Genomic DNA, 288,358 nt, shown 5'->3' on the forward strand with positions numbered 1-288,358 from the left:
CCATCAGGCCGTTACAGAGGCTCAGGATGCCCACAGCTGGAGAGAGACCGAAAATGGATGTGCTGTCATCAGTGAAGAGGAGCTGGGCTCCAAAGGCTGGTTCAGAGCAGGAGCCACACGGAGCTGCTCTGCACCGTCTCCGCTGGTAATGACAGGAGTGGGACTTCAGTGTCCCTGGGGGAAGGTCTGCCTTTGAGAGTAGCAGGTTGTGTCCAATTGCTTTTAACCTTCCAAGAATTTAAATAAGTGACATGAGCTCTGAGAAGCTGGAAAGGACCAGATACAGGAATAATTGCAGTGGTGCTACCAAGGTACCTTGGCCGTTGCTGACATCTGACCTACGCCATGCCTTGTGGTCTTTGGTCTTTACTGCCCGATCGTTCAGAGATGCTGACCGCAGTCGGGAGCGTATCACATGCAGCTCCTCCAGGGACGGCTCGCAGTGGGCACGGGGAGAAGCCACAGCCTTGCTGCAAGCAGAAAGTGAGCTGGCTACTGCCACTTGCTGCTGCTTTGCTTTTGGCTCAACCCTGAAGCATTGTAACAGCATGTTACACAGCTAAATGAGAAATACTCAATTTAATAGTCAATATTCAAACATTCTTCACACATGCATGTGGCTAGAGCACATATAACATAAATGTGTTCATTTACCAGTGCATTTTCTGAATGGCTGTGGCTTTTTGTTAGCGTGATCCCTTTATCTCCACAAATGAGTAACACTATTAGATCTGATCTCTAATTATATTCTGAAGACCAATAAACCCCCAAACATTTCTGCATGTCTTTAATTAGAACAAAATTCAAACAAAACAACTGAAAAGAAAACAAAGTGGTTGATGGAGTCTTGCTACTCACTTGCTGGTGGTTAAGAGTAGATCTGGGTAAATCAGTCATTGCAAACATTTGATGATTTTAGACCTGTCTAACTTTTCTCAGTATGCCTGTGAACAGGCTTTATTTTTTGTACATTTTTATATTCTTTGAATTTTTTGATACCTATTTTGTATAAATATGTTTCAACACACTGGTAGTAAAGCAGGTTTTAGCTGTATTTAGGGCAGTTTGCAGTATTTGTGTGATATTCAGTAAGTCTTGTGAATCATGTGGTGCTGTATATGCTTATACTTGGATAGCTGAAAACACCATAAGACACAGGGTGAAAAATCAGAGATTCTTAGGTGATCACATAGGCACTTGCCTAAATTATTGCAAGGATGCAAGAGTGGACAGCATGACCCAGTGCTGTTTCAGTAAAAAGGAATGGCTGCTTTTAATCCCTCATAATTTTTCTTTTGGATTACGATGAAGTTTTAGTTCACTTTAAATGACATAATTCATGTTCAGAAATATTTTACCTTTACTCATTTCTTGTTCTGATGATTTTGATAGAAGCAAAGTAGTCCCTTGCTGTAATGCAACTGTCTCTGGGGTGAAGCACTTCTGGGTAACTCCAGCACAGAAGCAAATCAGATCTGTGTCTTAGATGAAGAAGAAAAATCAGGAAAGAAGAACTGGATGGAGAGGAAAAATTTGACTGAGGAGGGAACTCTTTAGAAAGTACTGTGAGATCTTCAGGAAGGCAGCAGGGTCAGAGTTCTCATTGCTTGTGAATTACCTAAACTGCATGAGTGAGCTTTAAGAAGTAATGAAAGAATAAGATGGTTTACAAGGTACATCAGCCCTGGAAAACAGAAGCATTTTACAAATGGTTTCATCTTCTTTGACTGGTGATACACAACAGTGATGTACAATTACTTCTTGTTGTAGTTTTGTTGTATCTGAAATACAAAGCCTTCATTTTAAATCTGGTTAAAGAGCAAGAAAGGAGAATGAAGCAACTTCTAAATTAACCATTCGCTCAGCAGCAGGGTTTTCTCAGACTGCTTTGAGAGGGGAAAAAAAAAAAAAGGTTAAAAAAATAGTAGTTTAAACTTTTGCCTCAGGGATGGAAACCTATTTTTCAGGCTGTTTAACTTTTGTCATTCTCAGTGCATCTGTTCAAATTAGCTTCAGACAGTGAAATAAATAGGAAATATTGCCCAAGGGCCCTTGGTTTTGTCAGAAGGGACTTTGAAAAAAGTGGAAGAAGAAGGAAGCCTGATCCATGAAGGCCTGCTGAGTCTTTTTGCTAAGATGAAATAAAAATTGACTGAGTTTAAGTCCATTCAATTATCACAAACATCCTAGTGTACAGGAAAACCCAGAACATTATGATACTGGGTTAAAAGTTCAAGACAGGATGTGGTGTGAGCTTCCCCAAGTTTGAATTCAAAGTTTCAGCAAAGGAAAAAGAATGCCAAGTAAACCTGGTTCAGAGAGGGGGGAAAGAAATAATTATTTGCTCACAGTACAGAATGGCAGAGCAGTTGAGGTATTTGCTGCGGCAGATGCGCTGACTGTATCCTATGGGCAATACCTTAAGATCTTCATGTCTCTTCATGTTTCAAGACATTACTGTTGATTCTAGAGAGCCAAATGAAGGGAGAGCTCGGACACTTGCACGTCTTAACCACAGCTCAGCAGAGCACCTCTTCTCAGGCAGCACTTAGAGCAATTCTGCCCCAATAAACCCTGTTCCTGATGGAAGACTGGCTACTTTGTTCCTTTTCTCTCAGCGTACTACCAGACCATGGAAGCGTCTTTGTTTCCAGGCTTCCTACTGTACCAGTCTGCTCTCTACTCATTTTCCCAAGAAAACTCTTCATCATTGCAATGATGTGAAGTATTTGTATATCAGTGATATTTTACACACACACACACACACACACACACATATATATATATATAACCATGGCAAGATGTAATAGCATCTTCTAATCTTTTAAAGCCTTCCCTCACCCCTTTTTGCCCATGGTTTGATTCCTGGTGGTTTGGGAAAGTCTATTCAATCTTTGTGTTTGCCGTAGATAAGAAGCACAGGATAACTTGGTCATTAGCTGCTCGCAGATGGTGATGGCTCCTGTATAGGTGTCCTACATATTTTGACACCAACTGACCAACCACCTACCTGCTGCAGATGAGCAAGGCAAAGCAAGCCCATCCAGGCTGGGACATCCCTAAAGTTATTCCTGTCTTTCCTCCTTAGATCTTCTGGCCCTGCTGGCAGTGTGGTCTCAAGGCTTCTGGCAAGGCAACTTCATTTCTCCCTGTCTTTGCAACACTCTTGCCTGGAAAGGCAATACATCCAGAAGGATGTATGTCAACGACTGCCTGGTAGGGTGAGGGACTCATCTGTGGCACAGATGAACACATACAATGAATGAGCTACTAATTTAACATGGAGGTTAAGGAGGATAATTTCTGATACCAGCTCTTTAAAAGCAACAAGTTCCATTTCTATTCCCAGTAGTTGCCTTCTTCCCCTCTGTCACATCCTTTCCTAAATGATCTCTAGTAACTGGTATTTAATTCACAAGTATATCCTCTGTGTGCATGAATTAGACTGTTATCAACAAGAGGAGCTTATCTCTTCTTTATTGAATCTGGAGTTTGCTAATACACCCATTACCCTTATATCGCAGAAAACAATTAACAGACTTATTTGTTCATTTAAGAATCAGTTTATCTCTGTTAAATGTCTGTATCTCACAGTACAAGCCTTGTACAGCACACCTCTGGTCCAGAGTCCTTCTGGAGCACCTAGAACATCCTTTAGATCAAGCAGCAAAGGCATTTCTGTAAATGACTTAATTTTAAAAAATGTATTTTTATGTCACAAACTTATCTTGCTATCACTGAAGATTTTTCTCTAACACTTAAATGAAAAAAGGTCTAAAATCAGCATGGAAATACACGGACAAAAGAGACTTAATCATATTTGTGTCTAATTTGCACCTCTAGGGTGTTTTGTGAGAAATAAAATGCACTTCACATCTCGCTCTGGCATGCAGTGTAACTACAATCAACATTTCTAAGTATCATAATAATTATTATGATGATGACAACAATAACGATGGCCACTGCTTCCCACCTATTTGCTGTAGAAAAAAAGCTGACTGCAACAGGATGTACTATGAGTTAGATTTATTCCTTCCCTCTCTCAGAGGTAAAAATAGGTCAATATTCTATTATAGTCCTTATATAGTCATTATTAACTTTCTTTCCCCATATATTTTGATATTCCAGCAAAAAGGCCTGTGAAAATCAAAATCGAACTTCAGAAAAATGACTCATCTCAGGAGTAATATTTAAAGTTGTCTCAATCTATATTTTCCATTCTTTTTTCTCCAAGGTTGCTCTGTGTGTATGCTCTTTGCTTCTGCAACAGAAAGGAAAACAAAAACCGAGGACTGAAAATAGAAGAAAACAAAGCAGATGCTGGTGCTTGTGGTTATTTTAATTGGGAAAGAAAAACCCACAATGTCTTTCCCAAAACAAAATTTTAAATTGATATTATTTGCAACACCAGCCCCTATTGGACAAGTGCTAGTCTGGAAAGGCGTGTCTTTCCTGGAGTTGTGTTGGAAGATATGTATTCCAACATCTTAGCCCTTTCTTTGGGATGAGGAAAGAAAACATCAAACTGTCAGCATGCCAAGGGTGTTTTCTGGGTAACACAAACCTCTTCGTAGGCAGCCACATACATTACAGCAGAACTACTGTAAATGTCCATTTATTCTGATCACTCTAACAGAGAGCATCCGCTGGTTTATGCTGCCTTCTCTGACAGAAGAGAAACTGCATTAAAGGAAAGAAATTCTTCCGCCTGTGTCCAAGGTGAAGGCAATCTGTAGGTAAGAATGAAAATGACACAGAGAAATGGGTATCTCATTTCATCAGGGTCTGAATCATTATCTGCAATGTTATGGATGATTCAGCAGGTTTCCTGGGTGTTGGGTTTTTTCCCCTCCCCTCTCCATTACAAGGCGTGTTTCTGTGACAATGAACACTCAAGGAGCTGAGCTTATTGATGCCTTTCACTTCTTTCTCTGCTGTACCTGAAGCCGTAGGCTTATTTTGCCTCTTGCTGACTCTGGGGTAAATTGGGTGAGGCTGCATTGGAGATCCAGTACTGGAGAACCGCTGGTGTGAAACTGGGCTGAGTAGAGACTCATCACTTACTGGGTGTTGCACGTCTCCAGATCACTGCAGAGCTGACAGGCTGGGAAGAAGCACATGCTAAAAAATCCGTAAGAAACACAGCAGCCTTGCAGGTGAAATGGCTGGACTCCGGGGTTAATGGGCAGGGCAATGAAAAGAAGGAAAACAAATACAATTGCAAACAAGAATCCTTTCCAAGGAGCAGCCTTTCTTCTTTCCCCAGCCCAAGTACAGAAATCTATTGCTCCTCGTTGGAAAATAAAGTTGTAAATGCATTATTAACAACTAGACCGAACAATGTCTTAACCCTTTGATTTAAACATGAGAACAGTATTTTTAGGATTAAGCATATTAATTCTTCCGCTGATACATGATATTCACTATCATGGGTCAAATGTTTAAAAGCAGTCTCTTTTTTTTTTTTTTTTGCTTATAATCTACTACAGGAGCAATTAATTATAAGCACAAACTGGAGGCAGGCAAGAGGGGAGAGAGAAAAGGAACAGCTGGAGTAGGTAGCAAAAAGAGAGAACTGGGAGAAAATTAAATGGAAATATACACATAAACCACTTCTGCTGTAGAGGTAACAAGGAGAAAAGTATGAACGTGGGTTCTTTGAAAATGTTCTTGTTGACAGGAACCTGGAATTTTTATTCATCATCATTTCTTTCTCCAAAAGTATCACTTTTAACTTGAAAGCTCAAGATTTCACATAATTTACATCCTAGGAAATCTTTATTCCCTACCCTTCCCCCAGATGTGTGGAATGTGAGCCAAAACACCTAGATTTTATAAAAATGAATGAAAACTCCAAGTACATAGCAAATATCGCTGATAACATAGAAAATAAAAGTCATGTTTTCATGCTCTTATGGGGTTGGGCTGTTTTTTTTTCATCCTGCCAATAATTGTCGTCTTGGAGGGTTTCGGAGGGTAAACAGAGGCATCAGTGGTTAGAAATGGCTAATGGAAGAATAATGATAGCTCAGACTGCCTTTTTACTTTATGCTTTGCCTGTGCTACAGGTTACGCTTATGGAGTTAATTATTATATTCTGGATATTGTTTGTCAAGAACTGTCCACAGGAGTGCCCACCACCCCAGAACTGTGCAGCAGTACTTCCAGGAAAAATCACAGTTATGCAGCTAAAATGCCAGGATCTTCAAACACTTGCTTAAAAATGAAGTATGCAGTCAAAGGTATAGGTAAAAAGGCCGAATGGGCTGGTGAAAGGTATCCCCCAAGTGAAAGAAATCCTGTCCAGATGAAGAGGTCACTCCATCCGCCAGCCTTAGGCATCGCAGGGATCATAATCCCAAGGTTCAAGTGTTAACAGGAGAATAAAAGACAAATGGAACTATTTGCTACATTATTTCCAAATAAATGCAAGCTTATTATGCACAAAACCTCACTGTCTCAACAGGCAGATCCTAGAGGGTAATTTCAGGGCAGTTTTCCCTGGTGAGTGCTCGCTCCAGGCTTTATGCGGGTTTCTGCTTCACCTCTTCAAGATTAAGCATCAGGCTGTTCAGACAGCGGCTGGTGCTTTGTACTTAATGCTACTGCTTTTGGTGAACAAAGCTCTTTGTTACAATTCCACACAGGTTTCTTGTAAAGAGATTCCTTTAAGTTAACAGAAAGACCTGCAGTGATTCTTGCAGACTGTTAAGTAAGCCCATGTAGAAGTGTTTCTACTGCCTCAGTACACGTCTGGGAACGATGTGAATGCAAACAGGCTGAAGCTGAATTAGCCAAGATGGAAATTATATCTATGAATTGATTAAAGCATTCTGCTGATATGCAGGGAGGAACATTTGATCCTGTCCAAGAATGGGTGAACCTGTCCACAGGTCGGCAGGAAAGATGTGATGATGACCCCCCCACAGGTGGGCAGGAAAGATGTGATGATGACCCCCATGCCATTAGACTGGAAAGGGTTAAGGAGCACCAGTTAATCTGCAATCAAGCAGCTGAGAGGTATAATTAGCCAGATTGGTTGTGCTTTAAGGGCTGTGACAAGAGGTAGCTTCAGTTTCCCTGGATGGGGGGGGCAGCCTGGAGGCTGTGTTCCCTGGAGTAAGGGTTGGAGGATTCCTTGACTGGGGCCATCAGCAGTCCTGCTCCATCCCAAGGGCAGCTGCTCTTGGAAAGGAGCTGAGCGTGGCTCTTCTTTTAAGAGTGAGTAGCTATGAGGCTTAAATATAATGTTAATCTTCTATAGCTATGATAGAACTCCTTTTGGGTCCTTGAGCTGAGGCTTGGTCTGTGTTTATCTGGCTGAGATTTCCTAGGCTGGATATTTTGCATAGTGTGGGGGACACACACAGGTGCTCCAGCTAGTCCCAACTTATTCCCCTTCTTTGGCAGTATCAGGCTGAGAGAAATAGCAACAGCTCTTCAGCTGTCTCAGCTTTTTGTGAGATTCCATGTGCTGAAATTAAGCTGTTGGGATGCTTGGTGTCAGTATCTGAATGTGAACATCTGAAAGCTGTGGAAGTGGCATAGTGGGGTAGGGGGATGTCCTGGGCTCTCGGATCGTTTGATGCTCTGCTGAGGAACCAGCCACTTCATTCTCCGATCGCTGCTGGCAGTTGAGGGTCTGCTTCTCCTCTGGAGTAGTGGTGGCAATGAAGGAGGGCTGGAGCACAGATGGAGGTCTTCTTTTCACTTTTCCAGTGGTCACCAGTAAAATGTTTGAGGGTTCCCTGAGAGGAGGGGGAGGAGAAAATAACCCCCCAAGAAAAAAATACCAAACAAACCCCAAACTGGTTTGTGTAGTCCATTGCTGAAAACCAAATTGGTGCATCTGTTCCTTGGTGATAAGGAAAATTTAGTATGCAAATACACTTTGGTTTCTGGCTTCCCAAAGAATCTAAAGAGGAGGCAAGGAAATAACTAAAACAAGGAACAGACACAAACCCTTGCAAAGCTCTAGGTCTGTGGCCTGTTTTGCTGTTCCCCTGCCTCCCGAAGCTCAGCACACCTTCAAACATTCCTGGCTGTGGTAGATATAAAAAAACCTCACGTCTAATCTGGATTCACAGAGCCCAATCCTATCCTAAACAAACAATGCTGCCTGGAATTGCTTGCCAGACAGTTGGCATATCTCACAGATTAGCTAATGCTAACAATAATGCATTTCAAGAAGGAGAAGAGGCTGAACTTGGCCTTCGCTCCCCAGCTGGAAGGCTAACGTGGGGACGTGTGCCCATCTGAGCCGTGTGTGGCCCCCGATATCTGACCGTAGTTGGAGTGGAAGGATTTGCAGATAGCAGGTTGCTCAACCCCAGCGCTGAACCCTGCGTGGAGGTAGGCTGCAAACTGAGCTGGGAGAATAATTCCACTACAAATTGCTGCAAGTGTTAAAGCTCCAGGGAGCAGGTTTAATAGCTCCCTTCAACTCCTGCGCTGGTTCGTCAGACTCCGGTTTATGGGCACAGCTGGATGATGGTGAGAGAAGGCAGGAAGGGGAGGCTATGCTGCACTTAAATTTGTGGAAAAATTAGTTTGCACTTGTTCAGGCTTTCCTTTGTGTTGATTCATCCCTGTAAGTTTAGATGCATAGGGGAGAGGTGCAGGCTATGAGTGAGAAGCTTTAATCCTGCTTGCCCAGATCAGGAATGTGGGAACCAGCACCAGCTAGGCCTTACATGCTTTATGAACAGCAAAACAAGGTTTCAGCAGCTTGGTCTGGAATTTGGGTGGCCACATCTAAACACCAGCGAGCTTAGCTTTCTGGGGAAAAAAAAAAAAAAAAAAATTAATGGTGGTGGTGGTTAAAACTTCAAGCTTATATTTGCCTCAGATTTCAAATGGTGAAGGAGGAGGGTGTATAAATGCCAACTCAGCAAAATGGATGGTTCACACAGAAAAACCAATGTCAGGAGTGAAACCTGACTCACTGAGAGCCTCTTGTGTGCTAAGTGCATGTGCTGTAGCGACAGGATAATATCCCTGCTGCCCTCATCATAATGCAATCAAAATGCTACTTATTCAAGTGTTTAGAGATCGAAACACCAAGAGGAAAGGAACAAAAATATCTCTAAAGATGTGAATCATTGGAAGCTGGAGTTTCAAATATCGGTTTGGGGAGCGTGCAAGGCAAGAAGTGGTGGCGCCTGCTGGAAGCGCAGCCCAGCACGTGTGCTGTGTACCTGCAGGACAGGCCTTCTGGCTCCAGGGCAGCACTGGTGGGTGCTGGCATCTCCTTTGGGAAGGGAGAATCTGGGGGAGCTGCCATCCCGTATGGATCTGCGAGGTGGAGCTGGGAAGGAAGTATCTTAAGATCTGTTTCTGTTAGTCTGTGTGGAAATGCTTATCTCACCTGGCAGGCTTTGCCAAGCCTCACTTAGGAAATATAAACACTTTCTTGAGGTTCGCGGTATTTGTTTCCATTCTCCTCCCACCCATTCCTGTCCCCAATGGCAGGATCACTCTCTAGATCTCAAAACTGGTGAGCAAGGGCTGCCAGTGCTCTTGCCAGTACTAACTCCTCTTGCCTCCAGCCCAGGGCTTGTGTGTCAGTCCTCTTTCACCCAGGAAAAAGCAGCCCAGTCCTGTAATGCCTACAGAAAGGCTCGTGGGGCTGGAGTGGGCTCTGCACCTCGTTTCTGTCAAATGTAGTACTTAGCAAGGGTAAAACTTCATTCTTTGGCTTCTGGGCAATATAACTTCTTCAGGTCAAAATCTTTTTATTGTTTGGTTTTTGTTGACCATTGAAACCAGTCAGAAACTGGAAAACTCTAGCCAAGAGGAAAAATCAGGAACGTGCTTGCAAAAAAAAACCCCAAACCACCAAACCATTTACAGCTGCACCAAACAGAACAAGAAAAGTTGTTTAGATAGCAAAAATACTCTGTGCTTATCTGATACCTCTTCAGACCATTTCTAGACACCTAAGGCTCTGCAAGCTTTCACTTGCTTGCTCATAATCTTGGCCATACTTTCTGCTTGCCAGCCCTTGCTGCTGCGCCAAGGTTTGGTGCATGGTCCGTGGCCAGTGGTGCTAAGCTGCCCTGGCAGGCTGGGCACGCTGGAAGGTGGCCAGCCCACCCGCGGACCCCTGCAGCTGGGTATGTGGAAGCCACAGGTGATTAATGGGTGACAGAAAGCAAAGTGAGCCTGTTATATCGTGACTGTCGCAGCTGCGCTGACATCTGCAGAGGTGGAGGAGCCTGCATCCACCCCAAAGGGTGCGGGAGGCTTGAGGTGTCAGTGTTTCACACCCTGTGGAGCAGTGAGCATGGGGTGCCCTTCCTCCTGCCCAGCATGGTGCTGAGGGGCTGTGCCCTCTGAAAGAGGTGCTCCATCTGAGCATGAGGCTGCACGAGTTCTGCAAGGAAAACCTGCCTGCTACAGTCTGAAGTTGCTAGAAACCATCTCAAGGGAAATCTGGAACCTGCCTGAAAACATTTAACTGTAATTGCAAAGAATTTCAGAGCTTTTCCAGAGCATTCTGTGTGCTAATGTGCTTTGTCACAGCAGGGGAGGGGGGTCAGCCCTGGGAGGTGGGCAGCAAGCGAGGAGCAGGGTGTCTGCTGGGGGAGCGATCCTGTCAAAATGAAGCACATAAGAGGGGATCTCTTTGTGCAGCAAAGGAGGAGGCATCTCCATCAGTCCAGTGGGCATGGGGTGGGACATCCTCTCCAGCATTCAAAGCAGTTTCTGGTCCCTGGTCTTCCTGCAGCTGGCTGTTCTAGGTGGGGAGACACCTGGGCAAGGACCGTTTAGAGCTGCGTTAGCCACGCTTGTCTAAGCTGCCCTTATTTTGCACAGGCCAATTTTGCAGTTTTGACTGTTTTGCTGTTGAACACCCTTCTGAGGCAAATGGAGCAAATCAAAGTGAACATTCCTGACAAATTAATGAGCAAACACATTAGCGGCTCTGAAAATGGAATGCCTACACATCACATAAATTCATTTCACAGTGTTTATATATTTATGGAAATGTCTTTGAATTATACTCCCAGCTCTAGCGGAGATGATTTCTTCTTCCATTATAAAGCAGGTTATGTGGTGATAACTTTTAGACCCCTATGAGCTACTGGAGCATGTAATTATCTTGTTCCACTTATTAACGATGAAAGGTCTATGCAAGTCCCAGAGTAGCTGTATGTACTATGCTCAGTAGTTTAAAGAGGCTGTACAAATTTAATTTAGTTTAAAATTTAGTTGCTGACTTTAAATAATCGTCAAATATGGAATAAAAATGTTGTGGGGCATTTAAAACTTTTCAAAATTATAAATGGGTATGTAGTACTGCAAATCTAAGCTTAATATTGTGGTGCTAAGGTATGAAACTGGGAAAGCAGACTGTAAGCAAAAGAAGCTGACCAGCTGCTACTCTGAAATACATATTGCAAACAAACATCAAGCTAACACAAATTAGGACTCAGGCTTTTAATTTTGAAGTAATATTATTGGTAATGGAAGATATGTTAAAAATGAGTTTCATCTTGACATCCTTGGCAGGTAGCCAATCTATATACTTCTGGGCTAGAGATCTGCAAACCCCTGTTCTCCAACCTTCCTAAAATGGCATCGCTCATTTTATGATGTCTCCTAGCTATAACCCTGCTTCTCCAGTCTGCCATAATACTGCTAATTAGTTCTGTATGTAAATAAACTATTGTTGACAGGACACTTTCAGCAATTCACATATGACTCATGGACAGAGAAAGAGAGAGAAAGGGAGGTTTTAAAAATGATTTATCCATAAACAGGGATTCCATATGTCCTAATCTGGCACGGATTTCTCTCCTTCTCTTTATAGCAAGGAATGTGTGTATGCCTGTATAGCGGGGCTATAATGTGACAATTTGTCTCAAAGTGAAACCAGGATTTATGGTACTTACTGGAGACCACAGAGGTAAAACGAACAGCAGGCTGCATTTAATCATCTAAATTTTTAAATATTTCTTTTGCTTGGGTAAATGTGTCTTTGTTCCTTTTTGGAAGCATGTTCAGCTGTAGGACTGGTTCCTGTAAAGTATCCGAAAACACTGCGGGCATACCTTTAGTGAAGTGCACGGAGGGGGTGGGAGAGGAAGCATGGATAGGGGACGCTCCTGCAGGGAAAGGTTTGGGACCAAAACTTTCTAGCCGAGTGTACTTCTGGCAAGGCTGCCACCATTAACACATCCTGGAAGAAAATGCACTTATTAGGTGTCCAGTGCACATTTCTGGAAATCAGGGCATATTGCACTAATCCCATATAAATGCCATAGGAAATCCAGGCAGAGGAGAGAGAGGAATTGTGAACAGTTAAATGCTATTAATTTCTCCTGTGGGTTGGGTCCTGTGGCCTTCAGTGATGTGATACTATTCCAACCTCAAGCGGAGTTGTGCTGATACAAGTGCGCTTCTAAGAGGCAATCATACCCTTTGCAGGGTTTGGAAACTTCCCTGGGAATGAAGCTTTGGTTGAAGTAGCTTGTATTTGGGCTTTTTGATTTTGACCTTGTGGTTGGGACTGCAGTACATATCCTTCTGGTGATGCTGCTTGTTCTCCCTGTCTCTTCTTGCCTCTTTTTTCACTTTATTTTTGGTTTTAGCACAGGGTCACTCATATTACTACAAGTAATTTCTGCAACTTGCTGATTCTACTCTTCTTTTAAATCAAACCTAGGGTTCCCATAACCACAAGGTATCAGGATATGGAGCTTTGGGTAAAACAACCAGAAATCATGGAGCTGTTGACACCTAGAAAATGGCAGCATGGATTACCTGAACACACAGAAAAGGCAGATTAAAAACCCACAAACCAATGGCAGGTGGTGTTTGTGCCTTCATAATCTGAACAAGACAATGCTGCCCATGTGAACCATAAAATGGGATGAAACAAAGTGCTACTGGCAGTGAGCTGTGATGACAGAACAAGACCCCCCCCCAAAAAAAAAAAAGTTGAATTTTCTGTATGGAGGGGGCAAAGCTGGCACCTCCGGAGAAAAAGGCTGGCTGCTTATACAAGGCAAAGATGCCAGCTTTCTTGACAGTGGAATAGGAGCTCATTTTCTTCCTTCAGAAAAAAAAAAAAGCTCTCTAGGGGTGACGGTGGTTTAATTGGGATGGCTTGTTAGAGCCTTTGAGCTGCGAGGCCTGGTGAGGCTGCCAGTGAGGTGCCACTACAGAGGAGATGTGACTGTTGCAAACTCGTGTCTGCTGAGAATTGGACCAGGAGCGGGTGCATTGGCACAGCTGTTTGTGGGAAAGGCAAAGCCAGAACTGCTTTTTCCTTCTCTCTCAATTTGCAAGGGCTTTCCCCCTTCAGGCTGTGTAGGGAGAAGAGATAAAGGCACTAAGCTGGCTCACTCAAAAGAGAGGATCCCTGGTCTGGATTTTCTTGCTTTCACAATTATTTTGTTTGTTTGTTTCTTTGTTCATGGCCTGGCTGTGAAGTTCTGAGCATGACAGTTGTCATTTGCTGGTAATGCTGGCCAGGGTTTATTAGAGAACCTTGCTAGAAGAGCTGGTTTTTAGCTGGTTCTAAGAAGCTTCCTCCCAGCCACTGCTCCTTTGTCTGATGTATGAGACAGAGCATCCTTTAGCATCCATGCCAATATTCAAGGCAAGGATTTACTAATGTGTGCCATTAATAATATCAATAATAAAAAAGGAGGCATTTTATGAATTTTTTTCTCAGTTCTCAGCTATGAGACTTTTGGCCTCCTCTTGACACATATGAGCATTTGTTACAAAAAAAGAAGGTGGTTAAGAGAGTATTTTATCTTATATTGTAAGGAGCTATGATGGAACCTCTGAAATGTGGAACCTGAGTCTGAACATAAGGATAGGAAAAATGATTACCCAAGAGGAGCCTGATGGGTATGTGCTCTGATTACTTTCTGATCTTGGCAAACTTGTGGGAAGTCCCCTTTCAGGCCCAGGTATATAAGCTTTACTAATCCAGCAGTGACTGGGTGCAATTCTGGTTCTGAATACAGAATAGTAAATTCAGATCTGAATAGTTCATAGTAAACTATCAAAGGCTAGCTAGAAACTGGAGATTGGTTCAGCTCTGGTAGCTTCGTGACCCATTCCTATCTCTAAAATACACTACTGTCTTTGACCTTTGTTTCCCACCTAGGCATTTCTGGTGTAAACACATGGTGATGATAGAAGTGGAATAAACCCACATTTCTAGAGGCAGAGCAGGAATTTGGGGGTGAAGTGGGGGCTGCGTTTGCCCAGCTCTGTTAGAACTTTCCCTTTTGCCCTTGGTAAACAGGGGATGACTTAGAGAAGGATAGTTAGATTGCATTTTCCATGCTGTTGTCATTAATTACTGTTTGAGAGTTGAAATGAAGAGTTGGGCTGCTTGGTTGCTGTGAGGCGAGTAATGTGTGTTTACTGAGCGATCTGCTGCCTGCCAGCACGCTTTGGCTACCTGTACTTACTGGTTCTAGCCACAGAAAGAGCTTGGGGTTAAGTTGTGTTTGATCCATTTAAAAACAAAGGAAAGGGAGATTCTTTCCTGTCTCTTTAAACAAATTCCCTAATGAGCCATATCCCCAAAACGGGCTGAGCAAAAAGGTAGCTATTTTGGTCAAACAGGGTAATCTTAACCCAGAAGCCAAGTCATTCTCAGGGAGCTGGGATTCCTGGAAAGCACAATTTTGAGAGTGAAAGGTAAGTTCAGAGCTCTGGCTAGGGGGTTCCTGGTCTAATTTTTTCTGGTAATTTTGCCAGGTGCCCAAGAAACCTAGCGCTCCCATGCAGCGGTAGCTGCTGTATGAGGTTACACTTGAACACTTGTGCAGAAATGTCAAGGATTCCCTAGGTATTGGAAGAGCTTCAGTTGAGGGATGATTTGGTTTTTTAACCCCAAAAATTTTAACAGAGTTAAAGGAAGACAAAAGCATAGGAAGTCTTCTGCTCCAGCTAAGGCTTATATTTTTAATTGCTTTGAGGCAGAGAACATGGCTGTATTTGGAAGCGTAGGCACAGGACAGGGCCACAGTGAATTAAACACCTTTCTCCAACCTTCTACCCTGTTTTTCTGCTGTCATAAATATTAAGAGAAAGGCTGGCAGTGTGAAAATCTTGTGATATTCCTCCTGGGAATGTTTTGTCCCAGTGTCCAAAATGTGAAATTTTCCTTTGCCCTGTGTGCCACTCCTCTCATGTGCATAAACTCTGAACAGAAATGGCAAGGTTTTGTCCAGAGCTGATGGATTTATCTGTTAAAGAATTTTTGCAGAAACTCTAGAAGAATCCTCCCAACACTGCTGGGTTGTGTTTCCAAATGCAGGTCACTGGGAAAATGTGAAAGCTTGATTTGCAGGTGCAGCTGGCAGTTCAGCTCTCACATTACCTGTGTGTGTGTTAGCAGATGGCTGGGGTTGCTGTTTACCTTCCCATGCGTTGGAGCAGATTGTTACAGGCTAATATTTGCAGTGATGGTTGTGGATTCCCCTGGCCGAGTCAGAAGTGTGTGGGCATAAAAATGCGGAGTGATTTACGGGACCTTGAGTTACTGATTAAAAGTCCCTATTGAAAGGGACTTCCGGTTCACGCCTCATGTTGCTGTTTCTTTATCTGATACGAAGTTTTATTTTTCCTGTGATAATGCTCCACTTTCAGATTGATAAGTCCGTTAATAGAGCATCTACCCAATCCTGCAAACATACAGTAGCTGTACTAGTTATCCTATAAAGAGTATGTGAATTGTCAGGACCCAAAGCTGCTGGGGTGTTGTTTTTGAGAGGTAAAAGAAATCCAATTTGTTGAAAAGCAGCGATGAGAGTGAATGTTAACGTGGGAGTACTTGGGGTAGGCTGTGACAGGGAAGTAGCTGAGACAAGTGACCACATTTGAGATGAAGTAGCTGTTTATTGAAATCCTATTGCCTCCAAGGGGGTACTGAGGCTGTACGGTGCTTTAAGACACGGATTTCCTGCGCACCTATAAAGAAGTATTCAGAAAAAAGTGGCAATTCAAGGACCGCTTTGGTGTTTCTTGGTGCTACTAGCATTTTGCATTAGCATGCGATGCAGAGGTCAGCTATCGCTGCAATCCACATTAGGACGTTGTCTGGGTACTTCCTAAGCAATACATCTTGCTCAGGTGTTCAAGGAGCTTGTATAATCCCTTCCAGTGCCAGGAGGAGGAGGGAAATTGGATCTAGAGTTCCCAGAGGGACTGGGCAGGCAAAAATGAAAGTGTATCAGTAACAGCTTGCATTCAACAGAAAGGTAAAAAGATACATCCAAGAAAGCAGATACCGGTATCGTTCTTCCCTTGTACGTCCTTTCAGAGCCAGATAGTCACTGCCCTTAATAGCTATGGATTCGTGACATAAGTGTACGGGCTTTTGCCTGTCCCCTGCTGCTGTGATGCTTCAACAGTGTAGTTGTCTTTCTTCAGGTACTGTCTTCCTAGAGGGAACCTTGTAACTACCCCAAGGACTCTAGTCCTGTCAGTCTGGACAGAATGGCAAGCGATTGCCACCAGGCAGCTGCTGCTTTTGACTTGTGTCCCTGACAGCACCCTCCCTCCGCTGAGGGAAGGGGGAACAGGGTGGGAAGTTTTCTTATGTCTCTAGGTTGTAATTTTGATGGACAGGGTCACCGAGTGTTTAACACAGGAACAGCTTGCCTTATGAGAAGGGCACCTAGGGAAGAGGTTTTATTGACGCTCAATACCAGTAATTCAAGGATAAAGAGCAAATGAGGTTCCCAGGATTTATACGTAAGAGCCTGAGAGTATACTTGCAACTAGGCTGCTCTGGCTCAGTGAAGTAGTGGGGTCACCTAAGAAATTCTGGTTCACCATGACACAGGCACTGTGTGGGTGGCTTTGCAATACTCACAGAAAAGGTGTTGGGGGGAAAAGGGCTACCAAATTGGTCTGCAAAAAGGAATTGCACTGAAACAGGTGTGGTTAAGTGAAGTAATCGGGAAACTATCTCTTTGGGTTTATTTAGCAGCTTCTGAAAAGCTTGTCTGAACATAAACTTCAAAGTGGATCAGAAGGTGAGCCCGGCATGATCTAGACATACAGGTATTACTCAAGACCTGTGTTTTGTTCCAGGCTCTGCTACTGCCCTGGAAGGAAAAAGGTATTTGGAGAAGATATTTCATCTGGTTTTGATTTTCTGTAAAATCAAAGCAGTGATACCAGCTACCATGAAAACATGTGGAGATAAGCTGATGGAAAGTTATTAATTATACTAGTAAAATCACTTCCATGATTCTGTAGCAAGTTTCCCAAACTAGATACTGAAATTAACTTTTTTCAGCAAATAAAATTCCCTTGTTTATGCCTCTTTCTCTCTTCTGTCCAGAATAAAAGAGGGATCTCAGCTTTCTGTTGCTTCCACTTAATTGGATTAGTCATCTACCTCCAACGGTATGTGCCTCAGGTCCAGTTCTTGCTGACAACCAAACCAATGGGCCATTACATGAGGTAGATGGAATCCAACATCAAAGAAAAGAGCAATTTGGGTTGGATAGATGCCAGGAGCTTTTTATGCTTATCCAAATACCTGCATGCACTGAGATTTTTCTCATTGCTCCTAGTGCTCCTTTACTGCATGTTGGAAAGATTAAAACCTTTGCTCATGAGTAAGGTTGTGCTACTATTATGTCCAGTGTCCAAATGAAAGTGGTGGTGTGGGCTGCTTATGATGTTGGAGATCACTTCTCATTTTCAAATGCTGGTGGCTCTGGGCAATGAAAATGCTGCATAAAGCTATCTACACATGGGGATTTTAGCTGTGCCTCAGCATGATCAACATTCATCTATTCCTGTCACACAATCAAGGAACAAAATTAAGAATTACCATTGCAATAATGTGGCAGGAAGGAGCTGTAAGGAGATGAGTGTAGAGCTCCTGCACAGTTCTCCTAATGAAGCTTCTGCAAAATAGCTTCCAAAACATCTGTGAAGGTCCCTGGAGAGCCTGCCAAAGATGTGACATTGCAATAGTTTGTGTTGTCCTGGTATAGACCTCAACAGTATGCTCTGTCCTCTTGACGATGGTAACCCACGGCCAGTGTCTCTGTGGAAGTGCCAGTTGCTATAGAGTAGGACCACCTGCAATTTGAGAGCAATTAGTAAATGGACACTGGAAAAGCTGGACCTGAGTCCTAAGTCCACTGAAGTGCAGGAAAAAAATGCAGATAAATATTGACTCCAGCATGTGTGAGAAATTAATCCCCAGGACCTCTATGGAGCTGAGTGCAGCTGTTTTGCAAATTATGGCCCCTTTGGTTTGTGCATCGAGCCAGATAACACAGTAAACACAATTCTCTTGAACTATTTCCAGTATCTTCCTGGGAAAACAATCTTCGTGTTCCTTTTCTGCTAAGGAGTTTGGAGGCGGAGGCTGGAGAAAGGTAACTGGGCTTTGCTCCTTCTGAAAGATACAGTGGGGCCAAATAAAGCACAGCTAATGCAATCTGGAAAGATCTGCTCTAGTGAAGTTGCCAGCCAGCCTGCCGGGCACAGCCCATCCCCTTTTCTGTGCCTTAGTTTCCATGTTTGTAAAGTGGGGTGATGCTACTGGTCTCCAAATTACTTTGGAAGAGGAAGGTACTGTTTGAGTGTTGCTTAGGTGATGGGACCCATTTGCTGTGGTTTCTCCCTTCTCATTGCTAACGTACAGAATTGAAAGCTTTGTTGCAGTAGTGGGCTAACAGAAGAACAGCTATGAAATCACATGAATTTGGAAAAAAAAAAAAAAAAGGTCAGGGCCACCTTTATAAGCGCAGCCATTCATAGAGCATCTGTTAATGCTGTGAGGGACCTGTACTAACTTATGGGAACAAGGGTGCTAGGGTAGGGGCACTCTTTATGGCCCACACGATATTTACAGCTGCTTTCCCACCAAGCTGAGTGCTCGGTTTTCTTTTATCAATCCCTGACTGCCTCCAGTCCTCCCGCTTTTGCTGTGCTGAGACTCACCTTTTTCACAAGCCATGGGACAACTTGCCCATACAGATCAGGCAGGTACAAAGACTACTCTTGAAAGTCTTGTCCTGGGGGTCTGCATCTGTAAAACCTGGCTCTACAAAACTAGCGTGTGGGTATGGTTGTTCCCAGCATAGGTTAACGTATGAAGTCAGGAATTCCAGTTGTTAGTACTGGGCGTGGATTTGCCACTGACTTTTTTTCAAGGAGAAGGTATTCTTGCTTTATTTCCAGAGACAAGCCTTTCCAAAGTTGTGAACACAAGAGCTTGCCAAATATTAGCTTTCAAGGTTTTAAGTCACACAGTGTTTACTCGAGTTACCTCTTCTTGAAGTCTATATAAAGAGTCATGTTTGCTCAGGCATACTCCTAAAAGCTCCAGGACATGGCTCTGGAAGGAGGTATGCAGCAGCAAATGTAAATATTGCTGTCCTTAAAACTGGAAGCCCTCTGAGTAATCTATAGAAGGAAATAGTAATGTGAGGAAAACACTTTATAAGATTTGGAGGCAACTTTAAAATTTGGAGGTGAAGCCTACAGAACAGTACCTGGAAGGGATGAAATTCAGTGATACTGTAAATACAATTTCTCTTGGCCAAGGCTTAGCCCTGCAATTGCAGCTGCTCTCTCCTGTTCCCCAGTGTTTCCCTTTGCTGTCACTAAGTCAGCATTTTCCCATACCCCAGCTTCTGAAGAAATTGCTGGGAACAGTTTTTAGGGACTTTGCTGGCCAAACTGTGCTGGCCTCTTGCTGCGGGACAATGGTTGGAAACAAAATACTTGTACTTAGCAAAGTGATTCCCTCCTGCCTTTTAGTAATTGGTGTCATTTTGCTGAGACAATTGTGGAATTGTGAGCTAAGTTTCAGGTGTTCTGTGATATGATAAACAAGAATTTTCATGAAGGAGTGTTTAGATACAGTGCAAATAAAGAATTGAATTGAAATTCAACCACAGTATTTACAAACCTCTCCACCTGCCCATATATGCAAGTATGCTGAGACCAAATTCACATCATGAGTTTCCTGCAGCTGAGTCAAGCAAGCAGAGTGCCGAGTTGACTGAGTACGATCATATTTGTCCTTGCCATGTCAGTTTTTCTGTGTATCAACAGGCAGCCCATCAACTTTCCACTTAACTTTCTTCCCTCTCTGTAGATAGCAGTGATCAGCCTTCCACAGCAGGGGTAGGATGTAAATAAATGGAGCTGAAGCATTTTTTATGCTGCAGCAGAGAACCCTGCGCAGAAGTTAATGCAGAATAATTATACTTATCAGTGTATTGCATCTATCTCCGGTGTCTAGATGAGTGAAGGATTGCTACAGAGCTGGAGGCAGCAGGACCAGCCCTGAGCCTGCAGCCTGCAGATGGATTTATGGTTTCCCGATGCCATCTGCTGGCATGGGCCTGGCTTGTGCACTGAGCAGTGAAGCCCTCCAGCTTCTCTCTCGCACAAGCAAATGCTGCAGCTCCTCATGTCTTTGCAAGTGGTGTAACCCCAATCCACCCTTTCTTGATGATTTCTTGAGCTTTGCAAGGCAAATGCTGCCTGCACCTGTAAATCCACTCTGCCCATAGTCCCTCCTGGAGCTGCTCTTCACCTGGATGCCCCGTAGGCTTTCCATGCTTCCCTTCTTGCTTGCTGCAATGCTGTGTGTAACACAGGAGCAGTGCCAGATCCAAAAGGACCTGCAGCTGGATCTTTTTTTTTCTACCCCAGCAGAATAAACCTCCCTACCCATGTGGGTTTTGAGGGAATGGGTTTGTCTTTGGTGTGGTAGTGGTACCAGTAATACTGCATGAGGGTAAGGTTGTAAAGTTACTGCTAGAAAGCTTTGGGAGCAATGGAAGCTTGATCTTTGTGTAAGTCCCTGAGTGGCCTGGAAAAAAAATGAATATTCAGGTAGTAGAGGACGTAGGGAAGCTTGTTCTTTTTCTGTCTTGCAGTCTTGTAAAAGAGTCCTGTAGCAAGCAAGGATGCACCATGACAACATTAGTTGATGCTATTCCTTGGCTTTTCATGTTAGCGCTCTAGATACCCTGGTAGAGCTGCTTTGATGCTTTAAACTAGCATCACTGTCTCCAGCACAGTATCTGCTCTAGATGATATGTGCCGCGGGGAACTGATCTCTTCCTCTGACTCCAAGCAAGCACAAATGAGCTACTTGTAAGCACTTTGGCATGTGCCGAAGACGTGGCTGTGCCCATGTGCACTGCATGAACCTAAAAGCAAGACCTATGTCAAAGCAAAAGTAATGAAATTAATTTTTAAATCTTCCATCTTTTAGAGGTAATATTTCATTTTATTTCACAAAAAAATACTTGGTTCGTGGACCTTGCTTTGACTTCAATCCAGGTTTGCCCTGGGCTTCCCTTATTTCTGCCTGTGGAGAACTTGCACTAGTTAACCACAAATAAAGTGGAGTTTCTGACACTTCTAGTATGTCAGGAGTGGGCAGTGACCAGACCTAGCTGGAATCTGTATTAGCATGTTTGCAGATATGGATCAGAGGTCTGAAATCCAGATGTCATGAGGATGAATGAAGACAAGAAATTGTTAATCAAATTCTGAAGGACTGCAATGCAATAAACCAGGGTAACTTGATGGAAAATGTAATCAAGCCTTCTAGTCCATTTTCCTGCTACATTTAGGCTCCAATTTTCCAGTCTTTATGCCTCCCTCTTCACATGAACTTCAAAAGGAAGGAAGATGTCTGTGAGGATCAATGAAGTCATTTAGTTTTACCGTGCAAGTTTAGTAATCTTGCTGGACAGATCTTCCAGAGGCTTCTTTCTCTTAACTGGGGGAAATATTGTAAAGAAATTCTCCATCCTCAGACCATCACTAGTATAGATAATGCCAGAGCAGAAGCATAACTTTGGAGCAGAAACAGATGCTTTTCCCCCTCATTGGTCAATAAGTGGTTAAATTTGAGAGGCATTTTCTGTCTTGCACATATATAAACCAGTTTCCTGAGTTCTAACACCTGATTTTGTGCTGGGGGAAACTGGCACTTGTGTTCACCGTCATGTTTATCAAATTGGTCCAGTTAAATGCAGACTACCTATCAGTAAAAACTGTTCATAGACTATAAATTACAATGAGCTGCAGGTTTGGTTGGGGTTTTTTTTTTTTGAGGTAGCTGGACGCAAAAAATATTGCCCTCACCGTATCGGGTGGGGGTCTCCCCTTGCTTACAACATTTTACTGGATACAGGAATCTCAGATATTCTGACATCCCTGTAGGATGAAAGGAACTGAGCAATTTCATATTGGAGCTGCAGGCGTTGGCTCTCTACAAAGTCACCTAAAATGTTTTTCTCTGAATAATGCAGTGTAAAAACACAGCAGTAGCTGACATACTGCCAGCATTTTGAATTTGAGCAACTATTTAACCCTGAAAAAAGTAATGATCAAGCACTCTGGCTTCTGTCTTATTTCAGGCACATCACTTTCAAAGTTCTAACACTAGCCAGATGGGAGATGATGGACAGAATTGCTGCTTTAAGGCTTAAAAAGGTCTTTGCAAATTAAGCTTTTCATTTTTCCTCCTTTCTTCCTAAACGTTGCTTGCAGGTTGCATGCAAAACTTTGTTTTGACAGGAACAGTCTGATCATAACAGTAAGCTTCAGCTTTCAGGGAAAATGATAAATTGCCAACAAATGGTGTGCATTAATGGGACAAGTTTGCTTTCAGACAGAACTTTTTTGGTTCCATCTTAGGGACAATTTGTGACTTTAATACCTACAAGGATGTGTATGTAGGTATCCCGTGTTTTGCAATCAGTGACACAGGGATGTTGTCAATTCTTCTAAGTCAAGCAATTAAAAAAAAAAAAGAGTAAATATTTGAGTAAGTGATCAGACCTTACAATGGGTATCATCTTCAGAAGCTGTTTGACAGGCAGGATTAAATGAAGGAACACCATAGCTGTATGAAAGATTTCCAGGCCTCAGCTTGTTTCTTAAACAAACAGGAGTTGACACCACAGAAGCCAGGAGAAGGTGTGGGTCTCTAACGTAAACCCATGTGCCCAGACACTGGGTCTCCAAAGAAGTTTGCCTCACCAGAGCAGCAAACCACGGCCGGCAGTGATCGGTGTGGCTGGTGGAAGTGCTCCTGTAACTCGCTCTGGGTTGGCCTGCCAGATACAGACAGATACAGAAATGTAAAGCACATTTCAGACTGCTCTAAAGCACGGGAGGGAATAGGGGGGCAAGTTCCACTGACCCTAAACTTGGGGGATTTGAAATGGCACTTTATACCCACTTCTGTTGCACTACAGCTAATGAGCTGTGGGGGAGCTTGGCAAAGCTGGAGGGATGCTCTGGTTGCTTACAGCTGCATAAAAGGCACAAGTTTGATTTGCTATTAAAATAGAAGCAAAAGTTCAGAAGTCAAATGGAAGCAGCTGCCCTTGGAAACTCTCATGTTACCTGCTCTTACTGCCTGCAATTTTCTACGTTTCTTTTCACCCCATGTAGGCCCTCAGGACCTGGGAATCAGGTGGCTTTGAGATGCTGCCCTTTGCTTCATGCTGCTCCTCCGTAGTCAGCAGTTACCTGTGAATTGGTGAGTGTGTTTCTCGGATGCTTCATGGAGGTTTGGTTACACTGAGCCTTCAAGTTCACAGGAGGTAAGCCTCGATGCCAGAGCCAAAATGGGATCTGGAAGAAGCTTTTATGTGTTTCCATGCATCTATGCTAATATTCACTGGAAAGGAGACATGAGAATGTTGCGTTTCACGTTTTCATTTTGCCTCCGCAATCTTTTGCGCTCAACTATTTAGATTTTTTGGCTTTCTCAAGATTTTCATGTGGATCATCCCAGGGATGGGTATACCTCTGTATATACTCAGTATATACTACTGTATTCAAATTATAAAATTATATATATATAAAATACATTATAAAAATGCTGAACTGTTGAGTGGATACAAATTAGATACAAATTAGGAGGTGCTACAGGAAGACAGTGGGGACTCTTACTTTAACAATCATAATGCAGAGGGAAGACATGATTTTGTGTGTGTGTGTGTGTTCATTTTGAGTCCCTCAGGCACCACTTCCACTTGTGGAGCTGAGGGCAGCAGAAAACTGTGTACCTTTGGGATGCCGAGAGTTTCCATCGATACCACACTTCGCTATAGTCTCCCCAGGAGACTCATGCTCAGACTTTAATATTTCATCTTACCCCTCAGAAAAATGTATATTGCTTTGATAATACCTCCTTTTGCCTGCAAATAAGCTCCATAAGTCACTTGTATAAGAAAATGGTAGGGTCAGAGTCTGTGGTCACAGCTGCGGAGCTGTGCAAGAGCATCTTGTTTTAAGACCTTTGCTCTCGATGGCCACGCAGTGGCAGCAAAAACCAAATAGGTTTCCCCATCCTAAACCAGTGCGGTGGAAGCAGGAATGAGTCCATGGCTGTTCAAGATCCAGTTCGTGCTGATAAGGTATGAAAAGATAAGTTTAAGTAAAAACAAACAAGATAAACCAACTTCTAAAAAAAAAAAAAAAAAAAAAAAAAAAAAAAACAAAAAAAAAAAAAAACCAAAAAAAGAGGGGAGAACTTGAGTCCACGCTGCCCAAGTGTAATACTTGATTGAGACGAATCCTGCTGCAGGGAAAGACTGGTGGGATTGACTCCTAGCAGTACTTGTGTCCTTTTGTGCTCCAACTCCTGGAGGCATCGGGCTGGCTGGGAGTGATGCAAACTTTTCTAGACAGTCTTAGTAAGATTTTGCCGAGTTGCATGGGTTTTCAAGGAAATGCAAAAGACCATGTTTTTAGCATCTCTCTGAGGATGAATTAAAGGCATAGTGGAAACCAGTCTGGTTTGGGAGCGTACACACTTCACTCCAGCCTGGTCGTATTGTCATTTACAGCTTCAGGGTCCTGTTAGGCTGTGTACTCTACAAACACAGTATGAAACCATCCCCTAACTAATCCTTGAAGTCTAAATAAAAAGCAATAAGGAAAGTACACTTTCATTACAGATAAGGTACCGAAGCATGGAGACAAAGGATTACTCCTTTTTGTGGCCAAGGATTTATCTGGAGACGACTAAGGAGCTGAATCTCTTTTTAAAACCTCTGATTTTAAAGCCTGATTCCTCGGGATGAAGCCTTCAAGCATTTGAATGCTTCTTGCCTAAAACTACACTGGAAATATTTCAGGTGAGGATTGCAAAACAAGTACATATCACAGCCCTATGGCATCACATCAGCCCTGGTCCCAAGATCCACTTGCTGTCCCACGGCCTGAGCCATAACCAACATGTGAAAAAAGGCTGAAAGGCAACTAATAACTTATTAGAAAAGAAAAATAGTGCAACCCCAAATGATTTTTACCTCCTGGTCCATGAATCTTCATGGATTCTCTCCTTGTCAGGAAGGATGGGAATTTCTTTGCAACCAGTAAAAGATGTTGGCTGTGTCTGTACTGGGCCCAGCTCGGCAGAAGGGGAAAAGTTTGTGCATTATGTGCAGCCATAATTAGTTTAGGACACTAGATAAACGAGGAGCTGTTTGCTAAGCAGTCACCAAGTGAGAGATGTGGCTCTGGAAGCAGCGAGGAGCAGCACGGGTAGAGCACTCTCGCAAAGGAATGTGGTCATACAGGAAAGCGTGGCAAAACACCACCGGGCGTGTGAACCTGAAGCAGGAGTTTTTTGCCTGCCTTGTAAGTCGATTAAAGGAGACAATCTGAGTATTTTCCTTAATTATCACCATTTCCTATATAAGGAGTAATTTACCGGTTAAAATAGGAAATAATATAGCACAATTTATGTAAATGACTCATCAACTAGAGTCAGCCCGCTGTTTTATGCCTGTCCTGTAGGAAGGGGCATTGGAAGCTATAGTCGTACCCCTCTAATACAGGCTGTAACTTTTGGCTATAGCTCTTGCACATCACCACAGCCCCGTTTAATACCTCTGTTTTCTTGTCTTTTCAAGTTCATCAGAAATTATGTATTACAGTTGAGAAGAATTCATCTTGCAGCTGACAACAGCTGGATGAAATAAAGAGCCTGTTGCCAATGTTTTTTTTTCTTGCTAATTGTTTATTAGAAAAGAAAAATAGTGCAACCCAAAATGGAGTTTTAATTCCTGGTCCATAAATCTTCATGGTTTCTCTCCTTGTCTAGAAGGGTGGGAATTTCTTTGCAAGGTGAAAGATTAATGCTTATCTTTGTTGAAGGCTGAACACAAGACCTGAACACTGGCAAAGCCTCTGCAGACTTCTAATAATTTTCCACTATACTTTGCAAATGATATGTTATAGCATGAAATTTGTCATTATTTCACTGCAAGTAGTTCTTGAAGGGCTAGTCTGACTACGAAGATAATCCTGGAAGGTTAAGTATTTGAGGGAATCCTTCACACAAGGCTTAAAGTTCAGATTTTTAGACTGCTGGGTGCAGGTGTGCTCACTTGACTCATGTATGTGCTTGTCTGCTAATCCCAGGATTTCCCAGAGCTAGCTGGCCAGGAGGACATGGGCACTGGGGCACGGAGGAGCGCTTGGACATGTCTCCTGAAAGGCTTGTGTTCAAGCAGGGCCAGCATTAATGTGAACGGGGGAGCACATGGAGGGGAAAAGTGGTGAGACGTATGGGTGGTGCAGCCCCGTGTCCTGTCTCGATGCCCTGGGACTCAATACCACAGAGGGAAGCAAACAGCTTTGTTAAGGTGAGTAAAAACCCCTATCAGAAGAAGAGTCTTCTCCCCTATATGGGAGGGAAGAAGGCTGATGCATGCCAGCATTTATTGCTTAGGTTTTGAAAAATTGCAGGGTACCCAGTCACTGTCTTAAGGTTATCTGGGCCTCTGTGTCCCTTTTGCCTTTCTCACTGTTTTTCTGGTCTTTGCAGTGGCAGAGGTGGTGGTACCTTTCTCGTTGGTCAACCTCCATTTTTCAGACGTCTCTCTTCTCTTTTATCCAGCTGCTTGCATGTGGTGCCTTTTTTCTGGAGAAAGGAATTAGAGGTAAACCTTACAACCATATTCCTACATAAGCCTGACGAACCCTCTGGCCAACCTCTTCCTGTTCTTGAGAAGGTACAAACACTTGTACAGAAGACAGCACAAACCTCTGGACCTTACCTCATACATTTTCGTGAATTTCTATGTGCATGTGTGCTCTCAACTTCCATGATAGATCTTCTATTTCCCTCCCTCCTTTCGTGGTCAGACTTTCAGCGCCCTCAGTGCAGTGTCAGGTCTGGAGCATGAAGGATTTGGGTGAGCTGTGGATGCACCTCCCTTTCTCCAGGGTCTGGTTCAGTCAGCTCAGCGTGTCTGCGGTTGGGCTTTTCCCCTGAATGAGCCCGGATCCTGTTATTCGGTGTCATTCCTGCTTGCACATGTTCTCTGAACTTTTGCTGGCTGTTTGCATAACCAGGAGCATATTTCCTGGCTGGCGCACGGCCCTGGGATCTGTTTATTAGCACTGGTCTCGGATGGGGGTGAATTGGTATTCAGAGCTGCAGGCTCCTGCTGCGTGTGCTCTGCAGTCTCCCAGGGGTTTAACTCCTAGTCTTACTTGTGACTCGATTTAATTTCTGTCCTGTTCCATCATCCCAAGTACCGGTGTATGTGGGGCTTATGCAAACATAGGATTCCCAGATCTGATCCTGGTGATCTGAGGGAAAGTGACTGGTACCACATTGCCCAGTTCAGTTCCTTTCAAAAGCGTCTATAGACATTATCCACCTTCTCACCATGTAACTGTGAACTGAGGGTGCCTTGAAAGCCAAGTTCTGAGGCCATGGGTTCATTTATGGAGTCTGAATGCTAACGCTGCCTTAGCTGGACTTTGAGCCCAAGCTTTTGCTATTTCTGTATATGCGTTTGTTAGCACAGCTTTCTTCTGTATCTGACTTTCAGATTCAGTGTGGATTTCTTGCAGACTACAATTCTTCCACTTAAGTCACCTATCCAGTGTCAACTGATCGTCTTTAGTGTCTCAGGCGAGTCAGAAGGCAGTTTTACTTTGCTTTTCCCTCCTGTGCTTGCTATTTCTTTTGTTGACACTTAAAGGCCATTCGGTACCGCAGCTGCACAACTGTGTTTTCCTCACCCACTGTTCCTTCTGTGTCTTTCATCATCAGACCCACTCTGTCTGGTTTTTGGACCTTCCAGCTCATCTGAGGATAAAAACTGCAGCTGAACCACAAGGAAGGAGTGTTTGATGCCGAGATGAGGACAGCCTAAGCTTATTTGCTTGATGCACACTGCAGAAACAGCCATTTTTCCAGTATGAACAGCAAACCACAGACACAAATCTGCCAAAAACATAGAGGTACCCAGAAACCAGCCTGCACCAACAGCTTCAGAGCCTCATGTTGGAAGATGCTTCAGATGTTTCCGTTATCTTCCTCATGTAAGAATGGTGCTGCTTTCCTGAGTACTATGGGCATGAAGCTTAGTGATAAAGTGAAAGAAATCAGGTGATGCTAACTAGTATAAGTTAATGAACTTCTGACCTTATTTAATCAGGTACAAAGCAATTTCTATTCAAGACAAACAAGGCAAGAACCTGAGCTGGTTTTTTTTCAGTAACAGTAGCTATTTTTTCTGCAGAGTTCAGATGTTCTGATCATCTAAAATGGGAAGACAGTTAATAGTGAAAGTGTGTATTTGACACATCCACTTGTCACTTATACATGCAACAGAATCCACAGTCTTCTATAACCAGAAGGAATTAATATGCTGTAACAAGAGGCAAATATTCATTTCAGGGGGAGGAGGAGGAGGGACTTCCATCAAGTCTGTCTTGTCTTGCCAACACTGGAAAGAAATATTTCATGCTTTTTTATAACTTTACTAAATGATACAGGAACATCAGATTGAATAAAAAATAGCATGGAGGAAAAGAATGACTCAAAAGGTGATCTGTCTTACTGAAAGCACAGTTAAACCGTGTGCGTGTACTATTCCTGAAACTGTTTTCCCTGCTCTTAAGGTTTATCCTTGAAGTCCCTGACTTACTACAGCTATTGGAGGAAATGAATGTTGTAGTCTGTACAGGATGTTTGTAATGCTTCTAGTGGTATAAAAATAACTTCCCCAGTTTCAATTAAATTGAGTCCTCATAAAGATAATTTTGGGCTTGTGTAATGAAATTGTAAATTCCTAAAGATGCTGTCTATTTAACTACCTGTGTTATAAAAAAGATTCTCCATGTCCATCACTACTACATCAGCTGTTAGAAGTGATAGCCTTGTGAAGAAGCAGCATTTTCCTTGACATTTAGTGTTGTATTTGTGAAAATCCGTGTAGTCAGCTTCACTTTTAGATTAGACTTCATTACTTGTTTCACGGTTTTCCCTAGTTTTTGAGGTTCCAGACTTTTAAAGGAAGGCTATTTCCTTCTGGAAATGCGACAGTGTGATCCTTAAAAAAATATAGTGTCCTAGATTTCATTTCTATGTGAAAACGGTAGTACTACATTTGATACTCATGCAAATTTTTACTTTTTCTTTTAAAAGGACAAAAGGTGGTGGTGGGGAAACAGTTGCTTTTTAGACAGGGTGCAAATTAGTCAGTTTTCAAGCATTAAGAATGCTTCTGCTGTATCAGACTTTCTCAGCACTCCCATTCCTTCACGCTAAGATTTAGTTATGTAAAATACAGCTGTGTGAAATATTCATAAAGGCAAATGAAGCAGCAGTCCACACTCGTGTGGTTTTGTTTCCCAGGCACTATGAACAAAAAAGGGAAATGTTTTCATCTTGCACTTTCAGACAAATGCAATCCAAGTATTAATAAATAATATTTAGAAAGGAAACTTGCTTCAGGTGGGAAGAGACTTGCTTTGTAAGATTCCATGTCTGACTTAGTCAATCTGCTCTGTCTTTGAGAACCAGGACAAGAACAGTAATTCAACTGAGAAGGTGTGATTTGAAGAAACTATAATGGACTCTATGATGCGATCAGTGGGATCCTCTGCACATAGCCAAGATGCTGGAAAATATTACTGTTCCCCAGGTAATCCATGTCACATCTCACTGCTGGAAGTGGTTACCTCACTGGAGGCTCTGGCAGAGTGATCTACTCCCCAGGAGGACTAAGTTAGGCAAGTAGCAAGTTTCAGGAGCGTCTGAAGGGGGCTGGGGAGGAAGCAGAGTCCCCTTCCCTAAGACGCTAGAGTTTAAATGGCTGTTTGAACCTCAGCTTCTCTTTCATAGCTACAGAGGGGATGGGTTCAGGCAAACCTGATTCTCAGCTTGCATCAGCCAAAATAGTCACTTAAATTTATGCAACCATTTCAGGTTTTTTCCAGGTGATGCAAAACTAGGCAAAGTGGGACAGCCTCACTGACAGCGTTTCTGGAGCTGAATAAAGAGGAGAACTCAAAGGCCAGGCTATTTGGGAAGAGTTTTGTATGAAAGCTGGGAGAAGAAAAGGCTCTAATATAGCTTTTTGTCTCCCCAGAATGTCACTATTTAGCAAAATTACTGCCCAGCACAGTGAAGGGGGTAGGAAGACACACACTGGGTGCTGGAGGACAGGATTAGAGAGGGTGGGAGGGTAACCTGAAGGCATCGTTTAATTAACTAAGCTGAGCTGCATCAGTATGAAAAGGAACTGTAATGTACTACAGTAACTCACCTTGTGTGGTCCCAGACCAGTGAGCACTGGAGCTGTTTCTTCTGCGTGGCCCCATGGCCCCATGGCATGGACCAGGGCACTGGACCTGGGTCGGAGCTGTGTCTGCTCCCCTCTTCCAGGTGGAGCAGGTAAGTGTTGGGATGCTGAATCCCCTGCTCATTTCAGTTTTGTTGCTTAGACTGTCTGCTTTTCCATCAGGATTATATCAGTGTCTTGGATTTTTTCCTCCCCATTTAGTTCTGGAACACCCTGGACTACTGGCCACAGACAGAGAAATGCTGTAAGGTGAGCCAGGCTGGGCACGGAAAATAATTCAGTTTCTGACTGAAGAATATTGCTCGCTTTTTACAGGGTTGGTTGTTTGGTGTCAATATTGGCGTGGACCTTTAGAGTCTTTTCTTTATTCTAACATGGCACAAACGTCTGCTTTTAGGCAGTACCTGCTATGTTTGCAAAGCTGCTATCTTCCTGTTAAAGGAATCTAGAAGAAGAGAAAATATTCTTGATGTTCTTATCTGATATTTTTCTAAGGAGCTGTTTTCTGTAGCTTGTGGTCTGCTATGAAACAGATCTAGATTGGTCCCAAGGTGCCATGAGGGTGTTTTTGTGGCATCTGGAAGAGCAAGTAAAAGCTGAGTTGTGGACATACCTCTGGAGTGATGGACTGTAGTAAGATTGCCTGGGTCATGATGCTCTACCTTCTTTCCTGAACTGAATATTAAGGTGTTTACTGGAGGTGGGAATAAGAACTTGTACTTTTTCAGAAAACAAATACCTGTTTCCTTTACCCAGTATGTATCCCCTTTCTCCCCAGGGTCCCTTATCTAACTTTCCAGGTTACTCACATGTTTTCAAGGTCAGAGTCTGGAAGGATACCCAGTTTGCTCCACTTACACACCATTGAAATTATAATTTCACACTTGGCCTCTGGCAGAATTGAATGCCTCATCTCTTGGAAAGGAATATATACAGGAAAACAAATAAAACCACTTACCAGCTGGTGCCTGGTGAATTAGCGTTTGACATTCAAGGATATTGCACATAGAACTGGCTTGATTGGCATTTATGTGGAAGTTTGACTGGCACCATTTGATCCTTTTCGGCATTATATTCAGACATATATGCTAGTGTAGTTTCTGTCTTGCCATGTGTTAAAGACGTTTAAGCTGTCATGAACTTTCCTGTTCCCTCTAGACACTTGATCTCTTCTCTCTTTGCCAGCAAATGGTCTGGGTTGGTTCCCCTCTTTCTTGATTCCACAGAATTGCTCTTTGGTCCCCTTCTCGTAAAATGCAAGTGGAGAGTCTGTAGCAGCAGCTGGCTGCCAGCAATGCCTTGATTGCAGTCTGATTCCAGCAAGGAGGAAGAGTGGTGTGATTTTCCTGCCTGCTGTCAATTTTTAACCTCTGGGGTTACCGCTGCACAACTCTCCCTCTTTCTGTTTATTCCCTCTGTCCTCCTCCTCTCCCATCACCCAAAAACTGGCTTTAAAAATTGTACATGAGTGTTAAAAGGAAATTAAGAATACTTCGGTCTTATCCTCCTGGTCTAAGAGGTGTCATGTCACAACTTCCTTCACCAGTTGCTAGATCACAGCTTGCAACATGGAAATGCTGCCTGTGTTGAAAGAAAGTTTTTAAAGTTAACATGGAGGAATACATTTCCCCAGAACCGTGGGACACTTGGGGCTGCAGTTGCTGCTGGACCAGACAAACAATGGAATTGCCTTCAGTTGTTTCCAGGATTTAGTAAAACCAAGACACATCGGTGCTAAGGCTGTGCTGCAATCGTCTGCACTGCAGGGAGGTGACATGCTTTATAAAGCAAACGGTACAACAGCACGCTCGTACTGTCGTGTTGAAATTTCTGTAGTTTGTTCTCTAAATGGCCTTGGAGTGAGTTGAGGATCTGGAGTTGCCTAAGCAGCGGTACAGCTTTTGTGAGGAGATCACTGGCAAATTTCTCTTACCAAATTTGGAAAACGTGTAAGTCCCTACAAATGTTAAGAGGAGTTAAGAAGCAAGTATTTTTCTACAGTGGTAAAAATCCTGGTTTTCCGAAAAACCCAATATTTTCTAATTTGGCTGTCTAATCTCTCTCAGATACTAAGTTGTTTGCATTGGTTTGAGGTTCATAAAGAAATTAAAAACAAGATGCTTAAATGATACATAATGTTGGAACATCTTGCCATGTGATTTACAGAAATGCCATGAAAGTGCATGTATGAAGCTAAGCATTAGAAAGCCCTTTAAAACACCCACACTCCGTAGGTTGTTTTTCTCTCACTGTTTTCTTTTGCTGTATTTTAGCTCTAGATATCGATGATGGTAAATGTACAGACATAAGAATCTGTTCTGGTAATTCAGTACCATAACCTTTATTCATATCCCTATGCAAAATAGAATATGTTTTTATTCCCAACTTATTGATGTGTGCATATCTCTTTATCAGCAATGCTGAAGCCGGATCTATAAAGCACCTGGCTTCATCTCTGGCTGTTACCTAGAAACATCACTCCCAACTTTTAGTGCTCTTTCTACCCTTTCACCCACCTAGTCCTTAGCTAAATCACTTATATTAAAAACCTTAACAGTAATTTGTTTGGTTTATTGGGGGGGGGGGGGGGGGGGGAAGCAAGCCTGACATAATTTTGTGTGTACATATTCATTTTCCATCAGCCTCAAATGGCTGAGACAAGGATTAGGCAGGTTTTTTAAGGCTGCAGTACTATAAATCTCTAGACTGGCACTTGTAGTTTATAGGGGCTGAGTGGCTGTGGTGATCCTCCATAAACAATTCAGACATGTGGAAGATGAATTTTAATGAGTGCTCTCAAAGCTAAGTGCTACCTCTTGCTTCTACACCTCAAATTCACCCATCTTTTATTTTTATGTTCTATCAGAGGCTGCTCTGTGCTTTTTTTTCCTAATTATCCACACTCAAGCTGGATTCAGAGCTGGGAACAGAGCTGTGTACACAGAGGTGGGGTTTTCACCTGAACTGACTTAAGCAAGGGTTTAAGCTTTCAGTTGAAACACCTGGGCTTCTAAAGAGGAGGGATTAGCAGCTTGTGCTCAGTTTCATTTACTTTTGCCTGCGCAAAAAGCTTTTGTGCTTCATGTCCTGTCTGCAAAATGTTCACCTTGTTCTAGGAAAGGCTCCAAAGTAAATGGGAGCAGCCTTGGGGGCTGGTGTAAATCACAGCAGCTGAGGCCTTACTGCAGCACTTCATGCTCTGCCCTGTGCCTCTTCCACCGACGTACTCTACAGTAACCTCAGATTTCCACGTTTTTAAGAGAAAACTCCGTTTTGCATCACTGGTAGGTTTTCCTAGGCTGGGGAATCATCAGATCTGCTTTACAATAAGCAAAGAGAACAAAAAATGGAGCCCAGTAGCTTTGCTGGGAAACAGGCATACACCAGTTACTGTAATTCAGCATCGCTGTTTATAAGCACATAGACTTCTGTTCTGAAGCACATAGACTAAGCAGGAAAAACATAGCTAGAATAATTGCTCCTGGGTATTGCACTTTCAGATGCAAATTTACCCATTCCTGAAGCTGCTGAGGATAATTTCCCTGAACTTCCAGCACTGTGCAACCGACCATATGCCTTGTCTGGGGTTGACTCTTTCCTCAGCTGTGACACATACTGGTCCCTGACCAGTTATTTCAAGGGAAACTGATGGATCAGTGGAATGATCCAGTACCAGCAAATCCATAGTTACAAAAATAGGCTGTTATTCTTATCACTTCCTAGTTCTGACACAATTTCCTGCCCTCCTGTCGGGCTGTTCTGAAGATGGCCTGGATGACAGATCTGCTTTGAAGACTGTCAGACCCCTCTGCAAAGTCCCTTTCCTGTTAGAAAGAGCCGTCTTGAACAATGGTTGGGAGCAGGGTGAGAAGCTGTGCGATGTTAACAGCCTCTGATCACGCTTGGCACGTGTCCAGCCAGTGCCTGCTGTGGGCACTGCTTGTTTTTTAACGTTTCTGATCGTATCGCACTAAAGCATAGGAACTGTGCTTTGCTTGATGGGTTTTACTATACCTCCTACAGATTTAGTGATCTCCAGCCCTCTTGGAGCAGCTCGGAACAGGGGAGGGATGCGGGGACCACAGAGCTGCTCCTATAGGAGCTAGTTAGGACATGACTGAGGCAAAGGGAGGAAGGTGAACTAGTCTAATTAATAGGGTTCTGCTGGTGAAGTTTGTTTTGACAGAAGAGGATTAATGAGATCTCACAGCTGCGGCTCTGCTGACAGATCTGTGTGTGATAATGTCTGGAATGGAGAGGTAGTGAGCAGATGGAATTAGTAACTTCTTTGGCAAGTACAGCTGTCCTTGGCATAGGAAGCATGATAGCCTTTAATACCTCCATCCAGATCCTTAGGGATCTATGTACCAATGATTCTAAGGGTGTATGTGACAGTCAGCCTGGCTTTGCAGACTGGTCACCTTTAGCTTGTCATCATCAAACCTTGTTATGCATAGTTATGGTAGTTCTCAGATCACCTTTGATCATTTCTGGGTCTTAAATATTAGTTTTAAGGTTTTAAAAAAAGCATTTGAAATTAAAAGACCTAAGAGTCCTTAGGTCAGTGTTTTCCAGAACAGAGTCTTTCTATTTGCTTATGGGATAATGCTTCAAGAGCATCAGTAAGTGAAGCTCTAAGTAGACTTGTGGCCATGTCTACATGAAACACTTGTTCTGGTCCAGGACCCTTAATAATGCATAATTCATTCAACTTTTAGAGGTATGTGCAAGATTAATATCCCTCAGAGTCAACAGTTCTAGTCTGTCTGATTAAACAATGTACTAGAAATATGTATTATTAACATGGATGGAGTCTGCTGTGCTCCCAGGTTTAGACTTTGAATTTAGACTTAATAAGATTTTTGTACTATAATGAAGAGATAAGTGCTGTAATAGAAAAAACATTAACAGCAGCAGAAATGAAAGCAAGTAGCTATTTTTCCTCCATTCAAGTCAGTTATGAGGAATATAAAGCTTCCTTCCTAGCTATCAATTATTGATAAACACAGTTGAAAACTCTCCTCTGTTAAAAATTCCTGCATGTGTAACTTCTCCTTCCTCCAGCTGTACCAGATCATAATTTGAGCAAATACGAGTTCCGACAGACATGGTGCAAAGCAGGAAAATACTCTCCTGAAAGTGCACTTTTCTGAAAATAGACATAAAGCAAAAATACCTTACTTGGTAGAGTCTGGATCAGAGCGTAATTCTTAAATTCTTATTCTTTATATCCAGGACCTGCCTAGAGGATACTGTGTTAGTCTTCTAGTTTGTGTTTGCGTGTTCTTCCCATGCATCTCACTGAGAAAGCAGGGATAATGTACACCAATAATCTGTTTTTAATAACTCAGTCCATGCAGGAATGGGGGGAGGATATACTGGGGAATTTTTTTTAAAAAAAGTAAAAGACTATTTCATCTTTTCATTTTTCTATCCCTGTGTTTCTTCATAAGTTATTTGCATTGTTCGGCCTCCCTATAGCTTGTGTTTTCTGTTGCTGGGCTTCATTTTCAAACACTAAACGAACAGAAAGGGAAGAACATGAAGACAAGTGTGGCTCCAAAGAGCAAAGATCCTCGGACTTCAGTAGACGAATTCAAATAATCTTGCTGCTGATGTTTCTTAGTGACACATAGGTTACAGGAGAAGCCAATCTGAAGATTTAAAGAGAAGTTAGCTAGGCAAGAGATTGCTGTACAGCAAAAAAAATCAAAAAACTTAACATGTCACTGATCAGAGTCCTTGGTATTCTGTCACAAGACACATACTGTGTCAGTGGTATGTTTTAACCTACATTACATTTTGACTTAATGTTTAAAGCTGACAGGAATGAGAAAACCAATTTAGCTGGGGTCAAAGCAAAAGTGGGTGAAATATGGGAGATGCAGACTCCTGGCTCTGAGCTCCTCCTGTGTTTGGAGCTCAGCAGGAGCTGGGACCTCCTTCCTTTCCCCATGACAGAGAGCAAGATCTCACCGTTGCCCGAAGCACCTGTTGAGCAGCAAAAAGGGACAGGGAAGCAGCCAGGGTGCCAGCCTCCCCTACTTCAAGGACCAAATGCCTCACTGCAACTCTAGTAAGAGCACAAGGCTGCAAGTGGCAAACTCCAGGGATCCAGTTTTCCCTGTTCAAGAAGTATAAGCAGAAACCCCAAACCAAAATAAGTCACTTACCTTTCCTTCCCTACCAAACACTTTGGTGTTACTGGAAAGATCAGAATTTCATATTCTATTCTTAACTGTCACTGGTTTCCTACCTAACCTTGAGCTGACCATAAAGCAAAAATGAAGCTTGTATTCGTCATTTTTATGACAATACTTCTGAAATGTAAAAGGATGAATTTATTAATGTTGGTAAACTCCTTGGAAATTCTTGAATGTAAGTACTATTTAACTCTGTGAGTATACTTCTAGAAATTGCCAGCTGCTCTCAGGAGCACATAGATCTACTGCACAGCCCTGCATTTACTGTTGGGATGAATCAGAGCTGAATTTTCAAATGTTCTTAAAGGGTTTTTTTTGCACAAGAGAGAGTCCTCTGCATTGCTACTCAATGAATTGTGTCAGGAAAATGACTACGTACATAGTAAATTGTAAGATCTGTCATAAAATGCAGCCTGTTTAAATAGTTTTTAAAAGCTATTAATAAATCCTGAGTGGTTGAAACAGTTGTCTTGAGTTCATTCTTTCTCGCCAGGTACAGCTGATCGAAATGTAGTCAGCGCTGAACAGCTTGAAATGGTTAAGTTGCACACAAACACGGGCATGTGATTGCAAAAGAGAGAAGAGGAAACTTGAGGTTGTGATGGTTTCATTTCTTTGAAGTTTAAGCTCAGGTTTCACCGTGTGGCATTTCCGCTGTTCAGACAAAAAATGGTCAGTGACATTTCGGAGTAGACAATCCAGTCCTAAACAATGTATAATACAGCCTATAAGCTGAATCATAATGACATTAAGTGAGATAAAAATACCTCTTTTTTTTTTTCAGGTAATCTGCTGGAATTGACAGTGAGTAGTCAAACCATAACTAATTACCATCATTCATGTCAGTAGCATGGGATTAAGGTCTTGAGTACATTTATTTCTGTAGTGGCACAGAATGACTTAAACCTTGCAGGTAGCTTAGTTTGCATTCTGGGAATGGCTTAACGCTGACAGACCTGGAAAGCAAGCACACCCTTGGTCCTGCTCCAAGTTCTGCCTGTAAACCAGGTGCCCAGCTGCAAGGAAAATGAGCTGCATCTTAGAGACTTGTAATTCTCTGTGTTGGGATCATCAGGACTCCTGGGACACAATTGTCCAACTTTGGAATAAAAGAATTAAACCACAACGCTTAACTCTGGCACGAGATTTCACCTGGGGTTTTTGAAAAGCCTGGACGGGTTGCAGAGCTGAGGGTTTGTGCCCTAGGCTAACAACTGTCAGAGCCATTTACTAAGCAAACTTCTGTAAACAAGTCAGTAAAGTTGGTGGTGAAAAGGTGGGAGCAAACAGAATTGGTCAGAATTATAAGGGGATCTTCAAAGCTTCTGGTGGCGGTTCCAGCAAACACCTTCTGCGTGTAGGTAAGGTAGGAGACATGAGGAGCGATCACTGAAAAGCTTTTTATTTGGGTGAGCTCCGAAGACTTGCGTTACTGGGTACACTGCCTATGTACAAGTACAAAGAGTGGTTTAACACACATGGAACGACTGTGTTCTTCTGTGATTTGATCTCCCTGTGCCCCTGTACCATGAAGCATCTTGCTCGTCCCCCTGACAGATGTGCTGGATAGACGTGCTGCCGGACCCAGGCTGTGCAGAGGGGCAGGCTGGCTGCTAACGCTTCACTTGCTGCATTTCCGAAGGGTTGCGGCTGAACCTGTGACTGGGCATGCAGCTGAAAGCAATACCTTCAGCAACCCCACGCCAAGCTGCATTGCTCAGGTTTTGATAAAGGCTGATGAGGTAATTTTTTTTTTTTTTTTAGCAGTCACACTACGGGGCGGGGGGGGAGGGAAATCGGGGCAAAGGAGAAAAGTTGCATTTTTTTCTTTTCTAGGAAGAGAGCTTTTCTTTTCCTTATGAGGAAATGAGACATTCACACAAAAGAGCAGTAACATTTGATAATGCCAACTGTGATTCTCAATTATATATTTTTCTTTTCTCTTCCCTCAAAGGAATTGGTAATGCTGTCCTTAATAAAGTCGAGAAGAAAAACATGTGTGTGCCTGAAGGGAAGGTGTACAGCGGCTCCTCGTGAGTATTCCTTGAAAGGTAATAAGGAATCTTGTTCAGCTATACGCACTTAGATTTCTCCTGTTGAAACGTTTGTTCGCTGGGTTTTTAGCTGCGTGTTTGTTTTTTGGTGGTGTGTTTTACTGTGTGATTTAATTAGCGTTTATTTCTAAGTCCTATATTTAATGAGTAAATATTGTAATAATGAGTATCTTGGTTCTTGGTGGCTTCAGAGTGTTTTGGATGCATTCATAATATACCCTCACACTGGCTCCCCTCATGTTTTCACGGATGCTTTGCTGGCTTCACTAGAGTTTTGGTGATATTTCCAAAGTGCCACTTGCCTTCTTGTCTTCCCCTCAGCCTGTCAGTGACGTAAAGTAGTTCCCCAAGGGAACTGCCCAGAGTTGTCCTTCATTTCCTTGGTCAGCAGTGAAGTAGCAAAGAGCCTTGATGTTCAGTGCACGGTGGCCTCAGACAGCATCCCGCCGCTGTCCTCACAGTGGCTGTCACCAAACTTGGCTGATTTTTCCCCTCGCTTCCCTTTGTTCATGCAGTGAGGTTGTCCTTTGCAACCCTACTTTAGAAACTGTGAGGTACACTCTCACTTCTGAAAAAAAGTCAGCACACAGCCAGGGATGTTTAGTTAGCTGAGAAATAGCTCCTATAAGCCATCAAATTGGAGGTCTGACCATAGCATATATCTTTCCATTTTACAGGTGTTTTCTTCAGATGTGCTATTCTCATATAGTGTAGTAAACTAAGGGAATTGTTAAAGTTTTTTGTTTTTGTTTTTTTTAATAAGTAAAATGTACTAACATTTGTTAAAAATAGGAAGAGTTAACATGAACGCTAGCAAACAGGTGTATTGTTTCAAGTATAAGATAAAGACAGGACAAGTTCTGGTTTCTTGTTGATTTGCTATAGTTGGGTGTTCTAGGAAAAACATTTTAGATTACCATGAATGTATCAAATAGTGGAAAGAGGGCCATGCATAGATCAAACAAGGAAAGCATCTATGGGGGTTGAAGAGTAGTAATGAGTTACCACCTCCACTGGCCCTCACAGGAACTAGAACCCAGATGTGACTTCTCACTCTGAACATCTCCTCACAGTGGTGTGTCACCAGTGAGCAAGCAAAACCAATACTGCTACAGGAAAAGTTTTTTCAGCTCTGTCGGCACTTCCTTAATAATCTTTTTAGTCTAGTCCCAGCATTCTACATTTTTCCCAACGTGGCACACGGTGAACATATACTGGCTTCCCACCTGTTGCATATGCACTGTGGAAGGACAAATAGAAGCAGTGACATGATCCTGATGGGATGAAACACAAAGGCCACATGTAGGGCTGGTAACCGGCATGTTCCAATGCAGCTGCAGCAGTTATCACCAATGACACCATTATATTTACTCAGGACTTATATTCAAGAGAAGAAAATTTCTCAAGCTAATTTTTTCAAGAGCCCTTATTTGGGTAGTCTTGTAATAGTTAATTGATTTATCTTTTTATTGCTACTAACTCGTGGCAAGCTCTTCTCATTTTGGTGGATACTGGGCACGAGAATTTAATTCTTGTCTCTCTGTCTTCCCCCTGTTGCATCCAAGAAGCACTGTTACGTTTTATTTTGGCAGACATGCACGCAAGCTACGTTTTTTGCTACTCCAAAAACCAGCAGCTGCCTTTATTAGATTGCCCTTGGGCATGTTTACAGTTTTTTCTCTCTTGGCTGTAGTCTTTGACAAAACACACAGAGAACTCTTTCTGAGACACATTTTTTGGGATCACAGAGCAAACAAAAAAGTATTTTAAAGGCTGTGTTGGTTTTGTTCCAGCCTTGCCTTATTATTTGAACCTGATACCTGCCTTGGTTTAGATGAAAGGATGACAAGTGGTACAAGTTTTCTTTCTTCTCTGTTTTCAGTTTAGGTGGCTGAGTAGTTTTCTGTTATCAGCCAACTTCCCTCTAAATTTCTGATTGCATGTGCTGAGTGAAACTGGCCTGCTCAGCATTTAGCAAAACCGTAGGAAGTTGTGTACTGCAGGAGTTGCTGCATACCTCCTGATACGGTATCGGCCGCAGTAACTGTTGGTATTGCCCAGGCTGTGCTGGAACATTAGGATCTGGCCATTCAAATGTGATCTTTAAGTCAGGAGGGAAAACAAAACCTTGCCAAGTGTTGGTTTTTTTTCTTTGCCCTGATCCTGTAAGATTGCTCACATGTTCAAGCAACAATCTTGCTGACATGTAGCTTCTTGCTCCTGATCTTGTGGATCCATGTGGGACTGTGCATACATGTGAATTCCTCCTCTTCAGATCTGGTTGAAAGAGTTGGAGTAATGACTTTTATAATGTTTCCCCCATGTTTTTACTCAGTCATTAGTGGACTGATTCTTTGCGCTATGACAAACCCTGACCGCATATCCACATGTACATGGCAATTTCTATTTTGCAATGGCATAATGTGATTGCATCACTAGGTTTCTGTAGATGATATGAGGTGAGTGTCACTACGTCAGCTATGCTCTTAGACAAGGTGCAATTTCAGTTGATCAGAGTGATAGGCATGGAATGTAAATAAGTTCCATCACTAAGCTTTTTTTTTTTTTTCTCTTAGCCCTCATTGCTCTGTGCCTCCTGTGGTGATACCACACTCAAGGGAGGTTAAACCTCACAGGCTGGAGTGCTGACGTGTGACGTGCATGAGGTGTCGGAGAAGGTGTGTAGTGGAGTGTGAAAGCCAGGAGTGCTCCAGAAACAAGCTGGTGTTGGAGGTGCTGCTGGGTAGCATCTGCCCTTCCATGCTGTGGCAAACTCATGAAGAAACACATGTGGGTCCTTGTTTCAACGGCAGACGTGCCAGGTAAGCAAGTCCTTATGCAGTCCTGCTCAGTTTCCTTGCCTGAAACGCACGGCTGTGGTACTTGGCTCCCTTGTCAGGCACCTGGAGATGCCGCCAAGAAAAAGTATTGGGAGATGCAGCCAAGAAGGAGCGTTACGTGGCAGCGCTGCTGTTGATTTTATTTCCCTTTGCCTGTAGTCATTCACGGAGTTTCCTTTCCAGCTCCACCCTCACCCGGGGCTCTGCAGGGGGGTGCTGCCAGCCCCCCGCCCTCTGCCCCCACCTTCCCCTCTGCCCTGGGACAAACCCCTCGGAGTTTTGGATTGGCTCGGGGAACCTTTGGGCGCAGCAGTGTGGGGAGCGGGGAAGGGTACAGGCCTGGGGGGGCGGGCGGGGGGGTGCTGCCGGGGATGCTCCGAGGGAAACGGTCCGTGGGGCGGGCGGGGATGCTCCGAGGCGGGCTGCGCCGGGGGGGCCGCGGGGCGGTGGGTTGCGGTAAGCCCGGGAGGTTCCGGGCAGCGCGCAGGGAGGTGCCGGCGGCGGCTCCGCCCCGGGAGGCGCCGGGGGCGGCGGTGACAGCGACACGTGCCCGCCCGGGACGGCGCTGGCGGGGTGAGCGCGGCGGCGGTGCGGCGCGCCGGGCGGGATGGGCTGCGCCGGCCAACAGGTAAACCCCGCCGCGCAGCGTGCGCGCCCGCAGTGCCCGGCGCTCGGTGCCCCGCTGGGATCCCCGCTTTGCGGGGGGGGGCGGCAGCCCTGCTGGCAGTTCGCTGCTGCCACCTGCTTTGGTGCTTAGCGCGGCCTCTCGTGTTGCTTTAAATACGGCGCGAATTCACTTGCAGAGGAAAGTCTCAGCCGGTTGTAGGAGGGGGGGGTGTTCATGGGTGTTGGGTTTTGTGTGTGTGTTTGGTTTGGTTTGGTTTTGTTTTCTGGAGACTCCTTGGATTTTACCTATTTTGAGCCAGCCACATTGCTATCGCTGTTTGCACTTACCCAGGTACCCACGAGAACTAACTTTGTAGTGGGAGGCTCGAGGCTCCTCTCTGTTCCTTGCTTTGCTGTGTATTGCTTTAGTGATGCTGCACGAGATACCTGAACCTTGTGTGAGTATTTCTGTTGTCGTTTTTTTAGGTGCGAATATTATGCTGGAGAAATTGGCTTCCTTCCCAGCCAGCTTTCACTGAACTGATTCATTCCTAGGTGCACTTGTTTACCGAAATGGACTTGTTTGGTTATTGACTGTAGTTAGAAAAATAAGCAACTTCATAAAACAATCTCTAAAATAAACAAACACAAAGAAAAACATTCAAACAGGTGCATCAGTATAGCAAAGCTGCCTTAAAGGGTACCTTTGAGGGAAATCTAAGATATAAGGGGTAGGTGTTTAAAAGCATCTGTTGATGTGCTTATAATGAGAAATAGTGTAATTTTTCATTGATGGTAGCATAGCACAACTATGGCAACTGGCAAGAAACCAACTGGTGCCCTTAGTTTTATGACAGTCAGTTGCTCAATTACTAGATTACTACAGGCTGGATTAGTACTACGTGGCATTAAGAAAATAGAAATTCTCACCTGGATATTTTTGTATTAATTTTCTGTGGTTAAGCTGTAGAATTTATCATGTATTTTGCAATGATTTTGATTCGTTCTCATACTGTTGAGTGGGTACATTTAGCTGTCGGGATGAATGGGTGTATTTGAGTGATAATCTTACTTGTTTGATTTCTTGCTGCTGTTCAGTGCCATCATAAAGTAGCTTGTTGTAAAGCAAATAGACTTTCATTCGATGCAGTCTGAAGATGAATTCAGCATGTGTAGTTTCACTTTGCAGTAGCTGTGTGAAGAACAACTTGAAGAAAACAGTGCAGAGAGGAAACTTTCGTTTTATTTCTTAATTTTTGGCACTTTTTTTTTCATGGGGATGGTAAGTTTTGTGCTGTTGAGAAGTGTTTAACTTTGATTCTATTAATTTAAGGTGTTAAGAAACAAGGGTATGAGGGGGGCATCTCTGTCGTTGATGGTCAGTGGCAGGTGGGTGTCTATACAGCATATGGGCTCTTGTAATCACCCCTCTTTGGCCAGTGCATAAATCAAGAGGGCTAGAATTGCTACTTACCACGTCATTTGGGGTCATTAGTACCATAACTGGCTCAACTTCACTGCAAGTTTTTTTTTTTTTTTTTCCCAGTGGCTTTTGCAGTTGCTTTCTGACTAACTGCACTGCTGAAATTCCTCTTACTTGAACAGATAATTGTTAAAAAAATGTACCTGCTCAGGCAAGAAATGCTCCTGAGGAGAGTAGTAGTTGTGTTTGAATGTTGAAGTTCACTGGGATTTGGGGCTGCCAGTGATGAAGCTGGGGTCAGACCGTGTGTAGCCAGGGTGGGCTCGGGATGGGATAAACCTCATCCCAGAAGCTTCCCGGTTCCTCCCTCTGAGATTTCCAAGCAGTATTGAGTGTCTGCTTCTGCTGCTTTAGTCTACATGCTGCTGATTTGCCCATCTCATCTCTAAAACTAATTTTTTGATTATAACTGAAGGTAGTCATGAGGCCTCCACTAGTGGCCATGAAATTTATGCAGGACGCATGTAACAGTTTGTGCTGTCACTTCGTTACAAGAATCTCAGGTTTTACCAGTTTCGGTCATTCACTCCCATATCATGAACTAATTTTGGTATGGGGCCTCAAATTTCAGTCTCCCAAGGTACAGAGAGGTGGGGTCAGCATCTCCATACTGGTTGGGGTCCCGCTGCTTGGGCAGCAGCCTGGCTGGTGGTGAGGGAGGGAGGGAAACTTCACCTTAGCAGAAGAGAGCAAAGCATGCTAAATATGCTCTGCATTTCCTCCACGCCGTTTCCATCCCTGAGTGGAAAATTGCTCCTGATTTCCTCAGATTTGGAGGATTTACATTGGCACCCTTCCCACATTCCCATTTTACTTCTGGTTGTATTTATTAGATAACACAGTTGCATAGAAGCTTCTTTATAAGCAAAAGGAAGATTTTTTTTCAACCTGTTCCTACCAAAGTTAGGAGTTAAATGCTCCCTGGGTCCCAGGAGGCTGTTTCTCAAAACTAAATTGGTCTTTGCAGGATTGTGCAGATACCAGAAACGTGAGTGCCTTTGAGCTCTGGTTTCAGATAGAGCATCAGCAGAACAGCTGTACGTGAGTGCACCTCTTATTTTCTAAGCTGTTGATGCTATAAAATCAAACCATCGAAGCAGAAGGAATATTCATATTTAGGCAATTTATGTGTCCCAATGGCAAGGTTTTTCTTCTGTATTCACATAAGGATTAACTCCCCATTGCATTCTGTGTGAGGGTCCTAATGAGGGCCGATAACGATATGAGAAACTAGGCCAAGTCTCTCATGTTCGATCAAATGATTGATTACCTTATTATATGCTTGGCAATTTCTTGCTTGAAGAAATTAGTTTGGGTGTAGCTACAGGTTTACCAGCATTGCCACGGAGTGGGGTGATTCCTGTGTGGGCAGATGGATCTGGTGCAATTTAGGGATCAGTAATAAGGAAGCCTTGTTAATGGAGGCTTCATTTCTGTTAATGTTCTCCATCTTCCTTGGATCATGGATATCTTGTGAGTAGTAAGGCATTATGGATGTGCAGCCTGTCTGTCCTGCCCTGAGGATGCCGCCTCCTAAAGCAGACTAGGCTTTCAGCACCCCAGTGCAGCATGCTTCACTGTGCTGGGGTAAATATCTGCAAGAGTGTAATTTTATTTGCACTAACTCATCACATAGCTGTTCTGCACTAGTATAAAGGAGGCTTTTGCTATTGTTTTTAAAAAGTGTGTAGGAATTGCTAGGTCTCTTACTTATCAAAAAATGCAGTCCTTTAAGCTGCACAACAGATCACAAAGGTGATTTGCAAACACTTCAACCTATTCTTTCAGCTTAAAAAATATTTGGTTAGTTACACCCAATGATAAGACTGGATAAGAAGACGTTAATTAACTTTTCTTGAAGCATTCCTAGATGGTTTTAAAATTTGGATGTTTTGCACAACATTATATATTCAGATAAATCAATTATCTTAGGGGAAAAAAAATAGATTTTGTATGCCTGTTGTGTGTGCCAGTTAAGAAGTTTGGATGGTGTAACATTAACCAGGGTTCTTGAATGGTCTGTGCTTTTCAGTTAAGAGAGAGTGTTAGAGGGGATAACACAGAAGCAGGCAAAATCTGAGTGATACGGAGTAAACAGAGAACATTTACTCATAATTTCACATAACTCCAGATTTTAAAGAAGTGAGAATAATGAGCAAAATGAAATGACTCTTTTTTCTGAGGTACTTTTCAATAAAAGGAGATACTGTTTCACACAAGTATAATTTCTCAATGGAACTCATTACTGTAGTATCTTCCTGTTGCTTAAGATATAAATGGATTTTAAAAGTTGTTAGGCAAATTAATAGAGAAAAAGTGTGCTAGGACTGTTAATCACAAAGATGCAGATACAATTTCCAGCTGAAGCAGCCCCTAAATCACAGATTCCTGGAAACCAGGAGATTATTTTGCAGGCAGAATCATGATATAATTTCCTGACCTTATTTTCTTTCCCTGAGCATCTGCTTTTGGTCAGTTAGAGGCAGCTTATTGGGCTAAATCAATATTTGGAGTGATGCAGGCCGCTGACACACTGTATGTGATGAAAATTCAGATGGGTTTTTCTCAGATCACTGCTGCTTTATCCAGAACAGCTCCAGGCAGGTGAATGTTAGATGTAACATCCATTTTCAGACTTTGTGGAAAAACCTGCAGTAAATAGTGTGCTGTGCTGTGCTTCCTTAAGTTTTGATTAACTGGCTATTGGTAACCATCTGTTAAGAATGCAGATTGATCTGACATTTTGCAAGGCTACACTACTGCTGCAAAGCTTCACTGTTTCGTCTCTTATAAAATAATTTATTATTGTGTGAAAATCTGGAGATGTTATGGTTTTGGTTTTGATTTCTATTTTCTTAAATGTATACCACTTTTTTTAAGGAAGCTTTTTTGGTTTTTTGTTCATATAAGCAGTCTGCTGACCTTTAGGCATTCTTCTAATCTTTAGTCTTGATGCTTATGCTGCCTCCTGTTAAGCTCTGCATCGGGGCTGATGGTGACAAATAGCGTATTTCTGCACATTCCTGTTGTCTTTAGCTCCTGCTTGTCTAAGGAAAGCAGATCCTTGAGCTGGGAACCTTCAAGGCTGCTCGTGGAATTGATGCTGGAATATTTCCAATTTAGTCATGTAGGTGTCCCATCCCCACCACCAGCAGAGTACCCTCTTGTGGGTGGGTAGGATGCACGATGTGACCACCTTCGGTCTTACAGGAGAGCTTCTTGGAGACACTTTCTGGTGGTCCTTAGTTAAAACTAGTTAGCTTGATTGCTTGCTTCTGGTTTCTTGGTTACTGTATGGTGAGACTTGGAGCCAAGTGACCCAGAGGGTGACGTTTCTGCCTGCTGTGGTGGGTGCCTGTTTCGTATGTATTTACACAGATGCTCCTTCACTAACTTGTTTTCACTTTCCCACAAAAACAACTTGCTAAAATACAAGGAAAATAATAACGAAGGTTCTGAGATCTTTGTTTTGTTGGCCTTTTGGGATGGGGGAAATAAAAAAGGGACATCTTATTCATATCCTTCCTTTCTGGGAAGTACTTTTACCCTTGACAATTCTTCTTGCTGCCCACTCCTAAGAACTAGGAGTCTGCAAAGTAAATTTTGCTTTACTGGAAATTTTAGGTTTGGGCAGACTTCATTGTTTTGGAAATCCTTGGAACCGTACAGTTTTGCTGCCTTAAGATCAGAGATAAGAGCTAATTCGGAAGTAAAAGATTTCCAGCTCCATGTAACATCATAAATTAAGATGCAGAAGTAGCTCTGTTGTCTTTTCAGGATTTATGAGTGTGTGCTTTCGTTCTTTGCTCCTAAATAGATAAGCCCTGCACTAAACTATATTCTGCCCATGACGGGGCATATAATCTTTATTGTGTGATAAGGTCTTAATGGGAGATGAATAGAAATGAGATGTCCATACTAATTTATTTGAGCAGACATTTGCCTTTGTTGCCATTGATGTGGAGGTGGCGGTGGTCTGGAGCTGTCAGCGAGGATGGGGCAGACTCTCTTTGCTCATATTATCATGGCTATGATTTTTTTTTAAAAATCCTGCCTCATTTGGGTTTAAGTGAGAAGGGATTATGGAGCTCAGTTCTTTGAAATTTGTTGCATACAAGTTCCCCTTAAAGTAAAATCCTATTGAGCCTAATGTTTTTGACAATTTCAAATAAAAATATCCAAATGAATGAGTTAACATAACTCAGCTCCCTGTCACTGCTTCCCTGGGTTTCAAGTGGAATGTTTTTTTGCTGTCTTCCCTCATGGGAAACATCTGCAGAAGCAAATGGCAAATCATTAATGCTCATTCAATAGCAGGCTTTGTTCCCAGTTTCTTGTACTTGGAAACAATTAACTGTAGGGTTTTGTTTTGTCTTGTTTTTCTTTTTGGATGCAAACATGTAATTCCAGTTATATATTGTAGTGGATTTTGTAGAAGTTCTGTTATTTGGGGTTGCTTGTAGTTACTTTAGAACAGACGCTCCCTACCCAAATGTAGATAGCGGTAATGGTGATAGTACCTTTGTGGCTGGGGTGTGGTTTGGTTTTGGTTGTTTTATTAATTTATTTTTTTTAAATGTACAATTGGCTGAACTTTGTTCAGCTCTGTAAAACTGTAATTTAGGACACAAATCTCATTACAAGCCAGGGGAAAACATTTGCATTTTGAAATGCAGCCTGTTTCCTCCAGTTCAGGAATGTTTCTGGTTCCTAACATCCGCCAAACAACCTTAGATGCCTCATAGTAATATTCAGCAAAAAGTCTGTCTGGCCTTTGATAGTAAGCAAATGAAAGCTGAAGAAGATCAAGCATTCATCTACTTAGGTGCAAAAGTTGTGTGAACCAGAAAATCTAATCTATTTAGCTCACTGTGAGCAGTTTTTGTTTCAGGACACTTGCCAGATTAGTGACTCTTGCCCATATCTGTTAGACACAGGTAGCTGGAATGCAGATAGCTCTTAAATCCATTAAAAAACATTCCTAAAAAATGACCTGAAAGGTTTTTTTATTGTCATCTGTTGCAAAAGTCTTGGTTTTGAGCTCTGTGGTTTGAATCCATAAACAAACTCAGGAGATTGTATAATTGTGGTAGCCAAATTAAAATGCCTTTTAGTTAGTATTCACCAGAACTAAACATCCATGATTAATAAACTCTTCATTTTGTTTGTTAATTAGGGGCTAAATGGCCATGATTTATGCACTTAACATTTAGTTTGAGAATATGTGAATGGGGCATGATAATGACAAGCGTAGTGGTCAGTTTGATCTGTTCTAAGCTATCCTGCCTGGAGCTATGTATGCATGAAAAGAAAATTAAACCCAAAAAAACCCACTGTGGTAACAGTGTACAAATGGTTGGCCAGTGTGGTTGGGTGGCATGAGCAAGGAGGTGTAGATATTCTTAAGGGAAGGTATTTAAAGTTTAGCAAACTTTACTCCACCCTGCCTATGGCAAATTTACCCTGGATGAATCAGGACAGAAGTGTGTTTTAAGGACTGTGTAATGTGTCTGCAGTTTTTCACAATAAAAGTAATTTGATTTGGACAGACATTAACATCTTCATGGCCCTGCCACCTGGATGCACCATGGAGCTGCCAAGAGGTCTCTGGATGCAACTGAAATGCAATAAAATCCAGCAAACTGTCTCTGAATGGAGAATCTCTTGAATTCTATGTAAAATATATTTTTATGTTGAGGTTTGGATGTCTCGTGCCAACAGATAAGGCAATCATCCCATCATTTCATGGAGTACAGGGGGAATGAATAATGCTTTTAAAGATGCATGCAAGTTCTGCCATGAATTGCTGATCCCTGACAGCATTCCTCAAAGCGTGGGGTGTTTCCTTCCCTCTTCTTCCAAAATGCGTTTAAGGGTGTGTGTGAATGAGTAATGTGTTGTGCTGCAGATGCCGAAGTAAGGCAGGCGGTGGGGTCAAGCGCTGCTGTGTGATACCCACGTCGGCCCCGGCTCTGGGATAATGGCTCCAGCAACTGGTTCTGTGCAAAGTGATGACAGCCATCCTGGGTGAGATCAGAGGTCCGTGTCCCCAGGACCTGTGACCGACAGTCACCGACAGGACGTGCAGTCGGAGCGGTGTAGTATCAAAGAAGCCCTTACTGGAGCCCAGAGAGGACAGAATATTTTGGAAAATTCTGGGTTAGAAACTGAAAACACCGAGGAAAATTATCCATGATATCAGGTCAAGTGACCAGGGTGCCAGTGTAATGCCAGTGAGCCAAATTCCTACAGAAAAGCTGCTTAACTTTATGAAGTTAGCCATATAACTTAAGACATTATCAAAACTACTGTCATCTGTAAAAGCATCCCTTATTGCTGATTGTTAAAATTTCTCCTAAAATTGCCTTTTTCCACCCTTTCTGTAGCAGCTATACGATACTCTTATTGTCATTTAGCCAATACAAACCCCTGGCTTTCAAAGATCTTTATTGTCAGGAGCTGTTCCCTAGTAATTATCTACTCCTGCTCCAGTATTTTTCTGAGCGTCTTATCCCTGATCACTCCAAACTGAATTTTGGAGTAGCTGAGGATCCATGAAGCCCACTAAAATGTTCATGTGTGTTGAAAAAAAATACACAGGGGAGCTTTGTGCTTAGAATTATTGTGCTTGTAACATGGGTATAAGTGTGCAATGGTTCTGCATACTCAAAGTTGACTTCTTGGAGATTTAACAGATAGTGTGTGTGTCTTCCAGCAATACTTAACAGAAAAAACATGCCAGTGACAAGGAGGGCTTTTTGTGTCCCCCACAAATTAACACTTGTTTACCAGTTGTAGCCTGGAGTTCAGACACAGATTCATTGTGGCCGTGAATAACTGCCTTCTGAGGCTGAGGATCAGATGACTGCTTTGAATGCTTAAACATTTGTTTTATTCTTCATTTAAACTCCCCTGTGCTTCTCCCAGGATTTCCATTTCACTTGTGGTTGTGATCTCTGTCTGTGTCTATCTCTGTGCTGTTAACTAGTACGAGTTAGTTGTACTGATGGCTGTGGAGGAGATGGCACTGAAACCCACAAACATTTGGATTCATCAAGAGCATCCTAAGGGACTTACTTATATGTGGATTTTCCAGTGTCCCTGTCAGCGTTCTCAGTGGCAGTGCACTACCCCAGAAATGTAAGTGCAGTGATTTTCTGTGAGGAGACTGGTGGCTCTGGCAGAAAATGAGGGCAGTTACTGGTGCAATTCCCTCATTCCAGTGATAGCTACAACGCGCCGACCCCTGTTGTCTTGAAGGGCAGTTGCCTTCAGCCTTCTGCCTTTGCAGATTAAGAGACTGTAAAAACACTGGGTCATTTTATCTGTAGATGGACCCAAACTGTGTGGAGATGTTAAATCTGTGAAAAGACATGTAATCACACAGATCAATAGGGATTCAAAGTAATCTCAGCTCTCCTGTGTGCCCAGCTTTCACCGTGAGCTCTGGCCCTGGCATGTGCCACGTTGAAGAGGAACAATCTGTAGTAAGGAAGAAGAGAGGGCAAACTAACAGTCTGCTTAGCGTAGGCCTTTGTCCTGCTCAAATTAGCATCAGGCCACTTCTACGGATCAAAAGTGTTGTGTTTAGGCCACTTTCGTAACTACCTGAACAGAGCTGAGTGTCAGTCTCTTCTTTCAAGTAGCAAGTGATAAGACAAGAAGAAATGGACTCAAGCCAGGGGACGTTTAAATTGGGTATTAGGGAAGATTTCTTCACTGAAATGGTTGTCAAGCACAGGAACAGGCTCCCCAGGGACCTGGTTGAGTCACCATCCCCGGAGCTATTTACAAGCTGTGTAGATGTGGTGCTTAGGGACATGGTTTAGTGGTGGACTTGGCAGTGCTGGATTGACGGTTGGACTCGATGACCTTAATGGGCTTTTCCAACCTAAACAATTCTATTATTGTTGTTAAATAAGGAATCACGCAGAGCTTTTAATAGATCTTTCCTCTGTAGTCTGTGAGTTTTGGTCAGTGGTGTGACAGTAATAGTAGTTATTTAGGGAGCAATGCTGGCACAAGGACAAGTAATTTGCATATAAATACAAACTTACTTTATTTAAATATGTGACTTAAGTGCTAGTAAAAGGCACTGGCTGATTTGGCCTCCAGTGGAAATGAGTCTCCAATTTCCTTCCTAGGTTTGTTTTCCCTGAGAGTTATGAAAAGGAATGATCTATTTCTGTGCACCTCTTGTTATAAAAATATACCTTTTGTTATGAGACACATGAACAAGGGCTTGAAGGGAGAGAGTGTGGAGGAAGGATGCTGCAGGGCTGGGTTCCCCCCAGAGCTCCTCTGAATGGGCACCAGCTCCCTCAACACGTGGGTCCCAGCCACTCTCTTAATCTTGTGTTGCTCCTCATGTGAACACTGATAAAGCTCTCATTTGTCTAATTATTTTAGAGCTCTCCTTATCTCGCTCTTGCTCTGCTTGTACCTGTATCTGTCCTTCCCCTTGCTGCTCATCAGCTTTCCCTCTTCCCCTGCTCCTGGAGGTGCCCTGCTCTGGGTACCACCTTCCCCACGGGTCACCTGATGTGACTGGGAACGAGGAGATAAGTTATAAAACAGATACAGCCAATGTTGAAGAAATATCCTGATTGCTGTCGTGTTCTCAGCATGTGGCACAGTGCCTTCCAAGGGCAGAATCTGTCACTCCAGGATCTTTCTTGGAGTCTGGTTTGATGTGCACATCGTCTCCTGCGGTACAGGGCTGCAGGAAGCAGATCTTCATGCATAGGTGTCCTCCGAGAGGTCTGATGCTTGGCAGGTGTGACTGCACTGCAAAGATCATATTTGATTGTACCAGCTTGGTACAGTCCCATGAATTAGACTGAAAAGATTGAAGGGGCTTTCTGGCTTGCACAGGTACCATTACAAGCTGCAGTATTTTGAAGGAGGCTGAAAGAGTGGAAGGAACTTGTGAAACATTTTTGTAAAAATACACCCAAACACTTCTTCCTTTATTTCCCCCATACGTACTCATGATTTTTCTTCTGTTTTAGAATAGACAGAAGCAAAGCAAAAGTAATACTTTCATAAGCTGGAGGCAGGTGCAGGGTTTTTTTCAGTAACTTTCACTATCAGATGCTATTTTAAGATGCTTATAGCAGCTGGTTGTTCTGTTAGTTCTCATAGCTACTGTCTGTGCATAAATGTTGAGAAAAAAGCTCTCCAGATTGTGCAAAAGAGTCTCTAAGGAGTTGGAACATCCCTGTTCCTCTCTTGTCTGATAAGTGGAAGAAGATGTGTACTTGTTTCATGTGTTTGTGAAAGATAGAACTCATCACATTTGAGCCAATTAAAAAATGAAAAGCTGAGCATGGGATCTAAAAGCCCAGAGCCTAAAACCCCAGGGATCTGTAAAAAAAACCTCTCCCCCAAAAGAACAAACTCAAAACAAAAAAAAAAAAAAAGAAAAAGAAAAAGTCTTTACTTAAGATGTCTGTATTATCTGCATATAATAAATATGCTTTTCTTAAGCTTTGTATGTACCCTAGGCAGTATTTGTGGCGTTCTGCAAGGAGTGCAGATTTCTTTCATCTTACATCAAGAAAATAAGACTTATTTCTTTTGGTCATCTTATTTCTGTTGAAGCGTATGAAATTGTCTTTTATGAAGCACTTGTACGAATTTGGTTGACAGCAACAGGTCAAGTTATTTTATTTTTTAAGTTTAGCATCCCACTACGCTTTGCAAATGAGTCTGTAACAATACAGCAATAGAAGAGCAGGATCTGTGTCAAGAGACTGGCATCATCTGAAGCCCTATAGGGAAGCTGGAGCTCAAATGCAGTGGCAAGATTTGGAAGCTGGCCAAGACATGACCCCGCTTTTGCAGCAAGTCACCTATGCAATGAAGATGTTAGCTACACTTCAGCAGTGCGCTCCCTTTGATGCTTGTTAGTACTAAAAATAATTCTAACACTGATTTCCCCAGGGTAATTAGCCTGTGCAGAATCAGAGATTAGACTTTTTCTGGTGCCTTATCAAATTTAAGTTCAGGTATTTACCATATGCTGTAAGACACAGCTGCAGGAAGAAAAGGCTGTCTCGGTGTCTCAGTATTGTGATCTGTGTATCTAATTCTGTCAGCTTCTGTCATCGCCCGCCCGGAGGAAGGGCCTCAGGCCCGCCTAGGACTTTCCTTTTGGACTTGCTTTTTCTGCAAAGGAAGCACAACATTGGAAGGTGTTGGTAATCCGAGGGGCAGCCTGCCCCTGGTAAGGTAGTCCCTTTTCTTTTAAACGTTTTAAATATCATGTAGAAGTGTAACAGGTGCAGGGTTTGGGATCTACCAGGAGAAACTGGTAACTCTCAACAAAGGGTTACTTTATTTGGGTGATATTCTCGTATCTCTGTGGCTGTTGATGCTTATGAAGTTACTGATTTTCCAGATAAGGTACTGACATGAGCCATTGCGAAGAAGGAAGTGTAGGTTTCTTTTTCTAAAGTAATTCCACTCTTAGTACTTATTTGTTTGGCTGTGTTCTAGACACAACAATGAGAAAAAAAAAGTCTGGAGTAACTAGTGTGAGCTGATATAGAAATAACCACCGAGCACATACGGTTGTTTTTCAGCCAGCTGAGAGCTATTTTCCTGATATTTTCCTTTTTCTGCCAGGGAGGAACGGTTTAATTTATCATTTCCAGGGCCAGAGGGTGCAATTTATAGTGAAAAGCCGAAAGAAGAGTGTGAAAGGAGGATTCCAGTCCCTTTCCCCACTGCTCCCCCCCGTTTCTTTCTTGATGTCAGCCTCTGATGGCAGTGCACTGAATTCAGGAATTATAAATCTAAAGGTGTTATACTCTTATTACAGTTTTCAATAGCCAAATACTGTGCTGCATAGCACAGGTTTAATCAGCTTTGCTTGTAACTTGTACAATGTCTCATGCATTAGGTTTGAAGCCAGTGAATCTGTGCCAGGCCGGCAGCAAATGGGGTGAACATCCGATGACGAGGAGCCAGAATCAAGAGAGGTTTTACAGTGAGGGAGTTTCATTAGTTCCTTCCAGTCTGAACCTATGCATGCAAGCGAGGAACATCTTCCTAACAGCTCCTAATGCATGTTCGTATTTTCAGCTACGATGGGTTTAATTGTTGGCTACCACTTAGCTGTAGCTGAAAACATGCAGACTGAATCAGACGTTATGAAGATGGATGGCACGCAAAATGACCCAATGTTTTCACCTTAATTGGATAAGCAAATTTAGTACAATGATTACTAGATTTATGAAAGTTGTAACAGTGGTGGTGTTGTGCTCTGTTGCATTTTTATCTTCTCGCTGGCTTTGAGAATGCTTCTCAAAGTGTTAGCAGGGAGTGTTTCAGGGTGCTGCAGTGAACATTGTGCCCTTCTGGGTGTGCAGGGAACGCTTACTCAGTGAAGAAAGACAGCACATTCCATAATTTTCAATATGTAAATCAATTCGGTTTTGTTTGCTAGCTTAGTTATATTGGGCACTTCTTATAATGCTTTCAGAATGTCTTGCAGTATTTCTCACTTGTGGCTTTTCTGGCTTCCTGACAAGACGGTAAGTGAAGTACAATTGCAGAATGACTTCTCTAGGCTTTCAATGGCATTTGAAATATCTCTAATAGCAACTCGTTAGCACATCTGAAAAAATAATTTAGCTCTAAATATTATAACAATTTAAGAGAGTGTGTAGGGAGTGTTACAGTGAGAGAAACCAAAGCACATAAAAAAATAAAAAAATCCCCAGGACCATAATAGGAAAATACTTCAGGGGGATAGAATGCTAGAAATACTTGTTGTATCAGTTGGATGGTGAGCTGTGACCAACTTTTCTGTCACTAATCCTTTCCTTCTTGCCCATATTGCTCCCAAAAGAGGAGGAGACAGCAAAAGAACAGGATATAATAAAAATGACAGGTACAATCAAAAGTGGTGTCTCTGAAGAAAGAGATTAAACTATATGGATTCTTCTGAGCATTTGAGATTTAGTAAATATTAAAGAGAAGGCTGAAGAAGATAGGCTGAAAAGATGTATTTTTTTCTCATTACATAAGAACAAGGAGCCATTCAGTTAAATTATAAAAGCAACGAAGTTAAAGTCGATAACAGGAAACATTTCTCTTTGAATGATTACTGTTTGCAGATTTTTCCTACAATGTGCCATTGATACAGGGAAAGAATAAGGATGCCAAGCTCAGACCAAGGATTTGGCAAAGTATGCTTTTCCCTTTGGTTGCTTAGGGAATATTTGGCGATATGGTTGGCACTGAACTTCTGAGGCTGTGGAAGGAAGAGGGAAAGCTTCTGGCCTGTGGAGGATAAGGAGTACATGAACAACATGTTGGTACTGAGAACATGCTTTTCACAACCAAAGGAGAATTTATCTCTCTTGAAAATCATGTATCTATTGATGTTGCTTGGTGTGGAAAAGAAAAGCAGAGAAAAATTGATGTAGGAAGAAGGAACAGTTGTGCATGTGAATACATGCCGGTGTGGCACCGGGGTACCCCAGGAGGCCTGGCACCCCTGGCTCCAGCACCGTGCCGGGGAGGGATGGTGGTCCCCATCCCTGATCTTCCAGTGACCTTTCTAGGGAACAGATTTCTGGTCATGGTGGTGGTGTGTTTTTTCTGCTTGAACTGGGGAAGTGTAAAAAAACTATGCCAGTCTGTGAATGGCTGATGTCAGAGTGCATTTGCCCTTCAGACTGTATTTACCCTTTTCTCAGATTAGAACAGATTGTATTTACTGTTATTTGTGTATTATAACCATCATTTGGATTAGTTTGTAAATACAATTTTTTATTAAAAAAAAAAATTATAGCTGCAGTAGGAGTGTGGGTGTAAAGGTTTGGAGGCAGAGAATGGCCAAACCCCTTGGCAATCCAGGGATGGGCTTGTGTCTTCTGTGGCCCCAGTTCAGGCATCCTAGTGCTGGCTATGCAGCCAGTATCACTGCTGCGTTGCCCCAGTGTGAGAGCTGCTAGGTGGCAGGTAGCTGCAGCTGTCCCTGTAGTCTTGACCAAAAGCCAGAAACTTTTCCCCATTTTTTTTTTTTTTTTTTTTGATTCCCCCTTCCACTGTGATTCTGCCTGGCTTGAGGAGGACTCCACTCATTTGGAGTTAAATGCAAGGGGGTCTCAGAGAAACAGCACGGGTCCGTGCACCATCCTTGCTGATGGGCATTTCTATTCAGCAGCTGAGGGAATGTAACTGGGAAAAAAAAAAAAAAAAATTCAACTTGGGGGAAAGTCACTGGAAAAACCTACACGAAGAAGTCTGCTGCTAGGACACAAAATCTGAAAGCAAACAAGATAAAAACAGCAGCAGTGAGTTGTCAAAAGGAGAGGGGTGGAGAATAACAGGAAGGGAATAGGAAGCAGTAAGAGTCTTGGGAAGTGGACATTGAGCTGGGTCCTGCCGTTATTTACAACGTCTTTGCTTCAGCAGGTTTCTATGCGTGTAGGCGAGCAAAGCAGAGAGCACTGGCAGTAGAAGAGCTGTTTAAATGAATCCCAGCAGCGTGCTTCATAATGTTTACTGCAAATGTGTTTAGCCCAATAATTTCTGTTATTGGCATAGGACTTAACGCTACCAAAGAGCCCTGCAGCTGCCATGGCGAGTTTTTATTTCAAGAGGGAAGAGCCTAAGTGAAAACTATCAGTTGTAGGGAGCAAATTCAGCCACATCTCTGAGCTTGCATAGGGCATCAGGTGCTGCTCCAACATGGGCATTCCTGCATCTCCAGTCAAACCTGTTAAGGTTGGCATTGAGGTTTTTTTTTCTCCTCCCCCTGTAAATCTGACCATCTTGCGCTTCACCCTGAGTTCAGCGAGACAAGAAAGCCCTGCCATGCTTTGTGTGCCTCAGATCTCCCTCTGTGAGGTTTGGAAAATTGTTTTTGCTTCTCAGTGATGTGAGGGAAAAAAAAAAATTCAGTTTATCTATGTGCACTTTGATACTGAGTCTGACTTTTGGAGATGGAAGTGAAAATACTGTGTTAAGCCGATATATCTATAGTAACACACCTGACTTGGACAAAATTTGCTCCTGCCTTGTGAATGCATGTAATGACATTAAAGCTTATTTTTTGTATGGGATATAAAGATGCTGGTATTAATAATTTATATAATAATATAAATGGGGGGAGGGTTTTCAGCTTTAGTTACATAGTAATACAGTTAAAGCATTTCTTGTAGATGCCTGAACACTGCAAGTTTGGTGGGGTTAGTCATAATATTATTTAAATAAGCTATTAAATAACTGCTATACAAGCTCACTCAAATTAATGTAAGAGCAGATTTATTTGAAAGCAGCCGGTGTATCTGTATCTGTATCCAGACTGTATCTGGATTTACCCAACAGTTGTATTTCTATTGTCTGTCCTGGGATTTTCCCTAGTGATCGGGAAAACGATGGGATAAGTCAGTTTTGGTCAACTGTGCAATTGCTAGATTGTAAACAGACTGTCAGTTTTGGAAGCAGCAGTTATATAGTTAATGGGTATAGATTTCTAAGGACATATCCTGTAACCTCTCTGTGTGTGTCCTTGGGACTGTAAAGGAGTAAACCTGCAGGTTTCATCAGCTTTTTTTTCTTAATGAGTTTTGGTGATGGTTTGGCTGTCTCTGCTTCACAGACTAAGAAGGGTTGCTCGGCTGCTAACCACGAAAGTCGCTGTCTGTGAGGATATTCCTGTGCACAGAGGTGTCTATACGATTGCTCCCTTATGATGCAGATACAGTAGGTGATTTTGTTTTGGCTCTTCTCTTCTTGTCCCTCCCTGAGTATGAATCAGCTCAAAGATGAGAGTCCGCCAGTAGGTTTTCAAAATCTGTAAGTGATCCATCCATCCATTTTTGCCCTCATTTTCTCTCAATTGCCGCCTTTATAAGGAAAACCAATTCTGCAGTGGTGACTTTCATTGGCAGTAGGTTAAAGTAAGGGGAGGATTTTGGGGTCTCAACTGGTATCTCATGTCCTACGTGTCCTCTTCACTCTCATCCACTTAGTTTCTGGAGCTGTATTTTGTGTTGTACTTGTCCAATAATGTGTCATGTAAGAATCCACATAGCCTAGGAAATAGCCAAAAAACCCCTACATGGGGTGGAAAAACGTCAGCAGAAATTAATGTGCCGGCTTTGCCAGGTTTTTTTAGTGTGCTAGCATTATCGTGACTGGACTCCCATCAGTAGGTTTTGTACAGAAACAGTTTCAAATTGGGTAAATATCAAAGTTTTGCAAATTGGGACTTGACAGAAGAAGAAATAACGTCTCCTCTTAGCAATCATATAGTAGTGGGCAGACATTGCATTTTCGTGTAGGATTGAATACTTGTTCTGGCAGTTTTCTTCCCAAATAATCAAACCTACCCACCAGATTGTATTTGGAAGCATTTACTAATGTGGCATGCTTTGTTTTAACTGTTGAGGAAAATGACTGAAAGTTTCAAGATGAGGCAACATGAATCATAATCTTCAGCAGCTGTTCACTTTTGTGACTGACATGCCTTCTTCCTACGTTTCTTTTAGTCACCCTGGGAATCGTTGAAGCTGTTTCATGCAGGAGGCATTGCTGAGATCCCGGTTGCAGCAATGGACTTGGATAAACCATCCGTCTGGGGATCCTTGAAACAGAAAACTAGACCGTTCCTGCAAAACCTAAGTGTGAAGAAGCCAAAGAAGAGGTCTAGCAAAATGGTGGAGAGGAAGGTCCACTCCTTGGACCGACGCCTCAGTGTGTCAGTACCTGACATGCTGGAGGTGGAGACTCTTACAGAAGAAGAAACAACTTACTCGAGTACTCAGGTGTTGTCGAGCTGCTCCCCCAAGAGCTTCTCCAGGTCTGTGGTGTCCCTGAAAAGCAGAAGTGCTTCAGCGAGGCCAGCGGGAGAGGACTGGCTGTGGGCATCGCAGCAGGTGACACGCACGGAGGTGACAGTCGCCCACCCAGATGTGCAAGTTTCAGGCAGCCCTGTGTCTGAGGGGAAGAGCGAAACCAGCGATGACCTCTTTGAGCTGCTGCAGAGCAGCCGCCTGAGTGCCGCTCTGACGGATGAGGGGGCAGAGGTAGGTGGCTTGGTCATCAGCTGGGCTCCGTGGCTGCCTTGTGATCGTTGTGCTTCTCTTTAATTGTCTGGGTTATAAAGGGGTGGAGAAGGGGGCCCAACTCAAGGAATGCTTGGGGGATAAAAACAAGCATAAACCATATACGATATACAAATTATTGGAGACCAATTCGATTATCCTTTCTGTCCGTCTGGAGCTGCAAAATAAAACCCTGCTTGTTGGGGTTTTTTTTGTTGTTTTGTTTTTTTTTTTTTTGATTTTTTTTTTTTTTTTTTATTCTGGCAAGGTTATGATACTTCAGATTTTTTTAGTTTTGTTGGAGTTACTTGCTTAAATCAAAAGTTGTTGCAGCCCTTGGAGCTCTGAAATGTGCTGCTGAAGAATTTGCTGTAGTTACCCTTTTTAGTTACTATAGCTTACCAGGATTGCTATATAGCAAAACCAATTTACCATCCACCTACTCAAGACCCAATTGAAGGCAAGAGGTGAAAGATGATGGGTGAGTGAGGTAAACTCTGCCTGTACCTGGAATTAACCAAAATAAGCACGTGATGGAGAACAGTGAACATGTAGCATCATGCTCAGGGCTGTCCTTTGGGCTTGCATTGTGATTATTGAGAGGAAGTGCAAAAGCAAAATGTTTCCTCTACATTCCCCATCTTGTCCCCCTTCTTCACACACACACACACATCCTACCCTCGCCTCTGCGGTCATCATTTCTGTGGCTGATCATAATATCCCATGAACAGGAGGATCAGAAACTGATGTGCTTCAAATCTGACATGAAACTCATTCCTGTCTGCCCTGAGCAAAGTGGGGAATCCTGTGGAGTTACACGGTGGCTTTGTAATATGAACAGCAGGTGAAGATTGTGGCTGCTTGAAACATGCAAAATTTGTTTTATTTATGTTTTGTAGAAGTGCATCTCCTCCTGTTGAGTTTTCACTGGGAAGGTTAGAGTTTTAATTTAGTTTTGAGGCTTTTTCCTATTACTTGGATGTTGCAGTTATGGTAGCTGCTTTCCTTAGTCATCCGAGGTGCAAAAATGGGAAACAGACATCTCAACCAGACTTGGTTTGAAGTCCTCCTTTGGGAGTGCTGATTTCACAGGTTAATTAGCATTTCTTAACTGCATGTTCGGAGTGATGGTTAGTGCTGCTGTGGGGAAAATGGTCCTTTCTGGTAAAAACTGCCTGTTCTGCATCTCAAAGGCCTATGTATTCTTATCAACTCAGTGTTGGCTCCTAGTCCGTTGTGACGCAGTGTCACACTGGTAGTTACTGACTGTCACTTCCAGTTTAGTGTTGCTGAATTGTTAACACATTGGATTCCACTTACTGGAGTGTACTATTTTCCAGAGGTCAAAGTAAGAAAAATAGGTGAAATAGTATATCACTTTGTTTCTGTGCTTAAACTTGACTCAAAAGTTGTAGCAGCTGACTGGGTATATGGTAGATTGGACATTATGAAGGTGTCATCATTTTAGGAGGTTTTCCAGGTTGTTTTAATGACAGCAGCAGTTTTTTCATTCTGTTGTAGCCCAGAAATTCTAACCTAAAATATACCACAGCACCACCAAAGTTAAGCCCAAATCCTGCTTTGACTTAGGGCAAACTAAATGCTTTAGGAGGAGGAGGTACTTGTGTAGTGATGGAATAGCTTAAGTTTTTTCCAGATGTACAGTCTGTCTGGCTTGTTCTCTGCAGCATTTATCTTTCCCAAAGTGTGTATTTGTATATATGCTTTTGTGTGTAAATCATTTTAGTATTTACTTTTATGGCAAATCACCTCGCTATGTGAATATCCTGCCTTCCTTCCTCTAACCTGCCTCCAATTACTACTTCTAAATGCAGAAAGATTTTTTTCTCAGTACATAGGAGAGAGTGAAGCAAAGGAAAGTAGAAACAGATAAGGAATAGTGAACAAATTTAATTATGTTTCAGTTGAATTTAGTGCAAACCTCAATGCCCAGCTTTTCTTGTACTTCATGGGACAGCTGCAGAAGCTGTACTCGGCGTGCCTCGGGTGGGAACAGTTTATTGCAGAGGTTGCTGGCTGCCCTGTGCTGGGTGGGGTTGGTGTGAGGAGCACCTCAATAGTTCGCATCATTCTTTTGTGAGCATCATTGAAGATCAATGAGTGAGGTAAATCAGAAGGAAGGCAGATCCCTGGAACAAAACAAACTGAAAAAAGCAAAAATGTAGGTTGAGCTCTTTTTCCTCCTGAATTGCTTGTCACATGCCACCTACTCATTTCCTGGTTATCTTTGGTCACCCAGTATCATGAGATACTTTCTGAGCCTCATGCATGAGCTCAGTGTGGGCTGTGGTTTTTACACTCGTCTGAACTCTGAGTACAGACCTGCCAGTGCTCAGAGTGTGCCATCTTCAGTAAAGGCTCTTGTCACAGGTACTGTATTTGCGTGCTAGGAGACTTACTTTATCTGTTCAGGTTGTAAAGAGCACAGCTAATGCCACTTTTTGCAGCTGGGCTTTGCCCATGGTCATGTGTAATTGCTAAAGTGCTCTAACGTCACTTTGTCTTCTTTCTGACACCTTGCAGTGAGTCACTGGCAACCCAAAGCCTCGTCCTGTTGCTGATGCACTCAGTGCCCTTGTATTTTGAATCTTTCTTCCACAGAAAACAAGAGGACATAGAGGTTGTAAATCTTATCAGTAGGAACATCTGATTAATTTTTATATACATATGTATATTCATATATATATTTTTGTTTGATTTGTTTTTACACAGATACATTTAGGATTATGATCTGTTTGATGGATGTGGCCACTTTTCTCTATACTTTAAAATTCAGAAACGTCACTGCAGTTAGATTAAAAATCAAGATTTCAGGATCACATTTTCAGCAAGGTTTTTGTTTATGTTCAGTGATCTCATTGCAACTAGCTATCTAGAATAAAAGCAATTTACATTATGTGGAGCCAGAATGAATAAACAACCCTTTTTAACTTAAAATTATAATCTTTGGTCAAAATCTGTTGATGTAATGCAAGTAATCAAAAAGCAGAATAAAAACAAAATCATAACTTTGAGGGTAATTTTTAAATTATAAATTGTATCAAGCTAGTAGAGAGGGTAATTTTTATTATTATAATTTTGATCCAGTTCTATGATTCTGTGTTTATACCGTGTAAAATAAACTGTAAAGAGAAACCATTATCAGTGCCAATGATGGTGTCTGAAGGAGACTTCTGTGAAGCCAGAGACTATGAGAAATACTAGGTTTAATGCACACAAGTGAGATTTTATGCATACAAGTCAGGAAATTCAAAGTTAGGGTTCCCCTAGCAGCTGTAACTCAGCTCTGTTGTGTGAGAAAACTCTTCTGGTGCTCTTTATGATGATAATTTTTCTACTTTTAATGTGTTTTTGCAAGGTGGCCAAGTTACGATTACTGTGGGAACCATAATGTTAAATTTTGTCTGTCATGCAAGTGAAATTTTACTTGCGATGCTGGATTACTGTACTTCCTGGTATGTAATATATGTATTTGGGGGGAGGAGGAGGAGGAGAATTACGCAAAAGTGTATTTATATTTCTTTCCGCGTTACCGTATCTCTAAGATTTATGATCTTTGGTGCAGGAGCTGGTTCTTTTTTCTAATGTTTCTGTAGTGCTCCACACAATGCAGCTCTCATCTGAGAGATCTGGATGTTACCACACTATACATAACATTTTCACATGAGGATCGAATTCCACCTTGTGTGCATTTCTGAGGTTATTCTTACCATAAATCTTTGTATTTGAATGGGCTGTGATTGCTCTGCATTAGACTAAAAGAGTTGCCCAGGCACGTAGGTTTTCTTCAGCTAAAATGATGATCATAGGCTGTTCTAGTGGTCAAAATAGCATCAGAGGTGTCTTGACCCATGAATCCCTTCTGTGCGTCCAGGCAGTCTAGATGCTGTGCCACCGTAGCCTCAAGTTTTTGGATGACTCAGTATTTAAGAAGGAATGTTTAACTTCCTCTCCTCTGCTGGGCACTAGATAAAAATCCTTTGGATCTTCCAGTTGCTGCAGAAAGTGGGAGGAAGTACATGTCCAATATATATATTTATTTCCCCCCCTTTTGTTGTGGTTTAACCCAGCAGGCAGCTAAACACCACACAGCTGTTTGCTTCCTTCCTCCTGCCCCCCTACTGGGAGCCATCGTCCTCCATACCAGAGAGGCTTTACCCGCTTGGCTTGCTTGATTGCAGCCCATGTTTCACATTCACAGATAACCCCTGCAACAGTGTCCATGGTCAAGTCCACCCCTTGACCACAAGCCCATCTATATATTGCATCTCTTCCTTGGTGGCCTGAGGTGTCATGGCCCATCGGGCTATAAATAATTCACCCTTGCATTGCATGTTCAGATCCACCCGAGCCACTTCAATCTTAGCAGCCTGATTTACCTGCTTGTTTTGATGTTCTTCAGTGGCCTGACTCTTGGATAATGCATCTGCATGACGTACTTTTACAGCCAGGTTCCCCATCTGAGCAGCAGTATCTAGCCGTAGTTCAGCAGTCCAGGTTAGTTGACCTCTGCGTGGCCAGTTGTTCTGCTTCTGTTGCTGTAGCCACCCCCACAGAGCATTTGCCACCATCTATGAATCAGTGTCGAAATGAAGCACTGTTTTTCTTGTCCAGCAGCGTCTAAAGCCAAGTGGGATAGCTTTCACCTTGTCCTTCAGCAATTTCTGCAACTTGGCATGTAGGATTCCACATAGCAACTTTTCACCTTCGATGTTTTCCTACATTATTACAGGACCCATCAGTGAACAGAGCATCCTGCTTTTAATTTTCCGGTAGTTCATTATACAGGGGCTTCTTCAGCACGCATCACCTCCTCCTCTGGTGATATTCTTAAATCTTTGCCTTTTGGCCAGTCCGTGATCACTTCCAAAATTACCAGGCAACTGGGGTTTCCTATTCAAGCCCATTGTGTAATTGATATGACCCACTTACCCCACATAATATCAGTTGCATAATGCGTAGAGAGGGTCCTCCCTCTGACCATCCAGCCCAGCACTGGCAGTTGGGGTGCTGGGAGGAGCTGTGCTCCAGTACCAATTACTTCTGAAGCAGCTCGAACCCCTTCGCCGCCAAGATCTCTTTTTTTAGCTGGAGTATAGTGGGTTTCAGTTCCCAGATCTGTGTCCCCGACTCCAAAACCCTAAGGGTTGACCTTGAGTCCCCCCTGGTGCTTTCTGCCAGAGGCTCCAAGTGGGGGCCGTTCTCTCCGACTGTGGCATAGAGCACGTTTTGAATATCTCGTCCTGCCCAGACTGGCCCAAGAACTACTGCATGAACCTGTTTAATTTGTTCAAAAGGTTGTTGTTGTTCGGGGTCCCGTTTGAAATCATTCTTCTTCTGGGTCACTTGATAAGGAAGAGCTTCCAGTCAGACTGTAATTTGGAATGTGGATTCTCCAAAACCTCACAACGCCTAGGAAAGCTTATGTTTCCTTTTTGCTAGTTAGTGGAAACAACATAGCTGTTGTTTTGTTAATCACATCCACTGGGATCTGATGAGGTCCATCTTGCCATTTTAATCCTAAAAACTGGTTCTCCTATGCAGTTCCTTTGACCTTACTTTGTTTCATGGCAAAACCAGCTTTCAGAAGGACTTAGGCTATTTTCTTCCCATTCTCAAAAACTTTGGCTGTGTTGTCCTACACAAAAATGTTGTCAATGTATTACAAGCGTTCTGGAGCTTCACCCTGCTCCAGTGCAGTGTGAATCAGTCCCTGGCAGATGGTCGGGCTGTGGTTCCAGCCCTGGAGCAGTCAGTTCCAGCTGTACGGACGCCCCTCCAAGTGAAGGCAAACTGTGCCTGCACCCTGCTGCCAAAGGGACTGAGAAAAACACATTAATAATATTAATTGTACCAATCCACTTGGCTGCCATTGACTCCAGTTCGTATTGAAGTTCTAGCATGTCCGGCACAGCAGCACTTGGCAGCAGCGTGACTTCATTCAGGCCACGATGGTCTACTGCTAGTTTCCACTCTCCGTAAGACGTTCACACTGGCCATATGGGACTGTTAAAGGGTGAGGGAGTCTTGCTCATCGCTCCTTGGCTCTCCAGTCAATGAATCAGCTTATGGATGGGAATCAAGGAGTCTCGGTTGGTGCAATATTGCCACCGGTGCACTGTTGTGGTAGTGATGGCACCTGTTCTTCGACTTTCAGCAGCCCCACTACAGAAGGGAGAAGCCAGGTGACACTGGGCTTTCCTGGGTGATGGCTGGAATTTTTTTTACACATCTCGCAGCTCACTCAGGTAGGGATTGGGTTGCCACCTCGTTCGTGAGTTCTGCCTCTTCCTCTTCCTGTTCTCCTGGTGGCCCTGCCTCGGAGCAGTCTGCCTCATCACTTCTTCCCTTAGTAAAGGAAGAATTTCTTCCTTTACTAGACGAGTTGACTTTCGCTTCCAACATTTCTTCTTGTGTATAGGGGCAACTGATTCCGGCACGGGTTGGTTTTCTGGTTCAGCCGCAGTGCCTGTCACGGGGGTTGGAGTGGCTGCAGTGCCCATCGCTTTGGTGTCAGATCCAGAGGCCTTCCTTCTCTGCCCTGGCGGGTACCGAATGTGGTGTTGAGCAGGACTCGGCAGGTATGAGCGAGGCCCTAGGGCACTGCAGTGATTTGTGTCTCTCTGCAGCTGCTGGGGTGGCAACATACTTTTTTCCAAATATTTTACTAGTTTGTCAGGGTTCTGCACTTGTTCAGGGATGAGCTCCAAAACATAAGAGGTGCCCACTGTCCTTGGTACTCATCCATGCTACCCCCCAGACCCTGCTACTTAAAACTGTCCCACCTCGGGGCAGATCTCTGGGTGATATTCTTAAATAGGTGTTTTAACTTTAAACAAGACCTGAAACACATTCAGGAGTAGGAGACATATCAGTGGGAACATTGCTGGTCTGAACATCCCAAGGATATTAAAAGTTCTCAAGAGCTATTGTAACTAGCCTGGAGGAGAATGGGGAGGTGAAGGAGCCAGGGAGGGTGGAGGAGCAGGGGAAGGTGTCCCCTCTTGTCTCCCCCATAGATTGGCTCTCAGAGGAGAAAAGGCAAAGAGTGTAATTATTAATAGTTTCCAAGAGATGGCTCCCGAAGTATGGAGATGATGGCAATGCTGAGTACAAATACAAGATTAGTCTCACGACCATCCATTTTATCATACAAGGCAGTGTTACGAAGTACGACGCTCTGATAACCTTAGCCCTGCCCCCAGAGATGATAAACAGCACAACAGGCAAGTGAGGTGTCAGATAATGCAACTCACACCAAGCGCAACAACTCTGGGAGCAAAGAAATCAGCATTGTGACCAGCGACTATTTAATATAATGAATGCTTATAACCAATTTGTTTTAACATGCTCTGGCCAGATCTTACCCACTTTGGGCACCAAAATGGACTGTTGTGGTTTAAACAGCACACAGCTATTTGCTTACGCCCCAGCCCTGCAGTGGGATGGGGGAGGGAATTGGGGGTAAAAAAAAAAAAAAAAAAAAAAAAAAAAGTAAAATTCATGGATTGAGATAAAGACGGTTAAGACAGTTTAATAGAACAGAAAAGGAAGGAGAAATAACAAGGATAAAAGCATTGGAATGTACAAACAAACGATGTACAATGCACTTGCCACGCGTAGACCCATGCCCAGCCAGTTCCCCGAGCCATGGTCCCTGGCCAGCCTTCGTTCTAGTTTATATACTGAGCATGACATCATATAGTATGGAATATCCCTTTGGCCAGCTTGGGTCAGCTGTCCTGGCTGTGTCTCCTCCCAGCTCCTTGTGCACCCCAGCTTCCTTGGTGGAGCGGGGTGAGAAGCTAAAAAGTGCTTGACTTAGTGTAATCAATACTATTCTTATCCTAAATCCAAAACATAGCTCTATTCCAGCCAAAACCAGGGCATCTTTCCCTTTGACAGTTTCTTTCTAACTTTTCCCCTGACCTTTTTTTTTTTTTTAAAAACAAAACAAAACAAAAAAACCCCCACAAAACAACCACAAACAAAACAAAACCTTGTGGACCTTGCCATTTAGGTGATAAAAGAGACATTATAGTCAAGTGGAAGAGCAGCTGACTCTCCAACCCCAGGATATTGCTGCTGCTGCTGCCACCACTTCTCACAATTTTTATTTCATCTTAGCGAGGAAACTTGGAGGTTCAACAAATAAAATTGTGCTCAGGAACAGGGATCAGCATTGCAATGCTGACTGATAAGTCACCAGATGCAATAACCTTCAGGCATCCGGAAAATTTGTGGTAAGAACCTTCAGCACTGAAAACACAGGTCTCTACTGGGGAGGAGAAGAATTTATTCCAGTAGCTGGAAGTAGGCACTTAGTTTTTTACATTAAACTGAAAGAGACTAAGTGCAGTTACTGTCTAGCAGGAAAAAGAAATGTATAACTAAATTATGGAGGGGAAGGTTCTATAAAGCAGAAGTAAAAAAGTTTTACTGGGTACACATATAAATGAGTAAAATGAGTACTTTCTTGACTGATACTAGGAGTATTTTCTTGATCCCTGCATTACTGTTGTCTAATTCATTGTATTTTTTTTTATAGTATCCGTGTGGAGACATGGATCTAGATTCTTCCATATCATCTCAAATTTTTGATGATCAGATGGTAAGTTCTTTCATTTTAAAGCATTTTGAAACTTTTAATAAACTTTTTAAAGCGCAATTTATTTTAGATTTAGATTCTTTGCTGCTTACAAATTTAAAACCCCAGCAGGTGAAGAAGCCTTCCATAGATTTTTCCAGTGTGTTTTGTTTGGCTTGTTGGGTTTTATGTTCATCTAGTGGTGGGTTTGTGTTTTTGTTTGTGGATTGGTTGTGTTTTGTTGGTTTTAGTTGGTTTTTTGGTGTTTTTTTTTTTTTTAGTGCAAAGCGGTTGCTGATATTTTAAATAGACCCAAATGTTCTGGATTTATAGATACCTGAACACAGCTGTAAGGTTTGACGGATCACAAAACCAGTGTTAAGGCAGTGCGAGAAGGCAGTGGCAGTTTGGACATGTGCTGTCCTCATGTGAAGCATATTTGCCTATTCCGGGTGAACTCCTCTACCTTTGCCCTCTGATAACCTCCCAAGTGCTGTCCAGAGGCTGTTTTCACTGAACGTGCCAGCTGGGTGATGCTGTGGCTGAGGTGTGTAACCCTGGCAGCATCTCTGCTGAACAAGAATCCTCTGGAGTTTGCTACTCCAGAACCTCCCAACTAGTATAGCCCACTGCTGTGTTTCTCTGCTTTAGAACCATGTAAAGAAGTGCTGTTCTCTCGTAGCCATTTGAAATGTGTACTTTCTCATGAGGTCGTCAGATGTGTGCTAATGGACTCGATCCTTCTGGGTCCCTTCCAACTTGAGATATTCTATTCATGAAGGTGAAACAGCCAGGGGAAAAAAAAATGCAGTAAGTGGGTAGGATTTGGAAAACATGTGCATGCATTTATGATTATTAATATTGCTACTCATTTTCAGATATAACCCTTCTTGTGTTACCCCTTGCTTCGTTGAATGTATCTGATGCTGATAGTTAGCTATTTGCATAATGAAACAAAGCCAGGGAAAGAAATTTTTTTCTTTTTTCTTTCTGTAAAAGATCGCCCTAAGGAAAGATGAGAACTTTGCCTCTGCAAAACCGAGAGAACACCTGCTTCATTCATGATCCGCTTCAGGAGGTGGGCAATGGTGACTGGTTTCTTTGTTCTCCTTAGGCTCTAGAGGAAGCAAGCGATTGCCTGAGCGACCTGCCCAGCCCCTTTGCCTACCTGCTGACCATCCACCTGAAGGAGGGCCGGAACCTGGTTATCAGAGATCGCTGCGGTGAGCCCCACCTTTCAGCTGATTTCCTTCAAAAGCTGCATGGCTCTCCTCTCACTGACTTCAGTTTGGCAGCAGTTGGCTTCTTTTCTTCTTTTTGATGCAACAAGTTATTGATTTGTATCCGTCGCCCAGGTTGGAGCACTCAACGACTGGTTTTAACCATCTTAGGTACACAGGGGAGGGAGCTGCCCTCTGCTTGCTGTTCCTCCTGTCGGACTGTGAGGCTGCAGGCTGGGCTTAGCATCCGTACCCGTTCTGGAACTGCAGAGTCTCATTAACCTTGAGATATTCTATTTAGGCTTAAAAAAAGCGCCGAAGAGTACTTTGAAATTTATTAAATGATGGAGCTGCTCTAGGCATGCTTTTGGGGTTATCTGCAAAGATTTTAATAAAAGGGAAACCATAGAAACAGGGCTGTAAACCAAAAATCCCCTCTGTAATCTGGGATGCAATTTAAGGATGACAATATGAAAAGAAAACCAACCAAAAACCCCAGCCCCAAGCCCCACCCCCAAATGACATCTCAAATAAATTAGAAAAGATGTGGGGAATTCCTGGAAAAGCTATGTGAAGGTGCCTGCTGTTACCCTGGCTCCTCTTCAGGCTGTTGCAACAGGGAGTAAAAGTGCTTGTAAGCAGCCAGTTGGTAGCTTCTCTGCTTGCAGCAGAGGGAAGAGCTGTGCTGCCAGAGGCTCTGCGGAGACTTGTAGGGCTCTGCAGCAGCAGCTGCTCCAGGACCTTTGATCTGAACCTGTCAGAGAGCTCTTCCATATGTCCAGTCTTTCTGCATTTTAGATTTATCCTTTTATTTCCCATTTTTCCCCCCTGCATGTGGAAACAGTTCTGATACTTTTGCATTGCAAAATCTATAAGCAGTTTCTTTCTTCTGAGATGAAGCAATAGGGCTTATTCATACAGTTTTAAAGAAAATAAGCTTGTACAGCCTAAAGGCCTGTGAAGGTTTGCATGTGGAGGGACCTGTCTGGATTAGAAACCTTCTCACATGGGGTGCTTGTTGTAGAGGTTTCTATTATCTATTATCTCAGTTAACTTTTTCCATGCTGGTTTTTCATGTCTTCGTGAAACAGTAACCCTTGGCCAAGTGCATGCTTGTTTTTCCTCCCAGTTTTTGGAAGGACTGAATGAGTGCTTAGATTAAGATCTTTTCTCGTTAAACAGAAGCATGTATTTCCTAACAGTGTAGCAGTTAATCAGATTTACTAGGAAGCTGCACAAGCCAGGACACATCCAATTGCTTCTATGGAAAAGATGCTAGAAATGAGCAATTCTAGCAGAGTAGTATTTCTAAAGAAGACAAAGCATAGTTTGCTCTAGGCTGTGTTTTGTTGTGTAAGGAAGCAAATGCTTGTCTTAGTGAAGCATTAGACAACACAGTGAAACAACTAAGCAAGGGGGGGAAAAACATTTTTCTGGGTCTCTGTTGCTTTGTGGCAGATGACCATGCATTTAGTAAACTAAGTATGTGAGGTGATGCATGATTCAATAAAAATCCTGGGGTTTTTTTGCACAGTCACTGGAGGTGGTTAAAATAGTGACTTAATGCTTATTCTTCAGTCACCGTCATGTTGCGGTGGTGACTCCTTAAAAAGAAAAAGCGTGCTGCTGATGTCCCGATGCACGTGTCTATAGGTTTCTGCTGTTGTACTGGTTACTTGGGATCTCTGTGTGACACTGAGGCACAGGCCTGCTTTTTGCAATGTGCTTTTCAAGTTGTTAGCTTTGCTCATCTCTCCAGTGTGACAAAACCTCAGGGAAAACTTGTGGGCTGGGAGAATGCAACTTCCCTCCTCTTCACCACCCCCCAGCCCCTGATGCTGCACTGGGGTATACCAGCTTACTCTGAATATAGGAACACATTCACAGCTGGCATATTGTGCGAGTCAGACTGTGGCTTGGGCTGAAGGCCAAGTCATCCTCACTGACTTGTTGGGAAGCGCAAACCCCCAGAGCTAACCAAGTGGTGCTGCCCGACATAGCTGGGAGAGGGTTTCAGTCCCTCTTCCCCAAGGTTTTCTGTATGTCGAGAGGTGCTGGAGCTCTCCAGTGGGTAATGCTGAGGTGCTGGTCCCGTGTTTTATGTGTGTGTTGGACTTTGAAACCTTCTCTGATCAGCCTTGTGTGAGCAACTGCAAAAACTCTCTGGTGAGAGAGGAGTGGTGGCACAGTGCTGGAGTCCGTAGGGAGGAGTAGCCATGTCCTGCTTTTAGTTGAGTAAGGTCACAGCCCGCAGTCAGTGCTTGACTGGTAATTGATGGAGATCGACTCCAAATACTGCATGGAGCATGCTATACGTTGAATGTGAAAACCACAGACCGAGTGAAGAATGTATGCCAGCATCTTCAGCCTGCGTCAGGTTTAATGAAAGTTTTGTCAATTTCCTAAATCTTCATCTTCAGTTCATAGAATCACAGCATGGTTTGGGCTGAAAAGGACTATAAAGATGATCTCGTTCCAACCCCCCGCCCCGGGCAGGGACACCTCCCGCTGGCCCAGGCTGCTCCCAGCCCCATCCAGCCTGGCGCTGAGCACTGCCAGGGACGGGGCACCCACAGCTGCTCTGGGCAGCCTGTGCCAGCGCCTCGCCGCACTCAGAAAAGAATTTCCTCCTAGTATCTAACCTAAACCTGCCCTCTTCCAGCTCAGCGCCACCCTCCCTTGTCCTGTCACACATGCCTTTGTAAGAAGCCCCTCTCCAGCTCTCTTGCCGGCCCCTTTAGGTGCTGGAAGGTTCTGGAAGGTCTCCCCAGAGCCTTTGCTTCCCCAGGCTGCACAGCCCCATCCCTCTCAGCCTCTCTTCAGAGGAGACCTGCTCCAGCCCTTGGCTATCACAATACCAGCAATTACTCTGGGAGAAAAAAAGAGAAAGCAAAAAAAAAAAAAAAAAAAAAGCGCGTCCAAGCGGCCCCAGCCCCCCCAGCTCGCATTTCCCGGCGGTCAGTTCCGTGGCCGCCCAGGGGCGCCGCGGGGCTCGGGCCGGGGCCGCCTCCGCACGCGCGGGTGGCGCCTGCCCTCTGGTGGCGGCTCCCGGCACTGCCCGGCGGGGCCCGCGCAGCCCCCGGTGCGGGGCGGCGGAGGGTACCGGGGCGGCGGGGGGTACCGCCTGTCGCAGGCCCCCCCCCGCCTCTGCGTCTGCCTGCGTGTTGTCCCAGTGTGAGCGCTGTCGCCGTGCGAGCGTGTAACACCAAGGCTGTGTGACAGAGGAGGTGTATGCCTGCTCTTGGGAATAGCTGTTGCTGGAAACTCCTGATTTTACTCAGCAAATTCACAGGGCTCTCCCTGAATTTACTCGTTAGGTGCCTACTCAGTGGTTACTGAGTAGGAATTGGTTGTACTTGCCTGAATAGAGGTGAGCAGTGGTTCTGCTCGATGTGACCTTATTTTTTCCTAGCTTTCCAGGTATTTTCCCAGACTTTTTGTCTCGCTACATACTGCTCTTTCCCAGGATATATTCCCTTTGGTGCGATTTAAATCCTCCTTCACTTTACCAGATTTTTATTCGCCTCCCCTGCAACGTGACCCCTGTTAACATCTGCTCTTTCCTATTTTTCTTTTCATCTTTCGCTTCTTGCAGCGTTTTTTGCCTGCCTCTCCAGCCCCTGACTTTCTGCAGCTCTTCTCCTTGCAGCTGCTGGCTGCGGAGGGTACAGGGCATCAGCCCAGCGCTCCGGCTCAGCTGCATGTGCTCCCTGGTGCCTCCTGTAAAAAATACATAAGCAATGCAGGAAAAAGTCAGCGTTGTAGTGTTTTCTTCTCTCTTACTTTTTTTTTTAATTGTATGGGAAAGAAAAAGCCCCTGTACAGCAACACCCAATACATGTACCCCACCTGAGGAAGCTGAGTGCTGTTAAAGCAGGATCTTGGTTCTGGTGGCAAGGGGAGAGGCTCCAAAATATCCCTTTTTCGGTCAAAATTGCAGTGTCTCCCCTTAGGGAGGTACAGGTAGAGAGAGGTGTTAGCCTGCTGGCTGGCCATCAGCTTACTTGCAGTCTGATTTATTTGCTTCTCACTCCTTGGGGTACAATCGAACTCGGTCATACATTAGAAACTGCTGAAGCAGATGGTAAGGGGGTCCTTGGCAGGTGGCATTCGTGTCACCTGTGTGTACCTTTGGTACCTCGTGTTAGACAGTGCATGGGTCCCATGTTTATAGTTCTTGTAATTGATGAATCAAACACTGAAGGTTATGGATCTGAGTGTGTGTATACGATACCGAAAGTGTGGGTTTTGTGTACTTGTTATAGTATTACTGTTAGTAGATGACATGATGTATCTTGGTGACAGTGAAGAATTCTTGATCTCTATAATGTTAATACTGTCAGTAGTAGGAAAGCAGAAACGTATTTTATTAATTCAATACCTGTGGAGCACTGGTAGTTCTGCAGAAAAGATAATGATATCTTATTTGGCTTAAAAAAAACCCCAAACCATTCTTAATAAGCAATGCCCTTAAGTGTTGTAATTTTGTAGTACCTTTAGTGGTTTTATGGCCTGGTTGAACTGTTTTTTGTGAAGCTTGCAACTTCCAGCTCTGCATGGTTTGAGCTAGGAGAGGCTGGAGCCCTTTTCCACTTGCCCGTTCGCTTTCCAAGGGCAGGGTGATGTGTCATGGTCATTTGAGTCAGCCTAATGAAATCCGAAGTGCCTTGCTCCCTTATGGCTCTGGGGTGCTCTGACTGTGCACATCGCTGCCTGTGCAAGTCACCTTTGCACAACAGTGATGCTGTGACACTGAGCAGCAATGTGATGCCACAGCTGTAAGGAAGTGTTACCTTCCTTGAGTTGACAAACCCAGCTCTGCTGCTGTAAGAAAAAAGAGAAACTGGGTATTGAGTGCCTGTAAGGGTGAGAAGCCCCTTCTGTTTCCAGATCTTGTACTTCCGAAGTCTGAGGATGTTTGTTCATCTGTTAAACAGTGTGGTTACAAGAAATACACTTCTCGGACGTGATGTCAGCTGGGAGTGGCTGTGGTTGTGGTCGTTTGCCCCCTGCCCCTCAGCTGCATTGCTCCGGCCTGTATTTTCTATGTGTCTTTTTTCCACATAGTATTTTTCCCCCCGCTAGTTTTTTTTTAACAGCATCTTTGTGCCCTGTCTGTGTTTCTTTGGGGTTTCCCTTGTTGTTTCCTGTTGCTGCACTTTGGTTTTGCTCTCCTTGCTTTCCTCTCGCGGTGTAGTACAGAACATGCCATCGTCTTGCTGGGTGCATCTCGCTCCCCTGTCCAGAGCACATCATCATCTGCTCTCACATCTAACACCACCTACTGCCAGGGGGTCCCGGTGGGCTCCCGGAGCTGGCAGAGAGGCTGTGCTTCTCTGCTCCTAACCTCAGTGTGAGCTGTGCCAAATCTCAGGCTCCCAAGGGCAAAATAAAATTCAAGGGGACAGAATAAGACATACTTTTAACTTTAAGCAATAATGAACCTGCAGTAGCCCACCACTTAGAGCTCTGGGCTATCTGCTGCTCGGGTCCACGCTGATACCAGGGTGCTGGAGGAGGGGATGTGTTTGTGCTGTGCTGGGTGTTTGTCAGCTTAGTGCATTGTTTGGAAAGCAAATGCTCGGAACAATTAGGCTGTATCGCTCCCTGCAAACATACTGATTAATTTAGACTTTCTCTGTTTTCAGGGTATCTGCAATTAGATCATTAGTCCCTCAGATTTATTAATTATTGAGATGTATTAGGCAACTTTTCACACTTCTTTTTGAAAGGCGTAATCATGGCTAATTTACAACTGCTAAGAATTTGAATGGTGCTGGGTGCTTGTTTTGATGTTTTCTGGATCTGGTGTAGCTCTGCCTACGAGGGCTTGTGCAGCAAGTGTTGGTCTGTGCCAAGTTTGGTTTCTGGAGAGACAAAGTGTGCGGCTGGAACTTTGCCCTTTATACACGGTGATCCCTGTGAGCATCCTTCCTGGACTGGCAGTGGGAAATGAATGCACAAAGATAGGAACTTCAGGAAAATAGATTGAGTTCGAACAAAAGCAATTAATCCATTGTATGCGTAGCCACCTTTGGTAAATTAATGTTAAATTAAGAAGCATAGGGATGGCAGCACAGAAAGAGAATACATAAAGGCCCAGAGAATACCCTGTGACTCTTCTTTTGTAGATAATTGTAATTTAGATAACAGGTTTCTTAAACGGTCCAAGCTCTATTAATTGTCAGAGCTGGCTCTTGGGGGGGGGGGGGGGGTGTGTGCACCTGCCTGCATTAGCAGCTCACACTGTGTCTTTCTGGGACCCCTTAAGACTACAACAAGACACAACTATTTACACCGAAGGTCCTCTGTGCTGCCTAGTAATATAAATGTGCTTTCTGCCCTCCTGTGCCTTCATACTTGAGCCCGACTGGGAATACAATGTTCAGCTGAACTATTTTTTGCCATAGGCAAGTCCATTCTTCGTGTCCTTGCATCCCTAATGCACGCCACATGGCGTTTTGGTAGGGTCTTGCACGTTCTTTTTAGCTCCTTTAGGTTTTTTAAACACTGTGAAGTGTCTTGCATAGAATGTTCCGTATCTGCTTCTGTCACTTTATTACTGTTCAGTTCAGGCTTTTTTTCCCTTTTTTCCCCCATCATCTGTGGGTTTGCATACATTCTTCACACTTCTCTGGTCTTTTTAGTGTATTGGGTTTTGTTGTGGTGTGTTTTTTTTGGTTTGTGGGCGTGTTTTTTGCTTGTTTGTTGGTTTATTTTCCCTTGGAACCTATTGGCGATGCTTGTTTCCAAGCAATGTTTCACTTCCATCTGGTCATGTAAAACTAGCTGGGCACAAAACTTTCCAAAATTACCTGAATTTCCTGCCAGCAGAATACTTTTTTTGTTTTAGATTTTCCCTTTAAGCCTTGATCTTTGCTATTTCACTACAAGAATGTAGTGGTTTTCCACTTAAAAAGAAAAGTGTGTGTTCCATTTTAAAGTATCTTTTACTCCTTGTTGTAAATGACTCCAGTAATTCTATTTCTAGGAAGATTTTACAAAATTTATTCTTTACATGCATATAAAATAAATCCTTCATTTCCTTCTTCAGATTAAAATGTAGGGTTTTAACCAAAGCTTAAGATGGTCTAGGTTATATTTCATACTGTCCTTTGATTTTTTTTTTTCAGGTTTTTAAGGCAACTCGGTGGTATTTTTTATTTATTTATTTATGTAACGAAACTTGTTTCATATGCTACGTTTCCCGTAAGTTTACTCCTATAAAATAGTGTGTGGTTTGAAATTATATCGGGTCTTCTGGTGTTGGCGTTTTTTTTTTTTTGTTTTTTTTTCTTTCTAATTATGAAGTAAGTGTGTAGCAGTATTGAACACAGTCAGTGTGATCCATCCCCTGGTAGCTGCTAGAGGGCAGCAGGATCCATTTAAAAACACCATTAACAGTTTCTTGGGCTGCTCAACTCTCCTGCTGCTGTGTCCCAGCAACTTTCGCTCACTGAAGCTTGCTCTGATTTTGTTTTTAGTGTTAGTGGAAGAAAATAAAGTAAAATAGATACTATGTGAATGAATTCAAGGGAGCATCACTGCTGAGAAGAATGTTCTTTCTCTAATGGGAAAACAGGTCCAGCTGACGGAATGATTTTTTTTAGAGGTCATCCATTCTTTATACTCCTGCTGGGTTTGTTTTAGGCTGAGAGGTAGATAATCTTGTTTGTTGTATAAATTTTGGTGATATATTTCATTGTGTGAGAGCCTTTTTGTCATTGAATAACGTTTAAGTTAACCTCAAAGCATCACACCTTGCCTTTCCCGCTAGAGAAGTATTTTTCTCGGGCTAAATTCTCAACTGACTTCAGGAATAATCAGTCGTCTTGCGTTACCCCGCTGGCATTGCTACAACTGTTGTGACAGAGATGAACATGTTCAGATTTTGCATTGCAGAAAAGCCTGGCTGCATGTGCTTAAAAGTTGTTGACTTGGTTTCTTTCACTGGGAAATGGCTGCTAAAAAGCTTCTTTTATCATGGTCTGTCTTCTCCAGAAAATTATCAGGTTTTGTCATGTTTAAAGGAAAATTATACATATGAAAAACCAAACCAACCTAAACCTTTTTTAGACTGGTTCGTCTCTAAAATCCCTAGGTCCTTTTCTGGCTAGGTTATAGATTGTCTCTAGTAAGTAGCTTTTAATAGATCCAGACATCTTTCTGTTCTTGAATCCAGAAGGCATCAAGCCTTGAATTCAAATGCAGTTAATCATTTGCAGTCTGTGCTGTTCATCCCGTCAGGCAAGGCTTGTCCACCTGCCTTATTTCTCATCCCCTTCTCCTTTTTAACCTATTTTGATCACCTAGATGCAATCTGGGGTGTCTCAAAGAAGCACAGAAGTGGACACAAAGACCCAGGGAGGTACAGGAGCTTCGTCAGCATCCCAGGAGCAGCTTGGGGGAAGCCTGGAAAGCCCCAAAAGGGACTTTTGTTTCTCTCCCAGCCATCCAGGTCCACCCCAGCAGACGCCAGTGAGCCCTGGTGCGCGCCAGCTCCCGCCACGGAGGTGAAAGTCCATCTGTTTGTCGGCACAGAGGTGTCAGCCCGTCATTTGTATGATCCGGGAGCCACGCTCCCGCGACGCCGACCCCTTTCCCCTGCCTGCCTAGTTGAGATGTTACCCCTCTGACAGCCAGACAGGCGAGCGCCGCCGAAACCCGCACCCCTCCACAATTATTTTCCCTAACAATTAACACCGGTACTAACTTGACACCTTTTCCTTGTTTGGCTTTTGTAAACCATCATCCCTTTTTCTATTAATTCCCAGCATTAATATTTTCTTTCGCGCAAGTGCTGCCGTTCACCCCTGAAACAGTTTGAACATTATGTAGCTGTCAAGATAGCGAGGGATTACCCAGTGTGCCTTGCCGGAGTAAGTGACACCACTGAGGCCCCGGTTTGAGATGTTTATTTTGAGAGTAAGCTGACAAGCATGAAGGCCTGATCCCAGAGTGGCAATCTTATTTAATTAAAGGCCTTTTTTTTTTTTTTTTTTTCATTATAGCTTTTTTCCATCACTACTTTTTCTATATTTTAAAATTATATATTTATATATATATTCCTTTCATATATATATATGTATGCTTATATATATAAAATATATGTAAATACAATGGATGACATTCTTAAAAAAATATGTATATATAAGAGAATGCTTGCTAAAGGCTGGCTCACATGAGCAGTGCTGGGCAGCCCTTCTCCCAATTTATTTTCCTTTCCTGTATAACAACCTGGAAAGCTTTCAGAGCAATAATGCAATTGGGATGCTTACTTAGCCATAGTCTTCTTGCTTCCATCCCTGGAGAAAGGGCTCGGAGTTTTAGACTTGCAGATACTGAACTTGCTGGCTGTTTGCTTTCTCTGTCTCTTTCTCTTCAGGTTTTGCCCTTGTGTGTGTGGGTTTTCTGTGCCAAAAGCAGATGAATTGTGGCCACAGACCACCTGCCTCCATCACCCCCTTCATGCTCTCATTTCACCAGTTGCTTTCCTTGTCTCGGCCAGTTGCTATTCCATACACAGAATAGGTTGTGGACATTATTATTCCTATTATCATTATTTTAAATAATGCACCTTGCTCCTGGTTATTCTGTAAATAAAAGCTAGTTAATTTTTTTCTTTTTCTCTTTTCTTTTTTCTCTTTTTCTCTTTTCTCTTTTTCTTTTTCTCTTTTTCTTTTTCTCTTTTTCTTTTTCTCTTTCTCTTTTTCTCTTTTTCTCTTTTTCTCTTTTTCTTTTTCTCTTTTTCTTTTTCTCTTTTTCTTTTTCTTTTTCTCTTTTTCTTTTTCTCTTTTTCTTTTTCTCTTTTCCTTTTTCTCTTTTTCTTTTTCTCTTTTACTTTCTTTCTTTTTAAAGGAGCTGCAAGTAACCAACACAGGAGAGCTCAATGCTGTTATTTTTTGAACTTCTGCATCCTCTGAGGGCTACTGCCCACCTTGTAGGGCTACGATTTATCTCTGTGTTGCCACTCATTGTGGAAAGTGTGCTGGTTTTATGCTGTACACTTTATATAGGGGTATAATTGTAGTTCTGAGAAGTATTCTAGGGAAAGGTCTATTCCCAACCCGTTGAAAACAGTGAGAAGCTGCCCTCTGACTTCCCTGGCTTTGGATCAGGCCCTTATTATTCTCCCTTAGAGAAGAAGGAAAAGAAGCTTCTTTTTAAGTTTGGAGCATTTTTTCACAGAGGGGGGTTGATTTCAACAATTACTACTTAGGAAAAGGATCAGCTGCTGATACTATTTGAAAACCAACTGATATTTTCCTTCTGTGAATGAAAGACCCTTCATATGCAAAATTGGCCAGGGCTCTACCACCCTTCCCTTTTGAAATTAAAACCATAATAACTTTCTCTAATTCTTAAAAAATAAGTCTGTATGTCCCAGGAGCACAGTTCTTTACAGTACTACCTAATTCCAAATAAATGCTAACACATAACTTTTTTTTTTTCATGAATCTAAGTCTGTCTTCATACAACACTAACCAGAGCTTTGGATGTTTAAGTATGGGTTTTTTTTTTTCACATTCTCACTGTTCCACCAAACTACTGGCAAGACAGAGTATTGGTCCTTACACTGGGTTATCCTGAGCTGCTGTGTGTTTGTCGGCCAGTATCCCAATGGGAACCAGGGGAGGACAGGTTCAGATTATTTCTGCATGTGAAGTCTGGCGGAGGAGTCAATCTTTTCTTGCCGGCAGCCCACAGTGCAGGCTGGGGGGCAGCCAGGACCATTGTGTGCTGTTCTTCTAATGAAATTGAACTGTTAGGAGAGTTTAATTCCAGATATAAGGTATAATACAGACAATATTGAATATGACAGATGAATGGCACCTGGGATCAGTTAATTGTATATGCTGCTACACCTCAGTTTTATTCTTCCCCTGATTTTTTTTCTTTTTTTTTCTTTTTCTTTTTTTTTTTTTTTTTTTTTTTGGCAAAGTCTGTATGCGTTACTAAATGAACTATCTAATTAAATCCTTCATGTACCTTGTTCGCCCTTTGGTATGGTGCCCTACGTGGTGGTTGGTGTTAGTGCAGATGCCGCTGGTTTAATAACAATGATAAAAAGTTGATTCCCTCTTCTGTTTTCCTTTGACAGCTGCAAGTCTTTCTATTGCTGCTGAGTGGCACGAGCCTCATGCTCTGTCCATGGACATCTGTTCCATAAAAATATGGGACATTATTGCCATGGCAAATTATACCACTTGGATTAAAAAATGTGTTACCTGAATATTGTTTGTTGCCTTTATGGAGTCTATTCTGTGTGTGGTTTTTATCCTGAGCTGGTGAATAATGTCAGTATTTTTTCACTGAAACTTGAAATTTGGTGCTAAGTAAATTGGCAAGTGACTCCAGTGATGAAATCCTGACGGGTATTTTAGCTATTGTTACTGGTTTCCTTGGAGCTCCTATCCAAGTTACGATGCTTTTGAGTTTTGGTCTTTTGATATATCCATAGTCACAGGATTGCATTTTCTTTCTTCCACTGTCTGTGTTGTGAGTTGGCCTGTAAACAGTTGTTCATCCCTGCTGCTGTTTCCTTTTTTCCCACATTAAAACGGTAACTAAGTTACTAAAGAATAATTAATGTTCTTTAAAAATAACACAGCAGAGATTGAGTGAATGATGAAGAATTTTTGTTGCTGCTTTCAAACAACTTTGTGCTTCTGTTCTATAGAGTTCCTGTATGAGCTATCAGTTTTTCTACAGGTAATCAAGTATATGCATGTATATATAAAATTACTCGTTGCCATTTATTATTGTTATGTATTGTTTTATGTAACTATAATATTGTGGGTTTACGTGGGGATATGCTAATCTATTCTTTATTAATTACCACAGGTACAAGTGACCCATATGTGAAGTTTAAACTGAATGGGAAAACTCTATACAAAAGTAAGGTAGTCTACAAGAACCTCAACCCAGTTTGGGATGAAACTGTAGTGCTGCCTGTACAGACCCTCAATCAGAAACTCTGGATCAAGGTAGGTTTTGGGTTTAGATTTTTGAAAGATGGATCTATATTTTTTTAGGCAATCATTTTCAACTTTAGAAATGTATTGATTTTTATTTGCTGTAGCAGTGTAACTTAAAACACAATCCGGTTTTAAGAGTTTCAGCAATTTCAAATTAAAATGCACATATGTCTTTTCCAGACTTTACTCACATGTTTTGCTTTCCGTCTGCAAAAACCCAAGTTGAAATAAAACTCCTTGACTGGGTATGTTTAAAGCTATGGAGCTAAATTCTCCCCGCTCTTACCGTGCTTGTGCAAGCTCGGTGAAACCAATAGCGGTTTCATAAGCACGTTTTAAGAGTGTAATTTGGCTGGGTTGAACAGAATTATTACCTGGGATGCAGCTGTGACAAGTAGCAAAGCCTTTTCTCATTATGAGTAACGTTACAGTTACCAGAACCGCAAGCTACCAGTTGCGAGCACTAATTGCTAAAACATCTGTAACCAGAAGTACCTGATTTTTGTGCAGCATTTCATTATGCTGTTGCACAGGGCATAAAGGAACAGGCGCAATCCATAGCAGCACACATGTCTCTGTTTACATAATATTAAGGAGATACTTCCAAAATGCTGTTTAAATATTTAGTTAAAAATACAAATTAAAGCAGAGAGATGGAAAATTATCCCTGAATTTTATCTAAGCTTTGATCTTTCAAATACAAAATTGCACTGAAAGGGCTTAAAATATCTGTTCTTTTACCGGCTGGGATAAAGCTGGCTTATGATGTGAACATTAGAAATATTTATTTTTTTTGCTACCAGGTGTACGATCGAGATTTAACCTCTTCAGACTTCATGGGTTCGGCATTCGTAGCACTCGCTGAACTTGAACTCAATAGGTAATATGTTTATTTAATTAAAGGTTAATAATGCAGCTTAATTGAGAAACAGGAAAATAATGAAACGCTTGTGCTCTAGCGTGGAATTTGTCTATTCATGAAAAGTTATTTTGATAGAAGATAGAAATGGCTTGAGATTAGTCCTGTACATGCACATGTTTATCCGGCGTTATGTACTGGATTCAGATCCAACCTGGGTGGAGCAGTTCAGCAGAAGGCACCCTCTCCTTTTTGTGTCTAGGAATAAGAATAAGAGTTTCTATATGCGGCATTGTTTAGGGAGTGCTACGTGAGAATAATTTACGGAGGTGGAAGAAGAAAGCGGGGAGAAGGTTGAGACCCCCCCCCCCCTTAGCCCCACGTAGCGCGGGGTGCCTTTTTCTGTGCGTAATTGGGCTGAGGGGCGGATTGCCTGGCTGCTGCAAGCACCCCGCTCCAGCCTCCCCCCGCAGCCATGCGTCCCTGTGGCAGCTGCATCTGGCCCTGATTTAGTGCGGAGGCAAGCCCTGCGCCTTTTGTCTGCTGCTGCTTCATCTCAATGTGGAGCTGGAAGCCAGGAATTCGAGTTTTAGTTCTCTTTTATACTCTTGCTGGCTGTGTGACTCTTTCTAAAAAAAAAAAAAAAAAAAAGTTCTCCCTGTGGTGGTACGTTATAGCTCCCATGGCTGCTGTATCTGTATTTCTAGAAACGTTAATGAATTTATCCATGAGATAGAGCCACCAGATAAATGCCAGCATTCCTGTTTTCAGAGAGTAAACTGAGTCACAGAGAGAGATTACACACAGGCAGAGATAAGGCAGAATAAATATCTCCAGTGTCAAATCCCAGAAAATGTTAGAAAATTCACTTGGATAAATTTCCCTGTCACTCTTCTTCCCTGTGAAGTGGAGGTAGTACTAACTTAATTCGGTGGGTGGTGAGTTACAAGTATTAAGCAATGCTATATAAACACTATGCTGTGTTATTAAAAGGGGGGTGTTTTTTGTTAGAAGGAACCCTCCCGGTTTCCCATTTTAACATTTAAACTCAATATTGGGAATTTCAGACAAGAAGCTGAAATTTGCACAGCTCAGAGTGACCTTTAATAATCAACTCGAGTTTACTGGAGTCAATAAATGCTTGTCTGTTTTTTGCTTGTAGAACTACTGAACAGGTTTTAAAACTGGAGGATCCCAACAGTTTAGAAGATGATATGGGAGTGATTGTATTAAACTTGAGTCTAGCAGTGAAGCAAGGAGACTTCAAGAGAAATGTAAGTGCCTTAGGAAATCAAATTTGTAGCTGGAATGCTGGGGTGGGGGGAAGAGCTGGCATAATCTGATTTACTGGGAAATGCCACCTTTATTTTCATCCTCTGAGACTCAATATTGAAATAGAGTTAGATCATAACTTTAAAAAAAGCCCCATATTTTTAAAGGGGTAAAAGTTGCATAGACATCTGTAGCTGGATGCTTCTGTCTTGGAGCTGTGATGCGCACTGTGGCAGCGCTCTCCGTGTGCCAGGCATGTGGTCTCTGCCACCGCACTGCGCAGGCTGCTGAACTGAATGCATGAACCGTGCTGTGATGGCTATTCCAGAGCATACTGCTTTCTGATTTCCACCGAGGAAAATTATTTTTTTATTTTTCTTTTTCTTTCTTTTTTTCTTTTTCTTTTTTCTTTTTTTTTCATGACAATGAAAAAATGTATCCATGTGAAATCTAAAAGCAGAGGTTTGATGTTAAGACTTAAACTGTGCCAATCCTGCAGAGGAGCACACTGGCTGAGAGGAAGACACGGCTTGTAAAAACCCTGATTTTGCCACTGACAGTTTCTTGATAGAGTTCAACTGAACTTGGCTCCTGATGCTGAAATATGGTGCATTCAGTGATGCTAGCAACCCAGGAGAACCTGGGAAGAGGCTGGGAACACCACAACTGAAGCTGTTAGTTTTCAAATTTCAGGTCCTGCACGTGTTTTGGGTTTTTTTTTTTTGCTTTGTTTTTCGTCTTTTAAGATTCCTACTAGTGTTTTGCACAGTGTGTGGAGTATACCTGTGTTGGTGAACTCATCCTGCTTCTGGCCAGCAAGGGATGGGGAAAAGCAGGCAGTTACTTGGACTGACTTGAAAACCAGAGCTATTTTTAAATATGTGTGATACCTATGTAAAGAGAAAATATCCCTATATTCTTCTATATAGTCTAGTATGAAATTTGCTGTTTACAGCACATTATTGAATTACAGGTATAGAATTCCAGTCTGAATGGGATTATTTATAGAAACATAAATGTTTCAAGGGGTTGGAACACAAAATAAGAAAAAGCTAATGTGGAGCGTCTGCTGTTTGTTATTTATTTTGCAAATAGTTGCCTTTTTGAGAATTGTGAAATCTCACTATTAAAATAATTGTAGAGTTATTTCTACCTCCATATGTGATTATTTAAAAGCTTAATGACAACATTCAAAACACTGTTGGCTGTATTTATATAGCTATATTGTGAGATGGCTTCGATGTGGGATGTTGAATTCCCCCTCTAACTTGTACAAGAGTGTGTTGTTGGCGCACATGTCACTGGGTTGCAGGAAGGGATGAAGAAAAGACATAAAGTTACTTTAGCAAAAAAGCAGTTCAGCCAAAAGAACCTCAGGAATTCTTCTGGGATTTTAAGGAAGGCATGTGCTAAAGTGGACCTAGCCAGTGAGACAGAAAATACATTGGTTTAAAGTAGCAGCTTTTGGTACTCTTGGGTGCTTGGTTAACATTCAGAGTGCAGATGATAGAAGAGCTGGTGCACACTGTAATTTTTTTTAAAGACTATGTTTTAAGCCCTCATATTTCAAATGCAGATTGCTCAGCCATTTCCAGTAGAATCAGAATAGTGAAATGGCTCTGTCCACGTTAGCACTTAACAGCAAGATGATTTTTTTTTTCTCCTTTTTAAATTAGCTTACTGTAGAACCAGATGGCACCAGAAGTATAAGCCATGTTTCTTACTAATGACTCTGGGTCCCTCCACTTTTTATTCTTTATTACTTTTTTTAATTTTCTCTATTTTTTGGTGCAATGCAGGTATTTTGAGTTTGTTGATTGTTATGTTCCCTGAGGGAGGGGAGGTAGATGAATGCAGTCGTAGATCCAGCCCCATACTTAGTAATAAGCTTTTCTAACACATTTGACATGCTGCTGTTTGAATTATTTTACTAAACGCTTTCTCCATTGTACTCCTCCTCTGTTTCCTCTCTCTGGGTTCTCTTTGATACAATGGTGGGGACTCATGAACAGAGATGGTCAAGTCGGAAGAAGCGAACTTCATCCAAGGTAATCCATACTTTTTTCTCTTAAAAAGAAAAAAGCCCCCTCCCAAAATTTATGCCCTCCTCTGAAACGGAAAGGGTAAACATAGGAAAACCCTGAAGTATAGATGCAACCTGCCTGAATGTAGTGGCTGTGGTACCCTTCACTTTTTTTGGTTGGGTTTTTTTTTTTTTTTCAATGTGATGAGGAATTGCTGCTTTTTTCTTGTTGTAGGTGGAATGGTGGGGTCTAGTGGCAAACAAGAGTAAGACCCCTTTTAGCAAAGAGTAGTGGAAAGAGAAAGAACCCTGTCTGTACTAAAGAAATGGGTATAAATTCCACCAAAAATAGGTGCTGTAGACAATTTGAGTTGTTTAAGGATACCCCAAAGGTGACTGGTAGTTGGTCCTGGAGCTGAACGTGGGTCTGTTGGATCCCAGGGCTACTCGTTTGGGTTGCCTCTTGCCATGGGAGGAATTTTGTGAGGCTGTTATTTTTTGTGGGCAAAATTATCCTGTGGGGTTTGAAATTCCTTTTTTTCTTGGAATAGAGACCGAGCAGGGAGTTTTCATTACCAGCCATGTCACAGGATTTCCAAGACTTGTGTGTTGGTACATATCTGTGTAACATGCTTCCCTTGGTCTTCTGTGGTATCTCTGAAGGCTTCCGTTACTTTTATATTCCTGTACTGTCCCATTTTTGCATTAGATTTTAACTTGTTCGGGAAACAGACTGTGGCTTTTTATTTGTTCTGCAAAGCTTTAATTTGCTATTGAATAAATAACAATGCTATAGGAACTGCAGGCCCCAGTACCCAGCTTGAGAGCTATACAGTCTAACTTTCTGAAAAGCTGTATTTGGCTCTTACGAGAACACATATGCATCTTGATATTTTCCCTATGTAACTATTGGTTTGTACCTAAATAAATTGAATAATTAACATCCTCTTGTTTCATTCATTACAACTGTGGTGTGCTATGCAGAGGAGCCAACCCTCTCAGGTATTGTGCCAGCAAGTGTATTTTTGTCAATACAAGAACTGCAAAGTACAGCCCTCGGAGCTGGACGGCAGCTCGGCGGTTCCAGGGGTATCGCAGCCCTTTGCTCGATGCAGAGAGCCGCCAGGCATCCCTGAATGCCGTATGACAGAAAGTGATGGAATAATTGAAGAGCTCAGCACTTTAGTTTTTAACTAAAGCTGGGGAAATTACCGTGCCCTCACTCAGTGTAGCTCGATCCCCCTTTTTCTCACGCGTGCACACACAGCTGTCTCTTGATGCTGGTTGGCTTTGGGTCCTGGGAAAAGGAGCCAAGTTTTTAAACTCTGGTCCGTTTTGTCCAGAATAGCCAAACTTCTGTCTTGGTTGCTGTCACTGGATTTTTTTTTTCCCTGGTTGTACACTATATCTCATTGCATTGTGAATAATTTATTTACATACAGGTTTTTGGACCTTCAGCTGTAAGCCATACTGTCAGGTCGTTGAGTTCTCAGGACTCTGACTAGAGCCTTAGCATCTTTTAAAATAAAATCAGGAGATGCTGAAGCCTGGTACTGATTTAGGAGACGTGAAAGTATTGTTTAAAAGAGAAGGGGGGGGAAAAAAAAAAGCTGCAACCCTGTGCTCTATTCTGTTCCAGTCACTAGAGGGTAGGAGAGCTTCAGTTCTTCCTAGGGAAGACACAGTTCATGCTCCAGTGTGATCTCTAAAGCTCTGTGACCATCCAAAGGCAGTAAAAAGTATTTCCCAGCATGCGCTGGAAAAATCTGACAAAGCAGTATTTCCTAGTTTATTGATTCTGCTACTGCACTAAAACACTAGTACTGTACATCAATAACCATCTTTAGTTAGGAAACTCTGGTCTGTGGAAGCAGTACTAGCAGTTTGTGGCAGAACATAAAGGCTAGAAAGAAAAATTGTGTGCATGGGGAATATAGGTGTCTAGGGAAGGCACAAGAGGTTACGGAAGAATAGCCAGAGAGTATGATGGGGTAGAAAACAATGTTGCTGGACGAGATAAAGATACAGGCATAAGGGGGGGCAGGGGAAGTGGGGAGAGCTTGGTCTTGGCTACAGAGCTGGCTCTGGTTGGCTGTTGCAGGGTAAAAAGGCCGTATACCTGCCATCTGAGCAGCTGAACCGAGACAAGTCTAAATTTCATCTCTGTAGATTTAGACGAATAAAAGTTTTCTATTTCAACGAGTTTTCCTGTTTTGGTTTTTGGTTTTTTGTTTTGTTTTTTTTTTTTTTGTGCTGAACTGTAGCTGACCTCTATTGTAATATTTAGGTTTTCTTCTGCAAATACAGGGAAAATAACTTATTTTAAGGATGGACAAAATGAGTATAACTTTCACAGCTTTTTTTAATCTGTATTGCCTGTATGAAAGAAATCTGATTATTCTCCAGTTTGACCACTTTATGTTATCTTCATGCAGATTTGGCACATCGGTGTCCTAAATGAGTCTTTTCTCATGTTAATCACTGGATTCTTTCTGGCTTCCCAGATTCACCCCAGATGGTCAGTACCCCTGTTTGGTGGTATTAATACCTGATGCAACTCCACGTCAGACTGGTGAAGGGGTTCACGTGGGCTGTTGTGGATACTGTACACTCTTCATGTGTGTTCTCTGGGCTCCCTTGTTTTTTGAAGGAAAAGCCACATTTCAGACAACAACGAAACCAGCAGCAGTCCAAGATCTCCAGTCTAGCTATGGTTGCCTCACGGTCATTAGAGATAGTATGCAGGAAGGATTTCAGCAACTGAATATTGTCTTTTAAATCATTTCAGTGCAAGAGCTGTTGAACTGGATGATTTAGGTATCTGTTGATTACACAGTATATATTTCTCACTGCTGCTAGAAGGGAATCATTGCACATTTGGGCGGCCTCCCAAGACATGGGCAGCACATCCAGATCCCTCATTTTTCATGGGAGCTGAGAACACCATTGTCCTCTGTGGGAGCTGTCTTGAAAGACCACAGCTTTCTTCTTTTTCTCATGGAGGGTGGCATCGCAAAGGGAAGAGGGTACTATTAGGCAGTATTAATATATGCACTCATAGCTGTGTGTTGGCAAGCTCTCCTCTTTTTTCTGTTTTTCCTCCTGGGGCGCAGAGGGAGTTGGTAGCTATCTCTGCCGGTGCCCCACATGCTGATGCTCAGTAGCCTTGTTTGTCCCAGGTGGCTTGAGTCTCACCCTGAGTGCCCTGCACGCTATTTCCAGCATTTGTACAGCTGAATAATCTTTAAGCATTGAACATCTATGAACCAAATAAGCAGGTTTGCTTGGGGTGGATTGACCCGCAGCAGTTCAGTCCTGAAACAAAAGCGACGCAATTGCCACCTTGATAGCCTAAGCTGATTGAATAAATTGGCTGAAAGGCTGACCGGACCGAAGTGCTCCTCAGCATCTCATCGCGGGGGAAAATCCCTCACTCTTCTTTTTTTTTTTCCTTCTGCGTGGGCTGTTAGATTTCATTTTTGCCTGCCTCATTGTATTTGGCTTTATCCCACAATACCCCGTGGGCAGCGACGCTCTCCAAGCATTTCACAGAGCGGAGGGACTCAGTTGCCACAGGGTCACGCATCGTGGCGGCAATCTCGTGTCGGTTCACTTGCCTTTCTCGCTGCCCTCTCCTCTTTCCCAAGGGGAGGCTGCCTCTGCAAAATAGTTTCCCTGCCTAATGAGGAGAGGTCCAAAGAGTCTTCCTATTTGTGTGTTGTTGTTTTCTCAAATGGCAAATTACGTGGCCCAGTTTCGATGTTGACCTCTTCACAGGGATTGCAGCAGGCTTTCTGTTGTCCTGTCTCATCCTTTTAAATGAAAGATGTGAGAGATGGGCTCACTTCACACTTGGCCACCTCGCTGTGTCATTTAAATGTACAATTTTTCTGCATCTCTTTATTGCTTCAAAAACAAGTTTGAACTTGGGGCATGGTTGTGTGTGTCAGGAAAAGAGACAGATTTGAAAGCAGTCCTGATGCACCAGAGGGGATTTGCTGGGTGCCTATAGAGGGAAATTATATACAAATGGTGTTATCAGGGAGACTCAAGCTCCTAAAGGATCTTGTGAAGCTGGGTCAATGAGCCAGCTCTTTCCTCTCCAAAGCTCTGCAATTCTTTCTCATTGCCTGTATTTGGCTCTGTGAAGGCAGAATATGGCCCACCTGCTCGTTCTTGTCCAGCTTTCTTCTTTAAACCAGAACCAGAAAGTAATGAAAAAATTGAAGATCAGTGTGAGAAACTTCTATGTACATTTTAAAACCAGGAACTAGATTCTGAAAATGGTACTGTGAGCACTGAATTTGATTTTTTTTTCTGTTCAGAGTTGTGGGATGTCTTCTGGGCAAATATTCTTTTAAAGCAGTAGGGAGAACCACCATCTTCTGTTCCTGACGTGGCAGGGTCCTGCTCTTTGACCAGGCCATACTTTTGCTTCAGAGAAGATTACTCATTACTTATCTGATGTTGCACAGTGCCTAAATCTGCTGTAAACATGGGCTTTTAAGACTTTAAAAACATCTACTTTGTTTTAAAAAGTAGAGCATTCTGGATATTGTTGCGCTTATTGTTTTCTTTCTGGCTGGCTTGTTTGGGGGATGCTTTTTGTTCAAGTTGTTACCCATTTTATGGCAGGGAACTGCTCATAAAGGTGACCTTTGTGGTATCGCCTGTTACTTGCACTCAGAGCCCAGCCAAAATCAGAGCTCTGTCTGCAGACAACCCCTTCAATTCCAGTCTCAAGGCTATCTCTATTTCAGAAGTGATGAGGGGGCAGGAAGGAATAAGCAAACTTGTCCTGTGTCTTGTGCTTGGGGCATGTGCCAACTTCCCTCACAAAGCGTGCGTTTCCTCCTTTCCAGCCCTACAGCCTGATCCTGGCTTCAGCCAGCTTTTCTGTACCTCTGCAAAGCACCTTTACTTTGGGCTGGGATGTAGCCAGAGTGTGAGCTGGCTGACTGCGGAGTTTACAGGAAAATATAGCAGGAGAGGCTTGAAGGACCTGGCACCCAGTCTGGGAGCACAGCTGGAGGGAGCTGGGGGTCAGCAGCCGGAGGAGTGAAGTACCCAAGTGCGGAGGCGTCCATAGCCTGGGAGGTAGCAGGGAAAGGGAAGAGCTGAATAGATGAAAACACTTTAAAATTGTCACTGATTAAGCAGTTATGTCCTCCTTTTCTGGCCAGTACATACAGAGACTTCGACTTTTCCGGTCTCATTGTGAAGGCTTGTTAGTGTAGTGGTGGCTGGAGGGGAGGGAAGGGGTTTGGAGTGGTTTTTTCAGTGCTTGTTTTGCCCCTGAGTAACTTCGTGGGACTAATGGTTGCACTTCTCTGTGCTTCGCTCTGTAGTAGTTTTGCCAACTCAGAGGGAGGCTGTGAAGTTTAATCAATTAACTCTGTGTAAATCAGCTTGAAACGAGTAGGTGGAGAGTATCAGAGAGGAGGTGAGACTTTTAAAATAAATAATGCAATAATCATTTTCTTGTCACCTGGGAGGCATTTTCCATAGCACAGACTTCCCCAGGCAACACTAAAGTTGACTCATTGATGGTCCAGGTCTGTGGGTCTCCCACACATCTGGGTTACCCCAGACGTGCTTCCTTCCAGAAACTGAGAGTGGAATCTGAGACACTGCCTGTTTGGCTGGGATTTCCATCAGGGTGGTCAGAGGAACAGCCTGCCAAATACCCGGGGAGGCTGGAGAGGTGGCCACAGAGCATGCACAGAGCGGTTCTTCGGTGTGTCTGTACGTGAGACGAGGCACAGGAGACCTGCCAGACCTGCTGAGCACACGTTGTTGGAATGACCTGGGCTGGTCCAGGAAACCCAAAGCATTCCTAACGTGATGGGTTGTCTTGCAGGGGCACAAGGCGAGCAGGCTTCCCGAGCTCCATGCTGCTCCATTTGGAGAGAGGCTTGTGGCACTGGTGAGGCTGGCTTGGCAGGGGTTGGACACAGACTGCGGTCACCGAGCTGGTGTTGAGGTGCTGCAGATCAGCCCTATGCCCTAAACCAGCTGCAAACATCCTGGCTTCTCTATCCAGCGTGATGCTAGATCTCATGCAGACGGTAGCCAGGTCCTCTTAGCTGGAGACCAACGCACCCCTCTTCTGAGATGAGCACAGAGCGCTTTTGCAGCCGTGCAGCCGTCCGGGAACGAGGCACGAGGCCATTCACAAGGGGCCACCTGTTCTGGGAGGTCAGAGTTGAATTGCAACGTGCTCTAGTAATACCGAGCTGCAGGCGCTGATTTTTCTGGGGACTGCGTGGAATCTGGGCTGTTTTGGTACTTCCCAACAGTCCTTTGAACTGTCAAGTCAGTGGTGACAAAGGGTGGGGTTGTGTGTGCTGCAGAACTTGGGCAGGAGGCCCCCCAATGCTGAGTGACTCCCTAAAATACTGGCCTGCTTAAAGAATGAAAAGAATCCAAATTGATTCGAAAAGTGTTAACAACTGTCTGTCGTGTTCAGCCTGGAAGCTGTGAAGAGAACTGGATGCTTTGTTTTTTAAAAGAAATTGTAATGTGGATAATAAACTTTGTCTGTTTTTTTCTTTTTTTCCTTCTTCTGGTGAACTAACTTCAAATACCTCTTCCTCCTCTGAGGAAGGAGCTGGGGGAAGGGAAAATCCTTGGTCCTAAAAGCAGCAAGTACATCACATCAAACATGACTATGTTAAATACTAAAATGTTCAAAGTACAACCGAGATAGATAAAGGCTTTGATGGGAAGTGGATATTTCCCAGGGACATTACAAGCAATAATCCAGATGTTATGGTGTAATGCAACGAGTGTCCACGGATAGATGGGGAGCTCAAGCCAAGCAGCGCCTGCTGTAGGCCTTAGCCCTCCACTCCCATGCTGTTACGCCATATGGAAGCAATCTCCAGGCCCCCTTAATAGCCAGCTTTGGATTCCATTTTCACAGGGCTCATAGAGCTAAGTGGAGCTGTTTTATGGACAAGTTAGATAGAAGCCTTTCCAAGATAAACATCCAATTCGAAATTAGGACATACCAAGCTGCAAAATTATTTTAGGGCATATTTCATGGAAGCACTGCCATTTTTCTAAGGCGATTGCCAGACTGTAGAATGCCCTTTGATCCCTTGTGGACATTACTCCCTTTTTTATAAAAAGGATTTTGAAATAGTTGCAGTGTTTAGGGAGGAATATATCTGCTGGGACTTTGAAGTATGTCCATGGGAACAGTCATGCTTTAGCTTTTTGGCCTAAAAGATGAACTTTAAAAAAAAAAAAAAAAAAAAAAAAAAAAGACTACATTGCAGCTGGATTTATGAATCAAAATCTTGTTTTCTTTTTAAAGGTAGGAATTTTTAACCACTTTGCCAGGAAAGCCAAACGGGGTGTTTAAATAGAAATGTATTAATATGCTGGTGGGATTCAAAGAGTTGGGGTATTTTAACCAGTAAAAAGCGGGTAAAAAAAATTGTGAGTTCACCACCCGTGATTTAAGAATTTTGTTGCTGGGTAATTGATCCATAAAAAGTAATCTTCAGACATCAGGTGCTTTTGCAATCGTTTTATTTAGCAACAACATGTCTTACTTGCTTTTAAAGCTAACACGTTCTGTTTTAAAGTGACTTGTGAAATCTTCTTCTCCATCTTGCTCCCACCTGTATATGACATGATTGAAGCTCCGAAGTGTGGCAAGTTAAAAGTTGCTTCACAGGAATAAAATATGGCAGGATTTTTACTGTGAGAAGAAAAGCATAGCCTTGAGTTTTAATGTTTCCAGCTCACTCCCCCCAAATAAAGGCCTATTTAATCATCCTCTGTCCAATAAAATATTGCCAGTTAGCAAACTGTTAGCGCAGCCATGCTATGTAGGATGCAGCTGCAAAGGTAACAAATGTGGCTACCAGGTAACCATAACTCCAGATAAAGAGCCCAGTGGTGTCAGTGGTTTTTTTCAGCAGGCATCAGTATTTTTGATTCGTGAGCTTGGTTGCGGGAAGCAGGAGCTGCAAAGGCAGCAGGCAAAGAGCTAACGTGGACGACAGGCGGTTGAGTGATTGAGGAGGTGGAAGATGCGTGTTCAGCCTTTCACCTGGCCATAGCTTTTGTGATTGTGGGCTGTCTCCCTGGAGAGGACAGACCTGCGTTTTGATGGATGTAGCTGGAGACGTTTAAGAGTTTACTTTAGTTTCTCCCCTTTTCCACCTCTCCTCCCCATCGCTCTCCTGTGTCTTTCCCTGAGCCGAGGTAACAAGTTGCTCTCAATGCTAAAGGTCTGGTTATCAAAGCGCAGCCAGGTTATCTGAAGTCAACTTCTCTGGTGGTTTAAGCAAAACCTGATGATTTTTGCTGTCATGCTGAGCACCATCCCTTCACAGGACCAGCCGTAGAACATACAGGCAGAGCATCCATAGCATCCTACTGCCCTCCATTCTCTGCTGACTCCTAGGGGATCGTGGTACCTCTCTCACTGCTGGTGCTTTCATATCACAGTCAGTTTGAGCATAACAGTGTGGGTCTGAGTGTATGTTTCATGTCGCTGACTTCTTTTCAGTCCAGTTTCATGCGGAGCATGCGACTCTCTGACTCCTTGCGCAAGAACCAGTTGTGGAACGGGCTGGTCACCATCACTCTTTTGGAGGGGAAGAACATCCCTGGAGGAGGCTTGGCAGAGATTTTTATTCTCCTGAAACTGGGAGATCAAAGATACAAGAGCAAGGTAAGTATTTAGCATTTTCTTAAGTTTACTGAAGCCGATACGGTACTTTGTGTTTCTTTTACCGGTATTGCTACCTCAGATGGAACGATTCTCAAATCTCTTGAATAAGTGAGATCAAAACCAGGAGACCAGATCAGGGACATTAACATTTGACTAATGTATGTTTTACATGCCAATATAGAAATAGTATGTTAGCAATAATGTGTGTATCTGGTTTTGTACATTTAAATACTCATCATATTGATGGATGTTTGAAATCAGTATGAAATGAAATAAAGCTATGTACATCACACATATGTTTTGCTCTCTGCCAGTAAAGATTTTAGGTTTGCAATGTTAGGTATGCTGGAAAAGCAGACTTAAAGTGGTTCCCAGTGCAGAGGACTTACTTTTTATTTATTTTTTTAAAGCACCTTTCTTGAAAAATGTTATGTATAGCAGAACCTGCCCCCCTCCTCCCCAAATGTACATAATGTTCTATGGTTTTGATTTGAATTTTTATTCCTCTAAGGCTGTGTTTATTTGTATCCAGTACCATTTCATGGGAATCTAAGAAAGGAGTGGGGTTCACAAAGACATACATTTCATCTCTATAAAGTTGAACAAAGAGAGAGGCTGCAACTAAAATAATATTCTGTTGATAAAGTAAGAGCTCTGCATGTCATGAACTGGAAGTACAGAGAGAGGAGGAGGATGAGAAGACAAATCCCCTCCTGTACAAAATGTACAGGGCAAGTTTACAGAACATAACGTTCAGATGTAGGCACATCTGAAATCTGCACTCTGCCCCCAACATCGGACCTCAAACCAAGGTCATGATATAAAGTTTTTGTTTAGAAAAACAGCTTTGAAAAATAACAAATGGGTTAGTTATTTTAGAATAAACATACGTTATTCCAGTTAAGATCCCTTTTTATGTTTCTCTTTAATGGTCCGTAGCCTGTGTCATGAATCTACACGACTGCACTGTTTGCAGTCACAGAAAATTAAGAAGTTCAAAAAGGGGAGGCAAGTGCCATGTAGCTTGCAGCGAGTTAATTGCTTAGTATTTCTGTCTGGGGTCCAGCAGAAGTTGGGGACCACTGCTTTTGCACCCTAGTAAGACTTCAAGTTGGCAATGCTTCACATTCCCTCCTGGAGTTTATTCATTTTATGAAGTACAGTCTCTCGTGGTCCAGAAGAGCAGACAAGGTAGGAGAAATTTCAGTCATGGCTGAGCTAATCTTATCTCCTGTTCTCTCAGTGGCCATGCTGATATTGATGGTGGGTAGTGTAGTGTGACATGAATTGTAAGTGATTTAAGTCCCAATCCTCTGAATCAATCCTCAGGTTACTCTGAATACTCAGAGTAACCTGAACACATGAACAATCTCACTGAACTCAGAGGGACAATTTACAGGCATCAGATAAACTGGATGTTAATAATTTCAGGGCTGCTCCTTCTTTGCCTATATCTTAACACAGAAGGTTAAAAAGTACTAGTTTGGGTTCCTTAATTCCTTCAGACCTGTTTTCAGGTGATTGTCCTCAAAGGGTTTATTCTTGATTTCTTCCAGTGTGTGATGTTGAATGATGACCACAGTCCACTGAAACGGAGCTGGTGCATCCACCTTGCATTTCAGAATTTCTCCAGCCATTCATTCATGTCATGCTTCTGTATTTATCATTATTGTGAGGCAGGAAAGAGAGGTTTTCAGGAAGATGAGGCTGTGCATGATGGGCTGGGGAGCTTTGGTTGGAACGACCTTAGTACTTGGTGCCCTAACATCTGTCTGGCCTTGTTCTTGTAGAAAAATTGAAATGTGCTTTACTGTGGAAATAAGTACTATTTAAGAAAAGTAAATATTATAACTGCATGTTTTCTAGACACTGTGTAAGAGTGCAAATCCTCAGTGGAGGGAACAGTTTGATTTTCACTACTTCTCTGACAGGAAGGATATGTTGGACATTGAGGTCTGGAGAAAGGATAACAAAAAGCATGAGGAGCTTTTAGGAACGTAAGTTGTGGTTGGTTTGTTTTTTTTTTTGGGGGGGGAGGGTAAGTACAAAAGATAATGTGATTTTTATTATTATTTTTTTAATGGATCAATTTATTTTCATTACCAGCCATCACACTATATGTTTCTTTCCTCATTCTGCTCGTGTCCAGATGGCTTTGTAAGGGTATGTTTATTAAAACCTATTAATGGGTAATCAGTTAATCACAACTTGAACGCAGAGGCACCCAAGCTGACCCTACACTTGCTGACTGTAAAATCCAAACTACTGCGGGAGCTCAGTGCAGCCGTTTTTGGGAGGACGGTGGCAGGGAGGAGGCAGTATCTGCCTGTGTTTGCTTGGTGATATTGCTCCAGATCCCCTTGTGCTCTGCAGGGCCCATTTGCACCTTCAGGCTGGTGCGAGCTCCGGGTGGTCTGCTCCTTGAGAGTGGCACTGGTGTCCCTGCTTTCTGTTTGCACTTTGGTGTGGTCTTGTAGCCTCATTTACATATGGGTCCTGTTACCTGGGTTTGCTTTATTTGGGTAATCTCTTCCCAGCTGCCACAGAGGACTGATCTCTGTGGGTTTGGTCCCCCACTCTATTGCACAAGCTTGTGTTGTTTAAAACATCATTTTCAGGGGCAGCCTCAGTGGTGATTTACCCATCTCCTGACTGATACCAGATTTTGTCCCACTGTGTTATTCCATTATAGCTTCAAATTCTCAGGTAATGATTTCATGCCACGTTAGCAGATGAGACTTTTTGTGGGATAGCAATCAACCTTTTATTTTATTTTTTTAATAGGAACAAAATATGGTTCCTACTCCTGTGTTGTGCTCTTTCTCTTCCACACTGACTCCTTATTTTGTACAGTGTTAGTACAGTCTTGGTTTCCTAGTAGTAACTGCGTCTTGTTCCTTCTTTTGGCTTGCAGCATTGCCATCTAGACCCATCTGCACAGTTGGCTACATGGCAGCAGCACCAAGAACCATTTAATTTACGGGAGCCCCTCTTGGGTCTGCCTGTGCTTACCTGCTTGCAGGACCAGTGCCACAACCTCTGAATTCTTAGGGACAGGGAACCTGTCCGCAGTTGTTTGCTGTTCTTACCTGGCGAGGGTTTCACAACTTGCTAAGTAACAGTAACTCGTAAGAACATTCTCTCACTTAAAGCATTCAAATAGTTTGAAGCTATTCACAGAAAAGAACAATGCCCTTTGGCTCAGCAAATGCTTGTGGTTTTGCAGAGCAGGAAATGCTTTCTGGCTGAATGCTGTTGCTCATCACATGGAGAAGTGGCTGAAGATGAATCTGTTCCTTCCATTCTCACAGTTACTTTTATTACTTCTGATATCTGTTTAGAGTTAAGAAACGTAGCAGTGTTTGTGGCTTGCCTCCGGTCAGTCTCCTTAATGCTGGAACAATTCTTCCTTAGTTTTTTCCCTCCTCTTTTTTTTTTTTTTTTTTTCCCTGCTGGTTTCTGGCAGGTGGAGTTCAGTGTGGCAAAAAATTATCGGCAAAACACTTATTCTATTATTGAAGATTTCAGCACTGGGAAAACCTGTGTGTGTTAGATTTTCCTTGGTTATTTTTGCTGTCTGTGTGGAGAGAAAAATATTGCTGGTATTGCCTTAAGCACAGCAAACTCACTGTAGCATCAAAACAGGAAAAAATTATACTAGATTTTTAAAAGCAATTGCAAGAACAGGTAAACACCAAATGCATAATAACAAGTCTTGTTTTTACAGAGTATAAACTTTTGACACCCAATAAATAGTATATTATGAAGGGTTCAAATGCAGTCTAATCTGGAAAAGGATTCTGTAGGAGAAACAAGCATTATAAGGTACTGTTTATTGGCTTCATGACTTCCAAGTGGAGTTTTGAGATTTCTGGATTTCACAATATCATTGTAAGAAAGATTCTTTAGTAAAATGTTTGTGGGTTACATTCGGTCATTGCATATAGCAGCACACCCCAACTGCCCTGAAATAATTTGCATAGCTTTCAAGGAAAAATGCAAAAATGGCTGGATTTGAATTAATAATTCTGTGGTTAATTTGTGGAGGGAGTTAGGATTCATTACGCTCCCCTCAAAGTTGTGTAGGTTGGACTGTGTTGGTTATACCTTTAAATATATGTATATTTTTAATATTTAGAGGAAGTTGAGGAGATGCACAAGGTGGAGTCATGTCTGGTAAACAAGAATGCTGAACTTCTTTGTAATAAAGACTTGTGTTAATTCCTTTAGACCCAGGGTTTCATGTAGGATGGATGCCTTAAGCCCCTGGAACATGGCTCTTCGCCCAGGCATAATTTGGTTTCAGGGTAAAATATTGTTGTTGAAATAGGACATGAAGTGCCTGTGGAGACTGTGGAACGTGTAGGATAAGAAATGCTTTAGACCTCCGGTACTAAACACTAACACCTGGGGTATTTATCTGCTTCCGAATTAGTGAGGAAATGTTCGGTGCAATTTCATTTCATCCTTCTTTATCAACACCTGGGGTATTTATCTGCTTCCGAAATAGAGAGGAAACGTTCGGTGCAATTTCATTTCACCCTTTTTATCCAAAACAAACCCTCACTGTCAGTGCACATCGCAAGCTAAGTTATTACATTTAGCCTACCTGTGTTCTCCTTAGTTTTTCAGCTGGGTCCAATTTCTCTTGCTCGCTTAAAATACTGCAGCTTCGAGTGGATCAGCTGCCAGGGCCTGACCCGGAGGGGTGGCTGTGTTTTGGTGCCAGATGAAATGATCCCTCTATTTAGCCGTCACGGAACTGTTAGTAACTTTTATTGAGTGGTTTTTGTGTCCTTTGGAATAAGAGGCATGCTATGAGCAGGAGACCATCTTAATGTATATTAATAAACAAAGGTGTTAACGTGTGCAGAATTTGTCCGGGCAGAGTTACATTGCTTATGCCAGGTTGTGTGCGTTTCTGCATTAAGGGATATGTTCTTAAAAAGAGATGCTGCAGAATGTTGGTGGTTTTTTTTCTTCACGTATTTACCTCAAGACAGAGTTTTTACAAAAAATGCTAGACTTAAGAGCGTGATCCAAGAGATTGGAGTGCATCCAGTATCTTTCTGATTAATGCCTCCGGGAAACAGTGTCTTTTGCAACAAGAAACAATCCTTATTTTAAAGTCCGTGCTGTTGCGATGGAGCAGTAAAATCTACTATGGCTGCGTCCAAACCTTTAATTTAAATTTCACCAAGATACAGGAAGAATCAGACAACCAAAATTTATCTGTAGAGTAAGTCTGAATAAGACCTTATTAATTGTCTCCCTTACACCTGTGGCATTTGAAATTCCTTTTCAAATATTAATCATAGATGCATCTTACTCTGTATACTGTGATAATGATTCTGACCTCGAAGGGCTTTCCAGAATTCTGCAGGGGGAAAAAAATGGCAATGTTGTGTGCAGACTTTTTAATATATATTTAATTTAGTTATATTTAAGGATACTTACCGTAATCTGATGAACTATGGATTGGGTAGTAAAATACAACCCCATGACTACTGCTAAGATGCTAAGCTCAGCACCTTTTACTGAAATTTTAACATTTGATTCCCTGATAAAGTTAAACAAATAATTTAACCCAGATTTTCTCTGTAGTGTTCTCAAATAATACTTCTCTGCAAAATGGCAGCTGACGATGAGGGCTGTAAGTCAAAAGAACAGTTTTAAATGAAAACTAAAGCAGTGGTGTAATCCTCTATAGGACTAAAGGTTAATATAGAGGTGTAGACCTCGATATTGATCAGGAGGAGGAAGCAAAACATTTAATTAATTGTGGTTTTAAAAAAGTGATACATTTGTGTGCACAGTGCACTCACAGAACTGTATCCCCTATAGGTCATACATATAGTCAGGTGTGTGAAAGATTGTACCTGAATTTAATATGTAATGTAGCAAAAGATGACAACAAGCAGAGCTATCCTGAAGTATGATTACTTTGCTGAGGATTTAATTTGGGAGATCGTTTGCATCACCTGAAATACAAATAATCAGAGAGTTTTGCCCTTTGCATTCAGATGAGGCAACTTTTGAGCAAGAAGTGGATTGCCTCCATTAGTTTTATATTGTGCCCATCATGATAGTCTCTTACCACTTTCCTGTGAAATAATTATCTGTAATAAGGTCTTGCAGATAGAAAGCAGAGAAAGAAGGAAAGGGAGAGTTTCTGTTTCAGGAGGCTGGGAGAAGTAGTTTGGAAATCATTAGACTCGTTTTAATAGTGTAGAAGCATTTGTGTGGAAACTGCTGAATTTATATAGTAAATTGAATGTCTAATTGTTTTACCAAGCTGCATTCTTTGCAGTCTGATCAATTATGTTGTATAACCTAAATGAAACAGATTGTCTTTTTTTTTTTTTTTTCTTAAGCCTTTTGCCATTTGCAAGTGTAAATGTGGATTTTCTTTTCACTTCCTCAAAAGAAAATACAGGGGCATACCATCACCTTGAGTGAACACAGATGTTTTAAGGAAGTTAGTTTGCACGGAAATCGGACAAGATTTGAGGAAGAAAAGCTTATACTCCACCTCCTGCTGTTTTCCCGTCCACATGTGCATCACTGCTATCCCCACGCCCTTATACTCAATCTTCTTTTTTTTTTTTCCCCTGACCTTTGGCTAATCAGATTCTTCTAAAAAGAGAAACAATTCCAATTTGCCCAAACAAGCTAGAATTATATTTAACTTTGCCTTTGAGAGATTTCTGAGGTTACCTATTTGTGGGAGATGCACCGTTGTCTGAATGAGTTGTCTGTTGTCTCTTACCCCATGAAAAGTTCTTAACATAAAAAAACGCCAATGCAAGTTTTCCCGGTTGTGGACTTGTGAGTGGGTGGTGTATGAAATGCTGATGTGGGAGATGTGGCCTCTGTTGCCAGCTGAACCACAGACCAGCTGGGTGACCCTGCGTTTTCCCCTCTCCTTCCTTCAGTTTCTTCATCTGTAAAAAAAAATTAAAAATAAACCCCAAGGTAACGGTACGTTCCACCTTTTGCACTGATACCTAAAGTATCAGTAAAAACTGCTGCAGTCTGGGAAGTTGCTGTGTTAATGCAGCCAAGGTGATGTTGGCCTCCAGTGTGGAAGTGATAAGGTCTTTTTCTCAAATACTTGCCTTTTTTGTTGTTTTGTTTCCCCTTCTGCTGTAACTCCTCCTGTCATATCTATCTGAAGAGTCTAGGCGTAGTGATGAGCTTTAAATGCAACCTCTCACACTTGGAAACTGTGTTGAGAGGCAGCCTACGCGCCGAACAGTGTTGGTACTCTGCCTGGTTTATTTTCTTTCTCTTTAAAAGCACTTGAAAGCAGTTAATAAGAGTAAACTTGCAACCTGTTGTATGTTCAGTGCAGTGAGTAGCAAAGAGGACACTTAAGGCAAAGTCATCCCCATGGATTCTGGTCAGAAGAAGCTTACACAAAGAGCTGTGTTTTAATACACGGAGCTACTGGATGACTTACAAACTCATCAGAGCAATGACTTTTACTTCATAACATAGCTTCTTGGGTTTTCAGGCTGAAATGTTTGGGGATTTTATTTTTTTTCGCCCCCTTTAGCATTCACAGAAAATAGGCTGTTAAGAAGCGGAAAGCATGCAATTTATAGCAGATGGGTATAAACCGCTCCAGCTCTACTACTGGAATGGGATCAATCAGGAGCACTACATGCACCATTTACCCAGAAGAAACCCACCTGGGGGAACCCTGTGGAATTTTAGCCTATTAAGACAACACCTTAACAAGTTTAGTTTAAATAAAAACTTGTCGGCAGGCATTAAGCGGAGCGAAAGCTCTCGCTCTCCATCATCCGCTCACCATCCCTTGGAGAAATGTGACTCCCCACGCACTGTGGCAACAAAGCTACTCCTTCCTTATTTTTGTTGTTTTTTTTTTTTCCTTTTTCATCTGTAACTTTTGTTCAGCCTGTTCTTAAAAGCCAAGCCCTACGGAGGTTCAAAAAAGTTCCACTCCATTTACTGGACTTCTAAATAGAAGGCATTTAGCCAAGCCAAGTGATGAGGCTTGCTGTTGCGTTTAACCGCTCCCTTCGCGTGTGACTGGCTGACTAGTGAGCGCTCCCTGCTTTAGCCCATACTCATCTTTTATTATTGCCTCTTTAGAAATGTTTCTCTTCTTTCCTCCTAATTTTTATTTTTGGGGGGAAGTATCAGGTTAATGATATGTACTATGTGCAGGGGGTTGGGGGTGGGGCGGGGGTGGGGGTGACTTTTAAGACAGTCCTTCCCTTTGGGAAATATAACAGTACACTGAAAGTGTGCTCTAGTAAGGCTTGTAAAAGAGATTGGGGCATACAGTATAATGTAGCATAAAATGGAGTATGTGACTTTAAAGAAACGAATCTATTTTAGGCTAATGTTTTAAATTTTGCATTTGCTCCTTTTCTTTTCCCCCAGGTGAAATAAAACTGTGTTTCAAATCCATCACAAAACACTGGGGGATTTTAGAGGGGAAGTGAGGCAGGCCAGAGTTAAGTTTTCCTACTGTACTTGCAGCCCAAACCTTTTACCTCTGCTTACCAGTAGGTGAACCAGAAAGCAAAACTTGACAGTAAGTGCAATAGAAACTGGCTAATTGGTTTCCCGTGTTTAATTTTGAGATGCTTTTTTTTTTTTTTTTGTGTTCTTTCCATCCTGAACAAGCAATAAGTTTTGGTGCCTGCTTACTACTGAAGTCAATATGAATGTTGCTTTATTATCCCCCCCCCCCCAGCTCCTTTTCCGTATTAACCCTTGGCAATGTTGTTCTAGGTGCCAAGTTGACATTCATGCCCTGCCGATGAAGCAGACCAATTGCTTAGAGCTGCCTCTGGCAAAACATCCAGGGTCCCTGCTAATGTTGATTGCTGTTGCCCCGTGTACAGGCGTGTCTATCTCTGATCTGTGTGTCTGCCCTTTGGGAGACCCCAGCGAACGGCAACAGATTTCACAGCGCTATGTGAGTTTGCATATTCTTTTTTTCTTCTGTTTTTCTCTCCTCTAGTTTTGAAAGTAGTCAAAATTGCGGGGAGGGGGGAATTGTCCAGTCATAATGACATGTGTCCTACCGGAGAAAACTATTACACGGAATAGTTATTACATTTAGAATGACTTGGAGATGAGCAGGGCGGATAGACCCAAGCCATTTGCCTGCGTGTATTTGAGTTGTAAATTAATACTTTTCTTTGCAAACTTGAATTGTATTAAAAGATTATCATGGGGAATGAGACAGAGTGAATGTCATGGAGAGTCTGTAGTATTCTTTGCTTTCTTTCCTCCTTTGGGGAGGATGTGTTCTGGATTTTGAACTGTTGGAAGATAAAGCCTTATGATGGCTTTCACCCATCAATCCTCAAAAGCTGGACAAGCAGCAATACGTGTATCTCTCTGAAACGGGGTGCGAGAATGAGGCGTGAGGAACTTGAACCACCTATGCCAATGTTTTTGAGGACAGATTCCTCGCTGCTGATGTAGTGTGCTGCCTGCCTGACCCATGCTGCTTCTCCAGGTCTACCTATGTCCCATTTTCTGTTTTAATTGACAGATGATATTTGCATAAACGTTCAGGGTCCTTCCCATCTCCACCATAACATTAACATGTAACTTATGTGAATGGAGAATTAGGAGCAGGTACCATGTGATGTCTTGAAACTCCGGGTCGTGATGCAGTGAGACTGAGATAGTGGATGTGTGTTTATGGGTGTATCAGCTGCTGAACTGAAACAAAGCAGAAATAAGATGGATATAGAAATGTAAGTCATTTAGTAGTTCAATAATTTCTGTTTCTTACTGAATAACAAATGAAATACATCTTTACTAGTTCAGTAATTTCTGTTTCTTACTGAATGACAAAATGTATCTTCATGCTTTCCTCTTTGCAGTGTATAAAGAATTCCTTTCGGGACGTGAAGGACATTGGTTTCTTACAAGTCAAAGTGTTAAAGGCAGTGGACCTCTTGGCAGCAGATTTTGCAGGTATTTTGTTTCTCTTTTGCAGCATATGATGCTATAATGTTTTGTGAGTGCTGCTTAGACTTTGTGCAGTACTGTCAGTTGATCAAGGAAAAGTAAATCTTCCATCGTTTCTCAGCGGCGAAACCTACCTCAGGGAACTGAGGTACAAAATGATTTTGACTCCCAAAAGTATGTGGGAAGTCCAGTGGATGGAGATCTGAGTGGCGTGACCAATAGCTTAACACTTAGCATAGTGTACTGTTGTATTTTCCAGCAGGGATATGTAAAATAAAGTGATGGTGCCTGCAAAGTAGCCTTTCCACCTTTTATCAGGTGCCTTGTGAGCAAGACTGAAAGATTTTGGGGATGTCTGACACGGTGCTGAGTGTGTGGGTTGGGGTGGTGCTGCAGGCTGTCACCCGAAAAAGAAAGCTTGCCAGCGATGGGGATGCAAGTGCGATGGTTTCTCTTACAGCTCGTTTGTGGCTTCAGTTTGCAATGATCTTTTTGGTGCTTTTACTCCGAGAAAAGGATGGATTTTCCACTGAGCTGTACCTCAAATTGTGCTTGGTCCTGACAGCAATGGACACTTAACACCTTTTAAAAATACAACTTTATATTGTTTCTCCAGGGAAGGTCTAGGGAATTAGTACTTCTCTGTAACGATTGCCTGGACATTATTACTTTTATTACCATCTTCTCCAGAATTCTGGAGACCTTTTAATTCCCCTCTGTATCTTGCAGCACCCAGTAATTCACAGCCACAGTATTGTGTGTTGTGTATTTGCTGACACAGTAATATTCTTAAGAGAACTTGTTGATAAAGGCAGGAAAGATGCTAGAGAGAAAACACTCTTGCCCCACTCACTGGTGTGCATGAAGACACTGTAACATAAGAGAACGTTGCTCCTAATGTAAGGACCAAAGGAGAAAGCCCAAGATGAATCAAGATATTATTTCAGTTTCAATTCACTGCTTAACACTGCAGTGGAAAAAAAGGTTTCTGCAAAGAGCAGTACTTTAAAGAACTGAAGAACTTAATTTGAAAGCATACAGAAACCCTGCCAATAATGAAACATATCTTGTACAGAAGTGCATTTCTAGGTTGACATAACGTATACATCTGTATGGAATTAGGAATGTAATGGCACCTTCCTAACAAATTTAATAGGAAGTGTACCACAGCAAAGCAGAACCCTTGGCTAACGGCAAGGCTAGGGCTGTCTAGAACTATGTGAGGTTTTAATATAGACAGCGTACAGGGAAAGAGCTGAGCCCAGCAGGTTACTTACCCTTTGGAAAACTTCAGTGATGCTAATGCAGTTGCATCCGTGATGGATTTGGCCCCCTTTCCCTCAATACTTAAACAGGAGCATGTGGGTGGATAATGAACATTGGAAGAGACACGCAGGTTCTTGATTCTGCAATTCAAAGACTTTTCATACAGAGTATGTGACACACATTCCTTGTGCATAGCACAGAATGAAATTCTGCTTAAGTAAAAGGTTACTCAGTCTGTCATTATATTCAAAATAACCCAGGCTTTGAGCCTGATTCATGAAGCAAATGACAAATTGTTTTTCAATGGCAGTGCTGAAAATATCCTAGTATTATGCTGTAATAGACCCACCAAATTGCAAAAGGATGCAGCCATTTTAGGTAAAAATAGCATAATTTCTGATCGTGAAATGAGAGACATAAAGATTAATTATCTGTTCTGAGCCATTCATAAATGATTAGTGCAGCAATTATGGTCTTCCATAATAGAGCCCTCCTAGAGCAGTGCCATATTTCCTGCATTGCCAGGGAGACTGCTCAGATTTATTGTTATTGATAAAAGTAAATTCAAAGTCCAGCAAAAAATCTGATAAAGCAAAAATCGCAGAGACAATAAGAGGTACAAAGATTTCCAAGGGTTAATAGAGGAGCAGTACGAGCAGGTAGTGTTCCCTCGCTGTCCTGTCCCCATCCAGTAGCAGTCATGAGTCCTGTCTGGGTGAACTTCTGCAGACCAGTCATGTGCTGTCAGGTATGATGCCACCTTATACCTTCTTCCATAGTAAAGATTGGATTTTGGTGTGATTGGGATTTCTGTTGTCAGTTGATTATATGTTGGCATTCTAGATTTTAATTGCAAGTTTTTAGCCTACTGTAATAATAGCTCTCAGAAAACAACATAGAATCTGTTTTGGTTTTGAACAGTGTTTTGAAAATTCATATTTCACCATTTGACATAAATTTTAGGCTAGTTTACACACAGCTATATCAAATATGTAGATCTTCAGCCACAGCTAGCCCAGTTTGAGCCTTCCATACTTTTATATTCGTAGATAATAGTTTTGTTGACGTGAAAATGACTTTTTCTGCTTTGTTGGATGTTTTCTGTGTATGCATTGAGAGTTCTTCTCAAACACTGCATTTGCTCACTGACCAAAAAATAGCATTCAAAATACCAAATTATACAGTGGGATTGTTTTTGGCATATACCCGTTTGCATTTCAAGCAGTTTCTCTGAAGGGCTGCATGCATTTTCCACACTTATCAGGGAATGGGCACGTAAGCTGAAAAGAAGACAGAGAGATTCCAGTAGTACACATGGTCTTTAAACTTTACCAATATTGACTAGTTAATACCCGCTGCTTACATACTGAAAAGATTCCTGTTTAGTTTATGAACTTCCCAGAGTAAGAACCTTAAGAGCTCTGCATTAATAATGCCAAAAATTAAGAAAAAGACAGCTTTTGCTTAAATATCGTGTCTGTCTGCTGTCTAAATCCCTGCATTGCTGACATATTTAATTGCCTCCATAAAAGTTAGGCTGGAGTGTCTGTGGCTGAGTTATACGTGAACACTGAAGATGAGATTAAAACATACTGAGCCAGACATGCCGATAAAGGGCACTCTGTTCACGATGGAAACTGCTCAGCTTGTGAAAGCTACAAATTAATGTAATGTGAATTATCCAAAAAAATCACCCCCAAAACATTAGCAAACATCTTTGCTATAACAGGTTCCACATTGACATCGTTCTTTTGAGAGGAGGTTGGGTTTTTTCGTTGGTGCTTGGTAGTGTTTTTTTTTTTTTTTTTCTTTTTTTGGTTTTGGTTTTTTGTTTGTTTGTTTGCTTGCTTGCTTTAAGTACGATACCTTATTCATGCATGGATTCTTCAGTTGATGCTGGGTTTTGTTTTAAACCGTGGCACTGTGTAGGGTCTTCGTGGCTTCCAGGACTTGCTCATGTGGAACTAATTGAAGAAATGCAGCTGATAAAGACAGTGCCTTCTCTTCTCATGGTGTGGGTACTTAGTCCTGTAATCAGCAGGAGAGGACCACAGACTCTAAGCAGAAGATATCATAGAGCACTGTAACTGCAGCACTGATGCTTACCTGGGTCAGAATGATAGTACTGCTTTTGTAATGTTGTCTGAGTAATTGTCAAAATAAGCAGATTTTTCTTGCTATAAAGACTTAGAGATAATTCACTGTAAGTCTCAGGCTTCCGGCATTAGAGTGAAGCCACCTGAGTGAGTTGTAAGGTAAGTGTTAAGAGTTTGCAGAACTGAGGATGCATAGGAGATGTTTTTTGTTTAGCAAGTCACTCCAACAGAATGAGGCAATTTGCAGTTGTCTTAATGGGTCTAATTTTACTTGACCTATCACTTCTTCATCCCTCCTGCAAAGAAACAGTGTGCATACTAAATACAGTAACTGGTCCACTTCATTTTTTTGTTTGTTTCTTTCTTTTTATTTTTATTATTTATTTTTTTTTAATCTATCTGGTTTTTCCCTAGGTAAAAGTGATCCTTTCTGTGTATTAGAGCTGGGAAATGACATGCTTCAAACGCACACTGTTTACAAGAACCTCAATCCAGAGTGGAACAAAGTTTTCACATTGTAAGTGGATTGCTTTTGAAAACATGCTGCAACACCAAATAGTTAGCAGCTTCACTATATAAGCTATCGACTTTGGGAAAATGCAAAGGTCAAGTTTAAGATATGTCAGTTTTTCATAGTCAGAGAGGATGTTGGAGAAATATCAAATATAACTCAATTAAAGCCTCTTGCCTTTTACTAGTTCTTGCATGGAGTTTATTAATAGAAGTCATTAAAAGAAAAATTACTGTGATATTTATAGGAAGAATCATGACTAGACATAATGGAGTCATAGCTGGATCCAAGAGATAATGTAACAGAAAGTAGAGACCAAATACTCACGCCTACATTTTCCATAATTTAAAATAAAATATGTTTCATTGAACCATAGCAGAATCCTTGTTTAATGTGTAAGTAAGCAGAAAATGAGAGCTCATGTTGTTCCTGGTATATCTTCTGAATTTAAACTAGTCAAACATAGCTTACCCCAAATTAAAAGCTTAAATTTTTATGGAAATCAAAGTATTCTCTTTTTTGGTGACTTTATTAATAACTAAAGTGATAATTTAGGTATTGCTAACTTTAGGCAGCGTAATTTTTCAGTCTTGCTTGAGGCTGACAAAGATTTTTGTGGATAACCTAGTGAGATACATGTTTCTAGGACTGTAGCAGCCGGTGGTAAGGAAGGCAACCATGAGGGCTGGCAGTTGGAGCTTTTATGACACTAGCACCTGTCCAGTGGGAGAGCAGTTTAAGAATGACAGACTTCTTGCAAAAGCAAGATTTATAAACACTGGGTTGGAGGAAAACACAGTAAAAAGTATCTGATCTCTTTGACGGAATTACCTTGCTGGATTTCTGTTTGATTCGTGGGTGCAGCTGAATGCATGTCTCTTGGAGTCCTTCTCTTTGTCTGTTCTCAGGAAGCTCCCACTCATCACTGTTTATTCTGAGATTGTGCCAGCAGATGAGTCTTGTCGGATGTTCAGCCAAAAAAATAAATCTAATAAGAATCTGAAGTTATTTTATTTAAAATGAAGCTTTGTGTCTATAGTTCCCATGGGTCTCAGAAATACCAGCTACAAACTATCTCTAACTTTCTTACTTGTGTTGCATGAGTAATCTAAGCACCAAACCTGCAGAGCTAGTCAGGCTCCCACTTCTCCTCTAGATTTTTGGCCATTTAAAAAAAAAAATATTAGGCACCTTAAAAGCTATTGAAGATTTAGATTAATTTTGGAGCAGAGTGGATTGTTTTGAGTGGATGAATCCATTTCAGCTGCAGTGTTCAAAACCACCACTTGGTACTAAGAGTGGTGAAACCCCTTCCCATCATAGTCAGATTTTCTGCAAGACACTTCTCTGTGTGTGTCACTGGGGGGTTTTACTGGTTTATAGCACTGGTAGCTATATCACATGGAAAATTATAATGGCTTGGAGAGGAATATGGAAGTCTGGTTGCAGAAGTGGCAGGTTTCCATGTATTTTAAAGCCATAATGTCTTGAAAACAGTGCGTTTAGTGGTGGTTTGGCTGCCACTAGATCACATCAGAGAACATGCTATGACAGCTAGCTGGAGAGACAGCCAGGGAGGTGGCTTCTAGGTTCAGACTCTGCTCCATGAGGAGCAAGTCCACTGTATTGCAGGTGGAGGTTCTGGGAGCAGGACTGCTCTGAAACAACCTTCTTTTAGGCAGAATGGCTACACTTGGTTAAATAACACACACACGCTGTACCACATACCTCTTTCTTTAATTCTTGCGTGTGGAATAAGAAAAATAGGAGATAATGAATGCAACCTGTAAGTTGTCTCCACTTACCCATGCTTTTGCAGTCACACAGATAAGACTTTTCTCAAATGAGACTCCCATTTATTAATGATATGATAAATACTTAGGATCGCATGCCTGCTGCCACATCAGAAGAGCATTGGCACTGAATAGAACAAAAATATTGTACATTTGGCCTTTAATGAGGGTTGATAGGGATGGTTTGTTGTTTTTTTTTCTTCTGTGATTGGGGGTTTTTTAAGTAATTTGATTTGTTAGCACCTTAAAAGGGAGAGAATTGTTCAATAACTGGTCAAGTCAAATGAAGTTATGTAAGTTTTTGTTTCCTGGATTATTTCTTTAATGTCCCGAAGCCTGGCTTTGAATTCAGCCCTTGACCTGTCCCAGTCACCAGCTTGTCCTGTTGGAGAGCTGAGTTTTACATGGTTAGCATCATCAATGCACAGAAAATGTCACTGTCTGGTAGTTCTTTTCTTCACCTAGTTCTGGGACTGAAACATGAGGGGAAAGCTTGGGGAATACCCATCATTTGATTCATTTTGGGGGGAATTTAATTAAATGCTAGTTTTATACTCCAAGGTAATACAAACTTAATTAGTAAAACAGTGTTCTCAGATCTTTGTGGAGGAGACTGTGTGCATGTGTATCGAATATTATTATTTTTTTTTATGTGTCTGCACTTTTTTGTTCCAGCCCTATTAGAGATATTCATGATGTTCTGGAAGTGACAGTGTTTGATGAAGATGGAGATAAACCCCCTGATTTTCTTGGAAAAGTTGCCATCCCTTTGCTGTCTGTAAGTTACCTTTGCCATGTATATCATTCAAATATTGATGGTTTTGCTGGGAATGAATTGCATTTCTTTTCCCCATAGCACAAAGCAACACAGATTTAGAGATAAACAGGTTTTGTGATCTATATATGCCTTAGTTGGCAGTGTTTATAGCTCTCCTTAGTGTAACGAGCATTGCCAACCCATTTAAGTACAAATTTGGTTGATTGGAAGGAAAATTGCAGAAGTGTCTGTACTTCATCAGCACTATATGCCACATAGGTCTGAAAACATAATTGAGTTGTTCTGTGTGTTTCCACATCATCTTCTGAAGGTAACGTTTTAAGCATGCCTTTATTCTGTCTTGCTTCTTTTTACTCCAAGAAAGTAATTGCACATCACAGTAGGATTGACTAGAGATAGCTGTTGTTGCTGGCATAGCTGAATAAAATTACCTAAAAGGGGTGTTTTCTACTCCAGAGTGCTTTTAAAGACTGGTGGCTTTTGTTCGGTAAACAAATGTGTGAAGAGTGAGCCCTACCATGGGAGTATAAAATCAAAACTGGAAACAAAGCGAGCTCAGGGGAAAGCGGTTGTTCTGGAGATTAAGGAGAGTTGAAGCTTTTTCAGAAATGGTGAAAAAAGGCCAAGCTAAAGAGAGTGGGACATAAAAGGGTCATTAAAAGACATTAATAGAGAAATGGGGGGAAAGCAGTTTTGTGTTTGGTAAGACTGATTTAATTCTGGAACAAGGCTGGTGGTAATAGAGTGAGCGAACCACATCAAGTGGATGTAAACAGCTCCATGTATATGTGCAGTATCACAGAACATTCTGGTAACTTTTGCAGTACCCTTTGGGAAGAATTTTCTAGGCTGTGACTTTTATTAAATCAGTGAGTAGATGAAGCTTGAAACATCATGGGACTCTTGTGCTCCTGTCAGTCGAGTCATGTAAACACGTTTAACTGGAAGCATGGAGGCTTCCTTGAGTTCTGAGACACTGATGCTTTGCAGTACATTCTCTACGCAGAGGAGAGGGTGTGACAGGTATTTATGCAGCAAGTATTGCATTGGGCCCTGTACAAACACTCATGCTTGCAATAAATAACATGAATCAAGTGATACGTGCAGTAGTGAGATGCTTTTGGTAATGCACAGTGTGATGCTGTGGGTAATAGCACTCTCGAATAGGCAAACGGCACATCCTGATTGAAATTATAGAGTACAAAATTGCAGTATTGTTTTGAAACATGCCTGTGAAAGCATATTCACCTCTGCAGAAAGGCTGGCACGCATCTTTCACAGTTAAGGCAAGAGCCTGTCTTTAAGAGGTGGGCTGCTGCAGGAAAGGCAGTATTGCAGCAGCGGGTTAGTGGGGCTCTGTCCTGGTGGAGACTGGAGAAGTGGGAGGTTTCTAGAGGGAAAAAACCTCATCAAAGTGGGTCATGTAAGCCCCACAGAGTTGGCGTACTTTAGGTAAGGGACGAGTCAGGATCAGAGAGGGGAACTGCAAATATTTGATGTTTCCAAATAAATAATGAACTGCCCAGAAAACTCTTGAACTGGTGTAGAGGATGTGATCCCAACCTAAGGAATGCTTTATAGTGGTAAAGAAATAGGCCGATGTGCTCCATTTTTGTTATTATTTTGTCTAAATAAGTGTATTTCTTGTGCATGCGAATTAGAAGCAGTGTGGCTTCTGAATCTCTTCATGAAAGTGTGTTGGGTTTCATCCACTGTGCACTCTTTCCAAGTTATATATTCCCTATGTACAGCGTAACGTGCAATTTGTGGATATAAAGAGCCGAAGCTATAGAAGCTGAGAAGTAAATACTGAGCTCTTGGTGCCCCACACACTGTTGTGTGCTTTGCAATCCTCCTCCCTCTGTGGCCCGGACTGCAAGTTTTTTTTGAGGCTGGGGATGTTTTAGGTTGTTTGTCTATTGTAGTGGCTGGAGTTGTCAATATCTCTGGGTTTAGAACAGTATTAGAGTCAGTTGGGCATGGAGGATGATTTGATGTTTACAGGGAAGGAAAAACCTCTTAACATCTTTTATTCCATTTTTGATCACTTTGTTAATTTTTCCCCAAGTCCTCGTATCTCTGATGTTACTGGAAGAGAGTGGCTGGAGCAGCTGCTCTCCTGCAGATCCAGCGCCTGCCAAATGGTCTGCATGATCGGCAGCAGGCTGTGTGGGCTCACAGTGAGAAGATGTTAGATTTGGATTTTCTGTTGATTTTATAGACGTTTGTCAAGTATCCCTTAGGAAGCATGTAACAAGGCAGAGGAGGGGAGTGCATGTGTGTGGTAATGTCCAAACTATTCAGTGTAGGTTTTTTGTCCAAGGTTTGAGACAAAAAAAAATAAAATAAAAATTGTTTATGCTTTCCCTTGCCAACTGATCTTCTTCCTTCCCGTCCAAACTTCTCTGCCTCCTATTTCAGTCAAATCTAGTGTAAATATATTCGTCTCTGCTTCTGATTAAAAAACATTTTGCACCTATTAACTTAGTCTGCTCAGACAGAACACTGCAATTTTCTAAGCTCTTTTTCTTGAAATGGGAATGTTGATGTATGTTTTCATTTTGACTATAAATTTGAATGTATCCTTTCAACCATTTAGATAAATATACTGAAAGATAACAATAGGAAGCCTCACAGATCATATAGGTTTAATTTCTCTAGGTAGTCAGGCCTAATATTTGCTTGCATTAAATTATCTTTTGAAAATACAAGTGCATTTGCCATTTTTATTTTCCTGTTAAAAATGCACAAGTTTGACTTTTAAGCTGTCAGCACATGAAGTAAGTTTAGTTTAGGAATTGTTCATGGATGACTAGACTCTTAATAAAAAATTGCCTTGAATAAAGTATATGTTGGAAGGATATGAAATGTTCATATGAAATCTGAAATCTGACAATGAATTTTGGTTTAAATGTGTCCAGGAGTCTTACACTGGCATTTTGCAAACATGCGTACACCTTCATCGTCCTGTTAACACACAAATGGCCTTACTGCACAAAAATTCAGAGATAGTGAAATTAATTCTGCTTTCCATGCATCCTTGACTGTGATCTAGGCTTATTGCTGGCACCAAATAAGAAACAAAAAATTGGGCAGCATGAAGTGTTTTAAGGTGTCAGATGATGAATAAAGCTGCAGACCTCACGTTCTTCTGATAGATGTGATAAAGCAGTATTGGGCAAATACACGTTTGGCTTTGTTTCTCATACAGCTCCATTAATAATGCCCTGTAGAGACGGTGATTTTGGTAGCAGTACACTGAATTTGGGGGACATGTTAGGAAGAGATGTTATTTACTTGCATTTTACCTTTAGCTTTTCCATGTCAATCAACTTACTGTACTTTTTTTTTCTCCCGCCTTTCTTTTGGTCAAACTCCTGTCCTCTTCTAAAGCGTGTATGAGAGACCTCATCTCAAATACAGCTGTGGTCAGCCACATTCACAGAAACAGGATTTAAACTGGAAAAGACACTGATTAGCGCTACCAGGATATTCAGGAACATGGATTGCTCTCTCGCCAGAGGTGACCTCGAGGTCTGGCTTGCCTAATCTTTTGGACTGCTTTCTAGAGCCTGGGGAGTGAAAGAAGACCATTTGCACCACTGGGCAGAGCAGGCTTTTGTGCTAGAAATTGAAGAAGATTCTGGGGACCGGAGAAGTAGGGCAAAAACTTCGTTGATTCAGGAAAGAAGTTTGATAGGTCTAGAAGTTTTGTAGGTTTTGGGGGACTTGAACTAATTATCAAAGTAGTCCTTTCCATCTCTGTGTTCCTTTGTGCCCTAGATCTTAGTAAAAGCACCATGTTTCTCTTTGTGAGGGTCTGTCTTTTTTGTTTTGCTTCAAGAGACTCCTGTCTCCTAGAAGGCTGCAAGTTATTAGAGACATGGGAGCGTATAGTGTGCTTCAATGAATCTGAAAGCAGAGTATATCAAATATCCTCATGTAGAAAGACCTTTGAGTGAAGAGTTGTATCACAGAATGGAATGGTTTTTATCTGCTGGATTATCAGCTGAGTAGTCTTCAGCTGCACCCTTTTTTCAGCAGCCAGGAAGAGGTCTATGAAATATTTTCAAGTGCCGAGCAAGGTCGGTAGCCAATGATACACTGAAAACAAATAGTATGCCTTTCGCAAGCTTAATTATCTAAACCACGGCCTGGATTCAGAGAGCAGACACCCAACGATTGCAGTTACTTAGCACTTGACAATAAGTGCACAGCCTTTTCCAGGAGAAAGCTTTAGAGTTTGAGAAAAGTGAAAATGCAGCTGTGAAGTGTATCGTCTGTTCTGCCTTTTATCCCTGTCATGAGCTAGAAATTTTGGAATGGGGGAAAAACTGCCACATCTCTTCCAGAAAAAAATGGTACCTTGTTTCTGAAATTACATTCTTCCCCAGCTGTGCACTACTCACTGAAATGGTATCAACAGGAATGTTTTCCTCGAGTACCACCTAGGATCCTTGTGCTGCCAGGGTTTTCATCTGCCCCTCAGACTGCCTGGAAGCCCTCATATGGGGCTGCTTGCTTTCTTTCAGTCCATCAGCTCAATATCTGTTTGGTCTTTGGGTATCAATCCTCTGCCAAGAGCCCAAATCTCTGTTCTACTTTGGGTCTCCCAGAAGGCTGTTACTAGTGAAATGTTTGGGGCAAAGAGTTTTGGGATGAATGAATGGGCATTTTGTACAAAATCAAATCGACGTATATTGCAAGACTTGGGAAGAAAGAAGAACTTTTTATTCATCTCTAGGTGGATCAAATATGTGGCTTGCTTTCCTCTTTTCCTGGGGAAATATGTCCTTTGATAAGGGTACAAGACAGCTTTATGTTATTCAGGGCAAATGGTATGACACTGTGCATCAGCAATGAGCTCAAGCAGGAATATCAGAGGTCCCAAATGCTTTAGATGAATTACCCTTGGAGAGTAGCCATTACCCTTTCTACACGTCACGGGTGTTGATGTACAGAGGTTTAACCTAGCGTTCTTCTGTCAGGTCATCAATAAATGACATTGAATCTGCATCAAAGCTGGATACAGCGTGAAGTTTTCTTAAAATCAATGTAAAAAAAAAAAGGCACTAAACCATATTTCTTTGAGACGAGCAATGAAAAAACATGCTTTGCTGCGTAAGGGTCCTGTCTTCTCCGTGTTTGGTGTCATATCAATCTCGGCTTTTGCTATTTCATTAAAATTCCCAAGCGGTCAGAAGGTTGTTGTTTAATAGATTTAGCATTGGCTGGCTACATCAATACTGTGTTTAGTCACATTTGTTTTACTGGGGACATCTGTGGGAAGAGTTTAGCAAATACATTCATTCATTTGAAAGGAACCTGGTGCACTTTGGGCCTTGACTGTACAGTGGTCTCGTGTACCCGAACATTTCCTTCAGTTAGAGGCAGCTCCTGGCAGTGCTTTGTCTGAAGTGCGTCTGTAGGTCAGAATACCCAATGCACAAAGGATTTTGGCTTTTTTTCCAACTGATAATTTCCTTTGCGTGGTCCTATATGGAGAAGGGGCTGTGATACCGAATATACAATTTGTTTCTGTGACAATATTGATATTTTGTCTTTCCGTGTTGATTCAGAACAGGGAAATGCCCCAAATATCAGAAATTCCCATGGGATGCAAATCCTGACTTTTTTTTTTTTTTTCCCTGATGGATGCCTCGCAAAATGAAGCATGTCAGTGGGGCAGGCACTACTGTCCTCATGTTATTCACATGGTTACGGGTGGTCTTGGTTGGTGATTGAACGCCAGTATGTTGTTTGCTGTTAAGAAGCTTTCAGAAAATGCAGGCATTAGTATTCAGGATAGAACACATCATCAATAAAGGAATAATATTGGTTATGTCTCTTTAAGGACCTCACCTGCAGATATTTTCACATTTAATTTGAATATCCTTTTCTCATAAGTAGATGTAAACATTCATCTTGTTGTAAACGTAGCGAAGGTAACCTATTTTAGGCACAGCTATCAGGAATATACAGAGTGAAATCCATGTGAGATCATCAGGTATGTAGAAAAAAAGGTGTTTGGGTGATAGAAGAAATCTGATTGTTCTGACTTTGGGGCTCCTGCTAGGACCCCAGCCCTAGCCGCTCACCTTTTCCACAGCTGGAGAGGGTATTTAAGCAGTCTTCGCGAACAGCAGAGACTGGGGAAAAAGTACCCAGGGAGGAGAAAGAAAGAGATCCAAAATGAAATTAATATGACTGGCTGTCTCTTGAGATGAGGGAGATGTTGAACAGAATCTGAACTCTGGCCCAAGAACAGCATGCAGTGAAAATGTAGAGCATTAAAAGCTATTTTGCATGTTTTCTTCTGGGCACGGTTGAGACATGCAAGCGATCTAATCTCCATGCAGTCATGGGTGTTAGAATTACCCTGTACCTTTTGTTGAACCGCACTGGCTTAGCACATTGCCAAAACTGTAAGAGAGACTTTTGTTTGACATTTTTTTCAGGTTTTTTTTTCCTTTTATCCAAATGAAAATGCAATGGAGTCATGCCATTTCATAGCCGGTTGTTCTTCTGTCTCGTGCTTTTTTTTTATCTCTGAAGGTCAAAAGCTAGGAGATCTGTATGAATGTTTAGTCTTAGGCTGAGTTATAATTGCACATCTTTTACCAGACAAGTCAAACACTTAGAATTAAAGATGCCAAATGAAGCCAACTGTGCGACTGTGTTTGTACTGCATTTCTTTCTGCCCTGCTCCATTTCAGAATAGCAGCAACAACAATAAAGACACAGTTTTAAAAAGTTTTCCAAGCAACAAACAACCCCTATTTCCAAAGACAGTCAGAGATGGAAGTTATTTGTTGCTGATTTGAAACTTACTGTGCGAACACACCTGCAGACACACCCAAAACGTTTGATTCCGCTCCAGCTCTTAAAATGCAAAGTCTTTTCCCCAAAGCTAGGAGCATTTTTTGAGTGCCGAATAACACTGTATCAGACTGGGACCTTCTCAGTAGTGACAGCATTTCTTTTCCTTTTTCTGTCAATTTAGCAGTGTGTGACATTTTTTTTTTCCTTGTTGGTTATGAAACATTCTATCCCGTTGCAGGAGAGTCCATGAATCAAAGCTAAACCTGCTACTGATAGCATCCCCTTGGACCAAAGGGCTAACAACCTCAAACCAAGTCCTTCTGGCCCTGCATCTAGCGTCAGTAAATCCATTTTTCACTTAATTTGTGAAATTGAACAAATTTTTTAATTTCCAAATATTTTTTTGTTTTGTTTTCATTCAGTAGCTTATAAAATTATTTTTTTGCCCTTGCTTGAGGAGGCGGGGAGAGGGGAACAAACTCATGAAATAGCAGAATCCTTTATTGTGGGCTGACAATAGACTGTATGTGGTGGCAGTTGGCCTGAGGACCTTCTGGTGCCAGTCCATTTGGCCCTACGAGAGTGGGTAGCCAATTCAGCAGCTCTCCTGTTTCGGGGCTGCAGGTGATCTGAGCCTACTGGTCTGAAAAACAGGTCTGTGCCTGCCGCTTTCGTGGGAGCTGCAGCATCCTTTGCTGCCAGCTGCAACCCTGTGTGCACTCTCTTGCAGTAAGGGCAGAGGTGCTTTGTGGTCAGTTTAGTGCGGTTCCTATTATTGATGTTATTTATTAACTCAGTTCCACGTATGCCTGCATAACTGCCAGCTTCCTGTTAAGCAGAGCTTTGGATGAGAACATAGGTGAAAGCTGGAGTTCCTGGTTAGACACCACTGAGGATGCAGGGTTGGTCCTTGTGAAAGCCCTCTTCCCTTTCAACCATTTGCCAGAAAACCCATCTGCCCTTTGACGAGCTATTCGGTACAGAAAGGGTGGAGCGACATCGGGAAGGAAAGTGACCTTTCCCTTGTCTCATGAAATCACTTGGTTCCCATTATACCTTTTTTTTTTTTTTTTTGTCCCCCCCTTGCTTATTTCTGCCATGGTTTATATGAGTGCCTTTTCTAAATGCCAGAGCAGCAATAGCCGTTTTAAATATGGTTGCAATTTCATGCCCCCAAATTTCCTCCGTTATCTTTAATCTTTGATCATTACAGTCCCTGAATGTAGCTTTTTGGTAAGCTGCAGGTTTTTATGTTACTGCTGTTTAGAATTAACTGGTCTGCTTCCTAAAAAGCCAAATGTTTAATCAATACATATCCTACTGTGTATAATAAATACATTTCTGCCATCGCTTTTTGAAGAGAGAATGCTTTTGATTTGAGCCAAATAGTTTACAAAATGGTGAGGGAGGGTTTTTTTTGGTGGTGGTTGGTTTTTTTTTTTTAATAGACGTTTAATGAGATAGGGCCAACCGGTGGATTAGAGAATAGAAATGCTATTGAAATTCAGGGGTGGGGTGGGGGGAGAAGTCTTTTACAGGAATTAGTTAATTTTGAACATTTGTTACATTAGCATTTGCTCCACTTAAGCTGATTAATTTCTTTGGGTTGTGTTTGTTTCCTGGGTAATAATTTGACAACCTTGCAATAAACTAAGCATTAAGAAGTGCATTCGTGTACCGGAGTGTGCAATAGGTAGGTAAGTTGTTGTTTGTGGCTCTTTTCCTGAACTTTGGAAGAAAAATCCCATTTTAAACCTGTAATAACAGAGGCTGATTACTTCCCATCAGCTCACTGGCTTCTAGGGCAGAATTTTCAGACTGGTTATTGCGTGCGCTGCTCTACTATAAAGTACAAGGTCTGTAAATTAAAGTTGGACCATAAGAGATTTAATCTGCAATTTTATAGGTCTCTAATCCAACGGTCGTTTTGTATTTCAGGTTCTGAGTGTATTAGCAGGGTTTGGGGAGGGCTTTTTTGTGTTTGGGACTTATTTATTTATTTATTTATTTATTTATGTTTGTAGTGTCTTTAAATTATATTGTGAATTACAGCCAGGAAAATATTGATGCTTTTTCTTCTCCCCCTCCCGGCCCCCCGACCCTATAGATTAGGAATGGTAAAAGAAGTTGTTACACACTGAAGAACAAAGACTTGGATCGTGCTTCAAAAGGAGTAATTTACTTGGAGCTAGATGTCCTATTTAACCCTGTAAGTTGAAATATTTTCTCTTTGCTTATCGCTTGTGTCAGAAATGTGGGAATCTGCAAGGATGAGGCTGGGGGGTGATGCTTTAAAATCCTGGAGCCGAGCGGGAGAAGTCGTGACCTGGTGGCGTGTGGTGGTGGAGGGGTGTTTCACACCATGAGTGAAGAAGTATTGAAACATCAGGGCTCTGTGATGGCCCTTCCACGTGGATGGGACGGTGCAGGGGCATTTTTGGACTGACAGGGGACCACGACTGCCTTGGGAAGGAGGTGCCGATTACTGTGCACCACGGCTTCGTTTGCAACAGCCAAAAAAGGGCTTTATGTTTAGATCTATACATTACTTTTAACACCTACTTCCTCCCCAAAAAGCTGACCCATGAGGTTCTCTTCCCAGGGTGTTGACAGGAAAATTAATGAGGCATGGACACGGTGCACTTAAGTTTTTAGGTGGCTGAGTCAGTCTCAATTGTTTATGCCCTACAGCCTTTTACTGAGTTAAATCCTATTTATTAAGGCCATCGTGGGCTGCACCACAGCTCTGCTCTAGCTGAAGTGAGTCCAGCCTTGCCCAGTTTAACTCATCCACATTTCTCCTAGCAGCTCCTCCTAAGTCATGTAGAGGATGAAAAGAGTGAAAGATCCTGAAATTCCTCATCAACGCTAGTGATACAAAGCTGAAATAATGCATGTAAAACTACATGACATTTAAAAACGTTATTTTATTTATTTTATTTTATTTTTAGGTAAAAGCAAGTATTAGAACATTCAAGCCCCGGGAAAAGCGCTTTGCTGAGGAGAACCGCAAATTTTCTAAAAAGGTGAAAACTGTGTCTGAGCTAAGCTCTCACATCTGTTTTGCAAAGATTTGAATTGCTGTAGCATGGTTGCAAGGACAAAACCTATTTACACATAAAATGCTGAACACATGTAAATTCTGCGTATTTCTGTATATATTAAAAGGTTTGTTTGTGTTAACACGAAATTGCTTTCTGATCTAGTTTGCATCAGTAGTTCTCATTCATGCTTCAGAGTGGGGAAAATGATAGCTGAGGATGTTGCACAGTTCGCAGCACCTAAAGCTCAATGAGAGCTGTATTCCCTTCTTTGGGAAGGAGGAAACCAGGTCTATGTTAGTTATTTTAAAAGTCCAAAGGATTTTAGAACAATGGCAGTGATCCTTTTCTTTTAAATAAAGGTGCCTTATAATAAGGCTAAAATTCATATTTATTTCTGTGGACAAAAACATGTAGAGAAGAGGTTCAGTGTTTTGATTAGAATCTCTCTGGCCCTTTTCCTGAGACATTGCTATATTTTGAGAATTGCAGGGGAATGAAGATAGGCTTGCATTACTATCTTATTTAGTTTTGGAATCAAGACGTGCTTGCTTTTTTTTTTTTTCCTTTCTTTTTTTCTAAGGGATGAGGGAAATCTGGAAGGTTTGGGTGTAATCAGAAAGCAGACAGGAGCTGGAGTGCGTCTTTGAAATAGTGGCTTTATTTGTAATATGTGCCCTGGCATGCGTTTGTAGCTTAAATTATCCCTGTTTCTGAAGCAATAGTAGGATATTAGAGTGTTTGATTAAACTCTTCTTCTCCTCCCCTCCTCCCACTCAATATTTATCAGATCTTATCAAGAAATGTTGATCGTGTGAAAAAAATCACCATGGCAATATGGAATACAATACAATTCCTTTGGAGCTGCTTTCTCTGGGAGTCCACGGTAAAGAGTGTGATAGCGTTTGTGGTAAGTGGATTTCTTCTTTTATTGCATGAGGCTAAGTGATATAAGATCTGGAGTGTTACCATGCCTCCCTCTCCACCAGCGTAAAGCCCTTTATCGTTTGCTGTTATTGGTATTTTGTAGCTATGTGGCTGCAGGGCTGTGGGTTTCAAGGTAGTTTGGGCCACAGTGTGCCTGATGGGCATGGAAATTAGACCTTCAGGAACAGCCTTTCTTCACTCGGTGCAGAGGTGTTCACCAGCCTGCTCCAAGCCCTGAGGATGCCCATGTCTATGGTGGGTGATGCCACCCTATAAAGACTGTGCCTAGGTGGTGAACATTTGGGTTTTTTTGTCTTGTGTTTTTGTTTTGTTTGTTTGTTTGTTTTAAAATGGCAACTGGATGGTAGGAAGGGAGGGAGGTGGTGATGGCCAAGAGGGTGATGCAGGGAGATGCCTTTGATTTGAGTGATGCAGTGAGCTGATGGGTCTTGTCCCTTCCATCTTCCATTGCAATGAGGTGACACTTTGCTGCAGGTTAGCAATGCCTGCTGTGCCCATGTCCCTATGGCACATAAGCAGCTCTGCTGACATCGCCTGTTGCAAATCTATTCTCTGGATGGTAATAATATATTGCTTAAAAAAAAAAATAAAGAAAAAAAAAGAGGGAGAAAAGGGAAAGGCTGTTCAGTGAGTTCTGCTGGGCTCTGCAAACAAAAAGCCAAGTTCTCCACCTGCCTGTCCCACTTTTCAGCTCTCTCCTTTTCCCTCTTGGTAGTAAACACCCCATTTGCAGTTTTCTCATAATCCACTCAAGCACAAAAAGGTTTTGCCTGCTTTTTATTCTGCGGTGTGACATTTTCTTCATGCTTGAAATGTTTGGCATGCCATTAAAGGTTGCAAAATTGTTTTGTGGTAGTCCAGCATGCAGAAAGAAAGTTTTTGAGTTGAGTGTTTATTAAGCAATATAACAGTTAATCTCCAAGATTTTCTTCCCTTTTTACTATCTCTGAATTATAAATCGCTTAAAGGTCCTTCTGAGGAAAACACTTCAGTGTATTTGCTACAGATGAGTAAAGTAGACCATCCCTGATTGAAAGAAGTTCCAGAGCAAAGAGACAGGAGCTGTCTTTCACCCTGCACATTTGAGGGATGACTATCATGTGAGAGTGGGTAGGATGGAGAGTCTTTTTTCTGCATTTTTTTTTCTTCCTGTTGCTCAAAGCTTATTTAGATCATATCTAAATTTAATGGTTCAAGAGTTGGCAGAGAGCAGAGCAGCCGGTGCCTTGCCAAAGCAGTATGGCTGTGCAAGAGAACTCTGTGGTTGTGCACAAGGGAATCGGATGGTCATGCCCATGGAGGCTGGAAAGGGAGGGGACATACGTAAAATCCCAGTGCTGATGTCCTACCATCACCTGATGGCAAGAATCTAAGCATGTGTTTAAGAGATTTGCACTTAAAGAAATTTTGGACCAAAATACTTGTGAAGTTACAGCTGTGAAGGTCAGTTTTCTAGACAGGAAAAGTTCGGAAGTGGTAGAGAGGCAGAAAGATAAGAAGGTGGGAAAGTGGGTCTACAGGAAAAGGATTCTTAAAGAGAAGGAGGATGAGCAGGTTACAAGTTACAGATTATTAACATCTTTACTTGATACCGTAATACTCCTGTTTCCTGAAAGAGAGTGAGTAATAGGAAGGGAATAAAAACACATGATTAAGACTAATTACCACAGGTTTCTTCTACAAACCAAAATTTAAGTCTATATGATGTTTTTCCACATGGAAATGATTCAGCTCTGGCACTTAAAATGAAGTGCTGATTATGTATCTCTCACTATTTCTAGCGTGTGTGTTCATAGTATTGAAAATACCTATGCAACATGGTAGGTGCAGCATCCCTCCCTGCCCCAGTCTTAACAATCCACTCCTAACAGGTTGAATAAAAGAGGTACCAAACACCACATTTTAAAGAACGTCGTTCTCCAGTGAGCAACATTGTATACCTTCAGTACCTGGCTTTCTATCAATTTAGCTTGTACCAAATTTGTCCTTGTTGACGATGTGCTTGTGGTTGACACTGAGTGCCAGAGGTGAGGAAGATGCACCAAGCTGCTCACCCGTTTTTCAGCTGGAGCCGTGAAACAATGGCTGGTAGCTTAAGTGCCAGCCAGACCCTTAAACCACCTTTTTTTTTTTTTTTTTTTTTTTTCCCTTACAGATGTTGTCCCTTCAGCCACTGGCAATAACTGTTGTGACCATATTCTACATATTCTGCGTATCTTCACTGTGATAACCCCAGAAATTGTGGGGACCCCCCTCCCCTGTTGTATTGGTCTTGGTTTCCCTCTGCAGGTAGCCGATGCCCCTTCCTCCAGGGGGGAATAAAGGGAGGGAGGAGGAGGAAGACAAGCAGGCAGTATAATCAGGTGACCCTTGTTTTCTTAAGCAATCAGACAAACACCACTGCCAGACAGAAGAAAATATTTTTGAGGTCATCAGAGCGTGGCAATAGGCGAGGACGTGGTATCTTCCACCTTCCTGCTTTTAGTCTTCATTACAGCGCGGCTCCCTCCCTATTAGTGGTGATGGTGTCTGTGAGAAGGGCATTAGCTGCTACTTCTGGGTGTGCAAGGGAAAAAGGGGAACAGATAAAGAGGGAAGAAACAGAGGACAGCACAGGCAGGATGTGAGTGAAGAAGAAAAATGCTGTCACCATGTTCTCTCATTTATGAGATGCATCGTCCCAAGCTAAATTTCTTCATTAGTTTGTAATGGTGAGAGAAGGCAATCCAAGGACATATGAGTAGGTTAATTTTTTGTGCTAGGAAAATGAAATCATGTTTCACCAGCATTGTGTGATTTTAATCTGATGATTTTTAATCTGAGTTAATCATATAGGCACACGGGACAATGATCAGGTCTGCTCAGGCACAAGGAACATCAGAAATTTTTCAGGCTTAGAGGATTTGGAAAGAGGGTTGAAAGGGAGGTGAGCAAAATTTCACTTTTGGTGATGTTTGCACAAAGGGTTTGGTGCAAATTCCATTATACAAATTGATGAAAAACCATCCTGGGTCAGAGGAAAGAGTCACACATAGGTTTTCTGGATTCTTTAGAGTGTACATTTCATCTTTGGTCTGGTGTGAAGAATGGACACACATTTGTGCATGTGTGGGAATATCAGGAATATTCCCACATGTGGAAAATGTTGCTTGTAGAGGTAATAGTGTTCCTATACTAGGAAAGACCTTAAAAGACTTTGTCCATCTCTTCTCCTCCATCAGTTCAGGATTTGAAGTCATTTGTAGATTTTTAAGACCAAAAAGATCTCCAAGCATTCTACTGTGTTTAATTTTGGTATAGTTATCTCTGTATTCAGCTTGATATGTTGCATTTTGACAGAAACATGCCTCAGAAAGGTCTTTATTTTGAAGATACCCAAAGACTTACTCTAATACATCCCTCTAGGGTTCTGCTCATGTGCCTGACACTCTTCATATCCTACCCTGGACAGTTTGCTCCCAGTTCCCAGGGTGAATGTTTTGTTTTTAGCCTGGCCCTCATCACTCCTTCATCTTGTCTCACCTCTTTCCATTGAGGCATCACTTCCATGCTGCATTACTGGTGTCCAAAAAGCTGCAGCTGGTGAAATATGCCTAGGGGAATGTCTGCTCACAAGTCATCTTGTATGTCTGTGTGATTATAAGCTGTTTGTTTTTCCCACTTATGCATGAAAAAACTTGTGTGTTTACCTTTTTGGTGTCCTTTTAAACCAAATTTCTGGTCCTTCCTTCCGCATGCATGCAAACATTCTGTGTCTGCTCTGCTCCCCCTTCTTCGCTGGTTGTGGAAGTTAAGTCCATAATAACTGAATTATTCTTACTGTACAATATGTATTTAAAAATATTTTAAAAGTTAATTTTAGTCATAGAATGATTTTCATGAGGAATTATGCACCATTGCACATTGTGCTTGTGATTTTATACAACATAATTACACCTTCTATTGACAGTTTTCTCTGCATTAATGGTAATTATGTCATTTAATGAAATTACAGTAATTGCATTAAAAAAACTATAATCTGGTGCAAATTAAAAGGATATATTGACTGGAATTTTTACTATCTTTTTTTTTTTTTTTTTTAAAGTTTGCATGATAGTTGCAAGAGACATTGACAGGATCAGGCAAACGATGGGAAACCAGCCACGGTAGCACCTCTGGTGTGACTGGCAGTGCTCGCTACTGATTTGCTTCAGGGTCCCTGCACACTCACCCATGCCAGCATACTTCATTTTTACTGGCAGGATTTCCCACTATATCAGGTTTAGGCTTCTTGCTAATCAAGGCTGCTGCCAGGGTGGGTACAGGTGGGAGCTATTTTTCAGGCTCAGCCCTAGCTGGCAGCCTGGGCTGGCCAGACAAGGAATACAGCGTGCGCAGGCAGTATTTATTTATTTTGCAGTGACATTGCAGTGTGTCTGATGATTACTTTATGATGAGTTAGCACAGGGAGGAAAGGAAGGAATATGTGGTGATGCAATGCAATGCGTTGGAAACATGGAGTTTCTGGTCAAACTGGCTGCAGTTATTTAATGGTGGGCAGCTGGGAAAATGACAGGCATGGGATCATTTTGGAGCAGTTTGGGCTTCCCACAAAGCCAGCTGATGCAGGAGTAGGGAAGCCCTGGGGGTTGTCAATGCCCAGCAGAGCTGCTGGGGATTGTAAATGCAGCAGGAAACCAAAACGTAAGCTTTTCAACTCCTAGCTGCAGGGGTGAGATTTTGGCATCCTTCTCCATTACGGTCTCCAAAGCTTTTAAATCCAGAGAGAGCTGGAGGATGCCCCGTTTTTTGGCACTGGCCTCTCGGGCTGTGGGAACTGGAAGCCTGAGGAGTCACACGACGAGCCGGGTGAGGCTGCACAGATGTGCATTGATTGCTGCGCCAGTTTGCTTCAGTCCTAATCTGGGATAGCAGCAGAGCGGCAGGTCAGACTCTGCAGCCCATGAACTTCTGGGCATCTCTACTGAGTGCACTGTTTAACATGCTGCTACTTAAGCTTGTGATATGGGAGCTGGATCTGAGCCCAGTTAAACTCATCTCATAGAAAAGACACCAACCATCTTATTAGACATGAACAATTTTTAATCCCTGTTGAGCTGAGCTATATTTATACTGATGACCTACAGGCAAAAGGCCATTAGCTTGTTGACAGTGTCCTCTAAAATTTCTAATTGCATATCAGTAAAATGGAAATGTTCTTTTCCCTCAGGGAGGATGGCTGTTAACTCAAAACCTAAGCCTTCTGGAGTTTAATTGGGGTAAATCTTTAATTCTGCATGTGGACGTCTCCTTCATGTTATGGTTAGACTTTCCTAAGCAAAACACAAAATGTTCCAGTCCTGTTTGTACTAAGCATAATTCAGCCCTGGACATGACAACAATATATGGGTAAAACATCCAATTTAACTTGTGCATTGTTTCGCAACACAGTGATTTTTATTTTTTTTTCTTTCTCCCTTGATGGGAGCGGAGTCATAGATCAATAAAGGGAGATTCTTGGGACAGAAGTTTAACAGGGAACATGAGGAACCTGTGGAGAAGAAAGACTAGTAACAGCTGTGAAATCCAAACATCTCAGGATAAAGACTGAGTCCCCAAGTGTCCCTTGGACATCTGACCAAGCAAGCAGAGGACAGAGCTTAATTTTAACTGAGACTTTGCTTGTAATTTACCAGTACATGGTAATAATTTCCTCATCTATAGGGTGAGGAAGGAAGATGTGCTCTCACATGAGCTTCCCTGACATCTTTCTGATTTTCCTCATAAAATGTCCGCTAATTTTGAACAAGCAATTCTCTGATACAAAGCACAAACCACCCTGCCATGACTACATGTGTAACTGATGAGATGGGTATAGTCTTTTTTTCTCCCCATCCCTGCCTCGGCCCCCCCACTCCCTGCCTTTTTTTTTTTTTTTTTTCATCCTCATAGCTGAAGACAAAATATAAATCATTGCTCCCAAACTATTCGGGAACAGCATTAAAGTAATGGTAGATTAAAATGTCTCCACATTAAAAAGCTAAATAAAATGAATAGATGTAATCCTAAAGAGAGAAGAATGAGTATTCTTCAAACGCTGAATAGGGAACTTGGAAAAAGAAGAAGCTTAAAAAAAGTATTAATGCAAAAGAGATGGTCTGTACTTCCGTTTTACTGTAGAGCTTTTGCTAAGGGCTTTTCTCAGCCCATTTGCAGCTTGTGTTTTTGCTACAGTTTTAAAGAAGCAGTCGGCAAAGGGACGAATGCAATTCCTATTTAAATAGGGAAGCTGTAAAATAACGCTCTGGTACAAAAATTTGTTCATATTTAAGGCTAGAGCTAGTGCTGGAGGAGCAGTGAAGGGCAAGGTTTCAGGAATTTGACCTAGTAAGTAATTCTTCAGAGCCCCTAACATTTCCTCTCCTCTTTCTCTCTAAATCCCTGGCAAAGGCACATCTTAAAAATTATTGTCTTGAACTCCAGTGAAAAGGCTGGATCAGAGGTATGTTTTTATTTCAAGCTATTATATCCCAGTAAGAGCATTTTCCTAATGACGGAGGAAACGTTTACATCCTGCTTCTTCCACGCTGCTCACGGCAGTGCCTGTGAAAATGCACCATTTGTGCGTGCAAAGCCGTTAGGAGCACGTTACCTGACACATGCAAGTAACTGCTCAGATGAGAAACAGGCTTCTCTAGCCAGTTGAAGGAGATGGCTTTACCCTTCTCGCAGCAATTTTTACATTTCCAGTATTATTCTTATGTGGTTGAGGGGAATACGATTTAAGCTTGAGATCCCAGGCTTTGCTGCAGCAGTTAAAATTCCTGGAATAGCAACTGTGATATTGGTGATGCTGAGAGACACGCAGCAAAGTAAACACGTTATTTCCAGCTCTTTCAAAAATGCAAGAACAAACAAGGACAAAGTTAATAGGGAAATAACCACTTAGAAGCTTGAGAACATGATAAACAAGATTTAAAAAGCAAAGTTTGAAGCTTTGGAGTCGGGGTGAGATAGAGCTGAGCAGAGACCAGTACAAATATCCCTTTTAACTCTGAAAAGGATAGATGGTCTTATGTTTCCAGCTCAGGGGTTTTGGGGATTTGCTTTTTACCAGGGAAATGTTCCAAAATAAAAACAAAAACAAAACTCTGTTTTGCATCTGAGGAGCAATGCTCGTTTCCTGGGCCTGCTTTAATAAGGCACTAACCCCACAGAGAGAGCCCCTCCCTTGCTTTTGGGGTCGGGGAGATGCTTCTTCAATTAAGTCTATGCTGTGCGCATATTTTTGAGCGGTAGTAGAGCTTTCTGTGCCATGTACTCAAAACTTGCATGCTTCACATAGGAATGGTTCCCTCAACCCTGGTAATGAGACACATGTAAATCACTGCCCCCCCCCCCCCCCCCCCCCCCCCCTTAAAATGCATTATGTTTTTAGTTTATGATCAAGCCTTTCCATACCTTGGCTGTGTGTGTGAAACTGGTCAAAGCATTCAGGTAGAAGCCAGGTCCTGCCAGAGGATAAGCCTCTGCACAGCTGGGCAGCAGGAATGTGTGTGCAGGCACCCGGTGGAGAATTAAGGCAATGGGAAAGAAATTCAGCTTTGTTCTGGGATGGAAGCGTATCCCTAGAAGATGCCAGCATTAAGGTACACGGATCTATCTGTCTGTCTGCAGAAGTGGATTAGAAAGATAGAGTTTACATCTCTTTGGCTATCTAATGACAGCCTACAAAGCCAAGCCGAAATGTGCAAACATTTTCTCTGCTAATAACAATAATAATAAAAAAAAAAAAACCTCATCTAAAAGGGCTCTTTACAGCTCAAACCTGAACTACATGCATCCGCAGACAATCCGACTGCCTTTGTGCTCAAGTTGTGACCTGTTGGAGAACTCTGCTCGGCGCTTGCATTTCCAGCTAATTTGATAGTGTCTTTTTTTTTTTTTTTTTTTTTTTTGGTTGAAGCTTTGTCATTTATTTTGAAGCTGTCATTTTTATTAGTCTCCCTGGCTGATCTTTTTGGGCTCTCGTCAGGTGGTGTGTGTTCTCCATTGTCTGCCTGGTCTTGGCAAGCTGTAGGTCCTTTTATTGCCATATGACGTGGGCGTGCTTGCAGCAGTAGCCTGTAATTATACCCACCACAGGTGACAGTTACAAGGGAGCTTTGGTAATAATTTTAGCTGCCTGATCTGATGTTTATGAAGAGCGAACCCTCTTTGTGGTCTGGCTGGAGTTTGCTATATTGTTTTGTACTTTAGCTGTTTGATTTATGAAGCCCATTTTTCCCCCCCCCTAATGTATACCATCTTGTGTCTTTTGAAGTTCTGAAGTTTTATAAGAGGTTATTGTTGATCTTAAGCCATTTTGGACATTCACTATTTATTTTTGCATATCTTGTATTTATTTCACTTTGTCCGGCAGGGTAAAATAGTACTCTTGCCTTTTGCTGGTTTTATTTGTATATTTAATGTTGCTGAACTCCTGTTTCTAACCTCTCGTTAGCAGATATGCTGTGTTTTCCTAGCTGTGAGACTAATCACAGATTAGCATTTAATTATGGTTTTTTATCTTTGACTGTTATTTAATTGTTTTATAAAAGATCAAATTTGCTATCCATGAAGGCAGCACGGGTTCCTTTACTCCCGATGGAACTGCAAAACTTGCATATGCTGAAGGTGAATTTAGCTCATGGTTCTTCCTGTTCCCTTGCAAACCTACATCCCAATGGTAGGAATTTGCTACAAAAAACGTGGGAAAGACTGAAGTGGACACTACCTGGAAGCTGGCTTTTCCCTTGTGGTATATTTCTTTTTGCAATTTTTTAGAGGATTCTTTAGAGGAACTTCAGATTAAATATCTTGAGCATCTTCTGAATTGGGTAGAAAGCAGTAATTTTATCAATTGACTGTTAGGTTGAAAAATTTATTTGTAACCATTTTCTGGCTTGTCTGGTCCTAAACAGACAGTATTACGTATCAGGATCCATCATTTTTATCTTCCCAATTCGCCTGTTGCTTTTCCTGAAAGCTGACTTTATTCATAGATTAGAAATTGCATAAACAAAGATGAAATTAGTATTCTAAGTTTAATGAATGCTGCATCTGTGAGAGACTCATTAAACAGGAGCATGAGAGAGAGACTACTTACCTACCACTGTTGGAAATATTGGAGTTTTAGAAGCTTATGTATAAAATTCCCAAAGTTTGGCGTGGATTTCACTGTGCAAGCTGTATGGCAAAAAGCATACAGCTCAGCCCAAACAAACAAAGAGGTAGGAAACCCATAGTAGCTGTTACGAAAAAGGTATGTATTAGGAAATGAAATTGTCATTAAAAGTAAAAACTCCTTTACTCAGTGTGCTTTTTTTCCCCAGAACCCCAGGTGTATAGATTTTCTTTCAGTCAGGATCTGCTTGGATTTGTCTCGTTATTCACGTTACTTTGACCTGGCACCTCTTAGAAAGTACTTTAAAGCACTTAGTTTTATAGAAAGACTGTAGACATTGACTGTTTTCTCCCTTGTCACTGGTGGAGCAACATTATCAGTATTTTGTGATGATTTTCTTTTTTCTTTTAATTTATTTTTAAAAAGCAAATTATTTCTTTTTAACACAGATGCAGGTTCATTCCCTTGAAACATACAGGCAGGTTTTATTCTTCTAAAATGAGGGAGTAAGTAGACAGGTGTCTGTAGGTGGTTTAAATCACTGGAACTTCATTAACTTTAGCAAACCTATGCTATTTAACATCAGTTAAAAATCTCCATCCTCATTTTGGGGCAAATCCTGTGTAAATAGGAGCAGCAGGTTTTCTGAAGAGGAGGAAAATCCTGTAGGTGGCGATGGACCCTCATGAATAAGCCAGCTCTGGCGTGCCGCCTTTTGACAGATTTTTCTGGCAGGTTTTCTTTCTCTTGCTTGAACTATTTTATTTTTAATTTAATTCACCCGTTCTCTCAGCGCTAATCTAACACTAGTTGCAGAAATCTTGACAACTGGAAGAAATTTCCTATTTGAAGGTAATGCAACATTTTGGGTTTATGATGGAGACAGATGCACCTGGACAGGTTTCTCCTAAGGCATGCTACTGATTGTGGGGCTGCTTTTGCCTTTTTCTTTTTTTTTAAAAAATAAGAAAGAGTTGGATCCTTTACAAGATCTGAAGTAAAAGGGGATTAGTATGGAAGCTACAGAGCAAATACATCTTTTATGTTTTACAGCCTGTTCTCTTTTAGTTTTACTTTTCTTCACTAGTGACTAAGAAGTGCTTTGATTTAGAGGTTAGACTTAAGCAACCAGGAAGTTCTCGGGTTGTTTAAGGATAGCAATAATAATAAAAAGACCCTACATCAGGATATGTCCCTTCCTTTTTTTTTTTTTTTTTTATTTTTTACCATTTGTTGGGAAATAAAACTGGAGAAATGGGATGACTGCAAAATCCCAGAAATCTGATTGAAAAAAAATCTGTGCTATTAATTATTAATAAATATTACTGCCACAGTAAAGGATCACACTGGTACCAATAGCATCTAAAGAGTTTTGATCACTTTCCCCACCACTTCATGAAAATTAAAACTATTATTCTTAAATGTGACATCCACATTGTATTCAAGCTTAATTTCATTTCAGGTGTTGGGGTTTTGGTTTTTTTTTGGCAGTTTTTTTTTTGTTTGTTTGTTTATTTGGGGTTTTGTTTTGTTTGTTTTAAAGGCAGTGCTGTGATTTTGAGAAGTGTTAGTAAATATGTAGAATGGGGAGTGTTTTATTCTGGTCTAATATGCTCATTTATTTTAGTCTTAACTTTACCCATGTAAAGTCAGCTTGTTTACTGAAAAATGAGTGTCATACGTGAGCAAAAGTCTCCACTGAAACAGCTTTTATCTGCTAGCTCAGGTTCCGAACTTTCTCCTTGCTTTTTGGAGAACTTGCTGTCTTCTGTGCTTTCCTTCAGCTTTCATCTTTTAATGGAACAGAGGAGCTGCACAGCTCTGTATCAAAGCCAATTGTCAACTTTCATTAGATGTATTCTATTGTTTGTTCAGATTAGAAATAACTGCATTACACTTTGACTTTGAAGGCTTGTTTGTTTTTAAATATACTAGGTATATGTGACCCTTTTGTCATTTGTGATGCACTTGGCTTGACAAATTTGAGATACCCATTCAAACAGCAGCAAAAACTATTTGTAATGCAGGTATTTCACGAACAGTACTTTCTGGAGGTCTAGAAGAGCAAAACAAAATCCTGTAACTAATACAAAGCATTAATAGATTCACATAGAGTATTGTTAGCTAGCAGTGTACCTCAAATACATTGCATGGGGGGGGGGGGGGGGAACCCACTGTTTAGTGAGACTGCAGCACCCTTAGCAGTGGGTGGCAATCCAGTTAGCTGGTTTTGAAACCCCATTATGCCTTGTCCATATGAGAATGGTTCAGATGTGGCCTCTGTCAGAACATTATGGCAGGGAAGTCTAATTCCATTAAAAAATTACGCTAGGCAAATTTCCTTAAAATGTTTAGAATATTAAATGGAAAATGCATAATTGATACAGTGATATTAGCTTTATTTTTTTTAATCGAACATGCCCATCAGGAATTAGATGATGACTTGTTCTAGCAGTTAAGAAAACTTCCCCAGATACTTCCATATACACATTTGGGAAAATTATTTGCAATGATGTATTTCAATTTCCTTAATAAACTAGACCTGTCTTCCTAATTCCCTTTCCCTCAAGTCCCTCCACAGGGGTTAAGAAATGAATTATTTTGAAATTATTATCAGATAACTGTTTCTATGAATAAAAACCTAATCTGTGCTTTTTTAAAAATAGATTTATATTCCAAAGCTGGGAAATAAACAGTGGCAGTAGAAAGGAACAACGAGATTAATAAAAACAAAGACATTTTGCAGAACTACTCTGGATTGGTTTGAATTTTTTTTCTTCTTTTTTTTTCTGGCAAGTAGTGCTTCTGTAACAGCATGCACTGCAATGGCTTTCCTGCTTTCTATTTTAAAAGTTATGTGAATATTCGCAGAGATAGTGGTCCTTCAGTGCCCAATGAATACTGTCTTACACACTGATACCTATAGTAACACATACAGAGTGACTATGAGATCAAATGGTCTGGTTAAAAAGCCTTAGGGAAGCATTATGTGTCTGAGGTCTGATCTATTGTCTGGGAGGTCGGAGAGTGTTAATGCACTCTGCAAAGATTAGACTCCCTCTCTAATTGCTCCAACACTTCCTTAAAGGATTTAAACAGTCGGGAAAGGTGATGCTCCTTGTCAATTTTTGTCTTCTGACAGCCGTTGAAGTTTATCTGTCTTTCCGCGGAGACTACTAGATCACGTAAACCAGGCAATGTCAAAAGCGCAAACCCAGAATTAGGACGGAGAGCAACGACTTCTATTTACAACTTCGTAATTTCAGCTTTTAAATACCTTAAGGGCTGGGGACAGGGTTGCTTTTACATGCCGTGCCATGCCATTTACATTTGGTGATGGGAACTCCCAAAGTCCCACAAAAAGTTTAACTCACCGAGCTTGATGAAAAGTCACCCTTTTAATTCTGAAGTGGCTCACGTTATTGTCTGCATCCCTCAGAGCACAGCTGGTGCTTCCCCACCACATCTCTGCGGCACCGAGGCACTGCGTGCAGCAGCCACTGGTGTTTTGTGTGTGTAGTACTGGTTGTTTATCTAAGTGCAGTGCTAAGTCTGAGCTACTGTGAAGCACTCTTTGCTATTTACCCCAAATTTTTCCTTTCCCTCACTAAGTCTGCTAAGGATTTGATTTCCCTTGCTTCACAGAGCCTAAATCATGTACAAAAAAATGACTCAGAAATGTGGTAAAGCTCACGCTGGAAAGTTTTTTCTGCTGCTTAACCAGCACGTCCGCACTGACAGGTACCTGATCCCTGGCACGGGTTTTGTTAAGCACAATAGGAATTTGTCCAATGCATCAGAACCACTTTAAAGAACCAGATTTTTATTTTGCAGTCTAACTATTTGCGAATCAGCGCCAAATAGTTTTGCTGGTGGTTTAGAGGACTTACCTGTTATAATGGCTTACGTTTGCAAAGGATGCTTCTTTTGCTTGGAAAAGCACTTAAAGAGCAAGGGATGAAAAAAGGTGATTGTTACCGAGAAATGAGAAGCATGGCCCAGCCTCAGGAGAATTTGGAATATTTAATATTTCTGCAAAAAGGCCACGGTATCCTCTCGTTCACAGTAGGGTAACATTATTGTAACAGGAGTGGAATTTGACCCATCTTTTAAAAAATGTCTGTTCCTGTTTCACAGACAGATGTGAGTGTGTCCAGTTTCACTGCAGCTCACACAACATGACAAGTCCTGCGGAACAGAGAGCCATCCTGGAGCTATTTTTTTCTGGTGGATCAGAAGCTTTTGAATTTGATAGTGTCTGTGTTTTTGCTAGTGTTGCAGCATCTAAATGTGTTGGTGTATATAATCCATTTCACACATATAGATGTATAAATATGACCTATATAAATATACATATATTTAATGGCTCTTTTTGAGACTCTGAGCAGATGACTAATACAGCTGTTCAAAGGAGAAAAGGATTTTTTCTTTTTTCTTAGGGAAAAAAATAAAAGCCCTCTTGGCTCTGAATCGGAAATTGAGGAGCAGAATTCATCAAGTGTATTCTGATCATTCTCACATGGGTAGTTCCTCCTTCCCTTCCTGCATAGCATGTTCCTTTGCACTGTTGCTATATTACATGAAATGTTTCATCTGTATATAAAAATTAAAAATTCAAACAAAAATCTGGCCCACATGAAGAACAGGCCCTTTGGGCATATGGTTCATTATGCATATTCGTTTAATTACTAAAACACTTGGGATGTCTCTACTGCCCTTGCTTTCAACTTGTAAAGTTGGATCTGTTCTGCAGCACAGAATATGTTGAACAGGCATGTGTCATAAAGGACTTCAGTTTTCTCCTACTTAAAACTATATAATGTTCTTGGCTGGATTGTTAGAATTTACTGAATATTAGTTCAACCCACTGCATCAAAACAGCAGTTCGGGATCTCTTTTCCCTTAACACCTTCTCTAACCCCAAAAAGGCAAGTTTTACAGTGGTTAGTTCAGAGTTGTGTTTAGTATTGAAGTAACGTGAAACTAAGGATTTAGATTTCAGGCACATTGCCACAAAGCGCCTAAAGTCGCACGTTGAAGCTGTATAACTTTTATTAGCTAAGAAGGGATTGCTGTGATAGTGTGACTTTAATTGATTTTCAGGGCAAACAGGTGGTGATGGTTTAGGCATCCCCTAGTCTCCTGCCATTCCCAATTTGGAGCTGCACATATAATAGCTTTATTAAAATAAACAATCTTCTGGCTTCAGTTTTACCTGAACAGCTGCCTGAAATTGCAACAGTCTTGCAACTTTTTTTTTTGTTTGTTTGGGTTTTTTTTTTTTTTAGATTGTTCTGTATTTTGGAAAGCAAGATGCTATAGGTCTGCTAGTGGAAAATCTCTATTACATAGTCATGCTGTCAATACTTAGGAAATTTTTTTTGTCACTGCTGTTGTTGCTAGCTTACAATAGTAACATATTTAGGGTATAATTACAGTGAGTCTCCCAGTCATCTTCATGTTCTTTAATGGCACAATTCTGTCAAACTGCAGATTATGAAGTGCTGAAATTGTTTGTGTGTGCTGTAATCACTCTGTTGTTCTTGGTGTCCAGTGTGTCAGGTGTGGGGAGGGCTGGGTTTGGTTACGATTATTGCTCTCCTCTTGACGGTAGGAAGTGGATCTCAGATGAAGACACCTCCTGTGCTCTGGCGTGGGGCTGTGGTGGGGAATCCCATGTATGGCATCAGGAAAGAGTGTCACCTGAAATTCTTTGCATGAAAGGATGTTGTCCTACTGCTTTATAGGTGTTTTATAGGTGTTCTTAGAATTCTGGTTTTGTGATCTGTTTGTTTTTGTTTTGGTTTTGTTGGGGTTTTTTCGTTTTTTGTTTGTTTTTGTTTTTGTTTTTTTTTAATTTAATTATTTCACTCCTTATGCTCTGCTTCAGTCTGGAATCATTTCCTTAGGACTGGAGGTTCTGGAACAGAGGGTACCAGCCAGTTTTGCAGTATTAGTGTGTACAAGCATCTACTTCTCATTTATGTGGTTTACTACAACCTGATCTTTTTGTTTTGTTTTAATGCCATAGCTGGAGACTGCCAGGGGAGTCACTTTATGTGGGATCCTCCTGCCACTGAACACAGAATTAAGTCTAATTAAACATTCTTGCTTTATTAGAGAGCTCTTTTTCCTTTACTCATTCAACTCTAATACACACTATGAATGTGAAGGAGGAAGTCATCAGTTTAAACGTATCATGTAAGCTTCCCATTTGCTACCAGCTGGAACCCAATGTTGAGAGCTCGAAGTTAAAGAACCCTTCACCAAATACTCCTTCCACTGCTGTGCAATTACGTCACCATCTGACCCTCTCTGATGTTTCTCACAATGTTAACAAATATTTCTCCAGAGTAAGTGAACATTTATCAGCTCAGCTAATGATAAATTTTATCATGACCCTTTTAAGGTGTTCACCTCATCCAGAATAAATAAAATTAACCTACATTTTTGCCTCCTTTTAAATAGCACAGATATTTTTTTTCTGGCACTTTTTGGAAGAATTATTTACTATATGGCCAGGCTTTTAACTTGCATAATGCCTATCTTTCTTGCAAACAGATCACAACTTTCTGTATGAGACTAATTCCAAAACTATGACCCTGCTGATAAACAAACTAAAACATTAGAGATAAAAATGACAATTTAATTTAGCTACGATATAAAACAACTTTTTTTTTTTTTTGGCATGCCACCCTCTCTTTGTTTTAGTATCTTCCCCCATTGCCTTTGTGATAGTTACCCCTTTAGAAATAACATGCAGATTTATTCCCCTGACCCACTCCCAGCGGATTGTCCCAAAAGATAGAAAACTGTTGTAATATTTTTTTCCCTGTTTTTTCAATTTTAAGCTTTATTGCTTGAGGGTCTTAACTGTATTTTACTTGGCACAGGAAATGTAAAATATGTTAGATAAAAGCATGAGGGAAAAATTAGACCAGTCAGCAGGCTAGGAAACAGCTATTTCTTCAGTGTCTACAGCCTAAAAAGATTGGAAATCTTTAAATCTGTTGTACATACATAAATACAGAACCCAAAACTTGTGGTGTGGTAGTTGAGTTTGTTTTGATTAACCTCTTTTGGGGTTAGGGATAAAGAGAAAGTAGCAGCCACAAGCAAGCTGGGTAGAGGCACCCCGTTAGACTCGTGGTGGCTGGTAGGCTTTGGGGTTTAAGGCAAAGGCACCCCCAGGCACACCCCTTTTTGTGTTGAAAATTATCACCCACACTGACCAGTTTGGCAGATAATCTTCAAATAGCTGGAATGCAACATATAAGTCTTATGTTGCATATAAACTTAACAGGTGACAAGTTCTGTCAAAAAAAACCTTGAAGCAAGCGGCTCTTCCCTGACCCCTCATTAAAGAAAGATCTCTAAGGATCTTGTTTTCAATTTTCTAGGCTGGCAAATCTCATTAATGTAACCAAAATAATCAGAATAAAGGAAAAACCTCACTTTTTAGTTCGATTTTATTTTATGATTCCAGGCATTATTATCAATCAAGAATAGATCCATTAAACAGATTAATGGCAAAAGTGATTCAGGATCAGCGTGGACATTTTTTTACTGTTTGCAGCGCTAAGCATAGCATCCCAGCCTTCCCTTGTGAAGTTACCGACGGCAGTGTCCCAGGAGGATGGTGGAGAACAGATTGTAATACTGTCAACTCTTCTGATTTCTCTGCGACTTTTGCAGAACAACATGCTTTTTCTTCAAGCGCCGTTTCTGAGACTCCTGTGATTGCACGTGAATCACAGCTTTCATTTAAAACACAAATGAGTTGCTACTTCCTAGCAGTAGCAAGGAAAATGAGATCCCCCTGAAAAGTCTAAAGCACAGTGGTAAAAAGGGCCCTAACACACATTGGCTTGAACAGTACAAGATTTGTCATGTATTCGTTAGGGATTTATTTGTTGTTTTATGTCTGATTTTGCTGGGAGTGGAAACGGTGGGGGATTTTTTCTTTTCTTTTTGAATGTTGCAACTGGTGTTAGAATTGTGACCGTGGTGACAACAGTTCCTATCCTTTGAAGACTTTATTCTGTCACTCCTTTTCCTTGTTGCACCCTCACAGGTAATGTAAATTGTCAAGCACGAGGTGGGTACCTTGTGTTCCTCCCCTCACCCCTCAACCTCATCCTGGGACACTTTCTCAGCAAGCTGCAGCTGGGACTAGCAGAGATGGGACACGCGGTACTACAGCAGGGCATGGCTTTGCCGCGGTGTCATTTAGCCTACGCAGACATCTGAAGTGGGCAGACATGGCCACATTGTTTCTGTTACCCAAAACATCTGCAAAAGAATCAGGTCTACATGGCAGCAAATTCTACAAGCATATCCTTTATTCCTACTTCTCAGTTCTGTGCAGTCACACATGTAATACAGGCTGAGTTATTCTGGGTCACAATTTGATGTTTAGGTTTGGCTTTGGGGTGTTTAGGTGGATTTTTGTGTATGTGCACCTTTGTTTTTAGATTCCAATTGCATTTGCACTTGGAACAGAGAGCTCATGTGGAAGAACTAAGCTTTTTACTTGTGGTACGCCCTTAAAAAATTAGTAAGTCGTACGCTATGTGTGGAGCAACGCAGAGATAATTTGTAATGTGGCATAAATATTTAAAGACCTCTATTCCTTCAGGTCATTTTTGATTTTGGTCATCAGTGTTCAATACAACGCACGATTCCTGCTACCGTTGAGATGCTGTGTTCTTTTGCTGGGGACACAAAAAGCAAACTGAATCTAAAGTAAATAGGTTTCTTCTGACAGTGTTGGTTTATTTAAGTGTAATTTCTCTTCCTGCCACGTTTTCTGTTATTGCATTGCAATGAGGGAGCGACTCTGCTCAGAACCGACCCCTCCTTAAGCTCCAGCTTAGTGGCTATGAAGTGGCATAGGAGCACTCTTAGCTGGCCATGGCACGGTGGGAGAGCATCACAGGGATGCAGGAAGGAGAGGGTTAGTAACAGCAATTCTGGAATGCATCTTTGGAAGAGGACCTGTTCTTAAAAAAAAGAAAAAAAAAAAAGTCTTTGGGAGAGGACCTTTAGTGGGAAATACATACTACTTGACTGCCTCAACCTTTATTTGCTGTGCCCTAAGGTGGAGCTATTTTCCATAATTGTTCTTCTTCTTTTTTTTTTAATATTGTCACTAGTCCAAAGCACAAGCCAGCCCGAGAGCACAAGCCTTATTGCTGCACTCACATCAGGCTGAGCCCACACTGCATACCCTGGTTTTTGTTAGCATGGGCTCAGTGCCACAGCGTTGATGCATCTGTATTGCCTGTATCTGGAAGAGATACTTCTGTATATACAGATATGTATACACATATGCACAAATGTACTGCTCAGTGCGAGTGTGCTCATTCATTCCTCTTTTACTCTCCCTTTCTAAGGGCAGGAATAAGTATCTGTCAGAAATAATTCGTTGTCGACAGGCTTATTGCCTCCAAGGGATTCGAGTGCCCTTTTGGGGAGCCAGTATCTTACATTATTGGCTAATATCCTGAATTTTGTTTGGGGCAAAGGGACTGAAAGCTTAAAAAAAATAATGCTAGAGAGTTTTTTCCTGAACATTTAGCTGCAGAAACTTCTGCCTTTTTATAGAGTCCATTTACACATACACAGCACCTTGAGAATACATAATCCAGAGATAAGTTAAAAATCTGTAATTCTTCTCCCCTGTAAATAAAGGGAAGCATGTCTTTGTGTCTCAAATCAAAACCAGCGTTTTGGTTTATCACAAAACATAACTTGGACATTCACAACAAGATCAGCTCAAGTTTTTCTCCTGGCTTGGTGAATTGCACAGACCGTGTTTATAAATTGCAAGGAAACTTTTGACAAAGCTGTTAGTAGTTTAGAGTTCAGTTAAATTGTGTGTGGTTTTGAAACTTGGAGTTTCAAATAATATTTTTCACAGCTCTGCTGATGAGGCATTTCATTAGCATTGGAGCCTATGCTGGCTGAGAAAATAACCTTTTACCATAGGTTCCTTGCGTGCATTTAATCTCCTTTCACTTTTATTTTTTCCATCTGATGGAATGTATCCCTCTCCTTCTCCCATCACTGTTGTTTTCCAGGAGTATTGTCACACAACACAGCATCTTTTACTTCTCCACAAAGACTCTCCAGATCAAAACCAGCCTGGTTTTTAGAGTTAAAAAAATGAAATTACTGTGTAGAAAAACTACGCAGAAAATCCTACCTAACGCTAGGTTTCTAAACTCCTTCTGTCCCATGACTGTGGGTTTGCTGGTGACAAATGTTTTATGGGCATACTTTAGTAGACACCCGTCTAAAATCTGTTCTTAATAGTCAGATCCTAAATTGGAACCAGAGGGGCAGAAAAACCAGATTTGAAACGTGTTTCTAAGGGTTTGTTTTTACTTTCAGTTGAGACTGCCTTCTCTCATCTTTTGTACTGCTGTCAAAAGGGCCACTCTCATGGTTGTTCAAACTCCATGCTTCTTGACAGGAACAGTTGGACCCCTCTTCAATGATTTTCAGATGAAACGGCTTCCAAACCTCCAGAGCTTTAACTTGTAGTTATTAGGCCCTTTGAAATAGCAACACATTAATCAGTTGAAATCAAGTGGTCCTTTCTCCAAGACTGTGATATTGCTGTTCTCTTCTAGGTAGAACTCTAGTCTAAATATTAATTTCAAGAGCTCTTTTTCTTTTGTTTCCTCCAGATAAGTCTATCCTATTTCAGTTTCTATTTTGATAATTGTTTTATAATGCTGGAACTGAAGTTGCTCTGTTCCATAATAGGCTTTTATATTCTCAGATTGCATTAGAAGAAGTAATGCAGAAAGCTAGTTCCACTTGTTTGGCTTTTATTTTAGAAAGTGGCTACTGTCCTCTTAACTTCCCCCAGGCACAGTATGAAGCCCAGCAGAAAAGGTATCAATGGTGCAGTGGATTATGTCTGACAGGACTTGGTCTGACGATGGTGTGAAACATGGAAAAAAGTATGGTTTGTTAAAATGGGATCATTTGAAATAGGGGCTTGGTTCCTGTCCCTGGCTTCTGTGATACTGAGCAAGTGATCTGAACCTGGTAGTGACTTCCCTTACCAGTCTATGGGATTCCCTTACCAGTCTATGGGATTCCCTTACCAGACTAGGGATTGCAAGAAATCAAGATCTTTTTCCTTGCAATAGCCGTTCTATACGTCAGCAGCTGAACTGGTCTTGAGTTTTGGCAAAAAGTATTGCTAGGAAAATAATTTAGGGAGGATAATGCAGGAGCTTGTCCCAGGCACAGGGTATTGCTGGGGAGAAAATAAGAACATGCATGATTGAGAACCTTGTAATTGGAGGAGTGGGCGTCTGTGTCACAGGGCTGCTGGTGCTGTAGTCAGTGTCGGGGAGCTGCAGAAGAGTTGATAAAATAGGACATGGACCTGTTTGGGAACTGCTCTGAAAACTGATGCTGCAGAACTACTCAAAAGGCTGTTAGAATGCAGAAATGTTTCTATTTGCTTTATAAACACCCTCTGAACTTTTATTATGTACTGCATGTTCACAGCAACCATTTCCCGTACCTCCGAGACTAAATGATTTCTGAATAGCTGAATCAATTTGTCTTGTGTCTGCGTTGTGTCACAGTAATGAAAGTTCCCTTTACTGCAGCGGGAGCTGTAAAGCAACTCTTCTTGAAGGAGATGTGGGAGCTCTATCAAAGCATCGCTGTCTGAGTTATAACTCAGCAACTGATTAACCAGTCGGCATTAGAAAGGAAGCGGCAACATGCCTCAGCTATCAATTGAGACTACAGTGAGATTTTGTAATTAAGTTTTAAGTTTTATTTAAGGTCTGAAACTTAATAATACACAGAATGTACTGTTGGATCTAAAATCACCAAGGTCTTGATTTTGTATCTTGCCTAAATGACCTGTGATTGCAAGGTTGTATTATACTTGCAACTGAGCAGAGTGGTGTTCGTACAGGATGGTGACAGATGCACTAAAATTGGTTCAAGTCCTGCAACTGAATGAATAGAGGTTCTTCAAGAGCTTCATTGACTCCTGTAGGACTTTGCCTAGCTGACGGCTGGTGGAGTCTTTTTGCTGCGTTAAGAGAAGACTGAGTTTGCAAATACGCCAGGGCGATGATGAAAATGCAACCTCCTCCGACAGGCTGAAGCAAGTGTTTTGAATTAATACCTGGCAATATGAATTTCCATGAAGGAGTTTACATAAGGATCAGATCTGTATTTATATGTGTGTGTGTGTGTTTTTATCTGTCTCTGTGTACCTGAGATGGATACCTGTATAGGTATGTACAGTAACAGGTCCACGTTAGAGTGACATTTGAGGCAGGACAGGAGCTGGTATCACCTTCACTTTGTCTTACAAAGCAAGCAGAGATTCATCCAAGTGAGTTGGAACAGCTTCAGAGGAACTTGTTCAGGTTTGAACTTTTCATTTGTGGAAGACACTTTAGCTTGGAATACCAGTTTTTGAAGTCTTTATTAACTAAAGCCATGCAAGACTCCTGTAAGGCAGATCAAGTACTGTGCCTTCTTGGCCAGGGCTCGTGCATTTCTGTTGCCTTGCTTACATACGAAATGTGGCTGTTGGAATCATTATCACTTTGAATTTTTTAGTATGTTGAAAAGCAGGATCAAAAAGAAGATATAATCAAAACCAAATCCTATTCTACGTTCCTATGCTGCAAATCAATAGTATGGGGATATTTTGCCTGGTTGTCAGCCCATTTTATAAATTAATATATCTCAAAGTTCATTTTACTGGCCTGCAAATGCCAAGAACAGGATGACAGTCTTAATTCCTCGCATAGCAACAGCTAACATAAAATCAGGTTCACTCCAGAAGATGCAACTGCTGTTTGGGCAAGGTTACGGATACATCGTTACTTGGGTTATGCTTGGCCCCTGGTAGATATTAACCGGCCATTTGTCTGATGTCAGACAAGTCTTTTTGTTTAAAAGTTACAACAGCTGCTGTTTTTTAGAGGTATAAATTCTCACCCCGCTGAATGCAGTGGGAAGTGCTTCTTTGGTGCAGTGTGGTTAGACTTTCAGGTCCATAACACAAAATCCATTGCCATAAATATCCCATTCTGCAAGTGCCAGCATTGCCTTTATATGTAGTACCTGACAGGCCAAGGATGAAGGGAGGTGGAGATTTAGCTTTCTTATCACCCTTAGAATTTTCACTTCATTGCAGTTTGGGACACATTCACTGGATCTGACTCATTTTCACGTACCAGTATTATTCTAAAACCATGATTTTTGTTTCTGATCATTCCGGGTTCCTTTGGGGGAAGAAGAATCAGATAAATGTGTTTGTGCCTTGTCTTTAAAGCAGATTGTTTAAAATAGCTTCAAATTACTACCAGCATTAGGCAGTACTTCTGGAAACACTGTGTATGAGTAGAAAAGGAAATGGGTTCACAACATCCATTTTATGGCAGTTCTGGATTTAGTTTATTGACTTTGTATTGCCAGCCACTCCAAGTTTGCAGTCCATTCATGTTATCGTTGGTACTTGTAAGATAGGATTACAGTTTATCATGGTATCATTTAAAAAAAAAAAATAATCCTAAGTGCTTTTTAAATATCCATTGTGTTAGTTATGTGTTTTGCTGATCCAGTTTGCAGAACAGAACTTCAAAATTTGGCTTCTGGCTTTGCTGTTAATGGTTACCACTCCAAATGCACAAGCTCCTGCCATTTCTGGGCAGAGAGACTCCAAGCAACCAGTGAAATCAGAATATGCTGTGCTGAAAAATGGCAAAGAGTATGAGAATGGAGACTAGGCTTACTGGATCCTTTTCCAAAATAATATATCACATGCAAACTAGAGCCTTGCCTCCGGGAAGGGTATGGTCCTTTATCTGTGCTGCCGTGACAAGAATATAGGTGGATTGATGGTGAAGATGCATTGCTGATCATCCCCTGTGGAGTGACGAGGGAGCTGGATGGCTCCTGTTGCACAAAAGAAACTCTCCTCTTGTGAAAAAAAAAAACCCTGGCAATTAGGGTTTGATGAAGTGGAACAGGTTTACCTCTGTAAGTGGGTCTGTTATGCACCAGCACTAAGGACAAAAGGTTTTCAGGCTTGAGGAGATCCCAGAAAGGAGCAGATAAAGCCTTCGGACTAACCTTCTGTTCATGGCCTTGTACTTCCCCGTGCACAGGGGAGGAGAAGCTAACAAATGGCAGCCTAATGGACTCAAGCAGAATAAAAAGAGAGCATGCTTTGCAAGCAGACTTTCTTTGCCAGAATAATAATATGAATGAAGTTAACAGAGACTCAAGGATGAATGTGCATAGGGATAATGACTGAAAGGCTTTCTTATGTCTTTCTTTTTAAATGCTTGTATGTATTCCCTCCTGCTGCTTTATTTCTCCCAGGTATTCGTGGTCACCGTCTGGAGCGTGGAACTGTACATGGTGCCCCTGGCTCTGCTGGTGCTCTTTGCCTACAACTTCTCCCTCGTTGCAACTGGGAAGGTCAACAACACCCAAGATGCCCAGGCAAGTAAAGTGGCAGTAACATTTCTTGCAGCCCCAGCTTGAATTTGCCCTTGAGCAAAATTTGGTGCATTTTAGTGGTATTAAGCTAGTTGTGTAGCTAAACAGCATTTTTATTTCAAAGTTACTGAAAATAAACCCCGACTCTCTCACTTTTCGTGATTGAACTCAAGCAATAAACCATTCAGAGTAGTAGGAGAGGATGACAAGAGTATGTAGGAGGGGGATTTCACTTACTAAATAACTACAGACGTTAAGTTGAATTAAGAAAGACTTACAAAGCAACAAGTTCCTAAACCCCATGCCCCTACTGCCCTTACACTTGCATCACACTGATGAGTCATGATTCACAGAAGAGGAAGGTCAATAGAAGTTGTTTTTAAACCTTGTCCTGTGATCTGAGACTTCAAGAAACCCTTATTCCTCCTCCCCACCCCCCACCTTTTAAATGACAGATGCATTTTTTCCCCAGAAACTTAGCCTTCAGTTTTTTAACTTCATCTGAGAGAAAAAATGATTTAAATACAAAAATACTTAGAACATGTGGTGAAGTGCTACTGTGCAAATGCTGCTTGATGTTAACCAGTAATTGCAGTTAGAAAAGAGAGTAAATTCATAGATGTCCATAATATTCTGTATTTTAAATGTGTAATACATACAGCAGTGAAATACAGGCTGAATTATAGCTTCCTTCTAACTTTTGATAGAAAGATGATTGACATTTTTACTCATGAAGAATATCTTTACCCAAATGAATCAAATGGATTTTATACAAAGAAATAATATCCTAGAATTAGAAAGGTCAATAGCAGGTTTATTAGTTTTTGCAAGAAGAAGTTGCTCCTAGTTCAGTTTTCATCAATTCCCAAGTGGAAAGATTGTTAGAAAATATGGGAAGTTGCATTATCCAGACCAGAACATAGACTCGATATGAGAACATGGTAAAAGAAATGCTTTCCTCTGGTTTCAGCCAAGTCCAGAATAATGTAGAAGACATTGTGTGTCTTCAGTGACTGTTTCATCAGTGAAATGAGAACTTCCCATGTGGGAGAATCCCAGGCAAACGGATGTTTTGGTTTTAATACAAAACACTATACAAAATAGTAGTAACTTACCCAGGAAAAAACTACAGAAGGAATACCTTCCAGCACCCATCAGTCATCCTGTGGTGAGCTTGTTGCACGTTCAGGTGAGGAGAGTCTCACAAAGGTCAGCTAAACCGAGCAGTACATCATTTAGACGGAAGCTACATTAAGGCTATATCTGAAAGTACAGGTTAATTGTAGTAATACTGAAGAAAGGTGAATCAGAAAGATGGCCCTGTTCCTGTCTCAGATCCTGCAAGCCACACGATGCTGTGAAATTCAAGGGTGCATTTTGCATAAGCAGAGTTACACATCTGCCTAAGTTCTTTGCAGGAGTGCGATCATATGGAACAAGTAGTCAAAGTGCCTTTAATATTACCTGATTTCTTTTTTATGTGTGTCTATGATTCTAACCATCTGCAGGTCAAAAATAGACAGTCAGGTGCTACCCTTAGTCACATGTGTCCTGCAGATGAGAAAAGGTTTTCTTCAAAATAGCCATGCTTTTTGCACAATGATTTATTTATTTTTTGCTTCTTCAGACGTTGGCTGCATGGGCCCTACCTTTGTTTTTTGTGAGCCGGCATGCACATTTCATGTATGTAGAGGAATGCATGCAACAGCCTGCAAAAGTAGACCTCAAATGTTCTCTGTTTCCTGGGCTATACAATGGGAACAATAGTATTAACCTTGCACGTATGATCCAGTTGCCAGGAGGCTAAAATTGTGAATATTGGTAAAATGCTTTATGTTTTACATATGAGGAGCTTGTACAGAAATGTTAACAGTCTTCAGTGTTAATTCCGCTGCCTGGGGTATTCCAGAGAGTCAAAGAGTAAATGTGGGTATCTGAGCTCTCAGTACCTTCTGCATGCTAGGTGCAATGGCTTTTCACTGCTTTTTTTGGGGGGAGGGGGAGAAAAAAACCCACAAACAAACCCATACCACCTAACCCCTCCAAAAAAACCCCAAATTCAAAACATCTATTGTGATTCTTCACATTCTTTGCATGTTTGCTGTACGTAAACCTGTAGTACGCCAATTCAAATGTACCTACTAAATAACCAAGAATAACTCAGAGGACCCTGTTAAAAGCTCAGCTTACTGCATACCTGAACTGAAAGCCAAGTGCTCCTCGTTTCAAGCCTTAGCGCCTAGTCTTTTGTTTTCTCCCCTACCTGTCAGCACAGAAGCTAAAGGGAGGAAATAATGCTGCATGGAAACCTGACTGTGATTTGTGAGGTTGATTATGTTCATACTAATGTATTTTCTAAAGTCTAATGTTTTAGTAATGGCCCTAAAGGGAGGGAGCAGTCATTGTAGTAGTGAGGATGGAACAAGTTGAGTATAGAGTCCTCAGCCTTGACATACCGGCTGGTTCATTTGTCAGACTAAGAACAAAGTTGTTTACAGACAGTAAAAGTCAGCAATGAATCTGAAAGCCTGTTGCCTTCAAACTACTGGACACAGCCACTAATGCTTTATTTAGACTTTAAAATTTGTATAGGGTATTGCGTGCTTTGTTCAAGATATCACACACACACACACACACACAAAAAAAAAGTCCTTGAATACAAAACGTTATTTCTGAAAGGTGAAAGTGGTGGGTTTTTTTGATGACTTGCAATAGAAGTGGGAGAAAACTATGCAATGAAATGTTGTAGGAGTATCATAAGCTTTTTGAACACTGCCTGTCACTGGAAAAAAAACACACAAACAAGTAGTGTTTTGTAACATAGACGTCTGCTTTTTCAGGAACTTATGGGCTTGGATGAAGATGAGGATGAAGATGATAAGGTAAGCATCTCTCAAGACTGTGTTAGCTAGAATCAGAAGGAATGTGGGAGAGCACAAACCCACCATCCTACCTCTGTGAGATCTTCATTGATTATCTGTATTAACTGGGAGACCAGTTGTTACCAGTTTACTGGTTGACAAATTTGAAAGTAAGGAGAGATTGGAAGATTGGTTTGTGTAACATTCCATAGTGGTGCTACCTGCGCGAGACCTCTGCACGCTGCTTGCATCAGAGCAGTCTCGTCTGTGCTTGAAATCGTAACAGGCACATGTTCATGTATGTGCACTTACAGAGTGAGTATGGGTGGACAGGGTGCAAAGACAAGCATGAGCCTGTAAAATTCTCCATCGCTTCCATTCTGAGTGTGAAATGGCATTCTATACTAATGGCTTTCCCCAAACGATGTGGCATTTCCATTTCTGTTGGCCAGAATTGGTACGATTCGTGGAGGACTTGTTAGAACTTTCTCAACATTTCTTTCAGAGGCTGGGAAAAAAACCAACGTTTTAGTTCATCGGCTGAAATGTAGAAAGAATTGGAATTGGCAAGGTCTGTTTTTTATTTTATTGGAGCGTACTTACTCATTCTACTCACTATGAAAAATTCATTGGATTTTTTTTTTCAAGTTTATCAAACCACAGTGACAAATGATAAAAGGATTAGAGGGCATGACATACGAAGAAAGATTAAGAGAACTTAATGTATACAGCTTGAAAAAACATAAGTAAGTGAAGGAGGATCTGATAATCTATAAATACTTTAAAGCTAAAAGGTGAGGAATTATTTAACGAGCAACAGCATGCAAAGGAACATTAGCTGTTAGGAAGAAAATGTTCAGAAGGCGATGTGAAACTTTCAAATTGCATACTAAGTTAATAAGATTCTTCTTGAATATTCTATGTTTTAAGAGTGTTACAGTGAAATTGTTGATCATTGAGAAGTAAATCAATACCACAGTCAGCAAGCGCACCTTAACTCTTCTCAGTCACAGACACTAGAATTGAAGCTGGGCAGACTAATTCATGGGAATAGTTATTTAAATTTAACCTGCTCTTCTGTGGTGGTTATATTTTAGTGAGCAACCAGAAATTCATTAAAGTTATAAAGTGAACTTTGGACAATTTAGTTGAATTACAGGTTTCTTGCAACACACAGTAATTGCTTAAATGTTCTCATTTATAATTCACCCTTTACATCGTAAAATTGGTCAGCTAAATGAACCAATATCTGGAACTCATCAGAAGTTGGTAAATGAAAGCTGCATCTTTTTCAAAGGAGTACTGTGTATCTCTGAAAGGCTATAATTTCTATTTTGTGGGTACCCAAAGCTAGACACCTGTGAGTATTGACCCTACATCTTATTTGTGTGATGCCCAGAGATGTAACTTAGTCATTGGAACCAACTGCATTTACTTTCTCCTTTTTTAGTATTCCTCTTTTTCATTTGCAAGTGCTGAGGTGGGGGGAAAAAAAAGTAAAAAAGGTATTAAGTAGGTATTTAATCCTCTGTTTTGTGTGCAGTGCCACAGGTTCATTGCTGCAGAGCCAAAATATTCTAGGTTACCTTTACATTAGATTTAACTCCAGTGACTTTGGTTCTCTCTGTAAATACAGTTGGGTCACTTAAATATGGAAGTAAGCACTTTGCATTTTTGCTCCCCCCTCAACAACTTCACTGCCGTTCCCTTTCTTGGTTTCTTTCAATGACATATGAAGGTTTGGGAAAACTCCTGAGAGTCAGTGTTGAGCTGCTGATGATTTGGCCGTATAATTTTGTAATCAGTGTTGCCTCTATCTCCATTCCATGCGTGCACAGTGACTCTGAAGTAAAGAGCTGGTGGCGCTGGCTAAAGTTTCTCACAGACACCTCCAGCAGGCTTTCTCATCAAGATAGCACTATATCCCAACATTACAGCGGTAATAATGCCTAACTTTTATTAATTGATATGCTAGTGTTATGGGTATACGGAATTCTGACACAGAATTACCAGGAGGGGGAATTGCCAGTCGCTCCGTGTGTCCCACGTCCAGTGCTGTACAGCATTGCCTTGATGTCCCTGTCCTGTCCGGGCTGTGTCCCCTTTGCATCGTTGGTGGGACGGACCGTGCTTGCCCTCTGACAAGTTGCATTTTTAAGTGCGTTAGGTTTATTCTAAGTGACTTCCAAGTCTGAGGGTGGCCAATGCTCTCTAGGGAGTGTAAGAAAAATGTAGTCTTACGACATTATCTCATGGCAATGTCAACATTTAAACAGACAACTATACTTTCAGAAGTCTGTGTATTTTTTTTCTTTTTCCTCCCTAATACAAGACCTCCTAAAGTTGAAATCTGCTAGTTGGGTTGTGCTATACAGGGTCACTGTTTCTGTTTCCTATCATCGTGCTGTATCAAAATACTCACACACATAGCCTTTCTGGGTTCTGCTGCATGTTAGACATAACAGACCATGCTTCTGGGAACTGTAACACACCCTCTAAGAGATGAACTGTTTACAAATTATAAATACATAGACACTTAGTTCAGAAACCCAAGAGCAGATTAACTCCCTCCACCTAAACTATCTGTCTTAGATGACAGGGCTTAATTGCCAGCTCCCCCTTTCTTTCCCCCCCCGCCCTCTGCAGATACCAGCATGGAGGACTGTAGAAGATAAGAGACCTCTGTCCCTTTGGCACAAGCTGTTCGGTGGATGAATGCCTTCTCGGATTTGTGCCATCTTGGACACTGAGCTCAGGCTGCATCGTGTCAGCTCTGGGGTCTGTCAGGCTGTCTGAATAAGGATTGTTTTAAAATTGCGTCGCTGCAGCATCTTTTGCCTGGCAGTAGAAAGGTATAGACAAGTCCTGTGCGGCTCAATGTAAGTTGTCAGATTGTTGACCATTTCTATTTATTTTAGGGTGTTTTTTTTTTCTTTTCATTTTTGACAATGTCTGTAGAGCTTCAAGAGTAGACGGTTACCCTGTTGAATGAGTGTGTCATAGCGCCCGACTGGAAAGAGTCTTGGAATCTTCTCATGATCTTAAGTTGTCTGGATAAAAGTTTGCATCTCTTCCAAAACAGACAAAACTTAAATTACTACTATTTCCAAGTCTGGTAACTGATTCAAAAGAAAATCAGAGACAAAAGTAAATCAACAACAATTCCTGGTTTTATATTTGGTTTTGTTTTTTGTTTTTTTTTTTCTTGGAGGGTTTCTATCCACTGGTGAGCCGAGATAGCTCTGCTTGGCTAGTGGGATGTCGTAGGGGAGGATCGGATGACACTGTGGCTTTCAGCCAAGTTATTTGGCAACTTCCAAGAAATGTTTAGTGTCTCATGTATTGGAAAAAAGAAGAGTGGGAAAAAGTCCCCAAAGAAGAAAAATCCAGTGTTTCTAATGTAGGAAATTCTCTGTCAAAAATAGGTACCAAAAATATACAAAGTTTTATGAACACAGTTCAAAAAGACTCCAGCCGAACAAATTAAAGTCAAATTCATCCAGTAGCAAACAGCTGACATTTTCCATTTGAGTTAGATTCAGCATGTGGAAACCTTCCATATGGATCTTATTTGTACGGGTGGATTACGATGAAAATTGCATTAATTTTCTCCACAGTAAAGGTCAGTAATTGAAACATGAACCAAGAGTCTATTGTGTAAGATGCTATATCCCCATACTTAGGAAAGGTCATATGAGACAATATCATTTCATTGTTTTCTTCCTTGGAAGTATAAATAATTTCATTAGTTTTTCTTTTTCTCTTCAATACAACAATTGCAATATAATATTTCAACATCTCCCATTAAGATTGCTGAAGAGAAATGATGGTTGAGACTTGAAAATACCCTGTGATACATATGGTGTGGTCAGACTAGCAAGGAGCACCCACCTTCTCCACAACATCACGGGCAAGACTATGTCCTAAAACCCCCACAAGGTGTGTGTTTCTATAGGTGTGGACTCCCTTGAATTTCTGTTTGTTCTTCTTTTGGCTCTTTGTGGCTTTTCTCTTAGTGCTTCCCAATGAGTCTATACACAGACCATGAATACATGTTAGTGATGGAGAAACCTGAGGGACAGATTCTGCTACTTGCCTGAGCTTCTAAGCACACGTAATTGTCTGGTCTTGCAACCGTCTTGACTAGGATGTAATACAAGTTTCCAGGTATCGCTTCTGTAAGTTTTCTCCAAGCTTCTTATTAACCTAATCAACTTCTGGTTAAGACAAAGTACAGGGGTTGCCTTGGTTGTGCTTTGCTCTTTGCTTGGGAGCCTCCCGTGTATGAGAAACTGGAAGATAAATGGTCTGCTGTTTTTTCTTATTTACACTGCATCGTTGTTTAGGACTGCTCTTACCCATATGCATCCCTTATTGCTTATGGTACGATTGGTACAATCCTTGTCTCGACATCATGACCCGTAGGTTTAGGAGTGATGGTAGAGAGGAGCCGAGAGGAGGGACTCACAGAGGACTTTTAAATATCCTCGGGACTGTGGTATGGCTCTCCTCACATTAAACCCTAACAGCCCTATGGCAGTCTAAAGCTCTCCCTCTTGCCCCTGGGGGTGGGTAAGGCAACTCTGTAACTTCTCTGAGTCTCTGGGAGATGTATTGAATAGCGCTAGGCGGGTCACTGGACTGAGCACATTAACATCAGAGTTCTTGTCCGTTAAATTGCAACTATTTAAAATGTATTTAGAATTGGCCAGATGTATGAATGGGTCTGTCTTTTTCCTGTACCCCAAATTGCTAAAGATCATTGCCTACATTATAGGTGATGATCCAGTAGTTTAAGTTTAATCACATATGATTGTTCTTAGGTCTCATGTATTTCCAGGCGAAAGCACTTATTTGAGCAAAGTTGTTTTCTTTCTCCTTCCTCTTTTTAAATCAAAGATGACTGATGACTTTTATCTCCATTCAGGCTTCTTTCTTTTTGCTTCTTATGCACATGTTCCTCACCTGAATGGTGTTTTATTCTGTTGTGACTACCAGTATTGCTCTAAAACTTGTAGCAATACCACCAGATGTTGCGTTACTTTACATGTCTATGAAAATTACAGAAAATGCCTCTTAAATCCCCAGCATTTTGCAACAGTTATGACCTAAGCCTCTCCATATAAAATTTTTCTTGGATTGGGCTTAGGGGACTTTTGCTGGTCCTCTGTGCACAGATGAAATTCGTCTAATGTAAGTGAAGAAAGTGTAAGTCTTACTGAACAAGGCGTGAAGCGGTCATCTTCTGTCTTTTAGCCAGTGTTCCCCCAGCCTTAGCTGTAGGCTGATGTGCCATTGCTTTTAAAATGTGTCCCTTGTAAGGCCGATGGCGCTCTCCTTCACATGAATCTGGAGTGATTCTATTGGCTCTGGTGGAATTATTCCAGATTTCACACCTTTTTAACTGAGAGCATAAATTGACCTGTATGTGTTGCATTTCCTCTATTTGGTAATTATTTCAAGTACACTCAGTTTTGCTAAATTTCCGCAGCCAGGCAGGCACGTTTGCAGCATGGTGTTAATAAACAAAAAGATCCTGTGATGCACAGTTTCAGGACTGCACGAGGCAATTGCTCAGAGTTTGGCAGCCGTTCTCTCCGGGTACCCATCCTCCTGGAAGTGCGGAGAAGCTCTCCTTGACATGCAGCAGACACTGCAGTGCAGGACAAGGCAGTGACTCAGCAAGGCAGATTGCTGGGTTTGTTTCAGCTGCCTTTGGCTCCCACCAAAGGCGGGATCCAGTTCAAGGTTGCTGTGGTGACTATTTTCAAAGCTCTGCCTGGAATTCATTTTAGCTACCAAGAGACTGTCTGTCACTCCATGGCTACCACCTCCCACAAGAGCTTCGTTCTGCTGTTAGACTGAAGCTGTTAGTGAACTGTTCCCTGCAAACAATAAAGGCGAGTGGTCTGCTGTTTATACCCAATAAAATCTTTTTTGGTTTCAGAAGTTCTTCATCTATGAGCGTTTTGGCCTTAAGATGTTGCTTGGCACAGGTTTTGCTGGACACCGGTAAGGTCAGAGTTTGGTGGTCTAGCACAAAGCAAGTTGCAAGTTAAATCCAAGTTTGGCGAAGTCTGCTTTTCTCTAAATAACTACGGCATGTCTTTTTTTAAAAAAAAACACAAAACAAAACACAAAAACAAAACCAAAAAAACCCCACCAGAATAATAGTGGAGCAAAAAGGCACACATGCCTGAGCTTTTTTTCCTTCCTTTCCCCTTTCCATCAATCTTGTTTTTGCTAGTACACTGGGGAATTTATATCTGGTACATGGGAGAAATCCTGGTAAAACATTACCTTATGCCCTGCTTGCAGCAGTGGTGGCATAATGAGATAGCCACTGTAAAAAGCTAATCCTGGAAGTTAGGCCAGCCCAGGGCTAGGCAGACTAACTCTGAATTCCTGAAGATTTTCCAGTTTTTAATTCCTGACTTAGTTGCCTATATCCTGTTTTCTTCCTTCTTTTGCATTAATGCCTATTTATTTTTTCTCCTCCCCTTTTCCTCATCCTTTCCCCCAAGTGTTCCTCAGCTTTATATATTGAGTTTCCCTTGGCATGCCAAAAATCTGCTGATGAATACCACTTGTTAGAAAGTTGCATGCAAGATTTCTTTTTCTGTGAGTGTTTTATATGAAATCCAAGTGACCAAATATTTAGTACTTGCTCGTGGCTTTGAGCCTGTTTTCAGTTGTGTGCGTATGATGTTTGTGGTATACATCAGAAATACACTTAGAGAACAACAGAAAAATTGTCTGTGTTTGGAGTGTTGCTTACTGCTTTGGATGTATCCAGACGAAAAATATTGGAAGGGTAGATTTAAAAAATACAGAACAGCTTTTTGTAAAGATGAAAGCTATTAATCATTGAAACGGATCATCACAAGAAGTTAGATGATCTCCACCATCCAAGTTTTCAATTTGCTAACCGATGCTTTGCTAGAGCAGAAGCAGCAACTAAAGTTATTTGGTCTTTGTTGCAGAGCAGACGATTGATAATATTTGCCTTCAGTCTCTTCCTCCGTAGCTCTTTTTCCCTTGCAAGCCCAGCTCTCACAACCGTAGCTCACCCGTTGGGAATTGCCATGTTAATGCTGGAGACATTGTCTCCTGGCCTGCCCCGTATTTCACACACTTTTGAAGTCTTTGGCATTGGAAGTACCTCAGTTTTGTGGTTGTGTGACAGTTTGTTTTGCAACTGTCCCTGAAAGTCTGGGAGCAGCATAACATCATAGGGAAGGGAAGGAAGATCACAGAGCCATAGTAACCCTTTGAGTGCATTTACATGTCCTGTTACGTATTTCAGAAATTTAAAAATCTAGAAGCACCTTTCATTCAGCATGGCAGGCATTTGGTGTCTTCATTTACAATTTTAAGCTGATGTGCATTAGATGGACACAAAAGGTAATTGCTGAATTTGCTGTTGTTTTTTGGTTTTGGTTCCCACCCACCCCCCTTCCCCTGACATGCTTAATCTTTTGTAAGATCCCTTTTGTGGTTTTGTTCAGGCAATTAATGTAGAAATGAAGGTTTCTTAAATCAGGATATGCAAGGAAGATTTAAAGTAACACACTGATTATATAATTAATTCTCAGTTGTAAATTCATTTTGATGGAGTTAATTCTTTCCCAGAGGCTCAAGACTAGTTTTAGTCCACCCACAGTGCTGTAATCAGCTAAGAAATAAAGAAGGAAAAGGCCTTGAAGGAATGGAAGTTTCACGACTGGTTTTAGGGAAAAAAATGCCAGAAACAAGCAGGATATTTTATTTTTAATTCAAGCAAAAGCTTCTGAGATGCGATTTTGAACCATGGGTATCCAAATCATGTTTTCAAGCAGCATAATATATGGAACCCAAAAGAAATCAGAAAGGATTGGTACCTGAGGAGGATGTAGAAAAATTATCTGGCTGGTGGGAGCTTGCACAGATGGGAACGTGTGTTTAGTGGAAGATGTATTTAGGATTATTTTTTTCATCTTCCACAAATACGGCAACATTCAAATACAGCTTTCTGTATGACAGTTGCCCCGTTACTAATAAATATGAACCAGTGACTGTCATCTCAATGGACTATGAACTCTCTTACTGCTTCCAATAGTGTTTTGTGAGGTGCTGACTTCAGGAAGTGTAAACAATATTCCAAAAAAACCTAAATAACTTGGAAAATCCTGTTTGTTGTATTTCATTTTTCTGCCTCTCTCTTGCTTAACCAGTAAGCTAATCATCCCGTACATGTGTTTTGACTGCAGGTTTCCAGAACAAAATGATAATAACAAAGAAAAGACATTGACAGATTTTCAGGATTTTCAAATGATTCTGCGCACATATTGCAGTGTGTACTGCAAGGGTGGTTGTTAGCCTATTTGTCTCTCTAATAACTGATTGCATTTACAGGGCTTTCTAATCCCAGTCTGCTTTGCCTTATCCTTGGTTGGGCATATATTGTATGATAAATTGAAAATGCCATTGTCTAGGGGTGATTTTAGCATGCATGCTAGGTAAGAATATGCATGCAATTGTCATTATGTCCTAGGGACTGGTAGTTTCTGGTTTGTTTTCTTGGTCTGCTTGGTGGCTGCAGCAGAAGTTATGTTGTACTGGTTAAACTGCATTATCACCACATTTCTAAGCTCAATTGGAGATGTGTAAATGAAGTCAGCATGATGCAGATAGAGCTGACAGATGATGTTCCTTGCAGCTCTGGGCAGCAAGAGTAGGCTTGCCCTGGAATATCACTTTATCTAAAGTGGTTTCTTTACCCCTCTGTCTGAATTTGGACAGAATTAAATTCCCACTGGCTGGTTCTCCATTTACTGCTCCCCGACTTCTGCTTCCAAATTCGGTGCAAAAAAGCCAACTATGGCTAAGGGACCGTTCTACCATTCTAGTGAGTGAATAGTTAAATATAATCTTAATGTGTCATTTACATTTAAGCCTAACGAGGTTATAACTGGAGTTGTGTGAAAATGACTTTTTGGTGCTATTTTCACATAAACTGACTATTTATTTATTTATTTTGTTCCGGGGTTATTTCACACCCCAAGGGTTTAATTTTTGTTGGTTGTTTTATTAATGTAAAAATACTCATTTTCACACCCAAATGTGTGATTATTTAAAATGCTGCTTCTATTCATTGTGCACTCACTTGCAACCTAAAGGCAAATATTCAAATGTCTGGAGCTTGATAACTCCGTGGTGGTTTTGGCTGGCTTTTTAAACTCAACAGTTATGGGGAAGACAAATGGGCAGTAAGTAGCTCCAAGGGTTGCAAGGGCTGTACCATCATGCCTGCCTCTCAGCATCCAAGGAGGATGCATACATTACTCCAGCATACAACCACGTAGTGCGGTGCTCTTGTCTCAGATGCACGCTAGCCCTCTCGCCGCACAGTAGTGCCAAAAGGCTGTAGCCATGAGCCTTCACCTCTCTGGCCCACTGCAACTTTAAGCAGCCTCTGACCCTCTCTCCGGCAAGAAATAACGTGGGTTCACAACACAGAAGCAGAATTGCAGCCGTGTTGCTCCAAGTGTCTGGCCCTTGCTGACTCCTGCCCAGCCTTTCCCCTGCCCTGGCCGGTAGAGACCATGGAGAGGATGGATGCAATGTGTGTTTTACCAGCATCTTTCCTCTCTGGGCACTGACTGGTTAAAACACAACTTTAAATGTATTTTTTTCTAAATTGGGCTGATTTTGAAGTGTCTAAATGTGATGTAAAATCAGTGTCCAGGGCTCTGCATTTTGTAATAAGTGAATGTTTTGCTGATTTCTTGCTAGAATATCTGCAACCGCACCAATTTGCATGGCTGTATGTGTGTTAGATTGCTGGCAAAGAAATGCTGAATGCTGATAATTGTATACTGATTTCCAAGGCTGATTTAAGTAATTTTGATTTTTAATTCATTCTGTGCTTCCTTTTTATTTCTGCACATGTGTAGTAATGTCCTGTAATGTTGTTGCCTAAAATAAGCAGTAAGAAATGAAGTTGTGAAATGGCTGCTGTAAAAGGAAAATGACATTTTTTCCTTTGATTCTTTTTTTTTTTTTTTCAGTAAAAGAATAGGTCTCTGTATACAGATTGTTCAAAAAAATATTGCATTCACTATCTTGCTGCTAATTTATATACAGAAAACAGCGTGGTTGTCGGGAGCCTACAAAGCTCAGAAAAGTGATATTCAGAAGTTCTGCACAAGAATATTCTTGTTCTTGAGAAGCACTGAGCACCCAGCACTCCCTGCAGGTCAGCTCAGGGGTGCTCAGCACCTCTTCTGCTTGGGCATGCAACTGGGCTTTTCAGTAAAAGCCTGGTTTGAGATCCTGCAGTCGGTTTGTGTTAGAAGATGAAGAAACCTCTGCCCATGTGCTAAGGAAAAGGAAGAAAATACCTATATTCTCCTCCTTTTCCTTAGCATATGGGCAGAGGTTCTATATGTCTTCATGTTAATTGTATGTGATAAACCAGAGTGCGTGTTCTCTCCTTCCTTCGGTGGTATACCGGAGTTCACGGGTGCATCGGCAATACTGGGACTCTTATTTTTTTCATATATCTGTGAACATGTTAGCAAATACTGAATGTATAAAAAGTTTTGGTTTTCTTTTGTTGTTGTTAGGAATCCGAGAAAAAGGGGTTAATTGAGAGAATCCACATGGTCCAGGAGATCATCATAGCTGTTCAAAGCATCCTAGAAGAAATAGCATCATTTGGAGAGAGAATTAAAAAGTAAGTGAAAATTTTTCCTTGCTTAGCCATGATTTGCAGTGAAGCAGAGCCAGGAGGATTAAGGTGGTGGGAATGTCTTGCTCCAAAACTGACTGCAAGGTGCAACAGGAGAACTTGGCCAGTCCCACCATTGCTTCTTCTCCTGGAGTCTTTTATTCCAAAAAAACCTTTCCGAAGCACAGAGAAAAGGAGAAGCCATGTGCTCTGCTGATGTAGCTCTCACATTTGCCTGGATTTCTGGTCTTGTCTGTTTGTGACAGCGCAGGGAGTCATGATGCCACACAAGGGAAAATAATTGCTTGAAGATGTGGGTGCAGAAGCATCAGGCATTTCTTTTTATTTCCTTCATAGAAAGTAGGTAGGAATTGATGGCTGGTGTTGCCTTTCCCACGCCCTCCCCATCCTGGCCTGGTTGCAGGGGTTAGGAGTCACTTATTTCCCTGCCCAATGCATTGATGTTCTTCCCTACCATTCTGAGCTGTCTGTTTCCTGCTGGTGCCACCAGGAAGCCCGAAGGGGTTTTTCTGGGTCTTCTTGCAAGGCGGAGGCACACAGGGTATTCCTGACCTTACAAAGGAGGGAGGTGAAGAGCCTAAAAAAAAAAATACCCCCCACACAAACACATACGAACTTTTATAACTCAATCTTTATTGGAGCTTAATTGACTCACATTGTGTTCAAAACAGAAAACAAAGTGATGATTTGTGATGGAGCCACACTTTAATGAGGAGCTGGGTTCAAGCTAAAAATACAGCAAACGCATGTGCTGTGGTTCCACGCCGGACACCCCAGCTGGGGTGGAAGTGGCCCAGAGATGTATTCCAGTCTATGAACAGGGCACTGTTCTGCCCAGCTGCATGGCAGGAAGACTCAGAGCGCTTAAACACTATTAGTTCTTGTATTCATTTTGGTAACAATGGTCTTAAAGAACACATTGGGTATTAATGTGGATGCCCGATGTAATTTCAGAAGAATTCCGTTGTAACTCAACAGTAATGTACCATTAAAAAATTGCTACCAAAGTTTTTTTGTAAGTGACAGACTGAATTGTGCTACAGTTTCCGTCTGTCACTCTAGTTACACAACCGTAGGGAGTTTTAATAGTTTTAACTGAATTGAGCTGTTTTGCCTTTTTTTTTTTTTTTTTTTTACTTTGACTTAAGCTACATTGATTGATAACGACGGGTCCTCTCCCACCTATCTTTACTTAATATTTAATACATCTATTGAAGCTTAAAAGTAATTCTTGTAGCGTCCTATTAATTTTATCTGTCAAGGGAAGTTAGTCTTATTTTATAGCCTGATAAGCGGTCCACGTTCGTTCTCTCTTCTTCCTACTCCCCGTCATCGTGATGTGATGAAGTTAGCAGGCAGATTGTATGAAAAAAGAGATGCCCAGATCCCTAAATCCACCTATAGACCGAGTGGCATTCGTGTAGGCCAGGTATCTCAATGTTTGGTGTGTGCTGTAGAGATGGGTCTTACGAGGGCACAGAGGACAGAGTAACTTCAAAGGTGTTAGCAATAGCTACTCACCTTAAGCCCATTGTGGGCTTACAGATGAGGGGTCTGAGTGAAAGAAAGTCCTGTTTTGTACTACAATGCTGCAAAAGTCTGAAAGACTGTAGTAACTGAGCCTCTTGAGAGTGCTCCACTTGGGAAAAATCTGATGCAGGTTGGCGGTATGCAGAAGCTCGGACTGCTGCTGGCATACTACAGCTTACCCAAGACAGCCTCCTATATACAGTGTGCTAAGGAATTGCTGAAAATGTAAGGAAATAGAAGCAAGTGTGTGTGTGTATGGAGAGATTCCTATAGAATGTTATCCCCTGATATTATACAGAGAAGGGACTCTAAATGCTCTTTTAAGGGTTAACATCCATCATGGCTAATCCATTCCAAGTTGCTGGTGGGGCAGAGTCTGGCTACCTGCCACATTTGAGTCGTGCACTGACACGCATCCCATGTCATCTCTGCTGTGGCCCAGTGGAGCCAGCTCAGATGGCTCACACCTGCAGCATGGCCTTGTCTCCAGATCAGATAATCTGTCCATGAATAATGGAGAGCTGACTGGTGAGCAGAGATGTGTAACAAGTGCAACATGTATAAGAAGAAACAAAAACAACTCGCCACATGCCTAACAGCTCCACTGAGCTCCCCAGAGACTCTATCTTCTCTTTCCTTATCATGATATCTGCCTTTCAGGTATCTCCCTTAATCCTTTATAGCATCCAGATGCAGGAATCTGCTTATCCACCTTCCAAAGGGTCTGCAATTTACAGCGTATCTGAATGCACTGAGCAACGCAAAGAGGTCATTAAATTATTATTGGTAGCAGAGTACAAGCAGTGTCCAAGAGCAGAAATGTTGAAAAGGATTTTTTTTATTATTTTTTTTTTCTTTACAGCACATTCAACTGGACAGTGCCTTTCCTCTCTGTCCTGGCCTGCTTAGTCCTGGCAGCAGCAACAGTTATTTTGTATTTTATACCACTGAGGTATATTGTTTTAATCTGGGGTAAGTACTCCACCATGTCTCATTTGCATGTGATGAATACAATGTATATCAGCAGGATTAAATCAAACAAGCATTAAACGACCTCTTACACAGACAACCAACTGTTGTTGCTTCGAGGTGAATAAATATGCGATGAACTTCTTAAAATTACCATTTCTTCCCCCCCCCCCCCCCCGGGTGATTCGATGATTTGCTTTTCTTAAGGTTCTTTGTAAGTTTCCAACAGCACCACAAGAAGAGAATTAGCCTAGATAAGCTACTTTCAATGTTATTATTCTGCAGGAGAGTAATTAGCTTCCTGGTGCTGGAGCCCCCCCATTTGTGAAGTGGTAGGGAGTGGACAAGATGTGTTTGCAGAGCTGGACCACAGAGGTCTGGACCTGGCACCCTTTGGGGTCTTAACACCCCCGCAATGAGGAAAGGCAGCGTGCCCAGCACCCTGATCCAACGGGAGGCATGGAGCATCTCTTTTTGCCACGGCTTGGAAAATGCTTGTGTGAAGGGGCATCAAGAAGTAAAAGAGAAGCTTTTAGAAGTGAAAACTTCCCTGGTGGTGTTATGAAGAGAGAGTAAGATGGGCTTTCACAAAAAGAGATGGCATTCCAGCTGCTGAAGATTTTCTTCATCTCAAAATAGCCTTCTGTCTTACTTAGGGTAATAACTTCTAACTCAACCTGGGGGTAAAACGACTGGGAGCACAGTGCAGGTGATCCTCACCGAGCTGCTGAAGCTCAGCCCTGGTGTGGCTCTGGGCTGCAGGGACCCCCTGTCACCTTTCCAGGGCTGAGCCATCTGCTGCTGTCTTGGCTCTCCTGGATGCAGAAAAGGCAGGGAATGGGAAGGCAGCAGTACGAACAGCCACTCTTGGGCAAAAAAATAAATGAAATAAAGGATTAAATCAAACAAAAGAAAGGGCAAAAGCGAAGAGAGAAATTGCTAGGAGTAAAAAGTTCAGAAACAAAATATTGCTGTTCCTGTGTGGAAGACATGGTGAGTACATGAAAACTATACATCCATTCAACATCATCTAGACTGACAGGGCCTTCAAATATGATACATGTTAAACAACTACCCTGTGGCAAGGCCTCAAAAGACCTTATGGTATTTTCTGTTTTTTAAAAATCAGGTACACAGAAAATTGTGTTGGCATTTTGCTATAAGTTTGTAGCTTAAAAGCTGAATCTGAGATGTGAAGCAGGTACATTTCAGAGAGAGGAGAAGGCTGGAACAGCCATCGCATTTGAAATCACTTTCAGGGAAACTACTATGAGGTTTGGACAGGTGCAAGATGGAAATTCAGCGCTGTGTTATGATCCTCAGAGGCAACCAACATTTTGAGTTTTTTGCTGTTCTTTAAAATGCGTTAGCTGATTTTCTTTGCTTAATGATCCTTTGCTCTTCCACCACTCCTTTACACAGCCACACTACTAGCTGCTATTTCTCAGTCGGGAAATGGTGGCGGTAGCTGTTAAATGGCTGCGTTGGCACGAAGGGAGAGCTGGGAACGGTACGCAGGTCTATCACTTTCTCATTCTGGTCCATGCAGTAGTGATGGCTGGCTGAGGGCTACTCATCACACCCTTTCCTCAAAGGGAGGAGAAGAGAAGACCTCATGAACTCCACAATAATATGAACATTAGACTCCCATGGGTCCTCTGTCTGGACTAGGGATCACCTCTGCCAGCTGAAGCATAACTAAGTCCGTGGAGATGAGGAGTGCTGTTGCAGTTAATAGGCCAAATTACTCACCCTAAGATCCAAAAAAAAAGTAAAGCTTGTGAGATGTTTTTACAGTTTCCCACGGCATCATAATCTGGTTCTGCAAAGAGAGGATAAGCCATGAGACATGATGGGGAAAGGAAGCTTTCATTTGCAGAAGAAATGGCAGGGAAAAAGCCTTTATCCTGCCTGCCCAGTTATTTTCAGAGCCTTCCAGTTCCCTGGGCAAGAGGAGAGGAAATGTCTTTGGTCGTGTAGCATAGCAGACTGAACAGCAGTCTTGGCTGCAAGTTTGGTGTTCTCCCGACAGTATCCCCCAGAATGAGTGCGTGCTGCAATCTCTTTTTTCCCACGTAGCTGCCAACAGATGATCCCTAAAGTGGAGAAGTACCTTTATAAATAATGCTTTCTGCTTTCTTCAGGAGACACTCGTGAATGATTCCACATGACGGGGGACATGTGCATGGCTTTAAGTCTGAGGCACTGTTTTCACACTAACTTTTACTTGTGAATTCCTCTTCCCTTTTTCACCTTGCCTAAACAATTTAGGAGGGAGGGAATAGAAAACGGTTGTATTATTTTGTTTGCCTTTTTTTTTTTCCTAGGCATAAATAAATTCACTAAGAGGCTTAGAAATCCCTATGCCATTGACAATAATGAGCTACTAGATTTCCTCTCCAGGGTACCATCTGATGTTCAAAAGGTAGGTAATGAATGGCCACCGCCGACAGAGGCAGCAAGCGGCACTGAGAGCGGCTGGGTGCTCTGCTTGGGGACTACGATGCCAGTGCACTTTTGAATAATGGAGATAAGGAATTGGGGAAAATCCATGAAGACTGGCGTGTAGGGGGTGGGGGGTGTTAGAAGAGAGGGGAGCCAAAATCCTTTGTCAGAAGGATAAAATGATTGCAGAAAAATTATCCTGAAAAGACCTACTTAAAAATGATCTGGAAAATCACCCAGTGTGGTTACTGAACTATGGTTTCTGTCGCCTTTCTGCTCCGGTATTTGTACAGAGGAGAGAGAAAAATAGTCTTTTTGATAGAGATAACCATCCGAAAGGATTTGCTGAATTCTCCCTTTTCTCAAAATGGAGGGGGGAGCAGGCATCATTTCCATGACTTTGGCATGCTGTATTTTTTTTTCACATCAGCTGTCCCTCAAAATTCTTCCTCCCCACCCACCTTGAGCTCCAGGCCTCCCTTGGAGGATGCTCCACTCATCTTTTTCTTTAAAAAAAGCCTCCACGGTTGATCAGATCAATCTTCTACCATTATGGAATTATAACTTTTAATCTAACCAGAATCCATCCTCCCTCAATTTCAGTCAAGTCTCGTTTCTTCTCCTATTTCTTTTAAACAACAACACTGTCTACAGTAATCTCGCCTATCTTCCTGGAAATTATTTGAACAATAAGTCCTTTAGAATGTCAAGATCTGTTTATTTCTCTTGGAGGAATGAAGATAGCCTCGCTGGGTAACGAAGCCACACAATATAAAGGTTTCTTTCTTTTGTTTTAATCAACTGGAATCTCTGTCTTCAGGCCCTGATCCCGATGCCCTGGATCACACGGACATTGTGCCTTCCTCTGTGCATCATGGTACTTGCACAGGGAGGTGCTGCTCACTGGGAATACGGGGATGACAATCTCACCTATAGTGGTTTTACTCTGTTGGAGACAGAAAAATAAAGGCTCACATGCAGTGTCAAGGCATCTGGTAGAAATAAGGTTGGAAGACGCTTCTGGTGACATTTCTCTCAAGAGGCCACCAGATTGGTTGGTGGCAGCACTAATAACTTGAGAGAAATCTCACCATAGACGGGTGGGAGGAAAAAAAGCTGAACAGAAATGATCATAAGAGACATTAAGCTTCAGTGTATTTTTATTTTTTGTCATTGCTCTTGTAGAGCACACTAGATTCGCAGTGATGGTTTGCATATGCCCTTTTAGTGTTTATGTTTAAAGATAAGCTGCTTTTCTCTTCATGCTTTATTTAACATTTACATTTATAACATTTCCTTGAGTGGTTTCTGTCATTCTGGGATCCTTTGAGCTCTCCACAGAAAATGATAACCATTTCTATGGGAGGAATGATAAAAGTACCTAGGGTGGGACAAAACTTGTCAGAGTTTTCCACTAGTGCTACAAATAGTGAGCCTGTGTGACAGCCACACGCTCTCGTGAAGTCATCCATGGCAGCTCCGAAGTCTGCTTCGTTTACGTGCTATCAATGCATCATCATTTCACTGTGGTACTGCAGCGAAATTACCTCTGTCTGTCCCTTAGCCATTTACAACCCGCATGTGTTGGATGAAGGACAGAGGAGTAAAAAAGAAGGCACATTCAACAAAAGTTTCCCCATGATTTCGATGGGAATGCTGTTCTGTAGCACAGCAGACAATTTGGAGATTACACCATCCTTGTCGGTTTATCGCACATGTTTTAACCATTATATTTTATAAGAAATTGTTTTGAAAGGTGGAGGCAGCTTTGTCCAGGTTCTGTTTGGGAAAATATTTTCCTTTTAAAAAATTATTAAAGATGTCAGCATCCCAAGGTCTGTGTACGGTTTTGACAACTGTCATCTTACTGCATATTGGGATCCACTTGAAACTCCTGAGAGAAGTTTATTAAACTTATAGGTTAATGCCAGAAAGAGAAGAAAAACAATTTGCAAACCAAAACAAACCCCAAAGATCTAGCCTACATTGCTGAAATCAGGTAGAACCCCATGTATCTCATTAGAAAAATCTGCTTTTAATATTTTCGTTTCAAGAAATGATGCATGACTTCTCAAATCCTTCCTGCAATTAATCCCCCATGTTCCTGTGTTTAGAAAATGATTCATTACTTTTGAACCTTCCTTAGTTTCCCTTGGTTTGTCCTCGGGGAGCCATTAACACACACTGTAGTGAGCTAGAGTTACCTAACTGCAGACGTCATGTCTATTTGTTTTTACAGGTGCAGCATGCTGAATTGAAACCATACAGCAGCTCCAGTCCCATTAGGAAAAAGCGGAGTGCGCTATAGGATGCGGCGTGATTTCGGAATGAAGCATCTCCCTACACACCCGCTATGCGTGTACACGTGCTTCCCCCCCTCCCTTCTTCTTGCTTCAGAACAACACTATAATCACCACCACAGACTTTTTTTTTAAAAAAAAATAAATCTTTTTTTGAAGACGTGGTTTTTGACAGACACCTATCTTGGGTTGTCTTTTTGGGGTTGTCTTTTTGGCACGGTGTTGTAGCCCAAAAGACTCAAGGTGGAATGTATTAACTAGTTTGTGGGGTGGGGAGGAGAATGGGAGAGGATGGTGCAACTGCACTTTTTTTTTTCTTAGATTTTTCTTTCTTTTTTTTTCTTTTTTCCGCCCCTCCTTTCCCTTCGATTGCAGAAGCAATGCTGGATGTGGCAGCACTCCCTGTTTTATGTAGGAAGAGATAATTCCGCTTAGTGTAGCAGATCAGCTGAGCTGATGTGAGGAGATGCTCTGAACCAGTTTTTAACATATCCAACAGATTTACATTAAGATATGAAAGCTATTCTTTTCTGAGTTAAATCACTGTGCCTAGAAAGGTTTAAGCTCTGAATTAACGAGTCTTTGATACCCATCTTCTGTTCAAGCAGTGTACATTTTAAAAAGTTTTTTATCATAATTAGCAGAAAGAGCTAGGAGCTCCAACGGTATCTCAGTATTTCATCCAGCACTTGTGGGTTTTTCTTTTTCCTTTTTTTTTTTTTAATTTTCCCCTTCTCTTTTTTAAAGCCCACCCTGCGGTTAACTCTTTGGATACTGGATTCATCAGGGAACCATTGCTGGCAATGGATGCATGAGAACCTTCTGCTGTGAAAGGATTAAGAGACTGTAGAAAATCCTAACTCACTGACCTGAAAAAGACTCTGTTGACTTGCCTTTTGTAATTCCATCTCATCAGATATTTTCAGCATAGCTGTTGTTTTCCTGTCTAAATCCAGAGGGGTCAACACTACAGATCCAAGAGAAAAAAAACACTTTGTAGCCTTAAAGAAACAAGTGCTTGTGCAGAAAGAGAGCATGGTGCCCAAAGATATGGGTGTGCAATAGTGTGCAGGCTTTGGTCCACCACTGGTGTCTTGTTGGAGTCTTTCCCGGTGGCTCGCAAGGACGGGATCAGAAAGTGCAGTCATATGGAAACCGAGTAATGAAGAGACAGAAGAAAGGACCCTGTTTTCTGTTCAAGGAGAATGTGATTTCTTGCTTGTTTACCAGTCTTTTAGCTATTGTGCTTTTGCTTTATATAATTCAGATAAACAGCATTATTAGTGTTACTTAACTGGGGAAACTGAAACACAGAATTATATGTAAATCTGCTTAACTTTGGTGACAGTCCTTGGTCCTTTAGCTGCTGTAGGACACTGGGGGAGTGACTTGCCACCACAACAAGTCACTCATAGTGTGAAAGCTGGAGTGGCTTCTTGTGATTCCCAAGCTGGGCATACCACCAGCATCCCCTGGGGTAGGTCACTGTACAAAGAAATTGAGAATCCCGAGAGACAGGTTTCTTTTTAACAAAAGACTTTGAAAGCTGTCTAATTAAAGGTAAAACGGGTAAAACCTTGCTTCTGAGTCGGCGATCCAAATGGAGGTGCGCTCTGTGCGTTCAGTAATGCAGTTCTGAGGGCCTGTTGCATGAAGCTGAAGGAGGAAAAGTAACACCCGAGTATCTTCCACTGGATTATTAGCCAGATTCAGTGATTTTTCAAGAAGTTTACTTTTCAAAGTAACAAGCCCACTGTGCTTTTGACTAAGGAGAAGTGCGTTTTCATAGACTTGATTGGATAAAGAATGCATTTTGCTCATGCAAAGCTGTGTGTAGCTGCAAATGAAAAGATAGAAAAAAGATTATCCTGGTTTAAAAAGCCACAAAAACGTCTCTTTGTGTGCACGTGTGCTTGTGTATCCATGCGTATATGGGGTTGTGTATAAAGAAGAGTACATGTATAATGTATTTATAGGCGCGTGTGTGTGGGAAAATGGGTGACTATACAGATTTAAAAACCTTGAAAATGTTTATGGAAAATGCCAAAGATTCTAAAGCTTATCAGCTTGCGTCTGTTCTTCTTCATTTTGTATCTTTCCCGGCATGTCTCTCTGGCTGAGCCAGATCTCTGCATGATTTGATTTACTTCAAGTTAATGAAGCTAGTTGGAAAAAGCCTTGTAGAAATTATAAAATCTCCAGTAAATCTCCTTCTTGTACATACAATAGATGTCCACGGACCCCTTTTGTTAAACCAGTTTCTCAATCTTCTGTGTAAACAATGCCTCATTGTCTCGCTTTAAACTATCATCTGGTTTATCATACTGCAGTCTTGTCATTTTGTAAGGACCAAAGGCAGACATATTTAAGGAGCCATGTGAGATCTGAGCATTGATTTGAGTGGAAACATCCAACTGCAGGGAAAATTGTTTATTTATTCAGAGGCTGGGACTGATACTTTAATAGGTGTTTGTTTTTTTTTTTTTTTCTTGTAGATTTTTCCATGTGGAACTGATTTCTGTTCGGGAGACATGGTGCTGTCCTTTTTTGGTTTGGTTGATTTTTGTTTTTTTGTGGTGTTTTTTTTAGTGTAGATCTGTTGTGTTTCAGAACAATTTGTATTTGATTGTTATGCTGGAGACATACCAAATGAAGGGGTTTGGATGGTCCAGTACCGATATGTGCTGTAATGAGCTCTTCGTTTTGATAAGTGCTGTTTGAAATGCAATAAACATTTGCGGTTAAGCTGCTGGTTTTAATTTATCTGGATTAGGAGGTACGTTTCCCATTCTTTGCAAAATGCTTACTGTTCTGTAATACTTAGTATCTGGGTAGGTAGGCAAGTACATCACTTGACAGTGCAGTGTAACGACTGACACTGGAGGTTACTTGAGATGGAGACTGTGCTCAGCAGGCAAGGTAAAGCCTTACCCCACCGGCTTACAGCAATTTAGTGGAATTTCCTAGGCCCTACCTAAAGGAAAGGAGGGTTATGCACATTTACCTCATATTCCAGTAATCAAACTTTTTATTCATGTTTTTCATTTCATTCTTAAAGCAAGAGTATGAGTTGATACTTATCTCTGTGTGTCTCTCTGCCCATGTAAATTATCAGTTTTTACTTCGTTAATCTATTCAAAGTATAGCATGGTAATTATAAACTTAGGTATTTTAATTTAAGGTGGTCATTTCAGTGCAACAATATGTACATTTCCAGTCTAAAACCTCTAAGACCAGAAGGCATTCAGAAATTTAAATCTAATTGTAACTCTTCTGGATGACTGTGGATTACAGAATCGTTGTGCTATCAGAATATGACTATGTCCAGTAACTGTTCAGTGTGTAAATAACTGGATTTGTCATAATTGTGCAAATACAGTATGTACTCATGTGTGCCCAAACACAGGCTGCTGCTGAAGGTTGGTTTCTTGAATAATCATGAACAGGACTGAGGACTTGGCTCCCCTGCGGATCACTGTCAGTAAAACCCAGTCACTGAAACGTACCTTGTGGAAAGCAAGCAAACAACTAAATAAAGCAAAGTCAGTGGAAATGTCAGGCACCTTCTTGTTCTTTTCCAGCTTGCAAAGCTCCGATTTTAACCTTCAGCCACAGCCGTCCCTCTGCTTCCCCCCGCGTCCTCTCTGAGCCACCCCCAGGGCGGTGGGGATGTGGGGCTCTGCCCCAGTGACCCGGGGCTCCCCCCGAGAGCACTGCCCGGCGCAGCGCCCCCGCGCCCCTTTGCCTGCCAAGGGGAAAGTGCTCGTCCCCTAGAAATCAGGCTGGCTGCTGCTAGTTCACTGCCTGGAGTGAGAGTACTAACAACTCCCTGAATTGGGCTGGAAAACAGAGACTTGCCATTTAATTTCCTGTACTCTACATGGGGCTATGTTTTGTTTTATTTTATTTTTTTTAATTTGGAGGGCCTGATCCTGCAAGCATTACCACAAGTGGAACTGGAGTTACTTTCCCATCAGACCGGAAGGTTCACACCATGGAGGAGTTCGGCGGCTCTGATGTGTTGAGAAAATATTGACAATGTACATTGTAATCAAATCTTAATCTTTAGGTTCTCCATCCTTTAAAGTAAATTGATAGACTGACTGGGAAATGCTGGCTTTGACATTAGAAACTATAGCATATATTATAAGTGAATCCTGTTCTGACTTAATATTGTATGTGTATTTTATCTGCCAAGCTACATGTGTCAGGGCCCTGGTGCATCTACCCCTTCAAATCACACTGGGACATGATAAGAATATCTGCTTTTCTTAAAGTTAGCAACTCAGAAGGAAGCTGAGATACTAAAGATGATTATTAATCTGCTATATTGCAGATAGAATGTTTTAATCATTCTCAAATTGGGGAACATTAAGCCAGGTGAAATTCCATCATTTTGGGACAAAGTATCTGCCAGACAATTTATCAGTGGGGAAGACCGTTAGCAGCAACAGTAATTATATAGTTCAACGAACATGTGAGTGAAAGATATGTTTATGATTAATGTAAATATTCACAGGCATTTAGAAATAATATTGGAGTGAAAAAACAGCCTCTTGAGATTATACCATCTTTAATCTAGTATTCTCTGTGATGTTTTGACTTAAAACGGTGCAGCATTTCAAGATAATTTAGAAGGTCATTTTGTTTTGAATAAAAGACGTGCTCGTCTGACATGAATCATGAAACTAAGCATGGGGAGGCAGGAGGTGGCATTCACGTCTCGGTGTTTGCAGCAGCAGCGGCACCTGGGCGGGCATGAGTTCAAGTTCTCAGCGTGGCTTTAACCTGAGGGCTGGTGATTCTTGTTAAATTTTACGTGAAGGAGCATTGCCAATCAGTTCCTGCATGTTGGATTGAACACCTGCAATTTCCCTCTTGGCTGAACAAGATGATATGCCTCTTACAGTGGGAGAAAGTAAGAACTGGAAGACAAAGACATGCTGGTATAAACCTCATTTGCACTGATGTCCTAGTGCAACCAGCCTTCTAACTGCTTGAGGGCTTCCTTGCACCGGGAAGGCAGGGCAGGCTCATAGACCTGGTGCGTACATCTGGTTCTGGGTCTTCCAGAGCCAACCACGGTCAGGTTTAGATGGTCAACAGGTTGTGCCTGGCACCAGTGATTCTTGGCTGCTAGAATGGCTCCGTGAAGCCATGTGCTCCGCTAGCACATTTAAAGAGTTGCTTTCAGTCCATGAAGGGAAGATAAGGCACTGGGCTTCAATGATTTGAGGGGCAGATGGATCTGAGGGGTATGAGTCGGGAACCTGTACTAGGGACTGCTTCCCCTGGGGAACTAGGGACTGCTTAGCTAGGGGCTTCTCGTCCACACATGATCTGTTGTGTTCAAATTTCCAGCAGATAAATGAAGATTTATTTTTTTTTCCTGCTCTTGATCCCCGTGGTTTTGGTAAGTTACTTTTATGATAGGAAGAATGTTAAATATTTAACTGTCATCTACCAACTGCAGATGAAAAATCCTAAAATCTCGGGCCTTCCACTTCTAAATGCATGGTCAGCCTGGATTCTCATTCAGTCCCAAGTGGATGTGGGGATAAAATGGTGCTGGATCCAAACTCCTTCAGGGAAGTGCAAAGTCTGCTCACCAGTATTGTTACAGTGATTTCACAGGTGCTGGCAAATACTTCATTTGCACCCTCAACAGGGGTAAGTGAATAAAAGGGGATTTTTCTTAGTGACGTTAGGCTTTATTCCTACTGTGGGTATTTCTTTTTAAGGACATCACCTGAAAAGAAGCAAAACAAAAGTCCATTTTTTTTTAATTTTTTTTGAGAGTACTTCTATTCTAACTACTGTATGTGGAAGATGAGATTTGACTGATCTTTGATCTCTCAATATCCTGTAGGGCAGCTGCTTCTAGGGGCCTGAGTCTGTGCACAGCAAAACCATGTGTTACTCACTCACTTAGTACTGCCACCTCCCAAAGTGGGGAAAGTATCTTGTCTTTGTTTTCAAGTGGAGATACACAGTGGAAAGAGCATATGTTCCTACAGACAAAAAAAAGACAGTTAGTTTCATTGACTTGCGTGCTAAATTTTGCTTAGATCATGGCTGTCTGATTCCTCCCCCCACCTTCTGTCTGCCTGTGGCTGGCTCACTCCACAGAGTGAGTATCTGGAGCCACACAGCAGCTACAACCTTAGAAGAGGTGGAGAAGGGGGGGTGAAGTCTCCCTCCATCTTTGGCAATAGACGACTTTACTGAAAGTCAATGCCATTCCCCTGCATTTATCACTGCCACTCTTGCTCTGCATATTTTTGGTATTCGCCATGCATTGTTAGCAGTGATTGTCATGTAATTAAATCACTGCTCATCACAAGAGCCTATTTTTATGCTGAGATAAGCATCAGAAGTCTGCTGCAGCGTCCCCCAGATCAATAAAGATGTTCCCTGTAGGATTACAAATAGTCTGGGGTTGTACAGGGCACTAGAATTAATTAGGAATGATTTCTCTTTTTCTTTCTTCTTTCAATACATTTTTAATTGTTTATCCATTTTCGATGGGCTCGTTTTTAACTCTGCTGTGATGGCCCAGATGCTGCTGTTCAGACCTTTTGAGTGTGATATGATATCCATTTGGGCAATACCATTTGCTGTAAGCAGTCGCTATTATCATCATCCTTCCATAGTCATACGTGGCTATTGCTTCAAAATATGTTGCTGAATGAGGTATTTGCATCTCAGGCTTTGCACTTGAGATTACGGTTAAATGGTTTTATTAAGGGGTTGAACTTGGAGATCCAAATACAATGTGTAACCTTCAGGTGCCATCCTGAAGATTTTGGCATTTTGATTGGAAGACCAGAAGGCAAGTGGAGAAGCCTGAGCCATTTGTTGAGGAAGGATTTGCCCAAGGTCGCAGAGCCAGTCTGTGGCAGAAAAAGGACTAGTGCCCTGGGTGATTTTGGTTTAGACTTTCCTAGTCTCAGCTGTCCACTTTGCCTTATCATCCTCCACGGGGCATTGATCCAACACCACTATCTGCTGCTCCTCCCTGCCTGCTGACCCGTATGGTAGGAAGGAGAAGGAAGTCCAGGATTAGCAACAGCCTCGCGTCGAAGTCCTGCCAAGAGGCGCGTGCGCAGAGTCCGGGAAGGCCCTTCAGTGCCGTCGTTCGGTGTAAGGTAAGAGCAGGTAAAAGTTGCAATGGGTCACGAAGGATAGGATGACTCAAAAGAGTTCTTTAAAAAGAGGCTAACCAGAACAAAGTCAATCCAGGTGTCTGGGAGCAGGGTAAACTAGCAGCACAGTGTCAGCAGCATATAGGATTGACCGGGTTTACAAATAGAAGCTGTGGACTGTCTCTGTAGGACTCTGTATGTTGTCCTACTCGGACATTTCTGGAGAGGTTCTAAAAACAGAGTGGTGATGTCCATGAACGGATGATGCGTAGGGAAGGTGAAGGTCTTCATTTTCACTGCCCTTCAGTCAAGACAGCTGAGTGCCACGTCCTTCTGATCTGGCATCATCACAAATGGAAATGGCTTCTTCAGCTGTGCTGGGGAGGGAGCGTGTGCTCAGGGAGAAGGTAAATTTCTCTTAGGGAAAAGAAGCAGTGTCAGGTAGCAAAATACAGCCACTTCTTTATGTGAATAAGAAATTAACAGTTGAGCGTTTTACACTTGCATTGCTATACTAAACTGTTGTTCTTCATGACCTGCACCTGAATTGCACTGAAGTCAAATGCCTGCTGAGCTCAAAGGCTTTGGATCAGACTGTCTGCCTCTATGATAAAGTGATAAATAGTGGTCAAAGTTGCTGCTGATAGACTAGGTGCACCTAATGGAGAGAAGATGGTAATGCCCTGGAAGAGCCCTTCTAAATGTAACACGGTGCTCCTTGGAAATGATGCTTCTAATTGGGTCATTCCCACTGCCAAATGAGGGAGGAGCTGCCAACGTTGCTGTAAGCAGCTCTCACCTGGTTGTGCGTGCTCTGTGTTTGCACCACCTTGTAGGAGAGGGTTGGAGCTCATGTTCTGCCCTCAGCAAGTCCGTCTGTCTTGCTGCTCCATGGTGGTGAAGGTTAACTGACTCTCAGGGGGCAGCCCTGCTGACCTTGTGCCAGGGTGTTCTCATTTTCTGAGGAGCAGAAAAACTTCACCTTGATTCAGTGGCAAAGAATGGGGCAGCAGCTGTGTTTTGAAAAGCACAAGGATCCTCAGGATCTCCAAGCTGGTGCAAAGATGCTTTTTCAGGTGTGGCTTCACCCAAAGGCAGTGTAGGACAGCCCATGCCCAGATCTGCTATAGCCGAGATGAAACACTTTAATTAGGCCCCATCAAGATCCAAGGCCACGTGAACTCACTGCCTGCCTTCCCCTTGCATCACAAACTGGCAGAACATAACGTCTCTGTAGGTGGTGGCTTTTGGGGGGCACTCAGCCAGTGCCCCTGCCCCCCCAGGTGGCCTGGAGTTAGGAAGGCAAGCTTTGCACGGCACATGCGTGCGACCGTGCCCACGCAGAGGCGGTAGCTGCTGCCAAAAGCGTGTGATGCCCAGGTGTGCCCAGGGCGTGACGCGATGCAGGCTCCTGTCAGCCAGCCAAAGCCAATCTGCCCAGGATTTGCGTGTGGCAGCACAGGAGAAGAGCTGGCAACCCCGCAACATCTCTGGGCTAAAAGCTTGCTGTGAGCCTTCTGAGTGGGCCTCTTCTCGATCTGCTGGGAGGGAGCTCCTGTGCAGCTCACATTCTGCAAAACCGGCATGTTTCGTCCTCCACTGCAGCGCTGTGCACTGTTGGTAGGAAGGACTGCATCCTTCTTGCTTGTGCCAGCAGAGCCCTCGCAATTTCAGCACTCGTTCCTGGCCTACCTTTGTCCGACAGAGAATTCAGACTTGCTGCTTTTCCAGTCGTCAGCTCCCTCCTTCCTGGGAGGGGGCTCTGGGGGATTTAATTTGTCCCCCAAAGCTTTGCAGAGCTGCTGCTCACCAGAGGCAGCACCCAGGGGTGCAGCGTACAAAGCTGCTCAGAGAGCGAGGAGTCTGGGGAGGTGAGTGAGGTTTCTGCAGCTTTTCTATTGCCCATGCATAGCGTTAGACTTCTTTACAAGGAATTTCTTTCCAAGTACTTTCTGTTTTCTCATGTGTTCAGTCACTTCCATCATCCCAGTGTGACTTGGATTAAGGTAATTCAGAACAGGACACTCCTCCTGTAAAATATCTGCTTGCCCCAGAAATTTTACGAGAATTGATTCTTCCTATTGCCAGCTCTTGAGGTCAGTTTGCTTGCCATCAGCCTTCCTATTTTTTTTAGTAGTTTTATTATTATTACTAGAGTTTGAGCATGTATGAGATAAATTGAACCTTGTCACGCATTTTGGTTGAGTGCAGTGTTTGGGGAATGATAGACGTTCACGCTACGTCAAAACACATGGTGTTATGGAAATCTAGACTACTTAACCAAAGTTAAGTTACTTAGGACAAACAAAGGGAAGTTTACTGAGATTTTCAGTGGGCAGTTGCCTGAAATTCAGCAGGCACCATTCCAGTCCTGCTGAAGTCAATGCAACTCTGCCGCTGTTCTGAAATCAGCCCTGGACAGCATCACTAGGCAGTCACCTCTGTGGCAGTTGCACGGTTACCTCATAGATAATTTGCAAATTGTCCATGAACCGTGTGTACAAACGTGTCTGGTATGGTGCTAATTTACTGGCAAGGTCTGGGTACGCAGATCCAGCACTCTGCTCAGGGGGAGCTTCAGCCATGCCCAGCAGCCAGTGTAGAGGTTTGATTTCTGTGCAGCACGTCAGGGATTTCTGATGGATGGGCTCAGCCTCCCCTTCACATGTGTTTAGAGATCTCCAGCCAGGCTGGGATTTGCCAGATGACCACAGTGGGGAAGGCATCAGAAATATTTCCGTTAAAATAACCCTTCCACGCCCCCCAGAATTTATCTAATTCATGCATGGGTGTTACAAACCCCTTGTTCAGGGCTACAGGACGTGGCTGGACATTATCTACCCTGTGTTCCGGCTGGGTTTATTTTGAGGTGGACAGAAAGGAAATCCCAGTGTCGAGGCGGGTGGAACATTTTTGTTGAACTGATGTGAAAAAGAAAAATACCTGGCCATTTGGAAGGGTCTGAACTCTTAGCATAAGGCTCAGGGAGATGGATGAATGGTCAGAGGGGAGGTGACGGTGGGGGTCGAAGGTCTTACGGCATAACTCACCACTGTGAGAAGTCCCGATCTCACAGTAAAAGTTTAGGAACTGGCTGGCAGCAGCATGACCCATAGCAGTCAACTCTTCAGAAGGATTTCCCGTCTGAATATGCAGATGTGTGCACAATTATTTTACCTATCTTTGTAAATATGGTCCATGTCCCTGCACGCTTAAATAAATCTTGGCGCTGTCCCTTTTAGAAGGCATTTCGGGTTCAGTCCGGCTGCCTGCATCCTGCATAGTTTTGTTCAGCAGAGTCCTTGCAAACAGCCTGTCTCCTCTTCCCTTTCCGCTTCCCCTTCCTCCTCCTCCCATCCCACCGCAATCACTGCTGCCCAGACCCATCCTTCACTTGCACAAAACTGATTTCTGTTTATGGAGCAGCTGGCAGCAGCAACGCTCAAGCACTGAGCGATGACTAAGAAACAAGCCCACTTTTCCCTTAGCTGTCAGGAGCTTTTAGAAATAACACCCTCCTCTGAGGAAGTCAGAATAGCAACAGGAAAATAAGTAAAACCTATTATAAAACAGTTGTCCAAGAACTTAGGCACGGCGCGGGGTAGAGATCAATATGCTGTGAAGGTTAAATCTATTTTCACACTGTGTTCTATTTCACAGTTTAATGGTGTTTTAATGTGTCTGTCACTGAGCCCCCTTCATGTTATGCAGGTAGAGCCTTTACAAAGGAGAAATAACGTTGGCTTTACAAGCTTCACAGTAACATCTTATTTACCAGCCGAGATCTGACGCTTTCCTCTCTGGAGATATGCCAGAGTTTGACTATATTTTATTTTATTTTATTTTATTTTATTTTTTATTTTTTAGAAGACATAATGTGGTATGGCGGTTACAATAATTTTTAGACAGCATTTGGGGAATGCCTGTAGGGATGGGAGCAGCAGGAGCATGTGTGTGCCTGCGTAGAAGGGATAGAAATATCTACTGCTGTTTGTACAAGCTAAGTACATGAAGGATATGCAGAATTCCCAAGCCTGAGTTTGCATCCAGCCCAAAACGGTATCTTTAAATGCTTTAGCTTGAACTTAGCTGATGCTGGGAGGCTGCATCCAGCTTGGGGAGAGCATGGAGGACAAAAGCCCTTGGACAAAAAGGAGTAATCACAGCCCAAAGAAAAGATGCTGAGAGAGAGCGGGGTAGGAGGAAAGCTGATTTCAGCCTGTGCCAGTGGAAAGGATGAAAGGGAAGGCAGAGACAGAGGGAACAATAGAAAATAAAGAGGCATGGTATAAAATCCAGGGTATGTGCAGTGCTAAAGCACACATACAGGCCTGTCCTTAGTGTTTGAGATGAAGCATTTTATGTCTCTACAGCTTAGCTCACAACTTCTGCCTAGAAGATGAAGAAGGAATGAAATCATGTTTTGCTTTAATTATCTCTCCTGAGCTTCAGCTAGGGAAGCGGGAGGTTAGCATAGCCTAGTCAAAGGGTATTGCTGCTTCAGGGCTCCAGACATGTACCTGGGTGTGCAAATGCCATGCGTTGATGTGCTGACCTGCTTGGTGAGGATGCTTTGACAAACCTCCCACTGCCTGTGGCTGAGCCAGCACCCAGACACAGGCTCTGGCCCTTTACACCTCCCTGCAATGAGCTGGGGCTGCTGGGGCTATGCACAGCTACGTTTTCTCACACTGACAGGGCTGCAATTGGGTAGCTCCTCTGGTTTTGCCACGAGTGAATCTGAGTGCCTGTGTTATTCGGAGGGACTCGCTCCAGACATCCTCGTATTGTAATTGATGTGCAGAGTCAGGGGAGGACGACCCGCTTAAGCCAGTGGCTTCTCTCGCGTGCTCTCTCTCCCTGCCGTCTGCGCCCTCAGCAGCTCCCTTGCAGAGCTGGGAGAGTGCTCTCCTTTGCAGCTGCACTGCCTTCCCATCTCTCTCATCTTCTGCTCCCTCCGTTGCTCTTTACCCTCCTCTTCCTTTGTCTTGCAGCCAAATGACTTAACTCTGCACAACCTCCTGGGAGGGGTAGGCTGTAGGAAGGGAACGCATCAGAGAAGGAGATGTAATATTAAGTCTTCTTAGGAACAACTTGTTAAAAACCTCAAGCTTCCCCTCTACTGGTTGCTTTGCCAGAGTAATATGTCTTTGCTCTGTCAGGGTCCGCTGAGGGCTGGTGCTTGCAGAGTGTGAGTTTTTAGACTTGCAGAGCCTTGACTTGGCTTAACCTGCATATCCCACTGTAGCAGAAATGTCTGCAATGTGTGTTTTGGCTTTGGTGCGCTGTGTGCTCCGAGTTCATCTCTTCCCCCCTTCCGTTTTCCATTGTTGGAACAACAATCTTCTGCTGGATGCAGAGCGCAACCGGCCCTATATTGTGGGGCCAAAACAAACTCTCTGCTAGCATGTTTTCCATCCTCCACAAGGTAAAATACCAGGACTGAGAGCAGCTGACCCCCTGGTGGGAGTCTGTTGTCTGGAAATCCAATGGCTGACTTCACAGGGCAAAACTGTCTCAAACAATACTGCTGAGAAATGAATTTGTGCCCTTTGGAGCTGGGGGATCAAAGGGTTTAGACCCTTGAGTGAGGGTGACTTGGCTTCAGAGGGCTTCAAGATTCCCTCCCCAACCACTGCTGACACCACAGTGCAGCCTGTTGCATTAATACATCACCAATGTTGTGGACTGCAAACCACAGCGCCGCAGGGCTTGCTTTAACTGTACTTGCCAAATGGATGGAACCCTCTGAGAAGGTCAGAGCTGAGGACAGAAAACCTTGGGGAGCCAGAATCCCAAGGAGCTGCCAAAAATAGATTCAGCCCATTTTTCCGACCCAATTTTGCAAGTCTAAGATAATCCAGGAAGGTTGTCACCCAATACCCCTTGCTTAAAATCTGTAACGTGTTTACATCTGCCCTTGTGTGAAATGGTTAGAAAATATTTTCTGATCCAGAGGAGCCTGGAGGTTGAATCTTGTGTCTTTGGATTTTGTTCTGGTTTTGTTTGGTTTTTTTGGTGGTTTTTTTTTTCCACTTGCCTTTACTTTTTGAGGGCTATTTCTCCCACTTCAACTGTTAGACCAAGTCCATGAATGTTTGAATTGCAAGCTTGGACATACGCTTTGAACATTTGCCCAAGTGAGGCCACCTTTCTGAAAACAGGACTGGATACCTGTTAACGGGCCTAACATTTAGGGGCCAAATTTATGCATGTTTGCCACCTTAATTGTAGAGTTACAGATTAAACTTCAAAGCTGTTTAATCAGGTAGCTTTCTCAAATTTCCAGTTTAATGTCAGTTTTTTGGAAGTAAAACTTCAATGCCCTTGGCAATCCACAGCCAGGTGTCTTATATCAGGCACTGGAGTTTTGGAAAAATGACAAAAGCACCACTAAAGCAGAAAAATGTTTTATTATTATAAACTCAGTTTCTTTCCTGCTTTATGGAGGAGATTGGGGGGAAGAAATGTTTGTTTGGTTTTTGTCTTGCTTAAAAAATAAACATTTGCTGAGGTAATTAATACAATAACGTAAGTGGTTTAAAACCTCAGATTTACTGTGCGTTTCCTTGTGAAGTATTAAAACACGGAAATAAAAAAAATAGAAGAAAATAAAATGTTAGAGACAGGAAGATGTCCAAAATTACGTGATTTTTAAAGAAATGTTTAACACAGGCATATAATAGTTTGGTGCTGGCTAATTCTTACTTATAGAAACTAATGGATGGTTTTCTAGTGCAAGAGAGTCAGTGTTTTTGGTAGCTGAGAGACAGAAGAGTTTTGCACATCTTGCTGTGAGAAATCCAGCATTCCCTTTGGATTGCAGTTTCTCTACAGTTGGGTGTTGTCTGCCTTCCTTAGTTAGGTACGCTTGTGTACTTGCTGTGGCACTGGGAGCAGAGGATGGTGGCAGAGAGAGACTTCAGAGACCTGAACAGGTCCTTGAAAAGAAATGGGTCTGGATGCTCATGGAGAGAAGGACAAGAAAATTATGGAGCATCGGCCAGGGCAGAGGTTGTGTTACTGTTAGATAGAGAGAATGCTGCAGGTTTGCTGGCATGGTCCGTAGAAATTAACAGTTCTTAGAACACAATTTAGATTTTTTTTTTCTTTTACATATTCTGTTCATAAAGCTTGGGAAATATTGTTCAGAACTTTTTCAGATGAGCGTTTGAAAATGCTGAATGGTGTCACATGGAGACCTCATCCTGGTGGATCACCGCTAGCAACCTGACAGGAGGTCATGGTCCTGGACTCTGAGGTAATGAAGTTCTTCAGAAGTTCCTAGCCAGTTCCACTTGCATGTCATGTCATTTCCAGTTGCCTCCTACATGTGGAGATTTTCAGCTTCTTGAGCATATTTTTGAAGTCATGGTTCTGATACTGAGGTGCACTTATGGTTGCCCATAGTTCCCAAATATCTTAAATTTCTTTTCTTCACATGAAATTCTTTCCCTGTAAAACTGACGCTAAAAAAACACCAAAGAAGCACCAGCACCACTGAAGCAATTCAAGTGAATTCAAATATCTGCAAAACATAATTTAGAATCCTTACCTAGGTCTAATACTTTGTGAAATTTAATGGTGAATAAACATTATCAAGAAATCTCACATCTTGCTACGCAGTAAGTAGTTTCTTTTAAGGAGCTCCTAGTAATGCAGCTCTGACATAGAGGTACGTGCTGCTCAAAGTTTTCTCTGTGTCTTTATAGTCACAGGGATCAACTTCATATCACATAGTTTTGTCAGTAATGCTTACAGTTTTTTCTCTCTTTCAGTCTTAAATTTGCAGATGCCCAGTCAGTTACGTATGAGGAGCAAATCGGTTCATAACCTGACAGTAAGTACAGTCACACAAATACAAATTTATATTTTTTTTTTGCCATTTCCAAAATGGAAAGTGGCAAGCTTAGTTAAAACTTCTAATCACATTACATGTTTCATTTAAATCTCCAATGATGTTTTATTACAAGACTTCGGAAAATATTTTGTAACACTGCAATAGTTCTGATAATAAGTCAACATAAAATATCATAGAAAAAAAACACTCAACAATTATCCTTCCCACCCAAACCTTTTCTTAGAAGCAGTATTAGAAATTTTTAATGACGTTTTACTCCCACTATTGCCAAAGAGAGTTTTATCGTTGACTTGAAGGGAAGCAATGTTTAACACTTTAATTTTTGCATAAGCAGAGAAGGAGTAGTTCACTTGTTAGTGAATCTTGGACTGAAATGTAGCTGTTCTAAGTAAGCCCAGTTCCATTTAACCTCAATTGAGCAGCTCCCAGTTCACCTCAGTTGAGGTCCTTATGCTCTGCTTGCATTGTCCCCCCGTCCCCTTCCCCCCCCCCCGCCCCAATAATCTCTGCTCAGGTGCCATCATGATGCAGTTTTAAAAAAAAAATCCACTGATGATAAAGGAATTGCTACACTCTGCTGCAGGCAATGCACCGGCTGAAATGCGATAGTCATGGCCCTGACACAATGCCGACAGGAAGCCAAAAGCTGTCAGAAAGGTCAGAATTTCAATAACGTGTCTGTGCATTTCCAGTGCTCACTGCCTTCCCTTCTCCTGTTCTGTTCTTTCCTTTCCGTACCCCTCTGGAGCAAATGCGTCCTCCCAACAAACCTTCTGGACAAAAAATGTAAAAAATAAATAGATGAGGAAAGTTCCAAAGGTAGAAATCTCCTTCAAAACCTTATGGAAGGAGGTATATTTTGGAGCATGAAGACCACTCTGGACCATTGAGCTCTCTCAAACAACTCTCCTTTCTGCTCTGAAAAGTTTGTATCTTTCCTTTTTCTGAAATGATTTGCTAATGCCCTTCTCGTCCTCTGTATTCCTGCCAGTTCTTCTCACAGATGTTGCTTAAGATGAAGTGTTTGCAAGGTGCGATTGACCAGGTTTAGGTCTGAAATTTAGTCTGCTGCATCTAAAAAAGTTAAGGGTTGTGCTCTGATTTGTGCCTGCAAAATTATATCAAGTGCAAATTAGATAAAGTCAGGACACTAGTTCTCATCTGAATTTCAGCACCACCTGAAAGCATCACATCGTTATCTATACTTCTGCTGTGGGACCTCGGTGTAGGCTGCAACACCTTTCTGAGGAGCTGGATACATAGCAGGGTTAGCTCCTCCTGAACTGGGTCTGACCAACATGCGTGTGGTCACACAAGAGGGCTGTAGCACGTCTAGGGACCGAGTTGTGGTCTCCTGACAGTCAGTCCAGTGCTGTAACCATGATACTATCCTTTCGAGCAGATTGCTAGTCTTTTTTCCACTTATGGACCCATAAAACATTATCAGTGGAGATGAGGACTTCTGTATAAATGTGAGCCTGTGAGAATGGGCTTGATCTTTGCAACAACGTTCGCAGCCTTTTTGGATGTGTATCCGTAGCTCCCTTCAGCTTTAAATGTTCAGTGATTTACTTGAAACAAGTTCATACTTTTAATCTTTGTCTCAAAGGAAGCGTTTACTTTTTTTTTTTCAGTGAACACAACGTCCCGAAAATTAAGAAACACTTACAAAAAGCAAAAATATCCCCAAAATCTGCATCCATAACTGGTCACTCCAAGCAGCTTTTTCTTTTAGACATACCATTTCTAGAGCATCTTTGTTAGGGCTTTTTTTTTCCCCCAGATTCAGTCTTCGGGTTAAGCTGGGACTCCACTGTGTTGTGGTCCCACCTTGCAGCTCTGCCACATGGTGTGTGGAAATGCAATGGCAAGCAGCTTCTTCCTGGAAGCATGCAGACCTCCCTTTGACTGGAGCAATTTTTATTCTGCAGGTGAGTGCCCTGTATAATGATGTATGTATGGCAGAGTGAAACATCTTACTTCCATCCCTTTTATCCATTTTTGCTTGCTTCAGAACTTGATGATTGCAAAGCAGCACTTGGGGAAACAGGTACATCTCTTGAGTAATACCAGGAGGATTTTAAGCACTGCTAAAATCAAAAGAAGCTATGGGCCAATCTCAGAGCACTCCTCTGCAAAACTTCAAATGGCCAGTAGGAATTCAAATGGTCATCTCTTCCAGCCACACGCAGCCCTGCTTGTGTATACTTGTGCTTACACATACCATCATGCTTAGGCGTAGGAGTCCCGCTCGTAGGAGAAGAGTTAGTAAACCCAGTAAGCCAAGGAGTGTGGAGAAAGCTAATATCTTTTATTTAACACACTAATCCCAGTTGTGAGTGGGGAGACAAGCTTTCAGGTATTCAAGCCTGTTGTCAGGTCTGAGACAGTACACTGGTTTTCAGGTTGCTGCTCTTCAGTTCAGCATTGATCATGTCTGATCCTACCTCAGGGGATAAAATCACTACCAGAAGCTGCACGTCTCTTTTAGTGGGGCTTTCTACTGGAAACGCAGTTCTTTTCTTCCATTAAATTCTTTAGGAATGAGGAATTATTCACAGCTGCTGGATTTATGCACTGGGCACAGCAACTGCACGCACTGTATAACCTAAAAACGAAGCTAACTTTGACTTTCAGTTTGTTTCTTAGCAAACTGGTGATGCGTATTCCCAGCAGGACTGCTGGAGAGAAACAGTGTCCACTGTATTCTGGCCCAGTGTAATCTGCATTTCTAATTAAGGCTATTGGTACATCCACTTATCTGACATATGCAAAGAGTAAATAATCAGGCAATGAGAAAATAGCAATCTGCAATGAAACCTTTGTTTTAAAAATCCTTCTTTTATATCTCATGTAAATGCTGAGTGCAGATAGCACAAAGGACGCCTTGACAATGGTACTTGCTGCTGCAGAGGGTTGTGGCACTTTTGGTTGTTCTGATCTGCTTTCCATCTGCAGACTCTGTCTCTGGGGAGTTATGCATTTGAACACTGAGTGTTTGATCAGAAATGGCTCTGCGTGCTTCTAGATCCTATTGATTTGGGGTAGTTCAGCACCTTGCAGGGCTGGGTCTGCTGCTGCAACTTGGCATTCCTTGAGCTTAATGATCCTTTCCTCTTGGAGCCCTCCATGGTTGGTTCAGGGGCTGAGCTAAAACACATCCATGTTCAAAACCAGAGCTTCCTAAATTGCTCACTTGTGAGGTCGGTATACCAAAGATTGGTATCTCTTTATCTCATTTGGAAGGAGATAGGGATTTTGAAACTTCTAAAAGAGTTTTCTTCTCATCACTTGACACATTTTGCAAAAAAACCCTCTGCTTTCACCCAGCTGGGGCCTCACTCAGAAACTGAGCTTCCTTCACCCGCCTTGCCACCGTTCTTACCTGGTACCTCATCGGTTGATCTTGGCTCTGGTGTTTGCTGACAAGGCACCACGCTCTCGATGAAGCCCCCAGCTGGGTGACATAGTTGTCCAGTCTGCCCCACAGATTAGGCCGGTTACGTCTGATCTGGGAACTGCTCAGAAGATGGGAGAAAATTGAATGGAAACCAAATCTCCAAAGGTATGAATCATCAAGGGAAAGGTTAAACCCACCTTCCTGGGGTGTGGGTTGCTGAGAATTCATCTGAGAGTTTATCAAAAGAAGCTGCTCTGGGCCAAAATTTAGTTTTATTGGAAAACAGTCTCCAGTGGCATTTTGTTTCTCTTGCAAATTTCAATACAGGAAAATGTTTTAATGAGTTTAAACACCACATTTCATCAAATTGCCTAGGGAAACTGAGGCTGTCTTTTTTTTTTAATACAAATTTAAACTGGAGGTAAATTTTATTGTTTCTTTTCAGATTTACATTTCCAGTGCTGAACCAATGCAAGCCTTGAGGATGCGTTGGCAGAGGAGTACTGAAGCACCACCACCTCCCTGCGCATCCACTGGATTTAGAGGAGAGTTAATTTGGAGGTTTGGTTGGCTCTTGAGACTTCTGCTGTCGCTGCCAACAGAAGGCACAACCTGCAACATTAGATCACGGTTTCACTCCACAGAGCTTTCCTCCTATGAGAGATTTTCTAAACCCCACTACTCGGTCCTTCTCAAGTCCATAATCTAACATGGCATATCCCCAGTGTTCAGAAGTTGCGACAGCTTTGTCTAAATCACAGATTGCTTTAAGAAAGGAAAATAATTTAAAGCTCTGTGGGGCTTTTTTTAGGCTCCCTCTCACTGCTGAACCTTTAGCAGTCCCTTTCTGTTTTTCACAATTTCTCCACTGTTCTCATACTAAGATGTTCATACTGTTTTTTTGCTTTTAGAAGCCAGTGCTAAAAAAAAAAATAGGAAAAAAAAATCAAAATATCGTAAGACTTGTGATACATAACCACAAGACTTGGCAATATTCCCTTCAAATTTAGCCTCTTCTTTTAATATACAGGTTTTCTCAGATCTCTTTTGCTTGGGGAAGCAGCCTGGAACATCAGTTTTGCTGGGCATAATATAGAAAAAAGAGGAGAGGAACAGCGGGCCATTGCTACAGTTGGAAAACCTGGTTTTTATCGGGGTCCATCAGTGAGTCGATGCTGGCTGGCTGGAGGAGCCTGCTCTTGGGACCAGATGGAGGAAAGCTGCAACTGGGATGTGTAATGTGAGAGCTCTTTTCCGTGAAGAGACAGGAAACATAACTGGAGGGAAGTGTTCAGAAAACAGGTAAATAATCTGTGAAGCAGTTAATCTTTGTCCTGTTTGGGCTGTTTTGTCTATTCATCACTGCATTGCTCTGCCCATCCTTCTTTTTTGTTGGAACCAAGGTGTACCGTGCACGTCGCCTTCTGCAGTTTGCCTCTGGCCTTTTGCACTACAATTTGTAGAACCCCTTGGTGAACAGGATGAGAGACAGATCCATTTCAGTAATTCCTCACTTTCTACCTCTTTCTGTGGGTTAAAATTCAGCAGGATTTTGACCCTGGTATGATTCATAGCCTGGAAGACAAGAACAGAGGTGGGGGGTGCAGTATGCAACAGGTACGAGAAGGAAGGGACATGCTTTATGTTGCTGTTGTCACCAAAAATAGATCTGTAAGACGGATGATAGAAACCCTCAAGATTAAATACAAATAAGAAAGAGCAGAGGTGAGTCTTACTCTTTTGCTAGCCCAGAAGAATAACTGTAACAGACATACATGCGCTTCACAGATAATCCCAGCCTGTGATATGCAGCTTTTATTTTCAATATAATCTTAAAACAACATGAAAAATGAGAATTTTCTACTTCTCCCAGTCATTGCAGAGGCCCAGACCAAGACACCCCACCTGTGACCCTTGGGCTAGGGAGATCAGACCCAAGCTAATCTCAACTTCTGTGTGAGAACAGTGACAACCCACCTCCCTCGCCCATCACAGGCTGCGAAAATGAATGCATGGGGGTGAAGCGCTTTGAGATCCTCAGATTGGGAAAGGTCAGGAGAGTGTCGCCGTCTCTTTCAGGAGCTCCAACACCAAGGGGAAAAATAAATCACACAAAGCTTAAATAGGAAACCGCAGCTGCTGTCAGATTAAATCTGTTACAAGTGCATTCCACTGCCTCGCTGAACAGTGTTTTATTTCACACCTCAAAATGTGAGGCCCCGTGCCACAGACTTGCTCCTTTTTCCCTATTCCCCCTAGATGACTTAACAAGCTGAAAGTGCAGCTGGAAATTAATGCTTCCTGTCTTTTTAAATAATGTGACATTGAAATCCCGGTATTTAATGCGTTGGCATTTAACATGCCACAATATTTCAGTTACTTTGCACTGGTTGGGGTGCAGAAGTGTTATTACAGCTGTTCTGAAATTCTGACAAAGAGGTGCATTTCTCTCTTCTCTTTTTTTTTTTTTTCCTTCTCCACTATGTCCCACCATAATTGCTTTTTGCCGCATCTCTGAACCGTAACCATGGCGATCCGCCACATTCATCAGAGGACCCTCTTGTTGTTTTGCTTGTGTGAATGTAAGAAGGGGAAAAAATAAAAAAAAGAAAGAAAAAAGAAAGAGGGGACATAAAATATTTGCAGAACTTACAAAAAACCCAGATTTTTTTCTCTCCCTCCCTCTTTTTTTTTTTTTTTTTTAATTTTCATTTTTATTTTCCTAATGACAGAAGCTGTATTGGAGAAGTGGCCTGGCCAAAGCACCAAGGACTTGTTCATAAACTAAAAAAGGGAAAGGAGGAGTCTGGTTCTGGAGGTGTTGCTCTTTGTGGAAAACAGACTTCAATAACTGGAGCTTTCAAACCATTCCCCCCTGAAAGCAGGGACTGTTACATGCAGAAGGGGCAGGAAAGATTGACCCTTTTCCATTTCTGTCTGATGACAAACTGGTCCTTGTTTGGAGAACAAGTTAATGCAGAATGTCATTACCATATTAAAGTCGTGCTTTCTGACTGGGGAAGGAGAAACTGCCTGGCTTTGGACAAAGATTTGGAGCTGTCCCTTTCTGGGTTTGCTGGCTCCATGGTCTGCTACTCATGCCATGGGTAGTGAGGAAGGAGAGATGCTGAAACCACTGGCTGTGGTGGGGCAGGCAAGAAGGGAAGGGGAATGATAATCTTCTTCCTCTGAGATGTTTTTCAACATCTAGCACCTCGGTATACTTCTCTGTCACTGTTTCAAAAAGCTTTGTGAGTCAGCCTGGAGGCTTTAATGTTGAGGGACCTGGGCAGTCGTCTTTGCTCAGAGTCTGCTTCTGTCCTGGAGCTGCTTCGAAGGGCTGGGAAAGCTGTCTGATGTTCAAAGTGTCCCTTGATTGGCTTTGTCCACCCAGAGTAGAGTAGCAATTCCAACCATCAGCCGCTGTTGGTGGGCTCTCCAGGGCACCAGGGAAGAAAGCCAGTGGTGGCTGTTGGAGGGTCTGCCTGGGAGCCCACAGTGCAGAGCATGGGCATGGTACGATTGCCACTGCCCAGGGAGGTGAGCTGGCTGGGGACCAGGCTTTGGTGCCCTGTAAAACCTGGCTGCTTTTTCTTGAGGAACTCTAGGAGTCACTCTACATGTATTCATGCAGTGGGATTTCGCTTTAGAGGAGATTTGTCCCCCTGTAGAAGCGATACAACTTATTTCCATGGAGTAGAAACAGCGATCTGATATTATTTTACTATCCTTCCACACAACAGCCAGGAGTGGAATGATGAAGCAGCTGTGCTCGGGATCCTATGGCAGCACTCACCAGGTGATCTTGAGAGATTTCCCAAATGTCCTTGCTGTGGCAATCATCTGCGGCAGTACCTGATTGTCTTGTAAAGCAGCAGCTCTTGACGTAAAGCATCATCTGAATGAATAATTATACGTCACAAGGATGTAAGTTGTAACAATCAGGCACTAGGCTTTGTTTTGGCTTTACAGCATTTGGCATGGGGGCTCTGGTGTCTGGGACTCCGGTGCAGCAACAGGCTGATGCAATTCACCCCAAAGTCCCGTTTGAAACTCCTTCATCTGGAGTCCTCTTGTGTTTCTGCTCTGCCATGGCTGGTAGCACTCATCAGCGATGACTGTGGAGCTGTGGCAATTAGGGGGCTTCTGTTCTTCCTCCTTTGCTCTCCCTCAGCCAGCTACACCTCTGCTCTCTCTACCTTCCTCAGTAGCAGTTCTGGTGGATCAAAGCCCATGTGCATGCCGCTGATGCCCCAGTTTGCAGGTTGGGATATCAGCACACACCCAGCCTGTGTCAGTGGTTTCAGCCAGCTCGCTGGACCATGCATGGTGCTGGCCCAGGCAGGGGCACGCATCTCCTCCTGCCATCAGCACAGAATCCCTAGAGGAGGAAGGTTCCTCAGGCAAAGCTACTTATTGATGTGCCTCAGCATGGGCATTTGCTGGCGAGGCAGAGCCACCAGAGCATTGCTCAGTGACCTGAGATGTATTTGGTTGGAAAATGTCTGGTTCTGTTCTCGTCTGGGAGCCATTTGATCCGTCCCCAAAGACGCAGCGTAGCAACGGCCCTGGGGCCCTCCCATGGGTGACAATGGATATGCTGGGGTCTGTAGAGCAAACTGCGCTGTCTACAAGTCAAAAACTCTTAGAGACCCGTTTCTAGGTGGGATTGTCAATATAGAATAACAAAGCAAAAAGCACTCCAGGGTATATGTTATCAGTGATTATTTTTAACTTAGTTTTTACTGTTTCTGATGTGTTCTTCAATCTGTCTTCTTGATGTTTATTTTTCCATTTGTGATAAGGGTCATATGTCATGCCTCCCTTGCATCAGGTGCTATACAAGCATGTAGTGTCCTTCCCCCAAACAGTTCACAAAGTCTTCCCTGTGGATGAGTTCTCACTGGCACTGCGGTCACTGAGTTGTTCAAGCCCTTTACCAGGAGTTTCTTTAGAGGGTGTAGAACTCCTTATTTCCCTTCCCAAAGCAATGAAGAGGTCTGAACATCTTTACTGGAAATAAAACAGGACATTAAAAGCCCAATAAAATCTCAAAATATTTTCCATAATCAAAATCAATAATAATTAACAAAACCTCAAAATTCAGTGATTGGATATTTAGTAGTAAGGCTTATTTGTCCTTGGGTTATTTTCTTGCTTTCTACTGTCTTCCCACATAAGGAAAATGTACTTCCTCCACATTCCCTAAAAACCTGGGACAGAAATAGTAATCTCAAAATATTCTTTCTGATGGTTATCAACCATAACTTCCAAAATACTCGAAATTCTCTGCTGAATTCAAAAGAACTATCTATCTATGAAAAAATGTTGTGTATGCTGTCTGCAGTATGCAGTCAGAGGACAAAGGTAGAACCTTTTTTATGAGTAGGATCTGCACAAAAGACCATTCCAACCACGTTTGATTAGGGATTCACTAAGTATGTATCTGAAGTTGTAGAAACCCATCAGTGAAAATTTAATATAAAGCTGAAGTTACTCACACTAAATAAACTGAAACAAGGTAAATTAAGCAGTCATTAATAAAATGTGAAAGAGCAACTTTCTACTGAAGAACTGTCTTAGCTTTGTCTTCAAGGAAAATAGCACAATGAAGGAACTACGTAAGGTCCCACTGGACCAGTGAGGTCCAGCCTTGAGGCTGCAGGAGCTCCGGGAATCCAACATCTCATCTCAAGGAAAAAGGGCCATAGTATCATCTGGGCTCTGGATCTAGTTGTCAAACAGTGTATGCCACAACCCTGAGTTGCCAATTTAAACTTAGCTTTTTTTTTCTCCCTAGATTTGAGCAATGCCCAGGATTTTCAGTTTCCTGTGGATGAAAAACAACAGACGTGTTCTCCAGGGATGTGTCTTGGTGGGGCTAGAAAGGTGCACTTCCCATATTGTTATTCTGCGTGAATTGCTCTAGTATAAGGTAGGTTCTGATCCACAAATTACTTTTTTCTTTCTTTTTTTCTTTTAAGCTCTATTTTGATTGTTATGGCTGAACATAAAATGGGACGCGACGGGACTGTTTGGTGGAGCTGCCATTGGTGGAGGATGCTGCTTGAGGTTTCCTTGGAGCAACATTGCAGCGGTCTGTGTGATGAGCACCAGAAACCATAATGCCAGGTAAAGCAAATGGAACTCAGAGCTGAAAATTAAATATTTTTAATTAAAATCCACATCTGCAAGCCACTTGCTGGGAGCCAGGGTTTGGCTGCTAAATTATGCTGCCACTCTGGGATCACCAGTGTCAGAGACGGTAATCCCAGAGAGGCAACCAGCAGATCTCACTGGTTAATATTTAAAAAGCTGCTGGCGCCTGATGGAAACTGTTTTGTGAAATACTCTATCAAGGCTGATTGTTTCTGCTTGAGTAGTGTCATACGTGGGCAGCTTAGCTGTCACTTCTATCTATGGGGCAAGCTTGGGCTTCACTCAGGTTCCAAGATGTCTTTAAGCTCTTTTGATTTGATGGTCACTGAAGTTGGTGTTATGCCAGCAGTGTGCCATGAGCTGAGATCACACCACCCAGGGTTCTAAATTGCTCCAACTGCTCCTTCAGTGGCTGGGCATGGCATCTCTTGACCACTCTGTCTTCTCTCTGAAATATTTTTAGGCAGGAGGAGGCTAAGGAGAGATGACTAACATGCTGCTAGAGTTACCAGGCCGGGGCTTTGCATCCCACTCACATCCCCATTTATACCTTTGCTGCTGCCTCATGCCCCTCTGCTTCCCCAGCTGCTCCGTTGGCCACCTTGCACCCACCACCACAGCAACCCCCTGAGCAAAGGTTTTGTCTCTGCGTGGTCTGAAGAGACACTCTGGGGCTGGAAACATGTGCCAGGAGAGGTTTCAGTTCACCATCTTCTTTTGCTGTTAACAGAATAACTCTGAATCAGTCTCACGCAATCCTTCCTAATGCGGCTACGGAGGCAGGGAAGAAGTGAGGTGGAGTTAATTACGTTCCTCTGCACCACTCTGTGTACATTATAGGCCGTGAGAGAAAGGGTTTGAAGCTTTTTAGCAATGATTTCAAAGCTGGAGAGTAAAGCAGCACATTTATACCTGGTTAATATGCCTCAGCTCTCACCAGCATTTAGCAACCCCCTACCCTGTCTTTACTGCTATGTTGGTTTGCTATGCAAATGGATCTAACAGTATGTTTTTCATTAAAAACAAACAACAAAACTTGTATACTAACACCTTTTAGCAGGAAAGCAGTAATGTCAAGTGGCAGATTAAGAAAGAGGTGCCAGAAATGTTTTAGAAAGGCTATTGGGAAGAGAAAAGTTGGAGCTTTCTGTTCAGCTTCTGAATTTCAGATTCAGTGTTTAAGTTTGTATCTACTTAAAGGGAGAAACAGGGGTGGTAAGAGAGAGTTGAGAATTTACAGACTTCAAACATAAAGATCTCTGCAAGACAAAAGCTTGTCACCCCATATATCTTCCCAATCAGTTGGGAAACAGGACTTAATTGGTCAAGACAGTCCGAGCAAACAGGGTTATCTTTCAGCTTTCTCTAAAAGTGGCCAGATTAATACTTAATTTTGTCAAACGAGAAGTGAAGGTTGGAGAAGCCAGCCCATCTCGTGGAAGGGCTGCTGTCAGCGCCATGGAGAAGGCGATGAAATGCGAATGGTCAGGTTCACTTTTGTTTAAAATCAATTTCATTTGCTCTAACACAACCTGGTTGTGTTTGTATTTTCAGTAATGGCTGGGAATAATTAATTCTCCTTCATTTAACGGATTCCTTGCTCTCTCATCACTCTAAAGAAACCCCCAAATTATATTAAAAAATTACTTTGACAACAAATTAACTCAAGATTTTAAAGCAGTTGTCAGTGTCCCTTTAAGTCAAATCCTCTTTCCACTTATAGCACAGACGCATGAAAGAGGAGGCTGCTGTTCCGCAGCGAGCACGGAGGAAGATTGAGCTGTGCGTGGGAGGACAGAACAGGAGAACACTCCAGTTACTTGGGCCACTCCTCCAGCAAAATTAATAAGTATTGTTGGAAAGTACTTTGTAGAGGGGAAAAAAAAATAGTTAATCTCCTAAGTGTAGTCGAATGATGGGGCTAAGCTGGCAATAATAATAATTAAGGGGAAAAAAAACTTTGTTGAAAAAAGTTGCCTAATTTTCTCCACCATTCAGACTTATTCTGGGGAAACAGGGGATAGCATTTTTGTCACTGTTTCCAAACTGGATATATCACCCAATCTACAAGCCATAACAAATCCTTCTTCTGTTCCAGCTCTATCTGAAGTTATTTTTCCCCCAGAGAGGGAGAATTGCAGCCCCAAACTTGATTCAGAAAGGTCCAGGATATTCAAGCCTTCAAAGGTCATTCAGACACAAACTAAGACAGACCATCTAGCAAGCACCTGGGGATTGAATTCAAAATCAAATCTGGGTAGTACAAATACCCAGAAGAATTTTCTTTCCATTTTCTATTTTGCCCCATCACTCATATATTGTACTATTGAGTTATCTAAAGAAATAAAGCATGTTTATGTTATCTAGGTATATTCAGCAAACTTTATTCCTCTCCCAAGAGTTCACCCATCAGCTCCAGCCTCCATCTAAGCTGGGAACATGTGGATCTGTAAGTATATCGCTGCATCTTTCTACACCATGTTCCTTACGATGGCTGATCAGCAATACTTCAAAGAAAGGCCAAAACTGAATCCAGACAAACCCCATAAGCCTGCCAAAAGACAGAAGGGGTGAGGAGGGGACAAATCCTTCCTGCTCTCCAGAAGTAACCACAGAAACCTGATGCGTAAAATGAATACAATGCAAATAAAGAGCAATCCAGTCTCCTTTCAACCCTTTGGGGCTAAACTGGCACGCAGGATTCATGTCTCCTTGGCAATACGATCCCTTTCAAAGGCTTACCAAATTCCAGTTCAGATTCCTTACTGTAACTCCTTAATTTCAGAAAATCACAACAGTTTCAATACTTAAATAATCAATACTCGTATGTTCATTTTCACAGTAAGATTATTCATGTTCAATCTATAATTAACTGATCTAGTTCCAGTAGCGTCCTTCAGCTTAAATAATCTTTCTTTACTATTCCCCTGGCTTTCACCATTCTGAACCCTGAATACATTTAAGAAGTGTCATCATAACCTCTTTTAATCTTTAGCTGTTTAAATAAGACAAAGTCCCTTAACCTCTTCATAAGGGAGCCATTGCATTCTTGTCATGTATTTATACCCTTTTCTGCACTCATCCCAGTAAGGTTTTTGTTCTTATTTATGGTACCAGAACTAGATGAAATATTTACACAAGTTTTTATCAGTGCTTTGAACATTGATATCTTTTTTTTTTTCTTTTCTTTACCAAAACCAACTCTCCTGAGGCAGCCTAGTCATTCCTTGGCTGACCAATAACCCAGATTCTTTCTTTCCTCTGGCACTTAATGGATTACTTTTTTTCCCAAGGCTTTGACATGCCTTTCTCCAGGACTTGACGGATCTTTGGAAGGGTACAGCTGTGGCAATTCCAGTTTGAGGCAGAGTACCACTGACCTTTGCTGGTTGATAAAATCTGAGTATTTCATTTCTTCTCGACATCTCTTCAGCCATTTTCAGCACAACTTGCACTTGAAAGAAAGTAAGGGTTGTTTCTGTGCCTGGACAGAACTGGTAAGATGAAGAGAAGTGACATTTCAATAATAATAATAATAATAATACCTGCATAATGATACTCTAGGGGATTGCCTCTTTAGCCTGTGTTCCTAATGTCGTTACAAATTAGCAGATGAAAAGGGATTTTCAAACACAGTAAGAGTGTTAGTCATGCTCTAAGCATCTTTTTCTACTGAGTTTTGCAGAATCACAGATAAATTTTTGTTGCCTATCTGGTTTCCTAGGAGCCACAAACCCCGTTGAAGCATATTATGTGGACTGTGTGGATTGCTGATGGTGCTTCAGCAGCTCCATGGTGGTTTCCTGTGTGCCACCAGTTTAGACCAGTAGGGACTGTCCCAAGTTTTCATTCATTTTTGGATCAAAGATCATATTTTTAGATGAAGAATACAATTATAAATACTTTATAAAGTGTTAATAAATTATTAATAGAGAGAATGCTCAAGTCATGAATAACATGTTATAGATTATTTAAAGCGCATCCGTTCCAGTAGTGTAGATGAATATAAACCTGACTAATAAGCACAGTATTGAACAGTCCGTAACAACTGATTTACTCATTATTAATATGTCTGTTACTACTTTATTAACCTGTTGTTCACTATTTATGTGATTACCCTGACAGGAAATGAATCTGAACTGATTTCTTTCGAAACAATTATTTGGAAAAACCTTCTTCTAGATTCTGAATTTTATTGAAGAAAATGCATAAGCATTCTTTTGTTCCTGTTGTAAATTAAAAACATATGATTAATTGTTTTTCATGGCTTCCCTAAAGGTTCTATTCCCTCTGCCACTGCTATCAAAACTCTTTCCCATCAACTAAATCAAGTTAATGTGGAAGCAAGGGAGTAAATGAAAATAATTATGTTCATCTAGGGCTTTGAATGGAAAAGACTACAACTTGACAAATGGCAGTTAATAGGACTGGTGGAAGTGTGGTCCATGTGCAAGTACATTGGTGGGATGGATGGGATGTTCCGCTCTGGTTGTACAGAATGTTATGTGAGCGCAGCTACTTGGAATGACACTGAGGAAGGAGGAGGTATGGTGAATATCAGGAAGCATTTCCTGGCAGTGAGGTCTGTCAGGCAGTGGAATGATCTCCCCAGAGAAATGGAGGAAGTCCTGTCGCTAGTCAATTAAAGTGTAGTCTAGACAAAACCCCCATTAGGGTATTCTCCTAAGGATGAGTCTTGTAGATGGGGAGGGAAATGACATGAGGGATGGGAAAATGACCTCATCCATCTCTGTCACCTTTAAAATGCAGAGGCTATGTTGATTGGCTACCCTTCCACAGAGGATGCTAGTAAAGATGTTAATCACGGGGATGGTTTCGTGATATGGGTGGGAAGGAGTCAGCAAATATCAGTGACTTACAAGAGCTGGCAAAAAAGCCCTTATGGCACCTCTTCTGGTCGCTTTTTTTTGGTGAGGTCTGTAAAATAATTAGCTAAGCATATGACAAAACCTCTTTGGTTCATTAATGGTACCCCAACATTTAGTGTTTGGGTTTCATATTCTCAAAAGATAACAAAAGAAAAAAAGATTAAATTGCAGTACACCTAAAAACATTTGAGCATCCTATGCTGGAGACAGTCATCTTGGCTCCATCCATGGATGCATTACTTTAATGCTGGAGCATAATCAATTAAAAGAGCTCAACTACACCAGGGTAATTGCACCTGGCTTTATTTTCTCTCTCATGACAGACCTTAGCCCTGTGGTCTGTCACAGCAAAGGCTCCTTGGTAGCCCTTACCGACACAGAGTAGCCACGCTGGTGGGAGGGCTGGTTACTCGGGGCACCCACTGGCAGGGAGTTGCTGGTGCGATCAACATCTCTGCCCTCTCCACCCTGGTATCTGGCAGATGGGACATAATCAAGGACCCCGTCTGCCTGCCTGGCTGTGAGGTATTGGAGCAGCTCCCTGTTGGTTTTGCAGGCAACATATATGCGATCAGATTTAGGGTTGCTCCAATTTATGCGGCATTGGCACCTCCAAGACAGCTGGAAACCAAGAGTGGCTTTAAAACATCTCAGGGATGCACCTAATAAGTGCTTAGCTCAAAAACTAGCCCTATGCCTCATGCAGACTGACAAAGGTCTGTCAAACTCTACCTGTGCTGAAGAAAAGGGAGAAGATAATGATGGTTTTTACCTTACTGAGGCAGGAATTATTTTTGTTGTGTGCAATAAAAGTTTAATCGTGTACATCCAAGGCACAACTGTACAATTCATCTCATAGTCAGAATGTTATCCTGAAAAATACACTTTAGTTAACAAAGCACACAGCAATCCTCTCCTTGTCCAACAGCTAAGTCCTGAAAAATCAGGTAGGGAAGGCTAAAAGTAATTTTGCTCTCACACAATGTAAATTGCTTTTGACTGTTTGTTTTTGTTTAGGTATTTTTTTTTTAAATGAGTTTCCAAGGTCATTAAAAATGAATGCAGGCCTTTAAATTTCTAAATACCAGAGGAGCTCCCATTAGCTCTCATCCTCCTGTCAGTGTCTTTTCGGGAATATTGAAGCCACAGATGTGGAGGAAATGCGCCCAGTCGGTAGATAACGCCTGACTGGCCTCTGACCCTGGGGTTAAACTGCTGTCTGGGCTGTGTGGGCCAGTATCCCCCTTCCCAGGGATGGAAAGCTGCCAGCCAGCTGTCAGCATGCCAGGGCATTGCATCCAGCGCAGGGACATGACGATATGATATCTTTTTAATGTCCTTTCCTTTCATGCCCCTCTGCGTTAGCAAGGACGGGGGGGGGATTGTGTGAGCCAGCACCAAGCCTCCCATCAGTTGTGTTTTCATAGCTGCCAACTAAATCTGATTAGTTTGTCTGCATTCCCAGGAAAGTAAATCTGCTGTTTATCGCTAGGTCCATCAAATCCTGTGTATTTCGACTGATGCTTGTTAAGGCACATTATTATTTATTTTCCTTATTGTGCAATAGCCACAAGGATTTTTACAGTCTGTTGAATTATAGGTAAATGGGTGGTTTATCAAGCTAATACAATGAGACTGGTAAGCCAGAGCCAGCCTCTCTGAGCCTCTGGTGCAATAAGGGAAGGGACAGAAAGACAGAGATTCATGCAGCTTTGATTTGGTCCTGAAGGCGCTAAGGAGGGAAGAGTGATTGTTGTTGTTGTTGTTGTTAGAGCTGGGCCAGCCACCCAAGCGGTTTGCGTGTGGGCAGAGCCTTGCACAGTGGAGGAGTCCCCTCTGATTGCCCTGCTCACAGAGGGAGCACATACAGTCCAGCGCATGCCTGGAATACTTGACCAGCATGTGCCCTTTCCAAAGCTGGGGTATGCTGTAGCATCGTTAACACCGTCTTGAGTTGATTTGGGTTGGGTGCCAGGAAATGGGGAACACTTTCCTCCCAACCCATCATAAACGGTGGTATTTGCTGCTGAGCTGGTGGCTCGGTCCCTTTCAGGTTCCTCCCTGCACTGGTAGTGTTTGCATTTGCAATAATAATGTGAGTTTACAGATGGGAAACCGAGTTTAAGTGGCTTGCCCCAAAGCCATACACAAAGCCTGTGCAGAGCAAGGCGCTGAACTGGGGAAAATCAGGTCCTGAGTTAATCCCCTGCTCATCCCCACACGATCTTACTTCCTCCAGCCTGAGATGGAAAACAGACACCATGACCAGGCACGCTTTAAAGCACATAAACATATAAGCAAGAGTAGACATGGGACCAAACAGCTTCCAAACAGGATCTTCCTCCCTAACATACATCTGGCAGTTCAGCTGCAGAAAAGACTTTTCACTTCCCTCTGGGTTATATTCAGCTTAGCTGCTGCTTACCCCAGAAATGCCTGTATCTGTGTGGTGGGTGAAATGCCTCCTGGGAGGACACAACCTAGATGGCTTTTATTGGAGCCAGTTTTCCTCTACTTGGAGCTTCCCAAGCTCTGACTCAACACTGTCTATCAGTGGGATGCAACAGGGTCTTCAAGGAATACACATGAACAGACAAACTCCTGGTGCTCATCAGTCGCATGGGCAGTATCTTCTGCTCTCAACGTAGAAGCTTCTTTGGTTTTACCTCTTTAAAAATTATCGTTATGTATTTTAAAAGTGGATTTCAATATATATATTTTTTTTCCGATTGTTGCCACGAGTGGATCCTTCTTAGAAAGAAACCCAGAAGTTATTTTCAGTCTGGGGGTAAAGCAGTGAGTACCATGACAAGGCTTAGCAGGTTCACAACAGATCTTTTCCTCTTGTGGTAAAGGAAAAGGTTAGTTAAAAGGCAGTTAGTCTCAGTTTGAGTCTTGCCTAGTTATGTTTATCCAGAAACTGGAAAATCAGATGCAAAATACAGCAAGTGCAGCAGGTTTGGTTAGCAGAGCCTCCAGTAAGAAAGTGGAGGACAGCACAAGTACAAATCACTCTGATTTGGGTGAAAACCATTGCATCTGGCTAAAACTCAACATTGTCTAACCTTCCTCCATACTTCCCTTCCACGCCAAAGCCCCTCACACAGAGTATTCAAGTCTACGCTTAAAACACATATCGTCTTGGGAGAGCACATCTGCTGGCAGCAACAGCAGCTGTACAAAAGCATCCTCTGCTTGCTTTCATCTCCTTCCTAATGGAAAGGAAAATGGAGCATAAAGATATTCTACAGAAGGTTAAGTGCTGCCGTCTAAATGCGGTGGGTTTGGAGGAGTCAATGAAGCAGAGCCGGGGGGGCGGGAAGCGGCCGGGGGGGTGGGGGGGTGGGGGCTGGAGGGGATGCACCGGTTTCTGTTGTTTGGCTGCAGATGTGTTATTCCAATTAACTTGAAAGTGGGAATGCGAGGGGTGAGCAGGAGGGAAGGTGAGGAAGCATTTTTATGGCCACAAGACAGTGATGGAGATGGCCCTCCTGGTCTCTCTGAGGTCATCTGGTTTTATGTGAGGCGAGAGGTGTAAAACCAGTACGTGAAACCCAAACAGGAAGGGCCGGAATGGCACATGTGGAAGAGCTTAACAGGCACATGCCTGACCCAGGGCTCGGGTTGCTGCTCATCACTGAGTGGCCCCTGTAATTGCAGGCTTTGCTGGACATGTCACTATAGTAAGTTACAGGATAACTCGCTTGCCTTAATTTGGTGATGACCACTGCAGTTTGGCTGTGTGTGTATGTCAGGGTCTATGGGCTTGTTGGGTGGATGGCTAGCGTTAGGACGTAGATGGAAGACAAGATCTTTAAAATGTCCCTGCTGGACTGCAGTGCTGAAGGTACCTATAATTGCACTGTGGTGAGAGTCTGGTGTGTTGAACGGCATTCCAGGCTGGAAAAGAGGAGGAAAGGAGGTGTGTGGGGGGAGGACATGATAATACTGAGAATAAAAGTTAATTAAAAAATAAAATCAAGAGAAATGTGTCTCTAAGGCCACTTCTTTCGCAGAGACCACCTGTCAAACACTTCCCTGTCTATAAACCCAAGATTGGCTTCCAATCTACTCTGCAGTTCTTTAATTTTTAATGCCTCTCCCCTGGTCTCACAGGTGGCTATTATAGACAGAAGCTGTCGCCTGTATAGATACAGATGCGTGATGCACGCACCGAACATGAGTGCTCAGGATTCAGGAACTGACACCAGCCGGGAGCAGGGGCTGCCAAAGGAGGTTGTTACACTGCAGAGAGCAAGGTGCCTTGCCGTTGTTAGGGATTGCCACGTCTCTTCTTCCTTCTCGGCGTTTTTTCCTGACTCTCCAAAATGTCATCTTGGCGAATTTGAATTGACAACAGCGCTGGATGGTGAACTGGAGGCAGACAATTCAAGGTGTGGTTTGTGTATAGGATTTTGAGGCAAGAACCGATGGTTTTAATCAAAGTCTCCTCTGTGTTACAGTCCTTAGCTTCCCCGTCACTGTGATTCCAGGTAAAAAAAATAGGGGAGTCATAATTCTTTCTTTACCTGATTCACAGGGGTGTTGTGAGGCTCAGTTAGTTAATTATAGTAAAGCTTCTGAATAATAATCATAATAACACTTAGCAAATGAAAAGCGGGTATTATTATCGTTAAAGTAATGACAAGGCACCCTGCTGAAAGAAGCAAATATAATGCTGATTATTAAAATCATTTGTATTTAGTGGCAAATGTTGCCGCTGCTTTATAAACGTAGAGATGTAATCTTGTCCCCAAGCCATAACAATAAGTAATTCTAAGTGCTTTGTTGTTAGGTTTCTCGGGATGTAGGAACAAACAGGTACCTTCAGTGAGAAGGGCTTTTATTTTAAAAATCAAGAGAACAATGAAAGGAAAGAGAAGAAAAGCAACATCTTGCTGAGATGAGGCCAAAGGTGTGTGTCTTATCTGAGCGCAAGCGGCTGCTCTGCCCCCTCCCTCTGGTGCTAGCACGCCCCGGGATCAAGGGGTGAACCTGGGAAAAGTTGCAAGGGCATAGAAAGAAGGAGGGGAAGTTTGAGTTGGGAGGATGTCTGAAGGCAAGGTTTTGGTATGAATGACAGACATTAATTAATTATTTCCACCAGGCCCAATGGCGACTTCTCAGATTTGCTGCTGTCCGTATAGCGCACACATCTTGGCTTTTACACCCATCACCTCCCTGAGCTCCCAGTCCCACAGCCTAGCCCAGCTGCTCTGGCTCCTCTTTTTTTCCCTCGTGTACATGGGTGAAGCTTTCTTCTAGAAAACTTTCCTGCCTTGCCCAGGGTATAGCAGGAATATGCCCCAAACCTGCCTGGGTCTAAACACAGCAGCACTGTGAGGGTCTCCTGCCAGGGGCAGCAGCTGGGATGAGGGAAAAGAGGGAGAGTTTGGGCTAAACATAGTGAAGGGAGAAAACTTGTGATTTTGAAGTAAACATCCATCTTACATGTAATACTTTTTTTTTTTCCCCCTTACTTTTTTTGCCCTTTAACTACAGTTTAAGATTTGAGCAACTGGAAAGGGCCAGTCAAAAAGTCATTGCTGTCAACTGCCTCATGGAAAAAACGCCTGCTCCCATCAGAAATATCCCCACCGCAGCTGGTCATAGCTGGCTGACACCGTAGACGACGTCTGAGAAAAGGGTAAGAATATTGAACGGGCCTCTGGAGAATCTCGTCACTCTCCAGACGTGCTCTCTCAGAGTCCTGAGTTAAAACAAACAGGAGAGAGAGAGAGAGAGAAAAAAAAAAAATCTGCAGAGTCACTTTTTGTATTGTATATTTTGTGTTGATGGATGGTTTCAGTTACCAGGGCTGTTAATCCAGCAATTTTTAGGAACACAAAAATAATTTTTAGAGGAAATAAACTACATAAATAAAATGAGTATAATTGGATATCACTCTGGTTCCACTGATTCTAGGGCTGTAAATTGCACTCGGTGGTTGCAGTGTCAGGCTCCGAGGTCTTTAATTCTGTTCCTTAAGGATGACTTATGCAGTGAGGGGTGAGTGTTTGCTTTAGCAAGTTTGACTATCTCAAGGGAATCCCAAAATTGCTATAAAAGAAAAGGACTCACTTGTTAATACAACCTTTTTTCTTTTGGGTTGCAATATTTCACATTAAAGTTGGCTTTTGATCCCAGGAATGGTTATTATTCATATAAATCTAAAGCATATGAATGTGGCATAAATATTTAGGTTGACGTTCAGGTATTTGTATTTTACTCCTGGTTGTATTGCGGTTGAGGTTATACTCTACTCTTGGTCCTGTGACTGCACATCTCTACATCCAAGGTCTTTTGTGGCCTTTTGGAGGGTGGGATTTGTAAATGTCACATCCTGGGGTAAGAATCAGCTTGTGAGCATCCGAGCTCACAAATATGGCAAACACGGGGACAAAATCAGCTTTATGGTACACTAGACAGTTCTTCTCTCATCTTAGGAACCCACCAGTAAGTTTTGATCCATTTCTGGAAGGGCAAGTTTTGAGACCCAGCAATTCATTGCCATAACTGCAACATCCTTAGACAGCACCATGGGCTGCCAAGATTAGCAGACACATTTGATATATGAATTTCCTTTACCTCTTACAAGGTCTTGTCTTGAAGCTGGTGCCTCCTTGGATGACTGGGTGGAAGAGAAACAGAATCTATGAAGGTATCTCTTCTGGTCCAGTCTGGCAGAGGCATTTAGGAACACTTCACTCCTTCACTTTCTTTGTTTAATTTATCATACTGTCATGTATAAACATCTTCAGGAAAATATTAATTAGAGTGTGTATTCCTTGACAACTAACTCTAAATGGATTAAACATGCTTTACTCAATGAAGCAAAGAGGTGTTGATTAAGAGAAATTGAATTGTATCCCTGAGATAATTTTCTGTCTCTGTGCCTAGAGAATATAGGCAAACCAACGCATGTAGGAGAAACTGAGCCACTACACTCCAAGCATCTCAAAAATAATATTCAGGACATACATATTAATTGATTTAATGTAAAAATGCTTGATGCAAACTTGTGTTGAGACTTTAAATTGAGGTCCTGACCATTCTCTGTGGTCACTAGAGGATCCCTCAAGAATGGGAACGACCTGGCAATTTCCAGTTTGGATAATTATGTTCTGCCTCCTTAATGTTTCCCATGCCCTTTCAATTAGTATGATAATCATCTTCACTTTGCGACCTACACTGAAGTATAAGTGATGGTACATGCTGTTAAATAGCTGCCGTGCTCCACCCCAGAATCAGCCGCTTTTCAGCAGTGATGCTGGAGTGGAGAGCTTTGTCTTCTGGTGGGACCAAGAAGGTGAGGGACTCCAGGACCATGGTGGGGTCAGAGCTGCCCCTTCCCTGTCAGCTGCTTTGGAAACACTTCTGGATGAAAAATCTAAAACGTCTAGAAGAGCTCACTTTGAGTAAAAAAAGGGACAAATAAATGAGCCGTATGGAAAGGGGGGATGGGAGTCGTTGTAAATTCTGTAAAATAACAGCAGGTGAGCAGACCTCCGCTGCAGCTCAAGGGTGAATTTTTAGTACAACTAGTGCAGTCCATCAAGCGGCTGCGGAGGAATGAAGAGGTGCTGCAGCTCCTATCTCCCTGACAGTGTGATTTAAAGAACTGTTCTTTGCTGGCCTGGCCTTGTGTCTTTCAGTCGCCTTGAAAGGGAGAGAGAACTGTGTCTCTGCTCCCTCATTGGCATTTGTCTTAAAAATAATAGAGGAAAAGTAAAGGGGGGGTGGGGGGGGAGGAAGAAAGAAAACCAGGGGAGCATGCGGTTGACTGTGGGAGAGAGGGTTTTCTTCACCAAACCCCCTGGCCAGCCATTAAGTAACGAGACAACAGGAATATTTCACCCGTGCTTCACATTATTTGTTTACATTCACCTTAACGGTAAGGAGATATTTACACCAGCATTACACCTTGTAACAGATACGGTTTGCACCAAGGCAGTGGTCCCAGCTGCCTTTTGGGTAGCAGAGTTTCCTTGCAAGAGATATGTTGCTATTTTATATGTTTTTTGATATGCAGCCTAAATGAAGTCTCTGAAGGAGGATCTGTCTTTTGCTAACAGCCATCATTTTTATATAGAGTCGAAGGTATTCATATTATGTCTTAATCTTCTATATCTCAACTAGTAACAATATCACAACTACTCCCTCCTGACAACTATATTCATTTCTCATTAAAGATATTTCATGTTTTATTCAGGAATTTAAATGAAGCTATCAGAGCCTGTAATAGCAACAGTTTGGGATAATTGTATCTCATTGATGGCAGCCTCAAGAGTTCTAATTAATATATATTTAGCTCCCTGGCTGTCTTTAGACCAAACGCCTCAGTATGAAAGACAGGGAGAGGCGATAAGGGGAGGGGGAAGGGAACAGACTCCAAAATGACAGCCCCCTTTTGAAATTAGGATAGGAAAATCTGTGTTGCAATAAGGAACTGCATGCTTTGGGATTCTTCCTCCCCATTCAATCCAAAATAACTTTTGTGATACAGAGTCCTTCTCAAGAAGAGAAAATTCAAGAATATAGATTTACTGGCCACTTGTTTTGGGGGGAAGGAAGGATGACAAATATGTATTTTTCTCCTCCAGTGATACACCTGATATCTGAGTTCAGCTTATCAGTGGTCTCTGCTTTTATTACCTCTCTCGCTGCCTCCTTCGGCCAGAGTGCTCCATTCAAAATTGCTCAGTTTCACAGATATGATCTGCAATGCAAACAGGCTCTCATTACACTTTTTAATACTAAAAAAAAAGAAGCTTGCTTCAGTGTATGCCTGATTAGCCCTCACCATACAGCTCTCAATTTTCTTATCCCCTTTGGGCCTTTTTATTGCCCCCCTCTTTCCTTCAACACTACCTTTCTCTCTGTTGTATGAAATGAGGATAGGAAAAGATTTGGGGAGGGGGTATTATTCTGTCATTGGAATTCATAGCACTTGTATTCACTTACAAGCCTGAACTATTTTCTCAAATCACTTCAGTCTCTGTGACTTTCTCAGACTGTAGTTTATAAATCACTTTTGTGGTACACTATCTAGAGGGGATCAAGACCCCTGGAAGCTTGAGTCATATTGAATTGCATTGTGTAACGGAGAGTCATTAGGAGTTTACAGTCAGGGGGAAAAAAGAAGTCTTATAAATAGGCTAATTCAACTGGCACTTATATGTTTTAAAGGCACTATTGAGGAAGGAGGATGGTAGTATTATTTGCTCCCAATTTTGCTCTCATCAGCAGCGGCTAAGGGTGGCTCTTGAATAGGACAGGAATAGAGATTTTATAGACCTCGAGCTTTAAAACTTCTATTCCCCCCCCCCCCCCCCCCTTTATTATTTAAGCAAGTACTAAGGACTGTTTAGAGGTTTATTTAACTGACTTCCAAGCTGGAAGCTAATCCAGCCTATACCAGCTCAATTTGCCTCAGTTTCTCCTGAATAAGAGTTGCTTTTCTCTTACTTCCACTGATATTTTTTTAAAAGTGTTCACTTGAGAGAAGTATCTTGTCCAGAGCAGACCAGGGGCTTTCTGACAGTAAAAGGATTTTTGGTAGGATGTTTACAGTGAGGCTCTTCCAGTAAAGCATCACTCTCTCTCTCTTATTTTCTTTTTTTTTTAAACCTTTTTTTTTTTTCCTCTCCTTTCTTTTAAAGTTAAAAAAAGAGTGATGATGTAATGAGAAGGTATTTATTTCATTTGGGTGTGTTTCACTTGCAGATTCATGACACAAAAGTGTCAACCCCTGGGCGTTGCCTTGCTGCAGACTGGATTTTCTTGGCTGAGATTAGAGTGTATCAAATACCTGGATATCCTCACGCTTACAGGTGTGGTAAGGGGAGAACAATGACCAGAAGCAGGTGCCTGGCCCTCAGGAACTCTGACTTGCTGCCAGCAAGCTCACTCCTAGCCAAAATAGCTGATTTTTTTTTTTTAAAGAAGAGATGACAGTTTTCAGTATTGTCTGCAGATCTCAGTCCTGTGTCATCCACTTCCATGTCATCTGCAGGGTTGGCCATGCTTGAAGCGAACAGGATTTTCTCAGAAAAACAAAGCGGACCCAAAGCAAACCCTCGGTTAAAAACAAGAGCGGAGTCAGAAGTTCAGAGGGTGGAGGGTTGAGCAGGCTCGCGTGGCCGGCAGCGACTCTACGTTAAGTGTCTCCTTGGGATTCGGTTGATGGGTTGCTTTGCAGCTCTGCCCCGGTGCTTCCATAACCTGGGTTGGAATCCAGCCCAGCCCTGAGAGATGGAGGGTCAGTCCGGTTTGATAGTGTAAGGTCAGAAATGGAATGAGGCTGGGATATCTCAATTGAGATTCGAGTGTATAAAAGTATAAATCAAAAAAGCAAAATCCTTGAAGGGACACCTTGCAGCTGTCTCGGGAAATGAAAGACTTTAAAATAAGAAGACTTGAGAACAGGAGAATCCTGCAGCCAGTGCAACTAATAATGCTATTCAGTCTTGACTCAGAGAGTAGCAAAGTCCTCTCTGTCATCTGGAAAAGTAAAGGGTGTACTGTCAAACCTGGGGAGAGATGCTGCTTCTTAACATAGCGAGCTGCCAGCGTACTGGGAAAGTTATACGTGCACGTAAATACGAATCACATCATTTATACTGCTACTTTCTGATCAAATACATTGAAAAGGTTATTCTAAAATGGCTTTGCCAACTGTAGGGACCTTTCTGTGTCCTTGAAAACTCGCAATAGGCTCAAAGTTCACCACCAAAGTCATGGAAGGGGAAAAGAATGGGCTTTTTCATCCACGTTACTCCTGAACGCTGCTGTCTCATTTTGCTGCAGGATACTCATAATTTTATGCTTATTTAAACAGACACATATCTAGTTTATGGGCATATTCCAGGAAAAAAAAAAAAGTCATGTAGCTTAGAGTGCAGTTCTCATGGGCAAACACCTGATCCCCTTTAATAAGAGATAAAAGGGAAACTATTCCCTTGCCAAGCTGCTACATTACAGGGCTTTGCTCGCAGTAGCACGCTGGTAGCTGCACGTCTGACTCGTGCATGGCACGGCTAAGGCTCAGCTTGCAGGTACGGTGCTTATCAGCAGCTCGTGCCAGCGCCACTTAAACCCGCTGGAGCAGAACCTGTGTGTAGCACCGAGTGCCACACAATTAGGATACAGGAGAGGTTTAAGGGCTCAGGATGTGCATATCTGCCAATCAAACACAGGTCAGAGGTGGACCTAATTGATGTTTCAAGCTGCATCAGCTTGGATTCTTACTGTTTTAAGTATTTAGTTGTTTTTTGGTTGTTGGTTGCGTTTTTTTTTGTTTTGTTTTGGTTTGGTTTTTTTCCCCTCAGTAGTTCCCAGTGGTTTGGTATTTTTATTGCTATTAGTATTTCCTTGAGGAAAGTGAGTTGAGTGCTCAGCTCCCATGTGCTAGCCTATTTCCCTCCTCCCAAGGATATTTGTAAGTTTACATTTGTGGGTTTCCTTTGAAATGGTCCATGCTGGTGCAATTTTATTCTCTGTAGTGTCTGTCATTAGTTAGTTGCAAGCTTTGGATTGCCTTGCCTTGTCCACAGAGATGGTCGGAGCAGTTTGAAAAGCCAGATGGCTCAGCTGTGTAAAGTGATAAAAGATGTACAGGCTAAAACGCTGGACCCGTCTTTATGGGGCCAGCCATAGGATGTCTCTTCACACAACTTTGAAGCTGCGGCTCCTGCAGCACTGTCTTTAACTGGTAGCACAATGAGACATGTCAAAAGCAGGTGCCTGACACCTACTTAGTTATCCGGAGTCCTTGAGGACTCAAAACAGAAAAAGTAGCCTATATCCCTATAAGTGTTACCCCACATGTACATCAGAACCACCCGTGTTACAAAGAAAAGTGCCATGAAGACTTTTTTAAGGAGTTGGAATATATAGAGTTTGGTACTTAAATTATTACTTAAGTTATAATTTAATAATACTTTAAAGTAATTACATAATACTATTAATAAAGTAATACTTTAATTATTAGTTGAGCTATGACTTACATAAGAAAGGCCATAGGCTCGCTTTTCTAGTTTGGATTTGTGAATGTGATCTTCCTTTTGGTCCCTGCTGGATGAAACTGTGCTGTTATTAACTGTTTTTCAGGATATTCAGGGGCTGATCTCTAGGCAAAGCACCACTCAGGATCTCAGATTTCAAGAAAAGCCAGCATAGGTGAGTTCAACGGTTCTGGCATACTGAGCCCAGCAAATCCTCACATTTTAAAGCAGAAAGTAAATGCTGGAGATATTGACCGAGTAACTTTGCAGGCAAACTTTTATCTTCACTGAACCAGAAGGTATCTTTTATTCACACCAGTATGGACACACCAGGAACCCCGTAAGAAACTACATTTAGAAGAAGGTTCCATTGAGCAAACCCAATGTGCACTTAGTTCAGGTAAACCCTGGAGAGTCAACCAGTGAGACCTCAAAGTCCAGTGTAATTTGCGGTCTGATGTATCCCAGTCAAACTTCACTGCTCTCTTTCTACAAATCAAACGGAAAAAATCGGGCAAAAAAATCATGCATTCAGATGTGGCTCCAGAATAAGCGCATAGTCTGCTCCATGGTGTCTGGGTCTTGTCTGATTTCTGCTCATATGCCACTCAAGAAGTAGTGTAGGTTTTAATTTGACATTTAACCTGTGCAGAATCATCTACATGCTTAAAAGGAGAGTAAGTATTATTCAGGGGATTTAAAATTTTGACGATGTTGTAAATGAGTCATTTTCAAAATCCTTTCTTTCAAATGTTGTTTGGATAATTGCCCTAACAAGCAGCAGAGTTAACTGGCTAACCCGCCTCTCTCCTCAAGTAGCTGGCAAAACACTTCTTGCATCTAACACAAGTTCTTCCAGTTTTTCTGGCAGCCACGTAACACAGAGGGTTCCTCTATGAAGGATGCATTGTCCTCCTGGGTAGGCAAAGGGGAACCTTGCAAGTTATTTTTTAAAACTGCTTAAAATAAGTAGATGTGATACTTAGTCCAAAAGTCTAGTAGCAAGTGGGAACTTGGCCTGAGAAAGGGTGGAGCGAGCAGGTGTCCTCTCCATGCTGATTGTGGTCTTCCCTAGCTTCACCACCTTCTTTTTGGATCTGGTCAGTGCTGTTGCAGTATTTCAAAATTCTCTGGTTTGAACTCATTAAAGTTTTTGTAGTGTCTGACAGCTCTTCTCTTTCTAAACAAGAGCAGAAGACTGCACACACTCAGAGAAACTAACGATATTGAAAATCTGCTGAAAGCATGGTGAGAGAGAAAGAAGAGAGGATTAAGGAAAAACCCTGCTTTGAATCCATCCTTTTGTTTTATGGCCACCACAGCCTCTCTTTGACATATCAACAAGAAACAAAGAATTGAAATAAAATGAAAGGGTCGGAGATTAGAAGAGAATTGTCTGTAGCATTTCAACAAAGCCACCGATCGCTTGTGCTGGCGTTGGCTACTCTCCCCCACCTCTCCCCCTCTGTTCCCCCTCGTTACACGATACTACTTGGGAACATGTTACCAAGGACTGAGAATCAGGCCAGTGGCTGCTGATGTTAAAAGGACATGACATGTGCACAAGGCAGGGCATAGGGGCTGGCTGCACATATTAAAGGCAAACACATCACGATCCAATTAGTAGAAATGGAGTGTGTGTGCTGGCTCTGGGAATTTTTTTTTTTTTAAAGTAATACTTCTGTGCTTTTTCTATTGATTGATTTATTTTTGAAAGGAGTAATTCCCTTCTAGCTTTTCTCTCTCCTCTCCTCCCTCCTTCTCCCCACCTTCAAGTCCTTCATCCCTGCATTTTCACCTCACCAGAGCTCCTGGGGAACAGGAGTTCAAAGGCAATTGGAGTAGTAAAAAGAAAAAATTGCAAATGCAAAGAGCTCTCTAATCTCTTTTTGACCTGTCCTGTACAACAGGCAATTTCTGCAAATCTAACACAAACTTGTAAATCTTCAGTACTGGGAGGGATAAAAGCAACACACGATGTTTCATTACAATTTAAGCTGACTAGCTAAATCTGTGTGTGCGTGTATACAAAGTTTTGCTAGCTATGTTTTTAAAGTTTTTAAGTGTGTCTCATCTTCCTTAATATGTTATATAACCACTTGAGTTTTTATTATTTTACAAGAATGCATCTCCTGTAGCTTTTTTTCATTATTTTAGTAGGAATGAAAAGAAACTGAATCTTAGAGGAAGGACAGATTTTAAGATTCTGATCCTTGAAAAATATACAATTTTCATTAGATTCAGCGAGTTTTATTGAATGCAGAATAAAGAATACGGTCTGTATTCAGTACCTCTAATAATGCATTCAGGTTCTGATATAACGGGTGATACTATGCTATTGGACTGCAGTCTCCCTGTTTGTTTAGCTCCTAGTCTAACTGAATAATTAAACACGTGTAAATTTGTTTGCATATAATCCCATTGAGAATAAGGGAATTTCTTGTCTGCCTAAAGTTGGACTCACCCACCCTAAGTAGTTTGCTGGTTGAGCCCCAAAGTTTCATCTGAAGTCATTATGCTCAGAGGGATCCTTGCTCAGCAAATCACTTAAAAGCCTTGATCAATTTTAAGCATGTGCCCGAATCCCACTGCTTAGATTTCGTTTTGGTGAAATGTGTGGTCATGAGGTTAGTCTAAAGGAAAGGTCAACAGCAAAGAAATCAGACAGGCTTTTCTTTGCACTCAGGATAGTAAATACATAGAATTTAGTTAGAGGAAAACAAAACCATGGGGAAAAGGAGAAGTTCAAATGAGGTAGGTGGACCTACATGGGCATTCTCGCTTCCTTCCTTCCCACAGCTTCCTCTGTTCCTATAATCTCAGCACAGATGTTTCCTTTTTAATCCCTGGCTCCAGCTGGCAGTGCATCTCTGTTCTACCGTACTTAGTCGCAATTACTGCAGACATTAACTCTGCACATGCTTCGGAAATTGACTGCTTTTTCTTCCTTGGAAATGTTGCTCATCATCAGGTTTTTAACAGCCAGAAATAAAGGCCATTTGTGTACTGATGAATCCTATTCCCTTCAAGATTTGTAAGAGAGATAAAAGGCAAAAGAAGCAGGCTTAAAACAATTGCTGGCATGGTGGAAAATTTGGATATTTAATTTACAATACCTTCCTTTACTAATAAAGGGATTCTTCATCATGTGATAAAGAAAGAATGGGGAAATGTCAGTCACACGCCATATTCACCTGCCTGCTGTTACTTTTACAAACTAACCACAAGTGCTCTATTTATTTATTTTGATTAGCTAAGCAGAGGCTGGGTATGCTGAACCAGTCTCAGGGTATGTTTTGTCATAGATAAACTTTCATTTACAAATGGAAATGGGGTTGATCAAAGTGTCTGGAGTTAAAATCACAAAATCCGTACCTGGTGGTCAGATCCACGCTTGTCCTCGCACCCAGGCGGGAGGCTGTGTCACCTCATGGTCACCCCTTTGTGTTGTGATGCTGCTGAAGTGCCATCAGAGCCTGGTCTGACCCAGGCCAGAGACCCACTGAGAAAAATGTAACTGCCTGGGGCTTGACAGCAATGCAGAGTCCTCTGGCTGCTGGAATCAGGGTTCCCAGTTTACCCTGATTGTCCTGATAGTGTATTTTTTTTCCATATCCACATCCAGCAACTTTCCGTTGGATGTAGAAGTGATCTGAGACAGCCTCACTGACATGGTGGATGGGACCGATGGACAAAGGAACAGGGCAGAATCTGGAGACCCCACACATCAGGTATGGCAGCTGATTTGCTTTGATGAAAACTCTTAAATAATCTAAATAAGCGATATTAGATATCTCTATAAGTGATAGGAAAATTCTTGGGTTGAGCTGAACCCTGTCTTTTTATGCATGATACAGATTCAGATTTTCTGCTTTTGATTCTTGAAAGCAAACTGCTTTTGTGGACTAAAATCTATTAATGAAGTTGCTGTGTGGTGCTCACCTTGTTCTCCTCATTCCCCTTAGCACTGGCAAAAGCACCAAACACACTCCCATCGCTTTCCACCCCATTCCTGTGAATGGCTAGCACATCCAGCATTTCAAGTGGTTGCTAATATGACATGTACAGCTTCAGACATTTATGCAAGCACCCAGAATAGGAGGATAAAGTTGGCAACAACCTGAGGTCATCTTGCCTGCAAAGCGCCTAACCACTGCCCTCCAGGTAAGAAACTGGAAACCTGTGCTTATCTCTACCAGTTAGTGTTCTTCAGTGAGCAGACCATCACAGATTAGATAGATGTGCTGTTACAGACACAAAAACCTTTTAAAGCCCCTGGAGAGATTTCAGTATGGATTCATGCTACCTCTCAGTCAACAAGAAACACAGGATTTGTTTGACAATGACAGTTCTAGGACTAAAATGAGAAAGTTCTGCCAAATGATAACAACTCTGTATGCTCCTATGGAAAACTTGCACAGACGTGTGTGCCGTTTTCCCAGGAATGACCCATAAAATCTAGATTATTATATAAAAGGGGAGGTTTATTTACACTGTATTGCCTAATACTGTATGCAGCCTTCGGTATCATTACACTCCATGGAAAGGGCGCAATGATTGAGTGTTTGTGGCTTCTTGCTGCTATTGTATCCATTCACTGATGGGGAACAAGAAAGAGTGAGAAGAAGAAAACAACACTGAAAGTGCTTGAGGACAATTCAACTTTGAAATTGTTAACTACAGAAAGAGTGCAAAATAAAAGCGTCTCTGCAACTTGCTTAGTAAAAACTGTTAGGAAAGCTTTCAAGAACTTGTGTCCATCTTTGGCTCTTCTTGCACTCTTTAGTCAAGATGAAGTGTGTATATAGGCATCACTGAGATCAACTAACGGTAAATTAAAGAAAACAGTAAGTGCAGCTTGACTATTGCAAGGAAACTATGCAAAATCTACTACCTAAGTAAAGCAGGAAGAAGAGAGAAAGTTAATGATTTTTTTTTTTTTTAGCTGTGGAACTTGGCTTTACTCTTACCTCATGCAGCATGCTCAGGAATGCTGCAAATAGTGTGATATCTATGAGAAAAGAAACTAAAAATGCATGGGGGCTTTTGTATTGGGGGGTGTGTGCTTTGCAGGAAAAGCTAAGAACTTGTTTCAAAAAATAACACACAGAGACAAAAAGGGAAGAAAAAAAACCCAACCCAAAACAAAGTCCTGCAGACCTGTAGAACCCACTAAGGAGAACTAAGTTGGAGCTGCGGTGAGGCCAGATGCAGTCAGGCTTCTACACTGTAATACTTAACATTTGAAACGAGTTCCAGGTGACTCACAAAAGAGTTGGGCTTGTGAGAATGAGCATCAGTACAAAAATGTGGCAGTAGTCACATTCCTTGAAGGATGAAGGCACTTCAATCTCTCCTCACCCTCTCAGTTAATCTGCTTTAAATAATAGCAATGATCATTATTTTCCTCTGTTAAGGAAGTTTTGCAATTTTTTCAACTTTGGCTTTTATTAGTTGATCCGGTTTAGCTGGGAGTTTAAAATGTTTAAGAAGAACTGATATGCACTTGTTTGTGTTTTTTAATGAATCCACTGCATTCTATACAGTGTGTTTGTTGCATGTAAAGTCAACAAGGAAAAGAGGCTCAGCTTTTGTGTGCTTTTTGAACTAATTTCCAGAGTCTCACAAGCCTGTTGAGTCTCTCACTACCTGAGCATGTCGACTGGTGCCAGGTCAAGTTTGGAGCAGAGATCAAGCATATGCTCTTGATGTGCTCTCTCCCTAATAAGACTTGGCTACTGTGGCAGAGCTGAACGAGAATTCAATTGCAATGGAAGTTAATAGGATTTCCTTTTATCACAGAGGTGCTGGGAAGTGGATGAACCTTTGAGTTCACTTTGGCTCCCAAGCTATGTCAACTTGTCCTCAATGGTCTCGTTGCCTTTCCCAGCCTTTCCCTAAACCTTTTTGCCTACAGCATGATTGCATCTATATCTGTAAGTAGTGTAGCACCTTACAAGCTACTCCATGGGGAGCAGTATTGATGCTGTGGGCCTGATTTCCGTTATGGATATTTGGGGGAGGATTTGCTTTTGACTTCCTCTACTATGGTCCCATAAAGTGAATTTCCACTAACAGTTTGGGTACAAGTTTTGTTATTTTTATCTGACCGCGTGTAATGTGCACCACAATGCAGACTGTGGGGGTGACTGGGAGATAAAAGAGCATTTCTAATTCAAACGCACACAGATATAGACACAACCTACGTTTTCCTCTTCCCAGCTGCCTTACGAGGAAGAGGAGTTGGCTCAGAGAAGCGATCTTCCCTAAATCAGAAAGACTGGTGTAAGCGACAGGGGAAATAGAGAATAGAGGCCTTTTTCCCTTTCTATTTTTGAGACATTTACATGAAGGCCAAAAGTTCTTTGTATCAACTCATAATTTCAAATGGTTTTCACATAATTTCTGTAGGCGGTTCTGGATGTTGCCTATCTGGTTTAATTTGGATCAAGAGGTCATGTGGTGTCTTTTGTTCTCTGACTAAACAGACTTGTTTAGATTCGCATTTCTTGAACCAATATTATTGTTATGAATTTAAGCCGGCTTCCCACAAACACTCCTAAATAATTGATGCAAGTTGCCTATTTCCCTGGGAAAACGTATGTCTTAAAATATTTGCAAAATCCAAATTTGTATTAAGATTTAAATTTGAATTGACATTTCCTTGCACAATATTTGTCCATCTCCATTGTGTTTATAGGCAAAGGTTATGTTTTTGGCAAGTTGACATTTAATATTTTTTCTATAGTTCTCTCCATAAGGAACAAGAATTGGCTCAGATTGCACATTCAAATGGAGCTTTTCCAAATGCCTCTATTACAAGTTCCCATTCACCATCTGAAAACTGAGCCATGGTCCTCATGCTATCGCTAAGCACTCGTGATAGCAAAGCTAGTGAACGTTTTTCATGGAGTTAGACTCATCAATCCCATGTTATCGCTAAATGGAGTCCAGAAGCAAGGAAAAGGAGAACCAAGAGACACCCTGCAATACATTTGTCCCAAAGGAATGGGAAAAGTGTACCAATGTCTCTTCTAGCCTTCTAAGACAATATTAGAAGAAAATAACTTTTTAAACTAAACCGAACAGGAGAAACCTACAGAAAGACAAGGGTGGCTTTAAGATAAGGGAGTACAGCAGACAGCAAACTAGCTTCAGAACCATTTAAAATCAGACTTCCCCCCGACACAAAGCAATGCTACCCCCCACACTCCCTTAGCTCAAACTGCGGGGAGGCGGGGGAAAAAAAAAAGAAAAAGGGGGAAAATAAAAAGACAAGGAAAAGCCTTTTAGGTCAGCTAGTCCATCCCTTGCCGATCCAGGCATGCTGCTGACGGTATTTTCATATCCATGAGTGCTTTGTCCAGGCTACTTTAACTCCATTGCTAGGGCTTCCATCTGCTCTCAGGAGAGATCATTCCATTTATTTGTTATGAGTTGCCTGTATGGATTTTTTTTTAAGTTTTATTTTTATTTTCATTGACAAACCAAGCAATAAAGATTGGGTTGCCAGGCCCAAACTTCTCCACAGTACAGGTTGTTGGGTTTTTTGGGGTTTTTTTCTGAGAATGGGAAAAAGCTTTCAAAGTAAAATCACCTCCCCCTTGCCGCTCACCATCACGAAACCCTGACTACAGAAGCATCTCATTCATCCCCTGAAGTGTATTCCCTTGAGAACTCAGAAATACTCCATAACCTGAAAACACTCTTTGTTTTGAAGGATAAGAAATAATGGACCGTTTCCACAGTAGGTTTTGTCTTGAATTAGTGTCAGCTTTTACTAGGACACGGGGTTTTATATGTATTTCTGAACTAGACATGTGTTATAATCCTGCGTGTGCTCTCTGCTGCATTAGCTCTATTACTAAGCAGAGTCTGTCTGTCTAGGGGTCTGCTTTCCAGTATCAGACAGTTTTGAGCCTGATTCTAATTTGCTTTACACCACTGCTCTAAATCAGACAGTTGCTATCAGCAGGCTGATTGATGCCAGCATGAAGCAAAGGTGGGCGAGACTGACCTCATGCACTTTGCATTTCAGGGAGGAATCAAATTTTACTTCCCAACTTTCACCTTTGGTTATAGGCGAGCCGTATCTAGCTTTGCAAAGGGAAACAGTTGGAGGAAGGCTATATGGGGGGCAAAATGCAGTTAGATAGTGTTCTGCCTGTGAATTTGCAGGCTGCTGTGCTAGGCATCCAGCTCTTTGTACTAACAGGAGTGCTAATATGATGTATTAAATGTCACACCAGCATCGCTGGGTATGCATATCTCTCCTGTTGTACTGCCTGTTTATGCTTATTCAGCTCTTTGAATAATTTAACACATTTCATACTCCAAATTACCCACAACAGTTTGACGGGGCTGCTGGCAGTTTACTTGAAACACTCAGTGTTAGGTCAAAGTAGGGCCCAAGCATCTGCTAAATAGAAGGACATTTCATATTTAGCAAAGCATAATTAGATGTATTCCTGCACACTTTTCTTTTAAAAAATAGGTAAATTCATGCTAATCCCAGTGATACCATAGAAATAAAGGTCTGTGCTCAACACTGCTATGTATAGCCCTACACCAGGAATTATGCGGGCTGAAGAAGAATAATTGTGGAGGCCAGTAGTTGTTGAGGACAGATAAAACTAGGCAAGATAACACAGCTGTATCAGCATGTCGTTCATGCAGTTGCAGAGGAAAGGTGCTGATTGCCTAGGTGCAGTTAGGCTGGAATTAGGGATTTCACTGACAGCAGTGCAATATTCTTCATGCATTTATCTGAGATTTGTCTTTGAACAGCTACCCACTGGCTGAATAATGACCCTGGAAGCTAATGCTAAAGGTCCTTACATCACCAGCTGACTTGGGGAAGGAAAGAAAATCTTCATGTTGTTCTCTATTCCAGAAGGGATGTTGACATTTTCAGGCAGCAGCTTTAGCATCACCAAGGGAAGGAAAGACCCGCTCTGTGTGTCTGCCTAGACAGGGAGCTGGCCACATGCAGTCAAACCCACCCAACTGCACTGGTGCTGCACTGAGCCAGCACCTACCTCCCAACCTGACTGGAGATGGGATGCAACTGGTGGATGTCTCAGTGAGCACATGGACCAACCCCACAGTGGTCTGCTCTTACCCACATCCATCCCCTGCGCTGCTGGAACCAAAGTCACGGGAGGTGCCTGTCTCAGACTGATGCTGCAAATCCTCAGGCTTCACCTTTCTCTGTGATTAATTAGCTCAGGCCCTTGCCCTGAGAACGCTCCTGCCGGATGGGTGTAGAAGAGAAGCGGGAATGAACAAAATGGGGCATGGTCCTCAGCTGGACAGCTGGGTCTGGACATCCTGCTCAGGATTAATGCAAGTGGTGGTCCATAAAGTGTCGCTCTTTGGATTAAATTAGGAAGGAGTTACGGAGTTGAGGGAGACGGACAAGGTACCTGGTACTTTGTATATGTGCTTATTGGGGGTGGGGGTGTGTTTAGCCACTAGGATTATCATCTCTTTGTCTTTTTATTGTAAGGAAGATGCAAAATGATCATTGCTTCCACAGCAGTGCCTATCTGCTCCCCACCTCGATGGGGTGAGACTGTGTGATAGTCCACACTGGACCATTTGCGCTTGAGACACAGGCAGCCCAGCAATAAATCAGAGGGTTTGGCATGGTGTTGCTCAAAATAATTTTGGGGTGTAGCTGGCAGGAGGTTTGAAACTGCTGACTGCTGGTTGTGTATGGCTCCGAGCCATTCGTGATGCAGCGGGCTGGGGCTGATAGGAGGACTGATCTCCCCCAGGGCCACCCAAGCTTTCATCAGTACCTCTCCACACTCTTCTGCTCAGGCAGAACCCAGGGAAGGGGCAGGACAGCAAAAAGGCGAATGTTTTCAATTAAGTCTTAAAAATCTCAGCCCTCACAGTGCATCAGGTGGGAGGAATCTCTCCCCAGCCTGGTGGCTCACCCAGGGCCTTGCAAAGTGATGATGCAGGGCACAGTCAGCGGAGATGTTTGCAAAGTGACAGCAGGGCTCTGATTGAGTGAACCTCCCAGGTCCAAAGCACCACGCTGCTCTGGAGGATATGCTGAAAATCTTTCTCAGGGATTTGCACATCCTTACAACAACTGAGGGTCTGTAATGAAATGTTTGCTTATCATCCATTTAACCCACTTCGAAGCAGCCTGAGCCTGCATTGTAACCTCAGGTCAAAACTATTTTGGATAGCTGAAACTCATGATAAACACATGCTTTTGAAGGTTAGAAAGCCATCAGTGGAAGACATCAGATTCGCTTCTTTATTATTAGAAGAGGAGAAAATCCAGGAGTGTTCAGAGCAGCAAGTTTTGTATAAAACATGAAAAGCAGATGGGGGGAGGTGGCAGAAGGAAGGAGGAATCTTTTTTGATACCAAACAACATTGCTTCTGCAGCAAATCCTTTTTCCTTGTAATTTAAGATTGTGCTTGAAATAAGGAGCCAGCTGCACCCGGGAGGAGCAGAGGGCAGCCTGTCCTTTTGGGTGCTTGATTGGCTTTCTTGGGTATACCTGATAATTACCAGGGAGCTGGTAGGAATCCAGTTGTGCTATTTGAAAATGCACTGAGCCACCTCGTCTTCATGGCAGCCCTGTTTGCTCTGAGATCTCCGAAAGTGGGAAAGAAGATTGACACAGAGCACAAGTCTTTACTAATCTCAAGTTAGAGTCTTACCTAAACTTCACTATAGCTGGACCTGCTAAAGGTTCTGTGCCTACTTTGGGGTTTTCAGCTGTATTAACCAGGCTAGATTAAGGTACTCCACTTGGGAAATACACCTTTATTTCTCAGCTCCACATAGTAATCCTGCTACTCCCTCTGTGATATGGGAGGACTCCTAAAGTGTAATCTTGGGTGCAGTCTCATGGATGTGGCTTTTAACAACATCAGCAGAGTCTGGGGCTGGTGAGTGCAATGAGGGGAGATAGGGGAGATGGGGGGAATCTCTTCACACATGCCAGCTCTAAGCTACAGCTGACTGCTTGAGTATTGCACAGGGAAACCAGAAGCACTTTAATTACTTCTTAGTACAAATATTGATAGGTGTGTGCATGTGTGTCTGTATACATACACATACATGCGTGCAAAAGTCAAAGTCTCATCCCTCAAAATCACGATCCTGTACGTTTAAGCCACCTGCCTCTGAACAGCTCTCTATATAAAGAACAGAGCTCTATGCTGTAACTTTTCCCTTTGTCCCCAGTAGCAGCCATATTGTGCCCAACCCAACAGACACTGCACCCTTGCAGAACTCCTGCCTCAGCCTAACAATCTTGTTGTACAAGGCTTTCTGCCACAGCAGCCAGCTACAGGTGTCATCAGCAAAGCGACGGCAAAGGAAGATTCCTCTGCTGTGAGGACTCCACATTTCCTCTCTTCCCAGGACCTCCACACTAAGTGGGCTCAGCTTCCAAGCGAAAAGATGCTGTTTTGTTCTCTTTTCCCCTAATGGTCAGAGATGGCAAACTCCCTCTGGGATCTGTGCATTCAGCTTTGTTCTTCCTCCCTCCCCTGCTGTCGCCAGTAATTAAAACTGAGCGAAAAAACTGAACATGCTATTTTTTGAATAGATATTTGAAATTTAAAGTGGAAAAAAAAAAGTTGTGAAACTTGTCAGATCAATGATTTGACACATATTATTTAGCTGGCTCTAAATATTCTGGAGTGAGAACTTAGTTAACAACTTGTTAACAAAGCATAATTCGGAATAAAACCCAGCTCTCTCTTTGCTAGCTGCATTTGCAATATGGGGCTGATTCTAATAACTCCGTCTCTTAAATACCAATGTGGTCCTTTCTACTGCAGTTTCTAAGAGTTTTTGCCACTGTAATGCACAGAAATAGGGTGGAAACAAAACACAGAGGCGATACCCATCAAAGCTCAGTGCTCAAGATCCTGCTGAACACCTTGACGAGCGGAACTTGTCTGAGTCACTGGTGTTGGGGAACTCAAGCCAGGACTCCTGATCAGCATTTAAAAAAAGGGTTTATCCTTCCAACTAAGCACTTGGGAATAAATGACACGTGAAGAGCAATTTATCTGAGGACAAAAAAAAAAAAGGTAATTTTTCTCATGCCTGCACTGTAGTCTGCTATCTGTGGCCAGATTAACATGTCTCGCTCTAGCTCTGGGTTTTTTTAAAGACTACCTTTTAATGAAGGATCAACGGGCCTGTTTTTCCCTGAAGTGCATCCCTTACACCCTCACACCTGTAAACAATGGATTTTTCCACATGAAATGAAAGGGCAAGCACATCTTGCTACCAATTTTGACTCTGTAGAGTGATGTAGCATATAATCTCTATTACTTTTCCTGTGATTTGTTAGTGACTGTTGCTAGGTAATGCCTTTTCCACTAAGCATCACTGAGCTAATGTGAGGGCTTCCAGAATGTTTCATTATATAATTAAGCCCTTGGTGGTGCTGACTTCTACTTTACAGAAGTCTCATATCTCTTTCATGTGAGCAAAAAAAAGTTGTTATGGCATTACATGGGGACACAAAAAGCGCTGTGAAGCCAACTTAATTTCTTGGTATCATTACTGCATTCTGCTTGCTTTTATTATTTGCCACACACAGCTATCAGCCACCCCTCACAGCAGCATCTAGCTAGACTCTATGTTGTTTAGATGGAAAACATGACAAATACATGGAACGTATGACCCATTGGAAGTATCACTAGATCCCAAACATCTCTCTGGACTCCATACTCCATTAAACAAATGTGGTCCCTTTGTTCTGACATCTGGACGCTTAGTCTAACTGTGACCTTTGCTTCCCAGGGACAGGACTGAGATACAGAAGAGCTTCTTCAAGAGGATGTGACTGGCTAGACTGAGAGTGGAGGTTTTCCCCAAGATCTACAGACACATGAGCCTCAAGGTGCTGTTAATTTTGTTTTAAGGGTGAAAGGAAGAAAGGGGTGGAGGACATGGAAGAGAGAAGACCTAAACACAAAATAAAAACAAACCACAAAGTGTGATGTTAAGTGTTTGTATTTTGTCTTTGTAAATTTCAAGACTGGTAACTTCCATTGGAGGGGGAATATTTGGCCATCACAGTGTACAGGACTGTGGTGCATAAAGCAACCGTGATGCAAATTTGCTTAACATCAAGGATGCCTAGCAAACAAGCAGAAAAAAAATTTACAAGGCAGCTTTGATCGGCCCTGGCGCTGCGTGTGAAAGCCTAGCTTCGTTCTAAGACTGCCAGGGTACGCGAAAGAAGAGCCTTTGTAATTTTTGTCTTACAATTATGTCAATCAGTGCCGTAGCCTTCATTCTCTCCGTGCAATTTGTAAGAGGCGACAAGTCATTCAAAGTACTTCTGTTTACAGAGAGTCTCAGTAATAGAACACCACGGTCGGGCAGATTCCATGAACTGCAGACCCCATGTTGACAGATGGGGTTTCTGACTGATTGTTTGATGGGAATAGTGGGAGAAGAACAGGGCACTGGGGTTTTTGAGCTCTGAGGTCATGTCGGTTACCAGTGAGAACAGCTTCCAGTGTTTTTCTATTGCATTTTTATCTTGGTACTGGTGATGAAGTTTTAATTGGGGAAGGGCAAGGAGGATTCTGCTTTTGTCCTACACAGCTATACAGATGCTGCTGCTGCTGGCAACTTGGGGCAGGATTTCAGGAGCTGCTTGCTTTACACCAGACACCAGCAGAAAAGGAAGACGAATGAAGTGGGGATTGCTGCATTTGTGAGGAGTATCTCCCGTAGATAAAACTGATCTGGTGAGCAAAGCCAAAACGATACGTCTGAAGATACAAATGCCTTGCACAGAATGGATGTAGCATAGACAGCAGTACAAGTTCCCCTGCGCACTGATAATACAGTTTAACCCAATTCAATCTTTTTCTATGGCTTTGTAAGTTTTAGGACTCTCTGCTGGAGCCATCTACTATCAAGTTGGTGGTTAAATGAAATGCATTTCCATTATGTAATTGAAAAAAATCAAGAAAACCCCAACCCACAAGAAAACAAAACAAAAAAACCCACAGAACACCCTCCATGGCCTATTGCATGAAAGCCACTCAATAGCAATTAGCTAATACCAGTTATCTTCTTGCTATGCAGGCCTACTGATACAGCAAAGCATAGTTTGGGTATTTGAATGCTAACAATTATTTATTAAGTGCCTCAAAGCATTCAGGATCCCAGTTATAAGATCTCTTGTGTTTGAGGGCTGTAAAAACAAAGAACAAAAGAAGAGTCCCCAACTAACATGCTCACAAAGTAACTACAAGGCAATTGGCAACAGATGAATACCGACAGAGGCAGAGTAGTATGCTGGGAGTGATTATAGCAGAACTGTCAGCATGAAAGGCAGTGCTCATGAAATACCTTTAATCTAGCCACCAGTGATTATTCTTTTTCTGGGCAATCAACTCCCTGCCCCCCCACCCCCCACCCCCCCCCCACCCCCCACCCTGGCAATACCTCCAGGATGTAGCAAGCATGAATTCAAAGGTGCTGTGCTTGTGCAGGAGACCAGCCTCTGTTCTAGTCTCCATCAGGTGAGAGACAGGGATTTTCGAACCTGTTAAAAGTCAGACCGAAGCAAGGGATAGATCCCCAGGATCCTGGTCCTGGGTTTCTCACCCTGAAGCAGAAGACAATGTTGTCATTCAGAACAGCAAGCTCCCCTTCACAGTTATTTGTCATGTTAATTACTAAAGATAAAATTCTCCTTCATCTCAATTGCGCAGGTCAAAGCGAAGAAGTTTAGCACTTCAGAACATCAAACTTTGCTTTCATCTGCATGCAGGACATCATTCTGAAATTCCTTTTGATCAATTAGAAAAAAAAAAAAAAAGGAAGGAAGACAATTTAAAAGTTTGATAGTGACTAGGGTTGTCATCTTTTTGTTAAAGATCAAGGGAAAAGGAGTCTCTCTAGTTATTAGCCATTGGCCAGGTGTGCCCATAAACACACGTCCTCACCAGAGGTAAAGCGTGAGTAAGAACCATGAACAAATATTGACCATCGCTTCCCTCCATAGTCATGCAGGATCCTTGTCACATTATTCTCACTTCATTAATTTCAATCCAAATTGTTAGCTCTATTAGATCCCTATGTACTGAGCTATAGGAAATACCCCTGGCTCAAACCCCAACATTTTTCACAGAAGGTGGATGCATACCATGACTGTAATTTACTGCACAGTGTACCTACGCGCTCCCACATTAGCTGTAATCTCTGTCGTGCTCACGCCAACATTCCAGCAGTATTTGGCATTTCACGAACACAGTATTTATCACTGAAGTTCATACAAAGTTGCAAACCCTAACAAGGCTTATCAGCTTTTACAAACCATCTTTGTCCACCGGAGTGTGACATGCTGAGTATAATTCCACTCACTGTGCAGTCATCGGATGTGAAGGGGGAAGGGGGGGGGGGGGCTTCAAAGCAGCATGTCGTATTGCTTTAAATGAATCATGAAATCAAATGTCCATATAGCCTCTAAGTTCCTGCAGGTGAGATGTAACCTGCAAGCAGGGCACTTTGAGCAGTCTTTCAGTCATATAAAATCTTCTCATCGTTACTGATGTGGTAATTATGCCCTGAAGAAAAGCGGTGCAGTGGCTGTGCAAGGGGGGAGGGACTCGGAGCTCAGCCCCTGCAGTTGCACTGGGTAGGCTGGGGGCAGATCAGGTCAGTCCGCCTCAGTTTACCTACTGTCAAGACAGAAATCATCACAGTTACTGGATTTATTTCAGAGACATATCAGAAAATATAATTAAACATGTAAGTGTCTAAATCTTTGCCTCTGAAGTTGTAAAAGATTGTGGTATTTGTACGAAGGAGCCGGTAACCTGCTTTTCTGCTGGTCCAGCCCTATGTGTAGGGCAAGAACAGAGACAAGAAAGCTCTAAAAGGGGCTTGTAGCACCTGTATTTCTGTGTGTCTACATGACCCTGGGTATATAACACCCCATCACCACCCCTTGCCTGCTCATCAGGCACAAGTGTGACACACTGATGTGGGTGGAATTTGATTGAGAAATGAGCTACTGTTTGTATTGTCATCACAGAGCTCTCTAAAAGCATGAAGTCAGCCCCCAAAAAATTCAGGCTGTTGAAAATGAATGCTTTTTTTTTTTTTTTCTTTTTCCTTTTCTGCCGTGTTTTTTTTGGGTTTTCAGTCCATTCACGTCACATGTGTGTAAGGTGGTGTTGGGATTTTTGGTATGAGTAGAAGACAGAAACACCTCTTTTATAACAAGACCTCACAAATGCTTATTCTCTCTCTCATTTAATTCCATGATATAGTAAGTAAGGTTGATAAGTTTAATGGGTTGAGGTAATTCCTTAATTATTGTGTAGGCTTTCATAGTTCCATTGACTTCAGCTGAGATGTTAGAACATACACCAACTGAAGGTATGTGCCCTAATATTTGGAATTTAAAAGACTTAAGACCAGCCAAAGTTTGTGTACAGAGCCCATCAATGTATCCCCTGCCAGGGAAACATTTGTAATGGCTGAGGAACGGGATGGGAGATCTTACAGAGTATATGTAACAACAACCTGATCCATTAATTGCATTTTAAAAGTGCAGTGCTCAGGTAGTTTTGTGTATACCGATGCACAGCTGTAAATGCATTCCCTTGCTAGCAAGTGCTTCAGAGACTTTGGTGTGTCTGTTTAATTGCCATCACCAGATTTACTTGCTGTGCTCACCCTGGCCACCACAGCCAGTGCCACCATGCAGGCCCAGCCCCTAGCTGGCTCCTTCAGTGGGCCACGGGAGCCACATTCAAGAGCATCCCAGCAATTAAAACAGATACAGTCACACCTACAGGCAACATTTTCTTTGCCTGTTTTTTACCGTCCACTGTACTGGTTGCACCTATAGACCATGGTAAAATTCCCCATGGCAGCAGTTTGAACTGCTTCAATAAATGTTGTTCATGAAAAAGGAACAGTTGTTGCTTCCCCCTTCCCTGGGATCCGTTTTGGTGAGTTTTTTTGCAATGAGTGAAATCCAAGGCACAGGCATTATGACTTGGAGCACAGAAGCAAGCTCCCTGCCTGCCTCTGTGACTGACTCATGCCCTACCCTTGGTCAGGACACTGAGGTGGTGTTGTTGTTCTCTATTTCTTAGTCTTTAAAATGCGTACTTTGTTCTCCTCATGGTTCTGACATTGTAACATCTTTCTGGCTCTAGCAACAATCTGTATCATGTTAGATATACATTATCCTGTACAAAAATACACACCCACACCTCATACCCTGAAAAATCACAGCGGCCAAAACTCCGAATTTAGATTGGAAAATGTAGAGCTGTGTAGACAAGAGGACGTTTTTCCAAATGTGAGTCGATAGCCTTTTTTTCTCAAAACAGTTTGAGTTATCAGAAATTCTTAGACTTTAAGTTTACAACTTAGTCTCCCACTGGGAGCTCCTGGACATGCTGGACCACCTAGCAGCCAGGGCTGGGACACATACTTCAGTAATATTTTAGCTTTGCCAAGGGTGAGAATGGGTTCATTGTAGATGACAGATAGCTGTAGGCTGATGCCCTGTCCCTCTCGATCCTGTCCCATTCTTTACATCCTCGCTGCTCTCTCCCCACAGCTGGTTTTTATATTACTTCTGCTGCTGTCTCTTGCATCTGAGAAAGAGGAGGAAGCAAGAACAGACAAAACAGCCTTCCAACTGCATTTCAGCCTGGCTATGCAAACATTTGTAGCAGCTAAAAACAGCAGGTCAAAAAGAGATTCCTGCATTAGACCTGTAATCGGGGACTGGAAAGAGCTCTGTTCAGATGCACATCCTTCTGCCATCCTGTTAATCCCCTCTCCTTTCCCACCTCACCCCTGCCAAAGCTGGAAGCCCATGGCCAGAGCAGTTTTACACCAAAAATATTCAATTCCTCCTTCTTTTTTCTTCCCTCAGATATTTTTGAGAGACCTGCAAGGAGAGAAGCAGTTAACAAAAAAATAAATAAAAGCAAGTTTTGCTGCATTTTGGGAGGAAACGAACTTGTGTATTTCAAAATGTTCCCACAAGGCTCAGATTTTAGAGAGCGATGAATCACTCGCTGAAGATGTCTGTTTTTCTCTTCTGACTGCACAAGGTGCCCAGACACCTTCTGTAGGCACTGCGTGAGAGCCCTGGCGTGTAGGCAGGCTGGATCCGGCCCCGCCGCCAGGCAGTTAGTGCCCGTTGGCGAGCGGGTGGTGTCACCCTGCCCTCGGTTCTTGCCAAGGGCAGGTCTGCACCGTCTCTTTGGCAAGCACCCCTAGGTCCCTGTGCCAGCACACCAGGCTTGGACTGCCTTGGGGGTGTGCGATGCTGTTCTTGCACTGCCCGAGCCAGTGTCTCCCAAGGATGCGCTGGTCCAGAGCTCTCCTAATGTGGCAAAAGGCTGTCTGCACTGCAAGGGTTGCCCCAGCCCTGTTTGGTCAAACTCTCTCAGCCCGCCTATGGAAGACCATGTGGACACACGCTGAAGATTATCCTCCGTGTTAGGTGCAGGTACTGCATGGCAAATACATATCATTCTCATTTACTTCAGCACCTATGTCCTGGGCTACCACCCCCTGATCTACTTGTCATCAGCGCCTCTGCCTCTCTGCCAACAGATTGGTGGTGGCATCAAAGGGCACTTGATGTTTCTCGGGACTTGGACGTGCATGGCTCACTATGAGGAACGGATTATGGCGTCAAAGGGCCTTCACTGAGAAAGCCCCGACTCTGGATCCATACATAAGTCACCCTCTACCCAACCTGCCTACATCTGCGCTGTCGCGAGCAGAGGCTGTCAGCCTAGGCACTCCAGCAGACCTTCGCTGTTACAGAGAGGCGTAGAAGAAAAGCAGTCTGTGAGACAGAGAAGGACCTATCATGCCTTTACTCTGTACAGCAACCTCAATATTTTGTATGTACTTATTGCTCTGAGTTTGTATCCCTTTCCCACCTGTACTTACACTGTCTTTTTCCTGTGGCTTGTTATTATTTCTATTGAGCAATCTTCAGCCGAACTGGGAGATCTTGCAGTGACTCACTTACTTGAACATTATTGCCTAGTTCTTTACACAAGACAGATTCGATATGAATGAGATCTCTTGTCCTCATGAGCATTATATTTATTTCACAAGACATTTTCTTCAGAACTCTCCCTGCAATAAATTATGTGGTATATTTATTTTTTCTTCTACCATGCTATAGCTCTATGCTTTTTTTTGTTGTTTCTCATTTTTTAGACACTACTTCTTCTATAATCTGCTGTTGTTGTTTTCTGTTTTTTCTTCTCACAATCTCTTAGCTATATCCTTGAGATTTTTTTCCCTTGTGCGTTTTTTTAGCACAGTGCATGTATTTGATGTAGTCAAAATGAAAGCTTGGGATAAGTATTTAAAGTAACAAAATGATTTCCCTCTTTTATCTTTCAGATGTTGTGTAATGACTGGGAAAAAAGAAAGGAAAAAGTAAAAGCAGGTGAAATGTTTTAAATGAGAGTGTAGAACTGGAAGAAACACATTCATATGTATCGCTTTCTGATCTTCATAATGTCAGTTGAGTGAAAGACTTTGGAGGTGCTTTGCTTCTAAAGAATCACTTGCCTGGATTTCAGCAGCTGCCTTTGCGAAGAGCCTGCAAAAATGCTGAAACCCCTTTGTAATCAAAGGGAAGGCAAGTATATTTAGGGTGGGTGACACTGAAATGAGACTAAAAGACAGCATATGCCCATGGTATTTCTAGGAGTCCCATCTTAGTGCTTAGTACTTATTGCTGATGTGTCCATCAAAGCGTCATTACGTTCCCTTGGTTCCCAGCTCTCCTGCCTGATCTGTCATCCCCTCTCAACCTGCTAGAAGTCTGGATTTAGCCCACTTGTGGGCTTTCCGTGGGGGAGTGCTGGAGGAAAAGGTGGTTTGAACTGAAGCTCAAATGTAAGTAATCTGATGGATGACTTTGAAATGCAGGTACACCCTGGGCTTTGGATATTGCTGCCTAGTCCCATCCCTGTTCTCCCAGCAGCTTGACAAGTCAGACAGAAAGCCTTGGTTTGGCCACTGCTCAGGGCAGATAGCTTCTTCTGAGGCAGGTGTAACCTATTTTACCCCAGCTCTGCCAGCTGTTTTTAACTTAAGTAGCATCTCTAGTTGCCAAAACGGACAGGTTAGGAGAGGATATGTCTCATATATGTCATATAAAATCTGAGTTGACTTGCAGATGATAACAATTTATTTTTATATGTCTTCAAGTAAAAATTCAATTACCAAAGCACTGCTCACAAAAGAAGCCTTTGAGGACCTATACAGTAAAATGCACTGAAGATTACTCTGTGGAGCAATGTCTGTCCCGGCTGAGACTAAGTGTCCAACAGGTATCGTTAGATAAGAGTATAGTAAGATAGGAAAGACCAGCCAGACCATTCCTCCAAGTCTGTTGCTGTATCATGTTTAGCGGCTAAGGATGACTGTTCCACTTCAAGACTACTTTCATGTCTTATGTTTAAAAGTAGAACTGAACTTCTTTACCTGGAGTGCAGTGCAATACTAGGACATGCCATTCAGGGAAGAGGTGGGATTTTTCTCCTTGGTGACTTTCAGGGACCATCTACACAAAACAATCCCCAATCTGATCTGGTGTTGATGTTAATGCAGCTTCAGGAAACAGGAGGTTGGCCTAGAAACCTCCGGAGGTCCCTTTCAAATGTTTTTGCTATGATCTTACAGTTCTGGTAAGTGTGTTACAGTAAAATAACCAGATGGATTTTTTGGAAGTATAGAACAGATACCCTGAGGGCAGAAAACAGTATGTGGAGAAGACAACATGGGTGGGGGTGGGGGGAAAGACACTTATTTCCATTTATGAGTTATAGAGCCAGGACTCCTACAAGAAGTTGAGAAATTTGTCTCGATTTGGAGACAAGAAAAGCAAACACTTCTGAGTAGCTTTTCACAGCAAGACTGCCTGGCTTGTGATCCTCATCCTGTCTTGAGAAGGGTAGACAGTGTTTCAAATATTAGGGTCAGGTTGGTTCCTGCTCTATCTAATCAGTTTGGTGTACATATCTTTCCAGTAGGGATTAAATATGTCTTGTCTCCTGTGGTTTTTTTAAAGGGCAGAGAGGAGGCAAGGGGCCTTTTACTTCTGACAATGTTTTGTCTGGTTGCCCGAGGTATCTACTGCCGGCGGAGGGGGAGGGAAGAAGAGCTAAAGCTCATTGCCGTAGCCAAGACTGATGCAGGAGAACATGGTGGTGAGGCCGAGTCCATACCTGAGGCTTGTTTCCTCCATGCACAGGGCCAAATCGGCAGGAGAGGGGTGCAGGAACAGTGTTGGAAAGGGGGAGAGTTTTTACGTACGCAGCACCCCCCACCATTGCCTCCAGAAGCAGCACTCCTCTCACTCCTGGGATGGTTTTGCAGGCAGTTGGTCAGCTAAGGACACCCCACCCTGGGACGTGTTGTGTAGAAAGTTCATTTTACCTTTGGGACAAGCCAGTGTCTTTTTTTTCCCCTTTTCCATAAGCATTCCTCTTACTAGATCAGCCAAAACCTTCTGCTGTCACTGAAACCGATGGGTTTTTTGTGCAAAGCCAGACTTCTTGCACTCAGCAAGGGGAAGGGCCAGCTCCAGCTGTTCTGCCAGAAGATGTCCCTGCATGCATGGCAGTGGTGGATGGGCTGTGTCTTCCCTGGGAAAACTCGCTTCCAACACACTGAACTTCACATTGTTCCTGATAGGAATTGTTCATACTGATTTATTTTTTTTTCTCCTCCCATTTGGTCTTCTGGTGTAAAGTTTAATCAAGCCCTACAAATACAGAAGGTGACATTAAAAAGAAGGCTTATTCTTTCATTGCAAAGCACGCTTTCCACTATCTATAAATATTTTTGTGTTTATTTATAAATCACAGAGCAACCAGAGCACTGACACTAGACAAAAACCCTGAACTGCTTTACCCTATTGTGCCCTTCACTCCTGTTCTGCATCATGCATTCAAATAACTTCCACATTTTTTCCCTTCCTTGCATTGCAGCATTTTCTTGAAGCAGACGTTGCTTTGGTGCACTGAATTGCACAAGACCACATGAAACCAAATAGAGCTGAGTACCGGGTCCTCGCTGCTTGGTAGAAGTCACTTGGCAATTTTACAGACGCCGAGAGTCTCAACCTTCAGCCCGTAAGGTGTCTTCTGTAATATGGGAGTTTATCAGCTGGCTTTCATAGCCACGTAGGTGAGTTTTTAGTGTTTTCCACAAAGCTCTGTGCTCTGTATTATAATCCTGCAATTACACATTTGCATGCCTACTAAATTAGCACCAGAAAGTTATCTTCAAAAGTGCAAAGACTCACTGCTACTTTTCCTGGGAATAGGGGAACGATAATTGTTACGGAGGAAAATTACCTTTACACGGTATTGATTTTTTTTTTTCGCCCACCGCCTGTCATTCCTCAGTAGGTTTTTCCCAGCGCAGGACAGCCAGCATCTGTGCCAGCAGGGAGGGACGGGCAGCAGGCAGGGGTCCCCGCCACCGCTCGGGGGGCACCACCGACCCACCCCAGCAGCCTGTCCTGCCTTCGCAGCAGGGGTAGTGAGAGCCTTCAAAAAGTTGAGACCTACAGCCACAAGCAGGGGAACGGCTCAGTAAACGATCGGAGGAATAGAAGTATTTATTGATTTAAGAGCGTTCTTTTCTTTTGCCTTGCTTTTGTCTTCTGAGGCAACTTTCTTTTAAATTTATGTCCCACATTGTCACATCAGGAGGAAAATACATGAGGAATGTTTTGTTATTTCAAATTTATCGCGTATTACGTCAGCTGGCATTGTGGACTCACAATATGTAATGCTTCATAAATTATGAAAAATAAATGTTTTATGGGCTTACTACGCACTCTGTTTGAAAACCGTTGAGCTGGGGAGACTCGCTGACCCTTGTACAAATTAATGTGCACATTATTTTCATTATTGCAGCTCAGATGGGAAGTTTGAACATCTTTATATATTTATTTAAAGGAAAATGAGGACAGAAGTTGATTGAATACAGTTAGTCTTTCTGGCAAGAAGCAGGTATCATTTCACCCAGCTCATAACCTATTGCTTCCCTCACAGTCATTGTTATTCCAGGCCAAAGCTGAAACTCCAAATCAGAACCGCAAGGACTTAGCACGAGCTTCCAGAGGTCAAATCCTGCAGTTTTTAGCCAGGCAAACTAAACCTCCAAGTTGGTAGGGTTTTATGTACGCAAGGACTGCGGCATTTGCAGAAAACTGGGAAAGCAGAAGTCAGGCTCCTGCAGGAGGGAAGGCAGTGAAAGATATTTCCACCCAACTTTCCAGCCCTGCTTTCCCTGAGCGTGATGGAGAGCGACAATCAAACGAGAGCCGCACATCTCAGCCGTCAAGGGCCTCACCAGAAGCGAAAAGCTAAATCTCAAGGCACCGGAGATCTTAAACCTTATCGAACACGGCAGCCTTCAGCTTCGAGCCGCAGGAATCGGAGGGAGACGTCCTCACCCGCCTGCATGGGAAAAAGTGTGTCGTCCCATTTTCTGAGGAGCAAAAGTTCACTCCAACATGTGTTGCATGGGAGGCGTGCGTCTTTTGCGGGGGGGAAAGGGCACGGTGATGTGAGGTACGAGGAATGGTGAAGCGCTCTCAGCTTTTTTTTTTTCTTTTTTCCCCTCGCACCCAAATATTTCTGATACTTGCAGAAGGAGGTCAGGTGTTGCGGCTCTGCCCTGGATGGTTTTATATCACACAGATCCACCACTGTGTTTCTAATAAAGCCATCAAGAGCATAACCAGGAGCTCCCTGCATGGGCTTAAGCAATATAAGTCACTGCTTCAGAGGACTCTCTTAACTTGGGGCTGGATGGACTGAAAAATCTTCCAAGTTATTCTCTCTTAATTCAAATCAGCTGAGGCATCAAAATGTCAGGCAGATGGACAAGATCTTTGGCTGGAGCCAGCTTTTTTTCTGCTGCTGCTAGGGCTACTGCAGTCAGTGCTTAAAGACTTTGTAAAAATGTTTTATTTTTTTAAAAATCAGCAAGCTTTGAAGAAATTAGCCTTTATATAAGCACATTAAAGGAGATTCCTGCGTGCTTTCTAGTGTAATAGCCCATGCTCTAAGGATCCTAACTTGTCCTAAACTGGATTAAACCATGCTACTTATCCCCAAAACATGGTTTGCCTTCTCTCCTTTCCCTTTTTCTTTCTTTTCATGTTACTATTAAGAATTATTTGATTTAAAGACTGTGGCTAAACGATGGGCGTTACTCCAGCCGCTTGGCCAAGACACAGTGAAAACTATTTTCTGGGCAGTTGTGTTTTTGCAGAATTATTAACTCCAGCCGCGCTAACCTTGAGGACTCCGTGTTAGGGGAAACACAAGAGAACAGCTGAGATGAGCAAAGTACACCCCAAGTTCATCGTTTGTAACGGTTGCGGTGATTTCCACCGCGGAGCATCCCCTGCCCTTGCCTCTGGCAGCCAGCGGAGGGCAGCTCAGCACCACGGTAGAGCGCGGCGCGGGCTTGCACCGCGGTGTAACGCTCTCAAGGAGGCAACCGATGATCGAAATTTGCTGCTCTCCGCCCATGTGAAATATCGCTTAGAAATACCTGAAAAATTAAAAAAAAAAAAAAAAAAAAAAAAAAAAAAAAAAGAGGGAAGGAATGAAAAGCTTTTCAATTTAAACTGCTTTTTAAACTGCTTTGTTAGTAGAGCCGGAGCAGACCTGAAAGTTTTCTTCAGCAGCTGAAGGAAAAAAAGAAAAAAAGACTCTTATATCCATATATACAAGTTTCAAGTGTTTCCTTTTATATGTTAATCGGAATTTCCAGTATATGGATGCTAATGAAAAAAAGTTCCTGATTTTCCTTTTGCTTCCTGACCTCTCAACAGTCCTTAGGTTTTAATACTATGCTCATAATTTCAGCATGAAGAATAATTTTTAAAGGAAAATTTTCCTTTCTTGATGTCTCAGCTGTACCAGAAAGAATAAGACAATTCTCAGAGACTGGGATTACAATGTAAATATAGCCATCGTTGAAACTGTGACTAGGTTTGAAATGTTCCCCTAAAAGAAAAGTTTAAAACAAACATTCCAATCAGAAACAGAAACCTAACCGTGTTCCTCTTAAAAACGGGTCTCCTCCAACTCCTCCAGTTTATAGCACATACCCTTGGGCTATTACAGTCTAGAAAAATCTGAAATAAAAACCACACTGTTTTCTGGGTCTGATCATGCATCACTGGGTCAAAAAAAAAAAAAGTTTAGGGCCTCCCAAGAAATACAAGGTTTAGGCTTCCCTGACACATGTTGCTTCTTTTTAAAGAAAACAGTCTAATGCATCTTTATTGCAAATACATCGTTTTAGTTTCATTCCTTTTAAAAGGAATTACAGGTGGATTGAAACAGAAAGCTTTACATATGTGTGCAACGGCAGTTGCATATGAGTATTTTTGTGGTCAGCATCATAGATGTTTTTCACATTAGTAGGGTTATTTACTTTTCAAATTTTATTTGCTTCCATCACTGGTCTCATGATGCTGTAGTGTAAGAACAGACGCAAATAACTGCTTACACCGAAAATTAAGTTTCTGTAAGTAACTATTTTTAAATGGTTGCTCTTGTGTTTACTGCTGAAGGATCATGAGCACTCCTGCCAGAAAGGAAAGTATTTATTATCTCTCTTTTACAGATGAGGAAACTGAGACACTGTGAAATTAAAAGCTTGGGGAAATTAGTACACAGTAAATTACGGTGTGAATTTACTGTGTACTAACCACCCTGCACGAACTCATCATGTGGACTGGCAAAGAAAAAGGATTAAACTCCCTTAAATTATCTCACATTTGCCATGGACAGACAGTTACCATGGATCAGCTGACATGCAGCAACTTCTTAACCCGCAGCGAGTCATTCGCACAGTGAATCCCCTCGGAGGAGAGGAGCAGATTCACAGGGCACTGTGCTGCGTAGCTAATCCACTGCAACTTTATGCAAGAGTTTATTAGTTGCTGATTTCCCCAGCTGGCCAGATCCTAAGTGGTTTACCTAAAAATTGCAGAAGGAAATCTCTGGCAGAACTCAAAGTCAGCCTCGAGTATCCTCGCAGCCTTGAAAGCAGATGCAGATGTGAGTTAAAAGCAAAATAACAGGAGGAAATAAACTTTGTCCTTGCTGAAGGACGGAGCATCTGCAGGATGTGTCCAGGCAGCGTATGGGTTAAACCGGTGTGTTAGAGTGGTGGAATGAGAAGGTGAGTCCTCACGTTTGTGAACCACCCTCATATCTCAGGGGTTTTGGCATTAAAGCTGCTTCCAGCTTCACAGCAGTGCCTTCCAGGGGTTTACTGTGCAAAACCACACTGCATCCGTCTGTCCTGTGAATCCCATCGGATGCCACAGCCCCACGGCTGGGTCGGGCACCCTGCCTGCGCGATGACCTGCTTGCCGAGTTCCCTTCCACCTCGGCAGTGCCACTTCTGCAGAGCAGAGCCACTGGACACAGCCGCCACAGCCCTGGTCACCGTCCCCTGGTCCCGACAGTGACCTCTGGGCTTGGGAGGCCGCCGGCCAGGCTCCGGGAGTGACCTCCTCGCCCTGCAGCGCGCTGAGCGGCTGATGTTGAAATGGCTTTGGCAGGAGCGCTCCCCATTGTGTCCGACCCAAGCTGGAGAGATCAGCACGGAGGGAGCTGGGACGAGGGCTGGCTGGTGGGAAGGCAGTTACTGACAAGTTCATTCCACTAATAAACAAAGACATAAATGATGACGCTGTAAAGAAGAAGCAGGATTCTCTGGAGAAAGCCCTAGAGAGACCTAGTAAGGAGACATGTTTAGACGACAGTTTTACATTACACCACTTTGTAAAATATGTTCTATTTTAGCTCTAAGCTTGCGTCCAGTTAGAGCTGCGTCAGGGCCTAGGAAATAGCATGTATTTTAATGCCCTGTGAACAGGAATAGCTGATAACTAGTACATTTAAATGTGAAAAGCAGAACTTTTCTCTGGGGGATGTATTATTTTTTTTTTTTTTTAATGGATTTAGTCTTCATAGTTTACATTGCAGCTATAGCATTCCACTGGCAGTCATTTATCTAACGACTTACATCTCTCAGGCTGTGGAAAACACAGGGTAACAGAGACAGAGGGAGAAGGTAGTGGTGGGGAATTTCTTTTTAATTTCTATTTCAGGGCTGAATCTAGGGTCATAAATATACAGAAGTTAGCACCTTCTGAACATCCCTCTGCTATCTTATTTCCAGAGCATTACAATATGAAAATAATGGGATTAGGGCAATATATACTTCAATATCTCTCACCCCCAAACTAAGTCTAAATAGAGCTGGATTTGCTGCTGATATAGGTGAAATTAAGACAAAGGGGTATGTCCGAGATAATTTTATTTTCCCCCTGTAAAGCTCAATCTTAGGAAATACCTGTCTGTGCTAGAGAAATGGCTTGCATGTAATACGACAACCATCTTTTATAGAGGCAAACCAGACTCACTGGGCTCTGATGTAAAGGAAAAAGCTTTACAGGTATAATTAACCTGCGGAATGCCCTTCCACAAGATACTCTTGAAGTATTGGCACTAATACCATCTGTCTTCATAACTCAGGGCATCCGTGGCCTACTAGCTGAGATCAAGAAGCAATCTACTGTGTCCCTTCATGATGTGGCTCTGCTGAGTGAGTTAAGACGTCGTGGTGACTTTTGTAGTCATGGTCACTGCTGGAGCTGGAGGAGGTTTTGGCTTTGACGGGGAAATCTGCAGTTATTTCCAGACGTGAGCAAGAGGGTACAGCATGAGAGCTGTGACCAGGACATCCCGGGCTGCTGCTGTGTGCGGTGAGGAGAGGAAGGTCTGCGTGCACAGGGGAGGCTGCCGGAGGAGAAAGGTGAATCGTGGATTGGTTTGCTAGTATTCTTCACAAAACTTGATGGTGGACAAGTAGGGGCATCTAGTGCCTCAGTGAGTAGTGCTGATTTGCAAAGGAGCAAAAGTGAAGATCTAGAAGGTCAGTGTCATCCCGTGGCTGGGACTGAGAAAGAACCTTGGGCACAGAGTGATTCTGTGTTCAGCACACCCACGCTTCTGAAGCGCGTGGGAGGCATCAGTGCCTTCGTTCTGCTGAAACGGCTTGGGGGTTCATGTGTAAAACCTTGGAGGGAGATGGCTCAGACACCGGCGTGTGTCTGGGGGGTGGTGAGTGCACAAAGGGTAGGGGAAGGACCACCAAACCTCGTCTGTTGAATCTGTTTCACTAAAAACTCACCTGTAAGGAGAGAAAAGCAGAAGCAAGGTGGTGTGAATGAAGGGTCTCCAGAGAGATGGTCCCTTGTCTGAGGATAACAGTGTTCAGAGATGAGCTGAACTGTTGTATGGTGCTGCGACAACCTTCTGTGGTGGTACCTGGGTCCAGAAACACTGGTGCTCAGAAACTTTAATACCAAAATGATGGGAAACATTTGAACTTTAGATGACTGCGGACTTCAGTTGCAGTTTAGTAGGATTTTAAGGCTAGTGCTTTGTATATATAAGGTATATATAAATACACGCGCACACACAAATAATATATATGTGTGTGTGTTTATATATATGCCTCAGGTTTTTCCAGTTCTGTCAAATAAATTCAGTAGTTTTCTCTTAAGCTGGAACTGGGGGAGTCTCTCTTGCAGGAAGAGATTTGATGGAGCCGTACTAAGTATTGGAGAATTTGCATTGGAGGTTCTTCAAATGTTTCATTCAAGGCCAGCTTGTCGTTAACCTGAATATTTGATTTGAAGTCATGCTGGTTTCACATGTCAGGCTACCCTGGCACTGCGTGAAAGTGGTGGGAGGAGAGACTGGAGGGGGAGAGCAAGCAAGTAGGGAAGGATTTGGTTATCAAAGCAGAGGACTTAGATTCAAAAGTAATTGACAGAAGGAGATTACTTCGGCTCATAGTCTAGACAAGGGCTCTATCCCAATAAATGAGGCCACCCCTTCATGCAAACACAGACACCTCCATGTGCGTTACCAGCTTCATCCAGGGACAAGGAGATGATGCCATCTCTTTGCTGCCAACCTGGCTGAACAGCAGGTTTGCTAAAGCCCAACTCTCAAGAATCTTAATAAAAATAAATGATTTTACCCTTTCTGGTCCTGCTTATAGCAGCCTGCTAATAATGTCTTATGAGATTGCTACACAGTTCAATCAATAGGTTGATTTTTCTGCCCTAGAGCTGCCCTAAACACAAACCCCACACTAAACCAGCCGAGCAAGGAGCTGGTTGCAGGGACAGACAGAGATGGCAAAGGGGAAATACGGGACACAGTGCCTTGTGACTTCCTGGAAACTTGGGCATGGACTGCTCCTGCTGAGCCCCATCTGCCGCGGCTGCTGCTGCATCCCGCTGAACCCATGGATGCTCCTCAATGCCCGGTACTGGTTATTTATTTATTTCTGTGTCACCTATGGAACCATTTGGGTTTGACAAAGGGAAAAAGCGATTTGGCATCCTTTGACTGAGGGAGGTTGATTTTCATTCGAGACAGAACGGCTCATTTTTACCTTTTTAGCTCCTGGAAGAGTAAAAAGTGAGAGGTCAAACCTGCATCACCATGACAACCCCTGCAGCGAGGGTTTTTGAGCAGATGAAGGGGAGTGATAATGGAGCTGAAGTTTCTGTCCATTCTTGTAGTCGCTGGGCTTTTTGTTTTGTTTTTCCTTGTTTCTTTTCTTTAGGCCCTGTAAGGTGTGGCCCCATGCATTTTCCAGGGGCTGCAAGATAACATGGGCTGGTTTAAAACACTGTCATACTCTGTTTGAGATCAGTCCTTGGTGCAGCACTGCCTGGATGCAGGTAGGTATATAAACTGTATAAAGAAGTGGATCGTAAGAGCTAGTCATGGAAGATCAAATATCCCCTTAGATGCATTCCCTACACTACTGTAGGTACAATACGCCATCAAGTGCAGCCATATTATCAGGTTTGCATGAAAGGGAACTGTCACCTCTGCCTTTCCTGACAGTGCCTTTGGAGTCCAAAAATAAGCTCAATAAAACAGCCATCCTCTGAGGAGAGGAGGCATTGTACTAATGAAGAAATTCAAAATGTGGTAGGGGTCTAAGGAGATACACTCAGGAGGGGTTGCAGAAGAAACTGGATGCTTATTTGAGATGCTGAGCTCATGCCCTAGTTTCCTAGACCTGCACAAGAAGGAATGTGTAAGAACAGATTGCAGACAGCTGAGGTTACAGCTACAGAGCAAAACCAAGTCAAACTGAAGTCACAAAAACAATCCCCCAAATTCTTTTCTACCTAGAAACTGAGCCGAGTCCAGGGAAAAACAAGCACAAGAGCGGATTACTCATTTTTTAAATACCTCTGGTTATTCTATGTACCTACTAAATCTGGTGTTTTCCTGACATGGGGATCCCTCTCAGACTGGAATATGTCTCCTTTGGCGTGCAAATGTAACACCTAGGACAGGTTGCCCTCAAACCTCATCTAGAGCTTCCAGGTTTTGTCCTTTGAACATTATGCCTCTTCAGAAGTTTTGCAGCATCCTTTTTTACCTTGTCGTGGTTGCAACAAAAAATGAAACAGAACAAAAAATACTAAATCAGGTATTAGAGTGTCAGAAAAGTTAATTTTGCTGGAAGATTTTGCCAGAGTCAGACTTTAGTGAGATCTATACAGCCATCAGATGGTTAGGCAGAGAAGAGGAATGGTAAGAGTTAACACTAAAAAGTTTTGAATGGCTGTGAAATCTTGAGTTGAGGCTGTTCTCTGTGCCCAAAGGGTTAGGTTAAAGCTTTTGCAGTGGGAATGATTTTTTCCATTTTTGCCTAACGAGGAGTTTCTCATAACTTCTTCCAATGTGGTGGACATGTCCCTCATGTCAGTATGGAGCTATGCAGCCCATCATCCAGAAAGGCAAACTGCAAAGAAAGAGCACAGCTATGGTCTGTCTGCCACCAGATTTGAAACAATAGCTGCATCAACACATCCACCCAGCGAGAAAGCAGAGCCAGGCTGTTGGGATCAGCCTGCAGATAAATCAAAGTAAATCTGAGCGATACTGATATGATGTTGCAATAATAATTCACTCCTCATGATGGTTTAGAAGAGGAAGCCAATTCAGAGTTTCACAAGCACAAGGGCCAGCACAGACCCCTGTGGGACAGTATGAAGGAGAATAATCGGTTCACATGGAAAGAAAGTGTAGGTTATCAATTGCACAAAACAGAGATCTGGCAGAAAACAGCAAAGATAATTTCTGGAAAGGCCTTGGATTACAATCCAGTGCTTCAGACAACGGATTTATGAACTGCTGGATTTCTGTGTTTTAATCAACCAATCTGAAAAATGTTAAATATGAAACCTCTGTATGTGAGAGGCTTGCAGCAACATTAATTTAAACAGGATGTTAGAGTTTGACAGAAAATACAATTCCATCCTTACAGCGATGGGCCAGGAACCTCAGCTTTCTTCTTCCTGCAGTATGACTGGGCTCTCCTGAGTCAGACTTGAACTTTAAGTAATGGTCTCAGAGAGGAGGAGATCGCCCGTGTGCTGGTGCAGCTCAGGACAAATGCATTTTGGAAGCTCATTCTTTGAGGATGAAATAATAAATGCCAATCACATTGGCATTAGACCATTTGGAGGCTTTAATTACATTTATTTGATTTTTATTCCTCACTGCAACTCTACTCAGCCATTTCCAGGCACAGTGGAGTCAATGAAACCTGATGTTGTTTTCAATTTACTAACATCTCCTTGAAAAACAGACTTATCTCACTGTGGAAATGTTCTGAAAACAAATTGCAGCCATTCCTTCTACCCCCCAGGAATAATCAAGTGCCAGAGCTTTATTTTATGCTTTGCTTGGATAATATCTGGATGTAAATGATACCTGGCAATTGTGCTTTCATTAAAATTATATCTTTAACATTGTGGGTGATTCAGCTGGAGCTCATAGACTTTTAATTTTAAATTTTAAGAAAAAACTTCCCCACAATAAAGCAATAAAGTGCTGAGTCTCAAGACGAAAACCATCCTAGGAAAGACCTACGGACTGGCACAGAAAGTGTGAAATACTACATGAGCTCTGTAAGAACTCAATACAGTTTCACCTAATGCTTGGGAGAAGAAAACCACAAGCAACACGTTTCTCTCTCCAGAGCTGTTCCAGCATACCTTTTGTCCATGAAAGACACTGGCGTGGTGAGCAAATATTGGTGTCCATGGGTTAAAGTTCAAACCCATCACTTGAGTAGATGAAGAGTTCAACCAGGGCGGAATGACTAGCCGTTTCCTTCGGGGAGTGGTGACCGTGGGGTGGGGTGGGGGGAGATGTGGGTGTGTGGAGTAGGATGCAGACAGTCACAGCCCTTGTACAGCAATTACCATAAAGATTAAATAAATACAATAGCCTAATTTCACATGGAAGTACACTTTAATTAAGTCTCTGCAGAACAATGAGCTGCTTCCATAAAAGCTGTGAAAATCATCACTAGGGACTGTCCAGAGGAAGAGAGAAACAAACAAGAGAAGGTCTCTTTGTATAGAAAATATGTAGAGGAAGTATTTTTAAAAGCTGTTCCCAGTTAATTTACCTAGGAAGAATTAAGAACGAATTCCAGTCTTTTGCTCTGTGTTTATATGAGCCTCATGGTTCTTACCAGACTAAGGGAGACTGTTCATGCGCAGACTAATGCAAGAGCGTCACAGTACATTGTGTATGATGTATGCCAATGGGCAAAGCTAGACTGAAATGCAGTTGCTTCTGGATGGAAGCTTGTGCAAGATAAACTCCAGGTGTACAGCAAAATACCTGTTCTTCCAACGGATGCATTCTCTATGTTAGCATGGTCAGGTATAGAGTTCAGTAGGAGGTGCCAGGAGAGCATCACCTGTAAAACTTCCCTTCACTCAAAATTCATTTCCCATTATTTTCTTTACCTTCCTGTATGGTCGCAGTTCCTAATGCACAAGAAGTGCTGCATGAAAACAAACAGATCTGCTGTTAACATTTCTACAAACACCTGGATGCATTGCTTGAGTGCAGGTAAGCTTGGCCAAGTTCATCATTATTTTCTTCCTGGGACTGGGATGTCAGAGAGAGGACAGTTCTGCTGCTGCCAATACATCAGTCACCCCATGACTTGTGATGGGTTTAAGCTCAATAACACCTGCAGAACAGGTAGGTATCTTCATTACACAGGCAGAGTTGAAGTGGTCCCTCACGCCCACCCAGATACAAATCTTCTCAGTGCAGGTAACAGAGCAGTTTGATAAGCAGCTTGATGTTTCTGAAGCATGACTTTACCTTGGAGCCTGGATGGGTAGTGGGTATAAATTACCAATGGTCTGTTGTTTTTTTTTTTTTTACTTTATATTATAGACTATTAAAAAAAATATTATTATTTTTAGTTTTTAAAACATTTTATTGCTTTAGAGCCTGCCAACTGATAGCTTTCAGCTATGCAAGGCTCAGGCAGGTTAGACCTAGGGAAGCACAAAATCACTTGACGCTCGTCTTATATCAGGATTGTAGAGGCTTTTGGTCTTTGTTTGCCTTTGTTTGCTTGCTTTGTTTTTATGCAGCTAGGTAACATAGCTGGGCCCAGCTCCATGGCTGTTGTCTTGGGCATGACTGCATTGCAACCAGAAAATCATTATGACCAGACAATCAGCTCTCAGTGCAAGCAAGTTTCTGCTGTCTGTTTGAAAGAGAGAAGCACTTGTGGAGGTTTAATCGAAATCTGAATACATGTGAGTGAAATTGGCTCCCTGTGATTATTTATACAAGCAAATCTCTGCTTCTCACAAGTTCCCAGAAATCAAATGCCAGCCTTGTATGATCATTTTTTTAAAGGAGTAAATATTTGTTGAAAATTCTTTGCTGTGTTAATTTTATTCTGCCTTCTCTCAGGCAGCCCTGATAGGGATGGGGAGATTCCTGGTGTGCATCAATCAACCTAGGGAAGAGTGACCAAAACAGCTGCCTATTTAGTCCATAACATGTTATCCTCAGAATGAAACCCAAACTTTTCAGGTAGCCAGGCAAAGCTCTTAAAATAGCTCGTTTTCCCCGTGTGTTGCATACCCAGCTAAAATCTTCCAGGAAACGATCCTTATTTCAACACTAGGTACGTCAGGTACAGGTATTTGAAGTGGGAGGTAGTTTTTAGCAGAGTGCTGCATATTTCCATGTTTTTCTAACCCCCACTTGAAAGCACATCTGCCAGTAAGTGGTTTATAACTTGACAGTCAGCTAACACTATATTTTTTTAATGCTGTATAATGTTGTCAGTCCCTGTTGCTGACCTTTTTTTTTTTTCTTTTACTTTCTCTCTCCTTTTTTTTTTTTTTTTTTTTTTTTTGTGGTAACCCTTTTACCTTCTTTTTCCCTGCTCAGACCCATTAGCAGGATGTTGTGCAATATGGTGCTTGTCATCTGTTTCAAAGACACAGTGATGAGATACAGGTATGCCAGATGGATAAACCTAGTGTGACTAATTATTGTGTATTTGCCTTTAATTATTATCATTTATTACCAGAGAAAAGACAATAGAGGTTCCCAGACTCGGAAGGGAATGTCGACAGAAGGGGAATTTTTGTCCTTTTTTTTCCAAGAGACTGGCACATCAGCAAGAAAAGTTTTCAACCTGGGTGGAAATAAAAGCAAACATTGAGACAAGAGGAATCAACATGATCCATGCAATACTCTCCCTGACACATACTTGGGGATCAGATATCTAACAGGTAATAAATAGGTTTTTTTGTATATATAGAACAACTATTCTTTGCCTGAATGTCCACACAGGGCATAATGAACATATGGATATGCTTCGGTCATCTGCGTGGGGATCTGCTGTGGGTTACATGGTATCCTTCTGTCCACCTTGGTCCGGTCCTGGGAGGCAGGTACATCCCTGGCTCTGCCCTTCTGGCACCAGCAGAAAGGGGAGTGATCTGGTGCGGTATAAAAAGCACTCAGGTGAATGGGAGGTGAGGTTTTTGAGTGATCCATAAGCCAGGTGTAGATTATCTCCTCCATGGAGAAGTGAAACCTGATGTTGCTGAGTGGCAATTTTTTAACAGATTAGGCTCAGGGTAGCAAATGTCAAAGTTTTCTGTGCCATCAGGCTGAGCAGTTGAGCCTTTAAATGGGATTTGCCTCTGTATCTGACCTTAACATGCAGGATTTCTAGTGTTTGGCAAAAAAGTAGATATTTCTCTTTTAGGTGTCATAACCTTATTTTCAGTTGATCCCCTCACAAACACGCACATTATAAACGTGTTGTTATAAAACAAACCTTTTAAAACAAAGGAGATATTTCTGTTGCATCCCAATAAGCGTAGGACAGACATTTTGCTCAGCTCAGGACCCACAGCCTGGCGTGCTGGATGATTTCGAAGGCTAGTAGGCTGGCAATGGTAGGAAACTTTTGGAAATGTTACTACTGTGGTCCTAAAAGCTGCTTTCAGGTTACAGATGAATCGGCTGCAATTTGCAAGTGCAAGTAGGATTATGATGGCTCATAAGTCTGATCTTCTTGCTTGTGGGGCAATGCACTTCAATTTGGGAGCAGCCGCATTGATTTGGTAAACAGATTGAGGAAGGGCCTCGGTCTCTAGGCTTTAAAATTCATAAGGATCTTATTTAGTACGTTTTACACTGGTATTTTAGCATATTTGCTCTATGGCTAAATTGCATCGTAACCTAGAGGACCACTCATATGCCACAATCTATAGTAGATAATACAAGTCATAATCAATGTTGCCAGGCTGCTGAAACATTTCTATATATAGTATTTGTCAGGCAAATACATGCAAAAGCATTAAAAAACAAAGTCCGTACATGGATGATTTGCAAACAGGAGAAAGGGCTAAATTTGCCACTGTTTGCTCTGAATAGCTTACCCGGATTACAGGCCAATTTTGTTTTGGACAGAAATATTTTCCATCACAGAGTCTGCTAAAGTCAGATGAGTACTGTTGCTCTGGCTGCAGGATGGGCTGAAGGGCTGGGTTGTATTTTGGGATTGGCAGTTCTGACCATGTCCCTTTAACCCATTTGAACGCAGTTTGATTGGGACTTGACTGAGCACTTAATAGTCCGTGATTGCCTTGATTGTGGCCTTCTACTTTTAAACCAAATGCAATGTCATTATTATATATCAAGAAAAAACTGCCCCCGATAACCAAAAAATATTGCGTTAAATTAGTAGACTGAGAATTAAATATGCAGAATCAGCCTAATGAAATAATTTGCCTTTAGTTGCAAGAGCCTTCATCATTCTTAAGAAGATTTAAAGCTAATCTGACTTGGAGCTGTTTCAGTGAAATTATTTTTCGGCAATTTTAGTGACTTTATTTTTCTTTTCAGCAGCAGTATTCAGTCTTGACAGGTTTTATTTTGTTAATTTTTTGCATATTGAGTAAATGGGAAATCAGTTCAGAACCATTCTGTGCTAGAAATGGAATGCCCTGTAATCCAATTTTGATCAAAATTCATCCTTGGTTTTCAGGGGCCAACCAGCCTGCGCAGTTATCTCCGCATTGCACGGAGGTGATGATAAAGCAAAGCAAAGCTCACATTCCTTTTCCCATTGCACGTGGTGGGATCGGGGCACTGTTTGGCTGGAGAACAATGTGCTGCTCTCCCCGCGTGTGGCAAAGCAGCAGAATGGCAAGGAGGTGATGTCTCCCTGTGCACCTACTTTTGTTTCCCAGATGTTTGCAGGTTCAAAGGAAACCTTTCTTTCCACCTCTGGGTGGGTGGTTCTGTTGCCTGGAAATCTTCCTGTATCCCTTTCCTGATGCCTTGTGCTTGCAGAAGATAGTTCACTACTGCAACACCTTTCCCAAAAGCAGTCTTGAGAAGGAGAGACAGTCAGCTGTCTTCAAAGACCTGTTTCACAGCTCCTCTGCCTTCCTCTTCAGTATCCCTTGCCTTTGGTTATGCCCAGAAAAAGGAACCAAAACACATCACAAAAATATGATCCCTTTCCAAATAGGGACAGCACAAACAGGCCTCATATGTCTTATAGGATGCATGGAGGTATCCCATATACCATGGTGTTTTGCTTTGTGCTGGCTTCACTGATTCCAGCTAAGTTCCTAACCGGTTTTTATTCCACTTTGCCTGGCAGAAACAATACCTCAAGGAAGCCTTGCACTTTTCTTGTGCAACATCAGCAGAATTGGTGGCTTTGAAATAGTTGTTTGCAATCAAGCAAAGCTGCTCCACTCTTCCTATAAATGTCCTTCTTCCTTCCCACCACTCATTGCTTCACAAGATTCTCCTAACTATGGGGCAAGCTTTTCTTCATGTTCGTTTTCCTCTGGCATCAGTTTACTTTTCTGCATTCTCAGAGTTCCTGAGTATGTTTATATTCCTCATGACTTGCAGTGACTGTGTATTGATGTTGCTTCAGGTAGATAAGGAGTGAAGAGAAAATAAATGGGTTGAGGAACTCTGGGAACAATAGTGGGAGCTGTGAGTCAGGGGACAGGCAACAGAGGACAAGAATGGGGGAAGAGGAATTGTTTGGTCCTTAAAATCCTTTGCTCTTCACTCCCATACTAATGGAATATGACCATTAGAGAACTTTGTTCTCTTCAAATTCACACTGAAGGCTGTAAAATACTCATTCATATACTGATACTGCCAGCTTTTTCTTCTCCAGGTTCAGGGTAGCTTTAAAAATGTCTCATATGGTTACAAACACATGATCCAGAACTGACAGCACATATACAAGCTCTGTTGTTGGAGAGGATGCCCAGATCTCCAAATTTTTGAGAACTGTAATGAGTTCCACCATGCCACAGTTCAAACAATGAAAAAGTAATTTGTTCCCAGATTAGCAGGTACAGGAATACTTTTAGATTTTATGCATCTAGATTTGGTTAGTTACATGGACATCTCCCAACAAGATGTTAGTGATTGTCCCCTGCCCCCCAAAAAGGCCAATAGTAATAATTATGCTATAAAGCAAATGGCATTTTCCTAGGATGAGGCAGAGCATCGAATATCAAGTTTTATCAACTGATAGAGCTTTTTTTCCAGGCATCGGTTAGTGCATCATCCATCCACATGGATGACATGGGCTTCTATGCTCACAAGGTTCTGTGTCCAAGGTCGTGATGGAGGACTGCACTCCTGTGTGTGGCGGGGCTGAACTCAGAGAGGAGCTTGGCTGTGTACCTGAGTCTGGGCTGTCACGTAAAGCAGTTATTAGATGGAGGGATACATCGTTAAATAATCATCTTAATATTATTGGCCACTGCCTATTGTCCCCAAAAATTCAGGTGAGGTAATACATCAGTATGAGATACGATTAAATCCAGATCTCTAGTACCCTCCCAAGACACACAGCAAACGTTTTCTTTTCCTTGGTGGCAGGAAGCACCCACGCTCATAACTAGAGAATATGAACTTTTCAAAGAGATTGGGTTGTCTTTCCAAGTTACCTTTGTTTTCAGTTACCCCTCATTAGGTACCTTGTTTGCATCTGTTCTTCTCAATACGTCTTGCAATTTCTCGCCACTTCACTCTTTCTGTTTTCCTCACGGTCTAACTGTAGAGCATTCCTCTTTCTTTCTCTCTGAAAATCTGCCTGCTGGTATTTTCCACGAATCCATCTGCATTGAATTATTTATAGATACAATAAAGTCCGCTTTTGTCTAATGTTTATTTTCTTTAATAACAAGAAACATGGGGAAAATGTTCCAAAGAGCTGAAAAAGGACTTGACTTTTCCTGGACGCTAGGCAACAGTAGCCAAAAAGTACAAAACAAGCTGTAGGATGTTCGTAACATGCCTTCTAAAAATAATAATCTTAGTGTGTTGGTATCTAAAGTGCTTTTTGCATTTGTTATATTTCCCAAATCTAAGCCTTGGTTATAATGCTGTCATGTCACTCTAAAGGCTCTGATGGACGACGCGTTGCTGTGGAGGCAACCAGGAGCAATAAGCAGATGGATTACTGCTCGTGGAGCCAGACCTCTGCTACCTGTTTCCCTTGTCCTAAGTGTTTTAAATAGGTCACAGAGGTCTCTTGTGCTGGTCGTTCCTGACCAAGTGGGTTTATCTTGTATCTGGTAAAAATTAGAACAAACAATATATCTTACTTAATGAGTCATTGCTAGTCCTTTGTTACCTTTTACTACTTGTTTGAATTTTCTTTTCATTTTGATTTAAAGGCTTTTCCCATCTCCCTTTCCAGTGAAGGGTTTGTGTTGCTCATTTGCTTCTTTCTTCCCTTCAATTATGCGAGTCATGCAAGCATTTCCCCTTGAACACTTTCCAGCTCCCCCCACCCCATACCTCACCCCCTCCGTGTCCTCCCCCTCGTTTACACAGCTCCGTTCTCCACTGTGTTTCCTGCACTGCCTACACTAATTGCACTTAGCATGGATGCAGTGGGGGAGGGAGTATGGAAAGGGAGAAGGTAAAGAAAGGGCTTCTGAGGAATCTGGGTGAGTTAAAACTGGAGACTCCTCTGCACATGTGAGAGATGGAAGACACAAAATGGGCAACAGAAGGAGGGGGAGAGAGGAACAGATTGAAGTCCAGGCCCAGGGTGACCAGAGACAACCTCAGGGTGGGGACATGTTGGTTCTCAGCTCTTTGGAGGGAGCAAGGAGGGACCTGGAAGCTGCAGAGATGGGAGCTCAGGAGACCTGGTCCCTGCTCTCCACCCCACCCACCTGATGTGAAAGCTGGAGGGTAAGGTTTGTGAAGCCCTCCTCGCCACCTTTCCTGGCAAAAGTGATTCAGTGTATGGGAGTGACTGGGTTTTTTTCTCACTCATTCTGTCTCCTTCTCTATTCCATACCTCTTGACCACTCATACTACTGCAATTGCTTGTCTAAAACACTTCTTCACTGTCTCTGCCCCCACTGCAATTCTTAAACCACAGAACAAAATAGGATGCTGACTGCGTGCTGCACTCGCCTGGGCCATTCTTGCAGACTGAGGATGAAATCTGCCTGGAGGTCTTGCAAAGTTCAGTCCCTGCGCTCCCCACAGTGTGTTATGGCTGTGAACACCACCTCTTTCTTAGAGCAGCTTTTAAGTGCAAGTATTTGCTTCAGAAAGAACAAATGCACACCATCAAACAGCCTGACTAACAAACAAGCCCTCAGAGACCGGCAGCTCCCCAAATCGGCACTCACTACTCTGAAACTTCACTTGTTTAGATTCAAAGGTACCCGGATACAGAACACTTCAGCTAGAGAAAATGCACATCTGTGGCATGCACTTATTTATTTATTTATTTATTTTCCAATCTCACACCTGCCTACTTTAGCTGATCTCTAGCTATCAAATTATGATGGAGCAAAAGTAATAAAATGCCCGTAGGATACAAAATTCTTCCTGAAGTTCTCCCATAGCTCAGCCAGACCTAGAAGATGCACAATTCAATTAAAAGAAATACAAAGTTTTTCTCTCTTCACCTTGCCATTTTTCCCTTCCCTTCTGTGTATTTCATATATCCATATATATGTGTATACATATATAAAAGTAAATACACACACATACACGCACGCACGCGCATACACACATACACGCACAAACCCACCCCTCCCCTTTCCAATCCTTCCTTTAAGGTTTAATTTAACAATAACATTTGCGATCGGGGTCCTGAGCATCTCAAGGGCATTGCGCTTGAAATTGCACACACTCCGCACCATTTATCATAGCCTGACATGTGTCATGTTCCAGACTGCAGCTCCAAGAGGTTACAGCTCACGACTGCTCCTTTGTTGATCAGCTGCCTAGACAACTGAGGCACCTTTCTTTCTTTTTTTCTTTTTTTCCTTCTTTCATTTTTTTTTTTTTTATTATTAAAGCTGCACCGTCCTCTTTTCAGAGGGTTCATTCTGACACAATAGAAAAAGCAAATGAATTCTTCTCCATTCTCTGCAGCCTCCCCACCCAATCTTCATCAGCACCAATTCAGATCACATTTACTTTAGGCTTGATAGGAGAGCCTGGGCTGGTTAATATTACTGCTTAATATTGACTGTAAGATGGATAAACTATTTTCAAGGTAGTTCTCTGCTTAAGGAGAAGAACAGGGTGTTTTACTGTTAAGGATTTTGGAGACAGTCGTAAGGAAGTCCCAGAGTGCTCCCCTCTGGCAAAATCTGGGCTTGCTGAACCAGCCAGCTTCTTCCATTGTTGTATTTCAGTCCTGCAGCTTTGGGGAAATGAATTTTTTCTTCTCCAGAGCTTCTGCTTCATTTACTCAACCCCTTCTCCTTCACTTCCTTGGTGCCTTGCAGAGTTCTTGCCAAGTGCAGAGCACCTGAGACCTGCATGTATCTTTGCAGAAATGGTGCGTAAAGCAATTCAACAAACCAGGCTGTTTATAAAGCATATTGGCAAGAGCCACTGAATTGCATTCATAAATCACTTGTAGATCTGACTTCTGCCAGTCTTCATCCCACCAATCAACATTTGTATAGGGTATGGGTATGGGTGTCATTGCAACTTGACGTGTAAACGATGCAAGGTACTATTGATAGAAAGAAACGGGTTTTGAATACTGGTCTAAGTATTCAACTTAGCAAACAAAAGCAGACTTTGTATTTTTCTGCTTTCTAAAGAAGGTTGGTGTATCAGGTGAGCTAATAATTTCTTTTTAAACTATTTATAATGAACAGGACTTGAAGGCAAGAAATGATGAGCTGGAGCCAGTTTCCCCATTTCCTCTTCCCGTTTCCATGTTCAGCTCTATCCTGGAAGACTTCAGGCACGAATGCTCAGGTCCCAGAGCCTCTCTGTGTTTTGGAATGACACTTGATCTTTCAGATTCCTATTCTCCTCTGAGCTCTAAATCACACGATGTTCATCACCACCTGTTAGCATCAAGCACAGCCTCTGCAGACACAGTTGGAGTTGTCTTACTTTCTCTCACACTCTCAGCTCTTGTCAATGGATATTTTTGAAGGTTTTCTTGGTTTAGAGGCTCTTGATTAATCAGAAGTGCCAGATGGGAAGGCTCACCTACTACCACCATGTGTGTGTCACACGCCTATTAGATTCACAGAGGGTTGGCTTGCCATTGGCCAGCAAGATTTCACACTATTCATTCTGTTTGTCGCAGCCACCCATCTCAAACCTCTTTGTCTTCCAATTCAGCATGCCTCTCTCCAGTCTAACCAGAATAGTGCTTTGCTGTCTGAAGGATGGCTCATTTTCTCCCCATTTCTCAAGGAAAGTCCAGTTTCATGGCCATAGCTGGGTAGTCCCACATCCACAGCATCCTCACGGAGCTGCTCCTGGGCTCAGCATGGATCTGGCTCCGTGCTGCCTGTGATGCATGCTCCCTTTGCACTGCTGCTTGCGTTCTTGACCTTGACTCATGCTTGACCCCTGACCTCCCCCCCTCTGCCAGCACTGAGGCACCTGCCTGGCTCTGCGGGGATGATGTAGTGCTACCAGCTGGGATGGCATAAAGCAATGGCAGGACTCAGCCAGCTTTCAGTCACATAACTCTCCCTGTCCCAGGGAACGCGACCACCTGCACAGTCTCGCCTTCCCCCACACCAAAGGATGGAGGTTTAGCAAAAGTAGGACAAAGCACAGAGCACAGCCACACGTCAAGGTAGAGACCACCCTGAATGCTATTCTCCATCAGTTTGCCACCCTAAGCAACCTCCTGCCTGTGTATACCTGACACTGGCACTGCTCCTCTGTCCCCCAGTGGCAAGGAAACTTCAGGCTGCTTGACTGTACAGTCTTGTATTAATATAATGGCTCCCCACAAACCCAAGTGAGACTTACTGGGCATATTTAAGAGGGCTGGAGCCACGTTATTTATGGAGGGGCTGTGCCCAGGGTCTGCCTGTGGCTCACTCTCTTTTTAGGACAGCTGTTCCCATGAAAGCTGCTACGGTGTTTTAGTTCCTAGCTCTGGACCGCACAGGGGCCAGTCTAGCCCCCAGCAGTTTTAAATGGAAGATGAATAATTTTAAGGGTATTTTGTGGATTTGTAAGGAGGAAGTAGGGAGGTTGCACAAAGGAAAAGAAGAGCATATACTATCATCAAAACTGAAGATAAAAAAAGCCCCTCAGATTTTCCACTCCAACAAGAGATATTCTCATCCTAATATTGCTTAGAAATGGGGTCTCTGCGGGCTGGGAGTGAAAGGGATACACAGATACTCTGAGGGTAATAGAAAAGCAACGAGGAAAGCAGCACACACAGTAATCAGGCAAGTGGTCAGTGTTTCAGCTGAGACCATCCTCTGAATAGCTCAACCATGAAGTAGTGCTAAGACTGGATTCAGAATTGTCTGAATACCCTGGTCGCCCTATGGAAGGAAATATGGCTAGAGCAGCCTCTATTTATTGGGATGGCATTGGGGGATGCTGGAAGTTAATTGGCTCCTCAGATATGAAGAATAAAAGTAACCTTGGGTCCCTCTGCTAATAAGAAAAGGAGATAACCACCAAGCCAAGCAACATATAAATAAGAGGAGAACCAATAATGACTTAAAAGAAGTATTTAAATGCAATCAGGCAGAGCTGTCTGAGACACCAGAGGAAAGAATAATGACATGTGTACAGTAGACACAATGTAGATTACAATTTATAACAGGATACAGGATGGAGCCAGCACTTGATTAGGGGACCATGTTACAAATTTTTCAGCATATGTCCTCTGTTTTTCTTTGCCTTGGCATAGATGTCTGGGCATTGCTGGTAAGTAAATCAGATCGTCAGAAAATGCCCATGTTGATGAGAATTGCAGGATCCAAGGAAATTAACTTGACTTGTATTTTAGACAATTCTGCCATATCCATTCTTTGCCCAGAGCTGTCAACTGGGAAAGAGTTGTGCCTGCTTACCGCTTTAATCAGAGATAAAAATTATCCCTAGTTCATGAATATGTTTATCGTGAAAATATGTCAATGGCAGAGAATAGCTTCTCAGCATGCAGTTATGCATGTCTTACACTAAAACATGTCATATGCTGCAGGGTTTTGTTCTCCAAATAGCACCTTCATACTCAACTCCTTGTCCAGACACAGACGGAGCCTGGGCAAGGGGATGTCCTCCAGAATGAGACACAAGGAGCTTCTGCTGATGAGCTTGCGGAGCCTTAAAGCTCTTTGGGTGTCTGCTTGCTATGCCTTGGCCACCACCTATGAGCCATTCTCCTGATTGCCAGGGAAGAGGTCAGGAGGGAAATTTTCACTCAGTCTGTTCACAAAGGCTGCTGGAGCTCCTTCAGTCTTCCTCTTTGTCTTGAGGCTTGCTCATCTTCCTGGATATGTTCACAGCTGCATGCTTTGCTGTTGTCCAGACCTGATGCTTCAACATGGCTCCTGACCATTAACACCAGTAAGTCATGGTCTCCAGTGGGATGGGGGGACACTGTTGTGTGCTATTTCTTGTGGATCGTCAGGCTATGATAAAAGGAAGTGGTCTTCATGAACAGAGTAATGTTTTCCACTTCTAAGCATCTTTTCCACACCAGTCTGGTAACACCACAACCTGCAGAGTATCCTAAATTAAAGAAAGCAATACCCGAACAACAACAAAACTGAACGACACAGTAAAAAAACAGAGAGAAAATGGCTGATGAGGGATGTTTATATGTCGCATGGTGTTATTTTGGCTGCTGTGCTTGTCCAAATCCCCCTAGAAAAGAAAGAGAACACAGGCAGCTAACTGAAGGCTCCTTGCAGGGCAGGGGCTTGTCGGATCCCAATGTGTGTGTGCATACCGGCGTGGGTGTATTTGTGTGTACGGTGGGGAGGAGGGAAGCTTGTCATTGTGTTTTCTTTTCTAGACAGGCATAAACACCCCTGTTTATTTCCAGCATGCCATCTAAATTCAAAATTAGCATAAGCTGATGATGATAATTGATTTATATGCATGCAAGCAGTGCTTTATCAAAGGTAGAGGGACATAAGGTCATTCCCCTAAGGGCCTCCAGGGAACTAGTACCCATCTGAGATAATATTGAGATTGGCATAGTTCGGTATATAACTGCTTTCAAGTATGAAGAAACCGAGTTCTTTGTCATTAGAAAAAAAAAATAATTCCTATTAATATTGTAATTCTCCTTTTAATAAAGGCTGCCCTTATTGAGGTCTAAGAAGGTGCCCTCCAGGTCCACCAAGGGGTGGCCCGGGCTGCAGCTGGCAGGCTGGCTGCCGTCCCAGAGAAGGGAAAAGTCGTGTCGAATTTGCCATCTGAGCAAGGCTCTAGGAATTTTGTTCCCTTCAGGTCAATCTACCACAGCCACTGTGGAAATACCGGAACACTTCCTTAGAGGAGGTCAGTCATGGCACTGAGACAGTGGCGACCAGCAGGGAGTTCTTTCCTTTCTAAGGAAACATAAAATGCCCAGAGCTGTACCAAGAGCAAAGCTGGAGGAGGGCCTTGGCTTGCAAATGCCAAAGGAAAGAAATATGTCCCCTCTTGCACTGTCACCACCTCAGGAGGGAGGAGAGGAGACAGTCGCTAAAATACTGTGCTCAAAACATCTTGCTATTGCTGTTGGTTTTCAGCATCTATTTAAAAAAAAAAAAAGTTAATCTTTGCTGAATATGAAAATGGGTTAATTTGAACCAACAATTAATTCTATTTTTCCTTTCTCTTCCTTTCCCCGCTCCCCCCCCCCCCCCCCCCCCCCCCCCCCGGGTAGGTTTGGGGGATCCAGGTATGAAATCCAATTTAAAAAAGTACTTCCCTTTTGTAAGCAAACCTCCCCTGCCTGGCAGATTGGGAATTTTGCCCTCCCTAATGGGAGCTGCAGTATCTGTTTGCTGTCTGACTAAGTAGGAGCTCAACGAGGCCACCTTTACACGGAACAATCCCATACATCAGAGGCCATCCCTTTGAATTCAGTGGCTTTACTGGTGCTAAGAGAGGATATTGGAAGCAGCCTTAAATCACACCTTTCAGGTAATAAGCAGCAATGAATGGAAGAGAAAAGGAAGCAGGAGGCTTATAGGGTTTAAGGAGTTTCTTTTGAAAAAGGCATCCACCTTGCTGCTGATGGCCAGATGCTCATGTGTGCCTGGAGATGTGAAAATAAAGCAGGGTGTAAAGCTGTTAGCAGCGGTTCACGGCAACAGACTAGCTCCTGTCAAGGAAAAGCAGGTTAGGTAAACTTTTCAGGCGTTTGGAGGTGAATCTTTTCATTTGTGCACAGCCCTTGTTTGACCCAACTATTTCACATCATTACCAATTGCTTTGTTCGTATGTATCAAACTTCCTTCTTGTGCTTTATTGGTTTCTGCTCTTGCTGACCTCTTCCAGCAGTTTACTTTCTAACATCCTGAAAGCTTCATCATGACTGTTCAGCACACCTCACCTAGGGCTGAGATTAAAAGTTAAAAAAGAGAAAGAGTGAACACAACAGGAGAGAAAACAGAAGAGCTTTTGGCAGCAGCTTGGTGACACTCTGGGGTAAGTGAAATGGGATGGGTAACCACCTGGAATAATGGCAGGGAAAAAAAAAACACAGAAGAAACTTGAACAGCAGGGCCTGAGTGAGAGGATTAGTGGAAACAGCAAGCTGAGCAGACCTTGGGAAGGGAGGAAGGCAGAAAGTCTGTCTATCCATCTCAACTCTCAGTGCCAAACAGGGATGCTGAGACCTGTGAAAATAGAAAATGGGCTCATTTAAGTTGTAGCACTGGGCCCAGACATCTTGTATCCAGCGGCTGCTTCTCTCCTGGGCTAAAAGTCTGCTCAGCTTTAAGATGTCAGAGCAGTCCCAAGGGTATCTGCAGCGAGGGCAGGGAAGGGGGAAGGTGGGAACCGAACGGGGGAGAGCAGGTAGTGCCTAAGCCCACCTTCAGCACTGCACAACACATTGATGTAGCACAGCCAACACAGCATCAACAACATCCCTGCACACTGTACTCTGGGGGACACAGGGGAGGTGAGAGGACTTCAGCCTGGCCAAGGCTCACTCAGGCTGAGCCCGGGACCTTCTGCCTCCTCTGCTCTGGGAACTTGCAGCAGGGTTACGTTTAGGCTGAGCATTCCTGCCATAGGTGGAGAATAAACATTTTATTCAGCATAGGGAAGCTGAGATTTGGGAGCCTGGCTCTGCTTTGAATGGGAGTGACAATGGAAATATTCAGTACTTGTGCCAGGAAACATCATAAGATTCATTTGATGTCAATAAAATTAAAAAAAAATATTTTGACAAAAGCAGAATATTTTGCTTGGTTTTATCTATTTTTTTTAATGATTCACTAGTATAAGATAGAAAATTAAAATGTAAAGCCAAATATTATTGTGTCCCCTCAAAAAGTTGGCATGGATTTTTTAACACAGGCAGAATCTTTATTCCAGTTTTCTTCCAAAAAGAAGTAGTCTCAAAATCAGTTTGATGTTATGAAGTGTTTCGACACTGATGGAACCACCTAAGCAATAGTCAGGATATGTATGGCTATCTCTGCCTCTAGCTTATCAAAGAGCCTGACCTCCAGGTGTTTGTCTCTAAGGCTATTATTTAAATTTGAAAAAATTCAGGCTTTGCTTTAGGCTTACAGCACCATGAAGCATCATAAAGTTCATTGGTTCTTGGATTATGTTTTGAGAAATTTGAGCAAAACGTTAAGATGTAATGTCAAAGCAGAAGGAATTCCAGGAAAGAGCAACTGGAGGTCTGTTTTGTGAAAATATGTGGCTGCAATGGCCACATATTGAAGTATAAAGTCTCCTAGCAAAAGACACTATGTAAACTTCAAAAACAAAGTTGGTTTGAAAAAAAACAGAAGGAGTATTTGACCTGCACTCTTTTTTCATTAAGAATATATATTTTTTTTCTGTGTAGATTCTGCTTTTTTTTACAATGCTAATGAAGACTTAAATTGCTACATCTTCAGACTAATGACACTCATCAAGCCTATTTTAACAATTCTTTCCCAGCCTTTCCAAATCACTGCCTCGTGTTTAGGAGACAGAGTTTTAGCTTCCATGTCTGCTGTTGGTATTTCTACCAACTGTAGATTTGAAAAACACAATTTATGTACCCAGGGTACATAGAACTTCACTTTGGTATCCTTGACATCTTTGGTCCTTTTTGTGACTATCTCATAATTCATGCAAGTGATGCCATACAACTGTAAGATTTTCATGAGGTCATAAAACTGATTTATAGAGGTTTTCCCATAATCTCCAAGCAAATTAAAGAAGGTTGATGGAGCTATGCAGCTCACTGTTGCCTCAACAATGGTCTCATTCAGAAATGACACTGAACAGGATTGAGGTATTAAGATATCAAGAATGTCCTTAAGAAGCCTTGTCTGTCTGTAAAAAATGTGATGCCTACAAGCCAAGAAAGGTTGTTTGTTCTATAAACTTTGGTGGTTTTACCCATGGCATCTACCTTAAGATTAGCCAGATAGTTTTTTCCATCACTTTCTGCTTCTAAATGCAAAACTCCAATTAATCTGTTGCAGATCAGCATCTGGGAAAATAATTTTAGGTTAATCTGCTTCCCCTTCTGAGATACTTGAAGTTTAATATTATCCATTCTTCTGGTTTTTATTTTGTTTTTTAGATTTTAGATAATTTTGCAATAAATTAAATATTCCAATAAAGGAAAAAATCTACACACACACACACACAAATACATATATGTGTGTGTGTGTGTGTATAAAACTCTCTATATCTGTATATATAAAACTATGGTTTTTTTCGTATATATAAACTACTTAAGACATACATATAGAAAACAAAACACTAACATCAAGCTACTCTATTTCCAAACACTCTATTTCCAAACTGTTAAAAGTGGGCATTTCAGAACTGTGGGAACTTTGTTCTTCCATCTTTACTTCTGAAGCTGTTTGTGGAGCACTTGCATTTTGATCGAACTGTATAGTCCAAGAAAATGAGCTTTCACTAAACTGCCTCCAACTTCAATATATGCCCGGTGTCCAACTCTGAGAAAGCTTGGATGTAGTTCCAACCTCTGTGGCTGGGGCTGAGTGGCAATTATGCTGCAACCGATGGCCTATAACTGCCTTTTTTGCTTCTCTGAATATCACTTTTCTAGTTAAAATCTTCAGGATCACTTGCAAACTATTTGCTACTATTGCTCTGGAGTTGAAAGTAACATTGAAAACTTTTATCCACGGTAGTAATCAAGGTGATCCTTCCATCCTTTCTCAAAGATGGCAGTATATCGTTCCTATCTTTCCTTCTCAAACTCTCAGCAGGTTTCTGAAGACATTTTTAAGGTAGGTGTTATACTTTTTATTTTCTTGTTATTTGAATATTTCATCTCAAACTTCACGGGGAGACGACTATCTCCCAACTGCATGCAACCAGCCAGGAGTGTTTTATATGTATGTTCTAAAGCATTTGATCCAATCTGTATTGTGATTATACATAAAGAAAGAAAGAAATTCTTTTTTACTTCACCTTTTTACTGGAATCAGTGGGCCTTTTAGAGGGAAAAGACCATAAAGATCATACACAAACCAAGAGAGTTCTAAAGGCGAGAAATTCAAGTACTTTTAAGAATATTTGAAATATACACAGGGAAATCTAAATATTATAAGGATTAGTTTTACTATTAGAATGAAGATTTAATTATTAGAATTATTTCTCAAGTAATTTAAAGTGCAAATGAAAGTATTGGGCCAAATTCTGATCTCACAGTTTTGTAAATTAGAAGTAACTTGACAATGTGAGTCCATTAAAAGGGAGACAGCATCAACCTTGTCATGTTCAGGCACAGTACAAATAGATTTAAGTATTTAAGTAAAAGACAGCTTCTGTGACACACACATTATGGAACTATATTTCAAGTCAATGCTGGCTCATGACCAGTGTATTACAACAGGCTGGTAAAAGAAACCAATGAAATCATTAGATACTGTGGCCTCGCATTCTATTTTCTGTGTACATAATATGAAACCCTTATTAATATCATCATCATCATTGTTATTGTTCTAGTGTTGGGAATTCTTGTAGTTTTCTCATGATATTCCTTGAAGCTCCAGCCACTGGAATGAGGTGATCATCAGGAAAATTGCGTATTTTTTTTTTTTAAATGTAACTCCCTAGTTTTCCTAGTTGTAGAAGGAAGTTCAAAACCATAATTTGAGTGCAACTCAAACCATCTGATTTTATATAACTATATCAGATGAGTCAAAGTACAAAACTCAGGAAAACCAGTCTGTGTGAAACGTAGAAGCTGCCCTAAAGGCCCCAGCATTTAATTTAAACTAACTCTGTTGTCACCAGTGCCAGTAATTACAATAAGCCTGGCATTCCTTGTTACCCTGTGAAATTACCTGCAAGGCCTTTTCATATTGTTTCCATGCTGTTGTTTTCATGCTCAGCAGAGCATTAAGAGTCAATGATGGGCAGCTCTTGTGTTAGTCTATGAATCGTGGAGCATTTTCCTTTGGACGCTATTGAAAATCCTCAAGGTGTTTATTGACAAATGTTTCCTATGGACCGTTATAATAGAAAATTCTCCTTTCTGCCTGCTCCACAGTTCCTACAAGGTCCATCTGCTCCACATCTACGCATGCTGTTTCAAAAAATATAAATATTTCTTTTCAGTACCCTCTGTAATATGCCTTCAACAGAAGCTATGGATCAAGTATGCTTCCAGACCAAAGGCACTCAGTCCTCCAGCTCTGAGCAGTGCACTGCCATTTCCCCTCCATTTGTTTCTATGGTGCTGACTATGTGTGCGGTCATCCATAAGGGTGCTGAGATACCCTGGAGAGAGAAGGAATAGCTGTAGCTATTTTTCATTATTATATACTTCACTTCGTAACAAATGAGATCCATAGCATGTGAACACTGGTCTTGTAGATCATCATATCAGCAAGCACAAGGAACCTTATGTGCCACAAAGCTAAATAAAATAAAGTAAGCCTGCCTGAGAAAAATAGTCTGGTGAGACAGCAGAGTGTTCAGAACTGTACAGTGCATCCTCTCAGACTGAGAATGACGTTAGGACTTACAGTAACTAGAGAACAATTAGTTTTAAAGCTAAAGCCACGGTCCATATTTCTAGCTTATCACTATCTCTATTAATATACATAGATAACAGAAATGTATAGGCTTGTGTTTCCATGGTCTTGCAGATGTCTTTGGGATAACAGAGACCAGCAAACAACTTGTGATTCAAAAAGAAAATCACAGCACAAGCAACGGGACTCTTGTTCAGCACTCTAATTGATGGTGAGTTGTGGAGTTTCTGTATAGAGCAGACCAGATCAGATCTGAAATTTTAAGACCATGGTTATAACAAATTCATGTTTTGCAAAACCTCCCTGGGATTACAGGTAGGGTATCTGTCTGCATCAGAGCACATCAGGGTTGGATGGTTCTGCTGAAAGCCTAAAGTAAATTTTTAACCCCAGTAGACATTTTGACCAATAACCCGAGGATGGGAACTATTGAACACCTAACCAGTGCTAAGAAAATTATGGTATCTATTTCCTGAATAGCAGTTATACTCCAGGAGATGAACTTTGTTGTTATTTCCTCAGATCGGTGATGCTTTCGTAACTCCAGCCTTCTCACAGTGATCTATTTATTGGAGCAGATAAAAGCCAGTCCCACGGCTGGACTGATTTTAGGGATGCAGGCAAGTGTTAGCACGAAGCTCCAGAATACCAAAACCTAGTTCTTGAAAACTAAATTTGGGGTCACAAAATCATCCCAAAGAACAGGAACAAAGAAAATCTATGCAGCATTTAAAAGTAGTGCCAATCTATCCAGACCAAAATGATTAACGCCTTAAGACTCAGGTTACAGGAGACAGACCCAAAACTTTTAATTTTGATTGGTTTGTTCTTTTCCTGATCTATTTTTACTGATTTGAAGGTGTTACTCCTGTTCTGAAGAAGGAACAGGACTTCCCTTTTAAACCGCTGAGTCTAGTGGCTCCATCTATCTACAGCCCATAGCCTTTCACAGTAGAAGAGGTTGGCTTTCTATTTTTGGTGGGGTTTCAAACCTCATGGTGGGTTGCAAACAACAAGCTGATAGTTTCATTGTAGTTATGGCCACTCTGGTGTATGACTTTTGAATATGGGAAAACAGATAGCTGGGAAGTCAGTCTTTCCCTTGAGGATGGTGCACAGAGTCTAGGGTTCCACAGAAAGAAAAGCTAGAATATATATTGAGGATTTCTGGAGGTGAGGACACTACCTTATGATTCATTTGGCATCATAGCATTATAAAATCACACACAAAATCTGACGCACACACACAGTTCTCCCACTGTTTGAAAATTCAGTGATTTTCTTCACTGTTTGCCTTGGAGTGAGTTGAGAGAATTCTGGTTTGGTTAAACTTTCTGCCTCTCAGATAAAAAACAGCAGCAATTTTCTGCTTGAATTTCTCTGTGACTAAATCCATTGATCATCCTTTCTCTCTGTGAGTGAGGAGTGTGTTTTCTCTTTAATAACTCCTATCCTTCTCCCTGAATATTTTTTCTCTCCCCTTCGCTTGTTTGTGTTGTGTTGGTCAGTCCACTGCACTATTCCTCCGAGAGACAGAGAGAGCGCAAAATTGAAGTTATTTTATGCTTGGTCTCCCTCGGTCCCAATTTTCAAATCTTCATGTCAATTTTCACACATCAGTGTCATATGGTGAATGCTATGGAAATTTCAGTGGGGTCCTTGGGAGACAATTTATACATGACCCTCTATTCCCTCCCCCAACCAGGCTGCAGCCCCCGCCTTTACAGCGAATAAGTGGATTTGTAATTAATGTGGATTTTAAAATATAACTACATTTGGAAATTTTCCTGTTATTTGCCTCTTTTGTGATATGAATTCAAAGGAATACAAGCTCTCTCCCTCTCTTTCTCCACCTCCCCCCCCCCCCCAATTGGCTCAAATTAAGTTAATAAAAATCGCAGCGTGTTGAAAGAAAAGATCAACTAATCATTAATTTTACTTTTTTTCCCCAAAATGTACGTTGATAAAGGTTTATCATGCAACTAATTTGGTAATCACCAGTTAGCAAATGCACTCATTGCCACCTACCTAGGTGAATCAGAAGGTTAGTAGCAAATGAAATGTGGTATAGTTTGGATGGGTAATTATATCTTCTTGTAAACTAATGAACATACATTGTCTTAAGAGTCCTTGGTGAATAAAATCCTAGCAACAGACACAAAAGCTCAGCTGACACCACCAGAGCATTTCAATCATTGACCTTAAAATGGGCCCCTGACATTGGAAAGGGGTACACAGAACCTGCTGCATTTTACAGTATTAATTATCCTCTCTGTGGGGGGGGAAGGGATGACAAATTGTCCAGATTATATCTCAGAGCATCTTAAACCTTAGCCATTCAGGAGGAGACCTAAACTGCCCCTGATCCCCAGTCTTTTGATTTTACTTAAAGAAGGTACCAATGCATCACATGTTCTTGCTTCTCTGCATCACCCACCGCTGGTACCTAAAGAAAGACTTTCTAACACTGTCAGCCGTGCAGTTTCATTTTATGGAGTATTTTTTTTTTTCAAAAGCAGAGTAGACAGTAACAGGGAAAACCTGATGCCTGACTTTGAAAGAACTCCATCTTCCCTCAGCATCTGCAGCCTTTGTGGACACTCAGCACTTTTTGCAGGTTCACTGCTCTACAAAAAAAAGACATTTTTATCCCTCAGTCCCTGTATGTCCTTCCCCTCATCTTTGTCTGATTTTTCAGTTTTGGAAAACTGTCTTCAGTATCACAGTGGTAGTGTAATGGTTGAGGGAGGTTTTCTTCTGAAAACTCTGGGGATCAGGTTTAGGCTTTGCAATGCAACATCTCATCCAGGAGATGTAGAAATCAGAATCACATCATCCTCCAGTTTGTTTAACTTGCTTCAAAGCCAACTGGAATGTGTACAACATCACATTGCAAACCTCCACGAAGCCCCCTTCCCTGGTGATTTCGTGAGCAGGCTCTGGATGGGACAGCTTTATCAGGACCGTTAGCCTCCTTCAATTTGGCCAGAGGGAAATGAACTAAAGGAGCACTCTGCTGCGCCACACAGAGACCAGCCAACGCTCTCCACAGGGTGTGCAGGCAACAACACACTGTAGCTTGAAGTTGTTTTGCTAACACGATCCTTGGAAGGGCTGTTAGAAAATATATTTGTTTGGCATGCTGCCACTTTACTGCTGGCTGCAATCTTATCCCGTCTCCCAGTCTAAGGCAGGGGGAGGCCAGGTGGATTCCTGAAGGTCAGTTCAAGAGGGGAAAAAGAATATATGGTAGGTCCTGGGGCTGCCTCATCCCTTGAGGTGCTGTTGTCTCTGGAGGCACTACTCAGCTGGTCTTAGAGGTCTTTTGGGAAACTGAGGCCTGGAGGAACGGTCTAATGTAAAGCTGAAAGCTGTAGGAAATGTTCACTGTAAACCATGTGAAGACCTCAGTTTTCTGCCTTGCTAGGCACAGGTGTCTTGGAGCAGTGACCAAGATTGTCCCAATTTATCAGGGACCTGCCCATAGCACTGTTCTAACAGGTCTTCTGGTGGTGGATGAGGTGCAAACTCTGGGACAACTTTTCACTGTGCAGTCGTAGGACCATCAACTAGAGAGCTGCAAAACCTGCTGTTCTCACCAGCCCCACCGAAAATCAGAACTGCCTGTATCTGGGGTTAAATCATCCGAGGCATACTGACTGCTGGAGGAGTCTGCCTTACACTGATGTAGCTGACAGAAGGATAGAGCCCTTAGCTATATTGCGTACAGTTCCGTAAAGACAGAGCAATCCACCAGAGCAAGGCACTATAGCACATAACTCACAAACGGGCACGTGCCTCCGTGTGTGTGTGTGTGCGTGCACGTGTGTGCACCTGGGTATGTGAGAAACAGAGAGAAAGGTGAGCTATATTGGGAAATGTATGAGAGACGGGACTGGAGAGAGAATTTCCAGAATGTACAGCCACCATCAGAAACTCTGTCTTTCCAGCTGGAGGGTTTTGTGCTGCTGGTGCTTCCCTCTTAACTTGACAGCTCAACTCTTAGCTCGGGTCATGGTCACCGCCTGTAAATTTAATTAGAATGGGGGTAGGGGAGGTACAAGCCTGTACGGTACTTGGCACAGCACTGGAAATAACCAGCTTTAATACCTTTGACATTGAAGCACCTGCTAAGGGCACAGACTGCTGTACAGCTGACCGACCCTTCTCTGAAAACGGGATGTGTCACTTCGCTTGTCCTCAGAATGTGCAGCCCACCCTGACAAACCAGGGGGTCGCATGCACGGCTCTGAGGCTCGGCATTTTGCACAGCACCACGAGGCAGCGCTTCACTCTGGAGTAATCAGAGAGGGATGTTCAGCATCCCTGACCATGTGAAAAGGGAGACACTCAGCCACCGCAGCGGCCAGTCTGCCTCATGTATTTCATTTTTCTCTTTCTGATGTAGCGGGCTATTTTCCGCGTCTGCAACTAAGCACTGCACTGCAGCCAGCCGTGAACATTCCTGTTGGCCCAGCTGGCTTCTTGGTTTAATGCTGTTCTCAGGGCTTTCCCTAGGTAAAGCAGTGAAGTAAACAGATTGGAACTTTGCCCACGCATATATATTTAATTGTGTGCTGATTTTATTCTAGGGAAATGTAATAGCCTGATCACTTCAGGCAGAAAACTCCCAGCTGAGGCAACAGGTTAGAGATTTCCCCCACTTCTGGTGCTTCTTGAGTTGTATCAGCTCTCACATAGGTACTGACTCCTTGACAGAGATGGAACCTTTTACACCATTTCTGATAACCTCCAGGCAGTGAGGAAGCAATTTAGGGATTTGAGGGGTATTTGGCCTCTTCTGTACGCATGCTGCAGGGATCTACTTGTGATCATGGCTTTGGGTTATGATGTCTGGAGATTTCCCAGCTGAGAAGAGAAAACCCCCGAGCTCTTCTCACAAAGTCCAGTGGTGACACAGTGTCAGAATACAAATGCAACCTGGACCACATTTGACCTTTCTACCACTGGTAAAAGGCACCAAGGATGCTGCTAGAAAGAGTTTTCAAAAGTGTGATTTAATTTTTTATTTTATTGTGGTTGAATTCAAAACAATTTTAGTTCAAATCAAGTTAGTCAAATTCAAATCAAAATCAGATTTAACTCCCTGCCCACACACACAAAAAAAAAAAAAAAAAAAAAAAAAAAAGAAGAAAAGAAAGAAATGCGAGGGTATTTTCATAGCTGTCAGGGAAGGATTCAGTGGACCTGTCCTTAACTTGAGGAAAAGACTACTAGTGTCTTGAAACCATCTTCATCAACTCCTTTCTTTTTAGGATCCCTCTGCCACACATCATGCTGCCTGGCTATACCCCTCTGGTCTGCAACCGTGAAGCAGCCGCCACATTTGCTCAGGTCTGGGCCCAAACCAGCACAGCCAGCCTCTGAGCGGGGCACTGCACCAGCAAGAGGGATGCACGCAGCCTTTGCATAAACCACGCAAGACCTCAGAAGGCAAGTTCAATACAGTTTAAATGTGCTATTGAATCGTGCAGTATTCGACCTATTCAGACTCAGCAAATGCCTTCAGGAGATCAGAGCACCGAGCACCACGAGCATAGTCGTGACTACGCAACAGTCCATAATGCAACAGCTCTAATGTGAAGTTATTACCGGAGGCACAGTGTTGATACCTGTGTTAAGCCTCTGAGCATTGCCCAGTGTGAACTATGTGTTTCCACAAGACTGAGCAGACCCAGACAGAGCTGATTGCTCTTGCAGTTAATAAAAAGCACTGCACTTTCTCTCTTGACAATCCCGACACCTGACTGCTTCCTACGTATGACAGTTAGCACATTCTGGTTGCTCAGTGGCCTGTGAGAAATGAGCCTCTTCTCAATTTAGTTCCTATCATCAGACAAGCCATACACACAATAAAAAACACACCTTGACAGCCAGCCCCCAAAGTAGCCCTAGGGACCGAGGGTCCGGACTTCCCTTTCTCTCATACGCAAACCCCATAAAACTGATATAATTTATTGGGCTGGATTCTGCTCCCTACTGCCTTTAGGTAAATCAGGGTAACCTCACTGAGGTCAAAGGAGTTGCCCTGGTTCAGTGTCAAAGTGCAGAATAGCCTAGAGGAGGGGAACCTTTCCTGACCCCACCACGTTTCTTCTTTAGATGGAGCCTGCCAAGCTGTCCTGACTGCGGTGGCCTGTCACAAAGTCTTCTCGGTCAGGACAAGGTAAAAGCAATGCCTCCACTCGTTAGCTGAGCATTTGGCCCAGGAGCTGGCCTTCCTGCAGCAGAGCGTCAGGATGTGTATGGTCTCTGTCCTTCCCGGAGCAGTGAGAAGGGCGCACAGCCCAGGCGCCAGCGGGCTGGGGCAGAAGTGGGTGGATGTTGCGACGGGCTTCGCTCCAGCCCAGCCCAGCCCGTCAGGCCGTGTCAAACAGAGCTAATATAAATGTCAGTGTGCCACTTTCCATTGTGAAATCTGTTTGTTGTAATGCAGTTCATTTTCAGGCTTCCAGCTCTATGGATGCTATCAGCTGACATGTCTGGCTGGTATCCTCTGCCAAAAATACACGCGCGCTCAACATTTCTCAGGAGTTGTTTCACCACCCCCCTCCCCATGACACACTCATGTCAGATTTCTTCCTGGCTCTGTGAGACACAAGACTGTCCACACCTACCAGATAATGAGTTTAACATTTCAAGGACAGAAGCTCTCAGTCTGAGCGAGATACAGGGTGGATTTGCAGGCCTGATTTGGAGTAGGTGCCAAAGGCAGCAGTGCTCTTTTAAGCTTCTCTGGCATGTTCTCTTCTAAGATAGTCAAACCCAGAAGAAATAGATGATGCGTAGCTCAGCGTGCCATCAGCATTATTGTTACAGTTAAATAGTATGTTGTTATTAACTGTAGCTTAAACTCTTCCCCCATTGTTCCTTGCTTTTAGAATAAATTCAATGACCTTTTTGCAGGCCAAGCTGGAGCTGGAAGCTATTCGGCTGCCTGGGTCCTCCTGAGGGTTGTCCCATCCTGACCCTCCGATGGTAGAGTTATCAGGTCCACTCCAGCCTCACTTTCTCCACACCTGAGTCATTTGCCTCCTCTCTCCTGGTGGTGATCTCTCTCTGCCTTTCCTCCAGCCCTTGGTCCCCATCTCTCACAACTTCTCCCAACTGCATTTTTTACTTCCTCCTCAACTTTCCCCTTTTTGTCTTTGTTTATAGTAGTGTACAGGCTCTTGCTGATTTTTCTGAAGAGAAAATTGAATCACGTTGTTTTTCCCTTCTTCCTCCCTCTCCCACCACAGTCACAAACATTTTTCTTCTTTTCTTATGCTTATAACTCAGAAGTCTAATTTCATCTCTTGATCTCTTGTTTCCCCTCTCATTTCCTTTCTCATACTACTGAACCTTTCACTGTTCTCTGTTCTCCAGCTCTCAGAATAGAGTACTTTATTCCTTCCATTTGCAAGTGTTTTTCTTTGTTTGTCTCTCTGGAAATCCTGCTCCCTTTCCTATCTAGGCTTGCTCAATGTGCTTTCCCCACTTTCTCTGTCCTGTGTACCCAACCTTACATCCCACTGAAATGGCTCTCGATAAAACCTTTCTGTATTTCTTGGGCAAAACTTGACAGCAGTATGCCAGCCCCAGCCTCTTGACCCATCAGCAATTTTCAGCATTATTGCTTACTTTTTGAAATCTGTTCTGAGCATCTGTGACTCAGTTCTCTATCGATGCTGCTCTCGTTGACTGAAGGATCCCCATCATCTCCCCACTCTCCAATTTTGTGTTGGCTTCACAGGTACCAGTCCTTAGCTTCTTCCTCTTCTGCTTCCATACCTTTCCCTAGGAAACCTTATCTGCATATACAAACTCAAGTATCACTGCTATGACAATGACTCACAAGTCTACTCCAGACTTGTTTTCTTTTGTCTAAAAGTAAAATTTCATACAGTGCCTTTGACATTTACTCACTCATGGTGAGCCATCATCTTAAGCTGACCATGAATTTCTAATTTCCACTAAAAAAATTCTACCTCTTTGTCTCTCCTTTTTTCTATCCTGACCTCAGACCCACACTTACAGTTACTAAGACTTCTAATGCAAGCAAAGTCTTTAACTTGCTCACATCCCTCTGATTTATTACATACAGAATGTTTCTACGTCTTTCTGAGTTTTATTTATAACAAACAGAAAAGATGCTGACTTTCCTGGTCCTCCACACAACTGAAACTCTTACAGAGGCTCAGAGCGACTTGCATTTTATCTGTGGAAACATCCTGTTTTCTGGACAAATTGGATCACATGCCTGTTTTTCAAAATTGTTCTGTAAATGTAATTTCTCTATCTTATTGGTGTGACCAAGTTGTTGCTGCCTTGGCTTCCTTCCCCTGGATTCATGACAGTTCTGTTTCAACAAATATAAGCTACTCTTCAGTTGGAAGACACTATCCTAACGCACTTACTTTAGCTTGGTCTGCTGGAACACTGCTGCTCACAGTCAGAAGCAGGTCTTAGGGGCAGCCAAGGAGCCAGAGCCCTGTCTACTCTCTCAGGCTGGTTGGCTAGAACATACAAACTGTCTCCTTACTGAAAGCAAGAAGTATGTTTGCAAAGGCTCCCTTCCCTGGGTGCAGCTGTATTTTATGCTGGTGCAGGTTACCCTGCTATTTCTTCTGCTCTTTTGACAGTTCCTCTTCCCTTGGTTTTGCTTGTGCATTTCCTGGGACAAGAACTAAATTTTGTATTTCTACAGCACAAAGCATCGCGGCTTACTGTGAAGAGGACTGTGAGATGCCTCATGCAATGCTGGTAATAAATAATATAAAATAGAAGTGGAGTTTGAAATGGCAGTATGGGGAGAGAATGGGACAGTAACCAAAAACAAAGCTCCAAACCTTGTGTTTGAGACAGCCACATGTTGACCTTGATAACTGGTGGATCAGCCCACCTGACTTCAATTGCTGTGGCTATTACACCAATGTTTGCAGAAATGTAGGATCACAGAGATCAGAATCAGTTCCTCTGGCCAGTGAGTGACAGCAGTGCTTTTATTTTGGCAGGCCAGCGTAATTCCAGCAACAAGCACGGGAAAAAACATGCACACACGCAGCCCTCTCCTGCCCATGGCAGCACAGCACCTTTCAGACATCCTACCTCACCTGCTGACACGATCCATCAGCGCCCACCGAAATCAAATGCAGCTAATTGGAAGGTGATGACAGCCAAGGGACTGCTGGATTTGCATGCTAATTCCTCTGTTTTACCATCACACAGCCAAGCTACAGGTAAAATGAGACTGTGCACTTCATTCCAGACGATTTCCTGTCTTCTCCACAGCACACATTCATACACACACATACACTTTCTCTTGGGGTTTGCTGTCCTGAAGCCAAAAATCAGCTGGAGATTGCATTACATGTGCTTTCCAAAAAGCTGGCCAAGAATTGCAAGGGGCAACATGTCTTTGTCCTCTTGTTAGGATAGGGCTGCAAACTGCAACCGTAGATGAGTCTTTAAATGTCACAGCAGCACAGTGCACGGTGGGGAGAACAGAGCTCTTTCTGCAGGCTGGGTTACAGCTTCCTCAGGCTTTTTATGCCAGGGCTTAGAATGGATTTGTGGCTCTTGTTTCACACAGTATTGTTGAAGTTTTGTTTCGAGTATCCAGCCTCCTCTCCTGTTCTACCACTGGCGTCTGCCCCTGCTCTAAGTCTACCAATTATTTCCTTTAAGTGTCAGCAGCACACCAGACACACTGAGATATAACCTTTCTTCAAGTTGATGCTGTTAAACTATTACTTGAAACTGAAGTCGCAGTTGACAAGTGCTACTTCAGTCACTAATAACTACTTCAGAAGTGCTAGTGGTGTCTTGGCTCTTAATGTTGTGGCTCAGGGCTCAGGGAGTGTCTTTACAGGTCATTTAGAGCCATCCATCTGATCTGAAACAAGATTAGTCAATCTCTCCTCTGGCTCTGGGCCTCGCTTGCCGCCAGGTTCTCTGTTCATCCCCCCCAGGTCTGCAGCACTGGTATGTCTGGGTGGCTGTAGTGGCTGCCCAGATCCTAGAAGACCCCACTTTGGGACACACTTGTGAGACAGAACCTGAATTTCAGTGTTTGCAGCAAGAGGAAGATGAGGGCTCCAACCCCTGGAGGCTGAATATGGCCCTTTTGAAAGAGAGGGCTCTCCTCTCTGTGCCCCAATCACTTTTTTTCTTTTTAAAGCAGGTTGAACACCTTCCTGAGCAAAACAGGATTTCTCCATGGAAAGAGGAGGAGTGCTCAGACACACGCCCCGGCTTTGCAGCAGCAGGTAGGAAATAGCTTTCCTTTCCTTTCACACTCCGCTTTTTTAAGGCTCAACTCTTTCAGTCTGACCAAAACATCTGAGATATCTCAGACCCAAAGGACTCACAGTTTGGCAGAGGTCACAAATATTTCCCTTATATTTTGGCAGGTTTTTGGCACAGTCATAGGATAAATTGGGAAAAGAGTAATATAAGACAAGGCCAGACCATCTCAGTCACTGAGCCTTACGCCCTGTTGCTGCCGACAATCCTGTAAAAAATGTTAAATCCAGAACAACCTCCACTGTTCCTTTGCCTCCTGCACATAACAAGCTGGCATAACAAACTAGGTCTGTTTTTTTTCAACAGAAACAAGATATGTCAGGTTTTAAGTCTCCTTGACATGACAATGTCTTCATCTAAATCCCAAAGCCATCCTTTGGACAGCCCAGCCTTGGTCTAATGTCTTTTAGAAAATGATGCTCATTTAATTCCTGAAATGTGAAATCTCAGGTCAAGAGCATCAATGTTGTTTAGCTGAAAAATTCAGATCCGTCAGATTCTGTCTGTAAGAGACTGTAACTTTTCAAACTTGGTATTGCAACTAGACTCTTACTTCTATATATAGTCTCTTGAAGAGTAGGATTTAAATAAAAATATCCTTGAAGACTGGGGCACTTTTTATGCTCCTACCCCCACAATTTGTTAGGAGACAAAAGACTTCTTCAGGGCCAAAACTTATTTGCACAGAACAAATAGCCAGACCTCAGCTTAAACTCTATTCCTCCTTTTCTCTGCATCTAGTCCTGAATTTCTTCCCCAGGCAGGATTTTGATGGGACTTGATGGGAGAATCCCTTAAGCCAGGCAGGGTCAGATCATACAGATGAAGGGACCTGCTGTCATGGGAGATATGGAGGCACCTCAGCCAGACTAGGGCAGCTGCTTCATGGGAAAAATAAACCAAGTTCTTATCTTAGTAATTGTACAGACAAATTAAGTCTAGTCCCAAGCAATTCAGGAATCACCCCTTCATTGTGACAAGATGACAGACCTCTGGCCAAGCCACATACCCACTGGTAGTAAAGTGATAAGCTGAATCTCTTGCCAGGCAAATTTCTAACCCTCAGGAGCTATGTTGGTTATGGGCTGGGTGTATCTACAACACAGAAATTTTTATCCTCAGTGGGAAATACAGCTGGGCCAAAGGAAAGCTCATATTGTACCTGTATCTAGCACAGATCGTATATGCATATGAGTATCCAGAAGGCAACAGAAAGTCTATTCATATGGCAATTGGGTCTTTATATCCTCTCCATGTGTATGAATTTATGGTTGTATGAACAGCCATATCCAGTTATTGAAGTATTTGATGATCCAAAGTGCTCAAGGCCTTCTTATTCCATCTCATTCACCATTGAAGTTTTGCACAACCTTTTTACTAGCTTTCAGCCCGCAATAAATACAAATGACTTGCCAATAAAAGCTGGTGTCTCCCTTCGTCAGGAGGACTATAGCATCATTGTTATTTAAGACGTGGCAGTTTTGACACAATGCTTATTTAAAATTCGTAAAAGAAAAAAAGATGATGTAATAAATCTGCACGTTCTTCCTAAGCAGTCGTTGAAAGTCTGAATGCTCTTCCCCTTTCCAAAAGCATCAGCCGTTTAATGTTTCCTAAGTTGTTTTTACATGAATTAGGGCGTTTGAGTGAAGCGCTGTCAGTTACAAAACCACACTGTTGTCTCCAGCTAATTTTGTGTTAGCAGCTCTTTTAAACTGCTAAATCTAGTTTTTAGTGTATGATGATTTTGTTTTGTGATGGTGTAAAACAGCTGCTACTTTTCTGATGAGTTGCCTGTTTTCCATTTTATGTCTCTGCAAGATGTTGGGTTTCATCATGGCCCAGTCTGACAGGCAGCTGAGAACAACCTGCAAAAAACCCAAAACACAACAAAAAGCAAAGATCCCCAAAACCAGGGGTTCTGCCATTCATAGATCCGAAATTCAGGGTGATCGGTCCTCCTCCCTCTTCACTTGTACCCTGAGATCATCTCAAGTTGGACCCATACTAGGATGATCTAAATGAGAAGAGGAAAGCAGGGTTAGCAGGAAAGCAGACTACTTGCTGCTTTAAGAGGACATGTGAGGACATCCAAACCCTTCTGGCCGTTTCTGGGGGACTAGTGCAGACTGGGATGGCTGTGCTAGTTGTATCACTGCTCTGTGTGCTGCTAGAGGGGGAAACTGCAACTCCCTTGCAGCACCTGACAGAGGAGGTGGCACCTGTAGAGGAATGAAGCTGGGTTAATTAGCACTGATAATATATAGATGTGGGTTGGCTTGGGGGGGTGGGTTGGTCGATGTAGATAAGGTGAGGTGTGGCTGGTTCTGTTAAGGGGTTGTGAGCCAATGAAGAGAGGCAGCAGAGGAAGAAGCAAGAGGAGAGAGAGAGAGAGAGAGAGAGAGAGAAAGAAAACAAACAAACAAGCATGCCCTGGATGAGGTGAGATGAGGAGGATGCAGCAGAGGGACTGGCATGAAGAGCATGTTGGTATGAGATGCTAAAAGACCTTGTTGCAGCTTGATAGTTTGGAGAGTGCTGCAACAGGAACCTACCCAGGCTTTTCTGTGCTGGGGGTCAGAAGAAAGATGTCAAGCAGGGTGAACTGCACTTGAGCAATAGGTGCTTACTTCACTTGATTCACCCAAATACCAGAATAAGAAATTAGAGCCAGACACCATTCTAAGACTAAGATCTTTCCAATAATAAGCCACACCCCATAAAAAGATCATAGACTTGCATTGACAGGTTGGAAGTAGCTTGCCTCCCTGATTGTTTCTTCCCTTTGCCCTAACACCCCTCCCCAGTGTAATACGCCGGCTTTTCCAAAAGCTGTGCAACCCACAGAACAGCGGTGGTCTAAACTGTTACGGAGCTTTTTAAACTGCTGAATTGTTACAAGCTAAAATTGATTGCAACTGAGCCTGTGAACCAAAGTGCTAGAAGTGCATAGAGAGAACTGGGGACAGGGTGCTAGGGATTTTGCTTCTTTATGTTTTGCATTCTTTTGCATTCAACACCATCATAAGCTTTCCAAGAAATCATGCCTTAATGAGTTCTGCATATCTATCAATAATCATCGGACAGTTTCTCCTGGTATTTCCAACATAAAAGGTATTTTCAGTTTGTCTTCTAATTTGCTTGTTGCGGTGTCATTTCTGAAGCATTGTGCAAATGCTTCGAAGTTGGATCCAGAGGGTAAAATCAGTGATGTGGCTACTATGATATTTACTCTCCCTCGAGCTAAAAAAAGCCTTTTTAGCTTTTTAAATCCTTTCTTAGCCTGTTTCACTTTATTCTGCATTGGTTTTATTTGTACCCTCATCACCAGAGCATCTGAACACCTTCAAGTAGTACATTAAACAACTTGGCTAACATCTGTCACGTATAGTTTACTCGCGCTCTCAGCATCCTTAAAATGAATTTCGTGTTTGTGCTGGATCGATAGCGCTGGAGACAGACAGTCTCTGCTTAGCCTTGGTGCAGGCATGGTGTGCCTCTGACCCCCCCAGTGGGTGCCCCCAAACTGCTGGCCCTTTGCCCTCTCCCCCATGTGCCACCTCATGTGTGCAGGGAGCAGTCTCGAAGCAGCAGCTCTGGACCAAATTTTCTCCCAGTGGGAAAAGTGTGAGCAGTCTGGGGAGATCAGATGAGGCTGTCGGTGTTTGTTTGCTCTCAGCTGCATGCTGAGGGACACATGTGTGATCTTGGGTGCCTGCAGTAACAAAACTACTCGGGAGTCCAGGTGGATCCAGCCACCACTGAATTTTCAAGGTTTTCTGCCTTCCTTGGGTGTCTCTGCTTACTTTTGTATCAGTTACAATTTACGGTTATTGATGGACAATGGTTTCTCACCATTAAAAGCTTTTCTGCTAGATTTCTGCCACTGAAAGCCTTTGACAGAGAGAGTGGTCTCAGACACTTGAATTCAGGACAACACAGGTCCCATGCTGAACAGGGCTGGCAGCCCTCTCCTGAGAGGCAGGTACCAGGAGCAAGATCTAGGCGTCTTGAGGCACTGTAATATCAAGCAATATGTTTTCTTAATGGGCCCAGTACACTTTGCCTAATTTTGCTTTCAGTGCATGGGATTGTTATTGCTAAGTGGCCTCAAACAGGTGTTTAAGCAGCTCGGTGATGTGATTTTTTTTCAGTAGCAGCATAAGATTTTATTGACTGTTACCTAAAGAGCAACTTCAGAGGAAATGAGCATTTGCAGCCAGTTGTGATGGGTACATGTGGAGCTATGACAGAACGCTTAGGAGCCGGTGACCTCTCTGTCATGGTCTGTTGTGTTTGGGGTAAGAGTGCAAAGTAACTGAAAAAGGACATGGCTTTTCATGCAGCAAGAAGACTTTGGAGGAATGAATTTACTAATTTATTTGTTTCCCCAGAAAACTGTTGGCTTCTCAGCTCTGATAATACAAACATACCAAGGATAGGTCAATAGGTAAATTAAATTCCAATGTTTGTGAGGATATGAGGGTGTGGGGTTTATTTTGGTCTATGAACGTGCATTACATGGCAAACTAGGGGACTCTGGTCTCTGAGTGGTTGCCTAAATTATAGAGCTTTTGGCAAATAAGAGACATCTGACCCACAGCTTGGCCTTGTTCCAGTTCTATAGTAGGTCAAAACTCAGGTGCGTAACAGCCATTTCTCCTCACTGCCACCAGCCTGTACCTTGCCATCCACAAAAAGGAAACCCAGGTGCCTGGCTGGTTGGAAACCCTGCACCCTCCAGTAGGACCCACTCAAGGCATGTTCCACAGCTTGTTTCTCTGGACAAGATCTGAGACTGTGCTACTGTGTCAGCAGCAATGGAAACATGAGTTATCTGATGAAGAAAGATTAATACGTCTATTTCAGAATACATAATCTTACCACATATGTGAAGTAGTTTAACCATTAGCAAGTTGTCAAGCATTATTGAATGGAATTAGCCTCTTTATTTCTGGTCAGGATCAATCTTTCTTTCCCCTTCCCAGTACAATGAGTGCTTATATGTTACACATTGCAGTGCCTGGGGCAGATGACACTTGCCAAAGGGTTTGATGATCACTTCTGAAACAAATCTGACATGAAGAGACTTGAGAGAATCTGGATCAGATGATCAACAGCAGAGGTAAAGCCACATTTAATGCTCTTAAATATCTGTGTGTGTTGTATCCACCTCAAACGTATTAGTATCCAAAAGCAAGAACAGTGCGCAAGGATGGCTAGTATGTGGATGAAGTACAGGGGTGAGGATGATATTTCACATGGCTTTCTGAATTAATATTGTGGCAGTGTGGGATTGACAGTCCTCTACAGAAGTATGATATTAATTACAAAACTGTGGGGCAAAAAATAAGATAATGGCATCTCGTCCACCGACTCTGTGGTACGGAGACCGTGGGCAGGAAAACCACTTTCCATGGTTTTTATTCATTGAAATTCTCTGCTAGATTTGCACCTCCAACTCGGAGATGAAAGAGAGACCTATTACCAGTCCCAGACCTTGGAGCCATGCCTTCATTTACCACCAGTCGGCTTTGCTCCTCTCCCTTTTTCTTGCCAAGCCTGGCTGTATATGAGTATTCATGAACGCTCTTTATTATTTTTCCCCTCACAGTTGCTTTTTTCTTCCCACACCTGCCAATATTAGCTCCTTCCTTTGAATCACGCTGCTGTACAGCCTAATGCATGTGATCTCCATGCCAAGATGTTATTTAATTTCCCAACAAAGTTCTTTTGGCGTGGAATGAGCCGAGCAGTAAAAGCACAGGAGGGGAGGCATAGACGAGGGTGGGAAGGGGAGCAAGAAGGAAGGGGGACTCAAATTCACGTTGCCTCTGGCTTCGCGTATCAAAGTTTTGTTGCAAGTGGCTGGGGAGCGGTGTGGGTGGGGTGGAAGTGGCAGCAGGGGGTTCATCGGTGGCAGGTTGCTGAATCAGGAACCCTGACACTTGTGAAGTACTCTGTCAGGAACATTAAGTATCCAAAAGTGATAAAGCTTCAATTTGCTAGTCCATTAGACTAATTACTGCAATAATTAAGTAACTACTTGATTAGAACTAATGGGTACCTAATTATCCAGGAGAAAAGTATCAGGTGGCAATTATCAGGTGGCAATTAATAGACTGGAGTTAATGTCTTAGCACTGTCTTTGTATGAATTCATAAGCAAGGTAAAGAAAACAAACAATAACTTATTAATATTTATTGGTGCCACAGTGTTTTTCAGCTTGTTTCATTTACACAAAACCAATTAGTGAAAAGACAGTTAGTGTTGCAAAGATGTAAAGTGACTGAAGCAGGAGTTTGATTTTAAAGGAACAGGATCACATTAGCACTTATAAGCAAAGACAAATGTGTATCAGCCAGGGAGTTGGTTCTGGTGCTACTAATTCATCAACAGAAGAAATCGGAGTAATTGAACGCAATATTAATAATGAAACACACAGGAAGGAAGCTCCTGTCTTAATGGGGTTTACTTTAGTTTTGGTCCCTCCCTGAGTCTTCATCAGCACTTTCTACATTTCACGGGAAATGGAGGGAGCATCTTGGTGAACGAACGGGAACTTCCCGCTGGCGTGGGTGGAAGACACCATAATAAAATCTTCTAGATCAATGCTGCACACTCTATGAAGGAGACAAATTTCCTGGGCAGCTAATGCTTGTTGCAGTGCTGCTACAAATGCAGTTTCCACAATAAAGGCAAGGTGGTAGAACTGAATTCCTGCCCATATGCTGTGTTTACCTGTGTAAAGAAACCATAATGACATCTCTGTTACCGGCAATTTCCCCTATAGCTGAGCACCCATTTGAAACATCACTGCTAGGTCCCACGAGTGAATTCTAAAAACAAATCTAACCTGATTTAGACCTCAGATCTTTGGGTGGATTTGTGTTTCTTATTTTTTTGGGTTTGTTTTGTTTTTTTTTTTTCACGCCTGTGCAAAGGGTCAGCTTCTCAGATTACATGTATTGACATCGAAAAAACAACAGCAATTTAACTGCAGTGATTTATGCAGAATCAAACTATGGCCTAAGATCTACTTTTGCCACTCTCTTCCCCAAATTCAAGAGGTTTTAAATTTCCCAGCAGAAAAATGAAAAATCCCAGGGAATTCTTTCCTACAGATCTTTATGGCCCTAATGATCATTGCGCCTCTTAAATGAGCTTCAAACCAAAAACCGTTGTGCATGCAAGTTGTCTCCTTGTCTCTCTATGGGAGCGCTTATATTAGCAATAATTACTCTCATGAGTAATAGTTTTTACAGTGTGATATGCAATGAGCTGGCAACTGCTTTTAGAGCACAAGATGGAGAATTCCATTATAAACCTTAATCCTTTAAAATTCAACTGTTGGCAAATGAAAGACCAAATTCTTAGATGGATTTATATCAGTGTATTGAGATGCAGCTTTGCACACTACATGGGTTTCTGGAAGTTGAAGATCTTGCCCCTACAATAGCTATTTCCCCCCCTCCATCCTTTTCTCTATGGTATAAATAAATGAAAGGTGTCCTAATAATATTTTAGACTGTGCGCAGAATCACACGCTAAACTGTAATGTCTGTATATTAGAACATGAGGAATGATAAATGGAGATAAATCTAAAATTTATAGAACGTGAACATTTGCATAAACTGCAATATCCAAACATATAGGCTGTTAAGTAACAATTGTCACAAAGGGCATAAAAAATTCAACTTTGCTTCATGAAAAGAACTCAGATTCCTAACATGATTAAGATAATATATCATTTGTTCCTATCTTATTAAAGACATAATTGTTGTTAGACACAGAAGTGGCATTAACTCTAATCTGGCTTTATATATGTACAAATAGGACGGGAGGTGAATGTGAAAATTGATGCTTTTGGTGATCCATAGGCATTTTATTAATGTTTGAATAATAACTGCCTGGAGGGCCTGTTATAAATTAAAGGGACGAATTGAGATATAAATTTTTATGAGGACTAGTTATACATTTCCATTATGTGTTTAAAAATGAAGGAATTACTGTGAACACAGCAGAACTCACATTTATTTGAGGTGATTTGGACGGGAGGGAAGGTGCAGTGAAGGAAGCTGCATGCTGGCTGTAAGAAAGATGTATCTGTCCCTTTGAAAAGATATATCATATGTCATGCGTGAACTCTGTTCTACAGGAGACTTTTCTCTGCAGCTGATTTTGCATGATTATTTATTTGACAACAGCAAGTGATGATATAGCAGCAAGTTTTAGGCCACTTAGAGAAGAATTCTTATTCCTAAATCATAGAGGAGTTCCCAAACCCCAACCACTGTCAGACTAGAGTTAATGTAAGAGAGGAACCCGGTAATCTCTTTGGTATTTATTTCTCATTATTCCTCCTGTCTGGATATACACATCTTCATTTGCTGTGCATCTCTGGGACCAACAGCATATTTCAGAGCTTCCTCCTGCCTGGTGCTGTGGCTCTTTGTGGGAGCTCCGCTCTCATTGCTCCGCAAGCACCAGGCCCCCTGTGTTATCCACCAGCACAGGTGCCCTGCAAGATCCTCAGATAGTCCCATCAATGTGCTTTTGATGTGACATAGTGGGTGATGATAACCCCCTGTCTTCACTCAGGCAGGCACTTTCACCCCAAACCAAGTCTGCTCCTAAGGAGGAGGATGCACGATCCCAGTACTCAGCCAATCACTTAATATATGGGGATCTGTTTTCCACCTCCTTGTTTATTGTGACTGACTTGGAAGGGCAAAGGCTTTTCGATCATATTATCCAGGTAATTTAGTGTTTAACCCCTGTTTAAAGGCTGGATTGCTCTTGATTTCAATAGGTGCCAGCAAACTGATGCCTTGGAGGTGCTGAGCTGTATTCTCTGTGCCTCAGTTCCCTGTCTATAAAATGACAAGAGGCACAGGAGTGGTTTAGGGAGGAATGTGTTTGTTGCCATGATGCCTGGAGAGACGACGACGTAATATTACCTGCAGACATGCTACACCACTGTAGCAGCGGCACTAGTGTGTTCCAATGGTGCTTTACTGTAAGATCTGCACAGGGACCTTCCATTTTGCAGTCTTTCCTGTGAGTGAATTAATCAATTTAAATTTTATAAGCCTTCCCCCCCCCCCCCCCCCCCCTCACTTTAATCAGACTCACAAGGGCTAGGTGGGTACCTTCTTTTTGGACTAGGTCTGACTCATTGGGAAATGAGTTTTGCTGATGCTCTTGGCTTGCAGAGAGCCTGAAGCATCAATGAAACTGATAACACGTTGAGACCTAGCTCAACCTCATTTCCCACCTTTGAAGCATTGCCCTTGGCTCTACCGTTCGTGGAGATCACTGTGCACACTGGGAGAAGAGTGGTTGAGAGTGTCTTTTGATCTACAAACAGTAATATTTCCCCACCACCACCACCCCCCAAGGTGGAAATGAGTTGGTCTACGAGAAATATGACAAAATGTCCTCGTGGTTGTCATTAAGGTTCCTACTTTTAGCAGCCCTTGGAATTTGGCCCGGGTCCCCAGGCAGCTCACTCTACGACAGTAAACCTCAGCTCTACCAAGTTTCTTGTTCGTTGGCAGAGTTGGTTCAGCTTTCCATGACCTCAGTTCTTTGCCTCCAAACTTTCAGCTGAGGAACCCAATTTCTAACACTCCTAATGTTACTCAGGTCAGGTTCCTTCTGCTACTTTCAAGGATAGTACCATGGCTGTGTCTATCCCTTCTCTAAGGCTACTTACATAATGCAGGTTATTTCCCATAAAATCATACAGACAACCTGATTGCCTGGAGTTGTGAAAATATCATCCAACAAGCACCAAAGCAGCAAAAAATATTCTTCAGTCAATAGGAGCTTTTTCTAACTGCATTACAGTGCTGGACAAGTGACTAATTAGGCAAGAGTCGTACTGTCTGTTTTTCAAAACTATGTTTTTTTCTGCTTGTGTTATTGAAGGGACAGCTTCACAAGAGTTTCTTTAAGGAAGGTGCAGGGGAATGTTGTAGAGAGTAAGTTCTATGACAGAATTAGCAAATGTATTAAGTACAGTGCCAATCTGGTATAGCAGAAATGACTAAATACCCATCAGGGCCTGTCACTCGTCAAGAAGTGAAATCTTAGACCCATTTAAGTCAATGACAAATGTTCACAGAATCTGGCTGCAAGTTAATAAATGTTTGGAGCCTGTATAACTCAAACTCTGATATTTGTCAGATTAATTATTTGATTGATCTTATTGTCTGTCAGATAATTTCTTTGTAGAGTGAGAATGCTTTGTGTTTTATTATCCATAATTTTGATTAAGAAAACATCATACAAGTACAGAGATACATCATTGCAAGTTTTATATCGGGTCATAGACAGTTATTATACATAATATGAAATCATATAAATAAATACAGGACTGTAAAATGTTCAAAATGGGCCACAGCTGAGGCTGCATCTTCTGCCTCCTTTGGGTCATTTCCTGGATTAGGAGTGCTTTACTGGGCGACCTGGATTTTCTTTTATCTTATTCTTCTCATTAGGCTGCATATATGCAAAATGAGAGAAAACAACTCTACATGCTCACCAATTCCTTCAGCTTACCCTTGCCTTTAATACAAAACAGAGGATTTCAAGACTATATACATCAGGTGTTTTCAGCAAAGTAGCAGCAGCAAATCATAGACATTTGTCATTCCTTGGAGCTGTCTGACAGTTCTGACAATTCATTAGGCTGGGCTGAAAAGGGGTTTAGAAAGCAAAGGAAGGATCACAGGTAGTGGAGTTGCTTTTGCATGATCCAGTAATAGCTGATTTCTATCATTTTTGGTGATGGATACACTGTTCAGATTAAACTCAGCTGAATTTTTCCCCTTTATTCTTCTCTTTTTTTTTTTTTTTTTTTCTTTTTTTCCTCCAAGAGGAACTTCTGGGCACATTATTCTAGATTTAGACTTCAATTTATCCTAAGAAGGAGATGCCAAGGAAATTCTTTCTGGTAGCTACTGATATTTGTGGCTTACCAGAGCTAAGGGGAAGTGAAGTGACTTGCTATTCAGTTTCTACCTAGCGAGGTTTTTCTTTTTCATCATGTTTGAGTTTCATTCTTTTCTGTGTTTATACCATGACATGTGCCATTCTTCAAAGTCAGAGTCATTCCTTCCTGAATGTATGCAAACCAAACGCATGACTCTGTTCAGCAGTAAGTGCCTCCATTATCCCACTCCTTCCACTTACTGATTTGCTTTTGAGACTCATACACAAGCAAATTTTTGACTTGACGGGAAATCCTTTGCAATAACGCTGAATCTGCAGAATAGGCCACCTGGAAAACATTTGATCTTCTGTTGGAAAACATTTCCCTTTTCCAGGTTGGTGGACTGTCTCAAATCATGCGACAATGTAAAATGCTTGGGTCAGATTCTGAGTTGATGAGGCAGCGCTGTTCGGCCAGAAAGTGTCTGTGGGGTCCGACAGATGATGGTCTCAGGGATCAACTATATCACGGAGCCCACTTAGCCCTGCAGAGAGTGAATAGCTTTCTATCTCCATTCTGTCTATTTTATAGCTGCCACAGAAGAAGCAGTCTGAGGTTGATCCTGACCCAGTAGTATTATATGCAGGTTCTACAAGAGCAATATTTGCTCTTGGTGACCATTGGAACATACTCATTTTAAGAACTCTAAAATACCCTAAAAAAACCCCCTCTAAAATAAAAGAAGGCCTTGTGCACAAGGTTTTTTTGTTTGATTTTTCACACATGAGGTATCCCAGACCCTCAAAACCATCTGAAAGTTCTAAGTACTTTCAATTATTTTTTTTTTCTCTAAGGTCCAAAGTGCTGACAGCACCACCTCACCATCCATCTTGGATGCAATTCCTTCAAGCAGAGTTGCCTACCTGTCTCAGCCAAGGGCTTTGCAGCGTTTAGCTGCTGAATACCCGTAGAGACATGAATCAGGCTTTTCAGCTGGACAATCCCAGAACTAACTGCAAATTATGTTAGCATGCTGCTTCTTCCAGTGTGTCTTTCTGGGCATAAAGTCAGCCTCTTTCTTGTGGAATTAAAGATATTTTTGGCTGCCTGATCCTATGTGCAGGACTAGGCAGTATAAAGCAATTGATGCTGACACTTGTGGATGCTGGCTTATGTATCATGTTGTCTGATGTGCCTCCGTATTTGCTTGTAGGTTGTGTGATTTTTGCAGTTGGTCGTGAGCAGCAGGCTGCACTTGCTGGTTTATTATTCTGGTGTTGTGCATGTGGGTTGAACTGTTGGCATTAATTATTTTTAATAGTGAGTCAGACACTGAATTACAGGATCCTACCCACGGATGTAAGAGCAAACAAAGAAACAAATGGCCTTCCTCTCCCTCCCCTGACATAAGTCATATTTTGTCTCCTACGACCTCAACCGGCCCTTTAAATTTCATATCAAACATTAGAAAGAAAGAGGTCAAAGTAAGAGCCCTGTTGGAAAATAACCCACAGCCAACCCAGATATGAACTATGGGAACTTGTCATCTTATCATCCTAATTGAAGTCATTCTGCAATGTATGACAGTCCATCATATATTCTGCCAGTCAGTGTGTCATACATGATGTGTAACAAGAGAGCTCATAAACCCAGAGGGGAAGCCCCTTCTTTTTTATTACTTTATTTGATCATTTTCATAAAAATTCCCCTTGCTCAATACAGAGGGACGTGTTTATTAGCCCCATTAAAGCTTTGTCCATTCATTTGACACTGTGATTTACACAGCTTTACCCACAAAAGAATCCCATTATTTCCAGTCTGGAGAGGTGTCTTTTTTATTGTGTGATGAAAAATAAGTATTTAATTCCACAGGTGAAGGCAAAGAAAGAGGACGTTGTTGTCAGAGGCTCAGAAGTAAACAAAAAGATGCTTTAGGTATAATTGACTCAGAGAAAGAAAACATGCCCAGTAAATATAGAAAAATAAATAAATAAAGATGCTCTTCCCAAGGAATAGGAATTGAACCGGGCTCAGCTGAACTTTTTTTCCCTGTGTGCCTTCATTAAAAACAGCAGAATTTGGCAGAATTTCCCTCTGTGTTCTACTCATGAATGTTTCTAGAAAATATCAGCTTTCATACGCAAATATTCTTGAAGTGAAATTGGTGGCTTCCTTTGAACACAGTTAGTGCCTCAAATCCCATCTGCTTTTCCTACAACACGCCCACTCATTATCTAGCTTATTTGGCTTTATTTTATTTTTTTAAAATGAACACAAATTAAGCTATTTAATCAAATATGTACATGATTACATGGCATTTTTGCATAAGAGTTATACACCCACGGAAATCATTAATCACAGATAACAACACTATGTTAAAATTAGACATTTTGCTTTCTTTTTGTGTGTGTGCTTTTTAACATAATATCCTGTGTAGCTCTAATTTCACCTCTACCCTCATTTGAATAAAGCAGGACAGTTCTACATCAAATTATTCATTTGTCTGTAGCTCTGATAATTTGTATTTATGTTTAGGCTTGATCTCAGAGGAACAAAAATGCAGCCCTTGAAAATAAAATTGGAATGGGTCAGGTCTCTTTTCTTACTTACTTATTTATTTATTTTCCCTCTTTTGCTTGCACAGAATGTCATCATGAATGTCCATTGGCAAACTGGATAAGAAAGAGTGTCACAGTGCAGGACAACCTAGAAGATGACAGGTATTTCCAGGCATAGCAATGATGAGATCAAATTCCCCTCAACCTGCCTTGTTTGCTGATCTTTTAATCAGATTCAACTTCAGTGCAGCTAGAGCACAAGATTCCCTGACAATGTATGACAGCATGTGACAGAAATTTTTTTTTTTGGGGGGGGGGGGGAGGCATTTGATACTATTTCAGATAGATGCTGCTGGGGCTTCAGATTTGATAAATCTACCAAACTATTTTAGTGGAGGTTTTAAAATGTGTATAATTGAACCGGAGAGTTTGGGGGTTCTGTTCGTATGTTTTTAGTGAAATCCAAACAGGAAAGTGGGGAAATGATCTAAACCCTTTGAGGTTAACATGCCATGAAAGAGCATCAATGACCGAAGAGGACATTATTAAAAAGCAGCCAGCCTAGCTCAAAAAGAACCACTGTGTGAAGCAAGAGCCCACAGAACAACACCCAGGGCTGTCTGTGATCCCACAGGGATATGTATTTCATCCCCTGTCTTCATGTCTCCAAATTTCCTCTGAACTGCTTCTGAGCTGCATTCTTGAAAAAGAAAAACACCAGCAACTATTGAATGCGTCTTATCAACCTTTTCCCTACAATCTGCTTCTTATTCCTCTCACACCCGTGTTCTCACAGTGTCTTGGGGAAATGCTTGGATCAAAGATAAGAGAGAACAAGGAAAGGAATGAAGCAAGAGACAAACAACAAAACAAAACCACCACCCCCCAAACTTTTTGACTGAACTCCTCTGTGAATCGTGTGCATGATTACAGCAAAGTTAAAACTGCCTTCTTCACCAGTACTTAATTCCTGCTTTTAAAATCAGGCTCTCTTTGATCTTGAGCATTGAAATGATCTGGAAATGAAACAGCCATTGCTTTGCAGAAAATCTGGATAGGCTCCCAGACATGGCTTTTACCTGGAAGCCTTCCAAAATAGGATAAATTTCTCTCTAGTTTCAGAAGAAATTGCAAGATTTTTTCTCTATGTCTAGTCCAAGTGTGGAACTCTAGTCCCAATGTCTGCTGGTTCTCAGCAGATGTAATGACCTCTTCGTTGAACTGAGAGCATTATTCCCCCATCTTCTCCCCTCCAGCTCTTCTCTGAGGGTCAAGGGCTGGGAGAATTTTATTAAAGTGGAAGCTTAAAGTTCTGGACAAACTTAAGATGAGGAGACAGTTGGTTATAACCCAGGCTAGAGCCAGCCACAAGGGTTGGAAGTAGACAGAGGACCAGGAGCATCTGTAACATCTGGATCCTGCTGCAGGCACAGAAATATCTGCCTAGCTTCACGTGACCTGGTGCCAGAGACAAAAAGGCTGAGAAATGTGGTTTAGAGACACTGGAGCAGGCTTTGCCCTAGCAAATAAGTCCCACTGCGAAAGCAAGCACGTCAATATTTTTTTTTGGAGTGTTTCTTTTAGTTAATATATTTCCATATGTTTCATGAATATTTCTATTATTGGTGCTTGTAAATCCATCTCATACTGGTATTGGGAGGGCTCGAGCTGACAGATCCCTACACTGTGCTGTTACACAGGGACCTGGACTGCCCTTACAAGCACGGGTAGGTGGTTGGATAGAGACAACTTCTCCTCAGCTGTCTTTTTAATTAGATGAACTTCTCAAATCAACCAGGACAACCAGGTTACTTAGTCGATAAGCTCCCACAGTGCCATTTTTTTACATTACAAAATGGGTATGGGCTCTGTAGCTGAGCATAGCAGTCCACAATAAAGAAACCTCTCTCTTTGTGCCGGATAGCCAGTTGCTGCTCAGTGCAACAACCCTGATCTAGGAAGTGTAAAGTAGAAAGGATGCCTGGACATCAATACTAAGCAGAAAATGTGCTGAAATATACTTTGCCAAGACAATAAGAATCACTTTCCCTTGTATGTGTTATTAAGGAACTGGGGAATAATTATCTACTTTAATACAAGCTTTTTCCTTCTGCATGATTAACTTCACTGATATCAACAGAGAGTGTGATGACTCTGAAATGACAGCTCCTGGTAGCACGTTCTGGGATTAGCAAAAACAGGTTGTCACTTTACCCCAGTCAGGAACAGTCAGTCACTTTGTGCTGAGTGCTGGACAGAAGAGCCGGATTCTGCACCAGACATCTGACAGCCGAAGCATGCAGCAGGTCCAGCCTCCTGCCAGGTGGCTCTCAGGTTGGGCGTGCAGGGCTAGCTGCTTTGGCAGGAGACTCGGCTTTCTGATGCAGCACCATGTGATTTTTGCCTGTGCAGCTTCCAGACTGAAAGCACTATGTCCTCCTCGTGCAAAACTCTGACCTGTATTAGCCTGGAGTTCTCTGATCAGCCCCACTGCAAGGCACAGGGTTCTGTCTCTCCCATGTTCACTATTCTTTACAGCAGTGCACAATGCATCGGTCTGAGTTGAAAATATTATGTATTTTAAAGTGACTGGCTCTAACGGTAGCCCTAACTCTGACTACTCAACATGCAAAGGGACAGCGCATACACCAGTCCATGGAAAGGATGGAATGAGAGGTAGGACAAATGTGCAAGAGAGTAAGTCAGAGCAATGACGTGAAACAACTAAACGATCCTTTCATTCTTACTAAAGTTGTAAAAGGTCTGTCACGGCTTCTGTGGAAATTAATCAATATATGGAAAACTGCATGGCACCTGTGGGGACAACAGGAACCTGCCTATAAATTAAAGCAAGCTACTGTGAGTATGCAGAGCTATCAGGGGAAAGCACTGGGGCAGACTAGCAGGGCTCAGTGGAGCCAGGACAGGGTCCATGGAAAGGGATCTTTTGGTAAAGTCCATGTTTTGTCACTGTCAAGGTATGTAGAGGCTGTAAAACAAAGCAAACTGTGTGCATGGAAGCAAAATAGAAATTCAGTTCAACATCACATTTCTTTGAAAATGTCATAATCATTTTAAAAAGACGATGAAATATCGGTATATTTTTAAAGAAAAATAGCAGGTAAAAAGGCTAATTCTCAAAATTGGTGAAATAAGCAGTGATGAGTTATTGAGGATTGTTGGTGGGGGTGTGGGGTGTTTTTGTAATTCTGTAGGCATCTCAGTCCTCTGGTGAAATGATGTATGGGGCAATCGTCTGGTAGGGGCTGATGGGATGTAAATGAAACTAATTAAGGAAATGTCAAACATAATTAATAAAACAGGTTTAAGTTGCAAAAGCACTGTCAGCTGAATGAATGGGGAAGAATGCTGCATTCCCATTGTTTTGGGGCTTGCTTGCTTATTTATATATTTATTTATTTATTCCTTGCCCACCCCTTTACTCTCCCACCAGTTTTTCAGCTGCATCATTCAATTAGATCTCAGAAAGCTCTTGGTAGCCTCTTGCATTTCCACCTCGCCCCCCTTCTGAGCTGGGGTCCCATAGAAAAGGAAGAATATAAATTTACCCTGTCGGCTTGTAGCCTGGGAAGAAAAAGAAGAAAAAAATTAATTGCTAACTCCTTGTCTTCCCCAAGTACTACAGGACATTAACATAACCAATTTGCTTGAACTCCTCACTGGCTGCTTAATAGAGCATCTGACCAGCTGATAAGACTTGGGTGCTGCTGCCTGTGATACCTTGTTATTAGCATTTTCATAATATTCAAATATTACAGCCCCATAATTCACTAGCCTCTATTCATTATTGATAAGTACAAAAAAATAAATAAAAAGGGTTTATAAATAGCAAAGGGGGGTGAGTGACCTATAATTATGGCAAGCAAATTAGGGTGCATGGTAGAGTCAGTTACATTTGCCTAGGAGTAATGATGCTCAAGAACTTTTTCTCCCCAAGGACCAGAAAAATAATGGATTCCCCTGGCAGCCGCAGATGGCTAGGAAAGGCTGTCACCCAGGACACTGTTTATATAAGTTAGGCCGAGCATATGGCTCTGCGTCCTGCCTGTAGCCACCTCCAGATATTGCAGTTTCAATGAAAATAAATAAATACATAAATAAAAATAGCCCCTTGCTGGAAGGTGGTGGTAAGGGGATATGAAGAGGAGAAAACTGGAGGGGAGAAAACATCAAACAACCAAAGTGAGTCTGCTCAGAAGTTTCTGTTGAGAGCAATCCCAGCAGCTCAGGGATCAAGTTGGGGTGATATCCTTAAAACCAGAGGCTGTTTAGCTGCATCACTGAAGACAGAAAGATGAAATGTGACTTCTGCTAAAGCAAAATCTTTTCCATGTTGCAGTCCAAGACAGTCGTACTTATACATCAAAGCTTTGAGCCTGAGATGATAAAAATCATGGTTGCAGTTGAAAGTAAGATCTACTAGAAATAACCACTGGATACTTTATAATTTAATCCCTGTGGTTTTATTTCCATTAATCCAATCAAAGGCCTTTTTTCTTTACTAATGAAACTGGAATGAAACACAAAAGGGAGGCTGACCTGTTAGCAGGTGACTGCTTCTTATAAGTTATTCATTAAAAACACCCTAATGCTCTGGTGCTGAAGGAGGCTGTACCTGCTTCTGTATAAATTAAACATAAGTGAGTTAGTTGCAAGGAAAAAAAAAAATATATTTCTCCTAACTCCAAATCATTGTACAGCATGCATGTAGAGGAAACTGAACCCCTGCAGACAGCTGCAGAAGACTGAGGACTAATCCTTACATACCATCTCCCCCATAAATTTCAGTTCCAAGCAGCTCTGAATGTCCAGTTCATGCAATACATGAATATTACCAATACCAGTTACTGTACTTCAGGTACGACAGGAATGGGCCTTGGCTTGGCCCTTCTGGCCAACGTTATAGAGTAGGCCCAGAAATAGAAGGGAAGAACTTTGGCAGAAAAACTGCAGTTCAGTGTTTTCTCCCTTTAATTTGTCTTTATTAAATCTAATTAAAATATTAATGTGACCGGTTTTGGTGTTATATTGTTGATCTGCATCATCCAGTCCTTCTATTTGGAACTTTGAAGAATGTGCCGTTGACATTTCTTGAAAAAAGTCTTGGAAAACGTCAGCTTGCCTGTAAACTTAACAGGGTGGGTTTTTTTCCCCAGTATTCCCAATGTTATTTTTAGACTCTCCCAGCATCCCTATGATCCAGGATTATTAGCAAGTATCCTCTCTGGACTGCATTCTTGTCTGAATATACAATTCCTGAGAACTTCCCTGCATCTTAGCAAAATGAAGAGAGGATATTTATCAGAGCAATCTTCCAGTTAACCCCCCTCAATAGCCTGTGCCTGCACACTTGTCCATTTTAATGTATGCAACAAAATTTTCAAACTGAAACTTATTCATCTTTATTCTCTGAACTCTGATGAGGTTTACAAAATAGACACAAGCTCAGCAGTGGACCGTACTTCTGCAGCAAGCTTTCTCCCCAGAACATCCCCATTCCTGTGGAGGCTCAGGCCTGGGTCTGAGCTGTCCATCTTCAACACATGCATCCATCTTACAGAAGGATCCTTAGGCGTCCTGTAGGCTCTGGTCTGCCTTAAACCTCACATTAACATCGTCGACAAGAAATACAAATTTAAACTGACACAGACTTGCTTGTCTCTTCCTTTGTGTTTAAACACAGATGGTTGCTTTTGTTGTGCCGCCACATTTCAGTCAATGCAAGCAGCAAAGTACTTAAGTGGAATTTATATCTCTTCTCCAAACATTCAGAATTTTTTTGTAGGTGAAAAATCATTCTTAAGAATATATACAGTGTTTTCATGCATCTTGATCTAATGCACTGGTCCTTATAATTTATTGTTAGCTGCT

General features: G+C 42.3%; 1 protein-coding gene across 7 annotated transcripts; it reads left to right on the forward strand.

Annotated features, from left to right (window-relative positions):
• Positions 1-41,424: 41,424 nt before the first annotated feature.
• MCTP2 (multiple C2 and transmembrane domain containing 2) lies at positions 41,425-168,990 on the forward strand. Of its 7 annotated transcripts, none has more exons than XM_055818518.1 (23): positions 42,243-42,333; positions 59,307-59,843; positions 68,431-68,493; positions 69,584-69,692; positions 81,534-81,676; positions 82,471-82,547; positions 83,689-83,800; positions 85,811-85,846; positions 94,349-94,513; positions 96,380-96,510; positions 103,283-103,469; positions 104,392-104,485; positions 108,256-108,358; positions 110,821-110,923; positions 119,853-119,954; positions 120,697-120,771; positions 121,577-121,696; positions 145,265-145,387; positions 148,225-148,266; positions 158,853-158,962; positions 161,370-161,479; positions 163,804-163,901; positions 166,161-168,990. In XM_055818518.1, exons 1-23 carry the CDS (start codon positions 42,313-42,315, stop codon positions 166,227-166,229), a joined length of 2,730 nt encoding a protein of 909 aa, XP_055674493.1. In that variant the 5' UTR covers positions 42,243-42,312; the 3' UTR covers positions 166,230-168,990. The 7 variants fall into 7 exon arrangements, with proteins under 7 accessions (XP_055674505.1, XP_055674493.1, XP_055674491.1 ...); XM_055818540.1 differs by adding an exon at positions 44,762-44,831 and having other exon boundaries at positions 42,260-42,333; positions 163,804-168,990; XM_055818535.1 differs by adding an exon at positions 44,762-44,835 and having other exon boundaries at positions 42,270-42,333; positions 163,804-168,990.
• Positions 168,991-288,358: the final 119,368 nt, after the last annotated feature.

The sequence above is a fragment of the Falco peregrinus genome, chromosome 1, assembly GCF_023634155.1.
Source record: "Falco peregrinus isolate bFalPer1 chromosome 1, bFalPer1.pri, whole genome shotgun sequence".
Classification (NCBI taxonomy): Eukaryota; Metazoa; Chordata; class Aves; order Falconiformes; family Falconidae; genus Falco; species Falco peregrinus.

What these genes read in the sequence shown, in the direction of transcription:
- MCTP2 (XM_055818516.1), top strand. Translation starts at nt 42,313, where the DNA reads ATGGGCTGCGCCGGCCAACAG. An exon ending in ACCGCAAATTTTCTAAAAAG is followed by an intron (nt 120,772 to 121,576) that starts GTGAAAACTGTG and finishes AATATTTATCAG; the next exon opens with ATCTTATCAAGAAATGTTGA. An exon ending in GTATATTGTTTTAATCTGGG is followed by an intron (nt 161,480 to 163,803) that starts GTAAGTACTCCA and finishes TTTTTTTCCTAG; the next exon opens with GCATAAATAAATTCACTAAG.